The sequence below is a fragment of the Rosa chinensis genome, chromosome 5 (assembly GCF_002994745.2).
Source record: "Rosa chinensis cultivar Old Blush chromosome 5, RchiOBHm-V2, whole genome shotgun sequence".
NCBI classification, from domain to species: Eukaryota; Viridiplantae; Streptophyta; class Magnoliopsida; order Rosales; family Rosaceae; genus Rosa; species Rosa chinensis.
Window position 1 is genome coordinate 5,802,516 of NC_037092.1, and position 282,893 is coordinate 6,085,408.

At 39.2% G+C, this 282,893-nt stretch overlaps 28 protein-coding genes, 4 long non-coding RNA genes, 1 other non-coding gene and 1 pseudogene across 52 annotated transcripts in view; 9 read left to right on the forward strand and 25 right to left on the reverse strand.

Annotated features, from left to right (window-relative positions):
* LOC112166466 (dof zinc finger protein DOF1.4) overlaps window positions 1-2,342 on the forward strand; it is a 2,366-nt gene extending 24 nt beyond the window's left edge. Inside the window, exon 1 of the mRNA XM_024303315.2 lies at window positions 1-2,342. This exon is cut by the window's left edge and continues 24 nt beyond it. Coding sequence (XP_024159083.1) covers window positions 1,085-1,972 — 888 coding nt within the window. The 5' untranslated portion in view covers window positions 1-1,084 and the 3' untranslated portion in view covers window positions 1,973-2,342.
* Window positions 2,343-13,124: 10,782 nt separating this feature from the next.
* Window positions 13,125-15,423, reverse strand: LOC112165842 (dof zinc finger protein DOF1.4). The gene is made up of 2 exons (XM_024302525.2): window positions 14,970-15,423; window positions 13,125-14,759 (listed from the first exon to the last, which is right to left on the reverse strand). Exons 1-2 carry the CDS (start codon window positions 15,027-15,029, stop codon window positions 13,776-13,778), a joined length of 1,044 nt encoding a protein of 347 aa, XP_024158293.1. The 5' UTR covers window positions 15,030-15,423; the 3' UTR covers window positions 13,125-13,775.
* A 12,255-nt stretch (window positions 15,424-27,678) lies between these two features.
* Window positions 27,679-29,437, forward strand: LOC112202394 (squamosa promoter-binding-like protein 3). Its single transcript, XM_024343393.2, has 2 exons — window positions 27,679-28,111; window positions 29,067-29,437. The coding sequence occupies exons 1-2, from the start codon at window positions 27,747-27,749 to the stop codon at window positions 29,170-29,172; spliced, it is 471 nt and encodes a 156-aa protein (XP_024199161.1). The 5' UTR covers window positions 27,679-27,746; the 3' UTR covers window positions 29,173-29,437.
* Window positions 29,438-29,840: 403 nt separating this feature from the next.
* Window positions 29,841-32,411, reverse strand: LOC112166251 (mitochondrial arginine transporter BAC1). The gene is made up of 8 exons (XM_024303046.2): window positions 32,182-32,411; window positions 31,734-31,823; window positions 31,471-31,572; window positions 31,164-31,268; window positions 30,990-31,088; window positions 30,727-30,915; window positions 30,525-30,623; window positions 29,841-30,400 (listed from the first exon to the last, which is right to left on the reverse strand). The coding sequence occupies exons 1-8, from the start codon at window positions 32,272-32,274 to the stop codon at window positions 30,266-30,268; spliced, it is 912 nt and encodes a 303-aa protein (XP_024158814.1). The 5' UTR covers window positions 32,275-32,411; the 3' UTR covers window positions 29,841-30,265.
* Window positions 32,412-32,979: 568 nt separating this feature from the next.
* On the reverse strand, window positions 32,980-37,810 carry LOC112166891 (glyoxysomal processing protease, glyoxysomal). Of its 2 annotated transcripts, XM_024303819.2 has the most exons (14): window positions 37,659-37,810; window positions 37,527-37,573; window positions 37,253-37,430; window positions 37,110-37,157; window positions 36,909-36,980; window positions 36,293-36,433; window positions 35,931-36,023; window positions 35,689-35,792; window positions 35,465-35,550; window positions 35,289-35,383; window positions 34,491-35,199; window positions 34,009-34,207; window positions 33,570-33,661; window positions 32,980-33,431 (listed from the first exon to the last, which is right to left on the reverse strand). In XM_024303819.2, exons 1-14 carry the CDS (start codon window positions 37,722-37,724, stop codon window positions 33,169-33,171), a joined length of 2,193 nt encoding a protein of 730 aa, XP_024159587.1. In that variant the 5' UTR covers window positions 37,725-37,810; the 3' UTR covers window positions 32,980-33,168. The 2 variants fall into 2 exon arrangements, with proteins under 2 accessions (XP_024159587.1, XP_024159588.1); XM_024303820.2 differs by lacking the exons at window positions 37,527-37,573; window positions 37,659-37,810 and having other exon boundaries at window positions 37,110-37,152; window positions 37,253-37,350.
* Window positions 37,811-39,335: 1,525 nt separating this feature from the next.
* On the forward strand, window positions 39,336-45,190 carry LOC112164756 (putative E3 ubiquitin-protein ligase RING1a). The gene is made up of 11 exons (XM_024301049.2): window positions 39,336-39,636; window positions 39,796-39,856; window positions 40,993-41,051; window positions 42,463-42,544; window positions 42,703-42,823; window positions 42,916-42,957; window positions 43,297-43,818; window positions 44,118-44,225; window positions 44,327-44,536; window positions 44,796-44,883; window positions 44,940-45,190. The coding sequence occupies exons 1-10, from the start codon at window positions 39,540-39,542 to the stop codon at window positions 44,835-44,837; spliced, it is 1,344 nt and encodes a 447-aa protein (XP_024156817.1). The 5' UTR covers window positions 39,336-39,539; the 3' UTR covers window positions 44,838-44,883; window positions 44,940-45,190.
* A 2,078-nt stretch (window positions 45,191-47,268) lies between these two features.
* On the reverse strand, window positions 47,269-48,543 carry LOC112164757 (auxin-repressed 12.5 kDa protein). The gene is made up of 3 exons (XM_024301050.2): window positions 48,376-48,543; window positions 48,091-48,283; window positions 47,269-47,666 (listed from the first exon to the last, which is right to left on the reverse strand). Exons 1-3 carry the CDS (start codon window positions 48,479-48,481, stop codon window positions 47,627-47,629), a joined length of 339 nt encoding a protein of 112 aa, XP_024156818.1. The 5' UTR covers window positions 48,482-48,543; the 3' UTR covers window positions 47,269-47,626.
* Window positions 48,544-59,594: 11,051 nt separating this feature from the next.
* LOC121049132 (secreted RxLR effector protein 161-like) lies at window positions 59,595-60,296 on the reverse strand. Its single transcript, XM_040505690.1, has one exon. The coding sequence runs from the start codon at window positions 60,294-60,296 to the stop codon at window positions 59,595-59,597; it is 702 nt and encodes a 233-aa protein (XP_040361624.1).
* Window positions 60,297-63,202: 2,906 nt separating this feature from the next.
* On the reverse strand, window positions 63,203-63,835 carry LOC112202987. The gene has a single exon (XM_024344020.1). The coding sequence runs from the start codon at window positions 63,833-63,835 to the stop codon at window positions 63,203-63,205; it is 633 nt and encodes a 210-aa protein (XP_024199788.1).
* Window positions 63,836-77,269: 13,434 nt separating this feature from the next.
* LOC121049538 lies at window positions 77,270-78,151 on the reverse strand. The gene is made up of 2 exons (XR_005800669.1): window positions 77,864-78,151; window positions 77,270-77,741 (listed from the first exon to the last, which is right to left on the reverse strand). It is a non-coding gene; the product is annotated as an uncharacterized LOC121049538 (long non-coding RNA).
* A 2,626-nt stretch (window positions 78,152-80,777) lies between these two features.
* Window positions 80,778-82,686, reverse strand: LOC112202988 (annotated as a pseudogene).
* Window positions 82,687-95,320: 12,634 nt separating this feature from the next.
* On the reverse strand, window positions 95,321-99,153 carry LOC112166267 (protein FRIGIDA-ESSENTIAL 1). Of its 3 annotated transcripts, none has more exons than XM_024303063.2 (6): window positions 98,845-99,153; window positions 97,982-98,348; window positions 97,560-97,786; window positions 97,220-97,480; window positions 95,957-97,134; window positions 95,321-95,854 (listed from the first exon to the last, which is right to left on the reverse strand). In XM_024303063.2, exons 1-6 carry the CDS (start codon window positions 99,011-99,013, stop codon window positions 95,825-95,827), a joined length of 2,232 nt encoding a protein of 743 aa, XP_024158831.1. In that variant the 5' UTR covers window positions 99,014-99,153; the 3' UTR covers window positions 95,321-95,824. The 3 variants fall into 3 exon arrangements, with proteins under 3 accessions (XP_024158831.1, XP_024158830.1, XP_024158832.1); XM_024303062.2 differs by having other exon boundaries at window positions 97,560-97,795; XM_024303064.2 differs by having other exon boundaries at window positions 97,560-97,795; window positions 97,982-98,381; window positions 98,845-98,980.
* Window positions 99,154-116,028: 16,875 nt separating this feature from the next.
* Window positions 116,029-121,931, forward strand: LOC112166372 (receptor-like protein 4). The gene is made up of 9 exons (XM_024303213.2): window positions 116,029-116,317; window positions 116,973-118,028; window positions 118,495-118,642; window positions 120,208-120,279; window positions 120,421-120,492; window positions 120,596-120,667; window positions 120,760-120,837; window positions 120,958-121,139; window positions 121,306-121,931. The coding sequence occupies exons 1-9, from the start codon at window positions 116,224-116,226 to the stop codon at window positions 121,428-121,430; spliced, it is 1,899 nt and encodes a 632-aa protein (XP_024158981.1). The 5' UTR covers window positions 116,029-116,223; the 3' UTR covers window positions 121,431-121,931.
* A 1,476-nt stretch (window positions 121,932-123,407) lies between these two features.
* Window positions 123,408-124,284, forward strand: LOC112201927 (ethylene-responsive transcription factor 12). The gene has a single exon (XM_024342846.2). It carries the CDS (start codon window positions 123,533-123,535, stop codon window positions 124,019-124,021), a length of 489 nt encoding a protein of 162 aa, XP_024198614.1. The 5' UTR covers window positions 123,408-123,532; the 3' UTR covers window positions 124,022-124,284.
* Window positions 124,285-132,707: 8,423 nt separating this feature from the next.
* LOC112167357 (protein yippee-like At5g53940) lies at window positions 132,708-136,055 on the reverse strand. Of its 2 annotated transcripts, XM_024304369.2 has the most exons (5): window positions 135,776-136,050; window positions 134,703-134,746; window positions 134,087-134,195; window positions 133,286-133,341; window positions 132,835-133,197 (listed from the first exon to the last, which is right to left on the reverse strand). In XM_024304369.2, exons 1-5 carry the CDS (start codon window positions 135,869-135,871, stop codon window positions 133,122-133,124), a joined length of 381 nt encoding a protein of 126 aa, XP_024160137.1. In that variant the 5' UTR covers window positions 135,872-136,050; the 3' UTR covers window positions 132,835-133,121. The 2 variants fall into 2 exon arrangements, with proteins under 2 accessions (XP_024160138.1, XP_024160137.1); XM_024304370.2 differs by lacking the exon at window positions 133,286-133,341 and having other exon boundaries at window positions 132,708-133,197; window positions 135,776-136,055.
* A 3,605-nt stretch (window positions 136,056-139,660) lies between these two features.
* On the reverse strand, window positions 139,661-140,844 carry LOC112165756 (ethylene-responsive transcription factor 4). Its single transcript, XM_024302392.2, has one exon. The coding sequence runs from the start codon at window positions 140,732-140,734 to the stop codon at window positions 139,940-139,942; it is 795 nt and encodes a 264-aa protein (XP_024158160.1). The 5' UTR covers window positions 140,735-140,844; the 3' UTR covers window positions 139,661-139,939.
* Window positions 140,845-151,571: 10,727 nt separating this feature from the next.
* Window positions 151,572-155,693, forward strand: LOC112201394 (MACPF domain-containing protein NSL1). Its single transcript, XM_024342272.2, has 7 exons — window positions 151,572-152,032; window positions 152,429-152,667; window positions 153,386-153,590; window positions 153,914-153,997; window positions 154,088-154,271; window positions 154,383-154,549; window positions 154,805-155,693. Exons 1-7 carry the CDS (start codon window positions 151,778-151,780, stop codon window positions 155,492-155,494), a joined length of 1,824 nt encoding a protein of 607 aa, XP_024198040.1. The 5' UTR covers window positions 151,572-151,777; the 3' UTR covers window positions 155,495-155,693.
* A 797-nt stretch (window positions 155,694-156,490) lies between these two features.
* On the reverse strand, window positions 156,491-163,636 carry LOC112201393 (pentatricopeptide repeat-containing protein At5g04780, mitochondrial). Of its 3 annotated transcripts, none has more exons than XM_024342271.2 (4): window positions 160,651-163,636; window positions 159,773-160,076; window positions 157,261-159,037; window positions 156,491-157,175 (listed from the first exon to the last, which is right to left on the reverse strand). In XM_024342271.2, exon 1 carries the CDS (start codon window positions 163,500-163,502, stop codon window positions 160,668-160,670), a length of 2,835 nt encoding a protein of 944 aa, XP_024198039.1. In that variant the 5' UTR covers window positions 163,503-163,636; the 3' UTR covers window positions 156,491-157,175; window positions 157,261-159,037; window positions 159,773-160,076; window positions 160,651-160,667. The 3 variants fall into 3 exon arrangements, with proteins under 3 accessions (XP_024198039.1, XP_040362404.1, XP_024198038.1); XM_040506470.1 differs by having other exon boundaries at window positions 157,261-159,675; XM_024342270.2 differs by having other exon boundaries at window positions 157,261-160,076.
* LOC112202989 (disease resistance protein RGA2) lies at window positions 157,481-159,907 on the reverse strand. Its single transcript, XM_024344021.2, has 4 exons — window positions 159,773-159,907; window positions 159,362-159,703; window positions 158,899-159,221; window positions 157,481-158,756 (listed from the first exon to the last, which is right to left on the reverse strand). Exons 1-4 carry the CDS (start codon window positions 159,905-159,907, stop codon window positions 157,481-157,483), a joined length of 2,076 nt encoding a protein of 691 aa, XP_024199789.2.
* A 1,020-nt stretch (window positions 163,637-164,656) lies between the features above and the next one.
* Window positions 164,657-165,597, reverse strand: LOC112201395. The gene is made up of 2 exons (XR_002936738.2): window positions 165,254-165,597; window positions 164,657-164,943 (listed from the first exon to the last, which is right to left on the reverse strand). It is a non-coding gene; the product is annotated as an uncharacterized LOC112201395 (long non-coding RNA).
* A 12,593-nt stretch (window positions 165,598-178,190) lies between these two features.
* Window positions 178,191-181,674, reverse strand: LOC112166226 (protein DEHYDRATION-INDUCED 19). Of its 3 annotated transcripts, none has more exons than XM_024303012.2 (5): window positions 181,114-181,668; window positions 180,888-181,027; window positions 179,632-179,709; window positions 179,228-179,511; window positions 178,191-178,535 (listed from the first exon to the last, which is right to left on the reverse strand). In XM_024303012.2, exons 1-5 carry the CDS (start codon window positions 181,196-181,198, stop codon window positions 178,427-178,429), a joined length of 696 nt encoding a protein of 231 aa, XP_024158780.1. In that variant the 5' UTR covers window positions 181,199-181,668; the 3' UTR covers window positions 178,191-178,426. The 3 variants fall into 3 exon arrangements, with proteins under 3 accessions (XP_024158780.1, XP_024158781.1, XP_024158782.1); XM_024303013.2 differs by lacking the exon at window positions 178,191-178,535 and adding an exon at window positions 178,555-178,987 and having other exon boundaries at window positions 181,114-181,674; XM_024303014.2 differs by lacking the exon at window positions 178,191-178,535 and adding an exon at window positions 178,557-178,923 and having other exon boundaries at window positions 181,114-181,672.
* An 11-nt stretch (window positions 181,675-181,685) lies between these two features.
* LOC121049625 lies at window positions 181,686-184,502 on the forward strand. The gene is made up of 2 exons (XM_040507453.1): window positions 181,686-181,909; window positions 182,943-184,502. The coding sequence occupies exon 2, from the start codon at window positions 183,747-183,749 to the stop codon at window positions 184,419-184,421; it is 675 nt and encodes a 224-aa protein (XP_040363387.1). The 5' UTR covers window positions 181,686-181,909; window positions 182,943-183,746; the 3' UTR covers window positions 184,422-184,502.
* Window positions 184,503-185,125: 623 nt separating this feature from the next.
* Window positions 185,126-190,902, reverse strand: LOC112202095 (protein NUCLEAR FUSION DEFECTIVE 6, mitochondrial). Of its 9 annotated transcripts, none has more exons than XR_002937120.2 (4): window positions 190,681-190,902; window positions 190,449-190,570; window positions 188,789-188,860; window positions 187,833-188,065 (listed from the first exon to the last, which is right to left on the reverse strand). XR_002937120.2 is itself a non-coding variant. In XM_024343004.2 (4 exons), the coding sequence occupies exons 1-3, from the start codon at window positions 190,833-190,835 to the stop codon at window positions 189,631-189,633; spliced, it is 285 nt and encodes a 94-aa protein (XP_024198772.1). In that variant the 5' UTR covers window positions 190,836-190,901; the 3' UTR covers window positions 189,215-189,464; window positions 189,587-189,630. The 9 variants fall into 9 exon arrangements, 7 of the variants coding, with proteins under 7 accessions (XP_040375314.1, XP_040375313.1, XP_024198773.1 ...); XR_002937119.2 differs by lacking the exon at window positions 187,833-188,065 and adding an exon at window positions 188,082-188,307; XM_024343004.2 differs by lacking the exons at window positions 187,833-188,065; window positions 188,789-188,860 and adding exons at window positions 189,215-189,464; window positions 189,587-189,638 and having other exon boundaries at window positions 190,681-190,901.
* A 547-nt stretch (window positions 190,903-191,449) lies between these two features.
* LOC112166796 lies at window positions 191,450-193,522 on the reverse strand. Of its 2 annotated transcripts, none has more exons than XM_024303703.2 (3): window positions 193,388-193,522; window positions 192,100-192,249; window positions 191,450-191,981 (listed from the first exon to the last, which is right to left on the reverse strand). In XM_024303703.2, the coding sequence occupies exons 1-3, from the start codon at window positions 193,397-193,399 to the stop codon at window positions 191,703-191,705; spliced, it is 441 nt and encodes a 146-aa protein (XP_024159471.1). In that variant the 5' UTR covers window positions 193,400-193,522; the 3' UTR covers window positions 191,450-191,702. The 2 variants fall into 2 exon arrangements, with proteins under 2 accessions (XP_024159471.1, XP_040362812.1); XM_040506878.1 differs by having other exon boundaries at window positions 191,450-191,984.
* A 6,613-nt stretch (window positions 193,523-200,135) lies between these two features.
* LOC121053145 lies at window positions 200,136-201,618 on the forward strand. Its single transcript, XR_005810895.1, has 2 exons — window positions 200,136-200,371; window positions 201,118-201,618. It is a non-coding gene; the product is annotated as an uncharacterized LOC121053145 (long non-coding RNA).
* Window positions 201,619-217,066: 15,448 nt separating this feature from the next.
* LOC112166740 (protein E6) lies at window positions 217,067-218,303 on the reverse strand. The gene has a single exon (XM_024303633.2). The coding sequence runs from the start codon at window positions 218,227-218,229 to the stop codon at window positions 217,327-217,329; it is 903 nt and encodes a 300-aa protein (XP_024159401.1). The 5' UTR covers window positions 218,230-218,303; the 3' UTR covers window positions 217,067-217,326.
* A 2,436-nt stretch (window positions 218,304-220,739) lies between these two features.
* LOC112167570 lies at window positions 220,740-221,339 on the reverse strand. The gene has a single exon (XM_024304608.2). The coding sequence runs from the start codon at window positions 221,282-221,284 to the stop codon at window positions 220,829-220,831; it is 456 nt and encodes a 151-aa protein (XP_024160376.1). The 5' UTR covers window positions 221,285-221,339; the 3' UTR covers window positions 220,740-220,828.
* Window positions 221,340-221,847: 508 nt separating this feature from the next.
* Window positions 221,848-224,937, reverse strand: LOC112166394. The gene is made up of 9 exons (XM_024303236.2): window positions 224,613-224,937; window positions 224,404-224,531; window positions 224,266-224,313; window positions 224,066-224,179; window positions 223,914-223,982; window positions 223,770-223,826; window positions 223,483-223,608; window positions 222,448-222,528; window positions 221,848-222,205 (listed from the first exon to the last, which is right to left on the reverse strand). Exons 1-9 carry the CDS (start codon window positions 224,755-224,757, stop codon window positions 222,077-222,079), a joined length of 897 nt encoding a protein of 298 aa, XP_024159004.1. The 5' UTR covers window positions 224,758-224,937; the 3' UTR covers window positions 221,848-222,076.
* Window positions 222,293-222,364, forward strand: TRNAD-GUC. The gene has a single exon. It is a non-coding gene; the product is annotated as a tRNA-Asp (tRNA).
* Window positions 224,938-225,449: 512 nt separating the features above from the next.
* Window positions 225,450-233,391, reverse strand: LOC112202190 (glycogen phosphorylase 1). Of its 2 annotated transcripts, XM_024343121.2 has the most exons (22): window positions 232,549-233,391; window positions 232,291-232,405; window positions 232,007-232,107; window positions 231,484-231,575; window positions 230,947-231,082; window positions 230,746-230,814; window positions 230,488-230,589; window positions 230,192-230,290; window positions 229,967-230,077; window positions 229,560-229,766; window positions 229,152-229,259; window positions 228,780-228,875; window positions 228,597-228,653; window positions 228,179-228,325; window positions 228,024-228,083; window positions 227,805-227,909; window positions 227,329-227,490; window positions 227,101-227,174; window positions 226,552-226,675; window positions 226,267-226,358; window positions 225,989-226,106; window positions 225,450-225,912 (listed from the first exon to the last, which is right to left on the reverse strand). In XM_024343121.2, exons 1-22 carry the CDS (start codon window positions 233,260-233,262, stop codon window positions 225,748-225,750), a joined length of 3,054 nt encoding a protein of 1,017 aa, XP_024198889.1. In that variant the 5' UTR covers window positions 233,263-233,391; the 3' UTR covers window positions 225,450-225,747. The 2 variants fall into 2 exon arrangements, with proteins under 2 accessions (XP_024198889.1, XP_024198890.1); XM_024343122.2 differs by lacking the exons at window positions 225,450-225,912; window positions 225,989-226,106; window positions 226,267-226,358 and having other exon boundaries at window positions 226,552-226,667.
* A 24,622-nt stretch (window positions 233,392-258,013) lies between these two features.
* Window positions 258,014-258,494, reverse strand: LOC112202991. The gene is made up of 2 exons (XM_024344022.1): window positions 258,475-258,494; window positions 258,014-258,332 (listed from the first exon to the last, which is right to left on the reverse strand). The coding sequence occupies exons 1-2, from the start codon at window positions 258,492-258,494 to the stop codon at window positions 258,014-258,016; spliced, it is 339 nt and encodes a 112-aa protein (XP_024199790.1).
* A 5,932-nt stretch (window positions 258,495-264,426) lies between these two features.
* Window positions 264,427-265,893, reverse strand: LOC112202992. Its single transcript, XM_024344024.1, has one exon. It carries the CDS (start codon window positions 265,891-265,893, stop codon window positions 264,427-264,429), a length of 1,467 nt encoding a protein of 488 aa, XP_024199792.1.
* A 1,531-nt stretch (window positions 265,894-267,424) lies between these two features.
* LOC112202993 (disease resistance protein SUMM2-like) lies at window positions 267,425-268,162 on the reverse strand. The gene is made up of 2 exons (XM_024344025.1): window positions 268,018-268,162; window positions 267,425-267,900 (listed from the first exon to the last, which is right to left on the reverse strand). Exons 1-2 carry the CDS (start codon window positions 268,160-268,162, stop codon window positions 267,425-267,427), a joined length of 621 nt encoding a protein of 206 aa, XP_024199793.1.
* A 4,224-nt stretch (window positions 268,163-272,386) lies between these two features.
* LOC112201353 lies at window positions 272,387-275,698 on the reverse strand. 2 transcript variants are annotated; one of them, XR_002936724.2, is made up of 3 exons: window positions 275,589-275,603; window positions 273,342-273,746; window positions 272,387-272,703 (listed from the first exon to the last, which is right to left on the reverse strand). It is a non-coding gene; the product is annotated as an uncharacterized LOC112201353 (long non-coding RNA). The 2 variants fall into 2 exon arrangements; XR_002936723.2 differs by having other exon boundaries at window positions 273,342-275,698.
* Between the last annotated feature and the right edge of the window lie 7,195 nt (window positions 275,699-282,893).

Genomic DNA, 282,893 nt, shown 5'->3' on the forward strand with positions numbered 1-282,893 from the left:
GAAAAAAAAAGAAAAAAAAGGACGGTGAGAAGAAGACTCAGGAATATGAAGTTCTGAACATTGTAGAGAAAGAGCTAGGCATAGCGTTGAGGTCTGACACGGACAAAATCCCAGAGACGACGACCGACATAGCCATGCCTGCTCAGCTCTGACTCGCCGCCTCTCCTCTCTTATTCATCGTGGTCCACCCTCTGAATCCAATAGCTAAGCTATCTCTTCCCCTCTATCTCTCTCTCATTTCCCATGTGTTGATATTTGCTCTGAATCAAAAGCACGGCCAAGTCCTCGACTACTGTTTGGTCTATCTGGTGAAGTCTGAATTATGAAATGGACTGGGAGGTTTTTCATGAGCTGGGTTTTGACAGATGGGAATGACCCTTATTAAACACAGCCATATCCGAACGCCATAATTATTAACCTCGCTATAATTATCCCTGGTTTTGTTAAATTCTCTCCCACAGATAAACAGAGACCGGCCTTTTTATCTCTCTGCTTCCTGGGTTCCATGCACAGCTCGATCAATTCCTTCTGTCAAAAAGTAAGGTCAATCGGATTCTGATCTCTTACTCTCTTGACACCTTATTGTTGACCGGGATAGACTGCAAAGTATCTCCAATTGGATTTTGCTTAATCTCTGAGGGAGATATTATACCCTTACTGATCCTTTTCTGGTTTCTATTTGGTTATTAATGCTGGCTTAATGAGTACTGGATCGTACGGCCCCTCGGTTTTCTTGTGGTGGTGTGGGGTAGGTGGAAGGAAAAGAGAAGAGCCTTCATATAAAGAGAAGAGTGGTCATATATGAACAAGATTAGAGTCTTGAACTCTTGAAATAAGATCATATCATCGTAATCGCCCTTGGTTTTGCAATACTGGGTTTGGTTGTCTTTGTAGTACAGATTCTCAAGGGCCAGTGATAGACACGTTGAGCCTGTTGAGTAGAGCGTAAGCTAGAAACGCTCCCGTTCCCTCATCCTTATAACCTCCTGCATGCTAAGGCATCCAACCCACCATCATCACATCTTCAATTCGGTCTCTTGTTCTGTAGTCAAATTTTAGATAAGAGCTTGAGGATTAAGCAAATATGCAGGGAGAGCGAGACCAGCAGCAGCAGAACAACCAAGAACGGAAGGTGAACCAGCAGCAGCAACAGGGACAACAGCAACCGCAGCAGCAGCAGCACCATGAGCCTCAGAAGTGTCCAAGGTGCGAGTCCCTCAACACCAAGTTCTGCTACTACAACAACTACAGCCTGTCCCAGCCCCGCTACTTCTGCAAGGCGTGCAGGAGGTACTGGACACAGGGTGGGACCCTCCGGAACGTCCCCGTCGGTGGGGGTTGCCGGAAAGGCAAGCGTGCCAAGACCATGTCCTCATCATCATCAGCCACCTCCTCTCGCTCGGTGCTTCAGCCGCAGCCGCAGCCACAAGACCACCACCAGTTGCAGCAGAGGCCATTGATGATGTCAACAGGGCCAGCTGCCCTGAACTCTCTGGCTGGCTCCCAGTACTATCCTGGTGGTACTGGGTATTTGACATCTATGCCCTTTGCTCAAAGCCTCAACCATCTTGGGGGTTCTGGTCAATTGGGATCAGGTGGTGGTGCTTCAAATTTGGGACTGCTTCATGGCTTCAATGCCATCTCTTCCTATGGCCAGCGTCAGATGCAAAGCCAGCTTTTTAAGGGCAACATGGAGCCTCCACCTCCGTACCCATCTGAGGATCATCGAGGCCTGTTGCTTCAACCAGCCAGGCCAAGTGGTTCTATGACTGATTGGCCTGAGAGCTTCATCAACAAATCTCATGCTTCTGTTTCTGCTTCTGCGGCTGCAGCCTCAGCTGGTCAAAGCGCTCTGTGGACCACCACCATGGGGCACAACACCAGCACCACCAGCGGTGCAGGCCCTTCTCTGAACTCAGCTCAGTGGCCTGATGATATTGCCGGATCTTTTGCCGCCGGCCCTCCTCAGTGAAACTTTCCGGCATGCAATGGCTCCCTCAGAACTCCAGAGAGTACCGCAAATCAACTAGTCGTCTGTTTTTTTGTTCACTTTAATTAGTATACAAGAGATGAAACTCTGTTCAGTTTCATCGGGTTTATGTACTAAATTGGTTTTACTAGGTGGTTATAATTAAGTAAAAGTAAGGGTCTTGTTTTCTTCATGAAGCATAGAGTCATTTTTTTTTGTCAAATAAGCATAGAGTCATAGACTATACAGAAGTTGGTCATGTGGGTATAGTGATGATTGTAACCGAAAACAGATTATAGCGGTCATAATTATCACATATGTTGTAAGCGAAAAACAAAGTATCAGATATGTTATTAGCCTTTTGTTTTATATATGATCAAAAGTTGATGAGCTAATTAATCTGTATTATTTGAATAACTCAAAGTGAATTGCTTGGGGTTAATTACTTAATTAGCTAGGGGTTTATGATGAGCCATTGTACTTAAAAGTAGATCAAGAACTGTATGCATGCAGAATTTTTTTTTTTTTTTTTTTTTTTTTTGAATTGACTGAAATGACTCCCAAACTTGAATTATTAGAGACAATCATGCGATAAGAGGACATTCAAAAAATCTTAATTATTAGACAGGATACAATAATCTTTAGAATTTAAGAGCAAGCCAATTAGCTCATTCCTCTAACCACATAAATAAACTCTATTTTTCACAAATAGTAAAGCGCGCAGTGGTACTAACTAGCTCCGTTGTTAGCTTCTCTTTCAGTAATGCCACAATCACACAGGCCTATTAGATGAAGCTTAACTGTATAGAACATACAGTAGATGAAGCCAATGGGTTAGGTAATTTTTGTGCATGTGGTGTGTGACTGGGTTTCAAATGCTTTTAATGGATTATCACTTGAAACTTACAGTTCCAGATTTGCTTTATCAGTGATTGGCTTTTACTATTTTTATTACCAGTATGGCTGCAAAAGCAGCGTAGCTGCTGGGGTAGTCTCTTGTAGACACAGACATTTAGATAATGGAAGGTAGAAGAAGAGAAAAGCCTGCATGCCTGTAAGTACTGAACCCATTTGAAACAACGTTTACAGGGGGAATTAGCTCAGCAAGATCTGCTACTTATGAATTAATATTAATTAGCAGTTAATTATATCTAATAGTGGATATAGATTGTGGTTTGCGAGTAAAGCTAAGCAAATCTTTGGTCTGCCATAGAGAGATCTCTGTCGCAAACAAGAAGCCTAAAAAAAAACAAGGATGAACAATATTTTATCTCGGATTTCTTTCAATTTCTAATTAAAACCATTTTGTTCTTGTTTAATAAGCTGTTGATTAACAAAATTTGTGGACTAACATTTTAATAGGTCAATGTCATGTTGTTCCTCTTTAAGAAAAGTAAGGCGGGGAAATGTGGAATGAATACGTACTTTATGAACTGAAGATTTAATTGGTTAATTTCAACCACTAAGATCCTAGGTGCGTGCATTATTATGATTGTAATTGCCACCTCTTCTTACTGTAAGATATAGGTTATAGTGGTGCCAGATAATTATGAATAATAGCGTGGTACCAGTTGTTATAATTAATGAAATTGTTTAATGGTTTTTATTTTGTCCATTTCTTATATAAAACATGGAATATCGACTAGAGATAGCTAGTGTTTGGATTTGCAACAAATTATGTCTATTAACTAAAACACAATAGGCTATTAATCCAATAGGTACGTAGTTTTTCTCTCCAAAATGTTTCATTTGTTGTCGTTGTTATACAAATTGAAATTACACAATAACTAAATAGTGGGTCGAGTTTATAACCTCATACTTACAAATGAGAAAATCATACCATTAGATTAAGGGAAAAACTCACAAACAGTACCTGAACTACGGGCCACTAATAATTTCTGTACCCAAGTTTTCAAAACTATCACAATGGTACCCAGATTATCTAACACGACCTAACATTCATACATGCCGTCCACTTCGCCGTTAACGGTGTTAACTTTGCAAGGGTAAATCTGTCCTTCCACTTGCAGGAGGAGGAAAAAAAAAAAGGATGAACAGTACCCCCATGGTGTGAAGGAGAAGAGAGATGAACAGTGGAATGACAGATTTACCTTTGCAAAGTTAACACCGTTAACGGCGAAGTGGACGGCATGTATGAATGTTTGGTTGTGTTAGATAATCTGGGTACCATTGTGATAGTTTTGAAAACTTGGGTACAGAAATTCGAAGTCGGCCATAGGTTAGGTACTGTTTGTATTTTTTTCCCTTAGATTAAACCATCATGAACTTAAATAAAACTCTAAATTAATTTTTTTTGAACCTTATGAAGATATCAAATTATTATTTACATAAAATTATAAAAAAAATAAATAATTAACTATATTTTCTTATCATAACGTGGTAAAGAGAGTACGATATATTGGTGTACGTATATGAAAAACATGTAAAGATATTTCAATTAAATCAAATCTGGATTCAGAATTTTTTTTTCTATAAAGGCAAGATCGAGACTAAATGTGTATTCTTTTATTATTATTACACATGCCTATTCTTTGATAGTCACATATCTGTGTGCATCGTGCTTACGATCCATTGGTGTATATAAAAAAATTATGTAAAGATATTCCATTAAAACGAAATCTGTATCAAGAATTTCTTTGCTATAAAGACGAGATTGAGGCTAAATGCATATCTTTTTATTATTATTACACTGCAAATGCGTATTCTTGGATAATCACATATTTGTGTGCGCCGCGGTTTATTCTTTCTTTTTTTTGCTAGTATTTTTAGGCATTTTGACCGTATCAAGAAAGTACGATACATTGATGTGTATAAAAAAAATGCAAATATATTTCATTAAAATCAAATCTAGATGTAGAATACTTTTCTATAAAGATACGATTGAGACTAAATGCGTATTCTTGAATAGTCACATAATCGTGTGCGCCTCGCATTATTCTTGTTATTTTTTGGTTGTATTTTTAGGCATTTAAAAAAATTAATTTTTATAAGCTTGCACAACATATACTTAATAAAAGTTCGTTAAAAAACAATTACCTATGTTATACCCTCAATACATAAGACTTGGCCTGCCCCGAATGCACACACTAGAAAATTGGTTCAAAAATCCAAGTCCCCACTGCTTATATATATAGACACACACACACATACAGCGCCATACTACATTACTACCATATCTGAGGTCTACATTTCTGGTTGCTTGAGTCCCAAGAGATCCGATTCAGTTCGATCTTTTACTTCTTTAGGTATTTATCGATTCAGGCTCAAGTTGGAGGCTTGGAGCTTGCCCCAAAAGTGGCTGGAGGCAGATTCAGGTCTGAGGACAAACTATAATGAGTCATTGTGTCGTCGCACGTTTGTGGGAAACCTTCCCCCATTCTTTTGCAAATTCTCCCAAGGCTCAAAGCTCAAAGCTTTTGGTGACAATAACAGATGCATGAGGGAACAATCCAGTGTCTAGCTTTAGTAGCACATCTACATTTACACGATTTTGATGGGTGAAGCCGGTTGTTTCTTCTATATCGATCATTTCTATAATTGATGTCGAAGCATGCAGAAGCGGTAGACCCACATCGTCAAAAAAAAAAAAAAAAAAAAAGACACAGACACAGACACAGACGAAGTGGACTTCCCCATCAATTTAACATCCAATCGATGTGGGTCTCAGGGCACCATCATTTGGTCAGCTTGCATGTTCCAGAGTTTTGTGGACTTGCCCACTTAGCCTTTAACAATCATTTATCATTACATTATGTCATAACTCTAATAACGTATTTAAATTGATAAAGTAATTTAAATTTAACATCTAAGATGAATTAGTAATTAATAAAATTAACCTAAATTCTTATAAATTTATAGACAAATTTTTCATTTTTTTCATGTGGGATTATATCTCAACCGGATGAAGATTTGAACCAGTTCCCACTTCCTTTGATAAAAATAATAAGAGTAATTTTGGTATGAAAATTGATTCTATGGCAATATTCTCCATATTAATCCCAAAGTTTATTGACTTGGGAAATGATAATGAGAATTTGGCGGATTATTATCACAACATGAAATAAATCTCCAGCGGGGTTCACCCAAGGTGGAAATGACTCTTATTTCTTTCATTATCTTTTTAGGTTAAAAGAATAACATTGTTATTTACTCGTACAGTAAAACTTGAAAAATACTATGGTTGTTGTTCACTGTGAAGGGGACCAAATGTGAGATGGAGTTGACTCGCAAGAAAGAAAGGAAAACAGGGTTTGCTTTGGAGGGAAGGTTTGACGCCATAATCAAAGGGAAAGACCTATTTCTGAAGATTGCGTGGTGTAGGGGGTGTGGTAGCTTGTGTGAGGGAACTGTGTGAGTCATGGGATAGAGTCATCACCATTGTAATTATTAATTGATAGCTCTCACGAGTCACAACTGCTCATGTCCAATTATGTCCGGACCTATTTTGCTATTATGCTATAGTATTGGTCTACTCGTTATGTTCTAGTTGGCTTATTCATGTAGCTGTCGTAAGGCTCCTAACTGAATGTTTACAAATTCATAATGTATTTGGTAGAGAATTAAGAACATTAACCAATCTGGATATTAATTTCTAAAAATTACTTGAAGAAGCTTCTATGTTTCTTTCATAGTTCATATATATGTTGGTTTGAACTTCATATATCCTTTTATAATTTAATTTCACAAAATAGTTCGCTTATTTAAATGAACTGCAATCCCATTTTTATGTCTATTTCAATAAAGTGGAAATAGTATTTCATCTGCAATGATCTTGTGTTATTATAATGTTTGACCACAAGGCTGAAAAAAAACAATGGTGGTGAAGTTGGTTGAAGTTGGAACTATTCAGAGGTCAAAATGAAAGAGCCAGCTCTGTGATGAAAAAAAATTAAACAAAACAAAAATGAAGAATGGGCATACTTTCAAGTTTGGACTAAAATTAACACTGCGCTTTTTTTGTTTGGCAATACAACAAAGTTATTATATATTAGACATTTTCCCCCTAGGTTTGACATATTACTGACATTTGCCCCCATAGGAAGCATACTTGAAATTCCTTTCATTTATGGCTGACAAAAGTTTTATCTTTTTTTTTTTTTAATAGGGTTGATTTTATTAATAATCAATCCATGATAGACAGCTTTTATCTTCTATTCTTTTAACCAAAATAATTTTAGTGCTCCAAGTATATTTATATATCAAATTATTTATATACAGGCGGGTTTTGAAGCGGACGTCCACACTTCGCTATAGTGCTGACGTCGACCCTTCTGCGGTGCCTCGGGGCTTGCCGAACGGAGGCCGGAGGCATCTCAGGCCATTCTGGGCAGCGATCGAGGTTGCAGGTTCTGGGCAGCGACCTGACCTGTAACTGCAAGGTTCTGGGCAGCGCTGCAACCTCGTCGCAGGCGACTCCACCCGACTGCAGACTGGTCCGTCTGACCCCTGGCCTCCGTCCAGCAAGCGGTGCTGCTCCGTCGTGGCCTGAGCAAAGCTGCAGCATCGACGTTCGCACTTTAGCGAAAGTGCGGACGTCCTCTTTGAAACGCATCCGTATTTATATATCCAAATTTGAGTGTATCGTGTATATATAATTTACATAAAATAATAATAGATAAACATGTAAATATGAAGTTAATGATTATTCAACTATATAGAGATGTATAACAAGTATGGTTCTCACATATGTGGCATATTTGTCAAATTCTTACGTAGCAGAGGAAACATTTAACATATATTGTTCAACTAAAAAAAAACTAGAAATATAAATAACGAGTACGGTTCCTACATTTGTTGCATATATTTCAATTTGTTACTTGACATGGGAAACATCAACATATATGAGCAGAGGCGGAGCCAGAATTTAAAGTTAATTGGGGCACAAATATAAAATATCAAAATATGAAAAATCTCTATTTAAAATTCTATCTATTAAAATGATGATTGTTCTCAACGAGATTTCATATTTTAAAATCGTTTCTAAACATTTTCCTTATTTATACTACTAAAATGTCTTTCTCAATAAATGAAATCAAACGATCAAGTATCAAATTGGAACAAGATTTGATTTTTCTTGTGTATTAAATAAAGAATTTTTCTGTATAATTAATTAATCCATAGACCAACTAAGTTACTTAAATAATTAAAACAAAAATGCTGAAGTTAAGGAGAATCGAACCCTGAAAGTGTTTCAAGGCAAAAAGCAATATTACCGCTGCGCCATGATGGCTACTTGGTATATATATTAACTTAATTTAATTTATATGTAAAACAATTAGTGGGTCCCGTGACCCACTGTGCCCCTATGTGGCTCCGCCACTGTATATGAGGAATCATAATGGAATATAAAATAAGGGTGAGGCTATTGCCACCCTATAATTTTCTTTGTTCACCCTACTTGTTCATTACACCCTACATTTTAATTTCAATTATTAGATTTACTTATCCAACCCATTTCTCTTTCCAGGAATATCCTCCATCATATGACATATCAAATTAAAAAAGAATTTTTTTTTAACGAAAATTTCTCATTTAATTTATATCAATTAAAAAAAAGTCCTAAAATATATTAAAGTTTCCTAATAAAATCATAATTTGATTTACTTCCATTTTTTTATTTTTTCCATTCAGTTTCAATGTTCATTTATTCCAATCCATATTAAAAAATTAGTACGTGCTCCTATGAGCAATGAAAAAAAGATTGATTTTTTTTTTAGTGTTTTAAATTTTTTACTTTCGGTATTTATAAAGGTATTATAAATATTTTGATGAAGTTAACACTAATGGTTTTGTGAATTGAATAAGGAATTAACGATGAGGACGCAACAAAAAGATAAAAAAGAAAATTGTAATAAATTGAAAATTGGATGTAGAAGATGAAGATTAATATTATCAGAAGAGAAATTAAGTAGTTTTGTATTTAATTAGTTATGTATTTAGTTTTCCTTAAAGATTTAAATTTTAGAAAATTAGTATACTTATTAGTCATTTTGCATTTGGGTAATATAGTCTTTCAATAATTCAAATATTTGTAGGGTGAACAAAGAAAATTGTAGGGTGGCAATAGCTGTGCCCTAAAATAATCATTACTTGATTAAATATGAGAATCTGCTAATTGTTTCAGCATAGAAACCTAATTTATCATGAAAAAAAACTCTATAACTTTTTTTATAATACTTTTTCTTGAAATTCACATGTATCAATAAAATTATCATTTGTAGAGCATGATTTTAACATGTGTTCCAATTGACGGTATATCAAAACATCTAACAAATTATTTTTTATAAACTTTACTGATTTCTGACTTTGAATAATCATAAAAATAATTTGCGTTGTGATTTTTGAGTTTTGTCAGTTCAAAAAGTGTTTAAAAACTAGGGATAATGACCATTTACACAATTTTAGGATAAAAATTGTTCACTTACTCCACTAAGAGTTTTTTACTCCCATTTACCGAATCTAACATCCATTGACAGTATTACCCTCATTTTAATTAATAAATTACATTCATCTCTCTCTCTCTCTCTCTCTCTCTCTCTCTCTCTCTCTCTCTCTCTCTCTCTCTCTCTCTCTCTCTCTCTCTCTCTCTCTCTCTCTCTCTCTCTCTCCCCCAACTCGTTCACCACGGCGAACGACTTCCGGACCGACTGACCGGGACGATCTCGCCGGCCCTCCCTCCTCGATCTCTCTCTCTCTCTCTCACCACCGACTCCGCCTCCTCGTCTCCGGCTCCGCAGACAAACCTGATCGTACCGATCCTTCGTTTTCTTCTCCCACCGCCGATCAGGTCCTCGCAGTCTTCTTCTTCTTCTGCACCTGCCACCGCAATGTTGGCCAAGCCCTCTACCTCCTCGACCTCCTCCGCCTCTGTGGCTACCACACCGACCCGCTCAACCTCAGCCGCGTCATCCACGCTCTCTGCGACTCCAACTGTCTCGAAGAAGCCCACCACCGCTTTGCCCACTCCATTGACTCAGATTGCATCCCTAACCAGCGCACCTGCAACGTCATCATCGCTAGGCTACTCGATTCCCAATCCCCACACAGCACGTTGGGTGTTCTTCGCGTTTTGAGTGCACTGAAGCCTGATTTTGTTGCCTCTTTGGTTAATTACAACCGTTTGATGGATCAGCTCTGCTAGCTCTGCGGCCCAATGAGGCTGATAGAGTGTTGTTTGATGAATGGTTATTGCGAAATTGGCGAGTTGGGTAATGCACAGAAAGTGTTTGATTAAATGTGTGGAAATGGTTATTGGAAGATAATAATGAGATTATTGGGGGGCGGTAAAAAGATTATTGAGGGGCAATAAAATATTTATTGGGCAGTAATAAGATTATTATGGAGCAATAATAAGATTATTGGGAGACAGTAATAAGATTATTTATTTGGATAAACCTACTAAAACTTTCAAAATTAAAAACATCTTCATTTTTTACTAATTATTGATCCCTAATAAACTTGTTATTGGGGGGTAATAATATATTTATTGGATGGTAGTAATATGTTTATTGGGGAGCAATAATATGATTATTAAATATTACTAAGAGGCAATATAATCAGACGCCGGAATCCAGTCACCGATCGCAGGATTCCGGTAGCCGGAGTCCCGTCACCAGAGTCCAGTAAGGTGTCCGATGACTTCTCTCTCTACGTGACAAATAAGGAGAAGACAAAAATATCCCAAAAATAAATAAAAAGGAATAAAAAATAATTAATTGGGTATTAGGAAAATGATTTCTTAGAGTGTTTGAGTAAGTGGGCAATCTCTTAGAGTGTTTGAGTAAGTGAGGTTAATTAATCCCAAAATTGTGTAAATGGTCATTATCCCTAAAAACTATCATTCAAGAGTCATATCATGAAACATAACATAGGATATCAATACATTAAATACAGTATAATTTTTATTCTTATTACTCCGTGAAAGAGAATAATGTATAATTGAAATACGGAAAGAACAGTGGACATTAAGTGAGAGTTAAAATAAACAGCAGCCCACTGCAGCCCACTGGATTAGTTTTGCAGAAGAGCCCCTCCGCTATATTTAAAAAGGGGCCTGTCTAGAACTACTAGTAGTGTCAATAATTTCTTGTACGTAGAGGTAGACCATATATTCACTCATTCTGGGAATTAGCTTTCTAGCTACTAGCACAGCTGCTAGCTTAATTAGAAACCTAAGCCCTTTTCCCGACACCAATTATAGTCACAGCTCGGCTTCATGCAGAACTAGACCTCCACATATATATATATATATATATATATATATATATATATCTGTTCAGGTTCAGATTGCAGCAAATAAGTCAGTAATGAAGCCACTGATGATCTCCACCATTATTGTTCCTGAGGTGCTTAGGCCTCCTCCTTGGATCCTTTCTTGTATGGATGCTATTCGGAAAAGGATATACATCTTCCGAATCAAACTGTGTATACTTTTCATATCTGGAATGTAGTCTTTATGTGATGATTTATCTACATGCATGCATGAACAAGAACCCTAGCGGCTAGCTACACACTCCTTATTTCTTTTTTCTTTTGGCAAATAAAGAGTATGTTTTCTAAAAGTATATTTTTTCTTTGGATGGTTTAGGCTCGTTCTTTGGAAGATCACTTAAGGCTCCGTTGATCTTTTTCCGACATTCATTAATTTATGTCCTCTTTAGTGTCATAGTGCATATTCACTAGCTAATCCTACTTGCATATTTTTGCTTACTTTTTCGCTATGTAACCCGTGATTTGTAGATTTTGATTCGCTCCGCATGGTCGTCAAATTCAAAATTCACCCACCATAAATAGCAAAGATGGCTGCAGAAGAACCTAAACAGGCTGTGCTGGAAATTGTGTGGTCGGAAAATGAAAATGATTTGGGGCTAGATTTTTTTTTTTGGACGTGAGATTTGGGGCTAGATGGACGTGATAAATCAAATTAAGAGATAATTGTTTCTTATCAAATACCTAACTAGTCTTATACGTACTTGTCACGAACCTCTCAATCGCAACTATATAAATCTGGTGAAATCAATTGCATGAGTACTTTTCATCAACCACATTACTTAAAGCGGCCTGAATGGGGTAGTAATTAGTAAACTAGTAATACTATTATACTAGGCTTAATTGGCTAGAGCTAAAAAGGGTAAACGGCCCTCATAATATTCCTCGCCCAAAGAAAGGCTCGTAAGAATTAAAGTTCCCGACTTGTCAATTCTGAAGAGTGAAGAGACGCATACATAACTTCGTCACAAGTTGAAGTGTATATGAAGGTGATTAAGGCAAATTTCTAACATCGATTTAATTCTCTAAAAGTACTTATGTTTGCAGAAAGGAGATAACACAAGGCTAGACCATATCAGCCAAAAACCCTAGCTAGGCAATTCACAGCCACAGTTTAAAGTTTACTCGAGCTGCATGACCCTCCATCTTAATCTTGTTCTCATCAGTCTTTTGAAATCATATTTACATTCAGAAGGGTATATCAACTAATGACACCTCGAGCTAGACGAACTATATATATCATATATGTATATACCATACATGAAGGAAAAGCGGAGTGACCAAGTGTAATTTCCCGAAATGAATATTAACTTAATAAAGACATGCATGAAGTCTAAGAGAATCTCTCTTATCTCAGTCTCCTCCTTTTCTCTCTCCCTCTCACAAAAATACAGAGATATGCTAGATGAGTAGATGCACAGAAATTTCTAGCTAGCAAATACTATTATCCAAGAATCTCCACTCACATTGTCTAGAGAATATATAAACAGTTACTATAATCCAAGCACAAACTAACGTACGTACCTTCAAATCCATAGGTTGATATGTATATATAGTTGTCTGGGGAAAATGAAAACTATGGTTTTTTTCGATTGGAATGAAAACTATGGTTGCGACTACTCAAACAAAGTAGAATATATATGTCTCACTTTTCTTGAGGTTCACATTACTTTCGCCACAATCTCAATGGTATATATATGTCAGCATTCCTCTAGACGTAGACACATGTTTAGTTTTCAACTTTCAATGTGAATGGTTAGAAAAGTTTAGCATTCTTCTATATATCCCAAATCCAAACCACCGCTCCTTAATTATCAATAATATCAAAACTATAGATCATTAAGTAGAAAGTTAAACAACATGAATATAGATGAACAAAAGCAACACACATATATTAACCACATTGCAAGAACAAAGTCTCCTTCTCTTCTATACCATTGTATCCAATTAACCCCCATTTTCCTCACTAAACCATCTCCCCAAGAAGAAAAAAACAAATAAAAAAATTATTAGTTTCTTCAAGCCACAACTAGTAAACCCACCACCAAGTCTATACCACCCCCCAACCTAATCACAAATACATGAGAAGGAAACAATGTCATGCATATATATACACCTTGACCTTAAATAAACACCAACTTACTCGAGTAGTATTGCATGAAGACGATGCTGATGATAGTTTGATAGTACTTGATCTTGAGGCAAATGAGAGAGAAACGAAGAAGATCCGAGGTTCCTCTCAGCGCAATTTCGGTGTTTCGATCTGATCAACCTTCATTACTAAAATAAGAGGCTGATGATCCATTCTTCAATTGCTGCTGACATGATCACTCCGATCCACCCACCCTTGATTTCCTTTGTTCTTTTTTTTTTTCTTTTTCTGTTTTTTTTCTTTTTTCTTTTTTTTGAGCTTTGAATTGAAACCCACACCGACTAAGAAAACCTAAAATCCTAAGAGAACCAAAATGACTTCAACCAAAGAAGGGAAACTAATTCAAACTGGCAAAAAAAAAAAAAATTAGATCAGAGAAGAGACCGACGACCCAAGATTCGCCGGATCATGCCAATTATTAGCTCCGAGATTCGACGAGCTCCAGTAAAGAGTAGGATCCGATGAGAGTCCCATTTGCTCTGTATTAGCCTGGTGATTAGTACTCCACCCCATCCTGCTTTGTCCACCATCTTCTACTTTCACTTCCTTCACCGCCTGGCCGCCGCCGTTGCCAGCTGCTGCTATCTGAAGATCCTCAAACGGCAGCAAGTTCTGGAAATACTGATTATTATTCCCTCTGACATCCTTAAACCCACCGTTGATGAACTTGGAAGCGAGAACAGAGGCCATAGTTGGAGCTGTGCTATAAGATGTGGAATTAAAAATGGAATGATCGGAAGAATGAAGCGAATTCGCGGCCACAAGATCTTGGATTTGCTTGCTGGTTGCCGCCGGATTAAACCTTTGATCACCAAACCCTAACCCGAGAGCACTGAACTGATCAAACCCGGATGTAGTAAACGGATTAATCCCCATGTGATCAGGTTGGTTACTACCTAACCCGTAAAACAGCTGATTCATATGATGATTCGAGTTCGAGGCCAAGTCGATCTGAGGATGGTTTTGTTGTGCGTTGGGATTCGAGTTTGAGTTACCACTGTTCGGAGCCGAAGAAGCGGAAGAAGAAGCTCCATTATCCACGGCTGAGCTCGAGCTAGGTCTTTTCACGCGCTTGTTCTTTCTACACCCACCGCCGACCGGAACATTTCTAAGCGTGCCGCCTCTGGTCCAGTAGCGCTTGCAGGCCTTGCAGAAGTGTCTGGGCTGAGACAAGCTGTAATTGTTGTAGTAACAGAACTTGGTGTTGGAAGAATCACATCGAGGACATTTAAGGGCTTGTTGCTGCTGTTGAAGTTGCTCTTGGCCCGGTTTTTCCATCAATCTAGAAGCTCCTACCGCCGTTGTAGAACCCATCACGCCCTTGTGGTTCTGATCATCATCGTCGTCGATCTAATTGGAATCGAAGAAGGAATGCAAAAGAAAGAAAGGAAAAAGAGAGTTAAGGCGGTGTGCTAGGGTAAAAATAACAACACAGAATAAATATTCTCGTCCAAAAGCTAAGCAACAAAGAAATGTCTGATATATGTTTTGTCAAATAATTTGAGAGAGAAACAGAGAGAGAGAGAGAGAGAGAGAGAGAGAGAGAGAAGGGTAGTGAACCTGTGGCCAATCGTTAGTAGTTGAAGAGATGAGTACCATCTTCTGTTGATCCATTAACATTTTCTCCAAAGGGAATATCGTTTGAAACAAACAGATAGAGGACAAAGAGCAGGTGGCGACGTGAGTCTTTGTTTGCTTGACTATAAGAGAATTCTGAACTGAGTGAATGTAGGTGGGGGTGTGATTATATGAGATGGTTGGATTAATAATAATAAGTTAGTGATTAGCTTAATTATAGCTTTGAATCCAAATTCACGTGATGGGTTCTGGACCGAATTGGATTTAAAATTGTGGGAAAGAATATATTGGCGACATTCGAAATCCAAGAGCGGACAGGGAGGTAATGTGGGCAATAGAGATGAATCTTTGGGAGGTTCGAGAAAGAAAAAGAATTAAACAAGCAAATTTAGCATTTACAATATTCGAGACTAGGAGATTAGATTAGACAACACAGTGTTCTACGTATAAAACATTCCTTCGCAATTTGCATAGAGGTAGAGAATGAATAGATAAGTGAAGGGAATCCCTAGAGGGAGAGTCCCAATAATCGATGCAGTCTAAGCTTAATAGCAAATCCCACTTCCTCTTTTTGGTCAATAAACAACAATGTTGTGTGGCTGTGCCACCAAAATTAAATTATTATTACGTTACCTATGGAGGCATATATGTGGTCCTCGGCCTCACATATATCATGTCATATATCCAAATTCTGCATTTGTTATGAATGTCTGATTATAATCCAACATTAATCACACATGTAATTATTTGATATGTGTGAAGAATGATCAATAATCTTGTCAAGAAGAGAAACATAGAGGAATATGTATACATGTATGTGTATATGTAAAAGCCATATTTAAGAGTGAAACCTAAAATTTGTCAATAATGTTCTCTTGAAATCTATCCATTATGTATATATATTGATTGGTCTACTTCTACAAGTTGTGAAAATAGTTTGTTAACATATTAAGTTATTTGACTAATGATATTAGTGAATTATTTTTTGTGACGGCAGATATGTGAGAGCGGTTCAAGTTGCAAGTTATAAGTTTAAAGCCAATATAAATATAAACATGCATAATTTATTAGTTACTTATTTATGGATGAGGACTTTAGGCTTTAGGTTAGATGTATGTAATTAATTGTTGAATAATACATCATAAAGTCGTAATAAGATGACTTGTGGAGACAGCTAATTAATAGTAGGGATTACTGAAGACATAGCAGATTAGAGAGGTTGTACAAGGTACAACATATATCGGAGGGAACTATTCATTTTGAAATGGGAGAAAGGGAATGGTTAAAATTATAAGAGAAAAAGACAAGAGGGACGCGGGGCAACAACAACATGTGGCGGTCAACATCTCAGACTGAAAATACAAAGAAGCATGCAGCAAAGCAAAGACTAAACCACCACGCTTTATTCTCGAGGGCTATTCTCTTGCAGAAAGCCAGAAATTGCAGAGAACCAGTAATACCTGTTTAAGACTTCGAAAAACAAAAAACCGTTATGTTAATCAGTTACACAGTCTTAGAGAGAGAGAGAGAGAGAGAGAGACTGTAGAAGTGGAACAGAAGCATGTGGTGGGCAGCTCATCGATGAGGTCCTTAAAGAGAAAAAGCTAGAGGTTTGAAAATTTAAAGCAAGTAGTAGTAAAGCAAGCATGGTTGGGGGAACAAATGGATTTTGTAGTCTCCCAAGGGATCTTCACCTCCTTCCCTACAACCCATCATTATTCCTCAGCTTACACCTTCGTATACTTTGGTAAAAATTAAAATATTACTTCTCATGTTGCTCATTCATCTTTGCCAGATTGAGAGAAATATTCTCACACAGATGCTCAGGTGCATAAAGTTATCGATCTGGGAAAATAGCAGAATATATAGTGATTTCAATTGCATGTTACAAGGTTGGGGTAGATCTAGAACTATATATGTAAGCAACTTGCTAAGTTTTTTAATAACAAACCCTAAAGCCTGATTAGGGAGGGAATGATGTGCGACTAATTTGCCAAATTTGAACCTAACCCGACATTATATATGTTTATCCAGAACAAGGCATTATCTTATGAATCTCCTATCTTGGTGTTTGTTAAATTTTGTACAAGGGTTTGAATTATGATGGTGTTAGCTGTACATGATGGACTTGGAGAGCCAAATTAGTGGTGGTGGGCACTGCGCAGTCGGCACCCAAATATGTAGGTCAATTGTAGATCATGCACCTACTCCTATACTGCAAGTCTGCAACGCAACAAAATATGGTCTTAACTCGTACAGGTTAAACATAAATTGTGTATGGTGGTGGATGACAAAGAGTTCTATATAGAAGCAAAATGTATAAGCATTCATCCTCTAACTTAGCAAACAAGTGAGACTACTGATGCTCATGTTCATGTACGTAAGTGAAACTAAGCCTGCAGAAAGATGTGGAGTGATTTTCCAACCCCATAACCTATCCCATATCTTTTCCCTATCTTCGAATCTTTCAACTAAAAAAGAAAAATAAAAAAAAAAGAGAACTGTCTAAAATAATAATTTTCACCTAAAATTATATCATATTATTTTTGGGGCAAAATCTCATGTTTTTTTTAGGACTAAATTCAATTTAGTCCCTTGAACTTTAGGGCTAAAATTACTTTGGTCCCTAACTTTTTTTTTAATCACCATGGTCCCTGCACTTCCAAATTACATCAACCTAGTCCAAAATTTGACTTTGACTCGAAAGATGACGCCATGTGCTGAGTTGGAGCCGACATAGAGGCCCACTTTTCTGATTTAAACACCCAAAGAAGGGCAAAATAGTAATTTCTAATTTAATCTTTTTTTTTTCTCTTCATTTTCTCTCTTTTCTTTTCTCTCTCTCTTGCGCTCTCTCTCACTCTCCCGATTGGCATAACCAAAAACTCGATCTGAGCCGTGATCTCTGCCCTCCTCCTCCTCCTCCTTTCCTCTACACCCCCGCCTCTCCCACTCCCATTCCCACCACTTCAACTATCGCCACCAAACCCCCATCTCCCAAAACGACGACGTTTCCCTCTCCAACCCCCTCATCTCCGAGGTAATCACCGCCGCCATCACCACCATCCCCACCGACGACATACCGATGGCCACAGCTTCCTCTCAACACTGCTGTCATCCCACTTTGGTTTTCACAGAAGAGCTTCAGTGAAAGAGAATCGAAGCCCGAAAGCTTCTAAGGTTCGCCCTGCAAATTTTCCGATTCAGGCCAATTCGTGAAGTCTCACAGATGGCCGAAGCTTCCTCTCAATATCGTGGACGTCCCTATGGTGTCAGATTGTCCCAAAAACGAAGCATGAGTGAGAATCGAAGGAGATGGTGTACGGGTTTCACGGTGGGTTTTCTTCCTTTTCCGGCTACCTTTGGTTTCAACTCAGGTATGAAAGTTGGTCAATTCTTCGAGCTTTACCTCTCTGTATACTTGAATTTGAGTTTGGATGGGATTTGAAGAAAGATAGGTTTTGAGCAGTGGCTGACCACCGTGTAGTTACTGTGCATAGCGGTGATGGTGGTTGTCGGAGTTGATTTATGGCCTTAGTTACTGGCTTCGTCCCCAACCTGCTCAAGGACCTCCTAGGTGGAAATTTAATTGATCAGACCTGGGTCACTTGGTGTTCTTTGTGTCTGGAGGAGCAGCAGTAGAAGCAAAATGCATCTCCACCGCAGTCCAAGCAAGACATTTTCTTCTCAAAATGCCTTAGTTACTGGCTTCGTCCCCAACCTGCTCAAGGACCTCCTAGGTGGAAATTTAATTGATCAGACCTGGGTCACTTGGTGTTCTTTGTGTCTGGAGGAGCAGCAGTAGAAGCAAAATGCATCTCCACCGCAGTCCAAGCAAGACATTTTCTTCTCAAAGCTCAAAATGCTGCAGAAGTGGGTTATCTGGAGAAATGTGATAGTGATAATGTTGGTGTACAGCTATTGTTGGCACCTAATGGGAGTTCAAAATTCACAGAAGGGAGTTATTTTTGTTTCAGATGAAATTGCAGAGAGGAAGAGAGAGTCTGAGAGAGAGAGAGAGAGAGAGAAGACAAGAGAGAAAAAATTGGAAATTAGATTAAATTGGAAATGAGCATTTTGCCCTTCTTTGGGTGTTTAAAATCAGAACAGTGGGCCCCTATGTCGGCTCCAACTAAGCACATGACGTCATCTTTCGAGTTAAAGTCAAATTTTGGACTAGGTTGATGTAATTTGAAAGTGCAGGGACCATCGTAGTTAAAAAAAAAGTCAGGGACCAAAGTGATTTTAGCCCTAAAGTTAGGGACTAAACTGAATTTAGTCTTTTTTTTTTGTGTTCTCTCCAAAATCTTCCTATTAGTGAAGCATGATGTTGAAGCAATTCTGCAATTGATGAAACTCAAAAATCTTGACTCACATTTTTTTTTAATGTTTTCTTAAGTCGGGAAATCGAAAAATTATAAAATAATAATCAAGTCAAAACTTTTGAGGTCTATCACCTATAAAAGCTCTTAAAAATTAAGTTTTACAAATACTAAGATTATGGCACAAGAGATTTCAATAAAAATGGTGTTTCGGCATAACACGAGCTCCTGCAACACCTCAAATGTGTCAAAGTATGTCAAGGTCCTTATTTCTCTAAGGGAAAAAAAAAAAACATTAATGTTCTCCTTAAATTGTGTATTTGATATCTATCATCAAGCCTCTTCCTTTAGAGCATTTCCACCGATTTGTCTTTGATCGGCCTCCACATAGATTTGCTGAGGTGGTGACTGGTGCACACCAAAATCTCTAGCTCTTCCACCAGGCCAAGCTTGACCGGTCAAAAGTTGGATTTTCTTGACCCAGTCGAAGGAGGCTGCCAGCTCGGCCCAAGAAGTAACGTAGCTGACGTTAGCGGAAGCAAGGAGAGGGAGACGCGATGAAGACGCGCGTGAAGGCCACAATCTTGTCGCGTAGCGCCGATAATTGCAGATCACGTGCGGAAGACGCGATTTTGTCTCGTAGCGTTAGTGGAGAAATAGATGTTGGTGACGTGGCATCTAGCTGTTGGTCTGTTTTGATTTTTGAAACCAACGGTCAATTAATCTTGACCGTTGGTTGCAATTGATATGTGCAGATCAGACGGTATATAATTAATATACCTGATAATATAGCTAACGGTAAGAAAAAAATTGTAAAAAATTCTAAATATTTCTCTATAAATACCTACCATTTTTTTACAACATCTCACACCAAAAAAATTATACTTCATAGTTACACCTTCCTCCTTTTCATATAGCTCTCATCTTCCAAAAGCTATAGCAATCACAATTCTGACATTAGTTATCCATAAATCTCCATTATTACCATCTATTTACATCAAATCTATTTCAAATTTTCAATTATAAAAAAATAAAAATTAAAAAAAATTTAAAAAATGAACAGTAACTCTGACTGGTTAAGAAATAGAACGGGTGGAAACCCATGTCCAGTGACATGAACAGTTTGTTGACTGGTCGACCCCTTGACTTTTAGATCTTGACATTTCTTAACTATGGGTGGACTTGCTCTTAGGGAAGGGGTTTTGAAACTGTACGTAGTCGAGGAAGGGTTAAACTGTTAAAGGGAGAAGATCGAGTCCTACTAGAAGAGAGTGGTTTGATCAATTATTCAAAATCAATACGTCAGGGAGTCTGGCCAAGGAGAAAAGAGTAGGGATTAGTCGACGTGGAGGTGGCTAAGTGGGTCATACTGGTCACCCCCAGACCCTAGTGAGTGACCATACCAATATCGTTGATGAGTTCTGACTGATCATGAAGAAGGCACGATCAGTGACCACCACCACCTCCATGGATCGGACAAGGAGAGATTCCATTTTGGCAAAACATGAAAGAAACCCAACGCGCGCATTAAAGCTACCCCAAAGGAAATTGGAAAGCAAAGGCGCCAAACTCTGTAAGTAATACCAGTCATGAATCATGAAAAAGAAAGGCATTCTGGATTACATGCATATATAAAACGGGGACCATAAGAGCACCAAATCGATCCAGGCCAACTCATATGCCCATCACAGCCTGCCTTGCCTCACCATTACCATATATTGCTAGCTCATGAAATTGCACCCCATACATGCATACAATGTGCAGACAAAGATCTCCCACCCACTTCAAACCAATTGGATTTTATCTCTATTTGACATTGCCCTAACCTTGATCATTTTCATTTAGCTAAGCCACTACTATAGTGATGGAGGACCTAATATTTAGTTAATTAAACCTTCCGAAAAAGAAAAAAAAACACGCATATATATTTGGTATTTACCCTACATGCATGGGTAGCTGAATACACTTTCCAATTATAGTTTGTGATCGATGCTCATACTAAGCTAAAAGAGTAAATCAGATTGTCATCGTCTTAACTGATCCGCTTGCTCTGAAATGACCTCCCAAACTTTTAACAAGAAAACTAGGTTTTCATGGTCGATAATATAGTCTCAAAATACATTTTATGAAATAGAGTTTGGAAACAAGAATAAACAACTAGGTCAACATCTGTTTTATATAAACTCCAAACTTTTTTTTATCGAGATCACACAATATCCTCAAATGCTTTTTAAGCATATACACTAATTCGTGCTGGAAAATCTTGTCAGAATGCTTCATCTCCTTGGCCGGCCACCAAGATTAAGATTTAACCTCAATTAGCGTCGGCGGGATTCAAACTCGGGTATAGGGGGACCACACTTAGAGACTCTTACAAACTCGATCACCTATGTGGTGGTTTATGGACTTCATACCTTATTTCTACTTAAACAAGAAAAGAGAAATCTCAATTAAACAAGAATAAATAGGTTGGGTCTCTCTTATATAAATATAGATTAACTCAAATCTAGTGATCCAACAAAAACACTAAATATGAAGAAGTATATAGATGAATGCTATAGTGAGTAATCTTTATCCCGTTGAATGGACGTATCACAAAATGCAAAAGTTACCAAGTTTGGATATTATTCTTTTGATTAGTTTTGCCCCGATCTGCCTCATTTTCAAAACTAAAAAATAAATATGATCTGGCTAACCTTCTTCGGGATATGTTTTTGTTTCTTGAACTGTATCATTCATAGAGATCATAGATAACGATGCGGCAGGAAGCTTGCAAATGGAGTCTATAGGAATGCACATTCCATATGGTGACCTAGCTCGACTTACCCATCATAGCAGGACTAGTAGTAGTACCTGCAGCTGTACTCATAATAATGTCAAAAATGGTGTAATGTAATAGAAAATGTGATATATCGATGACTTCTTTACGTGCTCGATCAACTCAAAAATATCAGAAAGCTAGCTTGATTGGGTCATCTGGAACAAGCAAACCACATTAACAAACAAGAACACAAATATGACCTATGGTTCATGTGGGGTAGGCAAAGTTTACATGCATGATTATAACATAAACATTGTGGGATTATAATATATTCTGAATATGACCTAATCACCTAGTCACGTACAATTCCATTCCACTTAATCGATTGGTTCCCAATTGCCAAATTAATAAGTTGTACTCATGGAACATGTGATCTGTATGACCGTATATAGTGTAATGCCACAAAGGTCCAGTCAATCTACTCACCCCTTAGAAAAGTAGGTGATTATGGGATCTAATTATTCGGATTAAGACGTTGATTTTCAAATTTACCCATCAATTAACCAGTCGCTTTTATACATGCAATGCATGCGTATCTCATTCAGCTTGATTTTTACCCCTCGCGTTGTTGAGTGCCTACTTGATTTGACAAAACAATTTTACTCGCATTTTATTTTTGCTTCAGTTGTTGTCACATATATCAAAAGTGGAATTCAACGTGGGAAATAGAGTAGCATGGAAAATCTATATGTATGGTCTTTAATTAGTTTTTAAGTAGAGATTAGAGAATCCAATACCTCATTTTTAATTAAGGTCAGGACTCGGGAGGACTATTGCTCATGGAAGTTTCCGGTGTCGCCGGTCCTGTGGGGGCTTGAGAATATATGTTTGGGATTTTTGTTTTGGCCACTGAGAATGTTTAGGACTAATAAGAGACAATATACTATCTAATTGGGTGTGCCGTAGCTAATTAAACACATTTATTTATATATACTAGTTTATTTGGGAAAGAATTAGAGACAGACAACAAATCACATGTTGGTCGACTCAAAACCGTGTATATATATAATTATAATAGACATGGATTAGGGGAGCGATGTTGATCGCGGTTTTCTTCCACATTGTAAAAATATAAAATTAGTTTTTTTTTTTTGGTACAAAAAATATAAAATTAGTTGATGATTATGCTTTGTGGTTTAAGAGCATAATGGTGGGTATTCACTCATTTTAGGCTTTTAGCTATTACAAAGCTGTCAACAGGTCATACTTGCCCATATTATTCTAATTTATACAATTGAGCATGCATATAAATGATCATCAAAGGGACGAAGTGGTGTTAGCTCAGTAGTTGGAGCACCCACTACCTAAGTCATGGGTTCGAGTCACAATGGGGACATGAGTGAAACCATTTGATCCTCTTTATATTTTTTTTAAAAAAAAAATAAGAGAAAATATTTCAAACAGTACTCGAACTAAGGCCGACTCCTAACTTCAGTATCCGACTATGCAAAACTGTCACTTTGGTACCCTAAGTTTGAAGCTCGACCCAAGAATGGTACACGCCGTCTATCACAGCGTTAAGTCTTTGCTACGTGGTAAACAATGAGGGCCCTCAAAATATGCCATGTGGTTAGCTAGTTAACGCCGTGATGGACGGCATATACCATTTTTGGGTTGGACTTCAAACTTGGGGTACTAAAGTGATAGTTTTGCATAGTCGGGTACTGAAGTTAAAAATGAGCCTTAGTTCGGGTACTGTTTGAAACATTTTCTCAAAAAATAATCATCAAGGGATTTGCAAATCATAAACTAATGTAGATATGAGTGGACAATCTAATTATGTTGTAACTTCAACATTTTGGGCATTTGATCCAACCACTTCTCTAAAGATCCGATGTACAAATTCTCTGAATCTCTGGGCCAAAATGTTTTTCAATTTTCGGTAGAGGAACTTGAATCAAAACATTATTTTGAGTCAGACCCCCCATCTGATGATGGATAAGTGGTCCGGAGTCTAACCGCCAATACTCAAGACATAAGTTGGCGGGTGATTAGAAACGGACATGGCGTTTGGGCAATTGGCCTATACCTAAATTTCAGAATATCCATTGGGACTGCGAACACAGTTCTTTTTCATGGCTATATCCTATCTATCTCCACAAGTAGTATATTGGGAAGTGGCTTGACTTTGTTTGTTCCAAATGGAAAATGGACAAAAAATTTAGTGACATTTGATTAAGATAGTAAGGGTGGTGCTATTCCACTTGAAGCTGTCATAGTCTCAAGTCTCAACCCCCGGTCTTTTACTCAATTGATGGGTATCTATGATACTTGATTAATACGTTGTTAAAGTAAGTGGCTGTGTGTGTGTGTATAATATATTGCATGGTTGTGACTTATGAGAAGTAATTATGATCAAGCTTAAGTGCCAAAACTAAGGCATTAGGTGTGATTGATCTATTGATTAACCTTCTTTTCATCGAACACGAGTCATGACATGCTAGGTTATGTAATGGTCAAACAACATTATCTTTACTCAACTCCAATCAATCTAAGGAAAAGCCATTAATCAAGCCTTGTAATTAGTTGCAAATCTACTAGACTAGCCCATGTTGCGGTCCCAAAAATACCCAATTAGGTACAATAATTGTTTGTGAAAAAGAAAAAAATCATGATATTGTTTTGTTAAGAAGAAGCAAGTAGGAAGTTATCATCATATCACACTCCATGGCCACAAGACAAAATCTCTTTGAACTAGAGCAAAGTCATTTTATCTGATTCGCTCACCAGAACAGAAGCGAAACCCTAGCTTGGCGGTGAAGAGGACATATATAGCATCCATGACTGTTCCAGCCAGCCAACCATCAAGCCCAACAAAATCTATAGGATTGAGGAAAGCCACAGCTTCCATTTCTGACTACAACTTGCTACATGCCCATGATTCTTCCTCAGGTCTAAGGTTGTTTCCCATACTACGGGGAAAGGGCTCAAATACTCAACAGGCCGGGACGAGTTCTTTGTTTCTTCCTCTTCCAAAACATATAATATAAGGCAATGTTAGAAAACCAAATCGTCAGGGTAACTAGCAAAGTATTCAGACACTAATACACTATATACACACAGATTCTAGAGGGTTTTAATGCACAGGATAAGCAATTTCTGTTGGTTTCACTCATTATAAACAGTGTGCTAGCTGGGCCGAATCAGAGCCTGATATTTTTATAGATAAATTGGGCCTGTAAGCATGTCTCTGGAAAAGCTGTTGTCTGTTGAATCAAGAGTTCTTTCAGATTAGTATGTCATACCTCGACATCCAGCTTCGTTCTGAGATCGCATGCGAGATTACAAGAATCTCAATATATTTGAGATATCGAAGAGAGGCCAACTAAAGGATGGATTTTGCCACCGCAAATTCTCCCTTGTCGATTCTTGATATTTTCTTGGCACCTCCAAGTCTCCCGGTTTATCAATTTTATTAATGAATAACGTCAAATTTTAGGCAATTTGCTCAAAAAATGCCGTCTTTTGCGATAAACTAAACCCAAATTTTAGCTTTAGCTACCTCAAAGATGATCACCCAAAAACAATAAAGGCTTGATGCACTAGTTCGAATAGTAATACTGATCCTTAAGGTCTGCCTTGTCAAGATTACAGCATAAGAGAATTCCCATCTAACTTTCTTTAGTTTAAGGAACATGGTACTAATGATTACATGCCTGTTTCAAAGTATCACTAAAATGATGAACTACGTACAATTTCATATCAATGTAAAACTAATTTCCCAATTGAATCTTCAGCTGAAACCCACCCCAGTTCATGCTAGCTATATCATCATTCGTACAAGTTGGGACCAATGTTTGTAAATGATAATGTGTGTGAATGTGGTCCAAGCTATAGCTATAGTTGGTCACTCCAATTTTTTGTTGCAAATGCAAACCAGTTGGCTAACACCCATATAAATGATATAATCCTAGCGTGTAGCAACGTGAAAACAAAGTAGGGAAGGGGGCCAAATTAAAGCTTATATATATGAGATCGAATCAAAAGGACATTACAAGAAATTAGTACAAGTGTGTCACAACATGATAGGGCATGCCCTCTCTAGCTTGTTACATCAGTACTACTACTATTACTTCAGCATGGACCATATAGCTATAGGTTACAACCTTTCACTCTCCAATAATACATTTGAAAGAAAAATGAATTATCGCGGTTGACTCTTTTAAGATCGATCAAAAGCCTCCCTTAAACTAACTTCATCCTTGATCCTTGCTAGCTTGGGAGTTGGTAACGTACTTATTTATAGTTAAAGACTTAACCCTAACCCTAAAGATCCTTCCGGCCACCTGGTCGATCACCTCTTTTCTTAAAGACTATGTTGCTTTATTCTCAATTTTTTGCTTTAGATCCAAAGGTTTTCTAGGTGACCAAGTGAATGGTGCCCAACATACAAGCGTGTCAATATGCCGATGTGGGAAGGCGTAATTTTTGACATTCTCTTTTTTGGGTCACTGTAGAATATAGTTCAATAATCACAATGGTTCATTGTTATATTCTTATGCAAACAAATCAAGTTTAGTAAAAAATTATATGGTCATTTAAACAGTGAAGACAAACATCAATTATTTTACATAGGTTGATATATATGTAAAATATATGGTTATGATCGAATGGTTAACGAATTTTGATTTGACTAATTTTTATAAATAAAAAATTAAAAAAAAAGTGAAACAATAAATGATTTGAATCATTGAATTACATGTCAATACCGCAAAAATCTCTTTTCCAGACAAACTCTACAATTCAAGCAAAGTGATAGATAAGTCAAATCTTGTAGAACGTACAATGTGGTCGTTAATCCATCATATTAATTTGCCTGGCTGCATGATTTAATTTGCCATGTTGCATGATTAGATTAGACAGAAACCCACTCTAAGACTATTAGATAAAAGACATATGGTGCAATAGTATACCATGCATGTATTGATGGACATGGGTTATGTCTATGTTAAAAGTCATTGTTAATTATAGAGTAAATATCAGAGTACTATATATACAAGACTGCTAAGTTTGAACCCTTGATACCTAATTGCCTAATTCTAGCTCACTCAATTATCTACCATCGCTCACCACTTGAACTAACTTTAAGCGTTTAATTGTCTATTTTTATTTACTACTAATAGAAGATGATATAATCAAGCCATGTTTTTTGAGAAATATATAGAAGAAATCACTAGCGACCGCATGCATGAGTCACTCAAGAAAGAGGTTGCTCACGAACGATAAACCGAGTAACACCATGTGCAACAACACTCTATTCTTTAGGTTAGTAAACATCTGCAGAAACATATTGGGTTATAGACTTATAGTTGACAGGTAATTTTTAAGGTGTACTAGTCGTCATTTTTGTAATTGTGTTGTAGCAGGGGACGCATCATACACATGACGTGGTTGGAGCAAATACTCTTGGGTTCTGGCTAGGCTAAGCTTGTAGCTACCATTCACTACTAACCTAATGAAGACAAGGGAACATATGGAACTTGTGGTCCTCACCCATAATTCTCCTTCTTTTTCACCTTGTTGTATCTCAAGGTTCTTCTTTAAGTCTTCTTCTTCTTTGACTTGTACTGCATCTCTCTCATATCTATTGCTCCTCCTCCTCTCTTTCACTGAAAAATGGAACCAAACAAAGCTCAAGGAAAGAGGAGCTTGAACTTCAAGACTGAGGAGGAGGAAGAGGAAGAGGAAGAGGATGAGGACGAAGAGCATGCGAGTACGGTACTACTGCATGGAGAAGATGACAGGAGAAAAAGAGTGATGGTGATGAATAGTACTACTAGCTCTGCTAGTCCAAGCAAGAAAGGATCCGGTGCAGGGGGGTCTACGACGACAAGGCCGTCTTGCCAAGCGCAGAGTTGCAATGCAGACCTGAGTGATGCAAAGCAATACTACCGCCGCCACAAGGTCTGCGATTTTCATTCCAAGGCTCCGGCGGTGATCGTCGGTGGTCTCCAACAGCGGTTTTGCCAGCAATGTAGCAGGTGTAATTTGCAAACCCTAATCTCACAACTCTAAGTTTCTACATGTCTGTTTCCAGTTCTATCATGGTTTGTGGATTTAACTATTCTCTATTCATGTCCTAGATCTAGCTATCAGATGGTTTCCCTTGTTAAAGAGTTTATGTCAAATTAATGCTTGATTGAAATCTGTATTTTAAGTATATTTTAGCCAGAAAAACCATTTATTTTTCTTTGTCAATCATCATCCTTAAGTTCTCATGTGATTCATGCATGTCTAATCGAATTTTGTATATACCCTTTAATCAAAACTCTATTTGATCGAAAAATTAATGCATGTTAATTGAGTTTTTCCCTCTCTTGAAAACTCTTAGTTCGGAAATACACTTTAACGTTTTATTTGCTAGTTAATTCCAGTCGTTAGAGCACCCACTATCTATGTACGAAGTCATGGGTTCGAGTCACCATGGGGGCAGGAGTGAAACCCTTTGATCCTCTTTATTAGGAATTTTTTTTAAAAAAAAAAAAAAAAAAAAAAATTCCAGTCGAAAGCTCATATACACTGAAAACACTAGCAATAATAAAATTTCTACTATAAATCCAACCCCTAAATTAAAGTCTTTTCACAACTAAAGGTGTGCACGAGCAATGCCTGATCGATCGAGTACTAGCTAATTAATAACATACGGTTGCCAAAAGATAGAGTTGATGATGTGGGCTAAAGGTAGTATGAAAACTTTCTCAATGGCGTTGAGGATGGGACACACTAAGAAACCCATTTTCATGATAATCTATACTTCCATGATTACGCCAAAGTTAGGTTCATAATCATAGATAAGCACGCAGCCAGTGAGCCAGTATATGATTAATTGATAGCTAAAGAGAAAAAGTTGCAAGATGAAGATAGAAGTTGTTTACCATATTTTTTGATGTCTTCATGATTGGCTTTGAAATGGTGCATTCATATGTTTGCATGCAGGTTTCATAACCTGTCAGAGTTCGATGAAAACAAAAGGAGTTGTCGCAGACGTTTAGCTGGGCACAACGAACGGCGCCGGAAAAGCTCCGCCGATTATTCCAACTGAATAACACAGACAAGAAGAATAGAATTGAATTATTGCAGGCATAATAATTCTTGAAGAGGAAGAATTTATATACAAAGCTGTTTTAGCATCATGCCCAGTTGCTCTCTCTCTTCTGTCAGCCCTAGATCTCGATTATTGTAGATCTCGATTATTGTATGTACTGGAAATTTGCATCTGCAATGTAATCAAACAATCATGCAATAGCCAATCCAACTTGCTTTCGTTGGTAGCTGTCACTGAAATTAATGACTTGACTATTTCGTTCCCTTTCACTTCACTGCTAGTTTTCATAAAATCATCATCTGTCACTTCTCATAATAAATTGTGATCGAAGTTGTTTTTTGTCCAACTACGTAGTACGTCATCGAAGTTCAGCATGAATGCGTCAATGAATATCAAGTACCTGGCATGGGAAAAGCGTGTATTCCGAGGTAAAGGGGGACATTTTCACCTAATTAACGAGTGGATTCACCATGTAGGTGACATGACTGGTTAAACTGTTGTGGATCACCAAGTATCAGAACTGTTTAAACTGTTTGCCTGGATGAAGTTGACCATGGAATAAGCTAGGCTCCTTGGAGCCTCTTTCATTTTTTCTTTTTACGGTTTTAGTTCGTACCAAAAAGGGAAAACAGAGAAGGCATAGTTTGTAATGGATCCAAGGGAGTCAGAGGAACAGCAGTATTAGAAAATGGATTCATAGCCCTCAGCGGCAATCACTTGCCTACTTTGTTATAAAAACTTCTACTACAATGATGGTAAAGGGATAGAAATTACAGAAATAATGTCTGAACCAACTGGTACAGAATCTTGCACCATCAATTATGTCACAAACAAGGAGCAGATCCAATCTCAGACTCTTGGAATGGGGTTCATAACAAAGCACAATTAAACTGAACATTAGGCAAACTCACAATCACTGCTATTCTCCAGAGGTTGCTTGTAGAATAATGCTGGATCACTCATTAAAGAAAACAAGGTAATACTCCTTGCGTTGGCCAAGTGAAGAATTTTCTCTGGATCATGTCTGTATGCCGAACCTTGAATTGAAAAATAGGTTAGAAGCTTGTGGTAATTGCAGAGAACAGTATCTTTATTCACGTTGGATGCCTAATAGTTTTATGGCAATTTCCCAGCTGACAATTGCCGCCGCATTAGCAGGAAAGGCCCTAACTATTGTAGGACCCAGACCTGTATAGCATCCTTTCAATCCAGCCATTTTGTATATCTGCAGAGCAAAAAAAATAAAAATAAAGGTACATCGAGTCTCTCTCGAGTATTGGAAGGGGAGGGGGAGAGCCAATCTCCCCAAAGAGGGAAAAGAGGAAAAAAAAAAAAAAAAGTGTTCTTACTGAGCTTAAGATTTGAAATGGATTTCTCGTAGAGTTCTTATCTGCAGATGTCTGAATTATAGTCTTCGCAACATCCAAGGGCAACACAGCAGACCAAAACTGGAAAAAGGGTACCAAAAGAATCACAAATTGAAAGTACTACTGAAATAAGAATGTGAAACATGTGTATTATACAAGATTGCCAAATTGTGAAGATGCATACAGCTATACCACCAAGGCCACCACTAACAATCCCAACTCCCACGTCAATCAAGTTCTTGTGGTCCGATGAAGCAGATTTCAGTTGTAAATGCATATGATAGCGAACATACTCATAAACGGTGAAAAAGACTGCATTTCCAGTAGCTTCTCTTAAAAATGTTGTAAAACCTCCGCGAAAAATTCCTCTAACCTGAAAAGGACTTACATCAGCTAAAAGCATCACCACAAATTATGTTTGTAAAACAAGGTGCAGTGTTTTCTTACCCCATCCTCTTTTACAGTTTTAAGGGCGCAATCAAGAGGGCCAGCATATCTACTTGATATCGGTACCAAAGAGTCTGTGCCTTGAACTTGCATCCTACACTGGAAAAGGTCGGTGTAATAAGCATACAGGGAGAAACAACTTTTCCAATCTAGAAACCATCCAATTCCTTTTACCTTCACCAGCTCTGAGGGGCATAGTATAAAACTGATCATTGCTCCACCAAAAGCTGCAGATGGAATTATGATTTGTGGTTGTGGCACAGCACTTTGCACATTTCCCTGCAAGTATCATTAAGAGTTAGAAGAAGAGTAAGAAGACTGTTGCATTATAACCATATAACAAATAATATATATTTATACAAACATTGGGGATAATCACTAAAGTAAATGCATCCCAAACATGTGTCTAAATGAAGCCATTACAGAGATCATTGCCAAACAAAAACCAAAAAAGCTTTGTGCACTTCATTTTCACTTGTACCTGCAGCGACTGTTTCATCTGGGAATACATGCCAAAAAGAAGCGAACTCTCAAAAGCTACCCCCATAAAAGATGAAGTTGCCCCTCTGTAAAGTCCTTTAATCTGTCAAGAACTCAATTCTAGTCAGCTCTCCTGAAAAAGATGTATGTGATTTTCAAATTCTCCAACAATTGGCACCCTTTCGAAAACCAAAAAAGGGGCTACATTGTCATGTTAGAGATATAAAGCTGTGATTCCTACAGAAAGTTCAGGACCATACATACCCCTTCAGTCCTTAGTATCCTTACAGTACAATGCAAACCGTTCCGGTATGTAATCCCATGTTCTACAGTGTTGTGCATTTGCATCTTCACCTAATTAAGCAAGCATTACATGAAAACACAATGTTACACACAGTACAAGTTCTTCAAGTTTCAACGATTCTCAGTTCACAAAGCAATCTAATCAGCCTTTATATCATCAATCAAAACGTGACAATGACAAAAAGATGCTCACTTTAGGCAAATTAAGCTCACTTTTTACTACAATCATGCTGATATAAACCAACCCAGCACTTCTTACATCAAAATTACGACTACCCAGATTCGAAAGAACTAAACTTCATCAATTACACATCAGAAAATGAGATTAAGAACCAAACCCATGAAAGCAAACTTCACCATCTTTCAAAACTCACTGAAAGCTCAATAAATTGAAGAGTAAAGTTGTTACCTTGACGGTGTCGAAGGGATGGCCGGTGCCAACAGTGGCAACGCCGGCGAGCAAGCCGGCCACGTATTCCTTGTAGCCGGAGCTATCCCTCATCTTTGTTTGAGTAGTATTCTGTTATTAATGGGCAAGTTTCATGGTGGTCTCTGAAGTCTTGTGGTGAAATTGCAAAGACCCACAGATCAAACTTCGAACCCAAAGGTGCCCTTGTAAAGTAAAGTTGAGTTCTGTTACCATTTTTTTTTAAAAAATTATTCTATTGTCAACTATGTTATTGGCATATACTGACTTTCCCATCATGTGTTCAATCACTTCAATGTCATATGTTATTTTGGCATAGCTTGACCTCATTTGGCTGCTACTTTGGGTTTTCGTAGTGTTCCGGATTGTCACAAGGATGCACAACACAGTGCCGATCCTCATGACTCATAGAGTCATAGGTCTAGTGCGGGAATTTGATTGAGGCCTTGCTCAATGTCGTATTATTTTGGCATAGCTTTACCTCATTCGGCTGCGTCTTTGAGTTTTGGTAGTGTGCTACATTGTTACAAGACAGGAGCTGGTGTTTACACTTCACAGGTTGTGAAACAGTGTTTATTGGAAGAAAAGAAAGAGTTGAAGGCCTGTGGATTTTCACGTCAAGCTAATCGAAGAGCGCACTTCTACACAGAGAACACACTTGTTTCGTAATTTTGATTCGTTGGTTGAGAATGAGAGTCTTAGCTATCTCATGTTTACTTGTTCTTGGCTATCCATGTTCAAGGGTTTAAAAAAAAAGAAGAGAAAAAAGAACAAGAATAATAAAATAAAAAAAACATATATAGTTATTTCACCTATACACAATGCTTTTGTATAAAGTTACAGAACTCAATCTGAAGAGCAAATTCTACTGCTAACTATGGATTTCTCACCCAATTTCTGAAGTCATTGAAGCAGAGCTATGAAACCTATAATCTCGGTATTTCTAGGAAATTGCAGTGGGCTCGTTAGTCATAACTTGCTAGGAACAATGTCGTTCAATAGTCTTCCAGCCCTGTTAAGCTGTGTTGGCTTTGAAAACACATCTCGTCTTTCAGCTAAAAATTTTGCAAAGCGAGAACCTTTCTCTTCTTTGTTGTGATCATTTGGTAATGACTGTTGCATATGAGGCAAAGGAGGGGGCTTTGGAGACAGATGCGGCATCAACGCCCACACAGAAGAAAGATGTTTGTTTGGTTGGTCGAGAACCTGAAGATGTGAAAGATCTTGCATGTCTGTTGGAGAAAAAACCAAAGTTGTCAGATCGGACTAATACAATGGGAAAGTGGATGTCTGTTTGTATGACTTCACAAAAAAAAATCAGTCAGATAAAAAACTAACTGAAGCTAACCAAACTCGGATAGATAAATAACCTTTTGAGAACTTGAAAATTGGCAGGAGAGCCGCACATGGAATGCTGAAGTTCAGATGTGGTATAACTGTTCCTCCACCATGTCTAGCGTTGCTGCAACAAGAACATGCCTCATTAAATAAGGAACTTCTATCTGTAACGAGTGAGCAATATAAATTTAATGAAGAAACTATAGATCTGATTTGATGATAAAATGATGCAAAATAAGCAGTTTTATCAACAATATCATTAGACAGTACAACATGATTTCACCAAACATTAGCAGAATCACACCAAACATGGGGCTAGGACAAACTTTAGACTACAGCAACGACAAACTTATATCAGTTCTAGTGTGAAATCAAATATTGAATGGCAGCTTTTCTTGTTATAACTTCTTTAATACATGGACACCGTTCACCATCATAAAGAGGCTTCACAAACTTAGATATTTGGCATACCTTGTAACAAGCCCAATCATATGACCATCTGAATTTACAACAGCACCACCACTACCACCTGGATGGACAGCTGCAGTTGTTTCAAGCATCACAGGAGAGTGCCCTCGAGTATTTCCTGGTTGACTGGGTTGATGTGATAGTTGAAACTTTGCTTTGACAACTTTTGCCACCACACCAGAACAAATTGATGGGGAAAAGCCTGATGGTATAGAGCCCAAACAGAGTATGAAACATGAGGAATTTACCAAAAAAAACAGATAATACAATGCATCTTCTAGAAATAAATTGCATCTTTAGTAGTGCTAATGCAGCAGTGTCAGAAAAATAGCTTAAGGGCATCAAATCTATTCAAAGATTTAACTGGCCAATGCATCTGACATCATAATATCCTTTTTCTGTTTCAATAATGTAATGCTATTTACACTTGTATCACTCAATTTTCTGCAGTAACATTTATGTAAGGTCGTAGGAGCGAGGCTTACCACATCTGGGTCCAAACAGTCCATGTCCAATAACATATGCCTTTGATCCTAAAGATGGCGATGAAAAGTCCATGACAACTGGGGAAAGCTGATCTGGGATGTACTGGAGCTGTAACAAGGCAACATCTAAAGGTCCTTTACAAACATAGACTACTTTGGCGTCACACCAAATCCAAGGGTCCATATGATCCAGGCGGACACGTATATTTCTATGGCCTTTGTAAGATGAGTTCAATGCTCCATGTTCATTCCCAACTGAGGGATCTCCATGCTTGTGAAGCCCAGGCAGAAAGCCTTGAATCTTTTGCTCTGGAGATAGAGATCCATCAGATAGGAGGGGAGAAGCCTCAGAAATGGATCCGTCACTTGCAGTCCTTTTACCAAATCTCCATGGTTCTAAGAGGTGAGCATTTGTCAGTATCAGGCCTTGCTTGTTGAGGAAAACACCAGATGCCCATACTCCATCATCTATGGTTATAAGACAAACAGAAGCTATTGCCTTCTCAACAGCTGATGGGGAGCAACTAGTAGAAAGATGCTCCTGAATATGCATTATGGGTCCATTTGAGCCGTTGGTGTTTGCTAAAAATGCTTTCCCTACAGCATTTAAGTTTCCTTTGTCATAATAAATCCCTTTTTCTGCATAATGGGGCTCCTTCTGCAGCAAGTCACTGCAAGCAGTTGCAATGGCTTCCCACGAAATTACCAGCTGTTACCCAAGACTAAAGTTTTGGATGACAAGTTAACTGGAAAAAATTAAGAGGATACCATGTCAAATAGGAAATGTTCTCAAGTTACCTGAACTTCAGCACCGCTAGTCTTCTGCCTCAATGGTCTAATCAACATACCAATAAGTTGTGCATTCTCGCTCAAAACTGGACCACCTTCCGCTCCTGATAGGATTAGAATTGATAGGAATCAGAGACCAATGGCATGAAAAGAACAATGGAAACTCTTAGAAGTAATGCTCGCACCAGGAAGACACCGTATGTCTGCCATCAGCAATGGACTATAAGATGAATTAGGAGGATAGCAGTTGGCAATGGACCCCACTGATATGCTGAAATAGGAAGCCAGTATTAGCTGGAGGATCAATAGGTTTTTATAGTTATACTTCAGGCATAATCAAAAAGAAAGCATGGATAATATCAACCAAACAGGTAGCCATAATATGCACTTAGACAGGAAGATAAGTTACCTGTTAAAGAAGTGCACAGGTGACAGGATACCAAAAGGAGAACCCACTGCTACAAGAAAGTGTCCCCTTTTATTGGAGGGTGATATAGTTATATTTGGCACATCCTGAAAAGAAATTATCAATCAGTCTCAGATATATTATTAAGAGAACAATTGATACTCAAGATTCACAATTCAATACCTTTGAGTTCTGAATTATCACAAGATTGTATGCTAAAACAAAGGGTGAGAACATAAATTTACCTTAGAAAGCAAGGATACTCCAAGAATTGCGATTCTTGTAGTTGACTTTCCTGTAAGACTTGCGTTCCTCAATTCTCTAACTGCCAAATTTACCTAGTCATGCACGACAAACGATTATTTTCACAATCCAAAGATCAACAATTATGTCCTTTAAATAACAAGAAAATATTGAAAGGATCTAGTTATCATGTTAACTTTCATAATTTCCTCAAACCAACTACAAAAAATAAGAGCTGCTCCATTAGTGACCTTGTTTTATAGCCTTTTTAATTGCTTGCTTTCCAGTCATAGGTCATCTCTAAAATATACATGCACACGATGTGAACTTTTAAGTGAATTTACAAAAAAGAAACATCTAGTACCTGCGTCTGAATAACATCCATAACTGGCTGAGGATTATAATGTGATGCTAAAGACCAACCAACCTCCCATCCATGCTCTGGAGAGCTTATAGAAGCATCAATAAGAGATTGGAGTGCAATAGCAGATGCAGGAACGTCAATCTGTACGATGCACTAGTTTGATCAACATTGGAAACCATATGTAATGTACCAAAGAACTGTATTCTACTATCAGGTAATGATGAGAGACATATATCAATAATGCTATTCATATTATCAATGACCAACTATTGGGATTGGCAGCGAGACTGCAGTATCATCTCATATCAGTCACAAAGTTGTGGTTGTGAATTGAAGAACATAATTATGACAAGTTCTACTTTTCCATTATAAAGTAATCGTTTAATTGACCCTCAATAGGCGACCACTAACGGTTATGGATATGCACAAAACATACAAAACAAAAGGCAAATGGACTAATAAGTGCTGATAGACACATGAATTATAGTCAAGTAGGCACAAGTACAATTAGTTAGAGTTGCTAATGATAGAAGCTTTTTCTCTATATACTCTACACTCAAATGGTTTCTAATGTTCAGTAATAGCCAACCCAACAATTGCGTAACAAATTCCCTACCAGGGTCAAAAGCTGCGCTGCAAACCAGCATGGAGGTCCTTTCTCCGAGCCTTTCTCCAACGACATGTCATCCTGTCAATCAAACCACCTCATATAATCAAACGCTAACATCCAACGCGAGACACTAACCTCACTAAAACTCTTCATTTCAAAGCTCAAACAAATTCAACAACGCAGGGGTATTGTACTATACAGCTATACCTCTGCCATAACATCAATCTCAACCCCAGGAATCAACTCAGGCCTGCCCTGCAAGTTACCAATCAAGCATAACCAACCTCATTAAAACCAACCCCATTCCATAATCAAACAACTAATCAAAACTACATCACATCAATTTCAACCTGGGCGAGGCTCTCTCTGTGTTGCAAAGACAGAAACGGCTCAACAACTGAAGCAACAGTCACAACCAGAGCCGGTGACCGGTCACTTCCGCCGCCGCATAGCTGGTTCGCGACCTCACCGTCGTAAAGAGTTTCCGGCAATAACATTCCGGAAGCTGATATAGTCGTCGTCCCAGAGCTACACAAGCCCAAAACACAAATGGACATCGAAAGCATGGGTCAATACAAAATTAGGGTTAGGTTAGCTAATTGGTGACAGAGAATTAGGGCTTACTTGTACTGGTGGAAAGCATGGTTTCGCATTTTGAGGCCTTTGGGGTCCTAATTGAAAAGGGTTTACGTGATCAGTAAGCAGCTGAGGTCTGAAGATTGAGACTTTCAGAGAAGGGTAAAGACTACTACTTACAGGGCCTTTGACTCTGACCATGACGGCGAAATTCCGAGCAAAACCGACGATTTCCGGTAAGCCCATGACGACGGTGTGCTTGTTCTGAGGGTGCGATTCCCAAGAACCTCAGGGTTTGATTTACAGTCTCAGAGGTATATATAGGTTTGAGGGAGATGAGAAAAAACAAAGAAGATGATTCTATTTTACCACTCTGGAAAGTGAAAAAGTTACTTTACTCATTGGTTAAAAAAGTAGTACTTTTTTGGATTTATAGTTTAATTTTCTTATCTAATTGGGATTAGTTTAGCTTAATTTAATTTAAGTGGGGGGTTACCAGAATTGTTCTTTTCTTGGAAGCCCATGCAAGCCTTACCATATTTCACTATTTGACGAATTAACCCTTGATGCTCATAAACCTTTGCTAAATACATTGGTAAACCCAAATGAAATGAACATCCATCATTTGTAACATGTATTTTATATTAGAGGAATTGCGTTTTATGATATGCATGCATGAAACGTTTAATTTTACATACTTAACTTCTTCTCAACCAAAAAAAAATTTACATACTTAACTTGACATGTTTAATTGATATGTTAAAATTTCAAAAAATAATATTTACAGATATAAAATTTATAGAAATATAAACAAAATTGACACGAATGCATATATAAACGTCATGTATTACATCATTGGCCAATTATTTATTCATATTTTTTTATGGTTTACACCAAACCATTAGCGGAAAACTTTGTATTGGCCTTGTTTTATAGAAAGTTATTTGGCGAATCCATCGTCCTTAATTTTAGACACTTTTGGTGCATGCTTGACACATTGCATTGTTTGCGGTTGTATGCAATAGGTTTCTAGATTTTCTTCTATATTTTGATTAAGGTAGACACAATACGAAAGGGTAATGAGATATTTTTTAAAGGATTTGAATTCGGGATGTTGTCTGCTTAGTGAAAAGTTTAAAGGTTATAAACCTAATGGGCGGTACTCTTTCTTTTGCCTGAATCTCTTCCAACAGGAATGGTTTTAACGAAGCTGTAAAATGCTCTCTTTTCATTTCTATCATCTGATTCGATTTTATGAATGAAATCTCATCTAAAATAAAAAGTTAAACTACGCATCATAAATTGAATTCAAATTTTCAAAAAGCGAATCAAATACACGAACTAACTCTATTCTTCTCATTTTCACATCGTCAACATCGTTTTATGCATTTAACATTTACACTAAAAACTATTGACCCGCAATAACTTCCAACGAGTAATCAACTTTCCTTTCTAACATACCTAAATATTAATCCATTCAAAAATACTAAACATTCGAATGATTATCAACTCACAGTAAATTCTCACGCGTCGATAACTCTTCACATAGTTTAAAAAAAAAAAAAAACAAAGCACGATAAGTGCAACATGGTCAATGAGATATTATTTCAAGAAATGAGCAAGTAGACTCACGTAAATTATCCAGGGTTGGTTTAACTCCCTTAATCTTTCTAATTAACGTGAAGCCCTCTCACTAAACAAACAAAAAATCCTAAACACTCATAAAAAGCGAATTCCAAAAACCACAAAGCAAAGCATATTTATTAGGTGAATTTACCAAAATGACCCCACAGTGTGAATTGTCTCCCCTATATATAAAGAAAAATATTACCCAGTCTAATATTTATTTTCCTCCTTTTTAAAAAAAAAAAATTCCATTCAGAAATAGAGAGAGTCTCTCTTCCTCTCTCTACCCATCCGCCTCTTCTCTCAGACCACCACCACCACCACCGCAACCGCAACCACCGCCACCTCACTCTCACTCTCCTCTCTCTTTCTCTCTCCTTAGCTCTCGTGTACACGCGGCGGGCGGCGCTCATTCGCGGCAGAATTTCGAGAGCAATGCCGGCACAGAAGCGTGGCTTCGAGGCCGCGGAGGACGGTGATCCTGTGGAGAACCACCGCGAGAACGGCCTTGAGGAGCCGCAGGACGGAGAAGGTACGTGCTATTTTACTATAATACCCCCCTCTCCGAACCAAATTTCCCTCAACCACCGCCGCGCGCGCGCACACACACACGCACGCTCTCTTCGTTTTCTCTCGTTTTCTTCACTCTCTGATTCTTTCTCACTGCGACGTCGTTTTGTTTTTCCTACAGAGTCCGATCGGAGCCGGAGCCCCGAGCCGAGTGAGGACGAGAAGGACGACCAGAAACCCGAGTAAGCTTCATATTTCTTTTGCTGCTTTCTGTTTTGGCTTTCGTTTTTTTTTTTTTTGGTTCGTTCGTCGTTGCGCATCAAGTGTTTGATGCTTGAAACGCTGCGTTTTGATTTCGCGATCTGCGTGGTTGGCTTGGCTGTGTGAGCCAGTGGCTCACCGGAGCTTGACGTGTAAGTGAAGCAGTGGACTGGGATTGTCGCGTTAGGAAGAGGAAGAAGAAGAGTAGTGGTGTAGTCGGGTTTTGGGCTTTGCGAGCTGGGATTGTTGCTCCGGCCACTGGATTCGGGGCTCAATTTCGCCATGCGTGCATGGTTGGTTCGAGGTTCGAAGCATGTTGCCTTCTCTGGCTGGTTATTCAGCAACGCGTCCCCATTTTCGCAGTTTCGGAAAACTTAGCAGGCCAGAAATTGATAGGAGTTTGCGTTTGTTGCTGAAGCAAAGTGGTGGTTTACAGCGAAAATTGTCACCTGCTTCGTTGTCATGGAATGTGGGACGAAGTGTTGCTCTTAGCTCGAGAATTGATTCTGGTGACGATTTGAGGAATGACGGTGGTCAGGTGAAAAGGGCCAGTCATCGGGGACAAAGATGGAATTTACAATTTGGTTCTACTTAGCTTGTTAGCTTTGTAGCTGTTCTGGGTTACCATTATAGTACTACACGTTTTGCACGATATATTTCTGCTGGTTTACTCGTTTTCGTATAATTTGCGAGATTAATGTAACCAAAGCAGCATGCGTTGTTATAGTCCTTTCTGGATATGCACGCTTGCAAAATGCAACAGCTTATGGTTTGGGTGGTATGGATGTACAGTATGGTACAATGATGTGAAAAGTTCCATGGAAGTAGGCTTGAGAATGAAATCAATGTTATGAACTGGATATTAATTGTTTCCTTTTTCTGATCTTGAGGTCGGGTAGATTCTATTTAAAAGAGGTTCTTATGGATCCTCTTTGTGCAGAAAATGTGAACATCAAATCTATTTCATTTTTTTAATTTATCAGTATTTTAAAAATTTGTTAAGCATGCAAAAAAAAAAAAAAAAAAAAAATGGAGAGAAGTTGCACATAGATCAACCTATCAAACATTGAATCTTTTGTATGCTAAATTTTTTTTTTTCCTTGATCTTTATACACAGATACGTTGCAGTAAGACTGTCAGAGATTCGGAAAGAAGTGCAATGCCCTATCTGTCTAGGTATGCTTCCAAAGATATTGGTTAAATATTTGAACTGTTTTGGATGCTAAATCAAGCTCGCAAGTATTCTGATCTATTATGTTTCAGTTTATTTTTTTTCTTCTTAAAAAAAAAAAGAAAAAGAAAAAGAAATTGATATCCTGCCATTGGGTACCAGCATAAAAGTAAAACTCATTGATATAAGAAGGTTGATATATTTCATTCTAGAGCATCATGAGCTCTTGCATGCTTCTGTGGTTAGCTGTATTGTATCATTGAGAGTATATCTTGAAATGCCATTATTTAAATCTTTGCTGCATAAAAGTCAGATTTAATATCCTGAACTTATATGTACTACACTTCTGTGTAAAATCCCATTTCTGCTATCAATCTGTCTTGCTGGCCTGATTGCTGCATATGCTTTAACTGGACATATTATTTCTTCCAGCAAGAAGATGAAATGGTTGATTGAGACATGCATGAAATAATTTTATTTTGAGTATGAAATTCGTATTCAAAAGCCTTTTGTTTTAGTTCAACATTCCAAAACTTTTATTTGTGATTATAGAATAATATATATCCAGAAAACCAACTGTAAGATACATTTGGAAATTTGATGCAAACCATGGACTTGTAATTATATTTTGTTTTCAAGTTGCTGTACTCTTGACTGAATTACTCTGTTAAATGCAGAGTCAACTTTTCATTATGAATGATCATAACTTGCTATATTCACCTCAATATAAAGTCAGCTGAGCTGCAAAAACAATTGATTCAGTAGATATTGATAATACGTGTAAATTCATTAAAAGAAAAGGACTTTATATTTAGAGGTCACGTCAATTTATATGAAGCCTTATAACTTTTATATCCTTTCTTTTTGATAGCTGCTTCCGGTATTAGCAGCCTTATTGATGGGTTAATTCACTGATTCTCTCGTTTCTGTGACTGTTGGGTGTTTGCACATGTTATCACATTTGTTTGTTCGGTATACATTTATTACCTAAACCATGCGTAGCTTCAATTCAGACCCATGCTGAGGTGGTCTAAATCTATATTTCACATCCATGTAGATTACTGTCAAAAGAATCAGAGATACAGAGCTTCGGCGTCCAAAAATGCTTGACGTTAGAATTTTAATACTAAAGTTTGCTAAATGAATGAGATAATGAATATGATATTATGTAAACTCATCTGTCCCTTTTACACATGTTACGGTAATGGCCCTCCCATATAGTATAGTTGATGGTGAATTGTGGGTGCAGGCTCAACTTTTTAAGTGTTTAGCTCGTTTCTAGTAGCCATGTCCACATAGTTTTCTTATTGTTTGCTGCAATAAGTATTGGCTTTTGTACCCCACCTTCCCCCTACCTCCTCTCCTAAAATTATTATTATTAAAAAAGAAAAATCATTTACCCTTTTGTATGTGTAGGGATCATTAGGAAAACAAGAACAGTGATGGAATGCCTGCACCGCTTCTGTAGGGAATGCATTGACAAGTCCATGCGGCTTGGGTATGTTAAAAACTGCAGACTATTACCTTTACTTTTTGTTTAGAAGGAAGAGTATTTTAAATCTCCTTATATACAGATTTTGTTTAAAGAATATTCCAGAAAGTTTGAGCTGTCAATATCTCGTTCCCATATTCCGACTGTACTCTCTCTTTCTGCAGGAACAATGAATGCCCTGCATGCCGTACACATTGTGCTAGTCGTCGCTCTTTGAGAGATGATCCGAAGTACGATGCCTTAATTGCAGCTATTTATCCGGATATTGACAAGTATGAGGAAGAGGTACTATGATGCTGGTACTACATTTTGGCTGTACACTTTATTTCTAAATTGCATTTAAAATGGTAGCACTTACTGTTTAATATCTCCTGTAGGAATTAGCTTTTCATGAAGAAGAGAAGGCTCGCAATAAGCAGGTGAAAGATTTAAAGTGTCTGTTATGCTTGCAATTATTTTGTGATTCTTACTGGCAATAAAGCTTAAATAAACCTTTAAAATAAATATATAAATAAATAAACGGTTCTAGTTTTTCTTGTGAAACTGATGGCACTCTCTAACTTTTGTAAATCCCTGGAACAGAGTTCAATGACTTTTGTTGAAATTCATTATGTTTTTGTTTGTTGCCTTTTAAAAGATATTCTAGTGTTATACCTCTTCCTCATTCAGGTATTAGGCGTCATTAAATCTGCATATACAGTTCTTTCTGTTTCCATTTTGTTGCTTTAGGGTGTTGATCAATAAATTTATTTGAACAGATCCAAGCTTCCATTGCCCAGACATTTCGACGACAATCCGAAGCACTTGGTAGGAAGCGAACAACAGCAAAGGCCACTGCAGCTGCATTTATGAGATCACAGGGTAACTATAAAAATTTGAGGAGGAGAAGGAATCATAAAAATACTGTTGAAATTCAAGGATCCGATGACAATGAGGAGGCAAATGGTAATGATGGAGGAAAAGATTCGTCTTCTGGTGATGAGCGCAAAGAACCAAGACCAAAAAGACCCAAAAGATGGGCAGGAGCTCGATATTATCAGCCTTCATCAGCAACTGCGAATGCAGATGGTGATGATGAAAATGATTATGAGGTGAACAGAGAAGTTATGGGTGCATCTGTGGGGTTTGTTCGCAGTCCAGAAAGGCTTGCATGGGGTAAAGGTGGCATGCGGAGTCATACACGATATGGCAGTTCTAGTGGTGCGAATGGTAAGAATGCCAGGAACCGCCTTTCTAAGTTGGTGGATTATCTCCGGAACTCGGAAGCTAATGATAAAGGGGTAAGTTTTTGAGTTTAGGCTGCAATAGTGTACTATGAATTTCCTTTTGAAATTTTAAAATGGCAGACAGAATTGACCGTTGGAAATCCCATATTCTATATTACCACAAACTAATTTTATTTTTTAAAAGATATTAATACAAACTGCAGAGGGTCATGACGCCATTCTTTTATACAGCCAAACTATATATATGGGTGTGTTTTTCAAAAATATGTGGCGTTCTGCATCGTAATTGAGAGAGTGGATCAATGATTTCACATAGTTTGGTTTTTTTTCTTTCTCTGTCTTCAAAATATCAGCTGGATATCCACCTCCTACTTGTTTCTTTTGATGAACAAAGAATACCCAGTCTGCAGAGGCCTTATCTTTGCTGCAGTCCCACCCTGTCAGTTGGACAACTATGTCAGGTAAAACCACAAATCTTTTACCAACTGCGTTTTTCAATTGATAGCTTTTCTTTTTCTGCTAAGCCTCTAACACCATACTAAATTTGGTTTTATGTATACAGTATGTTGCTGCACAAACTGCACTGCAACCTGATGAAGTGCAAATATACTTTTTAAAAGAACTACAAGCCAAAGTTAACCCATCAGACCCTACAAATGCTTCAGTTTCAACATCTGGTGTTTTAGATTCAAGCAAGGATACACTGCTTCTGTTAAGAGACGATGAATTATTGGGAGAAGTCCAAGTACGCCATCTCATTCGTGGCCATCTGGTGAGCCCCTTTATCTAGAGTACACTTGTAGGAGGTTTGGACTTCAGGTTTTCATAAAACTTCCAGATCTGATACTTTTCCTTCACAATCATGTTCATAAAACCTCCCTCTTTCCAATTCATTGGTAACATACACACACAGAAACAGTGTTTGGCGCACGTGCACGCGTGCGCGCGCGCGCACACACACACACACATATATATATAAACAACTATATGCGACCTACGTTGATGACCCCTTAATGTGTGTCATTCTGCAGCTTTTGGCGTATCAGAAGAAGTGGAACTTAAACCGTGGCTGAAGATAAGTTTCTGGTAGCAAACCTAGCATATTTTAGTTTTGACTAGATATATATATATATATATATATATATATATATATATATATATATATATATATATATATATATATATAGTGAGCACTAGGCATGGAGAGCATCAGGTCAGTTAGGTCTCATATTTAGAGCTTCTCCATCATGTGTTGTTGGTTAGAGCAGATGCCTGTCTTTGGAGCTCGCCAAGTACTCGCAGAACGAGCAATTTAGAAGCAGACGTCTTCGAAGCTCATTACAACTGTTAATTGTATTACAGGTTATAAGTACCGGGTCAGTTGTGAAAGTAATCTATTTAATCTTATGGCTGCCATGTTTGACTATCCCTGGTTTGCACCCAAGGCTTTACAAAATCTCCCAAGTAATTATGTGTTTATTTCTCTCATCTCACATTAATAACATTAGCCACATAGGATATGTCAAAACAAAACGTATCAACTACGAATACTAAAAAAAAAATCATCTTATCTCAAACCAATATGATGTGTCGCATCATCAATAAGACTTTGGATCTTCATTTCAAGTATTCAGCTATAATTGCAGGATCCAGATTCTCTCGGCTCACCCTTATTTATATTTGTTTCTCGTAGACTTTTTGTGCTAGCTGTTGATTTGATATCCGAAGGTGACGTCATTTTAATCAATGAGAGTGAGGCAGCGAACCAAGGATAGTATCCGTAATTGCACTACATTATATGCTACAAAATTCTTTCATTGATGGTGCAGGCGAATTAATAGACCTAGCAGATCTCAGCTATTAATATTTATAGATATGAAAATTCTTCTATGTATTGACAGTATAAATAAACCAACAAATCTGAACTATTAATATTTATAAACAATTATTATTATTAAAAAAATATATAATCATACGACCTCACTCGGTCAAGCATAAAGGATACAAACACCCCTCATATTACAATGCATGCTCTCAAAGAGTACTAAATCCGAAGAAATCCAAAAAAAATTAAAGACCAAACTGACTGCACAAGCAGTTAGACTAAAACCCAAAGAGAATGCAAAACTAAAAACCGAAAGAAACTAACAACTAAATTTATTCTGACATAACCCTAAATCTCTGCATCTGCCTTGATTAGCTTGAGGCCTAAGACCATCTTAGAGTACCCCTCCACCAGTCAAAACAGTGAAATAGCCTGGATCTAGGATCATGTTGAGTCCAGCCCACAGCAAGCTTACCAAAAGGCTTGGCCCAACTTCAGCCCAAAACAGAAAAAGGAGGGAAAGTGGGCTTAAGCCCAAACACCGAGCCCAACTCCCACTGCCTCACTCTGAGATTGGACCAAAGAGCACTGGAAACTTAGAAGGCTCGTCGAAGTCGTTGCTACCCCTACACAACCGGCCTCTGCCCTTCCAACATCTCTGGCGATCGGCCTCTCCTTTCAGCCATTGGAAGAATTCAACGGAGCCTGGTGTGGGTGCTTACCAAACCTCGTCGGCAATCAAGTCTGCCTCCCAACCTCGACCCGACTTCACTCCCAAATCCGCTGCACAGATCCGATCACCACCACTAGTCGACTTTTGTTGCAACTGCACGCGCACCAATCCAAAACCCGACGTCAATACCAATCCGACCTCCATGCGACAAAGCTCTACCTCTGAGCCGTGAGCTTGGCCTCTCCACCGCAAATCGACGGGAGAACTCTTCCCCGCCTGCTCTACCGAACCGAGAAGGCGACGCCGAGTGTCAAAAGCAAGTGGATGAAGCCGCCGCCCTGCTTCACTAAACTAGGGTTTCGGAATGCAGTTCTGCGAAAAGTGGAGCGCTAACCATCTATACCTGTTGATGCTTTTTCTTGTAGATAATTATTTTTTATGTAAAAAATATATTTAATGTTATCAAACTATTCATTGCTTCATTGCTGTTAGTACGAGTGTACACTAAACGCTCTCATGCTACGGTCCTTCAAGATCATAGATCATACATTCATCATTCATCTGAAAATTATTCTATGCACCGACGGTGTAAATGATCCAACACTTATAAGATGATCTCAACTCTTAATATTTATAATTAATATTTTTATTAATAACTTAAAAATATATTTAATATAATCTAACCATTCATTTATGTCGATACAACGAGCGAATAAAAGGGAGAATTCAGTGCACCGATTGTTAAACATTATGACCAATGGCTGAAGGGCGCTGAAGGGCGAGGCCGATTATGACCAACCATACTTGATTATGACCAATTGTTAAACATTATGATCAGGATAACGTGGTTGTCTCTTTCACAGTGTGGTCCCACTCACCAACTGCCACGTGGTATTTGAATCGGCCCTTATCCATTCAAATGCGGGTCCTATAATGGATCAACTAGTTTGTCTTAAAGTGATAATAATTGCATTAGATAAGGTTAACTTAAACACTAATCGGATCGTTGATAAACTAATCAAATGAATACAAAAAGCCGTTTATTTATTTAATAAACGATATTACTAAAGCAGCTCATCACCACCAACCACGGTAACTCTGGCTTTTGCAAAAGACCAATTACCCGTGGCAGCGTAAAAGTAGCGGAGTAGTTCAGCTACAACAGCTACATAATCTTAATTAGACAGTGATCTTAACACAAAGCCAAAGCCTATTTGGGTACCTTGGTAATTAAAAACGACGAACCCTAATCACAAAATTCCATCGAAACCAACACAACGAGAAGGCACGTGGCAAACACTGAAAGGAAAACGACACTATTTACATTCAACCCCAGGTAGCCTTATCAGTTTTCACTTGTCACCTTAACGATGATGCTTGCTCCTCGTCTCCCCACTGTACATCCTGTTATGATCACATAAAAATTTCAATTAGTCAAATACATCATTTTACTCAAATATTAATTTTTTAGTCTCTTTTTTGAGTCGAGATGGAGGATCTATATATATGACATCTAAATAAAATGATAAAATACGGATCTCCATAGTACAATATTTTTCTTCTCAAATATTGTTATGTGTACGGACATAAGAACAAAATTCTAGAGTTTAGAGTTTTTGTTTTAGATTTAGTGTTTATTTTCCGACATATCTGAATGGAATGATACATCAAGTCAACCATTTCTCCATGTGTTAGCTGGTACACATCTGAATCCAACGGCTAGATTCAAAGGCGTTGAGTCCTCCAGATCAAGATCGATCTTCAACCACTAACTAATATATAGATTTACATGTTGATCTGCATGGATCGAAGTGACTGTGATACGTACCAGTCATAGACAGTGGGAGAGTTTGGCTGTGGGCTATCAAACACCTGGTTTCCCATCGTTTTGGTCGCAAGGTTGCTACCTGGGTGGAACACACTCCTCCAAATGTTGTCCTTGCGCGCCGAAACCGGCGTTGTTGGGGTCACCGGCGTTGTCGGCGTCGTCGGCATCGTGATCTTGCTCGACTCTCCCTCATCTACACCACCACGTACCATAAATAACAATCAAAACCCAGACAGCAAATTAATGATCTATTATATGAATACGAAGCGTACGACACGCACGAACCTTTGATGTTCAAGGGCTTAGGGGTGACCTTTCTGAGCTTGCCGAGACCTCGTTCAGGCTGAGGTCCAGCTACTACATCATCCCAAAGCTTCTCTAGCAGAACCATCTTTGCTCTCAACTTTCTTTATATTGTGCTCCTTTCTTTCTGGTAGGTTCTGGGTCTTGGCTAGATGGTTGTATGTATATATAATAGAGCTTGGTAGCTGAAAATATCTTTGGGTACTATTAGAAGTTTACTGATTTGATAATGGGTTTTTTGCCTTTTTGCTCCTTCCAAGTGTTACTGGTTTTACCCTCAGGATGATAATTCCTAATTCTGCGATTGCTTGTAGGAAAATGGAGAGTGGAAAAAGCATGAAAAGACGGATAAGGATGAAGACTTGGTAAAATCGATGAGAGTGGATCGAGGCTTGGCTCACAAGCGTAACATTATATATGAAATACTTGTCGTATTCCTCAGAGCAAGGAGGGCCCCACAGTGATGGTAGACATGTGCTTTGAGAGTGACACGTTGGCCCCCTGGTTTGGTAAATGGATATTCATGATGATGATTTTGGGTTTTGAGTGATGTTTTATTTTTGTTGTGTTTACTTGCTAAGAATCGGAAAAAATGGTGGAAGCGGAGTTGAAATCGGACATTCTCACTAAAAGGTTTTGCATGATATATATTGGTTCATGAGGATATAACCGAGGGAGCTAAAATGAGATTGCAACTCATGTTCATTTTTAGCACCACTTTCCTGGTTGTATATTAGCATGATGAAGATGATGCTATTAAATCATGATAAGACCATGTTCTCTATGATAATTGTTCATTTGGTTTATACAGTTTATCACGGACATAATTGTTCTCAACATATGTTCTTTACACAGTACATAAGTGATTGCATTCACATCAATGCCACATTTTATAGTTTAATATAGAAAATTTGGTTTCGTGCAGGGGTGGATCCAGGATTGAAACTTTGGACGGGCTGGGATTTCTTCAACAAAAAAAAATAAAAAATAACCAAGCATTCAAACCCACTTAATCAATTAACCAAGCATTCAAACCCACTTACCCACATCACATTTAACCCACTGTCCACAGCAATTAAACAATAAAATGATAAATTGCAGATTTGCAAGATAAGGAGAAGAAGATAACGCTCAACAGTCAACATTGCATACCAGATTTTCAGAATTCCAGACGATGAGACGAAGAGAATTTGACCGCAAGTCCCGAAGTCCGCAACCTTCATTCTTCAATGAGTTCAATCCATGAAATCTTCACCTGAATACAACCTACGAACATGAATTTCACATCAATCCTTAAACCATATAAATTGCCCCAAATTGGATTGATTCAATTAATTAAACAAAATCTTACATTGAATCATTGCCCCAAATTGATGTTGATGTCTTGGAGAAGCCGAGAATGCTAGAGCCCAGAGGCCAGAGCTGCAGATTTGCAGAAGTTGAGAAGAGGAGGAGGACTGGGGGAGTCGACAGCCAAGGCCCGAGGGTCGGATTAGACGAAGTGACGAACTGGGGTTGGAGCGTGCGTAGTCGAAGAATCGAACTCCCAGAGGCCAGAGCTGCAAATTTGCAGAAGTTTAGAGGAGGAGGAGGACTGGAGGAGTGAGGAGTCGACAGCCAAGGGTCGGACTAGATTAGACGAAGTGACGAACTGTCGAACTGGGGTCGGAGGCTCAGAGCGTAGTCGAAGTCTCAAAGAATTGAAGTCGAGTTAGTCGACTAGTAGAGTGAACAAGAAAAAAAAAATTGGACGGATTTGGGCTGGAGTTATAAAAAATACCCAACTAAAAAAAATGTATACATCTAATTTTTTTTTTTGCCCAAAATTTTCGGACGGGCTTGAGCCCGCCCCACTTATATACTGGATCCGCCCCTGGTTTCGTTTCAATTCACCTTAATGCATTCCTTGCACCCTTTTGAATTTCTTGTCCAACATTTGGTTTTTTTATTCTCAAGCTAAATTTAGATAGTTTGCCATTGTTCCACTGTGATTAACAGACTAACAGTCGGAGCAAAGGAAAAAGATCATGTCAATTGATTCTTTGCTCTTTGATCTATGTTGAAAGTACTTTCTTTACTTTTAGTTTGTGGATGAGTATTTCTGCCATATTCAATTCGGCTAACCTCATTTAGCTTTTGAGGGATCCTCGTAAAATGAATTACCAGAAGTAGTATGATGAGCTTAGTTAATAAATTACCAGTAGTAGTGGGCAATGAATCGGATACTAAATTCTCTCTCAAGTACAATCTAGTTAGTTGTTAGGATTTTTTTTTTTCCAGACTGTTTTTTGTTCTAGAAATGTTGCAAGTGGGTCAATTCGCACAAGGAATCCTGTTGTGTGTATGGACGTACTCCCCAGGTAAATTGGATGACGGAGAACCACAGTTAATCGATGATCTCTTTGATTTTCGGAACAGAGAAAATGTGCATATGATGACCTGCCATGAATTCCGGTGTAGGAAATTAGGTGAATCAGACCACACAAGAAGAAGAGTCACCCCTAGCTCCAGCTGTTGTCGGCATAAACCACATAAAGGACACCTTCCATAATATAGGATAGTCATTAAATCAGATCTTCATTTACTTCTCTTGATAACTACAACTTGCAGAAATCTAATACCCTAAGAGCAAGTTCACCCGTTGGGTCACCAGGTCACGGTCACCAGGGCAGGAAACTATTCACTGCCACTGGATCTTTGCTTCCACCCATTGGGTCAGGGTCACCAGTCAGTTACTGTTCATCGAATATTTTATAAATTTTTTTTTGGAAAATGAGAAATGTATGATGTAAATAAATAGTATTGATAAACAATTTGAAAATGCAACCAAAGAAAATTTTATTGGTAGACAAATTATATGTCCACCGACACTTTTTTTTTTTTTTTTTTACTCCACCGACAGTTTTATCATATATACACTACCGACAAAGTTTTTGAAAAGTGTGAAAATATTTAAAACTCCACTACCGACAAGTTCACCGTATTCCCTCGTACACTCATATTCGAAAAAAAAAATTGTAGAGTATGAAAGCTATGAGGAGAAGGAGCAAAAAAATTTGAGGAAGTAAGATAGATGATTTTTTTGGTGTGAGAGGTAAATTAGGAGGTGAGGTATTTATAGGAAATTTTGGTTATTTTTATTTTGTTACCGTTGTAATCTAACGGTATTGTTTTTTTTTTTTTTAACCTCTGCAATCTCCAGCCGTCAGATCCATTTCATAATCATAAGCAACGGTCCAGATCTGTGGACCGTTGCATTCAAATCTGCAGCTGCTCACCAACGGCTACATGCCACGTCGCTGCACATATTCACAAAACAACAAAAAAACGAAAGCTACGCGCCTGCCTTAATTGTCGCCGCTAGAAGACAAGAAACTGACTTCCACTCCCCCCCAAGGCGCGTCTCCCCGAGCTGCTTTGTTTTGGGCCAGGCTGGCATCCTGGGTCACCCCCTCAGTCAACCTCCTACCCGAGTTCATGACCTGGGCCTCCCACTGTGGTTTTTCCCTCTTTCCGGTGGAATCATGAACAGGATGATTCTGGGGCAGCAGCTGCTGCTTTTGACGTGGTGCCCGGGCAATAGGATGCCCGGTGAACTTGCTCTAAAGAGTGTTTTTCTCTTTGAACATCAAGTTGAAAAGCTCATGAACATGTTGAAAATACTTGGATGAAATGTTTTTCTGGGTTTCTGGGATTGCAGTGCACAGATCAATCCTTACTGGGTAGCAGAAACTAAAATAACACACAGAACACCAGATTTTGGTTACGCAATGAAAACCTCAAATATGAGATTAGAAACATTGCGGGGCTCTAAATCTTGAGAACCCAATATAAGAATCATCTTATTCAAAATGATACGTTCTTTTACAAACTTGAATAGCACTAGCTCGGCTACAATGTTTAGACAAAAGTTAACACAAAGTTTGTCTATTTTCTTGAACTCCTTCACTTGAACGATCACAAAACCTTGCTCTTCTTTCTTCACAATCTCTCTACTGATCTCAAGAGAGTTTTTATGTATATGAAAGCATGATCAATAACACTTATACATAGACCAAGTGTATTGACACTTTGTGAAGACTCAAACTCAAGCAAACATGCAAGACTATCAATATTCTTGTCTCTCTCAATACCCACCATTCTGCCGTGTATATTTCTCAAATATATTCAGTACCAACGGCAAAAACCTCTGACCTAAATATTCTAACCTAATTCTCATTTAATTATGAAAGAAACTTTCCATATAAGAAATTCAACAAATCTTAAGGAAAATCAATTAGGAATAGACAAGTCCTAAAAACCCTAAGGCATCAACACCAGATTTTAACACTCAGAAAAATCTTCTAAAGACATAAATACATAAAACCTAAAACCTACTTTCCAAAATCGGACTCCACATGAAACTGACTACTGACTCGGAGATTACAACACACGTTGCAATCCCATGCATATGCAGATGCATTTACCTGTGATTCTCCAAGATCAGTAAATAGATTTTGTCATAGCTTTGTAAGGGAATGCCAACACGACATGTACAAGAATTGTACCTACACATGTTGATGCTCCCTCCTCAGAGACTCAGAGTGCTGAAGATAAGCATGCATTATGCTACCTTTACCAGGAATATTTTGATTTCGGAAATGAATGGATATATTACACCCTTGTACACCTTAGCCAGAGGACTGTGAAGAGATGAGAATCGAATAATGGAATTGGGAGATTGAGGCATAGAAATTTGGTGGGATTGAGAGGCTGGTGTTAGAGAGAGAATAAGGGGAATTTCATATTGGTTTTAGATTATATGGAAAATGAGAGTTTGGATATATATGTTGGTGTTTGATTGTGACGAGAGTAGGATGTTGGGTTTTGAAGACAGGCCGGATTAGAGTTTTGAGAGATATGGCTTCTGGGTTTTTGTACTTACATGAAGGATGGGAATCAAAAGTGTTGCATTCAGGCAAGCAATTTTTTTTTAAAAAAAATTATTATTTGTTATAAATATTATATAAATGTGGTTGTCCATTGTAAATACTCATTAGTTATGTCTTTATGATGTAAACAATACTCCTATATAAAGGGGTCTAATGAGAATGAAATACATACTTCTACCTCCTCCATATTCTGTTTCTCTCTTCTATCTCTATATTTTTTCTCTAGTTTTATATCAGCACGAATTTGCTCTTATTTTTCTTCTTCTTCTTCTTTGAACTCCATGATGATCCGCAAGCCTTATGGTGCAACATAGTTGCTTATGACCAAGGCTAATGATCTATGAGTTTTTCTTCTTTCTCTCCTAGATGAATATCAATTTTCTTTATGCGATCATTTACATATATTTGTATGTATCTTTTATATGATATAATTGTTGAACATTTATATTTCATATGCGACAATGATAACTACATGTTCCATTGCTCAAGACTCGAGTCCTCTGACCGAGTAGTCTTAGAACCTATGGTTCTATAGACATCACACGAATGTTTTTCTCGTGTGTTCCCTATGGGATCCATTGTTCATATTTATGAACTCTTCGAAACCTTTGTTTCGTATATGAATTTTTCATAGAACATACTGTTCTAATAATTATGGATCCTAATATATCTCATCTTTTCTCTTTGTAGAAAGATGACGCATCTAACAAAATTGGACTTTGATCCTCTTAAAATTTATGGCAAGAACTATTTGATGCTGAAATTCACCTTGTGGCTAAAAACCTTGGAAATGCCATCAAAAGTTGACAATAAGTCATATATGCAAGATCCGCCAAGCCTATGATTTTCTTGCGTTATCATCTTGATAAGATCATAAAAGATGATTAGCTTACAGTGAATGATCCACTTGGGATTTGGCAAGCATTGGCTGATCGATTTGCTCACTAGAAAATCATTGTTCTATCTAGAGCACGATATGAATGGACGCATTTTGTGCCTTCAGAACTTTAAATCTGTCACTGATTTTCAATTCCGCTAAACATATGATTACCTCCCAACTAAAATTATGTGGAGAATCTGTCAGTGAAGATAATAAGCTTAAAGTCTCTGATTTTTTTGTGGACAATGGAAAACATATTGATTACATGATCAGCGGCGGTTTTTCTTGACACTGATAAATTTTAAGCCTATGTTTAGGCCTTTTTTTTGTCTCTGTTTAATTTGTTTAGTCATTTTAAGCCTATGTTTTGGCATCGATTAAACGTAATTATGTTTCATTATCTTTATCTGTTTAATCACATTTATTACATTTAAATTAACTTTATTACAATGATTTCATAACTGAATTTGTCATGAGTATTTGTTGCAAGATTTATTTTAATGTCTTATGATTATTTTTGTCATATCTACCTCATATGATTATGTCGTTTGTGAAAAAATAACAATATTATTTTGCATCGCTGGGACTTGAACTCATGTCTTTTTGGATGCGATCCAAATATCCTAACCAATTAGACTACAACAGTTTTATTGATTATTTTGTTATAATGTTATATTAATGCATGTTTCAATTATTGACTCTAAATGAATCTATCTCTATTTTGGAATATTCTGTTACTCACCAATTGATATCAACAATTTTAATTATATTTTCAACAAAATTGAGGTATGTATTTTCATGAGTTTGACAACTTCAATTTAATTTCCTCTTATTAACTTATCTGATAATTTAATATAAAATTGTCACTTTATAATGAGATCAAAACTACATGTTTCTTGATCCAATTACATGTGGACTTAAAATTCCTCCACTGATTGTTATACAATCAAATAGATCGAAACATCTTGTTTCTTGATCTCCAATTATGTCAGGACCTTTGTCCCTTCTCTTTATGAGTACATGTGAACCTCTGTTCACTTCACTTTTAGAACATGCTTCTAATTGTGAAGACTCAAATAAAATATTTTGAGTATGAGGGCTATGGTCCCTAAATCTATTATTATTGGAGTATATGCTTATACCCATATGGACTACTGTCCTAGACTCAAATTGAGTATATAATTTTGACATTTGTTTTCAGTGTCAAACAATAAATGAACCACGTGTTCATTAATAAATTCAATTTGAACCATGAATGTTCATGATAAATATAATGACAAACATAGTTGTCTTGCATGCATATAATGCAACTATGGACATGATCCATTGCAATTGTTGATAGTTTTTCACAATTGATGCTTAAAAAAGCTAAGGTAACAATCATCTCAAGAGCTGCAGATCTTGATTGATGGCCGGCTCCAACTGAGCTCGTATTATGTTACCTATGTGGAATATCATTGCATATATTTGGTGATAAAATTTTCACCTAAATTAAGTTGTATTAATCAACTATAAGTATACTACTGTATACTGTATCATGAACTAAAATTTCATTGAGCCAAATAAAAATTATTTTGGCGTGACCAATGTGTCTTTATTTTATCTACTATGTCATGTAGACTCATCTACATACATACTTTACATTGTTGTATAATACAACAACAGTTGCGTACCTTCCTAATAAGGGCATTATAATTTATCGCATAGTTGCGAGTTGTCACTATAATGAGACAATCCTCCCGCCATTAGGGGGAGAAATATCGTTCATAAAAAATGTGAATTGGTGTGAGATTTTATCTACCATATCTCATTTTAATTTTGAGAAAAAATCTTAATTCATTATCTTCTTGACCTAAAAATTGGTTTGGGCTCGCCACCCACCAATGGATTTCCAATCCAAATTTTTTGCACGCATATTTTGCGAATGGTCAAACTAGATGGTCTTCCTGCCGTTAGGAGGAAGAAACACTATTGTAACGGCGTGCATTATGTGAAATATAGCCACCAAGTCCAATGTTTCAAGCTCCCTATAAGGGAAGATTATACAAACCCTATAACACTCGTTATGAGGTTATACAAAGATCCACACTCTTTAATTAATTTGTCCTTGAGAGACAACAAATGCCCTAAAAGAGGCATAGGTACCGGATATGAATTAGCTTATTATAGCTAATGCATGCATATATTTTGAATGTGTGATAGATCTCTAATTGATGATCATTGATGATATCTCATCTGTAGTTGCAACTAAATATCATCAAGGGTTGCATACTACCACGTTTCATTGTGTCGACAAATTATACTATTGGCCAAACTGGAAAGAGGCAATTCCAATGAATTTAAATATTGTAAACGTGATGATATACTTAGACTTTATCTACCCTAAAAAATTACAAAGGGCGTACTAAAGTGAATTGAAATCACTATGACACAATTCTCTTTATAGAGACATGGGCTTATCATTCTTCTCCAAGCGACAACTTTTCTATAAGTACAGTGTTATATTGATGAGAGACTTATGGCATGTTGTCTTGGCTAATATGAAGATCTTAAAGGAAAATTGCTAAAAGCAAATTCCCAAATCCTATGTGTCATTATAAGCATATTACTTAATCAAATCCTTGACCGATTCATATTGCCAAAGGCAAGTCCATTAATGAATGAGCTTAAAGCTCACTCATGGAATCAAAAGTCTAAAGCTCATACATACTCATTCAATTATGGTCAAAGTGACTTATTGCCTCAATGAATACTATGACAAGACTAAGAAAATCGAATTCGAATCATACTCATAATGTTGCAACATATTCTAACTTTCGCGAAGTTATGAATTTATCTAGAGCTCATATTGAGCCTATATGAAATTATCAATTACACAAATTGATATTTATAGCTAAGTATGTCATACTTAAATTTCAATGCTCGGATAAAGGTAAATGTGTCAGTTGTTGTTCCTTTATATTGTTATTCTTTAACTAATATCTTTATCTATATTTTGAGCATATGAAATTGGTTCTACTCAGGTAAGATTCATTAAGAATATCATAGTTTTATTGGTAATGCCCTAACTTTTGCAGGAATTGCAATTCATGATGAGTCCCCTTTATGCAAAGCACACATGGTCTAACCTATGTGATCGACACATCATATCCAATATACATGGTGCATGTATTTTATTGCATACATGATTGAAGCTTGCAAAAATCAGGGGGAGATTCTCATCAGGGGGATCATTCAAAATTATGCTACCTAGGACATATGCGCGTTGCACTCTTTTTCTCCTTCGACCAGGGTTGTTTTTGTCCCACTGGGTTTTTGTTACCTGGCAAGGTTTTTGATGAGACAACATTAAGCGCGTCCAACACATTTAGTGGTGGACATCAAAGGGGGAGTGTTATAAATATTATATAAATGTGGTTGTCCACTGTAAATACTCATTAGTTATGTCTTTATGATGTAAACAATACTCCTATATAAAGGGGTCTAATGAGAATGAAATACACACTTCTACCTCCTCCATACTCTATTTCTCTCTTCTATCTCTATATTTTTCCTCTAGTTTATAACATTATTATTATTATATTATTATTATTATTACAATGAATGACTTTATTAATCTTAGAAAAGATTACAGTATTCTAGAGATAATTAACTCCCACTATAGGGAACCTCCACTAATACCTTGGATTTACATTCATAAGGTCGGAAAGTCAAGGAGGCCCAACCTCTTTGCAGAAAAATCCTTGTACTAAGCTCAACGCACGCCTTACTAGTCCATGTGCTAACTAATTACCTCTTTTCCAAACATGCTTCCAGGTAACCACTTCAAACTCCTACGTCAACTTCCTGAATCCTGACACCATCTAGTACACTACCAATATCACTCAAATCCATCACCTTCAAAGATAAGGCATTTATTATCTTGAGGGCATCCCCAACTATTTCTACTCGCTGCACCCCAAGTTGCTTACTATAGAGCAAGCCATGCCACAGAGCAAGAGCCTCTGTTGCTAGAGGAGTTAAGGGAGCAATCCACGGAATCGCAGTAGCCCCTATTAAATTCCCGCTGGCACATTGGATTGCCACTCCAAAACCCTCTTTACCATTGGTCTGATCACAAGCCCCATCAAATGCTATCCTGCTCAAACCATCCATTCTACTATTTTCTACCTGAACCTCATCCTCCAAATTCCTGGCCCCCAAATTCACTTGACCTTCTTGCTTAGACACCTTAACCTTCTCAAACTCCATCTGCCATTCCACACATCTTATTTGTTAGACTGAATGAGCAAAACCAAAACCATGATCAATTCACAGTAGCATAAACACACTGAATATTAATCAAGACCACATGAACCAAAATACAAGTTAATATACTAACCTTCTTCAGTATTAGGTGCCATTGCAGTAGCACTAATGAACTTGACAACGAACGCGGATTGATCTTCTCCTCAGCTCTGGATTTAAGCTCCTTTTTATGGGGCAGGACTTAATGCTTTGTAACAGAGAGAGCAGGGACCAACACTCCTATATATATTGGCTATGTTCCTAAGAATCCTCCCATAAAGATGTTTCTTAGAAACCAAGTCACCAACAATTAGAAAACCTAATGCAACACTAAATCGGATTACTATGTAAACCAACTAATGGATTCCTAACCAATGAGTTGATATAATTATCTCAATAGGTTTCTAGGTATTGTACTTAGCTTACAACTCCTATTAATGAATCAAGTTATAATCCAATTTGCATTCTGCATAATAGATGATGATAGGTCCATTTAGTTCTAACATGCTCCCACTTGGACCATCACTGTCTATTCACAAACTGAATTAAAACAATTTCCAGAAATAGTTGAAGTGTGCACTGAGATGTAAGTGTACTTTAAATCCATTCAACTCTGTCAAAATGCAGAACCATTGCAGAATTAAGAAATAGATATGTTCAAATGAGCATACTCGTTCCAGACCACAAAACAACAATTTTTGTACTTCACATGAGTTCAAACTTAATGTGATGCAATCAAATAACATCATATATCAAACTGCAGTTGTTATTTGATAACAGTCCGACCTAAGTATTTTGAATATCAAAATCACAACGCAAACACAGTTTCTATACACACAGTGGATCAATGTTTGCTTCTAACTGAATATATGCATATATTACAATCCACCTGATGAACTGATAAGATAAAATTACAACAGCCATAAATTTATCAAAATGAATAAAGCTGTCAAAACATAAGCCAAAAATACCCCATTCCATTAAATCAAAACATGAAGCACAAAGTTTCTGTTACATAACTCAAAACAGAAAATCAAGAACTAAACCAAAACAAAACTAAACTGAAGAAACAATTTTCTCAAAACATTTTGCTCCCACTGAACTTAAGCATCTTCAAAACTCGACAGAATTCCCATGTTCCTGGAATGCTCCTTAAAGGCTGCTACTGACAATGCTTTAGTAAATGGATCTGCCAGTTGATCACTTGTCTTGACTCCAGAAATCTCAACTTCACCATCTTTAACTCTCTTTCTGATACTATAGAATTTTAAATCTATGTGCTTAGAGTTATTTGATCTCTTACTATTCTTACTGAAGAACACTGCAGCCTCATTATCACAAAACACCTTCAAACTTCCAGTAACAAGATCACACAACACTTTAGTCTCCAAAATAAAATTTCTGATCCATAACCCCTCACACACTCCTTCATATATAGCTATCAACTCTGCCTGCATGGTGGAAGTAGCTATTAATGACTGCTTCATTGTTTTCCAAGCTACTGCACCACCTGTTAGCATATAAACATAACCACAGGTCGACTTCATAGATGCAGGATAGTTTCCAGCAAAGTCAGAATCAGTAAAGCCAACTAATTCAAGCTTTTTCACACGTTTATACACAAGCATATGGTCTTTGGTCCTTTGCAGGTACCTTAGAACCTTCTTACCAGCTGTCCAATGCTCATGTCCAGGATTTGACTGAAATCTGGATAGCATACCTACTGCAAAAGACAAGTCTGGTCTTGTGCAGACTTGTGCATATATTAAACTCCCTACTAGCCTAGCATATGGTATCGACTCCATCTCAGTTTTCTAATTTTCAGTTTTAGGACACTGATTTTTAGTTAGTTTATCTCCCTTAGACATTGGAACTTCACCATTAGCACAGGTTTCCATTCCAAATCTTTTCAGAATTTTTGAAATATAATTTTGTTGAGACAATCCCAACAGTCCCTGCTTCCTGTCTCTCTTAATCTCAATTCCTAGCACATATAATGCTTCTCCCAGGTCCTTCATGTCAAAATTGCTTGACAAGAAGGCTTTAGTATCTTTAAGCAATTTTACATTACTGCTAGCAAGGAGAATGTCATCTACATACAGGATAAGAAAGATAAAATTGTTTCCAACAACTTTAAGATAAACACACTCATCGACAAGATTTTCAGAAAATCCAAAAGATGAAACCACTGAGTCAAATTTCTTATACCACTGCCTACTAGCTTGTTTGAGTCCATAAATGGATTTCTTAAGCCTACAGACCATATCCTCTTTCCCTGCCTCAATAAAACCTTCAGGTTGTACCATGAAGATTTCTTCCTCCAGCTCCCCATTCAAGAAGGCTGTTTTTACATCCATTTGATGTAATTCCATGTCATAATGAGCTACTAGAGCCATTATGATTCTAAATGAATCTTTAGTTGAAACAGGTGAGAAGGTTTCTGTAAAATCTATTCCTTCCTTCTGTGTGAAACCTTTAGCAACTAGTCTAGCTTTATATCTCTCTATGTTTCCACTGACATCTCTCTTGGTTTTAAAAACCCACTTGCAGCCAATAGGCTTGTGATTTTCTTTTGGCTTCACAAGCTCCCATACTCCATTTTTATACATTGAATCAAGCTCTGCAATCATATCTTGAGTCTAAGCATCAGAATCATTACTTCCAGTTGCTTGTTTAAAACTAGTGGGATCATTGTCATCAGATAATGCAGATTCTACTTCACTTAAATAAACTTCATAAATATCATCCTCCCCACCAAACGTTGGTTTCCTTACTCTCTGTGACCTTCTTGGTACCAAAACTTGGTTTTGCTGTGGCTCAGTTTGAGGTTGAGGTTCAGGTTGTGGTTCAGGTTCAGGTTCAGGTTGTGGTTCATTTTGAGGTTCAGTTTGAGTCACTTGCTCTTGCTCCTGTCCTAAGTCAAACTCAGCCATTTTAGAATTAAGATCATTGGCCTCTAAATTTTCATCTACAGCATTTTGACCTTCGACTAGATTTTGACTTTGAGCCAATCCTGAGTTAAACAAATTATTTTGAATGCTTGGCATTACTGCTATATTATCCACATTTTCTACAATTTCTTCAAAATCTGAGGACAAGTCTTCAAAGTTTGTATTGCAGACACTTTCACCTAAAAATTTAACTTGATGAGTTTCAAAAACTCTGGGTGAATGATGAGGCGAATAAAGCTTATAGCCTTTAGACTTTTCACAGTAACCAATAAAATGACAAGTTACAGACTTTGGATCAAGCTTTCCTAAATTTGGATTATAAATCCTTGCTTCAGCTTTACATCCCCAGACATGACAATGGTGTAAACTTGGTTGCCTACCACACCATAATTCAAATGGTGTTTTATCTACAGCTTTGCTTGGGGATATGTTGCAAAGGTAATTTGCAGTTCTTAAGGCTTCTCCCCAAAACATCTTTGGCAATCCTGAAGTACACATCATACTTCTTACCATGTTTAATAGAGTTCTATTTTTCCTCTCAGCTACCCCATTTTGTTGGGGATTATATGGTGTTGTATACTGAGCCTTTATGCCTACACTTTGCAGATATAATGCAAAAGGACCCTTTTGTTGTCCTTGCTCAGTATATTTACCATAAAACTCTCCCCCCCCCTATCAGACCTCACAACCTTAATTTTCAAATCCAGTTGATGTTCAACCTCAGTTTTGAAAATTTTAAAAGCCTCAACTGATTGTGATTTTTCTGACAGTAAGTAAATGTAGCTATACCTGGAAAAATCGTCTATAAAAGTAATAAAATAGATATTTCCACATATTGTCTTATGTCTAAATGGTCCACATATATCTGTATGGATTAATTCCAATAGTTTCTTACTTCTGTTGGCATTTTTCTTTCTTAAGTTTGTCATTTTTCCTTTATAGCATTCAATACAATTTTCAAGATCATCAAAGTTTAATTCTGGAAGTGTTTTATTTTTCACGAGTACTTTCAATCTATCTTTGGATATGTGGCCAAGTCTCCTGTGCCACAAGTATGCAGATTTCTCATTATGCATAATTCTTTTTGCACCAATAATGGTATTTATACTTGATGTGTTATTGTTATTTTCAACAAGTAAAGTTTCTTGTTGACCTAATGAACAATTCAATCTTAAATAATCATTCACAATATCACCATAACCAAAAATAGAATAATCTTTAGGCAAGAAATCAAGAGAATCCTTGAAAATTTTTATTCCATTAGAACCAATGTAAAAATTACATCCACTTTTAACCAAAAGACTTACTGAAAGCAAATTCCTCTTAATTGAGGGAATGTAATAAACACTATCTAAAACCAGAAAATTTCCTAATCCCAAATCTAGTCTTAAAGATCCTACTGCCTTGACTGCAACCCTCATTCCATTTCCAACGCAGATGTTAGCTTCACCACTTCTTGGCTTCCTCATCCCTATGAATCCCTGCAAAGAGTTCGTAATGTGTAAGGGACTGCCACTATCTAACCAATAAGAATGAGGTTCTATGTTAACAAAATTAACTTCTAATGAAAAAGTTTCTAAATGATCAAATAAATCAATCTTACCCTTTTTCACAAGCCATGCCTTAAATCCTGTACAGTCCTTCTTCATGTGTCCTACTTTCTTACAAAAATAGCACTTGAACTTAAATGGCTTGTTGACTTTAGCTGCTGCAGTATTTCCTGATGGCTTGGCTATAGTTTTCTTAGGCTTGAATTTGTTCTATTTCTTTGGCTTTTCAACTAAATTGACAGAGGTAGAGGGCTGCTTCTCTTTCTTCATTCTACTCTCCTCATCCACGCAAATAGCTATCAGCTCATTCAAGGTCCAGCTCTCCTTCTGTGCATTGTTGCTAGTTCTTAAGGTATTGAAGCTAGGTGGTAGAGAATCTAAGGCATTGTGGACAAGTTGGTCATCCTTGACTCCCAGATCTAAATCCCTGAGCCTAGTGTTTAGCTCAGTGAGCTTCAAGATATGCTGCCTAACACCCCCACTACCAGTATACTTCAACTCATTCATCTCCTTGGAAAGTCTAGCTGCCTCAGCCTTATTGCTTTCCTTGAATTTTTCAGCTATTGCTTCCATATAGTCAACTGCCAAAACAGGCTCTTCAATACTACCCCTCACAGTATCAGACATGGTAGTTCTCATTACATTCTTAGCCCTATAATTGGATCTATGCCAGTCTCGATAATATTTCTTGTCATCGGATGAGCTAGTTGCATCTACTCCATAAGGCTCTATATCAGTAAAACACAAATCCATGTTGTCATGCATCATTAGGTAGAACTCTACACCACTCTTCCAGGCCTTAAAGTTTGATCCAGTAAGCATCTGGATATTGTTCAAATTCATGTAGGTGATTCCTAGAGAGCAAAACAAAGAAAAGTGTAAGTTTTTAGTTTTATCAGTTCTCAAAACAAGTTTTGTCAAAAAAGGTTCTGCATTCATGTGTTGATTCTAAAGCAGTTCAAGCAAACACACAAGCAGAAAACAAAACATTTAATAAAACAAAACAATACCAAAAGCAAATAATGCAATTATTAGCCCCAATTCTGCAGTCAATATCAAGCATCACTTTTATAGCAGAAAACATGATATTCTGGAGGTTCCTCAATCATTATGCCACAAGCAGTGAATTCATATTATTCTAAAGACAATCAACATCTTTATGACAGAAGAAAAGTCCCTAGAATCCAAAATTGAACTCAAAATTATGCATAATGTTGTTCCACTTTTAAATCATATAGCTCAAACTTCTTTGGAAGACAATATACGTACATAGTTTAAAAGTAAAACACAAGTTTCTGATCTTTTCTTCATCTTAATGAATTTTTGAATAACAAGCAGATAATCACTTTGTGCAACATATCCACTTAACCATTTAAATTCGCAGACCATGAAAAATTTCCTTTCAATCTGCAACTTTTAGCATAACAAGCATGTACAGGGAGATCGACTTAATAACACGTCACATTATACCATTGCAGATCATCAATTATAGAAATTTCACAACATATAAACAATCACATCACAAACATCAGGATATTCAATTTCATGCTCATCCTAGAAACCATCACATCACAAAAACAAATTCTGAAAATTAAGTTTCATCCGATCACCATCTACTCTAGCCTAGGTGCACGCCGGGAATGCCTCTATTGTTCTTGCACATTACGATGATCAAAATATTCTAATTTAAAAAACCCAAAATTTCCAGAAAACTCTAACCTTGTTCTTCTTAATTTGCTGCAAAACTTTATCGCGGAAGCATGAATTTTAACCCAAAAACAGCAGTCGATCAGTTCGGCCCCTTAATCCGCAGTGATTGGAGTCTTGAATTCCATAGAGGATATAAACATCCTCTGCGCTTTCAATCCCAGACGAAGAACCCTAATCCCCAAACGTATATGACCGTTAGAGTATAACGGTCATCTGTAGCAGGGTTTTAAATGGGATTGAGTCCAGGTCAGCGCCTGCGGGTTTTGGGCTGAAAAGATTTTTCTAAAAACTGGCCCACTCGTGGCCCTTTTCTTTAGCAAGGTTTAGAACAATTTTTCTATAAATTTTTGCTGAAAATAAAATTTTGGTTCTTCCAAAAATTGATTTATGTTTGTGAAAACCTGAGGCTCTGATACCATTTGTTAGACTGAATGAGCAAAACCAAAACCATGATCAATTCACAGTAGCATAAACACACTGAATATTAATCAAGACCACATGAACCAAAATACAAGTTAATATACTAACCTTCTTCAGTATTGGGAGCCATTGCAGTAGCACTAATGAACTTGACAACGAACGCGGATTGATCTTCTCCTCAGCTCTGGATTTAAGCTCCTTTCTATGGGGCAGGACTTAATGCTTTTTAACAGAGAGAGCAGGGACCAACACTCCTATATATATTGGCTATGTTCCTAAGAATCCTCCCATAAAGATGTTTCTTAGAAACCAAGTCACCAACAATTAGAAAACCTAATGCAACACTAAATCGGATTACTATGTAAACCAACTAATGGATTCCTAACCAATGAGTTGATATAATTATCTCAATAGGTTTCTAGGTATTGTACTTAGCTTACAACTCCTATTAATGAATCAAGTTATAATCCAATTTGCATTCTGCATAATAGATGATGATAGGTCTATTTAGTTCTAACATTATAAATATGCCTAATGGATCAGTAGCTTTCTTCCCATGCAAGACATTATTCCTATCCTTCCAAATCCACCATGCCAACAACCCAAACAACTCAACCTCCCTGTTTTGACTTTCAGCAGCGACATGCAGCAATAAATCGACGAAACTAGGCTCCCTCCATTTCTTAACCACCGGCCATAACCAAGTACACTTCCAGAGACTATGCATAACAGTTTCCTCTGAGTATCCACATCTCCCACACCCCGGATGAGCACCAATCCTGCGTTTAAACAAACGCTCAGAACATGGTAGAAATGTGTGGCAAGCCCTCCAAAGGAAGATCTTGACTTTGTTAGGAACTCGAAGATTCCAAAGAATACTCCAAATGTTGGTGGAGTTTGATTCACCATTCCTACCTCTACTGCTTGCACTCATCTCCATCTGCTTTCTTTCCATTCCCAACCATTACCCAGATTTAACGGAATAATAACCATCCTCACTAAAATGCCATACCACCACATCATCACTACCATTTTCGGAGATGGGAATAGACAAAATTTTCTCAGCATCCACCTCTAAAAAAGAAGTGTTCCACATACCAGGGTCTGCTCATAACTTGATTGATCGTTGTGTTGGCATCCATAAAACGAGGGGAAACCACTTTAAAAGTCCATGGAGAAGGAATCCATCTATCCTCCCATATACGAATCGAGCTACCTGTGCCCACCCTCCATCGCGTACCCTCACAAAGCAATTCTTTACCCCAACATAGACTCCTCCATATAAAAGATGGTTAAGGCAAGCAATTTGTTACTTGTTAATGAATACAAAAGGACATTTATTAAATGAAATTACTAAAGCAGCTCATCACCACCAACCCCGGTAACTCTGAAATGAAAACGACGTACACTATTTACATTCAGCCCCAGGTAGTTCCTTATCACTTGTCACATTAATGTTGATGCTTAATTGCTCCTCGTCTCCCCACTGTACATCCTGTTATGACTTATGATCACATAAAACATTCAGTAAGTCATGATCTGATGCATTGTTCTACTTGAATATCGATTTTTTGAGTTTGTTTCTAAGTCGAGATGGAGGATTTATATAACAAAGGGAAAATCGTCCGTACAGTACCTGACCTTTCCCAATTCTAAACTTCAGTACCTTACGTTCAGAAAATATCAGAATGGTACCTGATGTTTCAACCCCGATCGAAAATCGGTACCTAGTGCCGTTACCTCCGTTATAAAAATTGACAGCTAAAGGATATTTTCGTCTTTTCATATTTTAATCTATTATTTTTTTATCTAATTCATTTTTTTTTTCTATTTTCTTTTTCTCTCTCGGCCCCATTCAAACCCAGAACCCTTCCCTACAATCTACATCATGTCTCCTCTTCTTCCTCCCTAAATCTCTCATTGATGAGAGCCCTCTCCAGCTGCTCCACCCTCTGCGACAATGATCCCAGCAGCCGAGTTTGCCGGTGAACCAGCTCCGTCACCAGACCCACCATCTTCTCTAGTAGCTCCTCTTTTTTCTTGCTCTGCATTGAATTAGAGTTGAAACCAACTTTAAACCCGGCCAAGGAGTAAACCCAATGACTTGCTCAAGGACTTGGCTTTGTCTGGGCTTCGGGAAATCGAAGTGATCGACATGGAAATCTTCTCAGGTTGTTTTCCTTTAACCACTTTGGTGGTGTTATGTGTTGAAATTACGGGTGTTGTTTGAATCACAAAGTTTGGGGATGGGGTCGTGTGGTTGTGGTGGTGGTGATGGTGGCTGATGAATGATGGCTTTCCAATTCCTCCGCCGCCTCCTATCGAAGCCAGCCACTCCCACCTCTCGAGCAACTCTGCTGGAGTGTTGTTGCTATGATGGTGATGGTGGCTCACCGACTCTGCTGGAGTGCTGTTGTGCCACCTTGAAATTATTGGTGCCCAACCACCACTTGAACTTTCCCGCCGCCGCCGCTTGAGCCCTTCCCACCTACGACCCTCCTGATCCTTTCACTTGGCATTCATGTATAAAAAATAAAAATTTATTATATGAGAAGAAAAAAAAAGGTTATAAAAAAAAATGGTAAATTGGTCATTTAATGATCAAAATATGCCAGCTGTCAGTTTTTGTAACGGAGGTTACGGCACCAGGTACCGATCTTCGGTCGGGATCAGAATCTCAGGTACCGTTCTGATATTTTTTGAACGTGAGGTACTGAAGTTTAGAATGGAGAAAATGTCAGGTACTGTACGGACGATCTTCCCTATAACAAACATGATAAATACATATCTCAATAGTATTATATTATTCTTCTTCTCAAATATCGTTATGTGTACTTGACAATACGGACATAACAATAAAATTCTAGAGTTTAGAGTTCTTGATTTAAGTTAAAAGTTTATTTTCCGACATATCTGAATGGAATGATCGATACATCAAGTCAACCATTTCTCTCTGTGTTAGCTGGTACACATCTGAATCCAACGGCTAGATTCAAAGGCGTTGAATCCTCCACATGTTAATTAATCTGCATGGATCGAAGTGACTGTGGTACGTACCAGTCATAGACAGTGGGAGAGTTTGGCTGCGGGCTGTCAAACAATCGAAACACAAACACCAATTAGATTCGAACATTCAATTCCCAACCAAACCCCCAAGTCTCCACAAGCACCGGCGATACCCTAATTAGCTTCACATTGCAAGCTTTCTAATCAAATCCTCAGTTTTAACTAGCAGCACCAAGAGCGTAATTAACAGTAGATTGAATATGTTCATTGTTCCTTTCATAAATATTTTTTTTTGGGCAGCAATGTGACCCATAAATATGAAACATATTTTTTTTACATCGGGCTAGCGTCCGCCCAAACGGACGTTTTTTGGGGTTCGGGATCTTGATTTTGGAAGTGATGTGCGGGAGGAGGCCTATAGAGGAAGGGAAGCCAGCCTTGGTGGAATGGGTGTGGCAACTCATGGTGAAAGGGCAATCGCTAAATGCATTTTATGAGAGGCGGAGGGGCAGAGGTTTAGGATTTAGTGAAGAGGAGGTGGAGAGGGTTTTGCATTTGGGTTTTGTTTGTGTGCTTACCCTGACCATCAATGAAGCAAGTGGTGAAAGTTTTGGAGGGGTAGATTGATCAGTGATGAGTCTGAAACAGAGGAGATGGATGCTTATTTGCTTCAGAAATGGCATGCGCAATTTAAGGAAATGTGGTCCGAGTTTTCACACGATTTGGGTATGGATTATCTTCACACCCAACTTTTAAAGATATCAAGCAGCAAGAAGTCTATATCCACCTCAATGGGTCTCTCTAGGTTCAGTACTAGTACAGTGGAGGGTAGATGATACCAAATGCGGTCATTTTCTTTTTGCCTCGATATATTATTGACCGGGTGAGTGAGTTTTATGCTTGCAGTTAGGGCTGGGCACGGGCCGGGTCCAACAATAATTTCACTGGGCCCGGGACCGGCCCGTTTTTCATTGGACCCGGACCCGGCCCGCTTTGACACAAACAGGGACCGGCCCGGGCCCGGCCCGTTTCATTTCGGGCCGGGCTTGCGGGCTTTCGGGCCCAAAAACCTGTATTTTACCATTTCTATATCTACTTTGCTATATATCATTCAGATCAACCTGGTGAAAATTTGAATTAAAACACTATCAAAATCCAAAGTTCAAGCTGCAAATTCTAAGATCCAGAATACATAATATCCAAATTCAAGTACTCTTCAAGAACAATTAAAGCTACAATTGAAATACAAAGTGTCCAAATTTAAATATGAAGTCCAAATTCAAGTACAAATATGCAATGAAATAGAAATTAGAAAGTCCTAATTCAAATACAGCAACTTAGTAGCCATTCTTCCAGTCTTCAATCCAGCAGTTCACCAACAATGTAGCCATCCATTAATTGGCTTCCACACTTGTCCCTACAACAAGCATCATAAATCGATTTAGATAACAAACCATTCAAGCTGCAACTTGGGGTCAACTAGCACTACACATAGCAAGGCAAATGCATCAAGCAAGCAAAGCAGCAACCAAAACAGAACCTATGATTAAATCATACACAGAATCTACAACCAAAACAGGGAGAAGAATTAGATTAACCTATGATTAAATCATACACAGAATCTATGATTAACCTATGAAATCAAATAATTACGTAGGGTGTACCACAATAAACAGAAACTCTTTCCTCAAATCAAACGAGATACTAGACAAAGTGACAAACGGAAACATCAATGACAATTTGCATAGTTCAATCACAATCACAATCACAATCACAATCACAATCTCAATCTCAATCACATGATGAATATGAAATAAAGCAAAGCAGCAGCAGAACTCTTTGAATCCCAGAAAATACCGAAACTAACAATTAAACTCTCATCTCATATGAATCCGTATCCACAACCCCAATCCTTGCCCTTTTTTTTTCCCTGCAAATCCCATATCCCATCTATATCCTTTTCATTCTCAACTGGAACGATCTCTCCATATCAGCCATTTTTAACACTCCGAGAATTGTCGGATTGGTACAGAGGTGTTGATCTTCATCCATTGGATCTTTACAGCAAAAGGACATGAGATACGGACTTCCAGATCAACCAAATAACAAATTAAGGCAACACTGAAGGATTGTTAACTGATCCTTCTTCAAACTAGAAATAGAGAAAAAGAGCTTTAAAGTTCAATTATCCATAACTGTAGATTATGGTTCTTTGATTGTTGATTATGAATGAGACAGAGACAAGGGGAGAGTTACATGGATCATAGATTCATGGATGCTTTTGCTGGAGAATGAGTTTTTATTTTTTATTTTCGCGGAAGAAGCGAGGTTGCTGATCGAAGAAAGAAGAAGGAGAAAGGGAACAGCTCGAGGAGTACCTAAATCGCAGACTACAGCAGCAGGAGGATGCTAGACTGGAGAGCACTCTGTGCTTAATCCAAGTGTACTGCAGTTTTGGAAATTCAAAAATCGCATTTAGTAATGAAGAGGAAATCAAATCACATATGGTGAGAGAGAGAGAGAGAGAGAGAAACCTTGATAACCTGAGAAATCGCAGCTGCTAACCAGGCTACAAGACCGGAACAATCGCATGATTCTCATATGTCGCTGGTTTCTCCGATCGGTTTGTTCGTGCAGGTGAAGTGAAGAGAGAGAGAGAGAGGAACAGAGCTGGGCTAGACGGTCCTGGGTTCCGATCGTGGAATCGGTCTACGAAGGAGAAAGATGGAGGCGTCGGTGTCGATCCTGGGTTCCGATCGTGGAATCGGTCTCGATCCCGGCCTAAGGGGAATCAGTCTCGATCCTGGGAGATCGTGGAATCGTGGGATCGTGGGCTCCGATCGAGACAAAGGGGAATCGGTCTCGATCCTGGGCGGCTCGGCCTCACAGCTAGGGCGGAGGAGAGAGCTCAGTTTGTGTTTAGGACTTTAGGTTTAGGTTTTGCCGTTTTGGACTCAATGGAGGATTGGAGGCTGAAGTCTGAAGATTAGGTTTAGGTTTTGGAGAAGAATCTTGTGTGTTCAATTCTATGATAAGGATTTTACTCTCTATATTAGGACCAATAATACATGGCCATCTGTCTTTTGATGTCTAATACGGGCCTGACGGGCTTTTTCTGTTTTCAAACACAGGGCCCGGCCCGAACCGTTTAGGTGAAAGTCAAGGCCCGGCCCGGCCCGTTTCGATGAAAAAAATAATTGGGCCCGGCCCGTACGGGTCGGGCTTTGACAGGCCGGTTCGGGTTTGCGGGTTTTCGGGTTTAAATGCCCAGCCCTAAAATTAGGTTCCCATATCATTTTTTCCCTCTTTTTTAATGAAATTTTGCATCATCGTGTTTGAAATTTTAATAAATTGAGTTTTTGAGTTATATGAGTTATTTTTGTAGGGAGTGTGTTAATAGAAGAGGTGAAATTATTGTTTAATCTATTAACTTAAGTTATTTGTACTTGTTTCATCTATTAGCTTTTGGACCTAACAGACGGCCAGAGAAGAGACGGTTGGTTGGGTCTAATTTCAAGTGCTCAAAATACTTTCTACTTTGACTCTTCCTTTTACCTTTTTCTTTCACCATCGGAAAAAAACTTTGGGCTTGGGTTGAGTTTCAAATGCTCAAAATACTTTCTACCATTTTGACTCTTCTTTTAACTTCTTCTTTCACCATCGGAAAAAAGACTGGGGTTGAGAAACTAACTAGTTGGGTTGAGAGAAATGATGAGTCGCCCATAGAGAGATAATGTCCTCCTTCTCTCTAAAACTCCAACATCCACCAGAATCTTTTCAGGCTTTTACGACCAAGCTTACACTGGTACTTTCTCTCTCTGGTACTTTGAAAGTAGGGGTCTTTCAAAAGGGTTTGGCCCTTCTTGTCTTCCAAGAAGGGAGCTTTCTGTCTCTGTGCTTTGGATCTTCTCCTTTTTGGAGTTAAGCTCCTACAAAAGGGATAGAATCTGAGCCCTGTGTATTGTCTCACCTATTCTCAACACTCCAGAGTTATGGCTGAAAATTACTTCTGCTTGTCGTATACTTACTAGCACATTTATTGTGATCCTTTTCACCTACTCTAGCTGAGTTAGGGCTTTATTCCCACTCTGTGGAATTTTTTAGGAGCTTGTCTCTATAGCCTATCAAAAATATGGCTTCCTCCTCCTCACCTTTGATGAGATTCCCTTCGATGATGATGGGATTATCGAAGTTATGTCACTTAACTTTGAACAAAGTGTGGATTTCCTTGATTTAGAGTATGGAATCAATCTGTGTGGAGTACTAATAGCTGATGAAGAACCAGGACAAGGTGGGGTTAAGGCCACACTGTTGGGAATCTGGAAAACCCTCGGTCAGATTCGGATTATCTGGGTAAAAAAGAACACATACTGCCTCACTGTTGGGTCAAATAAGCTTGCTCGAAAACTGATTGAGGACAGTCTTTGGAACATCAAGGGTTATTGTTTCACAGTCCAACATTGGCCTCACTATCATTCAATTGATGATATTGAGGTCAATAGAGAAGTATACTGGATTCAGGCACATGGTGTGCCCCTGGTCCAGATCTCCGTCAATAATGGCAGTAAATTGGGAAATTTGCTGGGCTCCGTCATTGAAATTGAAGATCCCCTGGTTGTTGGTAATAAAGGCTTCTTGAGAGTGAGAGTCGATTTCGACGCCAGGAAGCCTTTGGCAACCTTTGTGCAGCTACCAAAACCTGATTCTTCTGTCACAAAGGTGAGATTACAGTATGAGAACTTGAAAAACTTCTGTTATAATTGTAGTCATCTTGGACACATGATTTCTGCTTGTAGGCACAGAAAACATCCACTTCTGGTCAAATTGGGAGTGATTTACGATCAATCTTTAGTAGCTGTTCCTCCTAAGAAACCTATCTTCACACAAACCACCTTTCCTTTGGAGTATCCCTATGCTACAGTGACTGGAATCTTTCGCCGGAGTAACAAACCTGATAATTTGAATGGATGCTCCAAGTCAAAGGAGAAGATATCTTCTGAGGCCGATGGTTCATACTAGGCACACTGCCAAATTCATGATTGTGACCACACTGCCAAGCTTGCACCTTCTAGTAGGGAGAAGTCGTTATCTACAATAGTGATACAGAAACCAAAGCTAAATTTGAATGGACCCAACATGTGGGATCCAGATGCACATGGGGTTTTCTATAGGAATGGGAGTATAACACGTGCTCTGAGTGGCATAAGTATACAGGCTGGAAACTGGGCTGACCCAGAAGTTATCCCTCCCTGGGCCTTTAAAAATAAGGAGGATTACCTATCAGCCAACCCTTGGTTTCCTACTTCATTGGACTCTCTTGTTGAAACTCAAAGCAATATAGAGAATCCCAGCTCAGTTAAACTGATAGAAATACAACCACCCTTGGAGGAAAAGATGGAGCCACCTCAGATTACCCCTTATAAGAGGAAGAGACAATCAAAAGCAAAGTTGGAAGACTCAGTTAAAAAATGCTCCTCAAAGAAGGTCAGAGTAGGTCACAGCTCTAGCCTTCAGCTTTCTACAAACAGGGGCAGAGGTAGAGGCAGAGGAAAGGGGAGAGGTAGCAGAGGTAAAGACTGCTCCTTACTGGAAGAGACTCCATCTGATCAGGAAGTCAAATTTTTTAAGGTGGATGATCCTAATCCTCATGATCCTTATTTCAAGGGTGCACAAGGTTTGAATGGTGCTATGGGAAAATCTACTAAAGTTGTAGGTATGGAGTTTGACCCACCTCTAGGGTTGTGGCGGCTGGCTGAAAGCAGCCGCAAGGACTCAATGAAGTGCCTATCTTGGAACTGTCAGGGTTTGGGGCAGTCCCTGATAGTCCAAACTTTGAGGAAGATAACTCTCTCACATAGTCCAAACTTGGTTTTTATTTCAAACACTCATCAGAAAAGTTCTTTTGTTGATAATGTCCGTAGGCAGCTGGGTTTCTTTTCAGGTTTCAATGTTGACCCTGTTAATTTGATAGGGGGTTTAAGCCTATGGTGGAGTCCAGATTTTAAAGTAGAAGTAGTTGATTTTTCAACTTTTTTCATTGACACATTTATCACTATACCTGGCTCAGTTTCTAAAGTCAGAATTTCTTGGTTTTATGGCCCCCCTTACAGGAGCAATAAGGCTTATTTTTGGGATTTCTGGAACAGGCAAAACAGTGATGTTCTTTTGCCTTGGCTTGTAATTGGTGATATGAATGAATTACTCTACCATTTCGAAAGGGAATGAGGTACACAATGGGGTCAGAACAGTAGACAGTTCCTAAGAACTTTCATGAACATGAATCTTCTCCTTGATATTGGCTACAAAGGTCAGCGCTTTACTTGGGCTCGAAAGGAGGGAGAAACAATTGTTCTCCAAGAACGTCTTGACCGCAGTTTGGTTAATGAAGATTGGCTTCTCTGATGGCCAGAAACCTGTCTAACGCATCTTGCCAGGATTGGCTCTGACCATAATCTTATTCTGTTAGATTGTAACCCCTCCTTAGTAAAGCGTAAAGCTACTTTCAAGTTTGAAGCTTTTTGGGGCGATGATGCGGAAACAACTCCCTTGGTTGAGGAGTGTTGGAGAGCAGCGACTGGGCTGTCCAATGCCACAAAATGGATTGTGAACCTTAATTCCTGCAGAAATTGCCTCAAGAAGTGGAGCAGAGAAAAATTCCCCAAGAGTAACAAAGAGGAAATCAGAAAGACTTTGATTGAATTAGATGAACTTCAGACTATTCAGCCCTTCACAAGCCTGGAACAACAGCTGGACATCACATCCGAACTTGGTACCTTATGGATTAGAGAGGAAAAGTATTGGCATCAGTGGTCAAGGGTTACTTGGTTGCGGACTGGTGATTCTAATTCCAGGTTTTTTCATCTCTCCACTTTGTATCAGAGACAAAAAAATCGCATCCTGAAAATTCAAAATGAAAATAACATCTGGGTGGTGGGGGAGAACCACATCAGACATGAATTTGATACTCAATTCAGAAGGATTTTCACCAGTTCTGGACCGAGGCACCTGGGAAATTCTTTTTTAGGAGTTTCCCCCATGATTACAGATAAGATGAATTATGATCTGCTAGCCCCTTTCTCATTGGATGAAGTTAGAGTAGCTGCCTTTCAATTAGGAGCCTTAAAAGCCCCGGGGCCCGACGGATTCCCAAGTCTTTTTTACCTCAAATATTGGAGGATTGTTAATGATGTGGTATGGGCTACAGTTAAAGACTTCTCTGCTGGTAGAGTAAGATTGTAGAGGTTGAATCAGACACATATTGTCCTCATTCCGAAAATTCCTAACCCGGAAAGGACTACTCACTTTAGGTCCATCAGCGTTTGCAACAATTCTTACAAAATTTTGGCTAAGTTGCTAGCAAATCATTTAAAGCTGCTGCTCCCTCATCTTATTTCTACTAATCAGAATGCTTTTGTTCAGGACAGACAAATTCAGGACAACATCCTTCTTGCCCATGAGACCTATCACTATTTGAAGATGAAGAGAGAGGGTGGTAATAATGAACTTGGGCTCAAGTTGGACATGAGCAAAGCTTATGATCGAGTCGAATAGGATTTTCTGGAAGAAGCACTGCTAAGATTTGGCTTTGCAAGGGATTGGGTCAACCTGATAATGGCTTGTGTCTCAACTGTCTCATTCTCTATAGTTCTTAATGGTAACGCAACAGAGGCTTACGGCAGGGTGATCCCCTCTCTCCGTATATTTTCCTTATAGTTAGTGAAGTACTATCTCTCTCTGTTTGACTAGAGCTGTGACTAAAGGAGCCTTGTTCGTGGTCAAACTCAGCAAGTGCTGTCCCATTCTCTCTTATTTATTTTTCACGGATGACGCTCTTTTCTTCATGAAGGCTACTCTACAAAACTATAAACATCTAATTGGCCTTCTTAATGAGTATTGTAGTGCTTCGGGACAAATGATCAACAATGAAAAATCCAGTGTTTACTTTACTCCCAACACTCCTTCTCAAATGTCTAGGTTAATGTGTGAACTTCTGGACATTGTTGCTGTGGATAATCCGGGAAAGTATTTGGGCCTTCCTACGGTTTGGGGAAGATAAAAAAAGGAGGCTTTAGTCTACATAAAGGAGAGAGTTAACCAGAAAATAGATGGCTGGAAGCAAAGTGCTCTCTCAATGGCTGGTAGGGAGGTCTTAATTAAATCGGTGGCTATGGCTATTCAGGCATATCCTATGACCTGTTTTAAGTTCCCTAAAGAAATTTGTGAGGACATCAATTCGGCTTTGGGGAATTTTTGGTGGGGCTCAAGCAAAACAGGTCTCAATATCCATTGGAAAAACTGGGAGTATCTTGGTCTGCCCAAATCAGTAGGAGGGATGGGTTTTCATGACCTCCAACATTTCAATTTAGCTCTTCTTGCTAAACAATGTTGGCGCCTTAGTATTGAACCTAATTCTCTTTGGGAAAAGGTGTTAAAGGCAAGATATTTTCCAAATTGTTCTTTTGTTGAAGCGATTAAGGGCCATCATGCTTCTTGGAATTGGTCAAGCCTCCTAGAAGCTAGAGATGTTGTCCTAAATGGTTCAAGCTGGCAAGTCATCAATGGCTCTAAAATTGATATTTGGGTTGATAAGTGGCTCCCTCCCCCCCTAGATAGGCCCCATCAAGACTATCACTAGCTTGCAGATGGCGGCCCCGACTAAGGTGAGCTCCCTAATTGACTGGGACACCCATTCCTGGGTACTTGATAGTATTCTGCAGCATGTTCACCCTAGTGAAGTGCAAAGGATCCCTTCTATTCCTATTGGTGATGGAGAAGGTGAAGAACGCCTAATTTGGCCATGGAGCAAGCATGGCCAATACACAGAAAAACTTGTTACAATTGGGTTCACTCTCAGTCTCCTCATGTTATCTATCTTTCTGGGGGCTCTTCTCATAGGGTGGACCCTATCACTTGGAAGCTTCTTTGGAAAATAAACACTTTACCAAAGATCAAGAATTTTCTGTGGAGAGTTGTGAATGGGGCAACACTCCATGTTTGCCCTCTTTCGAAGGAAACTAACCCGGCCCCCTCCCCAATATGCCCCATCTGTGGTACTTATGAAGAGACTTTTGAACATATCCTACTTCTCTACCCATTGGTAGAATTAGTTTGGTTTGGCTCTCCCTTTGGGCTCAGAATAAATAGGCAACAAATCACAACCTTTGATCAATGGCTACATGCTATTTCTACCTCACAGTTCAATGCGCTAGAAAAGAAGAGAGCACTAACTTTGATCAGTTGTCTGTGCTGGACTATCTAGAAGACTAGATGCGACTTTGTTTACAATCACAGATTGCCTTCTCCACATTTCACCATATCTTCCGGTATGTGATTAGCTTTTGATTTTTTTGGAAGCAAATGCCCTGTCTCTGCCTCCCAGATCCATCATCTCTTCTAGGCAAGCAAGATGGTCCCCTCCTTCTCCTCCTCTGTTTGTGAAAGTTAATAGCGATGCAGCATGGTCCCCTCCTTCTTCAGCTGGACTCTGGATCATTATTCGAAATCACATGGGCGATTTTATTTGTGGATCTGCTTCCAAGGCAGTTTGCGGTTTTGCTCCGATCGCAAAGGCTGAGGTGATCCTTGCCGGAGTTAATCTTGCTATCAGCCATAACTTGAAGAATGTCAAGTTCGAATCAGATGCAAAAGAGATTATATATGAGATTAAAAGCTCGCACTGTAAGAACTGGAAATCATTTCCCATTATCAATCTGATAAGAAAAAGAAGCTCCTTACTTGACGATGTTAGTTGGGATTGGATTCCTAGAGAAGTGAATCAAGCGGCTCACACTGCCGCTTCGCTTGCTAGTAGGACGGTGGATCCTCAGCGATGGGCCAACCAGCCACCACCGACCTTGACTCTTGTTCTGAGAAATGATGGCTTGCCTTGCCCTCAGCCTTCGAAGTCTGCCCTTTGATTACTGGATTTTGTCTGGTCTTTTTGGGGTTATAGTTTCCTTTCCCTATTTCTGCTGCAGATTTAGTTGGAATGTAACCTCTCTTGTTTCGTTTATATCTGGGCTCCAGCTTTTGCTGGGCACCTTTTCTTTCTGGGCTGCTGCCCTTAATGAAGTACTTTCCCAAAAAAAAAAAAAAAAAAAAACTAGTTGGGTTGAGAGAGAAAGACTAAATACTTCAGTCAAAAGACATCACTCCCACTTGTGTAACTCATCATATCAAGGACATCAACCCCTTCCTTTCGTTAGATGTACCATCGCTCCCTTCCTTTCCTCATCTGATTCTATGGAGATGTCGAAGGTCTCCGAAGACAGACTACTATTCTACACGAAGGAACAGACCGTGTACACGCGGCTGCTGCGCCAAATCACCAGGGCTCCAACAAATCTGTTGAAGTCCTGGATGAATATTTCCTGGCGAGGATCTCCGATGCCGTTATCATCGTAAGAGATGGAACCAGCTGAATTTTTAACTAGGTTCCTCCTCCTCCGGTGGCCAAAGGCCCCGACAGCTAGCTAAGCTCTCGGCTTCTGGGCTTGGGTGGAGCAGATGCATCCCATTGTCGATCAGCTCATGGCTTTGAATCCGGCCGAGCTCCGAGAGCTTAGCCAGCTGTAAGGGCCTCTGGCCATAAGATGAGGAGGATCCTCGTTAAAAATCTGGGAAAAATTTGGCTGGTTCCCTCTCTTCGATGATGACGGCATCGGAGACCCTCGCCGGGAAATATTCATCCAGGACTTCAGCAGATTCGTTGGAGCCCTGGTGATCTGGGGCGGGGGAGTCAACACAAGATCAAAGTTTGCTCTTACCGCATGGAAGGGAAAAGATAAGAAGGAGGGGGGAAGGTCCAGTGATCCCTTTGAGGAATCTCATGCCAGATGATCAGTTTCTGCTGACTTTCGATGTTAAGGGACTGCAGGAGCACCGACTCTATCTTCGTATTCCAGATCCAGCGGTTCAATTAGCTGTGCGGACGACTAATTTTCTTTTCCTGGAGACTCTGAGGCAGCCTCTAGTGAATGAAGGGCTTGCTATCATCATGAAAGACCTTTTCCAACAATCCAAATTCGGAGTGCGGGTGGTCAAATTAGGGCAGTTTTATCACAGCACCATAGACATTCTTGAGCCGTCGGTCATCTCAGTGCTAGTAACTGCAGGTTACGGCTTTAGGTCCCTGCAGGTGATCCCTGCTGCCCTTGATCCCAAGGAGATCTATGGCCAATTGCAAGTGGAGGTGTTCAAGGTAACTTCCTCTCTCTCACTCGAAGAGCACCCCAATATGTATTAAGCTAAGACATCTGGGGAGGCGGCGTCAACAGCAGCTCAAGGTTTGACCTCTCACCAACGGCTGACGGATGGTCTCCGTGTTTCCAAAATTGAATGCTCCACAGCTTCTTGAACCACGTGATTCTCGATATCAAAATAGGAAAAGATAAAATCGAGAGAAATTTTTAAAAATGACCAAGTTTGGGTCTTTAAGTTGGTTTTTATCCTTGCTTTTCAAAATCATTAAAAAATAACCATATTATGAGTGAAAATGTCTTAATTATCTTATAATGAATTCATAATCACTCTTTCTTTAACATCTTTTTTTTTTCCTTTCGGCTAATCTTTCTATTTCTGTTGTTATTTTTCATTTACTCCTTTTACAATACGGATAAAATCATCCTTCTTAGCTTCCCCACCCTCATCATCCAAGCAAATGAATTTTCGAGCGAATATGAAGGAAAAATAAATTTAAAAGTGAATGAAATTATTTTTATTTGAACGAGTGAATGAATGGACAAAAAATTTGCAATTGAATGATTTAAAAAAATTATCGACCGGATGAATAAAAAAAATGTTGGGTAATTTTATCACTCGCAAGTAAGAATTCTAGCTGGAAGAAGTGTCGTGGATGAGTCATGATCATTTTTACATACACATAATATTAGAGTATTAGAAATTCCTTCGTATCTTCTTTCTACAACTTTATTGTGAATCATGATTTTGGTTGGTGGTATGCTCATCTGTTGCTAACGATTTTGTGCACGCAACTAGTCAACAACAATGATAGTTGGCTTATTCCAATTCTTAGCAACTAAGTATGGACCCCGAGCAGATATGTGTTTTACGCGGAAATAGAATTCCTATGATCACAGTCTGAGGCAAAAAATCTGCAAGGATTAATGTACCTCATCCATGCTCAATAGCTTGACTTCTTCTGTTGGTAGATGTTGATGCATTCTTTTTACTTATAAGTCAATCTTTACTTGCAATGAGAATATCAGTAGTTCTATTCTTCCGTTACAACACCATCTTTTGTAATATGTAAAATGATAAACATTTTCAAAAAATATTTCTTAGCTTACGATTGTGACTCTATTATGAACTAATATGATAAAAGAAAAAAACAAACCCGCAGCATTGTGTCATTTCATAGGCACACTTCTTAAAACACATTATTGATATAATTGTCTGTACAATCTCAATTGGAATAACTCAATAACAATATCTCTTCAAGTTTTTCACTTGCTTTTTTATAACTCTTTGATTTATAATGTCAATCTAATAATTAAAGATTTCACATTTGACACAAAATAAAAAGAAAATTAAGAAAGCCAAACATGAACTAGACCAAAAATTTTCAAAATTAACTTACATAGGAAACAAGTCCTACCCCTCTAAAAACAAAAAACAAAAAGACAAAAAAAAAAAAAAATCTTACTGAAACCAGCTTGGGACTTGCAATATCTAAGCTAATTTTGGAGAACAAATTATTCAAATGATAAAATATGTTTGACCAAGCCATCCAAGCATTGGTATGAAGATCCACCTGGTTTGAAGGAAACATTTGCCTTCTCCATTAGCTTCAAACTTCTGTCTCTGATGTCTTCTCCTTCTTTCTCCTCCATTAGTTTTCTAATTGTTTCTTCAATTTCACCTCTCTCAGTTCCATTCTCAAACTGCAACCCAATTTTCCAAACCTTACTTACATACCTTGCAAGCACCAGTTGATCACTGAAACAAGGCATACAAATCATAGGGACACCTTCAGACACACTCTCCAATGTAGAATTCCAACCATTGTGAGTCCAAAAAGCTCTAACTGATGGATGTGCCAACACTTCTTTTTGGGGTGCCCGTTTCACAATGTGACCCCTCTCATTCAAATTCTCAAGAAATCCAGTAGGCAATGATTCAAGCCAGTCTGACCCATGGACTAAGCCAGGTCAAACCACCCACAAGAAAGGTTGGTGGCTGTTGGCTAATCCCCAAGCTATCTCCAAAAACTGCATCTTGGATATTGCTGCAATGGTCCCAAAGCTAACATAAATAACAGAGTTTGGTGCTTGAGTGTTTAGCCAAGAAATGCAACTTTGGTCACTAGTTGAAGAAGAGGCTTCCTCAGGGACGCACTTGTGGAATGGGCCTATTGGGAAAACTGGAAGATTAGGGAATTGTTTGTGCAATGTTGCCAGTCCTTGTTCTTCAAGATCTCTAAAAGTGTTAAAAATGACTCCATCAGAGGCTGTAACTTTGGTCACAATAACTACACATAGTTCAAAATGTTTCTCCGGGTCGCCCTTTGGGAACACCGGAAGGTCTTTGATTCTGAGAGGTGGAAGCTCCGTCACCACCTTTTCTAGTTGAGAATCTAACGTCAACAATCAAACTACTGCGTGTTAGGGTTCTCAAATTTGAGTATTTAGGCAGAGTATAGGACTTAAATTAACAAGCAGATGAAAGTTCTCAAAACTGTATTTGAGGTCCTTGTGGATTTAGAAACATGTTCACTAAATCTGGGCATGAATTTTGCTTCTAATAATAACATATTGGCATTCCCAATAATGTCACAACTTAATCATCAATTGTTGTTTGATTGATTTTTCTTCACAAAATAATTAATCATTGGAATTTTGAACATGAATGATGGCAGGAATTTAACCTGATAGTCCTCACAAAAGGTTGTGGTGAAGGAAATGCAAATGAGAGTAGAGAGATGCTGAACCTTCTTCGTTATTTACTTAAATCTATCATTATGAGTACAACTCATAATGCAACATATTCACATGCATTTTCTATTCCAAAAGAACAGCACTAATAGATTTGGCTATTTATTTCATCAGTTTCTTTCAAAGGATACACATTTTGTATTCAAATCAGCGTCTTAGCTAGGGTCAAAATTTAATGATTTCTAACATGTAAGCAACACAAGAAACCGTGATATTATTTGGTAAACAAATTTGATACATAAAAGTGGCAAAACTGAAATCCTTAGCCGAAAAAATTGAGGAAGAAAACTCACCTTGCGTGACCGGAATGTAGCCTTTTTCTTTTAGTAGTGGAAATTGAGTAAAAATAGCATAGGAAGTCATGCCCCCGGTCTCAAAGACAATCCTTGGGACTTTGGGAGCTTAAAGCTCTCAGCAACAGAATGAGTGAAATGGAATATAGAGTCAGAGATCAAACAAGCAACAGGCTCCTCTGATAACAAGCTACACAAGCAATCCTTGAAGGGTTCAACACATTTAGTATTGAAAAGAGAGGAGATGGATGATATCTTCGGGGGAAGCCTCAGTTTCAGACAACCCATCTGGGATTAAGCAAAACGTGAAGTGTGGATCGAGTGAAAGGTGAGTGAAAGGTTAAGCTGGCTGAGAAAGAAAGATATGCCTTGGAGGAGAAAGAAAGAGATGCCTTGGAGGTATGTATGTGCAGCATTGATAGCCTAGCTTTTAATATGTTTCATTCAATTTTTGGTTGAGTTTACTGGTGGGGTGAAATCACTACTCCTTGGTTCAGTCTGATTTCGAAAGTACTGCCCTTTAGATTTCTAGTATTCTAATGTGTGCTGTTTCTGATTCTAAGGGCCCGTTCGGTAGAGAAAATAAGAGTCATTTTTCAATTTTAAAAACAAAAACAACAAGAAATTGTGTTCGGTAGAATATTTTTGAAAACACTAAAAATGAAAATTGAAAATATTTTCTGACTTTACTCTAACAATCTGAAAACGTTAAATTAATGTTTTCAATATTTTTTCACACTTTGTTTTCATCTCACAAACCTCCAACCCCTAAACTTCATCTGAATCACCAATAGTCCGAAACTCAAGGATATGATACTACCTAAACTCTTTTATACTCACCGGGTTCCAGATTCCGACAAACTCACCATCGTCAGACTTGTGCCCTTATCGGATTCCAGCCAGACCAATAAAGCACAAATCAAACCAGTCAATTTTGACATCAATCATTGATCAGATGCATACTAATTTCTTTGAAAGCATTTAAATCTTTGCTTCTGTCTTTCCAGTATTGATCTTAATTAAGCTCTCTCAGGTTGTAAGTGGATCTTACGTTCTTGGATTTGAACTCATAGTAACTAGGAAGAAGAAGAAAGACAGAATGCACTTGTATAAGTAATAGCGGATGAGAATTGAGTTAATTGAATGAGAATTGAGTTATTTTGAGATTGATTCTGGTCTCAGATTAGCAATTGAAACTGTTGGATCAACATCAAAAAAAGGAAAAGAAAAAAAAAATTGAAACTGTTGGATGACTACTGGTGCTCTTGGTATAAAAGTATCTTTGAAGTCTGCGTTAGAAACTTGAAAGAATAGTACACATGTCTTCTTTGTTTGTGAAGATGGGTTTTGATGTTATGAAAAAAAAAAAAGGTTTTTAAAGATTTGATTACCAAACACATTTTCCATTTGGAAAATGCATTCTCTATTTCTCTATTTCTCTTTTTCATTTTCAAAAAACAATTCTGAAAATATGTTTTTGAAAACATTACTGAACGGGCACTAATATTTTTTTTTATCATTTCTTTGAAACAAAAAAGTGAATCCAGTTTAGAGTTGGGCTTAATTTGGCTGGTTTGGATGCACAACATTTAACAATCTTTGCACTGATTTGATTGATTTGTCATTTTCTGTTCAAAAATTTTTTTTAAGTTAGAAATCCTCAATTTTAACGGTTTCTAACGGTATAATTTAACGACAGTGAGTTAAGTGAACGACAGATGTAAAAGTGAGTGAGTCAAGTGATATTGTTAAAAATACGATCAGTTAAATGTTGAATGTGTATAATTCAGTGACCATTTGTGATATTTTCCCTACTTTGATTGCAAAGCATGTACATTTTTTGTCCCCTTTTCAAAAACAAAACAAAAAATGTACATGCTTTGCAATTAAAGTAGGAAAAACGAAAAGCTGGATCTTTCCATCAACAAAGAGAAATGCAAAACGGAGGTCCATGCCGCGTGGCAGGAGGAGCAGCGGAGGGAAGCCGTTCGCCTGCTCAGGAAGGAGGAATTGGCCAAGAAGACAGAGGTGCTTCAGCCAATGCCCAAGCCATGGCGGCTCACTCTCTGGTTGTGCAGCAGGCTATGGTGGCATATATAGGCCTTCTCTCGATATCCGACAAATAGGTATGTGTTAAGGAAAAACGGAGGTCCATGCCGCGTGGCAGGAGGAGCAGCGGAGGGAAGCCGTTCGCCTGCTCAGGAAGGAGGAATTGGCCAAGAAGACAGATGTGCTTCAGCCAATGCCCAAGCCATGGCGGCTCACTCTCTGGTTGTGTAGCAGGCTATGGTGGCATATATAGGCCTTCTCTCGATATCCGACAAATAGGTATGTGTTAAGGACTGAAGGATGAGGACTTTTGATAGCTGCTGGAGGATGTGGGTTATTAGGCATGCCAGTTTGTTATAGCCCATTTGATATCTTCCTATCTGAGAATCAACAAATTCAACTTCACATTGTTCACAAAATCTCAGATTTTTTTTTCCATCTTCGATAAGCTATTCTTTCTTTTCCATCACATGTATAAAAAAATATTGTGACATTTCAGTTCTTACAGCATTTTCAAATCGATTGTTTTTCATATACCGTAAGGGACGATTCTATCGTCTAGAGTCGAAAATAATAGTTACAACCTATTTTTTAAATCGGAAGAGATCTTTTTTTTTTCTTTAAATATTTGTAACTTCGAATTTTCTTGTTCTTGATTCCCATCTAGATAATAAGTTTTATGAACGGGTCTATTTTTATAGCGTATCTCTTTAAAGAGTCGAATCATGTTCAAATTTTTAATTTTTTTTATTTATTCCTATCAAAAATAAACATAGTAAAAGGGCGTTTGTTTTTATAATGAATCCGTTTTTACGTTATTTCGTACTATACAATTCCTTTGTTTGTAAGATCATTTTCTCACAAAAGGAAATTAAAAAAAATTATAGAATGGATCAATACAGCTATGTCTAGATTTGCGATAAATTCACGTCAGGTTTATAGAGAAATTAAACAATAGATTGTTGTGTATAACTATTGATTTACCATACACTATAGCTAATGAGGAGTTGGTGAATCTGATCGTAGATGAATTGTTGCCTACTGATGACGAACATTTCCTACTTAGAGGAAAATTGGTTGTTAGACTTATAGAATTTGCTGATGAGAGGGCAGCAAACATATCTTTTCAAAGCACTTGTGATTATGCTTTCAGGCTGCGAGCTGGCACCCTGAACATGGTGTTATGCCCGCAAAACTGTTTGTAAATAAATTTTTGCCCTTTCCAAACTCACTGGAAGTGTCAATCCTAACAGTAACCTTCTCTAACACTTTACCATTCAGTAAAAAATATTTTATCCCAAATATCTCATCACATAACCTTGCATATACATCATCATAAGACAATATTATACTTGTTCAAAAAGAATTGTTGACTCCCTTCATGAGTATGGTCTTCAAGCACAAAGAAACAGACACAGGCACATATGTTGGGGCATGCCATCTCTCATCAATTCACTTTTTAGATAGAGGGAGCTTGTCTTCATATGGATGACCCCACTCCAATGCAAGGCATTCCACCTCATGTGTCTCAAGGATTTTTTATTAGTGTACTCCAATCATTTGAGTATTCATAAACAAAAAGTATTAACTTGCGCAAGTCCTTGAAAGTAGCAAAATGACAAGCCTAAATGAAAAATAGGCATTAATAATCCATGCATAGATTAAAAATAAGTACTCAAATTTGCAACATCTTGTTGATCAGCTATATATAAAGTGTTGCTTCCAAAGAACATGAAAATAAGTTGCTAGTAACAAAAAGGGATGTAAGAGAAAGATTAAAAGCATTGCAATGGCTTGCTCACGAATTTGCAGAAGTTCGAGATGATATACTTTAAGATGGTTGCGATGGCTTTCAATGACGTTTGGCTTTTAACATCCCAATTGCGTTGACTCCTAAATCCTTATTAGTTGTTATTTCCTTTTGTCATTAGGAGCAATGACAAAGAGAAAACCATTAGGATCAATGAGAAAGAGAAAACTTTCTGAGCTTGTTTAACTAGCCCTTTCGACTGTTACTAGCTAGCTAGAGAGACTGAGAGAGTTGTTTAACTCTCTGAGCTTGTTTAGCTAGCCCCTTCACCGTAAAGTTTTAACTGATGAAGCTCTTCAGCTTCACGGGGGTGCACCTTTGCTCTAAATGTAGCCTGTGTGGTGCGGGAGGAGAGTCTTGGGTTCACCTCTTCTGGGAGTGTAGAGTCATCTCGGAACTTTGGCAGTGGTTATTTCAAATGTTCAAGTTGGCTCCCCTCCAGCAAGCTTCTCTACCTGACCTTGTCTCCAATGCTTTTCTTTCAAGATTTGTTAAATCACCGAGGCTTCTTTGGTGCATTGCTTTCTGCAATCTGCTTTGGTGTGTTTGGTCTGAACGGAATACAAGGCGGCATGGGACAGGTTCCTTTTCTTTGGCTAACCTCAAGCATTTTTTTTATTTTATCACTAAAGGAGTCTGCGGGGCTAGTGTTTGCCTCCTCTAATTCCTCTTCCTCTATGCCCATTTTTGAGTTGTTGAGAATTTCGCAACTTAGACCAACAACCCCTCGGTTTATTGCTGTGTGCTGGTCGCCTCCACCGCCTCCTTGGTTAAAAATCAACACTGATGGTTCATTTCGTGGACCGGAGCTTGCGGGTTTTGGGGGGATTGTTTCGAGGCTATGACGGTGGTTTCATTTTTGCTTTCGTATTTAAAGTGAGAGTTTCTAGTGCCTTAGATGCTGAAGTGCTTGCATTCCTTGAGGCTATTCAAGTTGCCAAGCTAAGAGCAACTCCAACAGCTTCCCTATATCTTAATTTTTCTCCATTTTAGGGAAAAATTTGGTTGTTTTGCTCCAACAGATTCTCTATAATTATCCCTAAAATAGAGATAGTGATGAGAGAGAAAACAAAATTCCCTATATTTACAGCAATCTGTAAAATTTTAGGGAATAATTATGGAATCTCTAAAATAGAGAATCTGTTGGAGTTAAAGCAGAAATCTTTTTGGAGCTTTTAATTTTTGCTTCCCTATAATAGAGAAATTATAGGGAAGCTGTTGGAGATGCTCTAAGGGAGTGGCAACACCTTTGGATAGAGTCAGATTTTTTGGCGGTGGTAAGGTATTTTGCTACTCCTGATCTAGTTCCCTGGAGGCTACGTATCAAGTGGTTGAATGGCATGGCAACTGTGCGTCATTTGAGCATAAAGGTTACACATATCTTTCGTGGAGGAAACGTTCCGGCAGATGTGTTGGCAAACTTCGGCGCCGCACATGAGGGGAGTCATGGTTGGCATTCTCTCCCCTAGTTCTTGTCCCTTCTTTTGGACGAGACTTCACCTCTCAAGGGGATTATAGATTCAGATGATTATTATGCTTGGGCTTTGCTTGGGTGTGTCTGCATGGGAAGGGGTTGGTTCTTTTGTAGTGAAATTTTCTGGAATGTTCTATTTGTTTAGGGCTCTTGTTCATTTTTGGGTACAGCTTTGGCTTGGTCCTCTGTCCCATATGTACTTTTCTATTATTTTCAATAATATCTTGGGGAAGGATGAGGAGTTAGTCCTCTCGCCGCTTCATTAAAAAAAAAAAAAAAAAAACAGTGTTTTTTTTTTTTTTCCTCCGGACTCTTTGTTCATATTCTTTTGTTCGTTTCTTTGAATCGCCATAACTTTCCTAATATAATTTGATATTAGGTTTTCTAATTCTAACTCATATGATCGTTTCTAGTCCTTTAATTTGTTGATGAAAGATGAATGTTAGCCAAATAGTCACCCTCAAGTATAAGGGGTACAAGTAATAGTATAGGGATTTAAGAAAAGTTGTCGAACCCACAAGGATTGGATTCCTTTCACTAGCTAGGGTGTGAACCTAAGGAGAGCTAGAATATGCAAATGTACAATCACAAACCTAAATTCATAAGGATATCTAGGCTCATGGTGAGTATGTGCAAGATGGAGTAGTGATTTGATTTTGGTTTTTGAAGATAGTTTTGAATTGAAAACAACTAGATGCTCAAATGTAAACTAAATTACTATAAACTAAACTAGTAATGAAATGGATGAAAGTTAGGATTTAGATTGTCTACCACTAACCTCCCTTGCAAGTATTAATGCATTTCAATATGAATTATGCTAAATTAATTAACTAATTTCTCTCCTTGCATCCTTCTCAGGTATGACAAGGGACATGCTCCTTTTGAGATATCAAGCAACCCCTCTCAGGTGTAGTACTTAACTACTTAAGTCATGCATTTCAATCCGGTTAGGTATCTAGTGCATTACCCTAAGTGCATAAAGTTTGGGCATGAAAAAATCATGCAAACCAACCAAGCTTATCTCTAAGTGATTGTAATTCACAACCCCTACATGCACACCTAGTGTGCTTTCATGCTTTAACATTCAAAGGTTACCAATATCTAAACATTATATCATGACATAGCAAACACACATACTCAAAGTGGTAAAGTCTAAGCATATGCATTCAACTCTTGAACTAGCATGTAGGCATGTTAAAGAAAATTGCATAACATCGTATTATAGCATCAATCCATACAAGATTGGCTAGGGCTTTCAACCCTAGCCCCAACAAAGTAACTACTCACTCATATTCATACAAATTAACACCAAATCTAAAATACATCAAGTAAAATTAAGGAGTTTAAGGAAAGATGGAACTAGTTGAAGCTTGACAAATTGATGACTAGCTCCTCCATGGTTTTCCTCCTTCAATGCCCTTAGATCCTCCTTGATAGTGGAATGAATGAATTATGAACTTGTTGATGTTGATGATGAATGGAATGGTGATGAAGATATGATGCTTCTTTGGCTAATTTTGAGTGGTAGTAATGGAGTTTATGGTGGTGGTGATGGATTTTTTGGTGGTGGAAGATGGTAGTTGTGGTGGTGGTGATGGAGGAGATGGAGTAGTAAGGGGAGTATGAATATTATGGGTTTGGATTTTGGGAGGTGGATATGGAGGTTTTATGAAGGAGATGAAGAGAGAAATAAGATGTAATGGGGTGGAATGGGTGATACCTTAAGAGTGTGATGAAGAGATGCTTATATAGAGAAGAGAGAGTGGAATAAAATGATGAATGGAAGTAAAAGAAGCAGCTCAAGCATAATAAGAAGTGTAAAGGTGGAGTAGTGGTAATAGATCCTAAAAACATGGGGAAAAGGTATGGAAGTGATGGAGTAAAAAAGAGTGAAGTAATGATGAGCTATTAGAGTGTAGAATAGAAAAAGATGACTTAGGAGAAGAGAGGAGCAGCTTGCTCTCTTTATTATGCATGGTAATTGTTTGGCTCCAAAACCAGTTGGCGTGCAAACTGTCTCTTTTGAGCGTGTGCGCAGGCGTGCCAGCACCGTGGGGTGCAGTCGTCGGGGGAGTCCTTTGACCTGACTTCTTCTTCAAGCGTTGTGGACGAAGAAAGCACCAACCTCGCCACAAGGTTCTTCTCTAGCCTTCCGAGAAAGGACTTCTTGCATTACGGATAAGGACTTTGGATGTGATCTCTTCGCCTCACCGAATCGATACTCAACGTTGTAGGCTGAGCAGAGCAATCACTGGGAAGTTTGAAGAAAGCACGGGTTTTGCTAAAGCGTGACTTTAGCTTCGCTGAGTTGCGAGGGCGTTACCCTTGCTTCGCTGGTTGAGAGAGTCTCGGTGGCAGTGGTACTGGAAGTCGGCTCTTAGAGAGACTAGGACTGGAAGTACGGTCGCCGGGTTGATCTAGTGATGCTGACAGTCGGCTCTTGGAGAGACTAGGACTGGCACGCGGTCACCGAGTTTCAACGAGGTTGAAGGTTTGCTCCGGGGAGGCTTTGTAATCGCTGGGATTGATTGATTTGAGAGAGAGATCTTTTGCTTATCGTCTTTAGATTCTATATATAGGCTGCTTGTAGATTCTCTTTCCTAATAGGAATGAAATACTATATTTTAGGCCACAGTTATTGGCCTTAAATCAAATCAAAACTCTTAATAGTTTTGATAACTATCGTAGGCAATAATAGATTGACTCTGTCGTAGCAATCTTTTAGGCAAAGTTAATTACCTTTTAGAGTCCTGAACATAATCTTCCTCTTAAGCGAACTGTAGGATATGCACACACACACACACACACACACACACACACACACACATATATATATATATATATTCATATATCTTCGCGAGCACTTCTATATATCTCCACAGAATTTAAGGATGATAGTTTCCTTAGTTGCCCCATTTTCCATGCATGTATATATATGTGTGTGTGAATATGTTAGCCACGTATTGGCCTTTTTCATGCAACAAAGGAGATTCACCTTCCTTAATTGTTCAACCTCTACCATAATATCTTGCTTGCAATATATATGGGAAACCTTAATTCCTTGCATGGCTGGGCCACGTAACCTATTCCATACATGTAGCTGCCATCTTCCTTCTTGCACAATACTTGGTAATCAAACAAATAGACCACCATTAATTATCAAATATTTGATAATCAAGGAATCACGATTCGCTCCGAGATTGTTTGGTCTCCAAGTAGGCTTTATTTAGCCTCTAGATAATATATTTCGGACTTGTCGAAAATAAATAGGTTGGGCCACGGATATTGGCCCTGTTTTCTTCGAGTCCCCCTTGTCGATAAAAAATGTTAATTTTAGGTTCAAACAGTAATCATGAAATTGAAGAGTGTCGGGGTGGTTTTGGGTCACCAAAGTCAATGACAAAGATGGAAAAAACCCTATGAACCATGCTTACTATCCAAATGATAATATGATGGATTAATCTTGTCATAATTTTATAGGATTCTTCTAAAACTCGCCTTAAGAATTGCAGCAACATAATCCTTCCAAAAATGCACAACAAATCCGTCCAAAATGGATTTTCGGCCAAGTTACCCTTGTTCGATCAACTAGAATTCATTTTCTACTTCCGAAGCTTCATTCAATTGAATCTTCATCGAGACTTCGGAATTGGCCTTTGACTTCTTCATTCCAAATGTTCATCAATAAGTGTAGATCATGGTGGTAAAATTTTGAGCTTAATTCACCATATTTTGGCCGGAAATGCTGCCGGAATCCTTACAGGTCCGGTTTTGCTGTTTTATTCTCTTAGTCAGAAACTTGGACCAATCGTTTGAAGGCCTTCCTCTCCGAACTAACTCTTGAACTCTTCATAAGAAATGATCCTTAGGATGTCTAGAATTGATCTGAAAAGTTTCAACTCATTTGGAGTTCGTTTGGTTAGGCTGCCGATCCTCATTCCTTGTCTAACTCGCTTTCTTCTAGCCGGAATAAGAAAATGTGCTAAGGTTGACTTTTTAGTTCATTTCCATGACTTTTCGAGAGGAGACAGAGATCCGAATACTTCATGCAATCAGCTCAACTCTAAGATCACAAGAGGAAAATTGAAGGAGACGAAAACTTCATCCAATGATCTTTTGTTCTAGGATACCACGTTAGACTATCATAACTGAGGAATTAGAGGATACGAAGTCTTCATCCAACAAGATACTATGTTATTCAATTATTATGTTTCACGCTGAATGAACTAAGATGAGCATAGTGAAATTAACAAGCTCCTCTCAGATGTGAAACCTAACTAAGAAAGCTTTTAAGCTAGTCCGTATCTTTGGACAAGGACTGAGCAATCTTATCATTACCTATATCCACATTAGGATGCAGTCTCATCCATTCCCCACATTAATTCATTATGCAAGTAATGGGGTAAATGGACTATGCAAGCTATCTGTCTCGTTGACCCAATACTTGATTAGGATGAAACTTTTTCCTTTCGGCCATAATACAGCTCTCTCTCTTTTCTTATATACCCCTCACTTCATTCGCTAAGGTCCACTAATCATCATCACTTTCAACAAAAGCCCTTCATAATTTGTGTGGGAGTACTACCTAGTCATTGATCAAGAACACAAATTCATAAAATTTCGGCTAGCAATAATTTGTTAACTCAAACGTACTAGGTTTGGATTTTTCCGGGTGCAAAACACCAATCTTAAGACACCATACATGATGGAAGGAACGAACCACAACGGTTTTTGTCGTTGCCCAAACTCAAATAAAAAATTGGGAGGAATTTCTACTCTATTGTAGTGTATAAAAAGCTTACCTTTGGAAAATCCACCTTCACTCACGCATAAGCATCAGTAACATTTTACACAAGATCAATATGACAGTGACAATGCTTAAGTACACAACCGAAGAAAACAAGCTCGTCCACAGGGACAGGGAGTTTGCTTTGCATGTGTAGTGCTTGAGCACAACTCAATCACGAAAGTCAATTCCATTAGCTCTCAACTAGTTTGATTTAACAGATCAGCCTCGTTAGGATCAGCTACCAAAAGCAAAGTTTTGTGACCAAGCATTAGACTACATAATGAGCTCAAAAGCATCAGACAAATTTTCCATTGAATCTGGAATCCATTTCAGATGTAGGCGGCAACTTTCGGCAACACCAGAGCCATAAGGTACACTACTCCCCCAACAATCCATCCAATTCAACCCTAATTTTTTTACAATTTAACGGCAGGCAAATCTTTGATATCATCCCCAACAATACAAAAATCATATAGAAAATGACTTGCCTGCTATGACCAAGACATGGCTGTTTATATTCTACCTCAGAATCTATATTTAAATTTCTAAGCTAGGTATCATAGTACTATTATATCTCAAGACATTGAATAACATCTGATTATCTGTAATATTCTCCATTATCTGACTGATTTCGTTATTCCCAAACTGCCTATACCATCCAAAGCAATCAGAGCAGTAATCATAAGACTAATACACGGCAAACAAAGAAATGTGAAAGCAGACAAACAAGCAAAGACAAAACAAATAGCTGTATCCATATTTACCTGCAGACCAGAGCTGTGTATATATAGACCCTGGAAGCTTGGAACCAGAGTGCACCCAAGAAAACAATGGCATCCCGTCTGCAAAACAAGATTTCTGTAGATGTTGCAGCTGATAAGAGTTCAAGCGATTCCTTTTCGTTTGCTGGTCTCCTGTGTGTTCAGGACCAGCAAGCGAAGTCACTTCAATGTAACAGAGCCAATCAAATTCACAAACAAGGCACAGAGTTTGAGTTTAGCACTATAGAAGAGTCCTTTGTGTGTGATCCAATCAAGCATTGCCCAGCTGATCTGTTAATCTCAAACGGTCAGATTGTACCACAACCAATCAAATTTCAACCAACAGAGCATACTGTGACAAAGCAGCAACACAAGAAAGCTTCAGTACGAGCAACCACTACAAGTAGCAAGAGATCAACTCAAAATACCAGTGGCACCCAAGCTTCTGCAAAACCATATCCAGAGCATAATGACCAAGACAAGAAGGAGCATGCTGTGCCAAGCTCATGGTTTGGCCGGAAAATATTCAAGTCATTTTTCTTCCCTTGCAAGGAAACCAAAGCTGTTAAGCCAACCCTGAGAGCAAATGGGAAGCTACATTGACATGAGGATTTTTTTTCCTTTTCAATTCTTTATATTTTGGCTAAATCGAAAGTCTATTTCTATATGTTGAGATGAATAAGTTACATTTTGGAACTGAGGCTTCAATACACTTAAGGCACTTCAATTACCAACAATAAATGATATTTCAGACATGGATTTCTTTTCTTTTCACAAGTTGTCACACAACTGCTTCATGGTCCTAAACAAGTTTCAGGTCTCTCAAGTCGCTAACATAAATCCATGTGCAGTCATTGCCACGTACTTATATAAACCAACCCCAACCATTTTCTATTATCTCATGAACACTCCCATCATCTGAACTAAAACTCAAAAGTAAAATTAAGCACGCACAGAATCAGTTGAAATTGATGGCAGATCTCCTATAATAATCTGATATCTTAGAGGATGGTGGCTTCTCTATGTTGACCTCTAATGTCCTGAAGCTGAGCAGTTCCTTTACCCTTTTTTCAGTTGATATCTTGAATCATGCGAATAAACTATTTGATGGGACTCTTTTTATAGAGACATGAAGATAAAAAAAAAAAGCTGTTATTAATTTTATACTTCTCTCACATTGGCCAGAATTTAGTAGCAACTATTATACCTCAACAACGATTCCATGAGTAGTCACAGAACTCAGGATAAAACTTCGGTCACCAAAAGGACCAAGAAAATGTAGACGAAAATTGCTAAAAACAGTAGTGCAAGGAACCTAAGAAGTAAAAGCAAGTCAATACGATGTTAGCTCTCCAATATTTTTAGCTACAGCCCAAAATAAATAGAAATATGTTGTACATTATTTGAAAAGGAGTAATTAAAAATAGTACATAGATCAAGCCAACCTAAACTGAAAAGTTGTGCACAATTAGAGCACGGAGGAGTCGTTGATCTACACAACACAAAGTATTCCTAGAGAAAGAAGAAATGAGGCTCGTGAAAGTAGTTCTTTACAACATAGCTATTTCAGTTTCTATTTACATCACTGAAAACCGTTAAATTGTAAGCTCCATACCTGTAATACCAATCATCTTGCAACCCAAAGTGTTGTAAGCAAACAATAAACTTCCAAAAACCTTTTAAATCATGTTTGAGTAAAATTAACAGGAACATGAACTAGCAGCATGTCTTAGAAAAATGAGAATCTAACTCAATCCACAACTATATTCACATGATGAATGATGAATCTTATTATTGAACAAAGAATCTGAAAACCCCCAATTATAGATCGTATGACCAGAAAAAAAACAATAAGGGAAGTAAACTTGAAAAATACCCTACCAGCAATTTCAGTCAACATCAGAACCAGTTTTTTTTTTTTTTTGGTTACTATTCTTTTTGTTTCTTATTATAATAAAAGAATTCCAGACTCAGCCAATTCTTAGTCGGTAAAACAGTAAATGCAAATTATATCCTAAATGCCAACAAACTGATCAGTCACATCTGTGTTATCCCAAGGAAGGCTGAAGTGGAAACCGTCATTTATACTGCAATGATCTCAAAATAAAATAGCAGAAGCCCCATAGCAGTATATCAATTTCACCCACACCAAAACATTTCTTTAACATTGTCACCCCACAGCCGCAAAGAATTGAAGCAATGAAATAACTTAAGACTAGTCTCGATAAACTAAAACACAGCACTCGAGCATTTCACTAAATTTTATTAGACCAAATTTCAATTCCTAAGGGTATCTTCCTTGCATAAAAAGGAAATAATAAATAACTGTTTACACCACACAACTACTTAGGACTACATCTTACCACAGGATAGATGAAATGAAAAGTAACAGAACTAATCTATTAGCAATACATCTTCTAAGAAAACTAACAACTTTTCCACAGTAACTCAGTTCTACTTATATTCCAGAGAGAAAAAAAAAAAGGATCTCCAACAAACTGTCCATGATCTCCAGTTAGTAAAATGAGTATGAAACTGTGCAAAAGAAAACGCACTTGGCCTAACATCTCAAGACTTGCCATATCTCTCAATATATCCCTGCAAATGAAAGAAGTAATTGTCAGATTCCAGAAAAGGATTACATCAAGAACATGAGATCTGCATCCTTACATTCTCGCGCAGATAAAAAAAATTGCTAACCTCAACAAGCTTTGAGATTTTTGGACGGCAAGCAGACAGATATTGCGTAACTGCTTCTATGGTAGGTGGGATTTGTTGGGGCTGAAAAGCACTGAGAATCTTGTCTACTGCTTTCTTAACTATCTTGTTGTGTGCATCCTTGCTGAGACTACCTTCACGCCATTTTGGTTTTAACAACTCTTTCACTAATTCTATAAGAGCAGCCCGGAATTGCCTCATTTCTTTTGACTCTTGTTGTACATCCCCATCTGTTAAATGTTCAACTTCCGCTTCATTGTTTTCTCTAAATCTATCTACTTTTATATCCCTTTGTTGACTAGAACCATCACTTTTTTGTCTAGAATCACCATAGATACTGATTTTGTTTGGATTTGTACTACCTTTGACTTGAGAGTGGCCCAGGGGATTCTCGTCCTTAGTCAAGGTTCCATTTTGGTAGACAACAGAAGTCCCCACTGTCTCTGCTTCAGTTACAGGTGAATTAGGGTCACGTGTATAGCAGCTGTTATCTAATACCTTCTCATTATATGTATTATGAGAAGACATAGAGTTTGTATCAGCATCGCAAGCTGGGGGAAGAGTCCCACTGACAGTTTCAGGAAGTACTTTCTGATGCAGTCTATTCCCAACAGTTGCCCCTTCAGAGTAGAAAGCTTCAAAGGAGTTGTTAGCTAACTTGGGTAACTCAATGCTACCGCGAAGAGGGTCATACTGCTTTGCTGAAAATGATAGAAAATCAGAAGGAAGAATAAAAGATGGCCGGAAGGGTACCGATGGCTCCCAATTGTTTGAAGAAATTTTTGTTTTAAGTTCAGCAGAGTGCTGTGAAATGCTGATTGGGGGAAAGTTGTTCAGTTCAGAACTAGTGAAGGGAGAAGAGCTTTTCAGAAAGGCAGATGATCTAGTATAAGCATGATAATCCCTATTGCTGTCTAAGAGCTTTTTAGAACCCAGAGGATTTGCATCTAAACTGGAATAACTTGCGGGCAATGAAAATCCATTCCAAGTTGAAATACGGCTACTTGGGAACAAGCCAGTAGCTATAAGAGTATTTGAGCTATTCAAGGAATGGCTCACAAGTGGTGAAGTATGATCACTGTGCACACGTTGTCTCCAAACTCCAGCCAAATCCTCCATACTGCTTGAATGAGAAGAGGTATTTCCTATAGAGTACCTGCCTGATGATGCAATAGATCCATTTAAAAAGGGAAAGAAATAGAAAATACATGCTCAGAACAAAACAGTCTGTAAACAAAAAATTACCTTTTTTATTAGGTGAATTGTTAAAACCATCCTTTCCTACATCCTTATAGGAGGTAGGAAATGCTAGATCATCTTTGGGTAAATGCAATTTCTGGACATCAGCGGAATCACCCACATTTGATTCCTCACGTTGAACTGATTGAAACTGATGGTGTCTTGGGATTCCTAGATGTGAGGAAAATGGAAAACCATTTCCACTAGAAGAAGCCAGTGGGTCATGAAAACCAGGCAATCTTGATCTCTCATGAATGCCTCTTGGACCTGTTAGAGAATAAAGTTTTCAATAGGAAAATGATGGTAGCGTACTTATTTGAAATCATCCCAAGAAAAAACATTATACCTTCATCAACCTTGACTTCTCTACTGCAACTTGCAGCAGCAACATCTCCCTCAGGTTGTGGATGACTATTCTTTGGACTATCTTTTGTATGGATAAACCTACATGAAGTACCTCTAATGCACCAACCTTTTGCGTAAAAGTCGCAGACAATTGCTGGGCGTTTGTTTGGATCATTAGTCTCAGCAAGAGGAGATGTTATATGTGTCCCTATCTCAGAAGCAGCTGATCTGGAGAACCTAACAGTTAGTAGGATTTGGCATAAATTCTGATGAGAAGAGTAAACATCTAACTGACCAAAAAAAAAAAACCTATGGATGTTATGCCAGCAATTTTACCTATATGATAAGTAAATGTAAAGGTACTGTCCCTGGATCTACGATAAGAAAAAATTCAAAGCGTATTTGGCCAGGATATAATCTCACCTTGATTCCATTTTCTTTCTATCATTCGTAGACTGTACCACTTGTTTCATCTCATCCTCTGAATTGATAACATTCTTGACATTAGCATGTGATTCAGTATGGTGTGTAGAGGTTTTCTTTCCAGAAAGAATCCTAGCATCATTTTCAGCAAATTCTTGGCTTCTACATTCTCCAGCACCAGCAAAAGTTTTCTGGGACTTCAAGCGTAATGGCTCATTTGAAGTACCAGAAAAATTGGAATTACTCGTACTTTCTTCCATATCAATTGTGTTAGACGGTGGCCTTGCTTCAGATTTCCCCCAAGTAGAAGAGCCTGGTCCCGAGTGCCCGCTAATACCCTCAAACTTAATATCTTCTCGTCTATCATCTAGACAGAAGAAAAACTTTAATCAAGGAATGCCTGGAAAAAAGCAGTCATCTTTAACAGAAATAGGTTGATGACAGAGTTAGTAGACTCATATTTATTGATAAACAATATGTTAACCATAAGCTCAATTTTGAAATAACCACCTGTATCATCCTGGCAGAGATATCAAGTAGAACACTCTACAAATAGCAAAATGGAAACGATCAAACTGAAAATTCAAAACTCGAAAACCGACATTTCCTAGTCTCATGTAAATATTGATTCATCATCTGAAACTCATCCAAGTACATAATACACACTACACAGGTACTTCAATTTCCAATTGCACTAAACCCTATCTACCTACCTCACCTAAACAATTTCCAATTCACCTAAACCACAAACTCCTATGGTAAAATCAACACCAGAAATCCGAATCAAAAACAGTACAGAAATTCTCACAACTTCAAAATTGAATTTCAATTCATCAATTGTAGATTAAGAACAAAGCAACAACCTCTATGATGAGCTTGAATTGGTGAATTTGAGATATCCATGTCAACTTCATCCCTCTCTTCTTCCAGTTCTTGGTCTACTTGTTCGAGTTCTTCGGGGTCTTCGTCGTCGTCGTCGTCGTCGGAGAGCTGCGCGAGCGCCGGAAATTGGGCGTCGTCGGAGGCAGACATTATTGTAGCGGCGGCGAACGGCTGGCTAGGATTGAGAAGACGACGAGTCGTTGAGAAGTGAGGTGTGGTTTTTCAGTGATCTCCGTTGGGGCACTCCACATACGGGCAACCGCGATATGTCTTCTCCGTTGGCCACTTTTTTACAAATATAGAGTCGTACGTAAATACTTTAATACTTAATAATATTTACTTGGATTTTTATAACAGATATAATTCTTTTTCTTCTTTTTCCTTTTTTCTTTTTTTGTGACAATATGAATTATGAATCTCTTTCTTACAATGATCTCGTAATTTGTTTTTTTTTTTTTCATTTCCTCATTCGGACAGTCTGAATTAAATACTGATTTTAGTTGTATAAGATTGTTGAGTGGATAATGAGTAAAAAAATTGGATAGTACCTGGTGTTTGTAAATGCAATCTAACTTCAATGAAAGCTTTCCTTCTTGGAGAAAGAAAAATTGACAATCAAATGCTATATTTGATAGGAAGAAAAGATTTTACCTATGTAATCTTAAAATTATTAAAATTTAAATTCTATTTTGGAGAAGAAAAAAGATTCAAGGTTTTGTATTCAACTTTTTTGTTAGAGAAGAATTAAAATAGGGTGTTCTTTTGGTTGAACTTTCTTTGACCAATTTTTTAAAAGTTTGTAAGTATATTTTTTTGGTTACAAATTTGCGAGTATATTTGAAGCTCGAATACTTCATATTCTTGATTTAATTTTTTTTTTTTCAAAAGTATGAATACCAATAATTGGACTTTGAAATGTAGCTGGCTTCAAGTTGTGATTCTCTTCCATCTATTTAAAAAGACTTGGTTATCGTTTTCATTGACTTTGTTTTTTATTTGGACATTGACTTGGAGTCATTCAAGTTGTATAACCAAGACCAAAACCTTAGGGCATGTCCACAGGTTCCTCCTTAACCGGGCTTCATATAGATTTGGTGAGGTGGTGACTTTCAAACACAAAAATCAAGCTTCCACTGGTTTTTCCTTGACCAGCCAAAACATAGATTTTCTTGACCCAGTCCAAGAAATAGGGCAAGGGCTTGACAGAATGCTTGACCCAATCGAAGAAGCTACCAGCTCGGCCCAAGAAGGAACGTGGGTGACGTAAGCCAAATGGGTGCAGAGGCTGAATGGTGCAGAAGCGCGTGAAGGGCCTTTTTTTGTCGCATAGTGATGAGATTGCAGAACGCATGTGGGAGACACAGTTTTGTCGCGTAGCGCCAATGGGAGGGACAGACGCAGGGACGTGGCAGTTAGCTGTTGGGCGGTTTGGAATTTTGAAACCAACGGTCAATTAATCTTGGCCATTGGTTACAATTGATTGTGAAGATCTGATGGTATATAATTAATATGTATGATTATATAGGTAACGGTAACAAAACGGTAAGAAAAAAAATTGTAAAAAAATTCTAAAGTTTCTCTGTAAATACCTACCATCTTTTTTAGGGGCAGGCAGAAATAGAACCGGACATCAAAAACTGGCCGAACCGGCCAGAAAAACCGGCTCGGGGACTGAATTGGATGAAACAAGACTGCAAAAAAAAAAAAAAAAAAACCAGACCAGACTTGAATTTAACAGTTCGGGACCGGGTTTAGCTTCAAAACCGACCGGAAATAACCGAACCGGTCCGCATATTTAATATTTATTTAAATTATTATTATTATAATTAATTTAGTATTATTTATATATTTTTAAATGGGTGTCGAATTTTAATAGGTGGAAATCAGGTCACACTACTCCCTGGCTAGTCCTTGCTGCACTGGATTACTCTCAATGAGAGAAAACCCAGCTGACTTAGTCAGCCTCTCATTTCGACAACTTCATCTCTCCCAAACCCTCATCTCTCTCGACTCACACACACAGCTAACCACATATGCAGAAATCAAAAGCCGACTGTTCAATCCGCACCCACCCCGTCCCAACCTGAATCCCAACTCGAAGCAAGTGAATCCCAGCGATCGACAAAATCAAAAGCCAGTGGCCTCTCAATCTTGACAAACCCCAACACTTTGGTGTTGAAATCAATCGATTCAAAGCCATCAGAGGAAGTTGGTGCTCTTCCTTTTGATATTTTCTTTCATGATCTTTTTCTTTGTGTTGGTCTTCCTTTTTATCTCTTCTTCTCTTGCCCATTACAGTACGTCTTCTTCCTTCGTCTGCTGCGTTTTCTCAGCTGATCGACAACGCCAAGCCTCTTCTCAGCTCTTATCTCATCTGTAGATGGAATCGGTATGGAAAGCATCAGCTCTCATCTCATCTCATCACTTTTGGAGTTCGATTTTGAATTGATTTTGAGTTTGATTTTGGGTCCGATTTTGGGTTCAGCTTGTTTGGGAGCATCAGTTTCGGATTGATATGCGTTTGGGTTCGATTTTGGGTTTAACTTGTTTCGATTTGATCTTAAGTTTCTTGCTTGCTTCTTTAGTTCGATTTTGGGTTCAGCACTTCAGCTTGTTTCGAAGTGATCTTTCCTTTGTTACTTGATTGCTTCTTCAGTTCTTCTAATGAGTATGAGAGCATCAATTTGATTTTGAAATGAGCATGATCAGTTTGGTTTTGTTATTAGTGCTACTGATTGTTTGAGAATTGTGGTTTGATTACTTTTGTTTCGATTTACTAGTCTGAAAGAATTTTTGAGCTGCTCTGTTGTTTCCATTTGTATCATATTCTTTACTGATTTTATTTTTTCTTACTTTCTTATCAGGGAAGTAGAGCATCGCAAACTCCCAATGCGACACCAACTGGGTCAAGCACCGGAACAACACAAACTGCTACAAGTGAAGCTGCTGCACCGCTTATGCTTCCTCCCCCACCACCTTCTGCAGCTGCTGCTCCAATTAGTAAAGCTGAGTATGTGAAGAGGAAGAACCAGTCTGCAGCATGGGACCATTTTGAGAAGATGAAGAATCCGGATGGTACTCCGTTGGCGAAAGCAAGTGCTAAGTACAAGTACTGTCCCACCACGTATGCTTGCGACTCAAGATCAAATGGGATGACATCCATGAGGACTCATATGCTTTACCAATGCAAGAAGTGTCCGGCATACCAACCGGCTAAGAAGCAAAAGTTTCTTTCTTTTGATTCTGCTGATAGTGGTGGTAAGTTAGTTGCTAGGGGTTGGGACCCAGATGAATGTAGAAGAGCTTGTGCTAAAATGATTGTGAGGGATGAGCTGCCATTTAGTCATGTAGAGGGGCAAGGTTTTATTGATTTTATGAAAATTGCATCACCAAGGTTTGATCCTCCCTCTCGGAGGACAATTGGTAGAGAGATTAGGGATATCTACCAATTTGAGAAGGAAAAGATTCGAGACTTTTTAGCTAGGAATAATCTGAGGGTTTCTCTTACCATCGATACCTGGACCTCAGTCCAGAATATCAATTACCTTGTCTTGACAGCTCATTTCATAGATGAGACTTGGGCACTACACAAGAGAATAATAAACTTCACTGTTATTCCGAATCACAAGGGTAAGACAATAGGGAAATTGGTGGAGTCATGCTTGATTAATTGGGGTATTGAGAGAGTTTTCAGCATTGTAATTGACAATGCATCGAGTAATCAGGTTGCAATAGAGTATATGAAGGAGAAGATTGAGAATTGGAAGCAGTTAGTGTTAGGTGGGTGTTTTCTGCATGTTAGGTTTTGCTGCCATGTTTTGAATCTTATTGTGAGGGATGGGATGGAGGAGCTTGATTCCTCCATCGATGCAATTAGGAACGCTGTTAAGTTTATTAGGAGTTCACCTGCAAGACTCGAGAAATTTAGGAAGTGTGCATCTAGAGAGAAGGTTGAACACAAGGGGGATATTGTGCCTTTAGATGTGTGCACAAGGTGGAACTCCACCTATTTCATGTTAGACATAGCTGTGAAGTATAGGCAGGCCTTTGTGAGGTTGGAAGATAAGGACCAGTAGTACAAAAACTACTTTCAGGAAAGGGTTAGGGGAGGAAAAAGGGTCGGGCCGCCTAGAAATGAGGATTGGAAGAAGGCTGCTAGGTTGGTGAAATTTCTTAGGATTTTTTATGATGCAACTTTGGCATTTAGCGGCACTAAAGTGGTAACTGTAAACCAGCCTGTTGTGTGGATGTGTACCATCATTGAAGAATTGGAAAAATGCAGCCACAGTGTCGATCCTTTGATGGTTAACATCGGGGCATCAATGAAGAAAAAATTCAACAAATATTGGTTGAAGTTGGAGGACTTGAACCCGATTTTGCTGCTTGCTGTGGTATTAGATCCAAGATACAAGATATTGTATCTTGAGTTCTTTTTTCCTTTGCTGTAGCAAGACATGGGCTTGGTCTCGAAGATGATAGATGATGTTAAGGGTCAATTGATGCGGCTTTATCATGAGTATGCTAATTCTGATCCTGTGGCCGCACAAACATCATTTGAAGCTACACAGCCACCTAATCAATCAATTTCTAATGCCGGAGAGGAGGATAGTCATGCTACATCAATGAACAAGTTCTTGAGGCTTAAAAAGCAAAAAGATGTGGTTGAGATAAGGAATGAAGTCGACAAGTACTTGCTTGAAGCTGCTGAAGACCCTGCCAATACAAAATTTCAAGTTTTAGATTGGTGGAAAGAGAATTCTCATAGGTTTCCAGTTTTGTCTAAAATTGCAAAAGATGTCTTTGCTGTTCCAGCTTCAACGGTGGCTTCGGAGGCTGCTTTTAGCCTAGGAAAAAGGGTTGTTGACCCATTTAGAGCTTCATTGACTCATACAATGGTTGAAGGGCTGGTTTGTCTCAATGATTGGTTAAGAGGTGGTGCTTTTAATGAGTATAAAGAGTCGACGAAGACTGAGTTGGAGCTTTATGGTGAGCTCGAGAAGCTTGAGTCAGGCAGAGGCAGCCCTTGGGGTGTGCATGTGGTGCAGGTGCACAAGGCCTCCGATTTTTGAAGGCCTCCGAATTGCGTAATGCCTTTATGTACATATATAAAAATTGAAAGTGTGAAAGTATATGATGAACCGTTGTACTTATTTGATTTGATCTGATATGTCTTGGGTTTGAGTCCCTTGGGCCTTTCTATTTTTATGTTTTTTCTTTGATCTTCTTCTCTGTTCTTTTGTTTTGTCTTTATTCGTTTCATGTTTCTTCTAGTAAGGCCTCTCTATTTTTATTTATTTTCCTTTTCTGTTATCTGCATCTCGTTCTTTTATTTGTTTTCCTTTTTTCATTTTCCTTCTTTGTTTTGTTATGTTTTTATCCCTCCACTCTATTCTTGTTTTATTTATACTAAATATTCCTTTTAGTTCTTCAACTGAGATCATAATTAATAAGGCTTCACTTATATTTTCGCACTAGGCCTCTTAATTTTCAGGACCGGCCCTGGAGTCAGGTATTTTTTGACTTTACAGTAATTGTTAATTTGAATAGATTTATTTGTGTTAGTTTGTGATTGTTGTTTTTGGTTTTTATTAGACTATGTTGTGACTCAAGTGTCTGACTCTGAGGGATGAAGTAGGTTGCAGCTGCTGGAAATCAGACTAATGGAACAAGCTTTTGAAATAAATTGTTGTGCTGCTGGAGCAAGTGCTCCATGACCCAACTTTCTGTTTTTTGGTTTTCCCTTTCGGTTTCATTCAAGTATGAACTGTTTTAACTTTGGTTTGTAATAACTAATAACTTTAACTTTTGTTTGGTACTTGGAACTTGATGTTACAGCCTTTAAGTTCTTTAACTATGGTTTGTAATAACTTTAAATTTAATGTTTCGTACTTTGAAGTTTGAACTAACTGTTTGTGCTGCTGGAACTTTATGTGCTGCTGCTGGAACATTATAAACTTTATGTGTCGCTGCTTTAAATTTAATGCTGCTGGAACTAACTGTTTGTTCTTTAACTGCATAATTTATGTTTGTGCTGGAATTTTGATTTACTGCTACTGGAACTTTGATTTACTGCTTGAACTTGGAAGTTGGAACTTTGATTTATGTTTGTGCTGCATGTTAGCTATTTGGTTTGGAAACAGATTGTTAGAATGTTGGAACTTTGATTTAGTTTTGGAAATTGCTTTTTGGTTTTAAATGTTGAACTGATGGAGCAGATTGTTGATATTTGATAGTTGATCTGCAGGTTTGAGTGTTTAACAGGTTGTTAATGTTATTTGTGTAGTTGAGAACTTGAGATGTTGATGTCATGAACAGGTTACTTGTAATGTTCATTACTTGATTTAGTGAACAAATTATGAGTGGTTTATACTTTATTTTGTTGATATTTTGATAGTAATGGTTACTCATTTTAGGACAGCTAAATTTGTTGACTTTGGTCGAAAATATGCGAAAAAGAAAAGAAAGTAGAACACAACCGAAACCAATCCGCACAGCACTGCAAAACGGTGTAACCGAAGTAAGCGGTGTAGGTTTTTAAAATGTGGTTGCAGTTTTAAATATAGCACTACCGAATGATGCGGTTCGGTTGCGGTTTTGGCCTAACACTGAACCGCCCTGAACCGCACCCACCCCTAATTATTTTTACATCTCACACTCAAAAATTGATTAGAAAAATAGTAAATTACAGTTTTAAGGCCTAAAACGATCCCGAAAGCCCGAAAAACCCCACACATCGTAGCAAAGCTACGAGTTCTCTTCCTAGCGTCGTTCCCTTTCCGAAAAGCTATAACAATCACAATTATGACATTAATTATCCATAAATCTCCTTATTACCATATATTTACATCAAATATATTACAATTTTACAAATTATTTTTTTAAAAAAAATCAATGAACAATAACCAATGACTAAAATATCGAGTTTCGAGGAAATATCGATGGTCCCGAAAATGGAAATTTCGACTGAAATATCGAGGATATATCGATTTTAAAAAAATCAAGAAAAATAATGGAAATTTGAAGAAAAATATGGAAATTTTAAGCGAAACTTTTGGATATGTTTGTTTTATCAGTTGTCTACTATATATGAAAGAAAACCTTGAATAAACATTGTTATATAGTAATTTTTAATAATTTAAGATGAAACGATAAATGCTGAATCGCCGACAACTTTGAAATTTTTAGAAATAAACGTCTAATTTTTTTTTATGGCTGGAAACCCAATGGGAGGCTAGGCCATCACGCCTTATATAAATTCTTTGTACATATCATACATTACACCTTGAATTACATGAGTAACTTAGAACCACGTAGAAGACCTATGAGGTACAAAATCTTCACTATCTTCATCATCTCTATATGTAGAGTCTTGAGTGTATTGTAAAGAATAGTCATTAAATGATACCTCCCCTCTGTAGTTTTGCATGTATTGACTTACATGCCAACCATATGGGTCCAGGGGGATTGGCGGCGGGTTTTGGTGCTGGTAGTTATGGTAGAGATCATGCATTGCTCGGTGCAAGGAATGAGTGGAACCCTAAACCCTATTTATAGAAGTTCAAAATTGAAATGTTGTTGTAAATTTTTTGAACATTTGGTAAATAAAATTCAAAATGTAATAGATTGTTCTATGTTAGTTATTGATTGGACATGTGCCTAAGTTTTCAGATTCGTAGGCTAAATGAATATATATTATAATGTTGCAAAAATAACGCAAGTGTACTGCAGCAGAGTTGGCTAAGGCTCTCAAAGATCAATAGAGTGACCAAGGTTTGAAACTTGGTGACCTTGTTGATTTTTTTATTTGAATTTTAGGCTAACTATATGTTGGCCACGGCCCACGTGATAGTGATGTACTGATGTTGATGTTGCATGTGCTGATCACATGTGAGAAAGGGTGGTGTTGACTTTGCATGTGGAGAAAGGGTGGTAGAGTGGGAAGATCTGGAAAGTTTGGGGAAAAACCCAAAATTATCTTGATATTTTCTGAAGTTTCGGGAAATTTTCAAAATATCCATCGAAATCTACACAAAGGGTCAAGGAAATTTCAACCGATCTAAAAAACCAAAATTTCGGCGGAATATCGCCGAAAATTTCAATTTTTTAGTCCTTGACAATAATTGATTGGTCAAGAAACAGAACAGGTGGAAACCCATGTCCAGAAGCAGTGAACAGTTTCTTGACTGGTCGATCCCTTGACTTTTCGACCTTGACATTTACCCCCAATGGGTTGACTTGCTCAATTTGTAATCCAAACAACTCCCATATAAAGAAATGCATTCTGCTTTCTAATCCAAACTCTTTCCATGTTGTACCACTTGCTCTTCTGGTTTCTCTTTCGAGCCTAGAAGTTTGTAGAAACATTTAGGTGCAACGATTGGGCTGTTAGGATCAGAATAAAAATTGTCATAATGAATTTATTTGGAACTTTGCAAGTAAAATAACAAGATAATACAGAACAGCAGTGAACTTGACGCGAACCCAACATAACTAGTGTGGTAAGATTTAATTAGGCTATTACTTTTCTTTTGAGTAGTAATTAGGCTCTTGGGCCTTGTTTAGTTTGCTGAATTGAAATATCGATAAAGAAAAACTTAATATTTTTCTATGTTTGATTTCCTTATTTTCCATTCATACATGTGGTTAGGAAAAGTAATTTTTGGATATATATTGAAGTTGAGAATTTAAAAAAGGTAAAAGGTTTCGATTCCCTACTCTTCGGCTTGAACTTATAAGTGAACTTTAGAAACCAAAATTTGTGTTGAAATAGAGTTCTTGCAACTTGCAAATTTACTTTGGAAGTATGCAAAGCTGAAGAAAATTACTTACTATAGCACATCATAACTTTTGTGAAATGGTGTTTGTAAAAATTTTAGGAAAATTATAGCAGAAGTCTCGAAAACTAATGTCATGTCGCATGTGAACCAGACGTATTTTCTCTAAAAATCTTGTTCATCATTAAATGAATAAATATGCTTATAATTAGAGGAGAGTTTCTATTGGGACCTCCAAATCTGCTCACTTGACCTCACTCTATTTTGAATTATTAAATGACATATATAACCTACTATAAAATGACTATTAAGGACAATAATTATACCAAAAAAATTGTTATATTTATTTTCTCTAGACTTTCCAATTCAATAATATTATATTGCATTCTTTATTATTTTCCCTATCTATTTTCATTTTCCAATTTCACTACATACTCATTAAAGCATTCATATATATTTAATAAGAAATAAAACTATGATTAAGATAAAAATGTATGATATGCATATTGAACGCATATTGGTCAGGGAGAACAAAATAAATTGTATTATGACCTAAATCTAAATCTATCCATTATATTTGCAAAAAGAAGAAAAAAAATAGAGCTAGCAAATAAAAAATAAATAAATAAATATTTAAATAATTAATCATGCGGTACAGAAAATAGAGAAACATTAAGTAAAAATGATTAATCTGTTTTTTTTTTTTGCACAGCTAAAAAAGAAAAAGTAAATAAAAAAATCACATAATAGTTCATGTTATTTTATTTTTATTAATTTTTAAAACTCAATACCTTGTGTTTGATTTTTTTTTATTGGATAAGAGATTTATGTTGTCTGATTAAGGAATGGAGATGTAATTAAGATTTATAGAGTAATTAAATCATTGAAATGACTAAGTTTTTTATTATAATGTTTTAGGAAATCAGAAATTGAGAGATAATCGCTGTGTATATTCATTGATAATAGTGGCCTCTTTATATAGAGGATTACAATGCATAGAATCTCAATCATACAAGGAAAGTAATTCTACATTGATTAGGATTCTAGATCCTTCTAATTAAATCCTATTACCACTAGGTCAAGTAACCTAGAGTTTGGGCTAAACACAAATTAGGTTTTCCTTAAACACTCCCCCTTGTGTTGCCCAAACGCGGTGCTTCTCTCGTTGCCTCGTTAAAAACCTTGCCGAGTAACAAAAACCCAGTGGGACAAAAATAACCTCAGTCGAAGGGGAAAAAGAGCACAACACACCCTCACGTTTTGAGGTGAACATGTAGACATCTCCCCCTGATGTCTGCGTCTCCCCCTAATGACTACGATTATGGGAGTTCAGATAATTTCCGCAAGCCAATTCTTGCCACATGTTTCTCGAACGTGGATTTGGGCAATGACTTAGTAAACAAGTCTGCCTCACTATCCTCAGATTGAATCTAGTTCACTTTGATCTCGAGGAGAGTCTGTTGTTGCTGATTGTGCTTGGTGTTATCGCTTTTGATGTAGCCTTGCCTCATTTGTTCAAAACAAGCAGTATTATCCTAAATGCTCGTAGGCTCATCTGTGGTAGACTTCAAACCACAATTGTTCGAACATGCGTAATTATGAATCCAATCCATATTCATTCACGAACCACTTCATGAAGAGCAATGATCTCTGCATTATTCGAAGATATAGCGACTAGGGTCTATTCTGTAGACCTCCAAGATGTCACTATCTTTTCCCATGGTGAACACTTAACCGGATTAAGAATGACGTTTGTGTGGGTCAGAGAGATACCCAACATCAGCAAAACCTTCCAAAACACATGTCGTTTTGGGATGGGGATAGTGGACGCAAGCCAGGGTTGGCGGCGTACCTGGTGTGTGATGGGTCCGAATCCATCATCTCTTCGTAGGGATAGAGCAAGCCCATATCACTCATACATCTCAAGTATCGAAAGATATCTTTTACACCAATCCAATGGCGTCACATTGGCGCAGAGCTATATCTAGCTAACAAGTTCACAACATATGAGATGTCCGGTCTTGTGCATTGGGATAAGTACAATAATGCGCCTATTGTACTAAGTAAGGCACTTCTGCCTCTAGCACATCTTCGTCATCATCCTTTCGACGAAGAGGATCCTTTTCAAGATCAAGACTACGGACGATCATGGGGGTGCTTGAAGGCTTGACCTTGTCAAAATGCCTAAGCATCTATCGACACGATGCTCAAGTTCCAAATCGAGACATAATCGTGTTTTCCCAAAATCCTTCATCTCGAACTCGGATTTCAAGTGTTCAGCGGTTTCCCTTAACTCTTTAAGGGCTTCTAATGAAGATCATGTCCAACATGAACCGCGATAGAATCCGAAACTTGTCACAGAAACGCGTAGGCATATCCCTTCCCAATTAAGTAGTCACTTTAGTGAGCGTTTCAACCTTATTGTAAACGCGCTCCATGGTCTAGAGCCACTTGACTTGGGTAAATGAAGTTCGCCATGAACCTTCATGTATATTCCGTATCTAGATCCCTATAGAGATACGTAATGACCATATTTGTAAGCTGCATGTTCAGTTATTTGGAAACTACCAAACTGACAGGGTAGTGGAGTGCAATGACATCCATTACGAGAGAATATGTCTCATCGTAGTCGATTCCAGGGCATTTTGTGAGAAGCCTTGCACCATAAGGCGAGATTTCCATCTCTTTTTCTCATCACGCTTTCTAACGAAGACCCATTAGTCAACAGGTTTTATGTTAGGAGGTGTTGGCATCTCTAGCTCGAAAACCTTCCTCTTCGTTAGAGAATCCATCTTAACCTGGATCGCATCTTTCCATTTAGGCCAAAAACTCTCTACGTTGGTATTCATTCATCAATGGAGCGTAGTTCGATATCATCTGACTCAACAAACTCATGCGCAATGAAATGCGCAACTACATCATCAATTATGATGGAGTTTTTATCCCACATCTCACGTACACTAGTGTAAGTTTCATAGAGCTCTATATTCTCAGGAACAGGTTCTGATGTTGAGGCGTCCCCCAACGGTAACCATAACCCGGAAGATACTCATGAGACGGATTTTGAGTCTTGATGATCAAAGGATTGGAATGTGCCAAAGTATCCTTCGAACCCACGGGCCTCCCACGCATCCCAGCTGGGGCCATGGTCTGTAACGCCATAGTGCCACTCTCTTTGGCATTGGCGCCATGTCTACCTCCGTGTAGGGTGGCGCTACGTCCTCTCGTAGGGACGTCCTTCCTTGCAGGAATGTTTGCAGCATATTTGTGTGATCTCGTCACTTTAATAGGGATCAAGATGAGACATAGTGGGGATAGACCACGACAAATCTTGTCGTTCCTGTTGAACATCTGTGTTCTTATCTCCCCCTAACGACGGGAAGACTGTCTCATCAAAGCTAGCGGTAATGAGATCGCCTTGCAAGGGCATTAAGTGGCGGACGATTGTTGGAGTCTCAAATCCAACGTAGTTGCCTATTCGTCTGTAAAGACCCATCATAGAGCGCTGTGGCGGTGCAATTGGCACATAAATGGCTCACTCAAATGTGCGTAAGTACAAAAGACGTGTACCCAGTCACTAGCTGTAACGCATAGGTACATTGAGTGGCGGTAGGTCGTAGACGAATTAGCATAGCTGCATGCGATATTGCATCACCCCAAGCAGATGTAAGAAGATTGGTGCGCATTACCAATATTCGGACTACCATCGTAGTCGTTTCCGCGAGACCAATTGGGTGTGTACATGGAAATGTGATGTCCAACATCAAGCCTATTGCAATATCCATCGAAAGTCTTTCGATGTAAACTCTCTAGCATAGTCAAATCCAATTGACTGAATAGGATGATCTGGGGAGTGAGCCCGTTGTCATATGATATGTGCTAGGAGTGTAGCATAAGCAGCATTTATAGGTGGACAATGGCACAACACGTGACCGGCGTGTTTGCGTGTCAACCAACATCATAAAATATTTAAGCGTCCGCAAGTTGGTTGAATTAATCCACAAAATCCCTACGGATTCTTTGTAAGAAAAGAATGAGTATTGTCATATCCTTTGCATAGGACGGTCTCAGTCCTAGTTTCCCTAAAGAACAGGCTTTGTAAAACGAGCGAGAGGCCTTAGAAGCAACCATTAAGTATTTTGGTTAGGCCTGAGCGTTCGAAACGCTATGCGAAGTAAGTTGGTGATTGCAACATCACCTGAGTCGCCATCACCATGATGGACGCTATCCATGGCGTGATGGATATGGACTACGCCAGCCCTAGGCTGATGGTGGACGGAGGCGGTGCCCTAGGCAACAGCGTCGGTCACACTTAGTCTAGGAATCAACTTTTGATTCATGCTTCATTTCGCTCGAAAGAAATGATGTCCATGTGAAGTCTTTTGTAGACGGATCATCATATCATGACTAGGATGATCTATCATGTCGTGACAAAGCCAATATGTGTCTAAATCCAAGAGATCTTCTCTCATAACTTTATTGGATTAATAGCTCGAATAGTGACATAGAATCCACTAGAGAGACACATAAACTTCTCTAAGATGCGTCTGTGTTCGTAATCATTAGAGGTAATGCAAAGGAACTCATTTCCGTTCTCTACATGCATGTTCGCATGGAATTCGTTGGCTATTCATAGGGTACGATTTACCCTAAGAGCGTAGAGAGTTTCTGTGACAGTAGTAATCAAGGTGCCATTTGGCAAGTGGAACTTGGGCTATTCCATGTCCTTGAATTAATATTGATGGCCCAGCCATCGTAGTCACAAAGTAATATGCTCAGAATCAAAATTGAGTCATAATGAAAAGAACTCGAAATTTTATTCATAAGCCAACGTAGTACGTCATTGTTTCTTTGATCAAAGAAAATCTAATCCAATAAAAAGTAATATGGCAATCGCCTACATCTCTTGGAAAATAAAGACTTAAACAGAATTGGCGATCTATTGATCCCAGCCAGATTTGTAGTCTTCAACCCTTCACTCTAGATCATCTTCTTGATCTTCTTATTCCACATAGTGAGCTTCTCTTGCTTCACAATATGCTTTGTAGGCGGTGACAAGTTCTTCACGAGCTCTACAAATGTGTGACCAATGATCAGACACTCCACATCGAGAATATACATCTCTTTGCTCGAACTCCATTGATTGAGGCACTTTGAAAGCGTCATTTAGATGGCTCTTAATGTTGGTGGCGCCACCAACATGGCCAGAGGCGTTGCCTCCCTCTCTCTTTCCACGTTTACTTCTTCGGTTCCGTGTTTGCCTATTTTGGCGGTTACCTTCCCAAGTAGAGCTATTATATGGATCAGAATGTCCAGAAGTATACCTAAGATTAGGGTTTCGCTCTTGGCGCCCTCTCTTAGAGGTGCGACTATAATTGGATTCCGGAATATGTTCTGTTTCCACGGATCTCGAATTATAGTTCTTCACAAGGATATTATCATGCTTTTCAGCGACATTCATAGCTCCAATGAGCTCATGAAACCTTGTGATCCGTCTTGCATTTACATCGATTCGATAGTTCTTAGCAACCATCAATGCAGAGACGGGGAAGGTAGAGAAAGTCTTCTCAATCAACATCGCATCTGTGATCTTTTTACCACAGAATTCCATTAAGGATTTAATGCGAAGTGCTTCCGAGTTATAGTCAAGAACTGTCTTGAAATCACAGAAGCGGAGACTATGCCATCTCACTTCTAGGTCAAGAAGCAAGGAGTCACGGACGTTGCCAAATCTTTCTTCGAGTGAGACCCACAGCCTTCTGGGGTCTTCTTCATTCATATACTTGTACTTGAGCGAATCATCCATATGACGAGTCATTAGGATGATGGCTTTCGCCTTATTTGCCTCTAAGGCTGCTCTATTTGCTTCCAAAGCTTGAGCTTGCTCAAAAGTTATCACGTCCTGGTTAGACTCGAGAATCATATCCAAGATTCCATCGGCCTTGAGATGCTGGCGGATATCACGAACCCACCTGTGATATTCAGAGCCAGTTGTTCCCAATGGAGCAAAATCCAATTTGTTCAGGCTACTCATCCTGAAAGAGAACAAGAAATTAGGGTTAGTTTCGGAGCGAAGTAGGCTACCACGAAAACATATGAAATTTCTAAGCGTAATCGCTTCCAAGAAATTAGGAATTTCTGAGCGTAGTCGCTTCCAAGAAATTCGATTCCAAGAGATATTGGATTAGATCGAAACAATGATGTAAGTGAGCGATCATAAATTCTCTACAAACTCTAAGTTTGGAGATCTCAACAAGCTCTAAGCTTGGAGTGAGCACGAACCCCCACAGTTCGGCTTAATTTGGTCTCCCCTATAATGAAGAAAAGGGGGTAGAAGAAGGGAGGTTGTAAGTCCCCGAGAAAAAGAAGAGAAATTGAAATAAAAACTCAAAAACGGGAACTTTTAATAAACCATACCTCTTAGGATTGCGGATCGCATTCGATCCTCATTGTAGGATTGCAAACAAGCTTCAGTTCTAGGCGAATCAAACTTGTTGAAATTCGGAGCAGATTCGCTTCTAAACAGCTCCCACTCCGATTGGTGTACAGGTCACAAAATGTCTCCAATAGGGCTGAAATTTGGAAGTCAGAAAGAAGAGACCAAGGCGAACAACTTTGATGAAGGAAGAATTTTGATCTGAAAATCCGAAATAGAAGTTTCGGGGCTTGCAAGCTGACTAATATGCACAGGAACGAGCATGCTGAACAGCTCCCACCTTGAATACTGTAAAGGTCTCAAAACGTCTCCAATAGGGCTGAAATTTTGAGGTCAGATAGAGGAGATAGAGATGAACAACTTTGATGAAGAAAGTATTTCGATCAAAGGTCCCGAACAAGACATTTCGGGGCGTGCAAGCAGGCTGATCTGCACAAGAACGAGCGAGCTGCTATGCTGCAGGGGCAGCAGGAGTGCCGCAATGCTGCATGGGCAGTAGGTGGCACATGGGTGCGCAAGGGCTGCAGGGGCAGCTTACGGCATGGCTAGCAAGGGCTAGGAGCTTGCGGCTGTTTTGGTGAGAAGTGTTTTGGTTTTTAGGGTTAGGGTTAGGGCTCGTGCTGATAACGTGTTTTAGGGAATCAGAAATTGAGAGATAATCGCTGTGTATATTCATTGATAATAGTGGCCTCTTTATATAGAGGATTACAATGCATAGAATCTCAATCATACAAGGAAAATAATTCTACATTGATTAGGATTTTAGATCCTTCTAATTAAATCCTATTACCACTAGGTCAAGTAACCTAGAGTTTGGCCTAAACACAAATTAGGTTTTTCTTGAACAGTTCTTAGTTTGTTTGTAAATTATATGTGTGAGGTTATTTGAGGAACTTTAGTGAAGTTTAATGAGTAAATTTAGTATTTAAAAATTTGATAGGAGGTGTAAAAAGCATAGAGGTCAAGTGAGTAAATTTGGAGGTTCCAATAGAAAAACTCTAATTAGAGACAAGTCACTCAAGCAATGTCGTACGATAATAATTAACATCTTCAAGCTAGATATAAGTGAAAATGATAAAATAAAGTGAAATAAACTCAATTAGAATTACCTAAAACAACATCTAAAATGATGTACAAATTGATACTTTTCTAATAACGTTTCGTAACATGTATCCGCTATTTAAATTGCACCGAATCCTAATTCTTAACATTTCGAACCATGTGACACTCTTATATGAGTCATGTATGTCATGAAACTATTTCATTTCGTAGAAGTACAAAATGTCATCAAACTCAAACTAAAAGGACTCAATTTAAGGACCTCCACGTTCACATCATTATAAGGTTTCCCTTTAAACTGGTCCATGCAATTTAGAAAAGGAGACGTCCTTATCCCATTAGTGATTTACCTATCAAACCGCTCCCCATAAATTCATTTTTTATGATCCATAACTTGTTAGCTGGGTCGGATCGGGTCTTTCATTGCTCTTTACGTCGCTTATTATTCACAAAAGCCACCTCCGATGATCGCGCACCGATCCACGCCAAAAGGATTGTCAACGTTCAATAAAGTCAACATTTCCATAAGTCTTCACAGAAACTGATGACCAACCTCATCCGTCAGATCAAACCGACCCCACACCAGTCCAAATCACCTCTCAATTAACATTAAAAACGACGATAAATCACTGATTAATGCACTAATTGAAGCATATTTAAATATTCCGTCGACTCCACACCACACCACGTTACTGTGCTTAAATATTCCGTCGACTCCACACCACACCACGTTACTGTGCTCTGTACATGACGACGCCGTTTCACCTCTCAAATGGGGCCCCACACAACCATCGCACCGTTTAAGAATGCTAAAAGGCCCATCGTGGCGGTGAACCTTCATGAAGCTCCATACTAATTCGCCACACAATAACATCACCCATCGTCACGAGTCAACAACGCCAAGAAAATATGACTCTCACTGCAATTAGCGTCTAGTGGCATACACGTCCAATCTCTCTCTCTCTCTCTCAAAAGCAAAGCAAAAAGCTGAGAGTGCAGAACGAGAATGGGATATAGTATAGTGGAGAAAGAAGAAAAGCCAAGGCCGCGTGAGTAGTAGTACTACCCTGTGTTGCACTACAGCTTAAGCAATGGTGAGGTCGATTCTTCTTCATCATCTTCTTCTTCTTCTTCAATGGCTTCTCGTGTTCTGCTCCGTTTTCTCTCCGGCTTCGGCGAAGCGCGGTGAGTGCTTTTAACACCTTTCCGGTTCTTTAATTTCTTCGTTTTCTGTTTCTCAGTTCATTGCTCTTAATTTTGGATTCGGAGTTGGCATTGCGATGAATTTAGGTGGATAATTGAGTTTTTCAGTGTGAGTTTTAGTGTGTTAAGGCGGAGATCTTGCGGTGAATTTGGTGGTGATATTGTGTAGAAATGGAAATGGAAATGGATTGTGGAATGAATGGAAACGAGTTGCTCTTGTTTTGGTAAAGGAAGATTTGTTTGTTTTAGTTTATAGGAAAGTCAATTGGTTTTGTATTCCTTTAGGAAAAGGAAACGAATCTGCATTTTCAGTCTTCCAAATTCGGAACACAGAAGAGCATAAATCAAGGCTTTAAAGTCGTTTATTGGATAATTAACTCGGAAAATATGTAAAATTAATAGCTGATTCTGTGCCTGGAAGTGAGAATTTTACCAAGTTAGGGTGATCATACTGAGATTTAAGACTAGGTTGGGTCTTTGCTACATGTTCTCTAGTAAATTTGGGATTCAGTTATCATCATGCATATGGCAAATGTGTATAGGATTAATGAATGTTACTTGATTGTTTACTTTATCTTGCTGTTCTTATTTGGTTCGTGTTTTGGTTCTAACTCTTCTGATGCTGTATCGAGTACAGCGCCTTATGCGATGCGCATAAACTGTGGGGCTCGTCATGATGTTCATACAGAGCCAACCAATACACTCTGGTATAGAGATTTTGGATATACAGGGGGAATTCCTAGTAATGCTTCTCTCCCGGGTTATGTCAGTCCTCACCTTGATACGCTGAGATATTTTCCGCTGTCTGAAGGTCCTGAAAATTGTTACCATATCAATAGAGTTCCTCAAGGACACTACTCAGTGAGGATTTTCTTTGGATCGGTTAAATCAAAAAGCGATGACCTTGAGCCTTTGTTTGATATTTCTGTTGAGGGTACTCTGATTACTTCTTTAAAATCTGGTTGGAGCAACCAGGATGATCAAGTTTTTGCCGAAGCACAAGTGTTTCTTACTGATGCCACTGTTTCTATCTGCTTTCATAGCACTGGTCATGGTGATCCAGCAATCCTCGCCCTGGAAATTCTTCAAATTGATGATCAAGCGTACCATTTCAACCAACAATCTGGTCAAGGAATAATTCTTAGAACAGTGTCGAGATTGAGTTGTGGTGATGGAAAGCCAAAGTTTGGTGCTGACTACGGTGGGGATCCGTGGGGCGGTGATAGGTTTTGGAGACCTACTAAAACCTTTGGTCAGAGTGGTACTATGGCAATATCCACTGAAACCAGCATTAAGCAGGTTTCAAAACCACCAAACTTTTATCCAGCAGGGCTTTATAAGAAAGCAATTGTGAGTTCCGACAGTCAGCCCGATTTAGAATATACCATGGACGTTGATCCTAATAGAAACTACTCGATCTGGTTACACTTTGCTGAGATAGATTCAGCGATCACTGGTGTAGGTCAGAGAGTATTTGACGTTATTATAAATGGTGAAATTGCATTTCCAGAGGTGGATATTGTCAAACTGAGTGGGGACCGTTATTCTGCTCTTGTACTTAACACAACTGTTGCTGTTAATGGGAGGAGTTTGACAATAACCTTGCAACCTACAAAAGGTGATCATGCCATAATCTGTGCAATTGAGATATTTGAAATTATATTCGCCGAGTCGAAAACTTTACCAGATGAAGGTATATATTACCCCCTCATTGTTTTTGTCTGTTTAAGTTTGTTTCAACCCTCACCTAGAATCTTGCAAGAATAATTTACTTCCGCTCATTTAGTTTACTTGCATATGTTTCATGTATGTGATTTATTTCTTGTATATACTATGTTCTGAATTTATTATTGTATCAAGTCTTATCAACAAAAATTTAGTATTATACTAAGACAAACTGGTAGGCATGCACTCTTTGATCTTGTCTATTACAATCCTCTTTTTTCACTATTCTATTGTTTTCCGGAGCATCTTTCTGCATACCTATTAGAAAATACAGAAGGCATATATTCTGTTAAAGACATCGTTCACATATTGCTTTTGTCTTTTTCTGTTATTAATATATATATATATATATATATATATATATATATATAATGCACGTATCTGTACAGAACTTGCTTGAAGTTAATTGTTTCTTATTGCGATTAAAAATGCAGTAAAGGCTTTACAAACATTGAAGACTACATTAGGGCTTCCTGTTCGGTTGGGGTGGAATGGTGATCCGTGTGTTCCCCAGCAACACCCATGGAGTGGAGCAGATTGCCAATTGGATAGAAATAGCAACAAATGGGTTATTGACGGACTGTATGTTCTTGATCTTGTATCCCACGTTTTTGTATCTATCTTATTTGATCTTACCTCTCGTTCTATCTTTCTGAATTTTTTTTTTTGCAAGTTGTTTCAAAATTGCTTAGGTGCTTCAATTACTACTCTCTTTATTTTCTCAGTCAAAGAAATTACATTGTTAAATTAGTACCAATTTTGTTCTCTGATTCTTCTATTTTTTTCGTTCTGGGATGGTGGGGACCCATATTGACTACCATGAGGTCTTTTCTTGGAGCTGGTATATTCATAGGTTTTTCCTTAATTCATTCTTTCATGAATTGTTGAAAACGAAAAAAAGTTCATTCAAATTCAAGATTTCAAGAAACTCTTTCATGAAGGCATTAGTTGTAAACATCAAGTTAACTGACTGAACATCAAGTTTAACCCAGGAATTTAAACATATAGAATAATTTTTGTTTTGTTACTACTTTTGCTCCTATTTGGTTATTTAGTAGGAATAAACAGAGGCATTCCTTGCAATCTTATGTTCACATCAGTCTCGTATTTGCCAACTTACCACCTATTTGTGTTGTTGCTAAAAGAATTCACTGCCACATGCGAAGAACATCTAACATCTTGCATCAGAGTCCCAACTTTTCCACTGTGTACTGACATCCTCTGGCCTCTTCACATTAATTTTTGACCCTCACCTCAAGTCCTGTAGTAGCTCTAGGTAATTGAGATCAAATCTTTCTTGCAGGGTCCTGGTCTAATATTAATCTGTTATATTTGCGTCCCTTTGTAATTGTGTTAGCCTAAATGGAGGCATTCCGTGCCACTCTTATTTTCTCAACCTTTTGGTTTACTTTCTACAATTCTTAGCTTAAGTGAAGTAAACTAGCTGATAATCTCAATTCACTTCAAATATTTATCCAGTTTATAATTTCACAGGGCTTGCATAACTTGTGCCACTTAAAAGTAATATTACCTGTCCATAGAGAGTTTGATATTTTCGCTTCTTTCTTGTTTCAACTTTACTTGTCCATCATGTTTGATCTTTATCATTCTGAATGTGCCTGTTGCAGTTGTTGAATTTGTCCCACTTTGAATTTTCTTAGTTTGCCTCTTCTTTGAAGGCATTTGTGAGTCTCTACATGTAACTTAACTCTAAATGTGCTAACTCTAAAGGCTTACCACCTTGTAGAGCTCTCTGTTTAATTTTATCAGATTAGTTATTGCGCTAGATTTAGTTTGAGAGAACTAGCAATTGTTACCTTGGTGTGGGTGAAGATCTTCTAGTCTGGGTACCTGAATGTAGTCTTAATGTATGTGATTAATTGAATTGCTACTGTTTTCGTGTACGCTTTGGTCTTGTTTGTTTTCCTAGATAGTTTATGTGCTTCACTGAATCAGGGTTGTAGCACTTATCTTGCAGCTTAATTTGTTGTTACTTGTAAAGTCCAACTTTTTTTTTATTAATACATGCATGCATGAGTGAGTGAATGGAATGGAAATGCATTTCCACTGTGATGGATAATTATCTTTGCATAAAGAAAGCTCCAAGACATTTGTGAACATTCATGGTAACTGTTGTGATTGTTCAGGGGTCTCGACAACCAAGGTTTAAAGGGATTTTTGCGGGATGACATTTCAAAATTGCGTCATCTACAGAGCTTGTGAGTTTCTCTTTCAAGACTTGGTTTTGAATCATATGAACTCATGAATGAGCTCATTGCATACTTGCATGAAATAACAGTGTGTACGTTGGTACAATACCATGATTTATTATTGCATTCTCACTATTTTATGCACTACAGAAATCTTAGTGGAAATAATATACATGGAGCCATTCCAACCTCGCTTGGAGCAATACCAAGTTTGGAAGTTTTGTAAGTACTATATATTAATATCTTTTCATACAGAGTTGAGTGTTCTATTTGCTTACTCTTTATGTATCCCTGTAATTATTGAAATCACATACTTGTTTGGCAGGGACCTCTCATACAATTCCTTCAATGGATCAATCCCTGAAACACTCGGACAGTTGACCTCGTTAAAAAGACTGTGGGATATTTTGTCATGCTTCTTTTTAAACCTAAGAAGTTAAATGTAAATGTATAGTATGAAGACACTAACTTCTAATTGTCATGGTGCAGATATCTTAATAGCAACTCTTTGTCCGGAAGGGTTCCAGCTGCTCTGGGAGGAAGGCTTTTGCACAGAGCTAGCTTCAAGTATGGAATCAGTATTAATTAATCTAAAATTATAGGCTTTTGCATGCTTGAACATAACTACATATTTATATATGAGAAACTAAATCTGAGCTTGATACTTGTCTTGGGGTTTGCTTCCAGCTTCACTGACAACCATGGCCTCTGTGGTATGCCTGGATTGCGTACATGTGGGCCACACCTCACCGTCGGTGCAAAAATTGGACTTGCATTTGGTGTCTTGGGGTTTTTCCTTCTTATCGTTACATGTTCAGTATGCTGTTGGAAAAGGAGGCAGAATATACTGCGAATACAGCAAATGGCCGGTAAGCATATTTATATTGGTTGATCAAGGAATATGTAACTGCCGAAGATAGTGCTAATAAGAACTGAAAAGTGAACTTTATTCAATACCTTACAATACAGAAAACTGTTGGTTAGCATTATTATACATTATACCTTGCAAATTATGATTTACACTGTTGTTTGCAGCAAGAGAAGCTCCATATGCAAAGAAAAGGACCAATTTATCCCAGAACATCCAGCTGTCCAGACACCATAATCATCATGGCCAATCGCGGACAGCAGCTGAGAATGGACCTATCTTGCTTTCATGATCCGAGAAACCTTCACCTCACCCTATGCCTAATCTGGTCGAATTCTGCTATTGCTTGGGTGCCCGGACTGAGTTTGATCCACGACATGAATCCCCGACCATTCGATATGTGGACTTGCATGCTTACATCAGTACAGTTTCTCGCGACCCTGATATTTAAGTAAAGCTTAGAGGATCCAGTAGAAACACTTACAGAAGATCAGATCCCTCATTGGGTGCCATATGTTGTACATTGCTCCAATTCTTTCTCCTTTTCAGTTTTGGTAAAGTTTGTTACACTCTTATACGTGGAGGAAGTGATGCATATAGAGTAGAGATCAAAATGTTACTTCCTCCCAATATTTCCATATGGAATTCCGGACTGTTAATTCTTAGTCTACTTTATTGTGGCTCTGTTAGGTCAACGAAAGGGTTTGTTTCAAAGGGCCCCGTTTCACTTTGTAACATCATTGGGTTTGCAGGGAAAATGTCGCACATACCTCGAGTTTGAGGATTTTCTTCACGGCCGAAATAACCAGGTCGCAATCCGAGACCAGACTAATATAGACAAAACCATTTATTTGAGATATGGTACATGTTGCCCATTTGTTCCAAGGCGCTTAGGGGAAAATGGAAATGAAATTTACAGTGCTAGTGGTAAAATACTTACTTACAGTGCTAGTGGTAAAATACTCCAGTACTTAAATTAGTAGCCAATTTGATCAAAAAATGTAGAACGTTAACCGCAGACTTGGCAAGACATGAAATTCAGAGACCAAAAAGAGATGGCCTTCACGTGAACTAGTGTCTGTAGTATCTGCAGCTTGCAGAGAGCTTATGGAGGCTAGCTCAAAGACTGCAACTACTCTCTGCTTATATTCAACCACCCCTATATCTCTGCAACTCCTCCTCCATAGTCCATTGTCCATTCACCCCCAAAATGAGTACCACCATTGACTTGATCCTTTTTAGGGTTTTGGCCGGATCTAATCTCCTACTCTGAAGAAATCCGGTTCTTCACAGCAGGACTACTAGTACATTGTTAACTTACCTATAAGGCTATAATATCTAGTGGCTAAATAAATTCCTGCAATTTATTTTTTGCGAAAATTTTTCTATTCATCTCCGGGGTAAGTAACCCAACATCTAAGTGCAATCTCAGTTCTTGACATTTGTGATCAAATTTTCATCAGAATAACCAAAAAAATAAACTTAATTTTATCGAGTCGTCCATTCACGTCGGTACAAAGTACAGATCGTTACTTTGAATCAATTCCAGTATACACTCCATAGCTCTAATTGCCTTCAAATATTAGAATAGGTGATGTATTGGGTTTTTACAAAGCTTGTAAAAACAAATTTACCAAAAACATAAGTTTAAAAATAATTATGATAATGAAAGTAAATTTTTTTTGTTTTGGGGCAGTAAATAAAATCTCTGTCAGGTACCCGTGATCTTGCTTACGCAAGGATGAGCATCCTTACCCTTCTAGTCCGCTTCCCCACGACCACGACCACCCACCCTCAGTACGATTTGATCTCCATGATCAGAAACCGAGAGCCCCCCTTTAACCTATTACCTCTCTCTCTCTCTCTCTCTGTGGGTGTAATTATTACCTGTGGTCACACTCACCCCAACCGAGTCAAACACGCCATTGATTTATTTGACCCCAAAGCCCACCAAAAACCCAGCTCCCTCGCTCTTGTCTCCTCCTCCTATGACACCACCTCTCTACCCTCCACGTGTCCCCACTTAAATTAAATTGGCAGGCGCCGCTGAGCCGTACAAAGCTCTATAGGGCTTACGTCACCTCCCCCCTCTGACTAGTCACATTAAAAACCCACACGTCTAACTCAGACGGCGGCTCTTTTCGTTTTCCCTCCCCCCAACCCGTAGGCCCCCACCTCTCCCACACCATCCTCACGTGCGCAACCGCCACCGTCCGCTCGCACCTGGGCAGATCCAACGGTGAACCGCGGGCTCCTCTATATATAAGTAACTGCCCAGCCGACGATTACGGGTGTCTGGAGTGAGCTCTAGTGGGACCCTTTCATCTCTCTCACACACATTTTGTGACCCTCTCTCTCTCTCTGAAACTACCGAGTCTTTTTGGTTTGGTTTCCATGGCTGGCTCCGGTTCCGGCCAGCCTCACTACAGAGGCGTGAGGAAGAGGCCGTGGGGTCGCTACGCCGCCGAGATCAGAGACCCGTGGAAGAAGACTAGAGTCTGGCTCGGCACATTCGACACGCCGGAGGAGGCAGCTCTCGCCTATGACGGCGCCGCCAGGTCCCTCCGCGGAAACAAGGCCAAGACCAACTTCCCGGCGCCGCTGACCAGAGGAGATCTCTCCCTCGACCTCAACGTCTCCTCCGCCCAGTGGGCCTCCCACTCCGGCCGTCTCGTCGAGTTCCTCCACACCGGCGTCTTGAACGACGTCGTGAAGAGCGAGGAGGCGGCGGGGTCGACGTCGTTTGTGGTGTCCAGAGGCCCCCGGCCTCCGGTTGTGGGGAGTAGCTTGGTCCAGGAAGGGTCCAGCACGGCGTCGTATCTCGGGTTCGTCCGACGTGGCTTGCCCATTGATCTCAACGAGCCTCCTCCGTTGTGGCTGTAAATGACCAAACTACTTTGCCGGTGTTATTTAGTCTGTTAGTCATCCATGGCGTCGTTCCCTTTTTTTTTTTTTTTTTTTCCGAGTTTTATCTGTTTCTTCATCTTCGCTGTGTTTGAAGATCGAGAAGTTGAGAGAGAGGTAGTGTAATGTAATCACCACTGTAATGTAATGTAACAACGATGGACCCAGTTTAGCTAGCTTAGCTTTCTGTATATGTGAATTTCCAGTTTTATGAAACAATCTAAGTTTATATTTTCCAAGAAGCTAGCTCTTTATCTGTTTGAGCAGCTAGCCCATAGTTTTTCCAGGCGAACGCTGAGAATTCGAGAGACCCACTCTCAGGTTGAAGCGCGTGTGATTGCGGCAAATTCAAAAGTGTCCATGTCTGTCCCGACATAACATGGCTGTGGAGTCGTGTCCTTAATTCAGTGACTACCGTTTTTGACTAATCCACTCACTTTTTGGGGTCTGGGTGGACCGGAGTCACCGGCCGGTTTGGTACGGGTCGGACCGGACGGAAAATATGTATGAACGCGTGCTTAATGTGGGCTGCCGGCCGGCTTTTGATGGGGTGTCACTGTCTCTTGGCTCTCTTGGCTCTTTACCATGAACCTGTAGGAATCTGCTTGACCCTTTCGCACCCAGCTATTTCATAGTTGATGAGCAATCCATTTCAAGGTGGTTTTACCTATTGAGGAGTGTGAGTGAGGAAGTGACATATTTGTAGTTTTGTTCTTTGGTTTATGATGTGTGGGGTGAATCTTCATCTTCTTCATGTCAATGATATCAAACCAAGGAGATTGAGCCAAAGTTTAAACATGGCCACCCCTAGTGATTTTGATGGTTACCTAAGGATGGTTAGGGTTGGGGTTGGTGAGACATTAGGGTTAAAAACACATGGTATAATATAATTTAATTTTTTATCCATTACGTCTTAAGTTGCAAACCTTGTTACAATCAACTACTAATAGTCGTTGTCTGAATCGTCGTGTTAAAACATGTCCGAAACTAGTGATTTAGGTGGTTTACGGAAGGAGGTTTAGGGTTGGTGAGACATTAGGGTCGAAAAACTGTAACTATGATTTGATTATGATCTCTTATGTTGTTATGGTACGTTTCATTCAACAACTCACAATTATTTATGTAAATTATTGTAATTGTTATAATTTGCTGTAGTTATTATTTTTCTTTATGATTATCTATCTCTGTTTTAAATTTAATACAAAATGCAACAAAAATTACTTCTACAACATTTTCACTTTACAATAAAGAACAAACACTTCTAGAACTTGTGTTGGATTATTGGACCCAAAATTATAAATCTATAAAACGACGGTGGAGGAGTCCTTGTGTAATCTCATCGTTCAAAGTAATGCTCTTTTGTGCAGCTTGTGTGATACAGCCAAAAATATATGCATCAATGAAATGGGTGTAGGTGTCTATATCTGAGGCAGTAGTAGCAGCTGGCTTGTTTATAAAATCAAACATGAGATTTGCAATCTGATTACAAAAATCTAATCTGCATTAGAATAATAATGCTGGGAATTTTTATATTCATTCAAAAAGGGAGAAGAAAGTGGATGAGATAGAGACGGAGGTGGTATAAAAATGGAGGTATCTCGTTTAAGTGGTCAATGTTTTTCTTTTGCCAGTAGGCTTTTGGGGCCTTTTAGGGCGGCGGTTTTGGACGCAGAAAACATATCATATCATATCATATCATATCATAATAGGCTCTCCTATTTTTCTCCAATGGTACCCACCAACCACAATGTCCCATTTTACATGATGTGTCTTTTTCATGTATACACACCTTTATCTTTACTTGCTCATCACATCATTTGAAGAAGAAAAGAAGTACCATGCATGAAATTACAATGAGATTGCAAGTAGAATCAAATTCTAATGTGAACATTTTGATATCCTCCTGCAAAAAGAGAAAAATAAAAAATAGTGCTGTTTTTGTCACCTTAAAAATTAAATTAAATCAAATATTTCAATACTAACCCCAAAATTAAATTTTTTTTGAGAAAAGATAAAATAAAATTAAGATCTATGCAACCACAACTGCATAAATACTCTGTATCACTCAAATTAAATTTAAATTTCTTTCCACCAGATACTGAGAGAGCCTTGACTTAGTCTCTTGTTCATCTCAATTAAGTGTCCAACCAGTGCGTACAAGAAATAGAGAAAGAAATGGACTAAGATAGTTGAGAATTACTTCTATCTTCATTGGAGTGGTCGTACAGTACAGTGGGATTGTTTTGCATATTTTTGTTTTGTTTTATTTTATTATTATTATTTTTTTTTTTGTCTTTAGGATCTATGGCTTCTAACGTATAGTTTTTCATGTATATATATAAGAAATAAAGAAGGAAGAGATCGAGGAAAGCATATGATCAGTTGAGAAGGATGGAGGTCTACGTACAATATATCAATGATGGCTTGTTTTTATTTATTTTTAAATTTATCTCTTTAGTTGTTCTTCTTTTTATATTTTTAGGTTAAAAGAAAAGAAAAAAAATCAGTTTTTCTAACTTTTAAGGTCAGAATTGAAATTTTAAGGATCAAAAGTAAAACGTATGGTGAACTAAGCATTTAGTAGGGTGGCAATAGCTGTACCCAATAAAAAATTATATGAAAACAGCAATATGCCCTAAACTTGATGCTAGTTTAATTTGTAAGTTAAATCTTAACCTGAAATGATCCAAGTTTCTTCTTTGAATGACTACCAAATATTTGCAACTTGTTTTCAATTTTTGAGAGTTACAAGTTTTTCTACTTGTCAGAATACATGCTTATCAGGAATATGATTTCGATATATTATTACATCAACAGTGATCAACAACTAAGAATTATAACTAGTCTTGTATGAGATTGAGAATAGGGAGTAAGGGGGACCTTCGCTTCCTTATAAATTTGATCTCATGCGGAGCTTTGAGAAAATAATCGGCGTCAGGTTCTCAAACTTACGACTATTAACAACTAAGAATTACCACAAATTTCATTTGAAAATCGAACTCACGACCGCAAAATAAAACTTATGTCGTACACCAAATAATATTACATGATACAATTTATTTGCGAATGAATCAGTCAATGATTTTCTTTTGATGGATACATTACGGTAATTATTTCGTACTTAGACCAAAAAAAAAAAAAAACCATAGACTACTACTGTTTCTCTGTATAAGGGCAGTGAATAGATAAGAGAGAAAGGAGACTAATACACGCTATGTCAGTGTCAGCCTCAGACTCAGACTCAGACTCACTCACCAAACTCCGTCGCCATCATCGTCAGCACCACTGCTCTCTCTGCCACCGCAGCTCGGCCGTCAATTCAAACCACCCCTCTCTCCTCCGGGCCCCGCCCCTCTCCTTTTCCGTGCCCAAACCCCCACCACTCCCTTTAATATTTCCCATATTATATTCATATCCGATGATCTGGCCCCACCCGCCTCCGTCAACGTGTCAGCAGCGTGCAGGCTGGCCTCCGCTGGAAACCGGCGGGTCCCGGGCCCGAGCAAATCTGTCGGCAGTCGGAACCCACAAGAAACGTCGTCACCGCCGTCGCTCTCCCGCCAGGGTCACGTAGTAAATAATATTTAGTAACTGGTAATTAAATTATTAGTTGATCTAGAAATCTTAAACTAAAAATGTTTGTTCTTTAATATGAACAGATGCTTTTGTTTTTTACCATAACTCCGTTTGGTGACGGCGCCGGCGGTCCTCTATTTTGTCCGCGACGCCGTTTTGCTCGGGGCTAGCTCCCGCCCTTTTTCGATCTTCATTATCTTTTGTGTACTCTTTACAGTCTTACGTACTCTATCTCTCTCTCTTTCGTGGAGAGTCTTTGCTATTATTCAATCTCAGTTCCACTCTGTGACTCATGCATGCAATTAATATTGTCATGAAAATAGTTGATAACAACGTATTCGCAGATAATTTTTGAATGCTACTTTAGAAATGATAATAACGGAGCAGCAGGTTCCTTTCTTAGAAATCAGCAAGGTATTCTTTTTTTTTTTTTTTTTTTTTTTTTTTAAGGAGGTAAATTGGCTTCTTCAAAATTTATAGATATTACTATTATTTAATGATGGAGTTAAGATTTTAGAATGAAGTAGATTAAAAAAATATTTTAATAATAAGCATTAATGCTTGTACTTTTTTTTTTAAGTTTTACAAGTTACATGTTTTAAACCGCATCATATACTAAATATATATCAAATAATCAAATAACTAACTGATTAAAAAAATATATATATTATAACGTTTGATAGAAATTCAATAACAAAAGTCTAAGATAAAATACATATATATACTCAAAATGTACCCTACGCTCTTGAATAGAAATGAAAATCTTTAATTATTAATTGAATCTGTATCATATTTCTCGGCCATTTGACCTAATTTACCAAGAAAGCAAGTTCTTTATGTGACTATGCCTCTTAAAGCATTATAGAAAAATAAATGAAATATTTCAAGCAAAGAAATAATATATATATATATGACCAAAAAAAAAATAATAATAACATATGAGCTAAGTTTAGAAATTTGAGGTGAGCTATTTTTTAATATTTAATTTTTTAAACTAAAAATGAATATTTTATCAAAATTTGAGATAGGCTGTAGTACATTGTGGGTTTTTTAAACTATATCATTACTGGGGTGAAATTTAAAGGACATTAGCATAAGATAATTATCTTGAAGCTTCATGTTATGGAGGTAGTACATTGTGGATCGTTCATAGGAGGTCAAGATGAGCAAATGACATGATAGCATGGATAGCATCATGACGATAGTGACTGGGACTCATCATCATGCATGGAGAAGAAGAAAGAAGAAAGAAGAATTGAAGCAAAAATATAAAGAATTCGTGCAATAGTGAATTAAATTTTGTCCGAATAAAACAAAAAATAGCAATGGGAAAATTGCGGGGACGATAAAAAAAAATAGAAAATAGAGGGGGGTTTGGTATCGTGTGCATCACGTGGAGCGGAGCAGGACGCTGCACAGAGGCCCCGCATGGCCGTGTGCTTATTTGACTCTCTTTTTGTGCAGCGTGTTGGGCTCCACAACCTTCTTAGTCAACACTCTTAAACCCCAAGACCAAAAGAAAGAGCAAAAGCAAATTGCGGTTGTGGATCACACTTTTGGAATTCACTTTTACAAATTAGATATCATTCTGTCTATCTCTATCGGGCTGTTTTACCGTGTTCTAGAGTGTTGATATGTCGGAAACGTGATTCGTCAGATTAGTTCAATAATTATGATGTAAAATGAGCAACTATTAATATAATGATTTTAGTCCCTGAAATTTTAATATTTCAAAATATAATAGAATTTGTTAATTTGATTATAGAAAAGACAATATTTTGTTGGCCTACTCGTTCATCTCTAATTTTAGAGCGGAAACAAGTTATATAGAAGAAAATAATTAAATTGATCATGAACTTGTAAAATGAGTTTCTCTTTTAACGTAAATATAAATATAATATAATTGTAAAAAAATCTTGTATACACTGGTAGTGTAAGTGAATTAGATCTCAACCGTTGATATTATATGTTTGATATTATCCAACGGTTCATTTTTGTTAGTACAAGTGTATGTTAGTGCATTAATAAATACTCTTTCACAGTAAAAAAATTTATAAATTAAAAAAAAAATATATATATATATATATATATATATGTATGTAAACATGAAATACAAAGTGCAAAATTGTAATCAGAGCAAATGCAAGGACTGAAAATAAACCCCCCTTCAGATAAACAATCTTAAAAGTTAGCCACGGACTAGATTCTAGACAAAAGTTGAGCATTGTGACAATTAATTATATTAACACACCTATTACGTCTCCCTAGTATGAGTAGTATCTAATTAATTAGTTTGGACGGCAGAACACCAAAATAGTACAATATATTAGTAATTGTCTCGTTAAGCTTGCATTATCTTTGCAAACATCCAATCAGGTATGAGGAGAGTTTTTTAGCATAAAGATTCAGACACTAGTGTTTCAGGTAGAGTCTATAATTAATTATCACCTTCCCTCCCTCTTGCAGCCCTCGGCAGACCTAGAAAAAACCCCTAATATCAATTCCAAGGACAACCTTACTTGAATATGTTCCGACTGCAACTAATAATATGCCCTACAGGAAGAAAAGAAAAAAGGCTATAGTTCATATAGATGGCTACAAAAGAAGAAACAAAAATAGGCCCCAATATAGTCTATATAGATGATAGCTTTCGGGGGTCACGTAGGTTAGCTTTTTTCAAATTGTCCAAAATAATTATTGTGTGATTTGAGACTTTACGTGTTTGTTGTGCCGACTATTACGACATGCAAACATGTATATGTAGGAGGGCGGCGAAAGAAAAGAAGAGAAAGATAGACAAATTACTAATAAAGAGATCCAATAAACAAGTCATGTTGTCTCAAATTAAAGACACGTGATAATCCAAATTACTGAATAAATTTTTGGCTAAAATAAATTATTTTGGTGAAATTGTGACCGAGTAAAATTGCTGCTCCAATAAATGGAATATAAATTTCCGATTGAGAGATTAGTTCAAGTGTTCAACATACATATATACACATGCACACCCTGTCCACTCACGTCTGGTGGATTGGAAATATGCAAATCTTCTTTTACGGTTTTAACACCCATGAAAATTGCGTACACGATACTTAACCAGACAAACATTGTCACTTTTATTAACTTTATGGATGCAGTAACTTACTTAAAGATCTGCATCACTTGGAGCAAATTCACCCGTAGTCAAGAAAAGGCAAAGTCGAGAAGTCAAGAATTCGACCAGTCAAGTTACTATTCACTGCCATTAGACATGGGTTTCCACCGGTTTTTTTCTTGGCCGATCAAAACTGTTCATCGATTTTAACTGTTCATACAGCTTAAAGGACCGTTGGAATCAAATTTCTCCTCATACAACCGCTGCTGGACACGTGGCGTAGTACCATTCGTCCATGTCTGGCACTACAGGACAAAATCATGACCCCCACGCCGAAAGGTGGCTCCTGCTTCTTCCGTGCAGTCCACTCTCTTCTCCAGCACGTCTGGTAAGATGGAGTCAGTGGCTGACGTCAGCCACGTGGGGGGCAGGCCGAGCTGGAGCGTTTGCTTGACTGGTCAGGAGTTTAGTCAGGGCCTTGCACTTTTGTTTCGCCTTGGTCATGCAAAGCCAAGTTTTGGCTGGTGAAGAATCCATCGGTGGAAGATGAAAATTCCTTCAGCTGGGCAACACATCATCAATTCTGAGCTAGTGCCCGGTCAAGTAGAGACCGGTGGACTTGCTCTTAGCCGGGGTGAGCGTCGAGATTGAATTCCTCCTCTATCTTCCCTCTGTACGTTTGAGACATGGAGGCCACTTTAGGTCAATCTGAAACAGTAAGTGGGTATACAAAAGCAAAAGTTCTAACTGAGTGCGAGTGAGAGTACCCCTCCAGCACAAACTTTCCTTCCTTGTACTTCTGGAATTCGTCGTGAGCAATTACCTAATACAATTCAACATCATTTTAACTTACTGCTTTGTATTGTTATATCCTTGTTTCTATTTGACTCCAAAAAAAACATAACTGGCTCAAAGGTTGCAGCAAAAACAAAATAAAAGTAACCATGCATCCAAGTTGATTACATTCATCCAAGGATCATTGACCTCAGAAAAGATATGAAATAAAGGAAGTTTATATTTGTTTGATTATCTCCTTCCAGCCCACATTTTCTGGTTGCAAATTCTCCTACCCATTTTTACGACTAAACGCAGAAAACACCAAGGCAGAGAGATGAAGAAACATACATATTTATAACCTAAATTCTGTCCACAATACATACTGGTCATCGTTAGCAACTCTTCCTCAGGACCAAGCGTTACATTCCACCCTGGGTTACATTTTCGAAGGTCACTTTTGAGAATAAGCATTCGCAACCACTGTATTGCCAACTAGAAAGTGACATTATCCAATACTAGCAAAGAACTTGCACATTGCTAAAAAAATATGCCTTCCCTTGACGGTACAAGAAATCCCAAACAAATTGTAACAGAACAGGGTCAAATTATTGAACACTCAGGTGTTTTAGATATGCTCTCTATATGTGTGAATGAAATAGCAACTAGCAACTAGCAAGGGGATGAAAGAGTGAAAAATAAAGTGCATAAACATAACTTCCAAGTCAAATACATATTGAGAATCAGCAACATGATATGTAATCAAACTGAAAGGAATCCAAGATGATCTGCAAACTTGGAACTATTGAACACGTTACTTGAGAAGAAGATTAGTTTTTTCTCTATCCAAAATTCCCACAAATACCTATGCGTGTAACTGTGATCATGCTCATATTATTCAAGCTTTCATTAGCAAAACGAGTAGAGATTGAAACTGTATAAAGAAAGAGAGTACCCGATCGATGACATCGTCGGCAAGGGCAAGAGTGGTATCACAGCCTATGCATCTATAAGTTATGCCTTATATTTCTCACCCAAAAAAACCAAAAAAAAGGTTCTGCCTGGGGAATCCGCAGTCTCTTTCCCGCCCAGCTATTTCATAGTTTGATAATCCAAGACTAAAAACTGAGTAGCGAGTGACACCTTTGTTTTTTGGTTCTTTGTTCTATGATATGCAAGTGATTCTTTTTCGGTCTCACTTCTCATTATGCCAAAGGAAACTGAGACAGAATTTTTTTTATCTTTTACCACAAACCGAAACTTACGTTAATAGAAGGAGAATTTACAATATACACAATACAAGCCTAAAGCCACACTAGACCAAACAACCACGCCCTCTAGCATGGAATTGACCAATAGAAGCCTATGCATTAAGGCCCCTGCATTGTATATTATAAAACATTTTGGTGAATCTGCGACCGAGCAAACACATGGCAGCTCCACGTAACTAGATAATATAAAGTTATAAACTTCCGATAGACAGATTGGTCCAACATATATATATATATATACACTGCAGAAATTTTTATATAGATTGGACATGCGCAATCTTCTTTTACTACTCATGAAATTGCATACATGATATTTACAACAGATAAGCTCTGTTGCTTTTATTAATTTTATGAATGCAGTTGCTCAAGGAATTTCATCACTTGAACCTGGGCGAGTATCCAGATTGAATTCCTCCGCTACATCCTCCTCTATCCTCCATCTGTTTGACAAACAGAACACATTTCAGTTCGATCTGAAACTGTAGATAGATACAATAGTAAAAGCTCTAACGGAGTGCGAGTGTGTACCTCTCTAGCACAAACTTTCCTTCCTTGTACTTTTGGTTTTTGTCATGTGCAATTACCTAATACAATTCAACAACCTTAGAAGTTCTAGGTCATAACTCATTGTGTTGTGTTTAAGGTAGCCTTGAGTGTAGTCTTTTATTTAGCAATCAAGAATAAACAAACTTTTCTGCCAGCAATAATTTCTCTACTTCAGAGCAAAGTGGCTGAGATCTAATATTATAGACAGTGGGTAAATGGTCATGCATTTGGAGTTGATTGAGACAAATATTCCTTTTAAACACTAACATGTTGTAATCATTATCTTGTTCAACTGGTAGGATCCTTTAAGAAATAACTCCTTTATAGTAGTTTATAAAAGACACCTTTTTTCTTTGGGACAATTGTAGAAAACAGTGCTTTGAAGCTCTGCCATAAAAAACTGAGAAAAATTCTATAGGACCGCATATGATAATTGGTCTTTTATTTAACTACGTGATTGTTACATCTTCCTTTGTTCTGTTTGACTCAACGGAAGATGGCTATCCCTAAAGGTTGCTAGTAAAATTATAGAATAACAAAATTAATGGCGGTATTCATTACATTCCTCAATGGATCATGTGACCTCACAAAAAATATGATATAAAGGCATTGTTAAACTTATCTCCTTCTGTCCATATTATTATTGTAAATAATGAAAACATGTCCATTTCTGTATGTCGGCCTGTGTGTTTTTGTTTACTAGGAATAATCTCTATCCTGCTGTAACCATCTTCACAACAACTAAAGCAGGAAAAATGAGGCAGAGAGATGAAGAAAGCATACATATTTCCAGCCAAGAATCTGTCCGCAGCAGACACAAAAAATATCTTCTACAGTATGCAAACCAGAAAGCATTAGCCTCTCTTCCTCAGGACCAAGCGTTATATTCACCCTGGATTAAATTTTGTATAGGTCAGTAATGAGAAGAATAAGCCAACCAGGAAAGTATAAAAACAATTCAGCCTATGGTCCATGGAATATACTTTAAGACTATAAGATCCTTGAGTTCTAGACATGAAGAACAACTGCAATTGCCTTAAATTTCCATACTATTGAGATCAACAGGACTAAGACATAATTACAATACAGGTTACACCTAAATGCAAAACAGAAATCCATTTCGAAAGAGAGAGTGGCAGATGATCATTTTTGAGAATTAAGTATTTTTACGGTTAGACAAGGAACTAGCAATACTCTTTTCACTACATTGACTATCAAATATGGCTATTTAAGAGTTGTTTTACTGTGTGTACTGATCCTATGAAACAAGCAAAGACAGAACTTAATAAGTCTGGAAACGGAGCGTTTATGGCCAAAAAACAAAAAACCAAATATTAACAACTGCCATATGTAAGCCAGAAAATGGCATTAGAAGATATATTAATAGCAAAGAACTTACACATTGCTGAACAGATATGCCCTCCCTCGACGGCAGTTGAAAGACTAAACACATTGCAACCATTTAAAGTCAAATCACTGAACACTAGAGTGTTTTAGACATACTCTCTGGATGCGTAAATGAAGTAACAAAGATGAAAGGGTAAAAAATATGAGAGTGCATATAGACGTCACTTCCAAGTCAAAATATTCAAAGTTAGCAGCATGATAGAGGGTTACACTAAACTAAAGCTAAGATGATTTGCAAACTTTAAACATTTGAGTGACAAAGTTCAGAAGATTCATTTACTGCTTAATGGACACAAATTCAACAACATAAGTACTCTTTACATCGACAAAATTTCCCTCTGAACTCATCAGGGGGAAATGGCATCATATACTATTGTCAAATCTATGTATGGGCAGCTTTTAAGATTGAGCATTGTATATCTATGCAATAGTAGAGTTAGGTTTCCCCGTAATAGTCCAATTGTATCCATGACATTAAGTTGTTTTGTCCTCCCAATAGACCAACCAACCTATTCCCAAGCCTTATTTATTCTTGGTTGCTGCCATGCATGTTATACAAGAGCCATTCGATTTGTCCTATACTTGCACATCCAATGTAGTCCCTCTACTTGTATCTAGTTTCCATAGCCTACCACCGTCTTCCGCAAGAGATACCCCTATTCTCTAATATGAACAATGCTATCAACCCAATAAAGCCTCAATCCAAATCCCCAACTCAGGACAACAATGCCCTATAAAACATATCCATCCATAAACCCAAAAACCCTCCACACTATCCCCCACCATAACAACAAGCAAAGCAAAAAAAGGGTTTCACCCTAAATTGCTTCACTTATGCTCAATTTTTTCATTCAATACCAAACATCCAATTTCTCAAAAACCATTTCTGAACCAAATCCACAATTCCCACACAAAAAAAAAAAAAAAAAAAAAGGGAACCAAAGTTTCAATCTTTCCTTCATATAATCGAACAACCATGCATGTATTTCCAATCAAACTTATACAATTCAAGCTTCTGTAAGCAAAAACCAATAAAGATTGAAACTTTATAAAGAAAGAGAGTACCCGAGAGAGGACATCGTCGGCCAGAGCAAGAGGGCTGTCACAGTATTGGCATCTGTAAGTTCTGCCTTCCAATTCAACCAGGAAAATCCTCCCCATTTTAATTAACCCAACAACACACTGCTCTTCTCCCCCACAAAAATCACTGTCATCCCCAATTGCGAACTCTCTCTCTCTCTCTCTCTCTCTCTCTCTCTGTTTTGCTCTTGCAGCAATCCCAGACTGCGATACTAGACCATTTCAGCTTCAACGCCCACCGGCAAATCCCGGTTTCTGAACACACGTGGGGGTGTGATCGTTAGTCGTTATGCTCTTACATTACTCCTGCAGTTATGCGACGTGTCGTTTGTGATTTTAGTCGCAATTTTTTTATATAGAGCTGCAACAATCTATCATATGACATAATCGAAAAACGAACGATAACACTTGAAAACTTCGAAAGCAATGCAACGACAACCCGAGCTTGGTTACTGAGTGGGAGAATACTGTTGTCTACAAATGGTGGTGTGTTACTCAGCATTTTGAAAATCTCTTTAAGCGACCGCCTAAGCGCTAGAAAGTGGTCAGCCGCCTTAACTAGTCTAGCCGTCTATATTTTCAATCAATTATTGATAACTAAATTTTTTGTTTAATTAGACGCTTTTTTATATGTTATATAATAATTAAAATTCCTCCTAAGCACCTCCTTAAGCAATTAGACGCTAGATCTCTCCTCACCACTCACCTAATGCTTAACGACTTTTAGAACATTGATGTTACTACAAATGTTCTTCGCTTTCTTGCATCGATGTGCCGATACTTTTATCTCCTATACCTTTTCTATCCCATTTTTGGTTACTTGGGATTCAAATACCACTAGATATGGATGACCTAAGTACTCCTTTATGTAGTGGATTGTGGACGAACAAGTTTCATGGGTATCTTTCTTCGCAGTAGTAGTCATTTCTTTTACCGTTTTACATATGAAGCTGATTAATCAACAAAGTTCGATCAAGTTGGTGATAAACCTAAATGGTGGAGGCTAGCTAGCCAGTATTATATGTTGCTCATTAGCAACAACACATATACACACAGTGACACAGTCGCCCCAATGCGCTGACTTCACCATTGCTGATCGTGTTTGATGCTTTCTAACGCACCAACCTAACACTATTGGCCAAGTAGTGATTGTATCTATTAGTTCAGGTCAAATCATGTCTCCTCCACCTGAGGTGATATCATTTTTGATCACAGGATCGAATTGGCCGTATGATCTAGCAGATCTCATCATCAAAGGATAATGCTCATCTTTTAGTGTTATCCGGAATGAGATAAAGCAATTTGGATGCTGCAAAGTGCAAAGAATATAAGGATTTGATTCTATATACTAATCTAATGAAACGTTGAAAAATATACGAAACTAATGTTTGTCATAATTTGCTATTAGCGAAAATTTTAAAAATCGAGGCAAAACTATAGATATAAAGCCTCTTATATTCTTCTCATGCCAATTTTATTTATGATTTATACACAATTAAATATGTAAAGTGAAATATTTTTCATTTCTAAATTTACAATATACAAAAATTAAAGAAATATATTATTTTTAACAATTTATTTATATCATTTGCTCTTTTATTTTTAAGTAAATCAATATTCTACGTAAGTTTCCAACATACGAAATCAATCAACATTCTAGGTAAGTTTCTAACATACGAAACCATAAAATTTGCAAGATGTAACAATTCAAGCACTTGAGATGGGTCCTCATTTCACTCTCGTAAGAAGCATAATTAGCAAGCAAAGTTCATGATCCATCTCCGTAGTTGGAGCACTATTTCTCTATGGAAGAGTAGGGAATGTGTATGATAAAAGTAGTGAACCCGAAAGCTCAAAGGCCTAAAAGCAAAATTGGAAAGGACAATGACTTCATGTCACAGGGCTTGACAATAGAAGAAGGCACGAGGCCTACTACATTTTCCTTCTTTTGGGAAAAGGGGTAACCCCCCAAATTTAGTGTCCCAATTCCCAAAAGGACACGTAACACCACCGTGGGGTACTACGTGTCGTGTTGATTCTATCTCGTGCGCACCAAGACAACTCGCATGTGCAGCAAGTAGTCACCTCCCTTCTCACGTGTGACGCCAACCTTTCCACCGTCACCGTCTGCTTTAACAAACCCCAAACGACGTCGTGCCCTCCCTATCCTAAAAAAAACCATCTAGAAAATCCGCGGCTGCTAAATTACGCCGAAATGAGAGAGAGAGAGAGAGAGATAGAGGGAGGTGTCACCTCAGGAGGCACCAAAGTCCACTATACACAAAAGAAGACAGCAGCCGCCCACACCCCTTTTTATTTATTTATTATTATTTAAATACAATATGACGGTTTAGCTTTTTTATTTTTTATTTATCCTCTCTCCGATCATTTTTTTTTTTTTTTTTAGTATTGTTTTGTCTACACGAAACGTGGCGCTATCAGACACACACCGGAGATGGGTCCCACGTACCAACAGCCAAATTAACAAGAAACATAGCCGACCAGCCGGCGTAACTGTCTGTCTCTTCCCGACACGTCACCCTTTCTTACGGCTTCACTGCGCCGATATTATTTTCCGTTACTATTAAAGAAATAATAATTGTTGTGCAAATCTTGTTCCTTATTCCACCGGAAGTAAATAAGTAATAATTACGAAGTTTGAATTCACGCGAATTACAATATCATTGGCATGCATGCACCTTACTAATATTTAATAGTATAATTCATTTGAGTTGAACTGTTGAACACGCTTGAAGAAAAAGCTCTGCACATTCCTCTAAGTCCATGCATGCCATGCCACACCCCTATCCTACTCTACTCCCCCACCTAAACTTGCTTTACTCCATTATATATATATTTCGTCATTATTATTATAATCACATACCCATCAACATAAATATATAAAAAAAAGTTTCATTTCTGATTTAAAAATAAATCACACCTATAAGATAAACAGCATATAAAAATAATTATTTAGAATCATTCGTTATGATAAGATCGGTCAAGCAATCAATCGAGTATCTAGCGCTTGAGTCGTAACTCTCATTATTTTATGACCAGCATGTTTAAGAAGAATTCAAATTTATGCCGTTGTGACAAAGAAAAAGTTTGGTTTTTACTGGAATATACGAGTGTAGCGCGATCCAAATACTGTGTGAATTATATATCTCACCTCAATCAAAAAAATAATAATTATTTGGTAATTTTATAGAATCGGAAAGACAACAAAAAATATTCTTGTAGCAGTGGGCCAACCAAAAGCGGCAGCCGCGCTTCACCTAGCGCCCGCCTCCAACGTGGGTCCCGCCACTGTCTGGTTCCCACCTTTTTCGCGTTGCTAAGCAAAGAGACGGGTTTTTCTATTTTCTTTTTAATTACAAAGAAGAAAATAAGTAAATATCGGACGGCCGTATATCACGTGCAAATCCCAGCTCGAATCTCGAGGAGCTACCCAGTCAACAAGGAATTAAAACACTTTCGGTCTTAAACCTACAAAACCGCTCTTTCTCCGCCTACGCGCCCTATGTGTCCCCACACCCCGCTACGCGCCTAATTATTTGGCCCAATGCTTTCGCTTACTTTTTCTAACCAATAAAACAACATACAAAATTACAAACTCGGGACTCGTTTTTGACTCGCCGCCGACGAGTTTGGTCACTGTCCGTACGTACATAAAAATCCACGTATGGGCGGTGTGATTTGTGACCATATTCTCCACTGGAATTTAATTTTCCGATTCCGACTAAGATTTGCCGAGATTGCAAGACATGGGTAAGAGCTTCAAGATAAAAATAAAAGTGAACGCTTGAGAGATTTAGATTATCAGTCTACTTCCGTGAACGTAAAAAATTATTTCCGAGATGAGAGAGATTACAACTGAAACGAGAAAACTCGATAACGAAAAAAGAGGTCTTTAAATTTAGAACAGCAAACATTAAATCTGCTGCAAAAAAAAAAAGGTTCAGAACTTCAGGCTACGTATTCACATGGGAGCCTTTGTTTCTTTTAGTTAGGGCAGGCTCACAACGTATTTTTGTTTTTCTATTTTCGGAATTGGAAAATAAAAAACAGGAAAGCAAAAAAAAAAAAAAAAGTTCCTAATATTATCTTCCTCAGGCAACCGCCGCTGCTTTTATCCTAAAACCAAAATCAGGCGAGTTCCGCCGGAGGCGGCAGGTTGAGGTCGAGGTCGAATCCTCCTCCGCGAGGCTGATGATCGTGGTGGTTCAGATCAACGACGGTGGACGAATCCGAGTCACTCTGCGATCCGCTGGTGAAGCCACCGCCGGAGAGAAAATCACGGTGGATGAGATTCCGGTCGAACCTCAGCTGTTGCTGGTACTGCTGGTGATTCTTCACCATCCCGGCCCGGAACACCGAGTCGAAGTAGAGCACGTGATTCGCGGCCGAAGTCGGAACGCCGATGACGGCTCCGATCGCCGGAATCTGGTGATGCTGGAAGGGAAACCTCATCGGAGCTCCGAATCCGGCGTGGCCGCTACTGACGCCGTGAGCGAGGTTCAGATCCAACGGCGAGGAGGACTCAACCATCATAGCCGGCTCCCGGCTGGACGACTCCACCGTGCTGCTCTGGCTCGGGCTGTGGCTGTTGCTATTTCCGCCGCCGTTGTTGTTGTTATTGTTATTTATATTATTACTCCCAACATTTTTCTTGAAGAGACTGAGATTCACATTCTCCGACGGCAGCGGGAAGTTTGTCTTGGCCTTGGCGCCACGGAACTCCCGCGCCGCGGTGTCGTATGCTTTGGCCGCCTCCTCCGCCGTGTCGAAGGTCCCGAGCCAGACCCGGCTCTTCTTCCCCGGGTCCCGAATCTCCGCCGCGTACCTCCCCCACGGCCTCTTCCTCACTCCCCTAAAATGCACCTCCTTCACGTTGCCGTTAGGTTTAGCCGTGGTGGCGGTTTTCTCGGTTCTCGGTGCCATGAAACGGCTGCGTTTTGATGCGGTTTTGAGAGAAAAGGAAAGAGAAGACTCTGTTTGTGTTGTTCAGATATAATGAGAAAGGTGTGATGGTTTGAGCGCAATGGAGGACTGGGGGGGGAGGGGGCGTGGTTATATAGAACAAAATGAGGGGAGGAGAGAGAAAATTAAAAAAAAAATTAGAGGAATTAGGGGAGGGCACAGTCAACGAGGAAATTGACTCTGAGAGAGAGAGAGAGGTTAGGGGCGGCTAAGTGAGTGGGGCAATTTAGTAATGTTAGTTCCCGAATTACGTGGCATGTGGGTTGTCTGTCTCTCACCTCCATCATTACCACATCTAACGGCTGCAAAACGCCCTCTCTTGATTGCGTGCGGTGCTCTTTTGCCGCCTCCCCACGCTACCTCCCTCGCGCGTGGTGTCCACTCTCCATTTTTGGTTCGTCTACTATCTCGCCGCGTGACTTGGTTTTTTTTTTTTTTATTGCCCACGTTTTTTTTAACCCCCCCATTGAACCGCTCGCTTTGGACAAAACGGGAATTTCGTTATTCCCCCCAAGCACCAATGGATCAGCGACACGTGTGGTTCTTACGCGGTTAAATGGTTTACGTGGGTGGAGTTTCTGACTGCAGTATGGTTAATCTCCGACAGGTCCCATGTACGGCGGCCGTTTTAACGTTTCGTGATTTGCACGCGCTGTGACACTGCTGTTAATATTTTTACAGTTTAATCCGGAAAAAAAGACACGGCCTTCCTGATTTACTGTTTTTTAACCCACCAGTTCGGCACTGGTCATAGATAATTTTAGCAAACCCGTAATGGCGTTTTTACTCTTTTTTTCGGTTTTTATTTTCTTATATACATGGAAAGCAAGTAAAGGTTTCTTCAATATCATTATTCGCTTTTATTTTTACATTTACTCGTTTTATTATAAAAAATTATGCGTCAGTCTGACACTTCAAGTCAAATATGACACAATACGTTAAACACTTGAAATAATAGTTTTAGTCTAAAAAACATCTCGAGTAAAGCAGTCAAACAAATGAATCAGTTCAATTGATTAATAACCATAATGTATAACCGATCTACCGAGTGCCGCATGAATAATATTATCGACTACCAAGCTTCTAGCAAAGGGTGGGGTTGGGGTTAGTTGTGGTATTTCAAATGTACAACATGAGAAATTTGTAGTATCTAATTTTATTACCCTGCTTACATGTGACATCTCATCATTAGCCGACTCAACCAATTACGTTATTTTTTCTTATTAAGTAATTATATCTTACGTTACTCTTTCTTTTTAAATGATCATATCAATTTAGTGGACCGACCACCTAAATCTCTTAATTTTATTTTTATGTGCTTATTTATTGTATTTATCTTATAAAATGAATTAATTGTTGTATCACGTTATAGAATGTAAGAGAAGACTATTGGATGAATAATATGCGGCCTTTAATAGGTCAATCAGAATGTGATACAAGTAACGCATCAAACAGCTCTCCATCAAAAAGTTATTTGGTGCATGTAGACCCCGATATTATACAAGGTACGTGACATGTACCAATCATAAACACCATATGCAACTGTATCAGATTATTACTCCTTTTAAATTGTAGTCATGCATTAGTTTGAGCCTTTGAGGTAACCATGCATACAGCTACTTGTCAGATTTAGTTGCTTTCTGACCAAGTATAAGCTAACATTTATCACGTAGATTTTGTTTAGATTGCACATTTATTGGGAAATCTAACTTTACATGTAGGAGGACGAGTGGCAATAGTAGTTATATGTAGACTTTCCATAAATAACAGACATGATAGCTTGACGTTATAATATTTAAATTTTGTGTTTCGGAAGTTTTCATTCATACTATTCGATAAGGTATTATGTTAAAATTCTTTAAATAGAAATTATTCTATGCACCATCGGTGTAAAGAACCCGATATTTATAAGATGATTTTAACTCTTGATATTTATAATTAATATTTTTATTAATAACGTAAGAGTGTATTTAATATAATCTAACTATCCATTTATGTCGGTGCAAGTACACGTCGGTGCACTGAATCCTCCCCCTTCTTTAAAAACAAAATAAGAAATCCTATTCTTTTAATGACTTTATCACCTCTAACAATGATAGTCATTTTCAAGTAAATATTGAACTATAAGTGTGAAATTTGGCTAAGGAATTAATAATTTTATTTTCTAGCAACGTATTGATGAAATAAATTGGCACATTAACAAAGAGAGAACGAGTAGAGATTAATTTTGGCCAGCGAGGCATTGGCTATAGCCGAATACCAATATACACTCACTGCAAAGTGAAATTTTATTTTATTTTAGTTAATCGGTTAGAGTTGAATTTCTCTTTATAGCTAGCTGTTGATAATTCTTAAAAATAAAATTGATAACGGCCTGTGTTGGGGTTGCTCAATACCAAAATTACAGGTGTCATTGTTGGACCAGTAATTTGTCATTTCTTTTGGAAGTGCATTACAACAATGTTTTATCTTCAAACATCAACGATGGTGAAGATATTGTCGGCTCTATGAGCTAAGATTAAGCCACAGTTTTTTCTGTGGACCTAAAAAGCAACTGCATTAATTTTTAAACCAATTTGGATAACTAATGTAACCTAAAAATGGATAGAAATTAAAACAAAACAACAAATGTTGCCCGGTATTATTTAATTTAATGACATTTTTTTATTTGTAAATGTGAGGTCGTAAATTTAACTCACAAGATATTAATTTTTTATTATAAGTTGTTCATCTAATAAAAATAATTAAAAGAAAAAAAAAGTTAGTAAGATTTGCATCACATGTGGAACATGTTCAATTATCATTAAACTAGAATTTTCAGTTGTGAATTCTAACTAGAATGACCAACTACAAATAATTAGGACATGGTGTCCAGTTGTTTGGCAACCCAAATATTCAATGTTGGAGTTAATAATTGTATGATTATCACTAGTGCTGTGCTTTGCTTTTATCATATGATTTAGAACGATATTGGTTCATATAGTACGTAGCCTAGTTTGAAAAATTATTGTTTAGGGGAGAATGAGATGCGGCCACCTTATCGTCCATATCTAGAAAAAACACAATCACATAAGGACATAAATTATTTGCTTTTTATGTTTTCTAGAACAACAACCAGAACTGCACCAACCACTACTGAATTATGAACAAGCATAATTTGTACAGCTGCTCATTGCCGCCAAATAAATCATAGATCTTCGGCCAAAGAAATACAATCCACCAAATCAGCGAAATTAAGAGCGTATTTTGTTATTTGTATGTGCATTCTTAAAGTAACGTCAGATTAATTCTTTAAAATGATTGTCGGTTCATTCTTTTTATAAAAAGACAAGATTCTCTTTTAATAATTATTTTCGATTATTGAATTTATAAGTGGGTGTTATCTTTATTTTACTTAAAAGTTAAAATAACACGCTGTGAAACTCTAATCTCAAATTATATGTTTGATACAGTAACTAAGTATTCATAATATTGATCACATCAAATATCAACTTCAAGATTTGATTACGTAATACTCCCAAACATCATTCAAAAAGCCAACACAAGAGCTGAACTTTAAACCCTAACCGATCCATATTAGACTACAACGTGAAGCCAAACCCTAACCCTAATCAATGGCTTTTGCATTATTAATATATGACAGAAACAAATAAACCCTACATGTTTTAATTAAGCGCGTATTAGTGGATACTTTTATTCATGCGAAGCAGCGCTATCAGAAACAAGATACGATCTCCCATATATCTCCTGACACGTCCCATGAGAGGGAGAGACTAAATTAAGAATAAAACCCAGCAGGGTTGTTACGCGCCACCTGCCAAGAGCCAAGGTACGGTGGTTAATTTCCAGAAGATGAGATAAGCTTGTAATGTTGCGTAGACGATTATGCGAATCTAATCTGCGATGGATTTATATGCATGTATCATGCAACACATGGTTTAATACGTGTCTCCTCTAATTGGCTGACAGCAATACCTAGTTTGATTGCTACTGATACTACTACTCGTGATGACAAGTCAGTGTGTAGCCACCATAGCAGCACAGCCACTGGTAATTATTAAGCGCGTTAATGATTTCGGTGGCTGAGATCGATCGGAGTAAGGGCAAAGAAGCAGTCAAAGTCAAGCGCCATCGGCATCAATCTATTAACTTCTTTTGTTCAGTGCATTATGACATGTGGTGCTTCCTAGAGCGAGGGTTAGGGCTACTATTTGGTTTTTGTTTTTGGGGGCAATATAGATGTGATAGATACTAATATACTGCCCACATTAATACGTATGTTGTATACTGATTTAACTCGAATTACGGTGTTGATCGAAGTCGTACGACACGTACGCCGGTTTAATCATTTTTGGCTGCGAGAGAATTTGAATGTTTAGCGAGAATGAGTAGTGAAGGTGAAAAATTAATGGAAGAGTTTCATACAGCATAAATTTATGATGATTAAGTCTAATCTTATTGAAAGGAAGAAAAAGACCCTAAAGAAGAAGAAATCTTTCCCTTCACGTATTTAGTAAGTGCTTGATCAAAAAGAATATACTTTTTGGGTGTAATTGAGACCCGACCTTCATCTCCCTCTAAATTCTATAATTTTTTTCGTCTCAAACAACATTACTTATACCAATCACCAATCTTTTCTTTTACGCTTACATTATTATAAATCACAAACAATAATGTTATCTTAAATTTTTCAATTACTTTTATAGAGATGTCAAACATTACGTTTAAAATTCTCCATCCCTAAATATTGACAAATTAAGGAGTATGATTTATTTCTTGATTATTCACTTTGCACACTGAACGATATGCCTACTATAAGTGCAACATCTAGGTAAAAAATCACAGTAAAAGTCGGGTCAAAATAATTTTCTGATCCGGCGAATTATAAGGGCTAAACCCTAGCCATGCAGGCAAATAATCGAGGGTGTGAAGTGTGAAGTGTGAACTGTGACCATAGACTACGGAGTATGAAAGCGAGGGAGTAGTGTTTGGTGGAGCAGTCAAGTCTTGAGCATCAATTTCATGCACATAATATGTTGGTGGCTACTTAAATGCCGTATTATTGCGTGTTGACTGTATTCCATCAATTTCTTCAATGTGTAAATTATGCTTTGGACTCCTTCTCGATCTTGGTCAAAATTATATCTAGGGTTTTCATTGGTATTATCCAAAATCGTCAAGAACTTTTTTACCAAGAAAATTAATTAATGGTACGAATAGCAGTTTTAAATCATTGATGGACTTGCATAGAGACAAATGAGTGCTGCTGCCTTTAGTGAATTTTTCTTTCTTTCTTTTCTCCAGTAAAGCATGTTGAATATAATAGAACGAGTTCTCTTTAGAATCTAATGTCTGCGCTCCTATTTTCAGTCTTTATTTGAATTTTAGAGACAAAATTCTGAGTTCTCTGTGGTTTTAATCATCATGAATGAGAGAGGTTGTTGGGGGAGAGTTGAGTTGGGAAAAGAAAAATAACTAAACTGAAAATGAGAGGTTTGGTATGAATTGCTCGACAAACGAGAGCAAAAGTATTGACTTTACCGATTCTTGCCTACCATACAAGTATATTTTTGTCATTAACGTGAGCTGCACTGTGAGTCAACACTATGCAGGAAAGAATGAAAAACGAAAAGCACGACTGAGGATGACATGTCGACTTGGATTTGAGCATGGAGGCTCGAGATAGATATATGGAGTGTTGCCTTTTCCAGTTGGTTAATTACTCGCACCTGGATCTTCAGATCTACGTTTATACTTGTTAGAAATTTCATAATTGATTATTAAATATTAAATGTTATTTGAATGGAAATTATAAAAAGATACATTTCCTGCAACTGTCATTAGGGAGTTACATGTAAGATATCTGTTGAAGGAGTCCTACCGAACTAAGACAATGTTCTATTATGAAACAATGCGTTTGTTGCTTCAAATCAACATATACTTTCATTCATGAAGAGTTGTCTCACTCTTATAAAACAAGCATCAATTCCATCTATCTGTAATCATTGATTCATTTTGGAATTCCTTTCCATCAAAAGTTTATTCTGAAATCATTCTAGCATACAAGAGAGTATCACACAATTTGTGTTCCTCCGTTTTCTAGATTGCTATACTTCTTCTAGAAAAAGTTTGATCGTTGAATTATTGGTTGACGTTTGCCAATTCCAATTACCCTTCAAGAAATAACTAAGTTCTAGCCTCGATTATTATCAAAAAAGGTTGTCTTAACTTTCTATTTGCTCTTCTACGTGATTTGATAAATATAATTACAACAATATTTCTTTTTAATTTTTTCAACAATATTTAACTCTTCGAAGCATTTCATTGCTTATCATGCGCTTTCTGGGTGTGGAGAATGTATTTGCATTTGACGGAGGGCATGGGGTACCAGTAAAAGAAGGTAACCCAAAATTTGATTCGCCTGTGGCTGCCATTTTCATTCATTAATTATGAATGTATCAAATCAGGATGTGATTTGCTTGACTAGATCTGAAGTTATCTATTTGTTTTTGCAAGTGATCGATTAATTAGAAATACAACCAAGGTTCCAATGTCGTAGTCTGTGAGATGATTGAACGATAAGGCGTTGGTGACTTGGGCCGACATATTTTCCATAGCGGGCAACCATCTAATCGACAGTTAAGTTTTGGGTTCAGTACTAACAAAAGTTGGAGGAATAATCTTGGGGAAAAAGTTAAAGAACTGGTGTATACCTATGAACTTAGGGGAATAAGCAAAAATCAATATATACAAAATGATATTGAGTTGCTCAATCCAAATTAGGGTTGTGTAAAATTCGGTCCCAACCAATTAACCAACAATAGTACCCTAAATCAGCCAAATTTTTTGAGTTGGTTCAACTTGTTGGATTAGTTGATTTATTATTATAGCCTTCACATATTATAGTCCTTCGAATAGTATATAACAAAATAAAAGAACCAAAGCTATATGCTAGAAACATAGCTTCACTATCTCTTTCTTTTCTACATTTCGTTTTCACATCCATCGTTAGAACTAGGGGCGGATCCAGAAATGAAAACCTAGTGGGGCTAGAACTTCTTAACCAAAAAAATAATAATAATAAAATAAAATATCGGCGATAGAAATTGATTAATTGATTAACACCATGCCTACAATTCTGTCGAAACAGACCACAGACTTCATGTATAAGAGCCCAATAAGAGAAAAATCCAAACAAAAGCATGAGTTAGAAGGAAAACACGCCCTTTGTTGATTATCATATAAACAAAAAGACTCAATTTTGTTCTTTTGATGTAAAGCTACTACAAAAGATTCAGCCTTTATTAATCACTATACCAAAAAAAAAAAAAACACACACATTTATAATCAAACACAAGATGTGGAAGCAAAGCTGCTATGTGTCTCCATTGGCGCTACAAAACGCATATCCTTACTAGCACTTTAATTGATAAACTTGTTAATTAAAACTAGTTCTATAACATCACTTGACAAGTTGCTAATTGGGAAAATGATCATTTACCCAATTTTGAGGTTAATTAACCCCACTTATCCAAACACTCCAAGAAATTATTTCCCTATTACCCAATTAAGTTTTTTTTATTCATTTTTATTTATTTTTGGGACAATTTTGCCTTCTTATTCTTTGTCACTTAGAGAAAGAAGTCATTGGAGAGATCTTGCTTGACTCCGGTGACAAGTGGCCAGCCGCGGACTCCGGTGGCGGACTCCGGCAACCGGTGACTGGTGATTGGAATCCGGCAACCGATGACAGGAATCCAGAATCCGGCTACCGGATTGGTGACCGGATTCCCACGTCTGAATTTATTGCCCCCTAATGATACCCAGTAACCATATTATTGCCTCCCAATAACAAGTTCATTGAGGATCAATAATTAGTGAAAAATGAAGATGTTTTTAATTTTGAATGTTTTAGTAGGTTTATCCAAATAAATAATCTTATTATTGCCCCCCAGTAATATTATTATTGCCTCCCAATAATTTTATTATTACCAACCAAATTATAATAAAAAAAAGGGAAAATGTCATTTTTCTCAGTGAGTGACAAATCTGGCTCTCTCACTTTCATATTAAAAATGTTATAAGTGCATGATAAAGTTACTTGTTTTAATAATTAGCGACAAGTCTCACTCTCTGGCTCTTTTGCTGGAGATTGTTGCGATATCGGGAGAGTTGCAATACGCCAACACCGAGAGCTAGTGCCTGTCGCTGTCACTACCGGGAGATGGGAATGGGTGCCTAGATCAATCTTGTTGTGGGCTCTTCAAATGAGAGAGAGAGAGAGAGAGAGAGAGAGAGAGAGAGAGAGAGAGAGAGAGAGAGAGAGAGAGAGAGAGAGCTGCTGGGATGCAGCTGCCAGAGATGATGAGGTTAATGGTGCGAAGTTGCCGAGAGGAAGAATGATGCCAAGATGCAAAATGGTTGTCGGGGGAGTGAGGAATGGGTATCAAGGGAGGACTCGGGTGCCCAAATTAATGGTGAGTGTTTGTCTCAAATTATCAAATCGAAGGGATGGTACTGGTGATCGTCACTGGAACTAATCAAATGGCACCAGCGATGGCGCGTTGGCGAGTGATTTTATTTTTGGCCATTGCCGGACGATCTGGAGAATGAGTTTTGCTTGTTTGAGGAGTGTGAGCACTATTAAGGCAGTGGTGAGTCGTAAAAAGTTATCGAAGTCTCTAAACCAAGGAGAGAGAAAAACTGAGATCTTGTTTCTCTCTCTTCAAACATGAACCCATAACGTCAAGCTTGTCGGTGCGTGAATCTACTTCCGGGGAGTCGCCGCACGTGATAAAGGCCGGTTTTGAGTCGCTAGAGATTGGTGGATGCCGTGGTGGTGGAGGTGAGGCGCGGTGATGACCGAAAGTTGGTGGTGGAGGTGAGGGGCGGTGATGACATGAAGTTGGTGTTGGAAGAGAGAGAGAGAGAGAGAGAGAGAGAGAGAGAGAGAGAGAGAGAGAGAGAGAGAGAGAGAGAGAGAGAGAGAGAGAGAGAGAGAGAGAGAGAGAGAGAGAGAGAGAGAGAGAGAGAGAGAGTAGTTTGTTAATTAAAATGAGGGCAAAACTGTCATTGATGTTTAAATTGGGTGAATGTGAGTAAAAACTCTTAGTGGAAGTAAGCAATTTTTAGGCTTAAATTGGGTAAGTGGTCACGACCCCGTTGCTAATTCCATCCAACTCCATTCTCAGTTCGGAATTGGGCTTGTGTCTTTTTCTTTGCTCCATATCAATCATTTTCCTTTATTCAAAAATAGGATGATATATAGTATTAAGCAAGGGCCGCTACAAAAGCATCAAAATATAAATTTTATGCCAGAGTTGAAATTATAATTGACTGGTGTTATACTTTTAACAAAGCCTCCTTTGTCAAGGAAAAAAAAAACTTTTAACAAAGCTTCAAGCTTGGTTTTGATATCAGCAGAAATTGAAGAAATACAGAAAAACAAAACTGGGTCATAAACATGAATGCCAACAACCCAGAGGTTTAATTAAGAATTAAATCAAAACTTGAGCCAAATAGGGAAGAAAAAACTTTAAAGACCAATCGGAGGAGAGTGGGTTCTTGGACAGTATGACAAAGAGTTGGAGAAAAGTGAAGTCGTGGAGAGACCGAATCTGCTGCATTCCTGCACCCACTAATAGACAATGAGAATGGAGTTGTGGATAGTATGGCGGAGTACGTAGCTGAAGGGAGTAAAGACCGATCTCCAATTCTGGGTGGGGCTTCAACAACGAAACAAAGTAATTTCGTATATAGTATATGTAGGTAAAATTTTTTTCCCAAAATTCTGAGCCCTACCCATCCTTGCCTGGATCCGCCCCTGGTTAGAATTCATCACACCATGTGGCCTCTATGTAATATTTCTTTTATGAGTGAAAGTTATTGTTTGAAAAAAAAACCTCATAACACCATTTCCGTATTTGTTTCACTTGCAAATATATCTCCCTCAATTGGTTGTATCTACAACTCAATTACTATTTTTGTCTCACTAGAATTTTTCAGTGTGGTTCTATAGATCCAAATAAGGGCCAACGGAGCACAACACTAATTTTCAATTTTTATATATTCCATGGGCACAAAAATGTCCAATAACCAAAAACCCAAAACTTAAATAATAACTTCTCCTCCAAACTTGGATGTTTGGGTATTCTGGAATCACCGTCGGAGCCTCCCAGTTCTTGTTGGTTATTGCGGCTTGGTGCATCTTCCTCTGCGGTGGTGCAGGCGACGCTGCTGCGTCTTCATCCTCACTGTTTCCCTGTTTGGGCTCGCCTAGTTTGGGTCTTTGGAGTCTGTTTTAGTTCTTTCAGTTTGCAATATATGACCCTTTGTTTGGGTCTAGTGTTGTATTAAGTTTGTTCTTTAACTTCTTTTAATGAAACTTTGTTTCCTGCCAAAAAAAAAAAAACTTGGAGCAACCGGCGGCGTTATTGGTAGCAAATTTCATCACAAGGAGACAATAAAAGTAAAGAAATTTTGGCCCAAAACGTCGACGGCAAACCTACGCCTTAAAACGACGTAAATCAACATAATCTGATTAGACCATTTCCCAACCCCCTAAACATGGCACCGCTAAAAGGGTAAAACCGGCAAAACAACCAAAAAAGCAAAACAACTAAAAAGAACGCGGTGCCACGTGGCGCAACGAGGACGAAAGCCGTCAGCCGCCGCCAAAAAGGTCCATATGTTCCCACTACGTCCTGGTTTGAACTTTCCGGCCCTCCAAAACCAAAAACACAGGTCACTTTCCCAGCGAATACAATAATAAACCTAAAAATTCAAACTTTTTTTTTCCCCTGCCCAAAAAAAAAAAAAAAAAAAAAAAATGAGAAAAGACTACAGCAACTTTGTTTCAGTCCAAGCTCAAATCGTTGAAACCCAAATGGGTCTTCGTTCCCTTCTTCTTCTTAATCCCTCAATAATTTCGCACACCCTTCTTCACTCTCGACCTCTCCGACCCGCAACTTGGTCCGATTAACCGGATCCGAAACCCGATACACCATGGCCCTCAGCGTGTACCAGCGCGACCCGCAGTGGGCGGCCAAGAAGGCCGTCGCGGCAATCGGGTCGGGTTACGATTTCTGCAACGATCTCCGGTTCACTTCGTGCAAGTCCGTACTGATCGAGTTGGATCCGACCCGGACCCGGGACCTCGTCATCCCCGGCGGCCCCGTCGTGCCTGACGTGTCCACCTCCATCAAGTGCGATAAGGGCGAGCGCGCCAAGTTCCGCTCCGACGTCGTTTCGTTCAATCAGGTATCTTTTTTTTTTTTTTGGCGGGAAGTGGTTTCTGGGTTTTGTTAAATGAATTGAAGAATTGGGAATTGAAATTAGTCATATTTGGTGAGGTGGGCTTTGTTTGTTTTTACTATTTCTGGGTTTTTTTTTTCCTTCTCATGTGATTTTGCATGAAATTGTGCTCGAGGTAGTGGCATTCTTGTGATTTTGGTAGAAATTGAGCCCTTTTGATGATGGAATAGTTCAAGCTTGAATAATTTTACAAGGAAATAGAAATTTGAATTCTTTGCCTTTAGGACTATTTGATTGATCAGAAGTGTTTAACGTAATTGGAATGCTGGTTTTGAATGATGGGGTTAATAGTGGTTATGAGGAGGCTTTATATTTAAGTTTTTCTGTTTTGTTGCATTGCAGATGTCAGAGCAGTACAATAAGGAACTTTCTTTATCGGGGAAAATCCCGTCCGGCTTGTTTAATGCCATGTTTAACTACACCAGCTGCTGGCAGAAGGATGCAGCGCCCACGAAATGTCTTGCCTTTGACGGTTGGTTGATAACTCTGTATAACATTGAGTTAGCGAGATCCCAATTGACCCTATCGGAGCAAGTGAAACAAGACGTGCCTTCTGTTTGGGACCCTGCTGGCCTTGCGGCGTAAGTTTTCTTTAGTGGAAAGCTTGAGTTTTTGTCATTGTTGGCATGCCGGTCGAATGTAGGAGCTGGTGGACTTTGAATGTAGAGCAAAGCCATTAGGGTCTTCGATGCAATTTTGTTCTATGTTTTCCGTTGTCGGATGCACACCAAAGTTTTGCAGAGTTTGACAGTTGAAGTAGAACCAAATCTCACAAACAAGTATAAATACCTTATATAAATTGAAAGAAACTTGTCTAATGTGATTAAGACTTTATTGAAATAAGCACTCCAGGCACATGTATAGCTTCACATATATATGAGACATTAAAGTATAGGAGTAAATTCAGAATATATATAAAACCCTTGCTGAAGAGTTAATTTCGCTAGAATTTTCATATCTACGATATATATTTTGTGTCTATCTGCACAGATTAAAGAGTGGAAAATTGTCAAGTACTAGCAAAATGTATAACAGTTGAGGAATGTTCATCTGGTAGGAGTTGTGACCAGTGTACTTCATGATCTGATTTTTATGCTAATATATAACTGCTGTGTATGACAATGTAGTGAAGAGTGAGGTGAAAAATCATACTTAAATTGTCTCTATGCTTTCCCTTGTTCTCTAGTAATTTGTCAAAACTCTTTGTTGGTGATGATAACCTGCGATTGAATTCAAGTCTTTATGACCAGTTGCTGGATTTATGTATTTTTAATCATTCCCATTGTTCAATTTTTCCAGGTTCATTGAAAAGTATGGTACTCACATTGTTGTTGGGGTGAAGATGGGTGGAAAGGATATAGTTCACGTAAAGCAGTTACAAAACTCAAAACTTGAGCCCGCTGAACTGCAGAAATTGTTAAAGCAATTAGCTGAAGAGAGATTTTCTGATAATGCAAATGAATCTTCTATATCAAATACTGCTGATCTATTAGGAAAAATGAGGGTAAGCAGTATTTTAAGATTGCAACGTCAATTTTACTGTTGAGATTTCTATAATTGTTAAGCACATGGATCGTAAGATTCATGACTTGAGAATGAAGGTAGAGATCACTACTAAATGACAGGAGGTTTTCTGATTAAGAAAAGTCTCTTTTGCATACATGTGTTTGTAAAATATTCACAGTTGGTCTATACCCTTAAAACTAGTTCTGGGTATAGCAGTTAAATAAATTTGGAATTTCTATTACCCTGCCTGATCCCTTTTAGTTTTTATACATTGATGAGTTAACATATTTTTTACTTTAATATCTATGTCCATTGTTTCAGGATGACCATCCTGTTCACTGGGATATTCAGAGAACATTAGCATCCTCAGTAAGGCAACCCATCATCACTCACTCAAGGAATGATGTAAGCGGCCTTTTGGTTTCCCATATAACCCTTGTTACACACCAATTTGTATGGTCTGAAGTTTATCCTATATTTTCTCATGTAATGCAGGATATTGTTACCATTAGTGTTCGAAGGGGAGGTGTTGATGTTGGTCAAAGTCATAACCAATGGCTTTCGACTATATCACAGGCGCCTGATGTCATATCAATGTCCTTTGTGCCCATAACATCACTTTTGGGTGGTGTTCAAGGCAATGGATTTCTTAGCCATGCAGTAAATCTGTACCTTAGATGTGAGTTTTCTTACTCTAAGCTTGCTGTCCTTGTGGCTGAATGTCCAAGTCATCTGCATTATTTATCTGTATAAAGTCAATAATATTTTATCTCGATGGTAAACCTTCCAGACAAACCACCAATAGAGGAGCTTCAACAATTCTTAGAATTTCAATTACCACGGCAATGGGCTCCAGTATATGCTGATCTGCCTCTTGGTCTAAGGCGGAGAAGACATGCATCCCCATCACTTCAGTTCAGTTTTATGGGCCCCAAGCTATACGTTAACACTATGAAGGTAACATCTTTGCTGTAACATAATGGCATGCTAATTTCCGATCACCTTTTGGAGGTCCCTTGTCTTGGAAGACTTTCATTGTTTATATTAAGTGAAGAAGTGGTGTGATTGTGTGAATAAGTTGATGGATGCAGTTATTACTTACCATTTCTCTGTAGTTCATTGTAATAATTTTCGTTGATCTGTATGCACCAGCATATTGCTGCATGTACTAGTTTCTCATTACATTGTGGTTTCTAATTTCATAATTTTCAGGTTGATTCCGTAAATCGACCGGTTACAGGAATCCGTTTGTACCTTGAAGGTAAAAAAGGTGACCATATGGCAATCCATCTTCAGCATCTTACGAGTCTTCCCAGTTCCTTCCAAGTCTCAACTGATCACAATTATGAGCCCATTGACGAGCCAGAGGAACGTGGCTATTTTGAACCTGTCAAGTGGAGCATATTTTCACATGTATGCACTGCCCCAGTACAGTATAATGGTGCCTGCATCAATGACTCTGCTTCTATTGTGACAAAGGCCTGGTTTGAAGTCAAGGCTATTGGAATGAGGAAAGTTTTGTTCCTGAGGCTTGGATTTTCTACTGTGGCATCTGCAAGGATCCGAAGATCAGAATGGGAAGGCTCAAGCTCATCACGTAAGTCAGGATTCATCTCAACCTTGATCAGCACAAGGCTTAGTGCTGCGCTCAATCCACCTGTGGCAGCACCACCAAAAGTGGATTTGAATTCAGCAGTGTATCCTGGTGGCCCACCTTTACCTTCCAAGGCACCAAAAATGGCGACGTTTGTAGATACCAAGGAAATGTTGAGAGGTCCTGAGGACACCCCAGGATATTGGATGGTTACCGGAGCCAAGCTTTGTGTAGAGGGTGGTCGAATCTCAGTCAAAGTGAAGTATTCATTGCTGACAATTATGTCAGAAGACTCGATGATGTTTTAGTATAAGAAATCCAATGAACAAACACTTATTTTTTGCTGTAAATGTTATATGTACATTATCCATTCTTCAATAGGTTTAAACAGATTGATCAAGGCTTTCGCCATCTTGATTTGGCGATGTTGATTATTCTGGGAATTATACGAAGTCATGGTTATGTCCACAATTGGATAGCCTGAAGGCATTGAATACTTTTGGATCAGTGAAGCTTGTTTAGTCTTTATTTCTATAGATGTTAGGAACTTGGGAAACAAATACCTGTTTCTTTTCCAGAAGAAAAAACAACTGCATACATTAAAAGTTAACAGTTATACGGTACATCAAATGGGATACAAAATTTTGGTTTGGGATAACAGGGAAAATGATAGATACCTCTTCTCCGGTACAAATTACCAGTAATCCCCACAAGCGCATGAGCCATTTTTGAAATGATGAATCTATTGATGTCCCTCGCGATTATCTCCCGCGAGACAATTTTACAGATGAACTTGAATACGGTATGACAATCTACACACGCTTAAATTCTTCTTCACACTAATGGGAGATCCTGGCGGAGTAACAATCAATGCAAAAGCCACTGCAAGCTTCTCACATGTGGTATCGCCAAAGTCACTCGTTCTTGCTTTGTTCCACATCATGGAGGCCAATCTCCACCATTGGAACATAGCCGGGTTTATGCATACGGTCAAGCAGCTCATCAAGTTCCATATCTCTCTACTTCTTGAATGACTTCTATCTCCTAAGTGTGTACCTTGTCTTGGACCTCAATCCAACTCATCCCACGTTCCTTCTTTACCTGGTTATCTTTCATAAGTCTTCTCATTTTCGCTACCTTTGTCCTAAATGCCAGCTGCTGTGTAAATCAGTAAACGTTTGCAAGAAGTATATGGGTATAGAATTAGGAGAACTTCTAGAGTCCATCAAGAAAAAAACTTAGCAAGTCAATATAAAGGTAGACTAGTTCGATATAGAGTAGATTAATCCCATAGTTTATCATAAATGGAGCTAATCTATCTCTCAAATCATTGCTGTTTCTTGAATTTATTAATAATCAAATATGGAATACAGTATTACAGATGATAGGGAGAACTAGGTCAGTACCTTGATAAAGAAAAGATACATATATAACCTAGGACATGCCAATGGAAATACAAAAAACTAGACAATACAACTCAAATGGTTTGAAGTATAGGATCTTCCAATACAATCAAAATGAAATACCATAAGAAAAACCAAATAAAACACTAAAAAAATCTGTATAGAGTGATAGAATATAAGTCACGTCCATAGAGACCCACAAGAAAATTAAGCAAAGAAAGCCACCATGTAGAACCTTCATTTGTAGCAACATAGTTAGCAAGCTTGTCCACCAAGGAATCTCCTTCCTTGCATATATGAGAGACACGAAAATGGATTTGAAAGAACATAGTGGAAACAGTTAAACCAAGCCGCCATCAACCTCCAAGGAATTAAATGAGGTGACTTGGATGTAACACAAGTACGAAATCAGTTCCAAGCCAAATGTAAGCCCTACCAATAACGGCTAAAATGTCAGCATGTATGGCAGGGACTATTACATTGTGTGCAAAAGCTCCTCTGAACAAGCCTTCTGAATCCCTGAATATACCTCCAAAGCCCTCGTACCTGTATCGCTGAAAGAGCTGGCCATCTGTATTTACCATCCCTAATCCATAAACCATATAAGAAATTTAAGTGAAGAGATCAATTTAAGACGAGGAACAAAAGATGAATAAGTAGTAGATTGTTACCTAACCATCAGCAGATGTTGTAGATGAATGAGTAGTGTTATCTTCGTGATGGGAAGCATCGACCGAAAAGGAACGGGGGACCGAAAAGAAGTAGTCCCAAGCGGAAGATCTAGAGGAAAGGGAAGGGGAGGGGACATAAGTAGTCCCAAGCGGAAGGAGAAGGGGGAGGGGAAGGGGAGGGGGAGGGGGAAGGGGAAGGGGAATGGGAGGGGAACTTGAGCTACAATCCACCGAAGGTGTTGTTGTTGACACCTCCAATCATTATCTTTGTGACATGAGCAATTTTGAACCAATCTATACCTCCGTGCCTGTTGCATCTTTCCATCAATCGAGGACACCCACTGATCTTCAATTCTCTCAATGTTGTGAGGCAATGCATCCCCTCTGGCAAAGCTGGCACTTGGGGGCAGTTTTCAATCACTAGCTTTTCAAGCAACTTGAAGCTTTGCAGCCACTCCGGAAGTGCAATGAGATTCTGACAGTTTGCAATACATATGTTTTGTAGAGTACTTGCACACTCTTTAAGCCAAAGGGGAAAGTTCTTCAACTTTGATTTCAAGATCCAGAATGATCTTAGACCTCGAACGCATTCTTCAAGACTCAACAGATCAAGTTTCTCACAGTCAGAGATGATTAAAGTCTCTAATGCAGTTGAATATTTCATGTTATGCGGCAAAGACCTCAGAACTGGACATTCCTCAATAATGAACATTTTGAGGTGAGTGAGGCGGGGCAACCCTTCCAAAGAAAGAAGGTTTCGGCATGCAACAACATGTAAAATGCGAAGAGAAGTGAGACGATCGATTCCTGTTGGCAAACAAGTTTTCTTTGTAGTTAGTGCCAAGTACCTGAGGCTAATCAGGTTCCCTATGTCCTTGGGAAACTTCTCAAGCTCCTCACAATGTGAAAGCAATAAGGTTTGTAGATGCTGCAGCTTGCAAATGCAATCAGGAACCCTTTTTATGTGGCAATTGTATGATAGGTCCACATATCTCAAGTGACTCAAGTTACCAATGGAACTTGGCAACTCGTCGAAAGTTGAGCTACGCAGATTTAGCAACCGCAAATATTTGAATCTGGAAATGCATTTTTTTATGAAAGATCGACCAGTGATGCCAACCTTCTCTTCTGGGATGAGAATGGTTCTCACCTTGCCTAACTGGAGTATGAAATCAGGGACTTCCTCATTGTCAGACAAGTCCTTTGTATATATTGACAGGTGCCGGACCCTATCAAAAGAACCAGATTGATGAAAATTGACAGATAAGTACTCTACCTGTGCCACCAAGATGGCTAAATCATGAATTAAATCATGCATCTTAAACCTCATACAAAAGAAATCATCTTCTTCAATGTGAAAGAAAGATCTAGAACATAGCTGCCTCATGTAATCTAGGCCAATCTCTTCAAAATCTTGTTCATTTCTGGTAGAGGAGTGAAGGAAGCCTTGTGCCATCCACATTGTGATGATCTCGACGCTGTCAAATTCATAATCCCTAGGGAAAAGTGAGCAAAAGGCAAAACAAGGTTTTAAGTAGAGTGGTAGTGCATCATAGCTTAGTTTCAATGCAGGTAGAATACCGTCTTCTCTTTGCTCTAAGTTCCATATATCATTATCTCTTACATGGAACCAGTCACGTAGTTCCCTTTTTCAAATAGAGCATGCCCCCTAGAATGGTCACAGCCAGAGGAACCCCTCCACACTTCTTCACAATATTGTTTGCAACTTCCATCAAGTGAGGAAAGTTTTTTTCTTCTTCTTTCCTAAATGCCCTTTCTACAAACAAAGACATACAATCCTCGTGAGAAAGACCTTCTAAAGGGTGCTGGTAATCCACGGATCCCAAAAGCGAAACAACGGACATATTGCGTGTTGTTACAATGATTTTACTACCCCGAGCACCAATATTTAGTAAAGCTTTCAATTCAATCCACTTCGTAATTGATATCCCCATCGGCTCCTTATCCCAAACATCATCTAACAGACTAACACTAACAAAAATTTTGTGTCTTTCAGTTCATTTTGCAACTTAATAGCCAGATTTTCAAAACTATCCTCTTCACATTTTTGGTTAGTTGCAGAACCAATAATTTTACGCACCAATGACTTATTATCAAAATCATAAGAAACACACACCCACATCCTCAAGTCAAAGTTTCTCACCACCGCGGAATCATTATACACCAATTTAGCGAGTGTAGTCTTTCCCAGACCTCCTAATCCAGCAATAGAAATAACAGAAACATTTTGATCTGCATGGTCAGTGTCCTTCAAGAGATGAATGATAATATGTTCTTTATCATTATCTCTCCCAATAACATCCGACAATTGCACAAAAGAATAGGTCTCCCTGTTCATGTGCAGACCATGCCACTCTCCGGCTCTTTCTTTAAGATGAAACTGATCTTTGGCAGCTGCAATTTCATTCAATCTTGCTCTAATCTGTTTGATTTTATGACCAGTATAGATTGGAAACACGAGTGAATTCCAACGTGAAAAAAGATGGCATACCTTTCCGGCCACGCTTCCACGGATAAGCACTTGCATCCGCAACTGTTTGAATGCAAAGTCATCGAGCTCATCATCAATATCGTAGCAAACATCTTTGAGCTTTCCCAACCACTCAGTGAGTACGCGGTTGTTCATCTGCTTTTCCTCCGCATCCAGGAGCAGTAAAGTGATGCTTGATAAAGTCTCCTCAAGCTTGTTCAGCTCAACTTTGACACTCAATGCGATGTGAATTTCTTCGTAAGCACGGGAAGCTAGCTTTTCGAAGACTATCTGTGCTATGTTTGAGGCAAAAGACTCCATTGTTCTGGAGGAAGAAAGGAAGTTCTATTATGTATGGTAATTCCTTTATATTATCAGCAAATGAAAAGAAAAATTAAAGCATTATCTTTTTGTTTTTCTTTCTTTTCTAGCAATAAATAAGTCACTAAAGCATTATCTTTTCTTTCTTCTTTTAGAAAATAAGTGAGGCATTATCAAACACGAAGGATTTACTGCCAATAATTATGCATGGTTGTTTGATTCCAGAGAGGCTGTGGCCCTATAAGAGTAGTCGACAGCTGTGGCCTTACAAAAGAAATGATAATTTTTATTCATACTGTGTCGAGGAGAATTCCACCGTGTAAAATGGAGCGTCAAAGAAGCCTCCTATGTGTACTTTACACTTGTATAGGCCTACCACGTTAGAATCACAATCAAACATAAATAATGCATTGAATACTTTTGGACCAGTGAAGCTTGTTTAGTCTTTATTTTTGGAGATGTTAGGAAACAAATTCATTTTTCTTTTCCAGAAGAAAAAACACTCTTCATTTATAAGTCAACAGTTCTATAGTAATGGGATACAGAATTTTGGTTTAGGATAATAGGGAAAATAATACCTCTTCTCCAGTATAAATCACCAGTAATCCCCACAAGAGCATGAGCCATCTTTGAAATGATGGAATCTATTGATGTCCCTCACGATTATCTCCCTCGAGACAATTTTACAGATGAACTTGAATGCAGTATGGCAATCTACACATACTCTTAAATTCTTCTTCACTCTAATGGGAGCTCCAGGCGGAGTGACAATCAATGCGAAAGCCACTGCAAGCTTCTCACTGTGGTATCGCAGAAGTCGCTCCTTCTCGCTTGGTTCCACATCATGGAGGTCAATCTCCACCATTGGAACATAGCCAGCTTTATGCACAAGGTCAAGCAGCTCATCAAGTTTTGCATATATCTCCGTGCTTCTTGAATGACTTCTATCTCCTACAATAAAGGTGTGTACCTTGTCTTGGACCTCAATCCAACTCATGCCAGGTTCCTTCTTTACCTGGTTATTTTTCATAAGTCTTCTCATTTTTGCTACCTTGTCCCACATGCCAGCTGCTGCATAAATGTTTGCAAGAAGTACATGGGTACCGGATTTCTCAGGCTCCAGAACTAAGAGCATATCAGCAGCACGTTCACCAAGCTCAACATTTTTATGGATTCTTGCAGCACCAAGAAGGGACCCCCAAACTGAAGCGTTTGCTTGAAATGGCATTGTGTTGACAAGCTCCATTGCCTCGCTTATCTTTCCTGCTCTGCCAAGAAGATCAATCATGCAGGCAAAATGCTCCTCCCTTGGCACAACTCCAAACAACTCTTTCATTGACTCAAAATATTTTCTGGCTTCAGTTACCAAACCTGCATGATTGCATGCACAGAGGACACTCACTAAAGTAATATGATTGGGGCAAATACCATCTCTGAGCATTTGATTGAACATATTGAGGGCCTCTTTTCCATGTCCGTGTTGAGCAAGTCCACCAATCATTGCAGACCATGAAACTATTCCTCTCTCAGGTACCTCAGAGAAAGCACGACCTGCATCATCTATGCCTCCACATTTTGCATACATATTAACAAGGGAATTTCCGGCAAAAGCATCAGACAAAAATCCAAACTTCAGAATATGAACATGAATCTGCTTCCCTTGCTCATATGCCGACAAATTTGCACAAGCATTCAGAAGAGAACTGCATACAAATGAATCAGGCTTGTTCCCCTTCATTAGCATTTGCACATAGAGTTTAAGAGCTTCTTCGCCTTGTTCATATTGAGCATAGGCAGTGATCATTGATGTGAAAGCCACCAAATCTTCAGTTTTGCATTCTTCAAAAATTCTTACTGCATTTTCTACTTGGCTACATTTTCCATATGTATCAAGAAGGCTATTTATAACATACATGTCAGACTGAAAACCTATTTTGATTGAAAGAGCGTGAACTTGTTCACAAACTTTTACTGCCTGCAAGCTCGCGGTGGATTTGAGGACTGTAGACAAAGTAGTCTCATTGAATCCTATTCCTTCCCTATGCATTTCAGGAAAGAGGGTTACAGCTTCTCTGTCTTCAGCCATCTGTGAATGACCAGAGATAACAGCGTTCCATGCAATCATGTCTTTCTTTGGCATCATATTAAAAAGCACCCTTGCATCAGTCATCATCTCACACTTGCAATACATATCTATCAGTCCAACTTTGACATATGAATCTGATTCTGTATCCATCCTTATCAAGAAAGAGTGCAACTGCCTACCCAATTTCTCGAAACCCATCCCAGCACAAGCTTTAAGCGCACTTGATAATGTAAACATATTAGGACGGATTCCTGACCCTCTCAGTTGCCTGAACAATTTGAGCGCCCGACCATGGCAGTTGTGAAGAACACAACCAGCAATAACAGCATTCCAGGATACAATATCTGGTTGTGCAATTTTATCAAAAACTGAAATTGCATCTTCAAGACCTTTGGCTTTTGCATACATGTGAACAAGCGCATTGGCTGAGAAAGAATCAGAATCATACCCAAGCTTAACTATATATCCATGAATTTTCCTTCCTCTTCTACCATCCCCCAACCCAGTACAAGCATTTATTATACTAGACAGACTATACTCATTAGGCCTTATTCCACTCACAACCATCTCCTCAAACAAATCCATTGCCTCCCCAAAGAAATCACTCTGCACATAACACGAAAACAACGCATTCCACGAAACAACATTCCTCTCCGGAATTGCATCAAACAGCCTCCTGGAATCCCCAAACTCCCCACATTTCGAATACATAACAACCAAAGTATTCGCAACAAACTCATCGGACTCAAACCCGGTAACCAACACCACCCCATGAACCTGCTTTCCCAGCCGCAAATCTTTAGAACTAGAGCAAGCCTTGAGCACACTAGGAAATGTAAACTCATTACACTTAACCCCCAATCCATGCATCTCATGAAAAGATGAAATGGCTTCTATACCAAGCCCATTCTGGGCATACCCAGAAATCAAAGCAGACCAAGCAACCAAATCTGGTTCAGGACTTTCGTCGATCAGCTTCCGGGCATGCCCAAAAAACCTGCTTTTTGCGTAGAAATTGATCAAATGGTTCCGAAAGCTCGAGTCTTGGGACAACCCGAATCTGATTAAGTGGGCATGGACTTCCATGCCCACACGCACAGATTTGGAAGCAGCGCATTGCGACAATAGCTTAGAGAAGGAGATAGAATTGTGGGTTTCGAGTGAGCTTTGGATAGGGGTGGTTTGTGGGTGTATGGAGAATTGAGCTAAAGTTTGGATGTGTTTGGCAGAGTTTAGAAATTGGGTTGGGAGGGTTTTAGGTTTAAGGGGCAGGTAAAGTCGTTGGGGAAGACAAGGGTTTTGGAGGGAATGGAATAAGCTTAGCTTCATGGTCCATTTGAACATTGACTAAACCTCCATGGTTTTAACACCTATACAGGTAGAGAATTGCCATAACCGTCAAAGTATAGGTTACAAAGTACTTTTGTATTCAACAGTGCTTACTTTTGTATACCATGGTTTGGATGAAAGATTAGCAGGATCATCAATGGGCCAATGTAGGGAATTTAACTCGGAAGTTTCGTGAAAGAAATTTTTAATTCATTGAGTGTATTTATTTAAAATTAAATTCATGATCTATTTTTATTTTAATTATTTTCTGTCTGATAGTCTCGGAGTTTTAATTTTATTAAGTTATCTCGTATACTCTCTTTTAAATTCCCATTATGTAAATCTATAATGAGTTTTGCAGTTGTCATTCCAAAAACCTTTCATTCATCCGGTCTCTCATATGGAAATTATGCTTGCACAATTTGCAAAGCATTTGGGATCTGCGCTTCAATCAAGGCCGGCCCTGAGGGTTGCCTAATGAGGCAGCTGTCTCAGGCCACCGGTCGGAGGCCTCCTGTTGATATAATTGTCTCAGTTATTAGTATATATACAATTTATTAGCAAATCTTATACACATGTACCAGAGTGGCAGAGCGGAAAAGCCTTGACATATAAAAGACCAAAGCCTTCACGGGTTCAAATCCCTGGGCTGTTTAGTTTTCTTTATTTTATCTTTTTACTTCTTCTATTCTTTTTATAAAAAAATCCCTCTCCTCTCTTCTACTTTCTTTAATTCCTTTTTTTCTAGATACCACGTCTTACACATTGAGACCTAAAAAAAATTGTTTGATTGCTAAAATGTGAAACTCAAGTGAGGCCACAATTTTTTTTTTTTGGTCTCAGGCCTCTACAATCTCAGGACCGGCCCTGGCTTCAATTCACAATATTATGTTACAGTGTCACATCTTGAAAGTCTACCAAACACAAGTTTCTTAATTCGGGATGTTGGAGAGAATGACCCGCCATCCTCGATCTACCAAACCGTTTTAGCTTGAGAAAGTTTGTTGAGTGCTTAATTAAGCCAAATAGTGGGGCAACTTCCCTAGAGAATACTCAGAATAGCCATCGTAGCATTATTCTAGCCAAACATGCTAAACTTCGAAGTTGCAATATGATCGCACTAAACAAATATTGGGCAATCTATGCAAAGTAGAACAGTTTGACAAACATATTCCAAAATGTGAAGCAACATGCATTATTATTGCGTTGCAGAAACAAAATTCACATTATTGGTTTAGCTAGATCAATGAAAACTCCATTTTTTTGGAGCTTTTTCTTATTTGGCCCTTACTCTTTTAGGCTCTATTTTTTGGGAGCTTACCAGATGGTTGAGCTAACATAGTACAATATAACTTCGTTAAGCTACCTAATTTCTAGAGCACTCGATCTATGATCGTTTCTTCTTAGCTTTGCCTTTCCTTTCTGGTCCATCTACCACCCAACGAATCCCAGAAAGCTGAAACCAAAGACAACAACACATCCAGAAGTCAAAATATAAACAATCTCGAAAATATGGCATTCCACTACACATGCTAAACCATATGAACGCATCAAAAAAACAATTACTGCATGGACAAAAAAAAACAGCACAATCAAAATGACCCTAAGGAGGGTTATGCACCAGCCTTAGAATCTCAGATAATACATACGGCGCACTGAACAAAAGACTCACTCCCAAAATTGAAAATTTCCAATTCAGATACATGACAAAGGTTCAAAGCAGTAGTACTGAAGATCCGATCTAACTAAAAGATGAGATTGATCACCTGATAGATCGAAATACAAAGTGTTGGGAAATAAGGTGGAAGACGAAGTTGGCTCCGTGAAGAAACATGACAATTCCTGTGCACCCCAACACAAATAACTCCACCATCATCGATCTCGATCACGAATATCTTCAGAGATTGTTCAAAGGCAAGCGGTGTATGAAGGCTAGGGTTCTGAACAGCTAATTCAGAAGGCAAAAAGGGTAACAAAAGGAAGATATATATGAAGGGTTTTCAGAAGACTGGTGGATATAAACATTCCACCAGCAGGTAGCAAGGTTCTTGTTGGACCTTATTCTATACAGATCGCATTTTATTTAATGGTTCTATCCCATAAGTTAGGCTACTGGCTTGTTTTCGAGTATGTGTCTTCTTCTACTTTGCGGTAGACAATGATAGGACGAGAGTTGGTGGGCGGTGAATGGGTAGTAGACTACTAGTTAGTTGGACTACAACTAGAGTCACTGATTAATGTGTTTTCTGAATACCATATATACTTTTTTGGTATAATTTCTTTCCATTTGTTCTATGCTTTTGGATGGAAATTGTAGACAATGGATAGGTCTTATTTGTCGGTGAATTGACTAACAAGAAGAGTTAATTAGAGTTACAAGTTTTTTCACCTGTGGACTGCAAACGATTCCCATTAATGAGAGCAAACCCATAAACAACAGTGTAGTCTTAAAAAAAACTTTTGAACCTAGGGTTTTGCCGCCTTTGGTTTAGGGTTTTTGCATCGCCGTCACTAGGCTGCAGGAGGAGGACGTTTCCGGCGTCTTTTTTGGAGATGAATATCCTGATTTGGAATTGTCAGGGGATTGTGAATCGTAAGACTAGACATGCACTTAAGCTTCTCATCCAAAAACATCAGGTTCACGATGTCTTTTTGAGCGAAACCCATTGCACCAAAGAACAGCACAAATCTTTGCCTCGTTCTGTGGGCCTTCAAAACATCATCCACTTTGATCGAGTCGATCGGGCGGGCGGCCTGGCTTTTCTATATGATGATTCGATCTCTGTGAATGTGAGAGATGTTAACTACTTCTATATAGATGTGGATGTGAAGGACTCGTCGGAGGTGCAGTGGCGCTTCACTGGTTTTTATGGACATCCGGAGACAGGACAAAGACATATTTCCTGGGATTTGCTGTGCTCTTTGGCTGGTAATGCATCAGTCAAATGGGTTGTAGCCGGGGATTTCAATGAGATCCTCGACCTGGGGGAGAAATCTGGGGGGAGGCTACGGAGTCTGAATCAAATGAATGCCTTTCGTCAAGCTTTACTGGATTGTAATATGGAGGATATGGGTGCAGCTGGAGGGAGTTTTACTTGGAGTGATTCCAACACCAAGGAGAGATTGGATCGGGGTGTGTGCTCCCCGGGTTGGTGGGCGGAGTTCGGTTTCTCGAGGATCTTCAATCTTCCCCCTAGTAGATCGGATCATGTTCCTTTGTTACTGGAGGTGCGCAAGGAACATGTTGTGAACTATCGGGGGCGTCGCCGTTTTAGGTTTGAAGAGATGTGGTGCTCCCATGAATCTTTTTCTCAGGTTGTGGATGCAGCGTGGGCAGGCCAACAAGTTGGTAGCCCCATGGTGCAGTTGTGCAGGAAAATAAAAGATACAGGTGGTCATCTCCTGGCCTGGGATCGTGGTACGTCAGAGGTCGAAGAGAGGAACTCGAATCCGTTCGTTTGCAGCTGGATGTCTTGTTACAGAAGCCTTTTGACCCGGCGGACCAACCTACGAAAACCCAACTTTCCCAGAGGCTGAATGAATTACTGTCTGCTGATGAGACATACTGGCACCAACGGTCGAGGGCTCTATGGCTTAAGGAGGGTGACCGAAACTCCAAGTTCTTCCATCGACGTGCCTCTAACCGAAAAAAAGAAGAATAAGATCAAAGGGTTGACAGATAGTAACGGTGTATGGCAGGATTCCCCAAAGGGTATCAAGGATGTAGTTGTTAACTATTTTCAGCAGATTTTGCAAGCCAAGAGTCCAATCTCGAGGCTTAGGAGGTTGTTTTGCAGTCCATTGATGTTAGGGTTACGACGGAGATGAATGACTCACTTTTGGCTCCCTACACTGTCGAGGAGATCAAGGAGGCCTTATTCCAAATGCACCTGTCCAAAGCTCCTGGACCGGATGGAATGTCACCTTTCTTCTTTCAAAAATATTGGGACTTAGTGGGCTCTAAGGTTTGTCATGCTGTGATTTCTTTGCTAACTACTAAAGACATGCCGCAGGGTTTAAATTTCACCCATGTGGTCTTAATCCCAAAAGTAAAGGAGGTTCAGACTATGTCGCAGTTGAGACCCATTGCCTTGTGCAATGTTGTTTACAAGATCGCTTCAAAAGTTTTGGCTAATAGGCTCAAAGCTTTCTTGCCGAGGATTATATCACAACAGCAGAGTGCCTTCGTCCCTGACCGGTTAATCTCTGACAATACTCTTGTAGCCTCCTAACTTGCACATTACATGCATCATCTATGTCGGGGTCAAGAAGGTTTCCTTGCACTCAAGTTGGACATAAGCAAAGCATATGACAGGTTGGAATGGAGTTTTATGCAGAAGATTATGTTGAAGATGGGGTTTGCTCCTCAATGGGTCGATCTAATTATGTTCTGTCTATCTACTGTCCGGTATTCTTTCCTCATCAATGGGATTCCGAAAGGTTTTGTTACCCCTCATAGAGGATTATGTCAAGGTGATCCAATCAGTCCTTATTTATTTTTGTTATGTGCTGAAGGGCTATCTGCCCTTATTTCCCAATCTGTGGCTTCTGGACAGTGGCAAGGTTTACGTATCTGTGATGGTGCCCCAGTTATTAGTCACTTACTTTTCGCTGATGATAGCATGCTTTATTCTTATGCCTCTCCTCAAGATTGTTCTCGTATCTGGGAAATTTTGAACGTGTATGAGCGTGCCTCAGGACAGCAGATTAATCTGCAAAAGAGTAATGTTGTCTTTAGTGGTAGTGTTCCTCCTCATATGAGACAACAATTGGCTTCACTGTTGGGTATTCAAGAAGTAGACAAGCATGAGAAGTACTTGGGTATTCCTACTCTTGTGGGTCAATCAAAATCTGCAACTTTTGCTTATCTTAAAGATAATTTGTCTAAAAAGCTTACAGGGTGGAGATCAAAATTGCTCAATATTGCAGGGAGAGAACTTCTCATCCAAGTGGTGGCACAGGCTATGCCACTCTACACCATGAATTGCTATCTTCTTCCACAGAATTTGGTACAAGAGCTTCACCAACTTTGTGCTCAGTTTTGGTGGGGAAGCACGGAGGAAAAGCAAGGGATGCATTGGCGTGCATGGGATGATCTTTGTAAACGTAAGAACTTGGGTGGAATGGGATTCCGACATCTGTTCGCGTTCAACCTAGCAATGTTAGCTAAACAAGGTTGGCGTTTGATATAGCAACCAGACTCCTTGATTTGTCGGCTTTTGAAGGCAATATACTTTCCTCGCTCTAGCTTTTGGGATGCGGAGATTGGTTCATCTCCTTCTTATGCTTGGAGAAGTATTATACATGGGAGGGATGTGCTTAGGGTAGGCACAAGTCGTCATATTGGCAATGGGTTTTCCACCAATATCTGGACTGATCCTTGGTTGTTAGGCGAGGAGCTACAACAATTTCAGTCTCCTCGTGCACAATGGGTTTTGGACCTCATCTCCTCCCCAGGTACATGGAATTATGCCTTGTTAACTGAGTTATTTCCTATACCCATTGTGCGGAAAATTTTAGCACTGCCACTTAGTGTTAGACCTCATGAAGATCGATGGATTTGGAGTGGGGATAAGAAAGGAAGGTTCACGGTCAAATCGACCTATCATACTGCTAGGTGTAGAATTTTGGGGGAATCTACTCCTGCCTCAAATCCTAGTTCTGACCTTTGGACTCAACTCTAGAAAGCTCCTATACAGGGGAAGGTCAAAGTATGTGTGTGGAAGGCTGCTTCAAATATCCTTCCTACTCGGAGTAGGCTGAGTGAACGTGGTATTGATATTGATACCCAATGCCCATTCTGTGAGGAGGAAATTGAATCTCCCCTTCATGCACTACGTGATTGCATCCATGCCAAGTCTTTCTTGCAGTTGGCTAATCTCCCTAGCTCCGACTCTACTACAAGTGTTGCTAATTGGTTACAGACTTTCTATTCTCAGTCTCCTACTACCTTTGCTTGCTTGTTGATGGTGATTTGGGCTACGTGGAGAAACCGGAATGATAAAGTATGGAGTGATAGTCCCAAACCGGCGTCAGAAGTTGTCCCCTTGACTTTTGGATGGTGGGAAGAATATAAAGCTGCACACTCATCCATTAGTGCTCCCGTGCAGGCACAGAATGTACATTGGGCAAAACCTCCGGTGGGGATGGTGAAGTTAAATGTGGATGCTGCTTTTTGCAATGTGAATGGGAATGCAGGGCTTGGGGGTATCTACAGAGATCATGAAGGTACTTGCCTCGGTGGGTTTCGACACTCAGTTACGGTCACAAGTTCAGCTAGGCACGCTGAACTCTTAGCTTTGATCCTGGGGTTACAGTTGGCTATTTCTCATGGCTTTGTTCCCTTAGTTGTGGAGTCAGATTGCCAAGTCTTGGTGCAAGCGGTGCTTAACCAGACTCTTGACTACTCTGATCTGGGTTTCTTACTTTATGATCTTCGGGAGCTCTTGCAGTTTGCATCCTCTGCTCAGCTCAACTTTGTAAGGCGCCAGACCAACTCAGTGGCACATAAGCTGGCTCAAGAGGCCAAGTTGGCCCTGTTTTCATCAGATTTTTTTTCTTGTACCTCCTCCAAGTGTGATGGAGAACATAAATCGTGATTGTAATGGCCATTAAGTCAATGAAATTCATTTCATTCCCCTCAAAAAAAAAAAAAAAAAAAAAAGAGTTAATTAGAGTTAAGTTTCACTTATGCAATTCATTTCCATCCCTACTCCACCATGTTCGTGGTGGCCAACACCATCTTGATTTTGCATCCGACCTCCACCTCGTCCATGGTGACAGCCATCACTGGGATGATGGACCACTTTCTTGTGAACATTCCACAACATGGCATTGTCACATGTTAAACTTCAAAATTATTTTTAATTGAATTTCTCCTATATTTGTATCTCACCATTAATAAAGAATTATTTTTAAGAGTTTCTCCAAATGAAGAGTCGCAAAAATCTCGATTCTATTTTAGGGAATCAGAAACTGAGAGAAATTTGCTGTGTATTCTAATTGATAATAGAGGCTTCTTTATATAGAGGATTATAATGCATAGAGTTAGAATTATACAAGAAAAGAGAATCTCTAGATTATTCTAATTGAACCCTATTACCACTAGGTCAAGTAACCTAGAGTTTGGATTAAACACAAATAGAGATATCCTTAAACACTCCCCCTTGTATTGTCCAAACGCGGTGCTTCTCTCGTTGCCTCGTTAAAAACCTTGCCGAGTAACAAAAATCCAGTGGGACAAAAATAACCTTGGTCGAAGGGGAAAAAGAGCACAACAAACCTTTCACGTTTCGAGGTGAACATGTAGACATCTCCCCCTGATGTCTGCGCCTCCCCCTGATGACTACGATCATGGGAGTTCAGATAATTTCCGTAAGCCAATTCTTGCCACATGTTTCTCGATCATGGATTTGGGCAATGACTTAGTAAACAAGTCTGCCTCACTATCCTCAGATTGAATCTAGTTCACTTTGATCTCGAGGAGAGTCTATTGTTACTGGTTATGCTTGGTGTTATCGCTTTTGATGTAGCCTTGCCTCATTTGTTCGAAACAAGCAGCATTATCCTAAATGCTCGTAGGCTCATCTGTGGTAGACTTCAAACCACAATTGTTTGAACATGAGTAATTATGGATCCAATCCATATACATTCACGAACCACTTCGTGAAGAGCAATGATCTCTGCATTGTTGGAAGATATAGCAACTAGGGTCTATTCTGTAGACCTCCAAGATGTCACGGTCTTTTCCCATGGTGAACACTTGACAGGATTGGGAATGACCTTTGTGTGGGTCAGAGAGATACCTTACATCAGCAAAACCTTCCAAAATACATGTCGTTTTGGGATGGGGATAGTGGACGCAAGCCAGTGTTGGCAGCGTACCTGGTGTGTGATGGGTCCGAATCCATCATCTCTTTGTAGGGATAGAACAAGCCCATATCAATCATACATCTCAAATATCGAAAGATATCTTTTACACCAATCCAATGGTATCGCGTTGGCGCAAAGCTATATCTAGCTAACAAGTTCACAACATATGAGATGTCCGGTCTTGTGCATTAGGATAAGTACAATAATGCGCCTATTGTACTAAGTAAAGCACTTCTGCCTCTAGCACATCTTCGTCATCATCCTTTCGACAAAGAGGATCCTTTTCAGGATCAAGACTATGGACGATCATGGGGGTGCTTGAAGGCTTGACCTTGTCAAAATGCTTAAGCATCTATCGACACGATGCTCAAGTTCTAAACCGAGACATAATCGTGTTTTCCCAAAATCCTTCATCTCAAACTCGGATTTCAAGTGTTCAGCGGTTTCCCTTATCTCTTTAAGGGCTTCTAATGATGATCATGTCCAACATGAACCACGATAGAATCCGAAACTTGTTATAGAAATGCGTGGGCTTTATAGAAACGCGTGGGCATATCCCTTCCCAATCAAGTAGTCACTTTAGTGAGCTTTTCAATCTTATTGTAAACGCGCTCCGTGGTCTAGAGTCTCTTGACTTGGGTAAATGAAGTTCACCATGAACCTTCATGTATATTTCGTATCTAGATCCCCATAGAGATACGTAGTGACCACATTTTTAAACTGCATGTTCAGTTATTCGGAAACTATCGAACTGACAAGGTAGTGGAGTGCAATGACATCCATTACAAGAGAATATGTCTCATCGTAGTCGATTCCAGGGCGTTTTGTGAGAAGCCTTGCGCCATAAGGTGAGATTGCCATCTCTTTTTCTCATCACTCTTTTTAACGAAGACCCATTAGTCAATAGGTTTTATGTCAGGAGGTGTTGGCATTACTGGCTCAGAAAACCTTCCTATTCGTTAGAGAATCCATCTTAACCTGGATCGCATCTTTCCATTTAGGCTAAATCTCTCTACGTTGGCATTCATTCATCAACGGAGCGTGGTTCGATGTCATCAGACTCAACAAACTCATGCGCAATAAAATGCACAACTACATCATCAATCATGATGGAGTTTCTATCCAACGTCTCATGTACACTAGTGTAAGTTTCATAGAGCTCTATATTCTTAGGAATAGGTTCTGTCGTTGAGGTATCCCCCAACGATAACCATAACCCGGAAGATACTCATGAGATGGATTTTGAGTGTTGATGATCAAAGCATTGGAATGTGCCAAAGTATCCTTCGAACTCACGGGCCTCCCACGCATCCTAGCTGGGGCCATGGCCTATAACGCCAGAGTGCCACTCTCTTTGGCATTGGTGCCATGCCTAACTCCGTGTAGGGTGGCGCTACGTCCTCTCGTAGGGACGTCCTTCCTTGCAGGCATGTTTGCAACATATTTGTGTGATCTCGTCACTTTAATAGGGATCAAGATGAGACATAGTGGGGACAGACCACGACCATTCCTGTCGTTCCTGTTGAACATCTGTGTTCTTATCTCCCCCGAACGACGGGAAGACTGTTTCATCAAAGTGACATCCGCAAATCTAACGGTAAGGAGATCGTCTTGCAAGGGCATTAAGTGGCGGACGATTGTTGGAGTCTCAAATCCAACTGAGTTGCCCATTCGTCTATAAGGACCTATCATAGTGCGTTGTGGCCGCGCAATGGGCACATAAATGGCTCACTCAAATGTGCGTAAGTACAAAATACTTGTACCCAGTCACTAGCTGTAACGCAGGGGTACAGTGAGTGGCGGTAGGTCGTAGACGAATTAGCATAGCTGCATGTGATATTGCATCACCTCAAGCGGATATAAGGAGAGTGGTGCGCATTACCAATGTCTAGACTATCATCGTGGTCATTTCCGCAAGACCAATTGGGTGTGTACATGGGAATATGATGTCCAACATCAGTCCCAATGCAATAACCATCGAAAGTCTTTGATGTAAACTCTCCAGCATAGTCAAATCCAATTGACTAAATATGATGATTTGGGGAGTGAGCCCGTTGTCATATGATATGTGCTAGGAGTGTAGCATAAGCAGCATTACAGGTGGACAATGGCACGACACGTGACCAGCGTGTTTGCGTGTCAACCAACATCATGAGATATTTAAACGTCCACAAGTTGGTTGAATCAGTCCATAGAATCCCCATGGATTTGATGTAAGAACAGAATGAGTATTTTCATATCCTTTGCGTAGGACGGTCTCAGTCCTAATTTTCCAAAGGAACTGGCTTTGCAAAATGAGCGAGAGGCCTTAGAAGCGACCAATGAGGATTTTGGTTGGGCCTGAGCGTCTGTAGCGCTATTAGAAGCAAAATGTGTGACTACATCTCCCATCATGGAGTTGGAGTCATGGAAATTAGCATGTATGGCGTCATGGCCACAAGGAGGAACAACCATGGCGTTATGCTTATGGTTGGCGCCTTTTATGGCGTCATCAGATTCTTGCTTCGTTTTGCTCAAAAGGATGGATGTCCGAGTGAAGTGTTTAGTAGACGGATCATCATATCATGACCAGGATGACCTATCCTGTCGTGACAAAGCCAATATGTGTCTAAATACAAGAGATATTCTCTCATAACTTTGTTGGATTTAATAGCTCGAATAGTGACATAGAGTCCACTAGAGAGACACATAAACTTGTATAAGATGCGCCTTTGTTCGCAATCGTTAGAGGTATTTGCAAAGGAACTCATCTCCGTTCTCTACATGCGTTTTCGCATGGAATCCATTGGCTATTCATAGGGCAATTTTCCCTAAGAGCGTAGAGAGTTTCTGTGACAGTAATTAAGGTGCCATTTGGCAAGTGGAACTGGGGCTATTCCATGTACTTGAATTAATATTGATGGCCCATCCATCGTAGTCACAAAGTAATATGCTCAGAATCAAAATTGATTCATAATGAAAAGAACTCGAAATTTTATTCATAAGCCAACGGAGTACATCATTGTTTCTTTGATCAAAGAAAATCTAATCCAATAAACTAGTTTATGCAAAACAATGGTAGTCGTCTAACTCCTTTCGGTATTTCCAATGTAAATGTGACCAGGTGAGTAGAGAGATGTTGGTGGAGCAAAGCTCGCTTAAGTACCACTTATCTCAAAACCTTCCTAAACATCACACTTACATTGAGTACGCCTACTTTGAAGAAAGACTAATATCATTGGCATCTACTACAAAAGTAATATGGCAATCACCTACATCTCTTGAAAAATAAAAAAAACTTAATCAAAATCGCCAGTTTCTGGGTCTTGATCCTTATAGTCTTCCACCCTTAGATCGAGATCGCCATCTTGATCTTCTTGTTCCATGTAGAGGTCAACGTGTGAAGAGAGAGAGAGGAGAATCCTCTGACCATGGTGGTAACGCCACCAAGAGCATTAGTCGAGATCGCCATCTTGATCCTTACAGTCTTCCACCCTCTGACCATATGTTCGCCCTGAAAAACAACACAAGATTAGGGTTAGTTTCGGAGCGAAAAAGGCTACCACGAAAAACTATTAAATTTCTGAGCGTAGTTGCTTCCAAGAAATTAGGAATTTTCTGAGCGCAGTCGCTTCCAAGAAAATCCGATTCCAAGAGGGGTTTTGGATTAGATCGAAACAACGATGTATGTAGTCGATCGTTTTCTTCTAAACAAACTCTAAGTTTGGAGGACTCTACAAGCTCCAAGCTCCAAACTTGGAGTGAGCACGAACCCCCACAATTCGGCTATTGGTCTCCCCTATGAAGAAGAAAGGGGGGTAGGAGCAAGGACTGAAAAATCGAAAAAATCGGCGAAATTTCGCTGAAAATTTCGTTTTTTTGGAGGCCCGATATATCCATAGCATACCATGACAATTTCGATCGAAATTTTCGATATTTCCCCATACATTCCATCTCCACCAACAATTCTCACATGCAAAGTCAATCTCCGTGGGCCCAACACGTGTGGTGGATGAGTAGTTGGCATAAAATTCAATCCAAAAAACCAACAACAACACCAAGGATCGAACCTTGGTCATCCCACTACCCTTTGAGAGGGTTTGCTAACTCTGTTGCACAAACCTTTATGTATTAATCACAACATTCTAATATATATTCATTTGCCTACGAATCTGAAAACTTAGATACACGTCTAATCAATAACTAACTTGAAACACTTAATTACTATATTGAATTTTTTTTTTTACTAAATGTTCAAATATTTTACAACAACATTTCAAATTATAACTTCTATAAATAGTTTAAAATAATCTTCATACCTTGCACCAAATAATCTTCATACCTTGTACCTCATAGGTCTTCTACGTGGTTCTAAGTTACTCATGTAATTCAAGGTGGTATGATATGTACAAAAAATGTATATAAGGCGTGATGGTTTAGCCTCCCATTGGGTTTCCAACCATAAAAAAAAAAATTAGATGTTTATTTAAAAAAATTTCAGAGTTATCAGCGATTCAGCATTTACCGTTTCATCTTAAATTATTACAAATTACTATATAACAAGGTTTATTCAAGGTTTTCTTTCTATATAAAATAAACATATCTAAAAGTTTCACTTAAAATTTCCATGTTTTTCTTCAAATTTCCATTATTTTTCTTGATTATTTACCGAAATCGATATATCCTCGATATTTCCGTCGAAATTTCCATTTTTGGGACCATCGATATTTCCTCGAAACTCGATATTTTGGTCCTTGGGTAGGAGAAGGGATGATGGAAGTCCCCGAGAAAAGAAGAAGAAATTGAAAAACTTCAAAAACGGGAACTTTTAGAAAAGTTTACCTTGAAAAATTGCCGGAAATCTTGACCGGAAAAATGTCGTTGAAAAGTGTTGACCGGCGTTGACTGGCCGTTGACCGGTGTTGACTGACCGTTGACCTGGGGTGCTGACGTGGCAGACCGGTTGCTGACGCAGCAGGGCTGACTGGATGCCTAAGTGAACGTTGACGTGGCAGGGAACTTGGTGGCTTGGCTGCTTGGCTGGTGCGCGTGGGCTCGATTGTGGTTCTCCCTTTTTTTTTTTTTTTTTTTTTTTTTTTTTTTTTCCTGACGGTTCAGGTTAGGCGGACGCCGGTGGCCGGTTCGGTTGAATTTAGGCAGGTTCCGGTGGAGATTTTTCAGGTTCCGGATTCTGGGGACGAGGTGCAGCTACTGACAAAGGGTGGCAGTGAAGGGTGGACGGGAAGATGGCGAACCACACAAGAGATCTTCGGATTCTTATTGGGAGGCCGGTTTGAACACTTTCGGTGGCCGGTTCAGGTTGATTCCTGTCGGTTTTGGGAGTGGTGCCGCCGGTTCTGGGCTTCTGGGATTGAGAGCTTCAAGGTAGGTGGCAGTGGTTTCTGAGATTTGAAGGTTACGAATTTAGGGTTTCAGGGTTAGAGCTCGTGCTGATAACGTGTTTTAGGGAATCAGAAACTGAGAGAAATTTGCTGTGTATTCTCATTGATAATAGGGGCCTCTTTATATAGAGGATTACAATGCATAGAGTTAGAATCATACAAGGAAAGAGAATCTCTAGATTCTTCTAATTGAACCCTATTACCACTAGATCAAGTAACCTAGAGTTTGGATTAAACACAAATAGAGCTTAAACAGATTCAATTTTTTTTATATGAATTTTTTTGTTTTCCAACCTTGAAAAATCATTAAAAAAAAGTTCGAGTCAAGATTTTGAGTTACGTTAATTCTAGAATTGTTTAAAAATTATAATTTAAGAGTTAAAAATTTTTGGTGAGGAAATTATAACGTGCAATTTTGACTTAAAAACCGTGTATAGTCCATTGTTTTGGGTGAAAATTATGGTTTTGAACAAAAAAGGGAAAAAAATTTGAGTTGATTCCAACGGAGTTGGAAATGCATATAGCGCATTTTGGTGTGCTTTTTTATCCTCACTTACATGAGGATAGGGAAAGGTAATCGTTTGCCTCTCATTAGCCATGGACATTGTTAACACCACTTGTCACGGACATCGTTAGCCTAGTGTTCCTGTTAGGTGACCCTTAGCTACCTTCGCGTGAACATTTGTGACAGAAATTATTAACTAAATCAAAGTAAAACATTTTGAACACTGTTTTTAGAGAAATTTTCAAAAAGTAACGTTGCCCAGTTATCGAGCTGGGTCCAAAAGTCGAGTAGCAGGAATGAACCCAAAGAGTTGGCTCAGAAGGCTACAAGTTATATTCGTCGTTGATGCCCTTGTCGGCAATCCTTTACTCCGACAACATCAAGCATTTCTTGGCCATTGCAGAGGGAGACCTTGGTAATAAGAATCACCCCCATTCCTCTTCATCTCCACTCCATTCCCTCTTCTTGTTATGACATGCAGTTTCTGAAAAACAGACCCAAACTATCTATTTCTCCATCCGTCAGTGTCTTTGTTTTACCGTGTTAAAAGTAGTCCGCAAGCTGAAATGATATGATCGCAGGCTTCTTTCAAGATACAACCTAACTTTCCTCTTTCGGTGAATAATAAGATACCACCTACCATCAATTCTTAACAATAATAATTGCAGTGTTTTTCATCTTTCAAGATCAGTTTAGAAAGCAAGTCAACAACAGAAACGGAAAACGTTCGGAAGGCAGAACAGACAGTAAACAACAGCAAGAAATGATGATTCTTTTTACTCTTTCAAAAGGATCAGTAGATGCAACTTTACATTCAGTTCTCAGGTTGAAAATTTTCCTTCACCATCACAGTGGAGCATTTGCTCTTTTCCATTCATTTGCTTCATTGTGAACCATTTAAGGCTTTTTGCTACAGTAAATATATCACATTCACCAGTTTAAATGTACATGGCAACTTAAACTATCATAAGTTAAATTATTGTTTTCCATCAACTAAAGAATATATATGTTTCTTTGAAGGAAAGGAGCTAATAAAGACATGTTATTTCAACCAAGCACTCACAGGAGGCATATATTGGGTTGTTTTAGAAGGTAAAACCATTAGAATCCCACCCAACAAAGTAACCCTTAACATGCTCTTGAGCAACTCAATTTTATTAAGAAAAAACTTACTGTCTCCATTAGTCACTTAACATTGTAGAGAGAAACAGATCTTGCACAAAACCAGCTCTCCCCGTAGCTTGTTGTATCCTTTTCTCCCGCTCTTCATGACTCAAGGAAGGATCAAAACTGCAAGAGACATAGACAGGGAGAGAGAGAGAGAGAAAGAGACAAAAAACAGAGAAAGAGCTAACGATTTAGTCCAAAGAACAGCTTAATAGGCGCTTGAGCATACATTAAGCCTGGAAGAGGGGCAAAAGCCTCTCCACCATCAAGTCTTGAGACAAAACTAATTACTGAGCTATTACTCATATTGCATCTTGATGTGTATACACAATTTATGGATCCTTTACAAGCTAGGCATGTGAAGAAATGTAGGAAAAAACTCAGACAAGATTATTTGTTTTTGGCATTTAAAGGAGAATTCCTTATTTTACACAAAATCTCAGTTCAAGCATTGACTAGGCACCACCTTGGGGATTAGCACTTGTACCTTGAAGATGTTTGAACTCCTCACCTACAAAAGTTTGGCAGTGTCTACTCCAGTCTATAGAGCCAAGGTCGATATGCTGTCTACCATACTTTTCATGCATTAAGAATTCAGAAACATGCAGAACAAGTTTTCGAAAGAATGGAGAGAACCATGTAAGTGAACTAATTAGTTGGCACAATATGTTGGAATGAGGAAACTAGGTAATAAATCAATATTCAGATTGTGTGAGGTTGATATACAACGCATCACTTTCTAACATTTAAATAGTTATTGGGAGGGCTTTAGAAGTCAATGACAAGCACAGTTTCTGATGAACACGAAACAATACCTTGATTTCCAAATATGTGATGGCGCCACCTTCTTTGCAGGAGTGTCCTCAGCAGTTGTTACCACAGATTTTGAAATTTCATCTGCTCCTGATGCAGGGAAATTCAAAATAAGTGATGACAGGAATGGATCAGTAGCTGCATTAGTGACATTAGCATTCTCTGATCGATATCCCCCACTCCCTAAAAGCACCTGGAGATGAGCCTCACGAAGATCCCGGCCAAGGAGAGACAGTGCCTGACTATTAGGAACAGCAACCCTACGTAACCTGCGACGTCTCTGCAAGTGATCTTATGTTAAGGGAAACTAAATGTATGAATCAAACTCAGTACATGGTTATATATTATCAGGCATTTAATAATGAGTGAGATCTCAACATTATTAAACTTCAGGTTTAAAGGATATCTTGAACAAGTGCCCATGTTGCAGTGTAATATGACTTAACATGTCCCGTGTAACTTTAATTGAGCAAATCGGACAAACCTGCAAAGAAGGGAAGTAAATACAGCTTCAGTCTTTTTTGCATCAAATATCAATAAAATTTAGAATTAAATTTTTGACAACTAGCCTTCATCTAATTCAGAAATAGGCAAACATGGGTGCAAACTACAAAGTAACTAAAGGAAATTAAGCAGACTAGTACTATGTTACAACAAAGTTTCATCATTGCAAGTTCAGGAGTGGAAGTACAGCAGATAATTAACACTCACCTACCATTTCATTACTTAAGAACTCAAAAAGAAGTTTAATGTGACTGTAAGTCTTAAAGTTAATCCTTATAGTTAAAAAGTTCTCCATTATTGTTCCAACTTCTAACTTCCAACCATGGTGAGGCATCAAGTGATAGAATATCTAATTCATCCGACCTTCATATATTCAGTGCAGGCGGATATAACTCATGTGTGGAGAATTTCATAACGATAAAACCAATCAAATGAACCAACATAAACTATTAACATTTCTGCTTAAAATTAAAACACAATTGAACTTTTTTTTCTTGCCAAAACAATTTGAGTTGCTTGATGATAGATAATAGTTCGGGCAGACCTCATATAAAGGACAAGGGGTGAGAGCTGGAGGCATTCAATAACAAACAGAAGAGATACCATGATGGAGAGTCATATTCAACCATCATATAAATGACAAATCAAATGATTCAACCATTCTGTAATTTCAAATAGGCATTCCCCAGTTTAAGGTTTGTGCACATCTCATACTAAATGACCAAACTGAATAAAAGCATCCAAAGCCGACTACTTTAACCCTGTTTTACAAAACAATCTCATCATGAAACGGAGTCCATGGAAATGGAGCATTAACCATCTAATCTATTCTCAGCTCAAACATGCACCATATGCATAGAAGGCAAACCCCTTGTGCAAATAACCAAACTCAAAAATCATTTGAATCAAAAATTTCGTATATAAGGAAAAAGTTATAATCTTTTGCACAATTTCAATACCCAAAAAACAAAGACACAATAAACCAAAGGTAACTTCCTCATATGCATGTGATTGTGATAAATGAAAAAAGGTCAAACATTAATTTCCTAATTAGGCAAAACAATTGAACCTGCCGAAACCAAAGATGCTGCCTTTTTCTTCATTTAGAACCAAATCAAGAAACTTCATGCAAACAAAAGGAAAGAGAAGGCCACGTACGGTGACTCTAGATTCGCACGGGTGCTCATCCTCCAGGTGCGAACACAACGACGCGATGTCGAAGTCCTCGTAGCAATACGGACACGGGAATTCCGGTCGGACCTCGTCTTCCACCTCGAAATCATCCATGCTCAGCCGATCTACACAAAACAAGAATAATCCGATTCAATATATATATCTCTGAGTTATCGAAATGAACGAACGTAACAGAAACCACAACACAGACCCAAGTGGGAGCTCTGGTGATGGTGCTGCAGCGTGTACTGACGTTTCGCGGCGGCGAGGCGGGAGGTCCAGAACTCGGAATCCATCTTGAACGATTTGTAGACCGATTCAATCAAATTTGAAATCCAAACCAAGCTAGAAGATTTAGTATAAAGGAAAGAAAGAAGAAAAATATGGGAAAGGTTTTTTTTTTTGAGCTTCTCTGAGATTATTCCAGGTTGGTCTCAGGGAGCTACAGGAACAGAAAGAGAGACGAAGAGATATTTGAGGAGGAATATATAAAAATAAGAATGGGATAAATTTGACTTTTTCTTAAAAATAAGGAGGAAGCATCAGAAATAACGAAGAAGAAGAAGATTTTGTTGTGAGTGAATGACTATGTTTAGAGTTTATAATACGGTGGCCTCTTTTGGGTTTCAGGTCTTAAATTATTGGAAAAGGGGAGGTGGTATGTGTGGTGGTGACTAACTGTCGGAAGTCGACGACGAAATGTCCGGTAAGTCTTTCTGGTCATCGTCCTAGCTTATCCCCATCGCTATCTCTACATCTCCCTGTTATTTTCTTTTGCTTTTTTACCATTTCGGGTCTCTGATACCATTTATTTTCTGATGTTGGATACAGCGAACGTGCCAATGAATTTCCCGTTGATAAGATTTTGGCCGGTAGGAAACCAAATAAAAGAAGGATTTGCATCATTGCATGCAAAGAGTAGACTTGAGTCTGGGCCAGCTGGGGACTTCAAGCCCAGCCCATAATGAAAGTTGGGCCTGTGGAGGGTTTTGTCATGCATGCGTTAGGTAAACCTTCTTTTTTCTCAAGTCAGTATTGGAATATTGAAAATATGCATACCATGTCACGATCAAACTGGCATCAATTTATCTTTCATTCTCATCTCAAAATCCATGCATGTTTTATTGAAGAGTCTACCATCGCATCCTCTGATTCCGCCCACGTATAGTGGAATAAGATCAAGTATTTACTCACTCTTGACGTCTCTACTCCCTTATCTAAGATATATACACTCTCTTGACGAAGTGGTGTTAGCTCAGTGGTTAGAGCATCCACTACCTAAGATCCAGGTTATGAGTTCGAGTCAGCATGAAAGTATGAGTGAAATCATTTGATCCTCTTTAAAAGAAGAAAACAATAATATATACGCTCTCTTGTCATTGATCTATAAATCGTACATTGATTTACTACCGCTGTCCTCTATATATATCACCCCAATTATAATCTAATTGGTCATAGAAAAACTAAACCTTCTCAAAAAGGAGAAAAGATCATATTCCTAAATGGAATAATTAAGCTTCGACATAAACCATATCCAATTAGAAAGTTTATTTTTTTTTTATCTATGTTACAAGAGAGGATCAATTAGAAAGTTGAACCTTAAGAAAATATTCTCATCAAATTCCAACACTAAATGCCTCGTGTTTCCTTTTGACATTAATTAGGGTTTTCTCAGTTGATACACACTTTTTTTTTTGTTCTAGCTATTGCCGGCTCAATCCCCTTTTCATGCCCTAAGTTTCTGCTCTTCTTCTCTTCCATAAAGTTAAATTCCATCTGAAGACCAACTAGCCGGACCTGACATGAGACTCGTGAATCGGCCGTCTCAGATCCAATGTCTCGTTGGGACTAATTTTTTTTCTAGGGATATTTCAAAAAATTATTAAGTAAAAATACATTTTATCCTAAACAATAAGATTGGTTTAGTTGGCGAGTTGCATTCATGGTTTGAATCTCCTTTCAATTGTGTATTTATTTTTCTTTTCAGTTTTTTTTTTTTGATAATTTTTTCTTTTCTTTTCTTTTATATAAAAAATGTAGGCCCATTTTTATTTTTTGCCTCGAGCCTCAAAATATCAAGTCCGGACCTTGTAATACAAAGACGTAATTAATCTCAACAATTAAGCAATGGGTGTATCTGGTGAGCAAGAAAGAAATAGAAGATGTGGAATTACCGAGTTGCCGAATTGCATTATGAAATCCACAGTCTCATTGCTACCTCTAAAAGACGCAGTGAATACAATCCTGGCTTCCCCTCCTCAGTGGAAGCACCTTTCTCATCCAATACTAACCAGGCGCAATCTAGAGTTGAACTATCTAAACTTTTACGGGAGTAAATACCCGGCGTATGAGGAGAAACATGACTTTGCAAGACGTGTGAGTAAATATTTGCAGCAATATCAAGGTAACAAGGTCGACTCTTTGAAATTGCAATGCCATCTTGCTGCAGAATCTTGTGTCAGCCTTGATGAATGGATTCGTTGGGCAATAACAAAAGGAGTTGAAAAGCTTCATCTGCGACTTGGTACAAATAATTATTATGTTTTCCCTCACCGTTTACTTGTTGGCCCAACTTTAAATCTAAAACATTTGTCATTGGAGAGATGTTTTCTAGGACCTCCTACTACTGATTTTGAAGGATTCAATCCGCTAACTACTCTTCATCCACACCAAGTTTTTGTCGATCCATATCTGATGGCAAATCTCTTCTCTGTTTGTTTGGTACTAGGAAGCTTGACCTTATATTAGTGCTGCTGCACCAACAACGGTAGTTCACACCTAAATATTGTTGCTGGTGATCGTCTAACTGATCTCAAAGTGTTACACTGTGATGAGGGAACCAAAATGGAGATTTCGGCACTAAATCTTGCCTCCTTGGTATACATTAATCTACATTACAACTGCCACAACTGTACGTTTTTTCCCCTACAAACTCCAAGGTTATCCAGAATTTTTTTCTCACGCCCGATGGGAAGTGGAATATTATTACCTCAAGCACTAATCCAATTTTCATTGTGTCCCCGGCTTGAGACTCTTCATCTGCGGATGCCAGCGAAACTACCCCGAATTAGCAGCACAGCAACTTATGGAAATCTCAAGCAACTCAACTTGGATATTATTCTATTCCGAATCCTTGTGCAAGAGGAGGACGATGTTGATGTTAATTGCGTGCTGGATCTTCTCAAGGCTGCACCCCTTTTGGAAGAGCTTATAATACTGGTAGTTGGAGGACATTTGTCTGAGACTAATCCACAAGAGATGAGGAATCATTCTGGATTCACAAATGATCATTTGAAAATGGTTAAGATGAAGGGATTTTTAGGTCACTGGTACGAGACACAGCTGGCCATTGGTATCCTAGAGAATGCACCAAAGCTCAAGGTGCTAGTAATTGATCCATTTGAAAAACACTATTCGGATGATGGAAAGTACCCCGAGAATTATTCAGAACAACATATGGCAGTTGTTGAAGAAAAACTCAAGGGAGTAAAGACCGATGCTCAAATCCTATTTCTATAATTTGCCTGGTTCAAGAATGCCAATATCTCATGTATATGCGTGTTTCATGTAGACTTGGTTTGATAATTCCATTGTTGGAAAATGCTCTGAAGGTTGGAAGATGGTTTTGATAATGTTTTGCGTTAATGCTACAATTATTATTTTACTTCTTCTTTCAGCTTCTGATTATAGTTTGCCTAGTGATGATCTTGTGTGTTGTGTCAAGTTATAGAGATTCTTAGAACCTAGTTTCGATATATACCACCCCTGTCACGGTTATTCTTGCATCACTTTATCTTTCATTCTCAAACTGCATGCATGTTTTCTTAGAGTCTGACATCCTTGCCATCATAGCTATACCCATTAGCAACCAATCAGTATGGACTGGGAATATTTATCAGAGAGTTCTGGACTTCGGGTGCTTTTATATAGCAGGAGCTAGTAGTACTGCGTGTTCTAATTCAGCAGTAGAAGCAGAGGCCTTGGCTATTGCCTATTGATGAAGGATTGAAGGTGGCTTCGAGACTGAACTTGCACAAATTGAAAGTGACTGCAAGGAAATCATTGACTCTCTTTCCTGCAACAGGGACCGTGGCAAATACCAAAGCCTTGAGACAAGTTTCCAAACAAGGAAATTTAAATCCCATTGCATGTGTTAATTCTATTTCTCTAATCCCATAAGTTAAAACTGTTGCAATATAGTTTAACTTTTACTAAGGGAAACATATCAAGATCACTTCCTCAATGATTAATATTGTATAACAAAATAGTTTTACAAGTGAAAAATCCCTAAAGAAAGTCTTGCAAAATTCTTTGAAATTGACGAAAAGTACGACAATGCCGCGCATCTCAACGGGTAACAATCATTCACCTACAATAAAAGAACAAAAGGTAAATTGTGATGGTACTTTGCAGTTGAGGCAAGAATATAAGTCGATCAATAGTAAAATGGTCCACAACTGTAACGAAATAATTAAGCAAGGTAAAACATAAAGGCAACAAGACAAGTCTCCCAAAATCTCGAGTCTGCTGAGGAATCATCAGTCATAAACAAAGGGATTTCAAAGAACCAATGTCAATAAAAGAAGAAGAAGCTTACGAATGATTTGGAAGAAGCACGAAGCATAATCTCGTGCACTTGTCATAGGGTGCATAAAAGTTAAAATATACTAGAAAGTATGTACCACTTTGTGTTATTAATTACATTATAAGATGTTGTTAAAGCAATAAATGGAACAAGATTAGAATCAGTAACTGTGACACGAAGTAAATAATGGGAATCAGCGATCTAGAAACAAATTTTACTTGTTAACAATCAGAGAGAGTTCTTTGATCCTGTCAAATTCCCACACTAATTTTAGATTGATGCTCTTCTATCTACTAGAGAATAATTCCAATGCCAATAAGCACATTTCAAAAGTTGACAACAAATAGCACATCCAAGTCATGTGGTTTGATGCTTGACCCTCATTTAGTTAGCCACTTAAAGAATTTCGATAGCAAACTAGGAAAAAAGATTGTTCTCACTGATTAAATGCCATGGCCGCACTTCCATCCATCCATCATCATCATCTAACTTCAGCCCCCTTCTCAAAAAAAGAGAAAGAAAGTGAAGAATTTGAATGTTTAAAAAGTTGTGACTTTCTGATGCACCTAATTCAAACAATACAAATAAAGCGTTGTCTTTTGCAATTCATAGCTTTGCTTAACACAAATTGGCTTCCCTACCGGCCCGTGAAATTGAACATAACCGCAACTAAAATGAACCGCTTCCGATTCCAATTCCAATGCCAGAAACAACAAATTTCAACAGATACAATCACAAATTATGAATCGAAAAGTGAAAAGAAAATTGGCAATCTATACCTTCAGGGATCAAAACATAGAAGCGTTGCGAGACTTCTAGCTTCGAAGTGAGCAATGCAGAGGCTGTGGCTGTATGGTAGGGAAGCAACGTCTCCACGCAGCAGCTCAACTCCGCAGGCGACCTTCCATATATAAGCTCCAAAACGATGTAGTAAATCAAAAACGACAATGAACAAGTTTAACAATTAACTAGGGTTTAGGGTTGTGTGTGTAATTGGTTTACCTGAAGATGCGATGAGACAGTAGGTTTTGGTTTTGTTTGGGGATGCTAAAGGGTGAGGCGACAGCTGGTTTGGTTTTGGCTGCGAAAGCGAGCCTCGAACGCAGCTGGGTGGTCCGAGACGCGGTGGAGCGGAGCACTGACCTAGCGGCCAAGGAGGACATGGCGTTATGGGTTTTAGGATTGGCGAGGCCTTGAAGAGGTTTTGAGATGTGAGCAGTCTTCTACGTTCCTATGCATGAGCTCCTAGTGGCTAGGAATAATCCAAGTGGCATCATACTATTTTTTTTTCACCTTAAATTTTTTTTGCTTGAAGAAAAAGTCTTACATACGGCTGCCATGCAACGTGTGACCGATAGAGATACATAATCAAACTCAGAAAATTTTGAATAAACTCCCAAATTACCTCTATTTAAATACCCAAAACACATTCTACATATGCACTGATTGGTCAGCTGTACTACACGCATGGTACGGCTTACGTACGCAAGTTCTTCTCTAAAAGATGTGTTGCTGTGATCTTGTGTAAGGTGTCTCCATGCAAGTCTCGCTTGACACATCAAAAGATGTAGTATGTTTTTCCGACTTTGAAAGAGTCGACCTTGTTACCTTTATGGGTCGCAAATATGCACACACACTTTAGTGATTTTACAAAGTCCTGGTCCATCTTGTCCATGTCGAACCCAATTTCATGGTTGCTTCCGAAAACGTTTAGATTGTTGAATTCTAGATTGTGCCTTGTTAGAAGATGCAATCCGCGCCTCCACTGAGGGAAAACCAGGCTAGTTTTGACTAGAGGTAGCAATGAAACTATGGACTCCAGAATGCAATCCGGCAACTGAGCTATTTTTCTTTCTTGCCGACCAGATTGAGCCATAGCATAGCTTAGATTTTTAGTTTGATCTTGACTGATTGTGAAGGAAGTTTCTTTGATCTTAATTAAGAGGAATCTAAGAACCTTTATACAGTCATAAGATTTGGACCTAACCAATTTTATTAGTATAAAGGTTATTCCTTAATAGAGGTGTAAATACTCTAATCTAAAATTTTCTTAAGAAATTTTGATTAGGGATATTATTAGATATTTAATTAAACCTATGGTTATTAAGAATTACATATCCTAGTTTATCTAACTTGAAATCAGATCTTTCACTTCGTCTAAATGAATAGAAGGCTCTATTGTCTTGATCTAGCAATGAATCTTCACTCCCTTGGACACTGGAAAAACTGTCAGTGGTTACCACCATCAGGATCATGCTTTAGGCTCTAGCTGTTTAACTATTAACAGACTTGTGATCCAGCCAATTTACACCATTTCTAACATCAGAAAGCAATGTACAATTTGCTTATTATGATCTACACAGAAATAGATCAGGAAGAGACGGGAATTGTTTGAAAAATTATAAGTCAATACAAGATCCAACTGACACCTATTCCTCATTCCTCAAATGATTAATGTCTTCCAATTTCAAAGTAAAAAAAATATATAAAAATGCCTCAAGAAAGTCTTACAATCTCCATTGAAATTGAAGAAAACTACGACCAATGCACCGCATCCCAACAGATAACAATCATCCATCTACAACACAAGAACAGAAGATACTTTTATGGACTTCAAATTTGCAACCGTTTTGACCATAAATTGCAGTTTAGATACAAACAAACAAAGTGTAATGAGATAAAAAGTTTGATTTTATTATTTGCTACCAAGTCAAAAGTAAAATTTCACAACTGAAACTTCATAAGCAAGATAAAACATAAGTGCAACATTAAGTCTCCAAGCCAAACTCTGAAGTCTGCTAATAAGGAATCATCACAGCCCTAAACAAAGAAAAAGTGAAAGTCAAAAGGAGCTTAGGAAGGATTTAGAAGGAGAAGGTGCCAGCACCCAGAATACGATTAACTCATAACAGTCAAAAATAATTTTTCCGCTCAGCCACTCATTCTTTCAACATTCTCATCTTGAATAATAATTATTGGCATGTCCCAAAATTATTCTATAACCATAAAGTACAATTACTCAACTGCCATGTGAAGTAATTAAAGCAAATCCAAGATATAAGGACAAATCTTTGCTGTGGATGCAACCCATTAAACATGAGTGCAGAAAATGTTTCATCAGAGAATGCAATGAAGAAGCCATTGGTTAACCTGAACCCAAATTGTACATATGTGCAATCCTTGAAGTTATTTGTCATCATCATCATCATACTACAGACACATTATCTTTTCCACCTTGTCCAGCTATAGAAACACACAAGAATCATCTACAAAACCCTAGTAAAAAGCTGTATTTTACCACCTTGTCTTAGGGCGCAATTACATAAAACTTTGCTCGAACCCTCTGATATTCATCATACATCATCATTGCAAGCTGAGTGAATACAACAAATTAGTATTGTTATTGTTATTGTTATTATTATTATTATTATTACTATCCTTATATGATTATACTGACACGAATAACAAAGACAAAGAAAGAGTTTGTTCAGCTAGGATTTTCACATTGGACTACACTTCTGCATTTCCATTCAAAGTTTCATTCTTTGTATTAGCAGAAAATAGCACAAATCATATTAATGAAAGGAATACAACTGCCATAGAAACACAAAACTGAAATATACTTTTACACATAAACTCAAAACTCTGCTAGACACTGTCTACTATTTGAATTATAGATAAAAGTTAAAACAATAAATATAATAAGAGTGGAATGTAAACATAACTATGTCCAACCAAACAAAAGACATAAAATAAACAATTGTTATAGGGGATACAGAAAACAAATTCTTAAAATTTTATTGTTATCAAACATAGAGAGTGCATCCTCTCAAATTTCCACGTAATTTTAAATTGAGGGTGTTCTCATCTAGTCTACTGGAGAACAGTTACAATTAACACTCTCAAAAGTTGACAACAAAAACATATCCAAATCACTTCATATTTGATGCTTGATCCTCATCTAGTCTTGTCTTGCCCTACAAAAGACAAAGCACATGCATTCTTTCATTGTGCAAGACAGTAGAAATAGAGAGAAAGATGGGATCACCGAATGAAAAGAAGGAATTTTGGAAGAAAATAGGCAAAAAGATGGTCTCACAAATTTAATGTCTTGGCCACACTTCCAGCCATCATCATCTAACATCACCCCCCTTCTCAGAAAAAGAACAAAAGAAAAAGAATTTAAAGGAAAAACAATTAGGCCACCTAGATTGTAGGGAAACATTATAATTCTGTGCACATAAAGTTGCCCATTTCTAGTGAACCTATGCAAAACTCGACGCCACTGAAATGTAGACCTAAGTAATGCTAAAAGGTGCATTCTTGATATTCTAATTCAGGGAGGTATTTTGATCTTTTATAGAGGCCCAGCCAGCTAGCTGGCAAAAGCCCAAAATGCATGAAGATGTCATCAGAGGCTAAACAAAGAAAAGCACTTTATTTATTCTCTACCAATTCTAATCTCCTTTACTATTCTCTTCCCGGCATAATCTCTATATTTCACTTCTAAATATCACTAGGCTTCAGACAAAAAGAAATATATAAAACATAAAAAGCCTAGATAACTAGTATGGAATTACTAAAGGAAAACCCCATTTCAGTTTGGAGCACAAAGGTAAATATCCTCTGCAACTAAAAACAACTCAAGATTCAGACCATGAATCCAATCATTAACTAAATAATTCTTCTGTCTATATTACTAGTCTTTCTACTCTGATTGTCAATTACAATTCACAACCTTGATTATGACCTCATTGACTCCAACTTCCAAGATCGGCATAACTTGTAATGTACACAAAACGAAACGAGATTGAGCACGCCGCAAGTAAATGAAACTCACTACACAACATACACTAACTCAGCATTTTCCAATTCCAATGCCACAAACAACACATTTCAGCAAAAACCAACCACAATTTACGAATCCAACAAAATCAGTTCGAATGCAAAAGAGGGAATACCTTCAGGGGTCCAACCGTAGGAGCGCTGCGAGACGGAGAGCATCGAGGTCAGCAATGCAGAGGCTGTGGCTGTGTGGTAGGGAAGCAACGTCTCCACGCAGCAGCTCAACTCCACAGGCGACCTTCACAAAGCTCAAACAAACAAGATATTCAAAAATGTTAAACCGAAACTGAAAATAAACAAATATAACAAATTTAGGGTTTAGGGTTTGGTGGGTAAAATTGGGTTTACCTGAAAATGGCGTGAGAGATGGGGTTTTTGTTTTGTTTGGGGATGGTGAATGGTGCGGCGGCGGGTTTGGGTCGGGCTGCGGAGGCGACCCGAGAACCCAGAGTGGTTCTGGCCGCGGCGGAGCGGATCATGGACCTAGCGGCGAAGGAGGCCATGGCTTTTGGGGTTTTAGGATCGGCGACTGTGAGCACTTGAGAAGTGGAGAAGAGGCTTTTGGGGTTTTGGGATGTTGGAGTAGGTATCGGGTGTGTCTGTGTGTATATTTGCTACTATGTGTGTGCCACATGGCACATGATCACGGGCACGATATTCAATTGTGATTACGGATTTCTTTTTACACTGCATTCCGTAACAATTTTTTTTGTTTTTTTGGTGAACCTCAACTGAGTTAAAAGAAGTAAATTACATAGAAGGGGAATTATATCAAACCTCTCGACAACATCAACAAAAACGGAAATTATGATTCAGTTTCAATTACAGAAACTATGAATCCACGGAACTAGTTCCAAAATCTGCTTATATATCTACGGCTTTATTTCTTTCACGAAATATAGCATCCTATAACAATTTAATTGTTCACTTTGTTACATGCCTAAGACTCTAAGAGACTAGACTCGGCATGGATTTCCTTTTCATTTATAATCATACATTTTTTTTGTGCGATTGCGATGATGTTTTAATGGCTACAAATTCATAGAATTAGACTCAACATGAATTTTTTTTCTGAATATAATCATCATTTGCTTTGCACGAATTTTGACATTTCCTCTTTCATTTGGGTAACTAGGAGAGAGATCATAAGTATAGCTAATTTTATTGGCAGTACAAAAGCACCTGATATGACAATTAGCATCTCAAACTCTCTCATCATTTAGAAGAGCCAAACAAACTCAGCAAGGCATATGGTATATATGGCAAATTGGGAAGAAATCAAGTACAACAATGCTCTCGATTATCAACATGTCAACTGTGAACTTCGCAGGAGTTACGATGAGCAACTCATTTTTCTACAGAAATTGGTATTAGTGTTTGCCTTCAAACTTTGGCTTCTTAGACTTGTTCTTACTCCTGCTCATCTTTACAAGAGCACCAAGCAGCAGCGGTAAGCAAATCCGTCTAGACATGTCTACTTGATGTCTTCTGGAGACATCAGAATTTCGTGAACTAGCTCTTAAAGAAACCCAGTCATGTTCTTCGAATCTAGTTGGATTCGGGTAGTACAAGCGCCCTCTATCGTTGGTTCGAATGCCAATCAGCCGGCCTAGTGACATGCTGTGGTCTTGGAAAAAGGATGCTGTAGACTGCTAATTGGTTTTACAATAACAGCAGCACCGACACATCAGAATAGTATCCAAAATATGCAAGCATAAAAGATTTAGAGTGAAAAATGTGAATGCTATAGTTAAGAATTATAATTACCTCAGTGTCGAGGTTTGAAGAAGAAAATGAGGTGAAACTAGTAGAAGGTACATGGTGTCTTATAACAGCAGCTGGTAAGCTCTCCCCCAGTCTAAGCCTTAAACTCATAATCTCGAGCCCTAGAGGCCATCCATGATGCATTTCATGATCCTACAAAAATACCAATTCGACAATAAATAGTTTGTTTAGTAATTCGGGCTAGTACGTAATGAGAAAGAATAACCGGCTCTGAAAACCATATAGAAGCCTAGGCAGAACTTGAATTTCTAGTTTCTACATAAATCAGAACTTTAGACTCAGAAGAAGATACCTTGGTTTCTAATGGCAGGGAGAGTATAAGTTTCTTAGCTTCATGGTGGTGATTATTTAATGATCATATTAGGTGATCATTGGGGTTGACCTTAAACTAATGACATTGTTTAGGTCTACCTGCTCAGTTAGTCAACAGCTCCACTAAATTTCTAATGAAATATTTACCATCAATCAGAATAGGTATCTTGGGAAAAACAATACTGTGCTAATAATTAAACAAAAATAACACTCTAAGATTTGGCATGGACTGCCTACTTGGACAAAAGTAAAGTTGAGAGAAACCACATGGTTAGACAAATTTATGATCATGATATTACATCAACACAAAACACTTTCTTGTTGAAGTTCTAATGCTAAAAGCTCTGTTTTCTGGGATTAATTTTCAATTCCATATTTTGCAGATTCCAACTAGGTGAAAATCTGAACCTCAGCATAAGATCTCTAATCTCTAATATGTTTCACACAGAACATTTAAAGCATGAGGGCATTGATTTATGGAAGATTAAAGCCTTGAAACCATGATCTAAGATTTTCTAACACTATTCTTATTCTTACTGATATTCTAACCCACCCACATCAGAACAGAGTTTGCTGATGCAAAAGGTGATATGCTTTGCAAACCCAGAACACTGAAAACATCCATGTTCTTCAAAACACATCAAAAAATCCCATCCCCCCCCCCCCCCCCCCCCCCCCCCCCCCCCCAAACAACCAAACAGAGGCGGTGAAACTAGACAAAGCCTCTCAGAACACCAAGAACCCAATTCAACAGCAATAACTATAATGAGTCTGTCACCTAGACTTGAACCAGAGGCAAACAAAGGTTCAGTTCTCATACTGAAAATTAACCATACATATACATTTGAAGACAGAAGATAGAATTAAGAAACAGAGATGAAACTTGAAATGAAAGTTTATAGAAATCATTCTAGAACTAGTAACATGTAAAACTTGCAGAGTTAAGGTTCAAAGTTACCTCTGCGACCATGGCTTGAAGAACCTGAGAAGAAGAAGATTATCAGAGGAAATCTCACGCACACTAAGAAATAGTTTATGGAGATAATAAACTACAACCCCGTTATGTATTCTTTCTTAAAAAAAAAGACTACATCAGCAGATTAATGAGCTCGGGTCCTACCTCGATGTACACTCAAGCCTTTAATTTAGCTGCAAATTCACACCACCTCTTGTTTCTTAATTTTAGATAGTTACCACTATTGGAACATAAATCAACAGTTTAACTACCAATTAATTAAGTTCACCAACTCTGTAATTTAATGATTTTGTTACAAGAATTTATAATCACCATGGTTTCATCTTTTTCGTGTTTTCTTTTCGTGCAAGAACATGAAGTTGAGTATTCTGAATTAGCATGTGGAAACATCTAATTAATGGGTTTGGTTAGGTGGGATCATTTAGACATGGGAAGCGATATATATTTATTAGGAGACACAAGAGGGGTTGAAGCTGTTGAGCAATCTCTTCTACCCTTTTCATTTTCTCAAAAGCTTAGCTCACACTTGGAACTTTGCTACTTGATCGTTTGATGATCATGACATGTTAACCTTAATTTGTAATTGCAGTGAAATAATGGCAACGGTAATGGGATAACTAATCGTGATCAATGTAGAAGATTGAGTGCTATCTACGAACAAACAAAATCATTGAAAAACAGAATTGCAGTATTGAATTAACTGGGATTTGAGACTAAGTTTGTTTTTTCATTCTCATTGTATTTACATTTTAGGCTAATTACACTTTCCATTCTCAAAAATAGTGTTATGTACCTATGACTCCATTATGCAAACATTCCAATTTCATCTTTCATCTTCAAAGTAATGAATAAAGCAACATTTTACACCAAATTTGAAGGATGTAACAAAATTCACTCAAATATAATGTCTTGTTTGTACAAATTTTAAGTAACGCTCACTCGTAAAAATAAAAAATAAAGTCTAAAGATCACATATCAAATGTGGACGTTGGATTAGAATGTTACTTTTAGTCACTTTGAAAATGAAAAGAGAACTTCAAGTGTTAATGAACCTTACATTATTTGTTTTCAAGTACGTCGACATTTCCAAGAAATTTCAAAGTGGTTGCAGCACTTGGCCTTGTCAGTCCTATCATTCATGGTAATATGGGACCAAGCTCGAACAAAAATGGAGGACGTGGGGTTAATATATCAGGCTGTGAAGAGCCTGCAATATCAGGTACCCATATATATTGCCTATTTTAAGAGCAATTAAGTTTAGTTCGGTTCTCGTCCAAATCTGGTTCACCATTGATTTCATGTACAATGTACTCACAAATTGCAGCTTCAAAGTCTCTGAAAATGAAAATGATAGCAGGTGAAACATGCAAACAAAATTGAAGAGGCATGAGCTGTAATCGTACAAGCTCTGCGTGCGGTGATGATGACTGCAATTTTAACTGCAAGAGTATTATAACAATCAACAACGGAGTTTGGGTTGCTAAACCTATTATTTCATATTATTTTTGCTCAAGAATACATAATTTTTTTTTTTTTAGGGAGACAAATAAATTCATACCTAACTTGTTTTACTTGTCTAGTTGTTTTTGTTTTTGTTTTTTTTGAGACAATTCATTGAACATCTTGTCTTCATTTTTTGCATTCTTTTAAATAGCTATATATTTTCTCTACATGCAAGTATTTCTAGATAAGTGCCTACATTCTTAAAGAAAACAAAACACGACAACACGTAGAATTATTCAATACTTAAATAAATGTGAGGGAGGAGGTACCTACCACATTGAGTCCACCCTTGCCCTTTTGCTGATCGATTTCATGTCCTCGAACTTCTTGGACATGCACGCATTGTTGTAAGCTGAAGTCATACTACTCAGATGGATCCATAATTTGATAAAACTCTTGAATAATGATCCATTTGTTACTAGAGAAACCAGTGAATTAATGCATACGAGAGCAAGCGATACAATCGCTTCATGTCCTCAAGCAACCTATTGTAAAGTTTCATGTTATATTTGATCGGAGGACAAGTTGCTCGATAAAATACTTCAAAGAAGAATTCAGCAGGTTCTAACATAAACTGATAAACTCGTGTCCTCATTGAACCCTAGTGGCATACTCACCAACAACCGCGCGACGGCAGAGAAACTGGAAAGAGAATTGAAGGGTGGGGTTTAGATCACCAAACTGTAACACTGTGAAGATAAGGCTGAGATCGAAATGCATGAAAGTGAAGGTGACAATGAGCAGTCACAACTCACAAGGAAAGGAATGATTGGTCGAGTAGGTCAGGTTTGGGGACCCAAAATACAAACAAGCTAGCAGCAGGTCAGAAATTAAGTTTCACCAGACGTGGCCAACACAGTTGCACAGCTTCTAAAAAGTATTGTTTTGGTCGTGGTCGATGGCAAAGCCAAAGCAGCCGACACTCCCCATTTCCTAATTCCTATATGATATGATATGATATCCCAACCCACACGGCACACTGCATTGTTACTAATTTTCTTTTTCTTGTATTACACAAGGACTCTCAATTGTAGAAGTTCATGTTAGATCCCTAAAAATTCATTTGATGTAGTACAAGTTATTTATTAAAAGTTGGACCTCTTGAATTCATCGAGACTTTAAACATCGAAAAATTAGTTGTGCATTGATTCTTTTGATTCGGATGTGCACAATTTTGTTCATTTTCTCAAGTGAAAAAAGAAATTAATTAAAATTGGGGGATGACTTTAGCTGACTATAGACCATTCTACTCGTTACACGACCCTTTTTTTCATGGAAAATGATTTGTGGCCTCAATGAGGCCTAAGATTTGTAGCCTCAATCTTAGGTGTCATGTCATGTCATCTACATGCATCACTTATTTGTCAAATCATGTTATGTAACTATTAAGAAAAAGACAATTTTATCATTCTAAAATCTAATTATTCTAAATTATTTTGGCTTTCTTCTAAAAAAAAAAAATTTGGCTTTCTTACATTTTTTTTTCATTACACTCATGCTTAGATTTAAACAACAATTTTTTTTTTCTTCAATCAAGAGTAGAAAAAATTTCATGTAATTCAGTCAATAGATTTGCACGTACATTCGATTAATAGATTTGTATAACACATGTATATGAATTCAACCTTTGTTGGGTTCTTGCAAATTTTGAAAATATGATGTGAAAAATACATATTCCTATGATTGTATATAAAGTTTTTCTATTAGAACCTCCAAATTTACTCACTTGACCTCCTTACTTTTTACACCTCCTATCAAATTTTCAAATACTAAATTTACTCACTAAACCTCACTCATATAATTTGCAAACAAACTATTAATTACATATTCATTCCTTAACCAGATTACATAAATCTCTTATCTAATAAAAAAGAAACTCAAACACAAGGTATTGGGCTTTAAAAATTAATTTCTAATAAAAAAGAGGGGTTCTTGACCAATAGCACCAAAATAAGCAAAAATTATCCTACTTACCCCAGCAACTTATTTTTGTTCCCATTAACCCAATTTAAAAGCAAATGACAAATGTACCCTTAGCCTAATTAAACAACTACATCAATGCCACTCAATTCCCTCTGTCCAGCACGATGCACTCCCCCCCCTCCCTTCACTTCAGCATGATTCCGGCAGACCCAGGCCATCTCCCTTTCTCCTCTGGCTCCGGCGATAGACCCATGCCGTCTCCCTTTCTCTTCCCGAATCTAACGATCGACCAAGGCCGTCTTTCTCTCTCCTCCGGCTCCGATGATCGACCCAAGCCCTCTCTCTCTCCCTCCCCCGGCTCCGATGATGGACCCAAGCCCCCTCCGGCCGTCTTTCTGAAATGAGAGAGCTGCGAAAGATGAAGCTTCTCGAATCTCTTCTTCTTCTTCTGGTTCCGCTTCTATGCCTCCACTTCCGTCTCGCCGTCTCCGAAATCTTCTTCGAAGAGCGATTTGAAGGTAAGCGAGTTTCGCAAGTCAAAATAGTGAACGCCTTTCTCCGTCTACAATCTTGTGCCATTTCAGATCGCTCTTGATAGTTATTGATTGCTTAGATTTGGTTCTTTCTTTGCTTAATTTAGCTGCTGAAGTAGTGATTCAGAGTCTATGATTGTTCTTTAACTGTGTTGCTTCGTGTGGTCGTTCGGATTTAACTAGCTCTGTGATACACCTTCGTTTGTTTTCTGGAAAATGGAATGTTAGTAAACATCATATATTGTATGCATGGATGAACCTACAATATGCGCTTGTATAGTAAGAAATTGTTAACTTTGAGTAGGTAACTAAGTTAAGCGGGAAACTTAATTTTATGTGTGTAACTATGGATTTTCATTTGATTTGATTTGATTTATTTTTTTCGAGTTTGTGTGATGAGTTGTAATTGGTAATTGTTTGTTGTGGAAAAAGAAATGTTTTATCATCTCGTAATAGACGTTTATTGGGGGCCGATAGACGGCTATTGGGGGGCAATAGACGTTTTGAATTGGTGTAATCTTCTTATTTTTTTCCTGTAATCAAAGTTTTATTTGTCTAAATTTATGGAGATTAGTTCCTATTTTGACGACTGAAAGTCCTATTGGGGGGAAATAGACGTCTATTGGGGGGCAATATATGTTTTGAGTTGATGTAATTACCTCATTTTTTTCTTTAATCAAAGTTTTATTTGTCTAATCTTAGAAAAATTAGTTTTCATTCCTGCTATCGAAAGTTCTATTAGGGGGCAATAGACGTCTATTGGGGGGCAATACATGGTTGATAGACGTCTATTGCCACTCTATTGGGGGGCAATAGAGGTCTATTGCCCCTCTATTGGAGGGCAATAGAGGTTTTCAGAAAAATCCGGTGGGCGGCGGCCGGTGAACGGAATCCGGCCAAAGTTGACCAGAATCCGGCTACCGGTGACCGGATTCCGGCGGCCGGTGACGGGCTCCGGCGAAGTCTCCTATGGTTTCTATCTCTTTCTCTAATTAAGTAACAAATGGGTGAGGGGTAAAATGATATTAAAAAAAAATAAAAAAAAAAAAAAAAAATCTTAATGGGGTATTAGGGAAGACTCCCTTAGAGTGCATTGGGTAAAAGGGAATTAAAAAAACTTAATGGGGTTAGTGAGAAAAAAATCCCTAAAAATGGGGTAAATAGACAAAATCCCAAAAAAGAATTGTTTTTTTTTTACTTTTTTTTTTCTCTTGTAGATGTGCACAAAAAAATGAAGAGTAACTTTTCTTAATGTTTAATTATTTTCTCTATTTTCTGTACCTTATGATTAATTATTTAATAGTTTTTTTAGATTTTTTTTACTAGTAGCTCTTTTTTTTTGTAAATATAATGAATAGACTGGGATTTAGGTCATAAAATGATTTCTTTTGTTATCCTTCACCAATATGCATTCAACATATATGATGATAGGAATTTTTATGTCACATGATCTTGATTATAGTTTTAATTCTTATTAAATATATATAATAGAAAATTACACACAAGTGTCATTTTGGAACTTTAATTAGCCATAAATATCTTGTACACATAAGGCCACTTGCATCTTCAAATTATCTCTTTTCTGACGATTTTACCCTTCCACCTAAACTAACCGCTCGACCTCTCTCTCTCTCTCTCTCTCTCTCTCTCTCTCTCTCTCTCTCTCGCGAAATCATCTTTCTCCGTCAGACCCGTCTTCTTTGCTCGTTCTAAATTTCTAGGGTTTTCTTCAATTTGAGTCATTTGGTGAGGGATCTGAGAGTAGCTTCGAATGGCGTCGAAGCGTCGGAAAATCAAACAACGGAGCACTGAAGTCCGATTGCGGAGTCGGAGCAGGTGCAGCTCTCCGAGTCGAAGTAGGCAGGAGTCGGAGCTGATTTCGGATTGCCGCAACAACAATTGAATTCGACAGCTCACGGAGGTCTGATTGGTAAGGTCGGGGAAGCAGGTCCAGTTGTTAGAGTCGAAGCAGGTCGAAGCCGAAGCTGAGTTCCGATTGATATGAGCATTTTAATGCGATGTTTTAATAGTTATTTCCTCATATTTTACTTAGTTATTTCCTTAAATAAATCATTTTTAATTTAGTTTCTATTTTTTAGGTCTCATGGAGAAAATGGAGCAGAAATGAGCTGAAATGAAGAAATTGAGCTTTCCTGGTCCAACGTGGAATCCTAGTCGACGTAGGAATCCTGATGAGGCTAGGAAACCTGAAGGCATTAGGAGACCACATGGCTTGAAGATGACGTTGGAGATATTTTGGGAAAATAAATCTTTAATTGCAGTGAATTATCAAGAGAAGATTATGGAGACAACGTGAAAATCAAGGGAGAGTCATAAGAAGATTACGTTGGAGATATTATTGGGGAATTAAATCTGATTTTGCCATGGGAAATTATGGAGTTAATTTCAAAAATCAAGAGAGGATCAAGGATAATGATGCCATGGAGAGATTTAAGGGAGAAAAGGTCCAAAAACAAGTCCAGATTCATTCCTATTTTCACTCAAGATTATTTTGGCCAAAATTAAGAGAAAAATCAGATAAAATCTTGGGAAAATCAGCAATAATATATTTGGAAAGATTATGGGATTGATTTTGGAGCTTTTTGATTGGTTAGATGACACAACAGAGCTGACATGGCGCTACGTGATTGGTCGAAACTGTGTGGTGCAACTAGAAAATACTTTGGAAATTAAATTCATGAAGCCTTGCCTTCCCCTATATAGTCTCCTCTCTAACCATCACCACACCACACCATCACATCATACAACCAACACCACCATAACACCACCACAACACACACCTCTCTCCATTAGAAAATAAACATTAGAAAAATTCTCTCCATTCTCGAGTCTTCAGAAGCTCTGCGTCTCAACCAAGAAGGAGGAGAAGTCATGCAGTACATCAAGATCCTATCCGCCATCCACCCTTGTGTCGTCCCTAGAAGATTGCTTACTTTCAAGGATCTTCAAGTTCTTCGTCTCAAGGCCTTGTCATCCATCTTTCACGGTGTATTTCATACTTTCTTTTGTTTTCCTTTGTTTGATTCGTAGAGTTATGAATTCTAGTTAACATGACGTTAAGGGCAAAGTTTAAAGCCCATTTATATATTTTGAAATAAAGTTGTGATTTTTATACGTTGATTTATATGTTGCTTATTTAAGATTGCTTGATTGATTTTGGATTACAGAAGACTTTTATATGTATGTGTTCTTTGGTGGCCAACTTAGGATATATGCATGTAATTGGAGCTAATTTAAGTAGTGAAGGCTTTGGACAAAAGTCGAAATTAATTAAGGAGGATTGCAAATAGGTGAACTTATTCATAACTAGGTTGTGCACTTTGGTTGATATCCTTTCTTTGTTCTTAATGCGTTGAATGTGTTCTTAATTAGCTAGCTTTCTAGACTATGATTGCATGTTCAATATGATTGATTTAGGTGCTTTCACTTAGATTAATTATTCAAAGAAAATAAAAAATGGGAAATCGTTTGCTTTCTAATGTTTCACATGGTCAACTTCTTTCTCATGACATAGAAGATCAACTATAGGAATTGTGATTGGATTTCATTCATATGATTGTGGATTTGATCTTTATTCCTTGTGTTCCACCCGTGTATATATGTTTTTACATTTTCTTTATTTTATTTATTTAATTTTTGATTTAATAATCCTAAAACCCCCTTTTGTTTGTTTTATTTTTGTAAATAGTACTTTATATTTATTTTAATTCTTTATTTGTTTTACAATGACAGGTGTACCCTCAATCCCCGGTTAGAACGATCCCTATTTACCATATACTAACGATGACATCTTATAGGGTTAAATTATATGCTTGCTTTTAGGCGTATCACCGATTGCCGTCGAAGCATGCCGGAGCCGGAGCTTTTCTTCTTTAACTGCTTCGCAGATCCGGTTAAAATTTGGAATTCTAGTGGTCAAAGCTGCTGAGCGCTAGAGGCCTCGACCTCTCCTATTATCCTTCAGTGGCGGCGGCGGCGACAACATGAACAATTTCTTGACCTTATGGCAGATCCGAGCCTCCTTGCTCTTCTCAGGCGAGAAACTTGCCAGATGATCTTTTTTTTTTTTTGGGAATAATTGGGACTAACAGGTCATTGATTTGATTTGATTGGGAATAATTGACAACACGAACATGTCCTTGATTCTTTTATTTTTGTTTAAGATTTGTTTTGTTTTGTATGAGGATTGGTGATCTCTTCTTCTTTGGTTGATGATGAATGTTCTTCCTGGTACGAATTCATTTATTTTGTGGTGATTGAGTTTCTTATTTTATGTGTTCATTTGGTTTATGGTGGATTCAGATTCATTTGGATGTTCATATGTTTGTGTAGATTTAGATTCATTTGGATATTCATTTGAATGTTTTTCCTCGTATGAGTTTGAGTGATCTTAAAGAAGAAACGAAAATTTTCTTTTCCTAATGGACTAGTTGTTCTTGACTTCTTTGTTTCGGACGATTTGGCTGAATTTGTGCCTAATTGCAATTGTGCTTGGGTGAAATTGGAACGTTTTGATTCAAGCATTTAACATTGTAAATATATATACTTATTTTGATGTTTTAGAGTAGCTTTAGTATCAGTTAGTAATAGCTATCTCAGACGTTGGGAGTAGCTTTGATAGCTGGGAATAACTCTCTTAGTCTATGTAAATAACTTTCGCTTAGTTCTGTGAGTAACTTTTATTATACTTGGTAGTAGTTTTTGGTGTTTGTGAGAGTAGCTTTGAAGGTTGGTGTAGCTTTTAGTGTTGGTGTGAGTAACTTTAGTTGATGTTGACAGTAGCTTTGTGGTGTCGGTGACAATAGCTTTTGATGCTGGTGGGAGTAGCTTTTGATGCTGGTAGGAGTAGCTTTTGGTGGTGGCAATAACTTTTGTTGCTAGTGAGAGTAGCTTTTAATGGTGACAGTAGCTTTTGTTGCTAGTGAGAATAACTTTTAATGGTGACAGTAGTTTTTGTTGATAGTGAGAGTAGTTTTTGTTACTGGTGAGAGTACCTTTTAGTGGTGACAATAGCTTTTGTCACCTCACAGAAAACCTTGCCAGAAATTTTGCCGGAGACCTCACCCGAGTCAGTAACTTTTGTTGCTAGTGGAAATAGTTTTTAGTGCTCGTGACAGTAGCTTTTGTAACCTCGTTGGAGGTCGCCGAAAATTTTACCATAGTAGCTTTTGTTGCTAGTGACAGTAGCTTTTGTGGGTTAAAGTAGCTTTAGTTGCTGATGACAGTAGCTTTTGTGACCTCGCCGAGGTTGTCGGAAATCTCACCACAGTAACTTTTGTTGTTAGTCACAGTAGCTTTTGTTGCTGGTGACAGTAGCTTTTGTTGCTGGTGACAGTAGCTTTTGTGACCTCGCCGGAGGTTGTCGGAAATCTCACCATAGTAGTTTTTGGTGTTAGTAACAGTAGCTTTTATGGTCGCCGGAAGTTGGTCAGAGTTCGCAGGAGTTGACTGGAGACCTCGCCGGAGAGGAGAGAGAGAATGATTGTTGATTTTGTACTCTAGTGGCATTTATATAAATATGTTGATTTTTAATATTTTTAATCTAGTGGCCTTATGAGGAAAAAAAAAATAGTTTGTGGCCTTATGACTAAAAAAAACATTGAAATATGCACTTATATGTAATTAACTCTATATATAAATGCTTTAATGAGTATGTAGTGAAATTGAAAAATGAAAATAGATAAGGAAAATAATAAAGAATGCAATATAATATTATTGAATTGGAAAGTCTAAAGAAATTAAATATAATATTTTTCGGGGTATAATTATTGTCTTTAATAGTCATTTTATAAGAGATTATATATGTCATTTAATAATTCATAATAGAGTGAGGTCAACTGAGCAGATTTGGAGGTCTCAATAGAAACTCTCTAGTACTCTTGTATATATTCTTTTGTTCATTTTTTGATTTGTCAATCACACGGTGTCTTCAAAGGCTTCCTAGGCCCAAAGACTAATCTGTGCTCGAGGGATCTTGTTAGAACGCTTCCTCCCCTGACCACCAAGAATATATTGGGATTTAACTCTAATATTTTTTTGTTCATTGTTTTCTCTTTATGAGTTTAAACGTTAGATATGAATTTATTATTTTTTTGTTTGTCTTTCCCCTTATATTTAGATTGCAGATGTTAATTAATGGCTGCTAACATGTAATTTTTTCTTACCTCTTAATTTAGACATAAGTATTTCCCAAATTCAATTTACTATGCTATATTTTTTTGGATGAAATTAATCAATATTTGAAAAGAAAAGTTAACGTCTATTTCTTGACACGTAATTCAATATATTAATATCATTTGGGAAGAAAAATTAAAGGAAAGAATTTAATTAAATGAAGAAAAATATTGATCAAAGAATCTGTAGACATATTTCTTAAATTAATATATAATTAATAGCTGATATTTTTTTTTTGTCACCTAATTAAATTCATTAATGTAATTGATTCACCCCCTAACATCTAAAAGGAAATGTAAATGTAACGCCCCAAACCGCACCTCACCAGCTTGGACACGTCACAGTGCCGCGGGGCTCTAAAACATAAACCGAAAGCTCGATTCACATTCTAGAGGACCGCTAGGCATTTTGTTAGAAAACTTTTTTTTTTTGCAAAACACAACGGAAGCTACCAATATTTTCGAGGTGAAAACTTGAATTGCTAACATCTATTCATTTATCCAGAACTTGGGTAAAGGCTCACACGAGGTACGGATTTCAATGAGAGAATTCAACTGAATTTAACACAAGGCTAGACAACAATAAGCTCCGAAATACGAAGTTCGAGAAAGAGAATTTAAAATAAATTCAAACGATGATTTACCGAGCTTTCGCACACCCAGCTCCGCCCGCTACTGTCCCATCACCAGTGCACAGTACCTGCATCCATACTGTTGTAGGGGTGAGCTTTCGTCCTCGCTGCTCAATAGGAACTCTACCTCAACTAGACTTAAAACCAATAAACAAATATTTGGGCTGCCCAGTATGAAAACATATTTAAACCACGTATTTAAAGGAACGACAACCTTTAATGTTTTTCAACTTGAAAACCGATGCATGATGCTTAAATAACTACGGCGCCAAAACCAAATATTACCTGATGGCCGGTCCCATAGACCCACTACACGACCTTACCTCAAATTAATATATCACCAGGTAAGCGTAGCGAGAGCGTCCACTACCTAGCTACACACACGTACCAGGCCCGTCATTACGCTCGGAATACCCGGACGACCGGCGTAACTAACCCTCCGGAGGTTTTGGGGATCGAACCCAAGGAAGTCAGAGCCACCCATCGCTCTCAAGCCATCACACATTTTCTCACGGATTGGTTAGTATGCATTGCATTTTAACATAACCAACCCATACCACTTATCATGCATCACATTAATAAAATATAAAAGAAAATAACCAACTGAGGAGAGTCCTGAATCCCTACCTGGATTCCGATGCTTCCTCTCACATACTCCGAGAGTCGCGAACCTTCTATTCCTCGGGTAACTGGAGTCCTAGATTCCGACAATTCAACCGTTAGTAACCCATTGAACAATTTTATGAGATCTCGACGAATAATAAATCGTCCAAACTAACTTTTCCTGGTTTGACCAGAATTGACCAACTTTGACCATTGTTTGACCAATCGAGGCTGGTTCGATAATTAACTCAAATTACCGAACAATTACTTGAAATTACGATATCGACCAATTACGACTATGTCGAAGTAAATCAAGCAACGACTTAATTTCAAACATATTAGGTGTACCCGTAATTTACTAAGGCCACCCAATATGTTATTTTTCTTTCTTTACTAGTTACCATTTCACACAAGGTGTGCCCAAATTACTAAGGGCACCCAACATAATTCCAATTCTCTAACTAATTTCCACAAGGCGAAACCAAACCTTTAACTATAATTTAGTTTCTGCCAAACTCACCCGAATCTGCAACTTAACCCCAGAATAGGACAATTATACATATACCAACATGCAGCTAAATGAAATCTCAAAACCATACAAAGCCTTCAACATTCAATTAAGGTATCAACAATACTTTACTTCTACCATTATCCAAGTAAGGTCTAGCACACCTGGATATCCAAGTAAGGTCTAGCTCACCAGGATATCCAAGTAAGGTCTAGCTCACCAGGATATCCAAGTAACTTCTGGGAAGCAAGTCCCCCTCTAACTACACTATTCCCGTTCAAGTCTGCCTTGATACCAGACCCTACCTTAGTTTCAAGTAAACCCAACTAAAAAATTAATCCAAACCAAGAATGCTTCTTACCTCAATTTGGTCAGTTGCCGTCAACAACCTTCACCCAAAACCCTTCTTCTTCAATTTATGTATTGCACAATCCCACCTTTCAACTGGCAAAGGCTTTCGATCAACCTCCATCTCCAGTTCTCTCCTCTTCCTCAATTTCAAACCTTAGTTTAAGAAGAACTTTATATAAATTTCCCAGCCTTATAATCAAACCGAATTTACCAAGTGAACACCAGGGATGAGTTGAGATTACCTTAAGAGTGAACTGATCTCAATCCAAATTATGAAGCCCAAGCTTCTACACTAGCAACAGAAGAAGACGGGGACATCAGTGGCTTCTAACCCGTTGCCATGGTTGGTTTCTCCACTCTTGGCAAGGTTGGGTACGGAAGGTGATTTGAGTTTTGGGTGGATGCAGATGAGATTAGTTGTTGCAACTGGTGGTGTCTGAGAGTTGAAGGAGTATAGTTTGCATGCAAGTGATAGAAGAATCGAGAGTTATAGGTGGTGGATGATATCAGTGAGGTGCAGTTGTATGCAAGAGCTGTAGCCGCGTGTACCTTTCCAATACTAACGTGTTTCATTCTTAGATACCCACCTCAACTATCTCATGCACTCTAAATTGACTATTCTTCTAATTAAACTCCCTCAATAGGTTTAATGGTGTGGGCTGACCTATCTCTTCTACAGGCCCATCTTGTACTAGGTTACTAAAGCCCAACGAGAACCAATAATTCCGAACTTAACTGAAAAGTTCCTACTTAATCGGAACTAGCTCATTCTCCAACTCTAGGAGATAAAACTTGAAACCAAACTCTACAAAAAAAATCCGAAATAAATAAATAGAATTACAGGGGTTCACAGTTCCACCCCCCTAAAAAAAAAATTTCGTCCTCGAAATTTCATGATTTGTCAAACTGTCAATAATACTTTACTTTTCATGTCGGACTCCAGTACCCATAACATTTCTAGTTTCTAATTTCTTGTGGTACAACTTGACTATTTCTAGTCACACATATCAACACTGGAGCTAATATTTCTCTTTACCAAGTGTTCCTCATTTATCACCAACAGGATACACTTTGCTCCGCTAGTTTTCACTTTTCTGTAACCACAAGACTTTTGTTAGAACAACTGGACTAAGTGATTAACAATCTCATTACTCTCCTCATAACAATACCATACTTGTCATTTTCATTGACCCTTTGTGTCTAAACCAAATAAGACTGGGTAACTACTAACCTGGTTACCCCAACACAATACTGCCACAGCCGGCATCTAGTCGATGATTCACATCTTCATGTAATTCCCGCTTATTACAAGCACACAATTATCCGGGAATTTGGACTGAACAAGAGACATACGCAACCACCTGTAGGTGAAATCACGACTATCCATGGGTAAAATTATATATGTTCCCATTGCGGAACTTATGCCAACTATGAGAGCGAGTCGACGTTGTCGCCGCGACTCGTAGCTTCCTGCGACCATTAACGTCCAATGGAAAACACTCTTTGTTAACAGTTCATTGGTCGTCACTAACATGGAATTCACGATTCATCGTGGAAGACATATCTATCCTTAAAAGGATAACCACACGCGAAGCTGGCTGAGTATCCGTCTTTTCTAGTCAAGCTATAAAAGAAAAGCAGGACGGAACCTAACAGCTGATTTCCAAAAGTTTTTCCACGAATTTCCACGTGACGACACTTGACGAATTTTCTCGTAGTGCACCCGAGTTCGTTACGTATTCGTTTATGACCGCCATCTCGGCTAACGCATCCATTCCACGAACTCAAAAGCGAAGCACTCCTTCCAACCACGTGGACGATATGCGTCGTGTTACCAACATCGAATCATGTTGCCCTACCTGCAACAGCCACGTGCCAACAGATCTTTGGACACTAGTTCGATGAACTGATGATCAGTATTGAAAATGAGATACAACAAGTGCTTCCGTTACTATCTAATGAAATTCGAGGATCACCCTTAAAAGTTTACCTCTTGAAGACTGAAGGCCCACACGCTTCCACACATAGCACAGCATTGATCTCGAAAGCATCGCCAAAATTAGAGGAGCTGATGGTTAAACAACCATGAACAACACTGATAACGTACTTGACGTCAAAACACTTTTCCAGATCACCCGTCGTTCAGACCATGTCAAGCTATGTCGCTGAAGTCGCAAGTTGCGTTCCCGATGATGGTAATGTAAGCTTTCCGCTTTTCGTTCTTTGCACGTCTCTTTCTTGCCTTTCGGTTGCCAATCGTCTAGTAGTGTAGAGAATATCCTCCCTTACTACAGTTTACGTTAAACTTGACTTATATGGATAAGCAACCAAAAACAAGGCTCAAAACTTCATTTTGCAAATTCCTAAGAAAAGGAATTTGAGCTCTAGGAAATTCCAAATGATTTCCAACTACAACCAGAACTTTAATGATGTCAGAGAATTGAGAGACAAAATCAACCAAAGGAAGAAAATAAAAGTCAACATAACTATCAACAAGGAAGAAATACTCGCAGTCCTTCTAGGATCCTTACAGGTAATACGTGTTATTGTAAATGGCCAGAATCCTAGAGAGTCGCCTGCCCTTCCTTGAAATACGTTTGACTTGATGACCTTTGACCTAGAGTCAAGCCGTTTGGTCCACGGAACAAAGTAGGCTTATTTTCTCGTACGTACTCGAATCTCGATGTCCACAAACTCGAGTCAACTATAGTTATAATTAACACGGAGTTTCTGCCGCACATACGAGTGAGTCAAAGAAACAAAATTCTAGAATTCACCATAGAAGTCGCTTAGTGGACACACACCTCTTTTCCTTCTTCCCTGATGATACGCTTCTGGCCCATGCTGAATACGCATTAACTTGCTAAAGCATTCCCGAAGAGGTCTACACACTATATAGGGTGACCTTAGTCAAACCTAAAAATCTTCTAATCGCGTAGCTTCCCAGGCTACCCCAAAGCAACGCCTTATATGGTACCACTCGCCGAAACCATGTTTTCAGATTTTACAATCCTAAAATTTTACAAGCAACGTCGATTGGCGAGCACTGAAGCACAGTAAACTCTTCTAACTTCATGTTGAAGTCAACACGACCAAGCAAGGAATTTCATTCCGTTATTCTGTGTGGATTAAATAGCTGAAGATCCACTTCTCCGCGACTCATACCCAAGGCATGAGTACTGTTAACAAGTTGTGCTCGACAAGATCTTCCCGGAATAACAATTCGAACTATCCGAGATTTCTTTGTTAAGCGACACGTCAAGTTTAACACGAAAGCAACAATCAACTGCGTACTAATCGGTACGACAACTGGACCTACACAAGGTTCCACACTATAACGATTTCATTTCCAAAAGAAACATCACCACTTTTACAAGTTCCCACATTAATCACATTTACATAAATCCAAGTTTGTCGTTCACATACCTTGCTCCTTTTATTTTTACCTCATACTGGTCCCATATCTTTGTCGCGGTCTGTGCACTGTGGGGGAGCTTTGGGTGGCTATACTTGTTCAAATTCAAAGAATAAATAAAAGGATGAACAGTAACTGGACTTGATAAAGATTACAAGACAGATGCAACATCGAGTCCTACCAACAATATTTCAATAAACAGGATTCACGTGATTATGCAAAATTTGGAAGTGAATCCATAAACCAATTCAACATAATATATGTTTACAACAGTTGAACTCGAAAAGATGATGAGACAAATCACAACAATCGAGTCTGTGGAAGCAATCAAGTAAACCAGACTTGACAGGATATCCAAGGAAGAATCAATTAGCAAGTCCAACTTCAATAGACCGGATTCACTGAACAAAGCAATGGCAAGCACAAGTTCAATTACAAAGACAAGTCGGAACATAAGTCAACCTTTCGAAGAAGGGATAACGATTTTCAGATTAAGGAATCCAAAAGGAAAAACAAACATTAGTTTCGACTAACAACAAGTCAAAGTTTCAGAGAATAACTCTAGGGTCATTTGGTTGTCGCAAGTTGTATTCAGTAATTAACAACTTTCAACCTCGGTATACATTAGGGGGATCCGGTGGCCAGTCGGGCCCTAAACCGAGTGAAGAGTTGTAATTATATGAACACACACTAGCAACAACCCTTACAGGTAAACTTTCTTTTCACCCTCTCACAACCAAGGAGTGAACCGAAATTTCATAGTAAAGAAATTCCTAAAATCTCCCACGTAACCGGAAATCAAGACTCTAGACGAACTTCGAAAAACTGTTTAAATTAGTATCAGGTTTTGTTCAAAAACCTCAAATGTAAAAACCCACGTTGAAGTTAAACAACGATTTCCACTAAAACTTGCCTTTTTCGGCACAAACCATGTTTCCTACAAAACACACTTCAAAGTTGGTACGGGTTTAAGCACGTAAATAGTAAACACCGAAATCCAACATTTTTGAACAGTAACAGGAAGTCAAACCTGTTCAAACATTAGGTAGAAATTCTAACAACTTTTTAAGTCAAAGGTTCCAACTTCCGAAACACGTTCTTGAACAACCATTTCCCAACTCAACTTTTTACCAGGACTTGGAAATTTTCACAAGCCGACATAAACTTTTTCAAGTATCAGAGGTTTTTAAATCGTTGAGATCGAAGACACGGGAGCATTGCTCTGATACCACTTTCTGTAACGCCCCAAACCGCACCTCACCAGCTTGGACACGTCACAGTGCCGCGGGGCTCTAAAACATAAACCGAAAGCTCGATTCACATTCTAGAGGACCGCTAGGCATTTTGTTAGAAAACTTTTTTTTTTTTGCAAAACACAACGGAAGCTACCAATATTTTCGAGGTGAAAACTTGAATTGCTAACATCTATTCATTTATCCAGAACTTGGGTAAAGGCTCACACGAGGTACGGATTTCAATGAGAGAATTCAACTGAATTTAACACAAGGCTAGACAACAATAAGCTCCGAAATACGAAGTTCGAGAAAGAGAATTTAAAATAAATTCAAACGATGATTTACCGAGCTTTCGCACACCCAGCTCCGCCCGCTACTGTCCCATCACCAGTGCACAGTACCTGCATCCATACTGTTGTAGGGGTGAGCTTTCGTCCTCGCTGCTCAATAGGAACTCTACCTCAACTAGACTTAAAACCAATAAACAAATATTTGGGCTGCCCAGTATGAAAACATATTTAAACCACGTATTTAAAGGAACGACAACCTTTAATGTTTTTCAACTTGAAAACCGATGCATGATGCTTAAATAACTACGGCGCCAAAACCAAATATTACCTGATGGCCGGTCCCATAGACCCACTACACGACCTTACCTCAAATTAATATATCACCAGGTAAGCGTAGCGAGAGCGTCCACTACCTAGCTACACACACGTACCAGGCCCGTCATTACGCTCGGAATACCCGGACGACCGGCGTAACTAACCCTCCGGAGGTTTTGGGGATCGAACCCAAGGAAGTCAGAGCCACCCATCGCTCTCAAGCCATCACACATTTTCTCACGGATTGGTTAGTATGCATTGCATTTTAACATAACCAACCCATACCACTTATCATGCATCACATTAATAAAATATAAAAGAAAATAACCAACTGAGGAGAGTCCTGAATCCCTACCTGGATTCCGATGCTTCCTCTCACATACTCCGAGAGTCGCGAACCTTCTATTCCTCGGGTAACTGGAGTCCTAGATTCCGACAATTCAACCGTTAGTAACCCATTGAACAATTTTATGAGATCTCGACGAATAATAAATCGTCCAAACTAACTTTTCCTGGTTTGACCAGAATTGACCAACTTTGACCATTGTTTGACCAATCGAGGCTGGTTCGATAATTAACTCAAATTACCGAACAATTACTTGAAATTACGATATCGACCAATTACGACTATGTCGAAGTAAATCAAGCAACGACTTAATTTCAAACATATTAGGTGTACCCGTAATTTACTAAGGCCACCCAATATGTTATTTTTCTTTCTTTACTAGTTACCATTTCACACAAGGTGTGCCCAAATTACTAAGGGCACCCAACATAATTCCAATTCTCTAACTAATTTCCACAAGGCGAAACCAAACCTTTAACTATAATTTAGTTTCTGCCAAACTCACCCGAATCTGCAACTTAACCCCAGAATAGGACAATTATACATATACCAACATGCAGCTAAATGAAATCTCAAAACCATACAAAGCCTTCAACATTCAATTAAGGTATCAACAATACTTTACTTCTACCATTATCCAAGTAAGGTCTAGCACACCTGGATATCCAAGTAAGGTCTAGCTCACCAGGATATCCAAGTAAGGTCTAGCTCACCAGGATATCCAAGTAACTTCTGGGAAGCAAGTCCCCCCTCTAACTACACTATTCCCGTTCAAGTCTGCCTTGATACCAGACCCTACCTTAGTTTCAAGTAAACCCAACTAAAAAATTAATCCAAACCAAGAATGCTTCTTACCTCAATTTGGTCAGTTGCCGTCAACAACCTTCACCCAAAACCCTTCTTCTTCAATTTATGTATTGCACAATCCCACCTTTCAACTGGCAAAGGCTTTCGATCAACCTCCATCTCCAGTTCTCTCCTCTTCCTCAATTTCAAACCTTAGTTTAAGAAGAACTTTATATAAATTTCCCAGCCTTATAATCAAACCGAATTTACCAAGTGAACACCAGGGATGAGTTGAGATTACCTTAAGAGTGAACTGATCTCAATCCAAATTATGAAGCCCAAGCTTCTACACTAGCAACAGAAGAAGACGGGGACATCAGTGGCTTCTAACCCGTTGCCATGGTTGGTTTCTCCACTCTTGGCAAGGTTGGGTACGGAAGGTGATTTGAGTTTTGGGTGGATGCAGATGAGATTAGTTGTTGCAACTGGTGGTGTCTGAGAGTTGAAGGAGTATAGTTTGCATGCAAGTGATAGAAGAATCGAGAGTTATAGGTGGTGGATGATATCAGTGAGGTGCAGTTGTATGCAAGAGCTGTAGCCGTGTGTACCTTTCCAATACTAACGTGTTTCATTCTTAGATACCCACCTCAACTATCTCATGCACTCTAAATTGACTATTCTTCTAATTAAACTCCCTCAATAGGTTTAATGGTGTGGGCTGACCTATCTCTTCTACAGGCCCATCTTGTACTAGGTTACTAAAGCCCAACGAGAACCAATAATTCCGAACTTAACTGAAAAGTTCCTACTTAATCGGAACTAGCTCATTCTCCAACTCTAGGAGATAAAACTTGAAACCAAACTCTACAAAAAAAATCCGAAATAAATAAATAGAATTACAGGGGTTCACAGTAAAAGGGTAAAGTTGGTGTTGAAGTAGTATGATGTGGCAAGATATATTATATAAAATTGAAAATAAATTTTTATTTACTTACATGGCATGACACCTAGGATTTGAGGCCACAAATATTAGGCCTTATTGAGGCCCCATATCATTGCCCTTTTTTCATAATCTTCTAGGAATTAATGTCGTTAGTCATAGTTTTTCACTTAATAAGAAATGAAGCATAATTTTTACTGACAAACAAATAGTTAGCAAAAGGTGTTCAATAAATAAATAATTGCGGACGAAAGTTGGTCAGAAGAAGGTGTTCAATAGATAAAAAAATTAAGAGCATTGCTTTTGCCCACAAATAAATCATCTGTAAAAGGTGCTCCATGTAACTTTATCAACTTACAATTTGCTGGCAAATATGGAAAGCGAGAAATAACACAATCTTCAGAAATATCCATGTAAACCCACGATCTGTGGTGGCGGCTTCCGCTGCTATTCTTCATAGAGTTTCCAATCCTAACGGGTGTGCTGGAAGGGATTTAACTCAAACTCAACCAACCACTATTAAGTGGACTCTTCCGCCTGCCCAATGTGTTAAGTTAAACTTTGATGGATCTGTGACTAGAACTTCTACAGCGGGTGGTTTCGTAATCCGAGACAACCACGGCAACCCCCTGATTGCAGCTACTAAAAATGGTGGTTCCACTACTGTACGGGTAATGGAGGCCATTGCTCTGAGAGATGGACTACTTTGTGCTCGAGACCAAGGGTACACAACAATTGAAGTTGAAGGAGACTCTAAGTTAGTCATTGACGCAGTCAACAAACGCATTCAACCCCCCTAGAGGCTGCTGAAAATTCTTAATGATATTCACACTTTAACTACTTGCTTTAGATCAGTGAGCTTCAAACACATTTATAGGGAAGCAAATTTTGTAGCAGATGCTATAGAAAATTTGGGGCATCGTGATTTAATGACTTCTACCTGGACCAATAGGGTTCCTCCGGAGGCCTCAAGAGCCTTATTGTTTGACATTGTAAATTGTGGATGCCCTAGAGGCTTCCAAATTTAATTATAGTCCTTTAGTATAAAAAAAAAAAAGAACTTTATCAACTTATTCTTAATTTCATTAAACTAATGGGAAAAACTTACAAACAGTACCTGAATTACGGGCCACTAATAACTTTCGTACCTCAACTTCAAAAACTATCACAATGTTACCCAGATTATCTAACACGACCTAACATTCATACATGCCGTTCACTTTGCCGTTAACGTGTTAAATTTACAAGGGTAAATCTGTCATTTCACTGTTCATCTCTCTTACCATGGTACTGCTCATTTTAAAAAAATTTCCTCTCCTCAGGAAGAAGGAAAAAAAAAAGAAAAAAGAAAAAAGAAAAAAGAAAAAAGAAAAAAAAAAAAAAAAAAAAAAACAGTACCATGGTAAGATAGATGAACAGTGAAATGATAGATTTACCCTTGTAAATTTAACACCGTTAACGGCAAAGTGGACGGCATGTATGAATCTTGGGTCGGGGTGAAAAGTCCAGGTACCAAAATGATAGTTTTTGAAGTTGAGGTACGAAAGTTATTAGTGGCCCATAATTTGGGTAATGTTTGTATTTTTTTCCCTAAACTAATTCAATTTTCTAGTGTTTGGTCTACTCTCGTAGGATCCTAAAATGGAGGAAGGTCGAAAATCAATTGGTAGCCATGACATAGCTCACAGCCTCACATGGTCTAATAAAAAGTTCATTAAAAAAAAAGTTGGGCTTCTAAATGAACCGTAGGAACCAAAATGGACGGCAGGCAAGTCCATTTTTTTACACTGTCAAAGTCTTGTGCCTTCGTTCCCATGACCCATTAACAAACTATGGGCTGCTTTCTCTTTGTTCTATATTTCACCTGGATGACCTCTGAAGTAGTTGGACTCCAATTTGAATCACATCCCACGACCCAAAGTATAGACTTATAATGCTGACATGGTTCATACTTTTTTTTTTCTTTTTTGGGTGAAAATAACACGTTTCATACTTGATGAAGTATGTGGGCTTTCAGTGTGTGCTTCATGCTCATATCCCCGTGGCGGTGCAGGTCTTCGCGGCGATGTTGTTCTTCGCGAAGGTGTTGATTTCGATCTTCTACCGGTTCCCGAGTTGTAGACTTGTAGCTCGTTTGTTGGGCTCTGTTTCTGTTTTTTCTTAGTTGGCCCAGTTTGGATGGTTTCTGTTTAATATAAGGTTCTCTTTTCTGCCAAAAAAAACTTGATGAAGTTTATTGCGAATAACTCTAAACCCAAGTCCTAACTTAACCGGCCATTTATTAGAGATGTCATATATAATGAGACACTATGATGAACCTGAAATTTTGGGTGGGCATGATTATTAGTACTCCTTACATGCTTCTCACACCATCATCATGAGTCCCACTACAATTATATACGATAACTTGGATGGTACAGAAGTACCTTTTGGTGAAATGGGACTCCACATTCATAAAAGCCTAGCATCAAAAATTGCAGTAAACCTTCTTCTACTGATCAACTTGTTACACATTTCTGGTCCCAATTAAATGGGGTAGTTTAAAATATAAATGTCACATGCATATGCTTGGATGGATAGAAACCCAATTGATGATGACCTAAAATGAAGAAATGAACAGAAACAAAAAATTGGTGTGGTTTTAAAGGGTCTTGATTTTTCTAGCTAGCCTTGATTGAAAACATTCACCAGAATTTTGCAGTTTATTGGCAAATTGACATATAGCTTTTGCTATATATTAGGTGACCTGCTACCCTATATATGGTCCCAAATTAATTAAGTGGGTAAGTGTATATTGACGTATTGTAAATGCTCATGGATATACCTGCATTTGTTGAAGTGGATGAATGTGGAAGATAGTTGGATATAACTGACCTACCAAATTTTGATTGTTGACCTGTGTTCTTTTTACAGACTCACCGTGGAATGTGATTATTGAGAGACCACAAAACCATACCATTCTGCTTTTCACAAAACGAGATGCGTATTATGACTAATGATTGGTGTAATTTACTGTGCTGATAATTTTCCAAAGGATGGTACGTTAATCTAGCAAACCTTTGACTCTACCTTGTTTTTAACTACTTACCATAAGAGAATCGATCCTCAGGCAACTATAAACATTGTATATACTTACTTGACATATTCAATAGCTGTCTGTTAAGAAGGCTGAGAGTATCTCCAAATGGATATGCCATAGTCATATGTCATGTAAGTCTAAAGGTATGTTAAGAAGTGATACACTGTCATTTCGACAGATGCCTTCGTCCATGTGAGATGCGAATTGCATCATGTATTCTTTTGTAGCCTTGAACTAGTCAATAAAGAAAGGCTATAACAATAGTTATGCGGGTCTCAATTTCTTAGAAACACACAACAAGATTTGGTATATCAAATACACGTAAGAATTGGCTATTTGATTAAAGATGCAGACTAATGACTTTTGAGTGTATGTAGGTGATGACCTAGTTCTGGCTTCGTGAAGCTTTGTCCTACACAAACTGTGGTGCATTTCATTTGTCTTTTCCAGATTTGATTCTTGTTGCTCAACTCAGATTTACCCACTTGATGTTGAGCTACAATAGAATAAATAGTCATGCATGTACCTCCAACTAAAAAAAAAGAAAAAGTTTAGCGTAATCAATTAGAAAAAGGGTAAAAACTAAAAAGGACTAGCATAGAGTAATCAGTACAGATGTGGTTTTTTGGTAAGCTTTGCATTCTCAGTAGCTGCAGTACTGTTGAAGTCATACTCAATGACTATCAATTAAGCAGTTAGGTGGGTGTCTGGTACATTCTATCCTTCCTTCTTCATGCTTGAATTATCTGTAGGCACACCAATGCTGATCTTTTTGTACAGATCATCTCATATCATTTTCCAGCGAGATGACTAAAATGAAAGAAAATATCGACATATTTGGATATGCATGTGTGTATATGAAAACTGATCGATATACAAACGAAACGCAAAGAACAGGGCACAAATTTAATGCACACAAACCACTTCCACCCTTCTCCATAAATTGGTGGATTTTTGTTTGTATGCAGTTATAAGACAAAGACTTTAGCAAATGAAAGAGCTCAAATAGGATATAAGATTACAACTAAACAAGAAGAACAATCATAATATACACTTTATTGACTATTTTATAGTCCACAAACTTCAGCTTTTGCAAAAGCATGAACAATTTATATTTATGCAAACCCAGACAAAACATACTTAAATAAGCATCAAATAAAATAAAGCCTCCATAAAATGATAGCCTATGTTTAATTATGTTTTTTTTTTCCAACTTAATATCATGATAAATATATCAAAAGAAGCAAAAGCCGCACAGGTAGAGCTCATCATGGCACGAACTGGTCATCTTCGTTCTCTTGGAACTCCTCGTTCTGGTACACGTCGCTGGACTCAAAGGTGTTCCGGTTCCCATTGTTGCTGCCATAGTAACCCCGGTTGTTGTTATTGTTGTTGTTGTACCAGTTTCTTGAATCGACCACCTGGGAATTCTTGTACTGGTTCTGATTGTAGTTGTTCTCGCTGTTAATGTCGTAGTGGTACTTACCATTCTCCAAGAACCTTGTGTCGCTCATGCCTTGCCTCTCAACGTTGTAGTAGTTGTTGCTGTTTTGGGTGGTTGGGGTGGTGGTGGTGGGAGTGGTGTAGCCTCTCTGCTGCGTAAACCTTGTGTCGCTCATGCCTTGCCTCTCAACATTGTAGTAGTTGTTGCTGTTGCTGTTTTGGGTGGTTGGGGTGGTGTAGCCTTTCTGCTGCGTCAACCTTGTGTCACTCATCCCGTTTTGGTTGGTCTCGTAGTTGTTGTTGTAGTAGTTGCTGTTCTTGTTGGGATTGTAGTGTGTGTATGGAATGTTGTTGTTGTCGTCGTTGGAGGTAGTTCTTGTGGTGGTGGTGTATGGTTCACCGTTGGTGGCGGTGGTGGTGTAATGTTCACTGTTTGTAGGGGTGGTGGAGTATGGTACAGCGTTGGTTGTGGCTGTGGTCTTGGTAGAGGGAGGCAGCTCGGTGGACTCGTGGCCGTAGAGACCATAGCCGTTTTGGGTTTGCGGGATGAAGTTTGGCTGTTGCTCTTGCTTGGTCACAACAGTGCTCTCCTTGTTGGGGAGCTCTTCAGTGTTGTGGTTGTCCACATTGGTTACTTTGCTGAAGAAGACACTTCGAGCTTGAACCTGTTGAGAGAAGAGGAGAGATAGCACGAAGAAGAAAGAGAGCAATTTCGCATTAGAAGCCATAGAGATGATGGCAACTGAAGAAAGCGGATGCTCTTGCTTTGGACTCTGGAGTAGTGTATAATAAGTGTGGAGAGGGTTAGTGGTGAACATCTTTATATAGGGAGGACATTTTCTTTGTCCACCAATTTTTTCCACTCATTAGGTGGAAATGGGCTGTGAGGAGGTTGATGATTGTGGTCCCCAAGGGATAAGCACTTCAAGAATTAGCACTTTGTTTTGTTTTTGTTGTTAAGCAACCATTGTGCTCTTATGTAGATGGAGAGCATACAAACGCGTATAAAGATAATTAGAGGACGGGATATCGTGAACATAGCTCGACAATTAATTATGTTTCAAAACTTTGGGTTATAACGTAATGAACCAACCATATAAAACAATACATACGTGATAATCGTCAAATTTTTTAGTATTTCAAAGCTAGCTGAAGTTACTTAGTACATGCTTTATATAGCGTAATAAGCATTTATGTAGCTTAATCATCATATCCCTTGATTATTCTTTTGATCTAAGCAAAACCCAAAACTGACAAGAAGATAAATTAGAATAGGACTAGAACCCAGCTAGCATTTAATGAGGATTGTGAACCGGGTGTTCATGATGTTCCCTAAAGCTGAGGGAAAAAGAAAGGCCCTGTAATCAATCACAAGGATAATTTGGAAATTACAGAAGAGTGGGATATAGGCAGCTGGAGGAGATAGAGGAAGAGGACCATGACCTTGGCATGATTGAAATGGCCGTGTAATTATGCGTGGATTGTGGAAGGTGAGTGTGGGACACTAAGCAATATCATATAGGGCAGGCATGTGCTTCACTTTGCTTGGTCGAATCTGAGAAACTTCTAAGCCTTGCTTCAAAAGGAGAATGAAGACTTGAAGAGTGTGATTGATCTGTCTATGTCCATATGATCATTACTGTTCCCTGCGATTTAACTATGAACTAGTTAGTAGCTTCTTCTAGTGTTAGTTGGGAACATTTAGGTCGCATAACTGAGAATTGAAGTGGTAATAATATTGGCAAGTAGATTGTGGAGTACTAGTGATAGATACTTCACAACAATCTCTTATCTTAGTTATAACTAGACCAAGACCAATTCAATACCCATTAATGATGCGTATATGCAACGAATGTAATTGGAACCGATGAAAGTTGATGTAATTTAAGCAAGGAAAAGAAAACGTTAATTACGTCCGTATCTTGTTACAATTAGGTATAAATTTTTGTAATGTATTCATTTTTTATTTGATTATATTCATACGATTATGTGATGAAAATAATTATATTTAATAAAGAATTAATAAAAAAATCACTTAGATACTAAACTAATAATAATAGTACTAAGTTACCATTTCAGACATGTTATGCAGTTTATTTTGATTTGTAGAATATGTATTTATAAATCATTCATTTTATTCAGCAGAACGTGTTTTTTTAAGTTCGTTCGTACTGTTCATAATTGTTTATTTCACTTTTAAATAATTCAATCCAGTATTTCATTATCCCACTCAAAGAACAGAGGATACTCGACTTAATTTCCTGGCCAAAAAAGAGGGCTGGGAGGTAGTGGGTACTAATAAGCTCTGTGAAAGTTAAAAGGAAGAAGCTTCGACGCCCATGCATGTGATGTGCCACCAGCTCCTGTCCCCCCACCGAAACCGAAAGACCTAGTTCTAGTTTCATCATAAAAAGCCAAAAGAAGAAAGAACACGTAAAAACAGGTACACACATACATCCATATTATCACTGAACTTATTTTAGCAAAAGCAAAAGGCTGTTACCTTCCAAGCAAAAGAGAGATACAAAAACTAAAGGGTTACTAGTCTTAAAGCAGTAAAAACCCTTTGGAAAAAGCAGTCTGGGCGGTGAAAACTCTTCCACAGTGGAAAATCTATCATTAATCTACTCGGAACCTCATCCACCATTACGGAGAGAAATACCAAAAGACTAACGAGATCTCGCCGATTAACTTACACGTCAAGCTTTTTATCGGAAAAAAGAAAAAAAAAGAAAAAAAAGAGAGCCTTAGTATACAGTCCTACAATGGCAAATTGGTATTGAAGTTGATGTGCATATGGCCAAGTGCGGTGTCGTCTGATGTGGGATGTGTCATGTGCGGGAAGTCTTCCTTATTTGGTTATAGCAGTTCAGAATTAAAGCGATTGATTGATAGCAATTGTGGGTCTTCTTCTTCCCTAATAGAAAATGCTTTTTGTCAACGTTTGGGTCTGCAAAAGCACCTAAAACCTTTACTGCTTTTTCTTTATATTCTCCTCTTTTCCTTGAATGTGGTGAAATTTGCTGCGTGATTAGCGCCATGGATTGTTAATAGTCTCTCAGCCTTTTCAAAGTGCCCTTGGTGATCAGCTCCTACCTTCTTTGTTTTTCTCACTCTCTTTTTCCCTTTTGACCTCTGCCTTTGTGTTTCTTGCAGATTTGAGTTTTAAAATAACAAGGTGGGAAGCTTGTGGCTTAATTGATAAAATACAAAGTCAGAAAAAGAATAAGAACAGTAATTTCAGCTGAAAGATTCATTCTTTAATATAATAAATCAAGCATTAATAAAACACAGATTTCCCGTAAACCCAGATAAGATTAACAGGAATCAATTTTCGGGATATGGGTTCCAGAGAAGAAGAGATAACAACAACATATTGGGAATTAGAAAAGGAATCCAAGGATTAACATCAGGCGCAAAGCGTTTTCTTCTCAGCCTCTTCCTAAAGTACAGTCTCTTCTGCTCTGGATCCCACTGAGCTTCCTCTACTCCTTTAGCAAGAATCAATGGTGGAGGGATCTGATATGGGCACTTGGACCTCCAGGAAGTCTCAGGGGGCCCAAGTTTGAAGACCCTTTTGAGGAAGATAGAGATGCCCCATTTGAGATGAGTATAAGAAGGGGATTTGGTACAGAGGACTGGTGGGTAGTCCCAGTTTAGGTAGCATGGAATTTGGGTGGAGATGAAGAACTGGGCATGGAGAGGTGGTGTGGTTGTTGGGTTGATGAGGATGTGAGTTAAGGCATTGAGCCTTTGCTCCCATGTTGTGTCTTCGTCTCCCATTCCTTTGTGTGCTTATCTCTCAACATGAGGTTGAGGGTGCTCACATTTTCATTCATAAGTTGGTAATTTTAATTCAATTTCACTGTATATCTAAGTTAACATACAGTATCATAATTTTTTATTTTTACCGCCAAAAAATAGAGAGGAAGGAAAATGGAGCTCGGGTACAGCTTCCTTCTCTTGAAAATGGTGAGTGGTTAGGACAGAGGGTCCATTTCATAACAGATTATAATTGAATCTAAAGCAGGGGAAAGTTCTAAGGCCATCGAGCTCAATTTTCCTTCTCATGAAAATGGTGAGTGGTTAGGACTGAGGGTCCGTTTCATAACAGATTATAATTGAATCTAAAGGAGGGGAAAGTTCTAATGCCATCGAGCTTCATTTTCCTTCTCATGAAAATGGTGAGTGGTTAGGACACAGGGTCCATTTCATAAAAGATTATAATTGAATCAAAAACAGGGGAAAGTTTTAAGGCCATTACAGAGGACTAAAGCAGCAACCGACAATTCAAAAGCTTACGCAGCACAGATGGATGCCCAGTATATTAACCTGACACCTTTTTCTTGTAAATGTCTCACTGATTGAGCACACTAATGTATCAATCTGGATTTCAGAAGTATAACAAGATATGCATAAGGTATGTTTTGAAACATACAACGAGAATCTGACATATAATCATAATTGTAAAGCTAAGGTCACTGATCTCATAACATTTTTTTTTTCCGAGAAAATTGATCTCATAACTTGAACCAAGATATCTGTTAGCAATTATCAAGTGTGGAGAATTCGTGTTCATTCACCCTCAGGACTTGTATAGGTCTGCGAGTGCATATAGGTCACGTCAATAGAGCAACTAGCTTGGAATTTTGAGGAGAGAAACATCCAGGCCATCATTATTGGCAAGATGATGAGGGCAGTAGCCTGAAAATTAGCGACTTTGATTAATGCCATGTAATATAAAGCTAAACAAGCTATATATAAGGCAATTTCTCTCTACTTTAACAACCAGTCGTTGTAGTATAGTGGTAAGTATTCCCGCCTGTCACGCGGGTGACCCGGGTTCGATCCCCGGCAACGGCGACAATTTTTTTAATTTTCTTTTTTTTTGGGACAATTCATGCAGTTTTAGATGGAAAAAAAAAATGTTAAACTTGACTACATACCACATAGAAAACCAATTCCTCATTAGCAAGAGCTGCAGTAAATTCATTCTTCTCCAATGCCTCTTTGATGGAATGCTGCAACTGCATGAAGAAAAGGTTTTCAGGAATTCATTAGCAGACAACAGAGGTGTCTAGTTGATGACAACCTGAAACAATGGATGGGCAGATGAAGCAAACATGATGTTTCGACTTTATACAACATAATCTAAATGTACAGACAACTGGAATAGTACGATCGAGACCCAGTCAATAAGGTTCCTTAAGCTGCATGAAATAGGGAGGGATCAAACGATGCAGTGGTTTTTCTTAAAGAGACATTAACTTTCTTACTAGGAAGTATGATAGTACAACTGCCGGATTGCAAAAGAGACACAAAGACAAACCAACAGATGATAATACACTCCAAAGATTGAATTGAAATAGTAAGACACCAGTTTTCTCTTGTCTTGCCTTCTTTTATCAGTAATTCCATCTTACCACATACTTAACAACAATTATTTGCAAGAGCAATAGACAAGTAGTAAAAAAAATATGGTAGCAGAAGGAAACTAATTTACAGTAATGGAGCCAAAAAAGTAGCTGTTGCAATTGTAGAAACTGGAGCAATCCGTGACAATCAATTTCTCAACGTTTTCCATATATGTTTCTTGAGGTAGTTAGAAACCATCTGACTGATCAAAAACCACTATATAGCATGCTCTCTTTTCAAGATCCTCAAGTAACTGATTGATTCAACTTTCTGCTTAGTGAGTTTCCTAATAAAAAGCCAACACCCTAGTGTACCGCAAACTTCCACAAACATTTATGGCATCTTCAAGGTCTCAAGTTAAATAATTAAAAGCTAGTCCCTTGAGGATTCTTGGTATGTAGAAACACAACAATGAAAGTAGGCAATTTCTAGAAAACCTACAACTATACTAGACATCAGAGATAATGGGAGGTTATAAAGCTCTATCACAGGAATGTCATCAGGGTCATGCTAAAAAGTAAGAACTCTGAAGAAATACTAATTAAGACAACAATTTTGGCACTAACCTTATGGTGAGACCTCTTAAATGCTATAAAGACTCTTTCCAATTGATGCAGAGTTCGTGAGAAAAAGGATCTCACGTTAGACCCAAGCAGCTTCAGCAAATGGTCATCAAGAAGGTTGTTGAAGAACTGCAAGACACCAGATTTAATGGGCTAGTGTTAGATTATAGATAGAAAAATAATGTATCAGTTGTTGACAACACTTTATGCTGTCATTTTTGAAAGAAGTTAAAGTTCAATCCAGTAAAATTTCATTCAAAATTCCGGACATTCATATAGACCAACTTTACCTTCAAGAATGTGCATCTTGTATAACTTACTTGCCTTTGAACCCTCAAAGTCCTCGACTATTTCAAAAAGCAACTAACAACTATCAGTGAAGTAGCAGAATGCATCAAATAAGGAATGTCAAGCCAGTTTGAAGGAGGAAATACTTGTTGAATATGAAGAGCCTGCTGCAGTCTCTGAAGTTGAATCCATTGCTCGGTAACCATGTCATTCATCTGCAAGCAACAAGAATCAAATCATCAGCAAACTCAACACTCAATGAAAACATCACACTCATAAGACCACAGACAAATTGCACCTTCTTAGCCTTAGAGGTAACCATTTCAAGCCTCTCCTCAGCATCTTGTGCTTTGGACTCCAAAACATGAATATCGAAATTGTTCTTCCTTGAAGCGGCCCAGAGACGCCGTACCTATCAATTCAAAATCCTAATTCTCAAACCAGTAATCCAATTCTTCAACTAATTACTGACTGAAAATTGCAAAAAAAAAAAAGAACCTCTTCTTCTAGAGCATTAAGTCTTTGATCACCATGCAATGAGTGTTCCTGTGATAATACAAATGAAATTGCACCTACATCATTTTCATTGTTCATATGAGCTGAATCGAACCAGGTCGAAAGAAATGAAAACAAAACCTTGAGAGTGGATAACAGAGATTGCAAATGGTGGATCTTCTGCGACATGTAGTCAATCCGCTTCTCGCGCTGTTCGATTTGATCGATTCTCTCATTCAGATTCCGAACGCTTTCCGCAAGAACCGATTCTGCAGAAACGACATCAATAGCAAACGCTATATAGCCTACGAACTCGAAAAAAGAAACGAAGAGTGGAAGTGTGAAATTACCTAAATGAGCGATTTTGAGCTTGAATTGGTGGAGTTGGGATACGACGGAGGAGGAGGAATCATCGGTGGTGGTTTCGGAGAGGGATGGAAAAAAGGCGGGAAAGAGGAAGAGGATTGGGATTAGATGACTTGCTGCTACTCTCATTCTGTCCTTGCAGGAATTGACTGTGACTGAAGCGCTTCGTGTTTTTTTGCGCCGATTCAGAAAATTTGCAGGGAAAATTTTCAATTTCCGGTTTCAGTGAAATGAATCAGTTAGTAGTTACAGCGCCGGTCAAGTCAACAAGAGGAAGAAGGAAAGTGGAGGACGACGACGTTTTAAAAAATGCAAAAGAGTGGCAATCACTTTGTCGACGACAGTTCGCCGATAGTATTCAGAACTCAGAAATGTCAATTAAGCAACGATTTTTCATTGGCATTTCGCAATGATTGAGCATTATTTTTACTGACAAATAGCAAATTTGTTGTGCTCATAAGATATGTTGACTTATGATATGAGAATGAGATATTCTTATTTAGGACAAAGAGTGGTGGTTAAATAAATCAGTTGATTGCTTGGTAAACTAATTTCTAAAAGAAGTGGTCGTTAAGTAAATAAGTACCGAACATGTCAGCATTGCTTTTACTAACAAAATTCTCATCGCATCAATCTAACCGAAGAACTAGATTATTAGAATTCATGAGCATGAACTGCAAATAATCAAGTATAATGAGGTAAAGAAATGGTGGATCCGTAGATACAGTAGAGTAGCATGTTTTTTGTCTCATTTTTTGTGCTTGTATAGCCTTGCATATATTCCAGTGCATGATAAATCCTCTAAACTCTGGATTGTTATTAAACAAAACTATTAATTAGCCCTTTACAAACTTACATTATTTTGTTTAGGCTATAGGCTCTATAGCCCATAGTTATTACATAGAGTTGCAAAAGAACTATATATACAGGAGTAGTAGCTATCTCTATACTGTGAAACAATTAAGGAGAAGGAAAACCCTCTGTACCCTCTTCACTGCCCCAACCGGTTAGATAAGTGGAACAGATATGGCATGAGAAAGCTTTACTTATTCATCATTATTGATTGCAATCTGAAATAACTGAATAGTTACTTCTAGTACTACTTTGGGTGAGCTTGAGCTAGCCGTCGAACTCGGAAGGGAATCGGCACGGTTCAATTCCCCAACTCTTCTCAGCATAGTCGCGGATTGTTCTGTCACTGCTAAATCTGCCAGAACCGGCTGTGCTAAGGATGCTCATTTTAGTCCACTTCTTTGGATCCGCAAATGCTTTATCAGCAGCAGCCTATTTTACATGTAGATATAGAGTTATAGAACAAGAGGAAGTATACTTTGGCACTCCCATGAAAAGTAATGATTACCTGTGCCTCTAAATAGCTCCCAAAGTCAGAGCTGAGCAGATAGAAGTCCTCACCCTCCACACTATCACATAGAGATTGGAAATAGTCTTGAAAGCCAAAATGACCATCTCGGATCAGCCTACACATTATTATAAATATCACAACAAACTTAGAATCTGATAAGATAACAGCTTGCTCAGAAAAGTTACATCCGAGTCATGGCATCCAACACAGGTCACACAAATATCACTAACTGGCTAATTTTAAGTGTGCTTCCTATGGTGATTGTAGTTGCATACCTTAAAACACGTGCACATTGCAGTGGCACGTCATGAGCAGGTCCTTTCTCACGCAATTCAGGAACTTCATGAATCTTTGCACCAAACAAAAACTGCAGAAAGCAAATCTCCAATCAGTTAAAGCTTCCAGCTGTATTACGTTGCCTAGAAAAATCTCGCTTGGGGCCATTCTGTTCTTAGTTCTTACAAAATCTCAATGTATTCAACCACACATCATCTGATCTTTGAGGAAAAACCAATGCATACATAGTTGCACCCTTGAGTATAACCTTAGACAACACTTACCAAGTTCTCTGCCCCTATTTCTTCAACAATTTCAACTGTAGACCCATCTTCTGTAGCCAAGAGTAAACATCCGTTCATGAGAAATTTCATGCTGCCAGTTCCAGAAGCCTCATGTCCTGCGGTGCTGCACAGGAATCATCAGATGGTATGCAGCAAATACACATACTAAATATATTTCTCTAAATAAAGAAGTTCGAAACTTTAGTTGAATCATTGCAAGCCTCATATGCACCCATCTTAACAATAACACCGCTGATATTGGGGGATTTTAGTAAACTACTTGCGCCAAAACATAAATGAAAAGCTTGATGAGATAACCGGTATTCTAAAAACCAACTAGTCATTGGTCTATAGTTTCATACATCACAGTATTCTAATTTGAAGTTTTACTACAAAAATAGCACTTGTCTACAAACAGTAATGTTAACATCTCAAATCTGAAAAGTGCAGTAAAACTTAAGTTGGAACAAAATTCAAGAAACTCAAAGTAGTTTTTTAAAGCAATTGTCTTTCCATGGGTTCAACCATAGTCCTTCAATGTTTACAAACCTTAAGTGCTGGGAAAGGTCAGCCCCTGGTATTACCACTTCAGCAAGCGATACATTATAATCAGGAATAAAAACCTGAAACAGAGAATTTGCATCAAATCGCAGATGACTGATACCATGTTGACATGGCAAGACCAGAAACTTCATTCCCTATGCTAGTGCCTCACAGTAGCTGTGCAAAAACAGAAGATAGGAAGAATGCATTCCGAGACATAATTCTATCCCTTACCAGCTTTAGAAGATCCCCAACGTCGCTATCATTATTTATCTTTTCTGCTACAGCATGACAAAGTTTGATAATCTTCTTTGCAACTTCATAACCAGGAGCAGCTTTTCCTCCAATAATGCAGACACGGGGTACAACCTTGCTCTGTTGACTCTTATCCATGTTCTGCAGCAAAGTAAAAAGACAACTTATTGATTAAAATTCATAAATGGTAAGCATATAATGGTACACAATTGAATGAGATCAAACAAGGTTCCAACTATGTCAATTCTCATTCCACAATTAACAAATTACTTCCCACCAACATTCAAGCCAAAAGATGATAATTACTGTGACCAAGTATAAAATACTGATGCACAAATGCTGGAGGGTGGTAAGGTAGCTCCATTTAGAATAACAAAAAAGAAAAAATCCAAGGCTTCTTTGTTAATGAGTTCTATTAGCGTGGAATACAAAGTTCTTCTGAAAAAAAGCTTAACCTTGATACAGTCATATCGATGAATGATGCCAAGTATATTGAGCAATTGTCTTTTGTACTCGTGTATTCTCTTTGTCTGCACATCAAACATTGCATCTAAACTAACCTGCAGTTAGAAGTGATACATTGCAATGTTAGATCATAAAGAAGCTTCTATAAGACCTGACTACTAGACAAACGAAAGAACCAAATATACATTCCAAGAAATTGCGGTCCCAACCTTCACACCACTCATTGCTTCAATGTACTCAGCAAGCCTCATCTTGTTAACCTTCTTAACCTACGCCATGAAAATATTTGCAATAAACAAAGAGCAGCAACATAATACAATCTCGGTTTCTAAGGAAATGCACAAGTATGAAGCCTATAGTGTACCATCATCCATTCTTGTTGAAGATCAGCATCATCTGCATATTCTCTCAAGCCAGTCAGAAGGTCAACATTACGAATCCAGGCTTCTGTTCCAAGCCATTTTGAGAGAAGAGCACACAGGCTAGGATTACTCACCACAATCCAGCGGCGCTGAAAATTCAAATGTCAGTACATTATCACATTCACATATACTTGAATATAAACTGTATGCTACTAGTGGATATCGAATTATCGGTCCCTGATACACCACTGCATCATAAGAACCTTTGTAAATATGTTATGAGCCATACGCAATATTTGTCAAAATAATAATTAATAATTTATTTACTAGTGTGCGTATGCTTGTATGTATGTATAAACAGAATCAAAAGTCTAATGAAACTTGTAAAGTACTTGATAGACGACATTCTGAATGTTATACCTGGGTGACGCCATTTGTCATGCATTGAAATTTCTCAGGCCACAGTTCATAGAAGTCCTGTTAAAGAAAAGAGGTGTCAGTCTGTCGACTAACCTAATAGAAGGTACTTAAGCAGTTTGGATTATCTTGTAACTTAGTTATAAGCCAAGAAAAAATGACAATGATGCAAGGAAAACACAGTACCTTGAATAATTTTGTTTTTAATAGTTCTGAATGTACTGTGGAAACACCATTCACAGTATGAGCACACACAACCGACAGGTTTGCCATTCGGATAGTCTGACAACTCCAATGGTAGTCAACGATCAATTTACAAAGTATTTCATATCAAACCAAAGAATTCTTACAGAGATGGGTAAGAAGAAGTACCAAAAATTCATATGCTAATATAAGGTTCTTATGAGAGGATTATGCATAATATCACACAAAGGGTTGATATAATTGACAGAATAAGCAGTGGTCCAATACCAAGACTATAGAGTATACAAAGACTACCAGGAGAAACACAGACTCATATATACCATGAAGTATGAATTATAATGCTTCTAGAGGTACCTTTACAGCAGCTTCCTCAACAATAGACATCCGAGAGAGACGATCATAATCTAAACCAATCCTCTTCTTCAACTCTTCGACAAAATTGAAGTTAATGTCATATATAATCTGGAACAACAAATTAGTGATAAAGATTATTAAGTGACAAATAAATCATTTTATACTGGTTATTACCACAATATATATGTATGGAAATTATCAATCGTCTATATGGTTGGTTGCATGACAATCTGATGGAAAGAAATGAACCCTTGCATGAATTGATTAAACATCTCAAGGCCTAGCATACCACTTATACACACACACACACACCCTTATTGTATTGGAGAAGGAGGTCGAAAACGTCTTCAGAAACACATTTTACAAATAAAAAGCAAAGCATGCATAAAATAGTCATTAGGAACGCACTTGTAAATGGCGTGGGAGAAGACTACCCAGTAAATCAACAGGGATTTTCTCCAACCCTTCAGCAATTACTGCGTGTATTGTGAAAGAAAAGAGTTTGCAAACAATATCCCAAGCTTTATGCCAATCCAAATGCTCTTCGTCGACAAGCACTCTCATGACCTCGACTATCGCAAGAGATGGGTGAGTATCATTGAGCTGCAGAGCAACCTAATTAAGACAAAGAAAGGTGAGCCAACAAAAGAAGGGGAACCAGAAAAGCAAACCTGAATGACTGTATTAGAAGAACTCTAATGCACCAATAGAAAAAGGAAATGATCCCTTAATTCACAATACTAAGTCATAAAGCATTCTTTTTCCCTACAATTCAATATACATGATAATATAACATATATTAGTGAGATTCAAACCTTATCAGGAAATTCATCAAAATTACTGTGAGCATCTTTGAACCTCCGTATTATGTCTTGTATGGATGCTGAGACAAAGAAGTATTGTTGTTTTAACCGCAGTTCCTTCCCCTGTAAACCAGGGGGAAAAAAAAAACTCAAAATTCAAAACGGTAATACGCAATGTTATAAGCAACAATAAAGTTTCAAAATGTAAATAACCAAATTAACAAAAAGGAATTAAACCTGATAAGAACGATCATCAGGGTACAAAACACTACTTATATTTTCTGCTTTCTGTCTAGAAACAAGAGCATTGATGTAATCTCCAGTATTAAAAGCTTCCTGCATATGAGAAGTTTTGCATAGGAAAATTAGCCACCTCTAAAAGTTCTAGGAGGCAAGAGATGAATGCTATAATTTTTTTTTTTTTTAATGGAGAATACTGTATCCACTTTTTCATTTAGCATTCTCATGGGATACTGTCTATCAAAAAATAAAACTACCAAATGCATGATAATAAAGATTAGTAGAAAAATTACCATATCACGTTGATCACTTGGTTTTCCAGCCCATAAGCGGAGAGTAATGGTGTTTCTGGTTCCGTAACCAGGTATAGGATTATCATACGCCACAGCTTCTACCTAGCAGTGTGTAGACAAACCACTAAGCTGATGAAATAATCAATAATATCCATAATGTTCACAACATGTAATCCATATAGCAAATATAAAAACATTATCAAAAGATTTCCTCAAGGATTGAACCGTCAGATGATGGAATAGAGTTCATTGCCTTACCAATTCTCCAGGGTTCCAAACATTACATTTTTCTCCGTTCAAGATTTCCTCTTCAACAGTCCCATAGAACTTATCCATGTAGAAAAACAATACGCAAAGTTACCAAAACTTTTGTAAGCTAGTAGAAGAAATAATGAATATCAAAACAAAATGGAATGAGAAATAAACACTTAAATTAAAAAAGAGGATATGCTTGCAAACCTTCACTGGATATGTTACATGAACCCGCTCTGTCTCCCAGGGATTCCCAAAGTTCAACCAGAAGTCAGGCTGTTCATGCTGAATGCCATCCAGTATAACCTGGCGGAATAGTCCATATTGGTAGCGTAGTCCATAACTGCAAGTTGGAAATTGCAACATTACTAAATAACCTCCCATTACGATAATACAGGGGGTAAAAAATAAAATAAAACACAGATTATTTTCATATAGATTAATATATTCAGATCTCAAAGCCATCGAGCATGCAAAATATGACGATAATAGGTGAGGCACATAAACCTATTATGGGATCATACTCTTCAAGGATTTCCCATAGTCTTTCTATTTCTAAGGATAGTGGCTTCCATATTTCTTTATATACAATAGAGTTCCCTTCCTTTCCCTAGACTTCCCTGTCTTAAAGGAAAGACACCATAGAGCTAGAAGGGCTGTTCATCGATCCTAGTATTAGAGACAAAACTTAGATTGGGGTATTATGAATTTAATTAAAATATGCTAATTATAGAGTTAACATACCCCCATGCAGGATAATCCAAAGTTGCCATAGAATCCATTTGGCAAGCTGAAAGACGGGCTAGGCCACCATTACCAAGGGCAGCATCTCCTTCCTTGAAACATCACGAAATTAACTTATCCATGGGACAATAAATTGCCATCTGTAGTATATACTAAAGTACATGCTATTGATACATAAATGATAATAGTCTTATATCTTTCCAAATGAAGTTAGATTAATAGTGGTATATTCACATAAATATAGTTGGTGTAAATACATTCTACCTCTAATAAATATATGATGTTCATGCAGCATATATACATGATGTACTGATGCCAATACCACATTTAATACGGTAAAAGATTGATATAAGATTCAATGTTTCCTGAGAGAGCAAAATGGGGGAATAATATCAATGACAGTGTCTCAGTTCCGGCTACTTTTTTATGTTGCTCTAGAAACTCCCATCACTAGAATTACTTCATCATATTTTCCAACTAACAAAAGAACTTTGAAAGCACACGAAAAGGTATCCTTGCTAACCTGCTCGGCCAGAACTTCAAACTCAAAGCCAAGCTGACTTAAAGCCTCTGCGTATTGGTCTCGGATACCAAGGTTGATGACACTATTCGACAATGAACGACCTGACAGTTCAATAACAAATAGCGTTTAGCAGCAAGTCGGCAACTACATCAAAGAAACAGTTACTCCAGATGAAGTGAGCAACAGTTACTAGTGATCAACTTAATGGCTATTAAATCATAACGAAAACCAATCTATAAGCATAACCAAAATGCATAAAATGGACATGGGAAGTGCATCAATACCCATAAGAAACTCAAGCGAGAGGAAGTACACGCGCTTCGGATCTTTCCTCTTGAAGAAAAGCTGAGTATCATGCGAACGCTCAATCAAGCGATCTCTTACACTGTGCGCTAAAGCCTACAAATTCGAATCAAAAGCAACTTCAACACGAAGAACATTTCCCGCCAAAAATTAAAAACGCTCAAATTTACAGCTGTATCCAAACTAGCTAAAAACACAATCCAGATGATCAACATGAAGAAGAGAAATTTAGATTTTACCTGATAAGCTTCAAAATCATCAAAGCTAAACCTCGACCTGGCCACGGTGTACTCAACGTGGTAGAGAATATCCTTCTGAAGACTAATCGGGTCGTTTTTCAAGAACCCGTCCATCAACCCGAACATCCTCTCCGCCTTAGCGCCGCGCTCGCCGGAGCCCAGGCCCAAACCCGGCCTGCGGACCACGACGCCTCTCGTGGTGGTGGTAGGCCCCGCGGTGATGGACCCGCCGCAGTCGTCGATGGCGTCCAGTAACGCCTTCTGGATCCGGTCCAGGCTCTCCAGGTCCTCGATCCTCGCGCCTCGGGAATCGGTGACGAAGAACCGCTTCACGAAGTAGTCGCCTTCGAATTCCACGGTGGCCCTGTCGACGCGGAGGCCGAGGACGTCGAACACGCGCGTGATGATCCCAAGGAGGCCGATGCGGTTGCGGGCGCGGATCACGAACTGCGTGGTGGCGGACGCGGCGGCTCCGTCGGATTCGGAGTAGTATTCCTCGGAGTTTTCCACCGTGACCGAGGAGGAGGAGGAGGATGACGCGGCGGAGAGCGGTTGGAGACATTGTTCGGCGCGTAGAGGTCTGGAGACATTGTTCGTCGGCGCGTAGAAGATGGACGACGGCGACGGCGACGGCGGTGATGATGGCGGGAAGGGTGAGAATGCGAGGGTTGGTCGGTGGTGGAAGGTGAGGAAGCGCGAGGGTAGAATCAACATTGCGGAATGTGAGGTTAGAGAGAAATCAAGAGGTTCACATTGGCGTTAGGGAAGAGAGAGAGAGAGAGAGAGAGGTAGAGAGGAGGAGGAGGTTTGAGTGCAACTGTCTCTGTATATGTGACTCTGAGTGAGAGAGCGTGGGAGTAGGAAAAAGAGCACGTTCTTTTTTCTTTTCTTTTTTCACGGATTTCAAGTGAGCGGTGGCGTGTGGGCGACCTCAGTGGGATACGGTGAGGTTTAGTTTTATTGCTAACATTTGGAGGGAAGCGTAACGTGTAATCGGCTCGATACAGTTTTGAGTGTGGCCCATTTTTGACTCGTTCGAGTTTAATTAGTTCGTAGAACTAGAAGATATTGATTAGGATTGAAGTTAACACTTAACATTGAAAGTTTGTAAGAATACATAAGATCTTCTATGTATTGAATGCGATTTCAGCCCTGGGAGATGATTCAGAGCACCGACGTGCACTTGCACCCACATAAATAGATGGTTAGATTGCATTAAATAAACTTTTTGTTTTTAAAAAATAAGGTTGATATGTTTAAGGATATCTCTATTTGTGTTTAATCCAAATTCTAGGTTGCTTGACCTAGTGGTAATCGGGTTCAATTAGAAGAATCTAGAGATTAGCTTTCCTTGTATGATTCTAACTCTATGCATTGTAATCCTCTATATAAAGAGACCCCTATTATCAATGAAAGGACACAGCGAATTTCTCTCAATTTCTGATTCTCTAAAACACGTTATCAGCACGAAGCACTAACCCTGAAACCTAATATTCGTAGCCTTCAAACCCTAGAAACCTCCGCCTCCTGCCTTGAAGCTCTCACCTCCAGGAGCCCAGAACAGACGGCGCTGTCCCCAGAACCTGCTAGAAAATACCCGAACCGGCCCCCGGAAATACCGATATCCTCCCTGCCCGGTTCGAAGCTTTCCTCCCTGCCTACTGCTACCAAACTTCACTAGCAGCTGCAGCCGGACCCCAGATCACCGGAGCGGAAAAATCACCACCGGAACCGGCCTAGAAACACGTGAACCGGCCGCCTGAACCACCGAACCGCCGCCTGAACCTGTGCTTCAGTCAACGTCAACCTCTGGTCAGCCCTAGGCCCAGATCTCAGCCCAAGGCCCAGAAGCAGAAGTCCAAGGCCCAGAAGCCCTGCAGCCCGAAGCCCAGCAACGCAGCCCACTAACGTCAGCTGCCACGTCAGCGTCCACGTAGGCACACAGTCAGCACACGTCAGCATCCAGTCAGCCCTGCCACTTTAGCGCCGCATTGCCACGTCAGCTCCGATCTGCCACGTCAGCACCCCGGTCAACGCCGGTCAACACTTTTCCGGCGACTTTTTTCCTGCCAACTTTTTGGTTAAGTTTTCCGGCCACTTTTAAGGTAATTTTTCCTAAAAGTTCCCCTTTTTGAAGTTTTTTTTTTTAATTTCTTCTTCTTTTCTCGGGGACTTCCAACATCTCTTCTTCTACCCCCCTTTCTTCTTCATAGGGGAGACCAAAAGCCGAACTGTGGGGGTTCGTGCTCACTTCAAGCTTGGAGCTTGTAGAGTCCTCCAAACTTAGAGTTTGTTGAGAACAAAACGATCGACCACATACATCGTTGTTTCGATCTAATCCAAAACCCCTCTTGGAATCGGATTTTCTTGGAAGCGACTACGCTCAGAAAATCCCTAATTTCTTGGAAGCGACTACGCTTGGAAATTTAATAGTTTTTTGTGGTAGCCTTTTTCGCTCCGAAACTAACCCTAATCTTGTGTTGTTTTTCAGGATGAGTTACCTGAACAAGTTGAACTTTGTTCCACTAGAGACAACTGGCACAGGATACCACAGATGGGTCCGAGATGTGCGTCAACATCTTAAGGCTAATGGACTTCTGGAAGTCATCCAAGAGCCTAGTCAGAACGTGCTCTCCATTGAGCAAGTTACTACTTTTGAAGCAAAACAAGCTAAAGCCATAATTCTCATGACAAGGCACATGAATGACGCGCTCCAAAATGAATACCTCAATGAGGAAGACCCAAGAAGGCTATGGGTAGAACTTGAGCAACGATTTGGCAACGTTCGTGACTCCCTGCTTCCTGATTTAGAAATGCGATGGCATAGCCTCCGCTTTTGTGATTTCAAGTCTGTGCTTGATTATAACTCGGAAGCTCTTCGTATCAAGTCTCTAATGGAGTTTTGTGGTCAAGCCATAACTGATACGATGTTGATCGAGAAGACTCTCTCTACCTTCCCTGTCTCTGCACTGATGATTTCAAAGAATTATCGGATTGATGTAAATGCAGCACGTATCACAAGGTTTCATGAGCTCATTGGCGCCATGAACGTAGCTGAAAAGCACGACAATATTCTTGTGAAGAACTATAATGCTAGACCCGTGGGAGCTAAGCCTATTCCGGAGTCTAACTATAGTCGCGCCCCCAATGGAGGATGCAAGGAGCGAAGCCCTAAGAGTAAGGACAATTCTGGACATTCTAGTTCATATGTTCGCAATAAAGAGGAAGGAAATCGCCAAGAGAGGCGTGCACTGAACCGTTGAGGTCAACGTGTGAAGAGAGAGAGAGAGGCGGAGCCTCCGACCATGGTGGTAACGCCACCAAGAGGATAGGTCATCCAAATCGCACCCCAATGGTGCCTTGATCAAGGGAGCCTGACCATAATGATGTTTGTTTTCGATGTGGATCAACTGAACATTGGGCCAAAGCATGTACAACACCCCAGAATGTTGCAAACGCATACAAGACGTATCGTGAAGCAAGGGAAGCAAATTACATGGAACAAGAAGATCAAGATGGTGATCTAGATCTAAGGGTGGAAGACTACAAGGATCAAGACCCAGAAACTGGCAATTTTGATTAAGTCTTTTTATTTTCCAAGAGATGTAGGCGATTGCCATATTACTTTTTATTGGATTAGATTTTCTTTGATCAAAGAAACAATGATGTACTCTGTTGGCTTATGAATAAAATTTCGAGTTCTTTTCATTATGACTCAATTTTGATTCTGAGCATATTACTTTGTGACTACGATGGCTGGGCCATCAATATTAATTAAAGGACATGGAATAGCCCAAGTTCCACTTGTCAAATGGCACCTTGATTACAGCTGTCACAGAAACTCTCTACGCTCTTAGGGCAAATCGTACCTATGAATAGCCAATGAATTCCATGCGAAAATGCATGTAGAGAACGGAAATGAGTTCATTTGCAATACCTTTAATGATTGCGAACAAAGACGCATCTTAGAAAAGTTTATGTGTCTCTCTAGTGGACTCTATGTCACTATTCGAGCTATTAATCCAATAAAATTATGAGAGAAAATCTCTTGGATTCAGACACATATTGGCTTTGTCACGACAGGATAGATCATCCTAGTCATGATATGATGATCCGTCTACAAAGACTTCACACGGACATCTTTTCTCGAGCGAAATGCAGCATGAATCAAAAGTGACGCCCAGGTGATGCTGCAATCACCAACTTGCTTCAAATAGCGTTCTAGACACTCAGGCCTAACCAAAATACTCAATGGTTGCTTCTAAGGCCTCTCGCTAGTTTTACAAAGCCCGTTCCTTAGGGAAATTAGGACTGAGACCGTACTATGCAAAGGATATGATAATACTCATTCTGTTCTTACAAAGAATCCATAGGGATTTTGTGGATTGATTCAACCAACTTGCGGACGCTTAAATATTTCATGATATTGGTTGACACGCAAACACGCTGGTCACGTGTTGTGCCATCGTCCACCTATAAATGCTGCTTATGCTACACTCCTAGCACATATCATATGACAACGGGCTCACTCCCCAGATTATCTTATTCAGTCAATTGGATTTGACTATGCTAGAGAGTTTACATCGAAAGACTTTCGATGGATATTGCAATGGGCTTGATGTTGGACATCACATTCCCATGTACACACCCAAATGGTCTTGCGGAAACAACTATGATGATAGTCCGAACATTGGTAATGCGCACCAATCTCCTTATATCTGCTTGGGGTAATGCAATATCTCATATAGCTATGCTAATTTGTCTACGACCCACCGTCACTCAATGTACCTCTACGTTACAGCTAGTGATTGGGTACAAATATCGTACATACGCATATTTGAGTGAGCCATTTATGTGCCAATTGCGCTGCCACAACGCTCTTTGATGGGTCCTTACAGACGAATGGGCAACTTGGTTGGATTTGAGACTCCTACAATCGTCCGCCACTTAATGTCCTTGCAAGGCGATCTCCTTACCGCTAGATTTGTGGGTTGTCACTTTGATGAGAAAGTCTTCTCGTCGTTAGGGGGAGATAAGAACACGAATGTTCAGCAGGAACGACAAGAATTGTCGTAGCCTGTCCCCACTATGTCTCATCTCGATCCCTGTTAAAGTGACGAGATCACACAAATATGGTGCAAACAAACCTGCAAGGAAGGACGTCCCTACGAGAGGACGTAGCGCCACCCTACAAGGAGGTAGGCATGGCGCCAATGCCAAAGAGAGTGGCATTCTGGCGTTATAGGTCATGGCCCCAGCTAGGATGCGTGGGAAGCCCGTGGGTTCGAAGGATACTTTGGCACATTCCAATCCTTTCATCATCAAGACTCAAAATCCGTCTCATGAGTATCTTCCTGGTTATGGTTATCATTGGGGGACGCCTCAACGTCAAAACCTATTCCTGAGAATATAGAGCTCTATGAAACTTACAGTAGTGTACATGAGACGTGGGATAGAAACTCCATCATAATTGATGATGTAGTTGCGCATGAGTTTGTTGAGTCTAGTGATATCGAACCATTCTCCGTTGATTAATGAATGCCAACGTAGAGAAATTTGGCCTAAATGGAAATATGCGATCCAGGTTAAGATGGATTCTCTAACGAAGAGGAAGGTTTTCGAGCTAGAGATGCCAACACCTCCTAACATAAAACCTATTGACTAATGGGTCTTCGTTAGAAAGCGTGATGAGAAAAAGAGATGGTAATCTCGCCTTATGGTGCAAGGCTTCTCATAAAACGCCTTGAAATTGACTTCGATGAGACAGATTCTCTCGTATTGGATGTCATTGTACTCCACTAACTTATCAGTTTGGTAGTTTCTGAATAACTGAACATGCAGCTTACAAATATGGTCACTACGTATCTCTATAGGGATCTAGATACGGAATATACATGAAGGTTCATGGTGAACTTTATTTACCCAAGTCAAGTGGCTCTAGACCATGAGCGCGTTTACAAAGAGGTTGAAACGCTCACTAAAATGACTACTTGATTAGGAAGGGATATGCCCACGCGTTTCTATAACAAGTTTCGGATTCTATCGCGGTTCATGTTGGACATGATCTTCATTAGAAGCCCTTAAAGAGTTAAGGGAAACCGCTGAACACTTGAAATCCGAGTTTGAGATGAAGGATTTTGGGAGAACACGATTATGTCTCAGTTTGGAACTTGAGCATCATGTCGATAGATGCTTAGGCATTTTGACAAGGTCAAGCCTTCAAGCACCCCCATGATCGTCCATAGTCTTGATCCTGAAAATGATCATCTTCATCGAAAGGATGATCGTCGAAAGGATGATGACGAAGATGTGCTAGAGGCAGAAATGTTTTACTTAGTACAATAGGCACATTATTGTACTTATCCCAATGCACAAGACCGGACATCTCATATGTTGTGAACTTGTTAGCTAGATATAACTCTGCGCCAACGCGACGCCATTGGATTGGTGTAAAAGATATCTTTCGATACTTGAGATGTATGAGTGATATGGGCTTGTTCTATCCTTACAAAGAGATGATGGATTTGGACCCATCACACACCAGGAATGCCGCCAACACTGGCCTGCGTCCATTATCCCCATCCCAAAACGACATGTGTTTTGGAAGGTTTTGCTGATGTTGGGTATCTCTCTGACCCACACAAAGGTCATTCCCAATCCGGTTAAGTGTTCACCATGGGAAAAGACCGTGACATCTTGGAGGTATATAGAATAGACCCTAGTCGCTATATCTTCAAACAATGCAGAGATCATTGCTCTTCACGAAGTGGTTCGTGAATGTATATGGATTGGATCCATAATTACGCATGTTCGAACAATTGTGGTTTGAAGTCTACCACAGATGAGCCTACGAGGCAAGGCTACATCAAAAGCGACAACACCAAGCATAATCAGCAACAACAAACTCTCCTCGAGATCAAACTGAATTAGGTTCGATCTGAGGACAGTGTGGTGGACTTGCTCACTAAGTCATTACCTAAATTCCACTTTCGAGAAACATGTTGATAGCATTGTTTGCAGAAGTTATCCGAACAACCATGACCGGGGGATGGAGGCGGGGGTGAGTCATTACCTTGGAGAGGAGGGGAGTAAATAGAGGGGGATGACGAGTCATTAAGGGCTTGCTGGATTCTTTGGAGCTGCCTATAGTAGCTGTTAATGTCTAAAAGTCTAGCGGTAGCTGGACTTTAGTTAACGCTGATCCGGCGGGCGGATCGATACTTCTGTTGTTAGTGGTTCCCGTTACCTGTCAAGTAAAATACAATGGGCGTCAGAGGGAGACCGCGCTGGGCGGTCTTCAACTCTCCGATGCCTAAGTTAGTCAATGTATTTATGTTGACAAAGTAACAGTAGGTAAGTATTGAATGCGTCATAAATGAGGAGAGAGGAGAGGACCTTTTATAGGTGAGGAAGAGGATGATCTTCTCCTTGTTTTCGATGTGCGACTGATGTGCTTCAGTTCCCAGTTTCCGTAGCTTCTGATGCTAACTTGACGCGTGGCGGCGCGTCGGCGGTGTTTTGGGGTTGATCCGGGGCTCAGGCGGTAACCCGGCTAGCTGTCTTTACGCCAGTCACTAATATGGTGGGCGTTGGTACCCCTGGCGGTACAATGAGCGTGGCTCATTATAGCTAATTATGCTTGCAAATGCACATGTATGTACAGTAGCTGAGAGAGAGAGAGAGAGAGGAGTGGAGGATCAGAGGAATAAGAAAGGAGGGTTCAGATAAAGGCTTTTAGAGGAGAGAGAGGAAATGACAGTTTTATCCCTTAAAATGGTCCCACTATCAGAGTTGACGTCCAATTTAGACAAATCACAGTGAAATTGGAGACGGCTGACTAAAATTGAAAAACTCAGGAGTGTTACTGATTAAATTGAGACCATAGGGACTAACATAAAGTTATCCTCAAACCTCAAGAAAGGGTAAACTGAATTTAATCCTTCAAATAATGTTAACGTACCAGCTTTAGATAGTGTATGAGATTCCCATCCTGCAAGTTTATTCAGTACCTTAACAATAAGATCATTAAAGTTAAGAGGATCTTTTCAGCAAACAATATCTTAAACTCCTAAATATCTACCAATAGAAGAATTATGCTGAATTCAAAGACAATATCTCTTAACAAAAGCAGAAATATTATTGGAGAAGTAAATAGTGGATTTATGATAATTTATCTGCTGACCTAAAGCTTCTGAAAAAAGCTTTATGGTTTGCAATATATTCTTTGTTGCAGCCTACAGAATGAGAAGTTTTTACAAATATAAGACAATCTTCAGCAAACATAAGATTGGATATCTTAAAATCATGGGTAGAAGTTAAAATGCCACCATTTGACTTAGATTTAGTAGTAAGATAATTAGTTTTTTTTATTTTTTTTAATAGAGATTGATTTCAATCAAGCCATAAAAGAAGGCAAGATTTTAACAAAATTTACATAAGAAAATCCGCAAAAACCAGATAACTAAACTAAACTCATTAAAGTCTATAAGACGCTTGCATGAGTCAAGTCTAACTAAGCAAGAATAACCTCGCTTCCTAAGGAAAAATCATTCATCTAGCCTAAGCTGTCAGCACGTAATTGTGGTACAACCAGAACTAGAAACATCTTTAAAAAGCTTATAGAAATTACTCCTACCTAAATAGGCTTGCATCTAAATGTCTAATAGCATAAATTTAAATTAGGGCCAACTACTTCCCCTTAAGGGTTGGTGGTAGCTCCATCTTCTGCAGCTAACAACCTCGGCAATAGGTAGGTCTTTTTGTTTTTTTTTTTTTCCAACAATATTCTTCCCAGATTTAGTGTCAGTCTTAGCATTCTTCCCTTTTCCCGCCGTACTATACGACAAATTATTCAGGCTTCCCACAAGGCGGCCTCTCTTCCTCTTTGATGGTTCACTGGTACACGGTGGCTCTAGGAAACTCATAGTCACTACATCCAAGTTTTTCTTTCCAATTGCTAGACTTAAACGTAATTTCTTAGGGGAAACAATTACCTCATCTTCTGCCTTAAGGCGGCGTTGCCCCGTGATTGGTGCACTATCCTGGCGTGCTGCATCTATCTCTCTAATCTGCACCTGTCATCTGGAACGACGTGTTACTGCCACTGACTAAGGGAGGGATGCTTCCGGAATGGTTCATGGGATTTGTGCCTTGAAGAACTAAGGTTTGGCCAGTTGCCAAACCCCTAGCTGCATTGGAGCTTGTACTCTAGCCTTCACATACTACTGCCAAAGTAGAGGGTTGCGCCTCCGTGCCTACCACCTCATCATCATCTTCTTGCAGTTCCAGGTCGGAGCATGGTAACCCAACGTGGGTGACAAAGCCGCAGTGCCCACATCGCCCAAACACCTTATCATATTTGAATTTCACCAAGAAAATAGACATTGTCCTCCACCCAAAACCTTTGCTTGAAGTACAGGGGTTAGCATAGTCGATTTTCATCCGTATAGGTAAAAACCTAGTTCTAAACGCTGTCTTGTCGAAATCCTGAAACTCGCCCAGCGTACTCCCAATAAGCCTCACAATCCTCTTAGATCACAAGGCTGGTGATACTCCAAACAACGTGATCCAGTAGGAGGAGGTCTTCAAGGCACCTCTGCAACTTGACTCACTCTGTCATACTCCGCTAACACAATCAGAGCCCTACTAAAACCCTATGGTCCTCCCTCCCAAATTTTGCTCTGATCGAGTGGATCAGAGAAAGAGAACATAATCCTGTCATCTTCCTCGGTGTCTTCAACCCTAAGGGTTCCATTAATCCTCCATGCAGATCGAAACATATCAAGGAAAGGTCTGCAATTGTACTCCCTATCAGTGAGGAGTTTCTTGTTCATGAATGTTAATGTCTAAAGTTCAGCGGTAGCTGCATATTGATTAATGCTAATCCGATGGGTGGACCGCTACTTGTGATGTGGTTGAGACTCCTGCTACCTGTCAAGTAAAATACAAAGAGGCGTCAAAGGGAGACCACGTTGGGCGGTCGTCTCTTCTTGGATGCCTAAGTTAGTCAATGTATTTATGTTGACAAAGTAACAGTAGGTAAGTAGTAAATGTGTAATTAATGAGGAGAGAGGAGAGAACCTTTTATAGGTTGGGAAGAGGCTGACCTCTTCCTTGTTTTCGATATGGGACTGATATGCTTCAGTTCCCAGCTTCTGGAGCTTCTGATGCTATCTTAGTGCAGAGCATGGCGGCGCATCAGCGGTGATCTGGGAGTAAGTCGCGGCTCAGGCGGTAGCCTGCTTGGCTGTGTTTCCGTAGGTCACACAGTTGGTGGTAGTTGGTACCGCTGGCGGTAGCATGAGCGTGGCTCATTCTAGCTAATTATACTTGGCAAATGCTCATGTAAGTACAAGTCCCCAGTCAAGGAGGGCAATCTTGGTTGGGGAGTTGCCTAACGGTTTGAAGCGTTACTTCTGTTAGAATTGTAAGAGCATAATTAGCGTCAGTGCGTTGTTAACCATGGTCTTACTGAGCTAACGCTTTATACCCTTTTGGGTGGGCCCCTGCTAGGCCCCCAGGGAGTCCCCCACTCCCCGGCTAAGATAGACCTCCGTTTGGTATGTATATTGTTTGTTGAGGGGAGCTGCGCGGAGCAGAGGGTGTTGGGTAGCGAGCCCAATCTTTGATACTCGAGTGCCAGGGGTCAACATGCCTAATCAGGGCCGTCGTAAACTGTTGACAAGTCCCCCTGTCCCGTAAGGACGTAGCTTTTACGACATCTCGTGGCTTTCGTCGCAGGTTTGACTGTAACGCGGAGTGGCGGTCGTCGTCAGAGTGGGGCGTCACCTCGGGAATCGCCGTTGGCGGAAGTCCCTCCGCTGATAGTAGTAAGAGGCAAGGATTGTCGCAGGGACCTGGCTGGTTGCCGTTCAGCGGACTGTCTTGCTTGAAAGACGAAAGGGAGAAATTCAACTAGTGGTATTGCGCTTAGCGGAGACTCACTTACAAGCAGACAGGGAGAAGTTCCACTAGCGGTGTTGGGCTTAGCGGAGACTCTCGCTTGAGAGAAGAAAGGGGGAAGTTCCACTAGCGGTGTTGCGCTTAGTGGAGACTCACTTGCAAGAAGAAAGGGAGAAGTTCCGCTAGCGGTGTTGCGCTTAACGGAGACTCTCGCTTGCCATAAGAAAGGGGGAAGTTCCGCTAGCGGTGTTGCGCTTAGCGGAGCTTCGCTTTCAAGAAGAAAGGGAGAAGTTCCGCTAGCGGTGTTGTGCTTAGTGGAGACTCTCGCTTGCAAGAAGAAAGGGGGAAGTTCCACTAGTGGTGTTGCGCTTAGCGGAGACTCGCGCTTTTGACGGTTTGCATGCTTGCTTTGTGGATAGTTACTTCGTATAGACGCTTCGTCTGAGGGCACCTGACACGTGGCTGACATGTATTGGGTTAGCGTGTAGAACAACGTCCCCGCGGCACGCCCGTCTCCTCGCCATTAATGCGAGTAATTATTGATTTTGTAACCGAGGCGACGCCTCGGTTAATCCGGGGAGTAAGTGTGTTCGTGGAAAAAATTGATACTCCCAAAATAGCCGCTCAACTTAACCCTGCAAAATGTAGTTGTTAGTATAGAATAAGTAGGGATCGTTCAAGTCGGGGATTGAAGGTAACTGTATAATTCACACAAAAGAAAACAAAACTAAACTAACTAGTACACAAAACAAACAAACAAAATATGAAACTAAACAAAACAAAAACGTCAAACACTAGAAAAGAGCTAGAGAAAAATATGGCAGGACAAGATGGGGATAGAAAGGTGTGTTGCAATCCTAAGTTGAAACAGATTTTAGGGCTTTTGGTTTTTAACGAAAATAAAAGAGAACACAAGAGTAAAACGAATTTGAGTTTTGATTTTGAGAAAATAAGATGGAGAACATGTTAGAGACTCGGAAATCCACCGCCAATTACTTTCAAACAATGTTAAGTTAACCTAGTTTCAATTACTAAGGTGTGAACAGAAACCAACCAAGAAATAAGTCGGAGCAGATCATGTCCCTTATTAATGTTTCCCTAATTACTTAGTCTACGTGAACGCACAATAGCTAAGCCTATCAAACATGCAATCAAGGTATAGAACGCTATCCTATCAACAACACATATAGTGTTAACACATTTGAAGCATTAAGATCTCATGGAAACGATTGGTTATAGAGTAGCAGTCTAGTGTGGAACGCCTACCTAGCACGCTCTTCTAATTGTTTAAAACATCAGCTTTTGTCCAAAGCCTTGCATACTTGTGGATTAGAAAACAAGATGATTAGGTGAATTATTTTCTAAACCTAGCTCTAATTACATGCATAAATCCTATGTTCGCGACCATAAAACATACACATACAAAAGTTTTCAATCAATCAGAATTAAACAACCAATTCACACCAAAGATCAAGAAACTAGATTTAAACAAACATATGTTCTACATAATTGGGGCTTCAAACCTTGCCCCTAACAAAAAGAATGTTAGTTACACATTGTTTTGAAAACCAAAATAAAACAAATAGAGAAAAAGATGATGGCGGATGAATAAGAAAGAGAGATAGAAGAAAAGGTGAAAAGCGTGGTACTTTTCAACCTTTGTAGAAGCTTTATATTTATGAGGAGCACAGCCCAAGTTTCCTTCTCCAACTCTGCTTTGAAAGCCTCCCCTAGTTGCTTGAGGATTCCTTTAATTGGTGCACAATTAAATGATTTTCATGCCTTAGTAATCTTCCCAAAATCTTGAGGAATCATTCTAGGACTCTCCTTGATATTTGTAGCATCAATAACCTTCCAAAAATGCCCAAGAAATCCGTCCGAAGAAGAGTCTCGGCCAAAATGCCCTGTTTTGACTAGGAATCAATTTCTGTCTCTGAAGCTTCCTTCTTGGACAAGGAACGCCTTTCTCTCGCCACTTTTCTGGATGGTTCTTGACTCCTACGTGTTCTATGACATCACATATTCTAGATTGATCAACAATCTTCTGGAAAAACTCCAAGTAAATCACTAGAAAATATCTCCCAAAAAGCTTCGTGAAAAGCTGACAGTTTATGCCTTATCGGGAAGCCCACTTTGACTTTGATTTCCTACTGCCTCATTGACGATTCTGACCAGTTCTTTGGCTCTTGTTGAATTACAACATCATGTCTTCAAGGATAGCTGGCCATTTCTGCAAATTTGAAGTTGGAAGAATACTAGAATTGCTCCTCAAAAACGTTCCCAGAAAGCTGATTCTGAAACTGCAGTTTTCTGCTTTGTAGCAATTGTTTTGCACAACTTTTCCCATGGACTTCCCTTGTAATTTCTGGCTAAACGGTTGATCAAACTTAGTCCTTTGTATGGCTGGGGTGCGATGTCATTTTTCAGCGGACGGCCTAGATTGGTTTGATGTTGACATAAAAGAGGGGGAAACTGAGAAGTTTGACACTTTGCATCTTGAACCAATGTCGTCATCTTCAAGCTTCGCCCTAAGATTTGAAAAGAAGATTCTGCGATTCCGTGAAGTTATCGATCTGTGGGGGACGAAAACCGCTTGAAGCAAAGACGAACATCCTCGAGCACACTAGAGTTTCCATCTCTGAGGTTGGTAGCCTGACCTTCGTCCCTATTTTACTGGATTTATTTTTTATTTCTGTCAGTTTTTGGTTTTGTGGTTTCGAAGTGGTTTATGCTGTTCTTTAGTGTACATAAGGGTCTAGAATTGTGTTTGGGGGTGTTTGACAGAGGGTTGGGGTTTCCTATCTCGCTAGATGGTCGAATATGGGTTTGAGTGTGGATGCGTTTTGTTCTTGTTTTGGCATTTTCTGGGTTTTCTGGGAATGGGTGTTCTTGATGTTCTTGGCTGCAAACTAACATAGGCACAGTTTAGATCGTTGTTGAACTGACTTACCTGGGTTTTAGGGTTTGTGATGGCTAGTGTCGTAGAGATCTCGAGCAATGAGGATTCCGGGTCTGACATGTCGCTCAGCGTGGCGGATAGGATATTTATTGACTCGTTGCGTCCGTCTGCCCATGTAGGAACCTCACTGTCCAAACCGCTAGATATCGAGCTGCTACAGACCATTCCTTGGGAGGTAGCAATGGGTCGTACTGGGCGTGCAGAGAGCTCTAAGGCAGGGGAGGAAGCTGCCGCTCGTAATAGACGTGAAGAGCGGTTAGCGAGCAATAGCGCCGCTAGCGGTTCCGCTGACGGGAGAGAGGATGGCGGTGGAGAGATAGAGTCTGCCTGGGTTCTAAGTGATGGTACCGCAGTTGATGAGGCGGGAGGGCCGATGACTGTGGCCGCCGTCAACTGTCTGAAGCCGGTGTTCCGGCTGCCTGGAGTGGTGAAGTTGTGCCCGCCAAACTCTGATGAGAAGGCTTCCATTCTGCCAGCGGGGCACGCTGTCGTGCACGAGGTGATCTTCCACCAGGGAGTGATGTTTCCCCTTCTGCCAAATCTGCAAATTTTGGTTTGTGAGTTTGGTATCGCTTTTGGGCAAGTATGCCCTAATATGTGGCGGTTGCTAATGGCGTTCAACTAGCTATGGTGCTTGTCTGGTTGCGAGGGTCAAACCGTGGCAGAGGTATTGCATTTCTACGAGTTGGTATATGTGAAGCGCCAAGACTGCAACGGGCAGGTGAATTTGAGCCGCCGCCAGGGGGGTCCCAAGCTAATCGAGAATTTGAAGGATTCCATGTCTCCTTGGCAGGGGACCTTCTGCGTTGCTACCGCTGGATGGGAATATCAAGTGGGGGAGAATGTTGGGGAGCCGACATTCAGGATTAAGTCGGAGTTCCAACCTATCTAAGGTTGTCGCTAGTCTCCGCTAGCCTGAGTTGCTAGCCTTGCTTGTATTAGATGCCACCGTACCTTGTTCTCACCCTTATTTCGTTGTTTTTTTTTTGTAGCTGGCCTGCGGTTCAGCTTGACGAGCGAGGAAGAATGCCGCGTGGCCAGGATTAGAGGCTGCTAGTAGAATCGCAACCTGCTAGACCTCCGCCTGCTGACTGAGTGGGAGCTGCTGGTCGACCAACATCTGACACGCGCCCTTGGTAACTAACTTCCGCTGATCTGTGCCCTAGCTTAGTTTGTATCAGGCTAACCTGTTGTCTCTGTATAGATCCTCCGCCGGGTAACAAAGCGAGTCCCGACGCCTTTGCTAAATCTATGGATCGCGCGGAGATGAATAACTTTTTGGAGGGTATGTACGCCACTGGGCTGGCCGCTAAGAAAATCGTCGTTGACCCGCAGTCGTTGGCGGTGAGCTAGTCCGAGACTCTTGTGGTGCTCCCGATGCCGCACCACACTCATCTCGGGGCCGATGGCTTGTCCGTGGTTCAGGCGGGAACTAGCGTCGACCGTGGGGCTGCCGGCGGGAGCAAGGTCCTTGTAGCGCCCGTGCAACCGAAAGAGAGAGTGCCCGCCAATCGGCGTGGGAACCAGAAGGAGAGGGTGGTGCCCTCCAAGGAACTAGTGACCATAGCGGGCTGGAACCGCAGATGAAATCGAGGCCTGTCGCCGCTGGTGCCACACGGGTGGTACTGCAAAGGAAACGGCGGCAGAACGACACTGATGAAGAGGACGATGCAGCCGATGCGGAGACCATTAGGGCCCGCCAACAAAAGAAGGCCAAGCAAGCCCTGCCGAAGGTGACTGTGGCCGTCGCGGGGGAGGTGCAGTAGGGCGGTCTGGACTTGTTTTCTGCTTATGCGGAGTTCCTGACTGATCCCGAGCCGGAGTTTCTGTTTCATCTCTACGAGAGACTCGGGTTTGGTGGGCTGGACTGGACCGTTCATTCGACGACCATCCAGCAATCACCATTCAGCTCGGCGTTTGGACATCTATCTGTCGGGTTGCACGAGTTGTTCCTCGCCACGTCAAACCAGCCTCGGGTTGAGCGGCAGCTGAAAGAGGAAATCAAAGGGCTCCAGGGGGAGCTGGGGGAGGCTAGAGACAAGCTGGTGGATGTTGAGCGACGCCTCACCAAGGCAAAGTGCGACACTGCGGATGCCCACGGCAAGCTGAATGTCGCCGTCGAAAGGGACCTCGAGCGGAACGACCATGTGTCCCGGCTGGAGCAAGATATGGCCCTGCTGCAGGATCAACTGGCGGTGAAGATTAAGAAGATTGAGATACTTCAGCGGGATTCTGCCGCCAAATCCGCGGAGTTGAAGAGATTGGAGGGCGGAAGTTGCCCGGCGTGAAGAGGAGAGAAGGCGCACTGAGGCCGCCGCCGTGGAGGTATTCAAGCAGTCTGCGGAGTATAAGCAGGCAATGACAGAAGTGGCGAAGGCTGGCGCCACCACTAACTTGGAACTACTGAACCAGAAGGGCGCCATTGACTAGGTGAAAGCTTCCCAATCCGCCGGGCCGTCGAGTCAGCGGGAACTTACGAGCGCTGCGGTTCCTTCTTCAGCTGAGGGTGTCCGCTCAAGTAGCGGAGAGAGTGATGAGCGTCCGGCTGACGATTCTCAGCGGACTCCACCTTCTACCCAATCAGAAGTTTCTCGTGCCGATTTCATGGCCGCCCATACCCGTGCGGATGGCACCATGGTGACTCCGAGCCCTATCGCTCATAGATCTGATCAGACGAGCCGTCTGGCTGGGCAACAACCACTGCCGGAAGGTGATAATGTCGTCGCTTCCCCAGAGAATTAATGAAGACTGGTCCATAGCTTTTGTAGTGTCGCTGAGGCTTTGCTGCGGCATTTTTTTTTTTTTAGTGCCCTGAGGCTTCTTGTACTTTTGACAATATTTTTGGGCAGGTAGTCCCGACCCTAGATAATGAAACGTAGTTACTCTGAGATTTTCAAAGTGTGGGTTTGTTTATAATGATTCCGTTGCATGCCTGTTGACATACCGCTAGAGTTTTGAGTTGGGGTTTTGTCAATCAATCGAAACATTAAAGGAATTAAAATTGTTCCAAGTGCAATTGTTCCTTGTCGAGGTTGATGCCCTCGCTCTTGGTGTCGGGGCAGTAGCCCTCGACCCTAGCTAAACATAGAGCAAAAATTTAGCTAAGTCAAAATGCTCTTAGGTAGCGGCATGACTATTTGTAATAATACCGAAGGTGTTCGGTATTCTAAGGGTGGGTCGTTGTGACGCCATCCTTGTCCATTAAGTAGAAGGTGCCGGGGCTAACGACTTCCACAATTTTGTATGGTCCTTCCTAAGTTGGGTGGAGTGCCGTTGGTGGTGGAATGACTTCCTTCATTACCCAGTCCCCCAGTTGGAGGTTCCGAGCTTTGACTCTGGCATTATAGAAACGTGATACCCGCTGCTTGTTTTGCAAGTTGTGCAAATGGGCCTTGTGTCGTTTCTCCTCGAGGAGGTCCTTGTCGAGGTTGATGCCCTCGCTGTTGGTGTCGGGGCAGTAGCCCTCGACCCTAGCAGTAGGCTGGGTGACCTCAATCGGTAGGACGGCCTCAGTACCGTACATCATACAGAATGGAGTTTCACCAGTGGCGGAAGTTGGGGTAGTCCTGATGGCCCACAAAACTTCCGGGAGTTTCTCCGCCCATAAACCCTTGGCGTCGTTGAGTTTCTTTTTCAGCAGCTTCTTGATTATCTTGTTTGCTGCTTTGACTTGGCCATTGACTTGGACGCATGGTGTCCCCTTGCAGCTATATCAGCTTTCTGGTGTATATTTAGATGGACTGTGCTGATCAGGTCCGGACCCCTCTATGCCCAGGATGTCGTCCCTGACGCGAACCATCATGAGGGAATGTGAACCCGGCCCGTGGTCTGGTACCTGGGTCTTCCTACTGGCCCCAGTTGGTTGGCAAACCTAGTGAACTACCTAGAAGTATGTACAAGTCCCCCAAGTTCCAGTTCAAGATGTTTCTTGGGTAGGGACTTGATATTTCTGGTCACAAGGTTTGGCACAGATATGCCTGTAGGGAGTCCCCCAAGTGCACATGCGAGTGGGTTACACTGCAGGTAGGTACTCTACAGTACTCCCAATTTAACCCTCTAGGGTTGGAGAAAACCTCCGGTACCGTTGGGGGCTTGAGCCTCTGGTACCCGATGGGGTTGAAGGAGGGCTTGAGCCTCTAGTACCCGATGGGGTTGAAGGAGGGCTTGAGCCTCTGGTACCCAATGGGGTTGAAGGAGCCTCTAGTACCTGATGGGATTGCAAATGCATGCAAGGCACGTGGCACGTGGGATCCGGAGGGGGTAATAAATGCCCGTCGCCTCGGGTTCTGGCGGTTAGCGTTCTGAATGAGTTAAAGAGTTAGTGGGACACGTGGCGTGATCTAGAGGTGGCAAACGGGCCGGCCCGGCCCGACCCGACCCATTTTAAGCGGGCCTAGTCGTGCTTCGTGCCGGGCTTGGGCCGGCCCATTTATTATCGTGCCGGGCTCGTGCCGGCCCATTTACTTAAACATTAAGCCCGGCCCGGCCCATGGCCTGAGCCCATATCTTAGCGGGCCGTGCTCGTGCCGGGTCAATAATGGGCCGTGCTCGTGCCTACCCACTATAAAGCACGATTTTAAAATCTTAATTTGAACAAATAAAAATTAATTTTATTTAACTATTTAGAAAATTAAAATAAATTAAGTTCTACAACATTTTCCTTAATCTTAGCTTTTTAAGATTAGATTTCTAATAATTTTTTATTATTCCACTATAAGAAAGAAAGAAAAAAAAAACTCAAAATATATTGTTTTTAGTATATTATTGTGAGATTAATCTTTATTAATATAATGAAGATTTAGTATCTATTATTATTTCATTCATTCTATAGTTGTATTATTATGAGATTAGTCTTTATTAATAAACATATATTTAATATTTAAAAAAAATACTTATGTCAAAACAAGGATATAATGTTTTGTTTCATTATTTTGACAATATAAAAGAAAGCATTGGTGGAATTGTCATGAGATTTTAAATAAAAATGTCCCATATTCAAATCTTATCATTGTAGTTTTTTAATTTTTTTTTTTAAATGAAATTTTGTGTTTGTAACTGGCCGGCCCACAATATGTCATGCTCGGGCCGTGCCGGGCCCATTACGGGCTCGTTATTTTAGGCCCAGCCCGACCCGTTATTCTAACGTGCTCGGGTCGTGCCGGGCCACTAACGGGCTTGGGCCGTGCCGGGCCGCTTTTAAGCGTGCTGTGCTCGTGCTTAGTGGCCCGTTTGCCACCTCTAGCGTGATCTGGCGGTTGGCGACGCTTCGTTATCAACGGTTGTGATTGCGAAGGAGTTGAATTTAAGAGGGAAAATCTCTTGCTTTCATTCTGCGAACACTGTGGAAAAGCTCTGCCCAAATTTTGCGCTGGTTTCTGATAACACTGTGGAGAAAAAGGACGAGCAAGTGATCTGATTTCGTGGAAGGCTAAACCGGACTAGCGACTGTGGTACTGTGAGGTAAGAAATCGTTTCTTGGCTTGTAGATAAATCTCGTTTTTTCTGTGTTTTTTTTTCTCTGGGTTTTTGGTTTGAAATTATCTGGCTTTCTGGGATTTTGCAATGTGCGAAGAATGTGGTTTTCGTTTGCCTTTGAACTGTCGCTTGTGGTACCAAATACGCTTATTAGTGACTAAATCTGTGTTTAGCAATGATAGATAGATGTAGGAATGTCTAGATTTTCTGGGTTTGATGAATATCTGGGTTTCTGGGTTTATGGTAGTGGGGAGTGATTCACACTACCATGGGGCCCTAAATCTGGATCTGGGCTGACTCTCCCTTTTTCTGATTCCAGGTAGACGTGAAGACTAGGGCACTCGTAGGTTAATAGGATGGAATCAGAAACAAGAGCCACACTCGGGGGAGAGTCGTCGCATCAAGCCTTGGAGAGGCAGGCAGAGCAGGCGATAGATGCCTATCTCGCAAGCAGCGGTACCCGCCGTGGGTACCTGGAGGAGGAGACAGCTTCTACAGCCGGGGTGGTATCCGTAAGTCCCAAGAGTGAGGGAATAAGTGGGAGCGAGGAGGGTCCGGGGTCCGAGGACAAGGTTACCATTGCAATTCCGGAAGGTGTGCCAGTACGTAGGTATACGCTGATGGATGGAACGAAGTGCGATGAGCCAGTAAGAAGCATGACGATGAAGGAGATTACTTCTGTAGGTTAAGGTGGGGAGTACCGGACCAAGTGGAGCTTAGGCCTCTGGGGCCGGACGAATTGGCATGTAATCCACCGACGGGATGGGTAGAGGTATATGAGAATCAGCTGCTGCATCCAGGGGCTATCGTTACCGTTGCCGAAGCCAGTTCAATATATATTAAGGATGTTGAATTTGTCACCGGGGCAATTGACCCCGAATGCATGGAGGCAACTTCTCAGCATGCTGGCGATGTGGGACCTATGCGAGCAGGGCTGGCCCACAATAAATGAGTTTCGAGTGGTGTACCGAGTGACTTACTAGAAAAAGTATGGAGGGACCGTGACCTTTAATGCACGGGACTATGAGCCGCTTGTTACCGATCTACCTACCTCACAAAGTAAGAAGTGGAAGAACAAAGTATTCCTCGCCAGGGGTAGGTGGCAGATCAAAAATAAGAAATGGCAGGTGCCTGGAACGTAACAAGCCATCAGGGACCAGTAGATGTGGAGAGGAAACGTATTATAAGGGTATATATCATATGACAGGACCCGCCCCCAGATTTCACCCTGAAATCCGAAGTGGCCCTGCGGGGTCCACCTTAGAATAAATTCTTCCAAAAATTTGGCAGAACTTCCCCTAAAATGGACTACCCAAAACCTGTAGAAAGGAAATTTACACTTCTAAATCACTCATCCTTATTCTCCTGGAGCCACCCTACTCCCCAAATCACAACATCGTCCAATTCACATAATACAAAACGCAACTTGAATAACATTAATCCCACAGGTAATCAGAGCAATTCTAATAGAAAGGTAAACAAGGAAAACCTAATTCAAAGGCAAACGTGGAAGTCATGCTGTTGACTATGCCTCAACTCCTTGTACGCCCGACCTCAACTAATTTCGCCTGCAAACTGGGCATTTGAAACTGAAGGGCCCAGGGGAAAGTAAATAAAAACGTTAGCGTGAGTGGACAAAATAAGTAATTAAGATGATCTAAAAGAAACAAACTTGAATACTTTCCCACTTATTTAAATTTATGAAACCTCGATGCATGCAACGTTTATAAAACGTATTTCTTTAAACTCAAAATCTCGTGAAAACATACCAGCCTCGCTGATTAAGAGAAATCGAACTAGCCCCGCTAGTCAAGTAATGATAGGATATGGGGAAGAAGGAATCACCATACGGGTAAAGGAGCCCTTAGGCTCTACCTACCCTCGACTACCACTCACACATAGATTGTGTGAGGAGGAGAACTAATAACCTCGACTACCACTCACGTGAGGAGGAGAATCCTCGACTGCCACTCACAAACACAAAGTAAGTGAGGAGGAGACACAATCCGAACAACCCGAGTATGGTGAGGAAAACAATCGAAAACCAGTAAATCCATAAAGCTTCCCCAACAACTCACGAGAAAAAATAAGTATATTTCAATGACGTGGCCCCGCACGCCAAAATATTCTCAAAATCATAACAAATAGGCGAGATCAATTTATAAATCGTAACTCATAAACAAAACCGAATCAAGAATCATCAATAAGGCATTCTCAATGCCAAAACCGAAAGTCGATAAATAAACAAGAAATATAATTCCATCGAAATCCCATTTCGAAAACTCTTTCAGAAATCTCAAATCGACGAATGAAAATAAATATGAAATTCCGGAAATCACCTCGGAAAAATAATTCGTCAAAAATCAACATAAATTATAAATTCGAATCCGACCATAACAAATTAATATCTGCAAGTCATAACCGAGATAAATCGTAATCAATCTATGAAAATCATTATTGAAAGCAAATCCACGAGATAAACCGAAATCAAATTCCAAAATCAATTCATATGCTCGAAAAGTGATATGTTAATTAAATAAAGCAGTAATTCAAGAAAATAAACGCATGCATCATTATTTAAAACAAAAGTCCACTCACAGTACTATTCCGACGATCACGTATACGAGTTCCTTCGTCGAGTAGTAGCTCGATACATCGCCCTGTACAATATTATAATTCGTGAAAAACGATTCGGCAATTAAATACAATTCTAATATCTTGTCCTCCTAAATCAAACTTCCAATTTCTTTTCCAATTTAACCAAAACTTCATCATTAACACCAATTCTTTAATTCAAAGTTTCTAGGGCAAAGTTGAGAGAAATCCAACGGTGGAATTCTCGAAAATCAATAACCAAACTATTGAACTTTGGAAAAATTCTGATCAATATCCAAACCTCCTCCAATTTCCCCCAAACTTCACATACAAGTTCCAAAACATTTATAGGATTTAATTGGGCTAAAACAGAAATTAAAAACCTACTTGACTCGCCTCCACGCGCCACCAACAGTGGCAGCGCGTGGGCCCCACGCGCCGGTGGCCACCACCTCCGATGGCCACCAAATTTTGGCAGCAGTACCTACTCAACAAACCCAACAACTTCCTCAACTGTGATAAAGTCAGAAAATGAGTAGAAATACCTCAACAATTAAGGAGAAGCATCATCTACGTCTCAAGGGAAGCATCATCTACGTCTTAAGTGAATAGTGACCCCAAACTTCAAACCGTCGATTCTTCCTCCACACTTCAAATCGCTACAAAATACTTGGGAAGCATCATCTACGTCTCAAGGCGCTTCTAAAGGACTAAAGTTTGTCGTATGTGGTGGCCGGAATAGGGAGAAACCGGCGTTGACCTCAATATACTACAGTGACCATCCTCTTCTTCTCGATGCTGCACCTTCCACAGTTCAAATTAAGCTACCAAACAATCCCAGAAATTAAGAGAAGGAAGAGAGCTTTCCAACGACACCTTATGCGTCAAAATCTGTTGCCGAATGGAGGAGTTACGGCCGGAAGAAGGTGTAGAGGTCGGAGAGGGAGGGGGAATCGGGGAGAGAGGAGAGAGAGCTCGGTAAGTTTCTGGAAAAATATGGAAACTTACCACAGTACTTTCTCTATATATAGAAAGTTACTATGAACAATAATTTTAGTATTTTGGCTATAACTTTTGCATACGAACTCCGATTTAAGCATACCACATATGCACACGCTTGGTTTAACGTCCTCTACAACTTTCATGAAGAACATTTTCTCAAATTTTGACCCAAACAAAAAGTCAACTTTTAGGGCCACTAAAAGTATCGAAACAAAGTAAAAAGTGAAAGTAATTGTCGTTTACCATCCAAGTGACTAGTAAACTGGTAAATTGAGATACGGGACGTAACACCATATGGGGTAACGCGGAAGGAAGGAGCTCTTACAGATTCATCCGGTACCCTATATTAGATCAGTTGGGCTTGGGAAGAGTACCCGGTGAGGAACGATGCCAGAGTACTTGTAGTATTAATACTAACTTAATTTTTATTTTGACTGACTCGTGTCCTTGTTTTGCAGTCAAAGTACCTAAGAGGAAACCAAGGAAAGGCAAGGAAGAAGACGAAATGGATGACCTGCACCTGATGGATAGGCTGATGAACCAGGGAAACAAGGCCCTACGGATCGACGTGGACCTGGAGGGTAAGAGGACCCAGACCTCCATTGAGGATATCCTGTTGGAGATACCGGATGAAGGGTATGGGGAACCGGACCACAATGCTCTAATTGTGAGGCAGGTGGCTTCTGGACTGGAAGCTGTGCTTACCATGGTGGGCCTGGAAAGGGGCAAGGGAAAAATAACCGGGTCTCAGGCTTCTCTCTCCAGCGGGTCTCTTGGTAGCGAGGGCGTGCTTTTGCCTGGGGAGAAGAGGAAAAGGGTTCATCGCCACCGTCACCGTAGTGGGGCGAATGTGGAGGTGAGGTATACTGGTCTGGAAGTAAAGGGGGACTCGAAGAAGTCCAAGAAGAGTCATCAGGCCCTTCTGGAGTCGACCAAATCACTGGGGCTGCTGTCTCCGGTGCTGCCTGTTGTCCTTAAGAAACCGATCAAGCAGCTGCTCTCCGAGTATGGTGTGGCAGATGAAAAATTTGTGAGGTCGATGCTTGGGGACCTCAAGGACATCGACCTGGACCGCATCCGGGCTAAGGATAACACTCCCCAAGAGAACAGGAGGCTGGCGAGGGTGTCGATGATGCGGGTACGTGGTTTATTGTCGTACAATGTTGTGTGTTCATACTTTTATGTTTTATTCCTTAGTGGCAATAATAGTACTGCTACCTTGTGCAGGCACTATACAATGTCTACGCCATCGATGCTAGTGAGGAAGATACTCACTTGAAAGAGGAAGTGAACAGCCTCTCCAGGCAAGTGAAGTATCTTCATGGGGAGAAGGCTAAGCTGGAGAAGGAACGGGACTCCCTGAAGAGGAAGGTAGAATCTTGCCTCCCAAGGTAACCGAGCTGGAAAAGGATCTCGGAGCTTGAGGGCGAACTCTCCGGGGCCAAGGATGAGATAGAAAGTGCCCGAGGCTCTCTGAAAGAAGCTGAAGACTCTGTCAAGTCATAGAAGGCGAAAGCAGAGCATCTGGAGGAGCGCCTTCCCACCGAAAGGGAAGAAGCCGTTGCCGGGTACAAGGGCTCCCAAGAGCTTAGTGACATGCTACTTGCTGTCCAGGACAAAGCCGTGATCGTAAAGTATAGAGAGTGGGCGGCAGCCGGGTACCTGGATGAAGGCAAATTCCGGCAGGGACTTCTTGAGAGGAAGAGGGAACAGGAGGCTGCTTCTAAGGGAGGTGCCTGTGGATCGCAGAGTGCCGCTCATGACCAGTAGGAGTTGTCCTGAACTTTGTGTTATTAATTTTTTTTTTTTTTAGTAGAGGATGTCGTTGTCTTGAACTATGGCTATAGAGCCGGTGCTTAATCCTTAATTCCTTTGCGAGGTAGTCCTGGCTTTTTGTGAATGGTGATTTTTTGAACTTGAATGGGAATTTAAAATGAATTAAAATTTCTAGGATTTTATGTCTCGTTTTAAGCGTTTGCTTGCATTACTTATTACCGGAATAGAGTAACTGCAATAGTTGTGTCCGGGAATGCTGATGTAGGTAAAAATGCTAGAAATGGTCTGAATAATTCATTTTTCCATTCAAGTACCACATGGTGGTTGATACAGAATGAGTACCCGTTGGGTAGCTTGCCATAGATGTATGGTCAAAAAGCAAAATCTAGGACAAGATGCTGCGGGAGCTACTTGTACTAGTACCAGAGGCGCTGCGTATTCCATGGGTGTCGGGAAATGACCATGTCCATGTCTCGGATGTAAAAGGTTGCGGGGCCTACCTCTTCGATGATCTCGTAAGGGCCTGTCCAGGATCAATCCAGCCCCCGGGGTTCTGGGTAAACCTGTTTCATGACCCAGTCCCCCGTTACAGTGTCTGGGATTTACCTTGGCATCGTAATAACGAGCTATCCTCCGCTTGTTTTCCAAGTTATGCATGTGTGCCACATCCCTTCGTTCCTCGAGCAAATCAACATCGAGCTGTAGGCCTTCCATGTTGGTACCCGCGCCGAAGTATTCGATTCTGGGACTCTGGATTTAAGTTTCAATGGGGAGGACCGCCTCAGACCCAAAAGCCATGCAGAAAGGGGTATCTCTGGTAGCGTCTGTCGTCGTTGTCCTGATAGCCCACAATACCTCCGGGAGTTTAGAGGCCCAAAGACCCTTGGCCTCATTGAGTTTCTTCTTCAATATTTTCTTGATTATCTTGTTGACAGCCTCAACCTGACCATTGGTCTGGGGGTGAGCCGGGGACGCATAGAGGATTCTAGTTCCCAAGTTCTCAATATAAGCCCTAAGCTCATCATTGTCAAACTGGGTGCCATTGTCTGTGACTATGGTGTCCGGGACTCCAAACCTGCAGTAAATGTTTTTCCACAAGAAGTTTTTCACTTTCTCCGTGGTTATAGAGACAAGAGGTTCTGCTTCTACCCACTTTGTTTGGTAGTCAACAGCTACAATGCCGTACTTGAATTGTCCCACTACTGTAGGAAGCTTACCGATCAGGTCCAGGCCTCATTGGCAGAATGGCCAAGGTGCAAAGAGGATGGAGAGTGCAATGGGCGGTGCCCTTGGGATGTTTGCATACATCTGGCACTTGTGGCAAGAACTAGATATTGTTTGAGCTAGGGCCGACATGGTTGGCCAGAAGTATCCTGCCCTCAGGGTCTTGTGTGCAAGAGACCGGGCCCCTGCGTGGTTACTGCATACACCAGCGTGTATGTCCTTCATTATTTTGTGGTCGTCCTCTGTTGTCACACACTTGAGGCTGGGGAAGCAATGACCTCTTCTGTACAATTTACCGTTCATGATCATGTATCGAGCTGACCTTAATTGGAGTCTCCTGGCCTCAACCTTATCGTCTAGGGCTAAATCGTCGACCATGTACTTTAAGATTGGATCCATCCAGGAGGCAGTGTGGTCCACCGTGAATATTTCTGACACCGTTTTAGAGGTGCTTGGCTTTTCTAGTATTTTGACCTTGGTAGCCCCGTAAGCTGGACTTAGAGAAGTAGCCGCAATCTTAGCAAGGGCATCTGCCTTGTCATTTTTTGCTCTGGGTATTTGAGTGATGACGTAGGAGGTAAATCTCTGAACCAGTGCCCTGGCTAGGGCCTGGTAGGACGACACGTGGGGCTCTTTTGCCTCGAAGTTACCATTGACCTGGTTCATAACCAACTGGGAATCGCTGGAGATATGAAGGTGCTAGACGCCTAGTTCCCGGGCGATCTGTAGACTTGCTATGAGTGCTTCATACTCTGCGGCATTGTTGGATGCCTTAAAGGCAAACTTGAGGGCGTACTCGAAGACTTGGTCCTCCGGGCTGATTAGCAAGATGCCGACGCCACTTGTCTTTTTGTTAGATGCGCCGTCAACGTACAATCGCCAAGCGCTTGATGGTTGTGGGTTCGGGGCCGGTGGTTTTGGTGTTCCCGTAGGTGGATCATGAGGGGGGATAAGCTCAGAAATAAAATCTGCTGCTGCCTGGCCCTTAATTGCTATTCGGGGCTGGTACTTGATATCGAACTCTCCCAATTCAATGGACCATTTAATTAATCTTCCCGATGTCTCTGGTTTCTGCAGAACTTGTCTTAATGGGTGATTAGTGAAAACGGTGATCGAGTGTGCCTGGAAATAGTGTCTGAGTTTCCGGGCTGACACTAGGAGGGCTAATGCTACTTTTTCAATGTCCGGGTACCTAGATTCCGCACTAATGTAACATTTTCCAGCGTAGTACACCGGGTACTCGTAATCAGAATCATTCTTAATCAGAGCGGAGCTCACGGCTGTAGAAGATGCCTCTAGATATATGTAAAGCATTTCTCCTGGAACAAGTTTGTAAAGTAAAGGTACCTCTGCCAAGTATGCTTTTAGGCCGAGAAAAGCAGCTTCGTGCTCAGCGGTCTAAGCTATTACCTCTACGTGCTGGGTTTTCAGCAGCTTGAAGAAAGGAGTACACTTGTCCGTTAGTTTGGAGATGAATCTTGATAGAGCGGCTACCTTACTTATAAGGGATTGGACCTCGTTCCTGTAGGTTGGGGATATCATGTCTAATATAGCCTGCACCTTCTTTGGGTTCGCCTCAATCCCCCTGTGGCTAATGATGTACCCTAGGAACTTCCCTACTTCGACCCCGAAAATGCATTTCTGCTGGTTAAGCCACATACCGTTGCGTAATATGATAGCGAAGACAATTGATAAGTTGGTTACGTGGTCCTCGAGGGTTAAGTTTTTTACCAGCATATGGTCCACGTATAACTCCATGATAATACCGATGACCTCTACAAACATGGAGTTGACAAGTCGTTGATAAGTGGCACCTGCATTCTTCAATCCGAAGGGCATGACCTGGTAGCAATAACAACATTTGTCTGTAGTGAAAGCAGTGTGCTCCTCGTCTGCAGGGTTCATTCGAATTTGGTTGTACCCACTGAACGCATCCATGAAACTGAGTAACCGGTACCCAGCGGTGGAGTCGATTAGTTGATCAATTCGTGGGAGCGGGAAGCTATCCTTAGGGCATGCTCGGTTGAGATTTGTATAGTCTGCACACATGGGCCATGATCCCGGAGATTTCTTTGGTACCATGACCACGTTGGCTAACCACCGGGGATACGTTACTTCCCTGACAAAGTTGATGGCCATCAATTTCTTTACTTCAGCCTGGATAGCCTGGTACTTATCATGTGTGAAGGCTATGCGCTTCTGTCTTACCGGTCCCGAGTAAGGAACAATGCTTAGGTTATGCATGGCTATGTCAGTTGGTATACCGGGCATGTCTTCGTATGACCAGGCAAAAGCAGATGCGTTAGAGCGGAGGAACGATATTAGGTCTTCCCTGATAGCCGGAGCCAACTTGGTACCTATCTTGACAATCATGTCCGGGAACTGCTCGGATAGTACGACCTCTTCGATGTCTTCTACGGCACCAGGCCATTCCTCGTCAGAGTCAGTATCATCTCTGGGGTCCTCGTACCTGTCTATGAGAGGGTCGGTGGCCACGGGCAACATTTCTGACTTTCCCTTGCCCTGAGATACCGTTAAAGAATAGCACTGCCTTGCTGTAGCCTAATCACCCCGTATGGTCGCTATTCCCACCAGGGTTTGCACCTTCATCATGAGCATGTGGCCTGCAATGAATGTCTTTAAACGCTAGAGTGTCGGCCGACCCAAGATAGCGTTATAGGATGAAGCATGGTCTACGACAATGAACTCTGTCTTAATGGTTGAACAATTTAGACTTTCTCCCATCGTGATCGATAAGTAATCTGATCCCAGGGGTTGGACTATATCTCCTGAAAATCTGATGAGGGGCTCATTATCCTGGGACAGCTTGGCCCTTCCCCTGTTCAAAGCTTTGTATGCATCACGAAATAATACGCTAACCGAGGCCAAGGTATCTACGAGTACCCTAGATATTATGTAGTGGTCCATTTGGAGCGTGATCAGGAAGGGATCATCATGGGGCATTTTTCAGATCAGCTTCTTCCTCCTGCAGGAATGTGACGGACTTCCACCCAGTGTCGCCGTCTTGTTACAGGGCCTTGTGGAAATTGAAAACTTCTTGGTGGCTGAAACTGGAATTTCGCTTCCTCCTCTGGGGTGGTAAATCCTTCGGGCCTCCACCATGGATCGTGAAGATCTAGCGGTATATGTTGATAGCTCCTATCTCTTTAGCGGGTAGATACCGCTAAAGCTTGTGTAACGCCCCAAACTGCACCTCACCAGCTTAAGCACGTCACAGTGCCGCGAATCTCTAAAACATAAACCGAACGCTCGATTTACATTCTAGAGACCGCTAGGCATTTTATTTGAAAAACTTTTTGTAGAAACACAGCGGAAGCTACAAATACTTTTGAGGTGAAAAACTTGAATTTGTTAAAACCTATCTCATCCGTCCAGAACTTGGATAAGAGCTAACATGAGGTACGAATCCCTATGAAAAGAATTCAACTCATTTTGACACGAGACTAGATTTCAACAAGTCCTGAACACGAAGATTTAGAAGTATAATTCAGGTTGGAAACCAAACAAAGATTTACCGAACTTGTTCCGCACACCCAGCTCCATCCGCTACTGTCCCGTCACCAGTGCACAGTACCTGCATCCATGCTGTGGTAGGGGTGAGCTTTCGTCCTCGCTGCTCAACAGGAACTCTAACTCGACTAGGTTTGAAAATCAATAAACCAGTATTGGGAGCGCTCCAGTATGAAACATACTTAAACCAAATATTTTAAAAGAACGACAAACTTTATAAGAATGCTTTTTAACTCGAAAATCGATGCATGATACAAAATTGAATACGCGCGCTGAATCTTACCAGATGGCCGGTCCCATAGACCCACTACACGACCTTACCTCAATTTACTTCATCACCAGGTAAGCGTAGCGAGAGCGTCCGCTACCTAGCTACGCACACGTACCGGGCCCGTTATTACTATCGGAATACCCGGACGACCGGCGTAACTAACCCTCCGGAGGTTTTGGGGATCGAACCCAAGGAAGTCAGAGCCACCCTTCGCTCTCAAGCCATCACACATTTTCTCACGGATTGGTTAGTATGCATTGCATTTGAACTTAACCAAATCGTACCACTTAACATGCATCGCTTAAATAACAATATATAAGAAAACAACTAACCGAGGAGAGTCCTGAATCCCTACCTGGATTCCGATGCTTTCTCTCACGTACTCCGAGAGTTGCGAACCTTCTGTTCCTCGGATAACTGGAGTCCTAGATTCCGACATTTTGATAGTTAATAACTTTTGAACAATTAAACGAAATCTCAACGATTAATATATCGTCCAAACCAACTTTTCATGGTTTGACCAGGAGTTGACCAAGGTTTGACCGACCTTTCCTGGTTTGACCAGGATTGACAAACTTTGACCATTGTTTGACCAATCGTTAATCGTTCGATAATTACCTAAATTATCGAACATTGACTTGAAGTTACGTTATCGACCAAACATATATTGAGTGCACCCGATTACTAAGGCCACCCAATATATATATACTTATATATTAATTTCTTTCACTTTCTATCCATTTAACATAAGTACAAGCATAGAACATATTTCCAATTTCATCAACATTTTATCTCAATCACGCTACACTTGGTCTTTTACTTCCATTTCGTATCTTGTCGCATAGTAATTACACGGAATTTACTATGGACACCCAATACTTTCCAATTTCCATATAAGGTGTACCCAAAACTACTATGGACACCCAATATGTTATTTTTCTTTCTTTACGCTACCATTTCACACAAGGTGTGCCCAAATTACTAAGGACACCCATACTCAGAGTTGACCATTTTCCTGATTCACAACAAAACTCAATCCACAATTATAATATCAATAGCATATTCAACAACATATTCAAACATAAACTCCAAACACCCAGAGATTAGAACCACCTGACAAAATCGACAACCAGAGGAACTCCAATTTCAACCGAGCTAAACCCAACTCACTTTAACCACTTCTAATCACCATTCCAAGACCAAAGCTTTCAAGGTTCGGATTATACCTTCAAGTTCCTCTGCTATCAACTCGGTTTCCCAAAACTCTCTGCCGAAACTAGATTGATGAAGAACTGATGATTCTCACGCCAACAGCTCAACCAGTTTCTTGATTGTTGGCCTATGAGTGCAGTTCAACAAGAAACAAAGCCCAGAAAGGCCGGAGAAGTCGCCGGCGTCGAAGAACACGGCGAAGCCGAAACTTAACCCAGAAATGAAAATCATCAGAACCCAATCCAAACTGAAACTAATTACACAGACTTAAAGATCATGACCAGGAGAAAAGGTTTTATACCACAGACGGCCCAGAAGGTGGCCGGAGGCGCCGGAAAATTCAGAAATCGCCGGTAAAGCTTCGAGCTTCTGAGCTTCGAATCTCTCTCCAGGGTCTGTGCATGGACGAACCAAGAGCACGAGGATGTAGACGACGAAGAGGTGAAGAAGATGGTGGTCGGCCGTCGTCGATCGGTGGCCGGACGAAGTAGCGCCGGTCGAGTCCTACTGTGGGTTTCTGGGTTTCGTCGGGTCAGAGAGAACTTTGGTTCTCTTCCTCTCTCTCGATCCTTCTGGATCTCCCAACAGAACACTAAGATATATAGACTGATCCCATTTAAGGATGGACGGCTAGGATCAAGCGGTGGAAGCGGTGGATGGTCTAGATCAAACCACCTAATTTCTATTTCTTTAAGCAATTTCCTTAATCCCAAAACTTCCAAAATACTTAAAAATTAGCTCGGGTATCCGGAAAATTCTCCGAAAATTTTCACGAACTCGTCGTGACGTGTACTTCATTATCCAACTTCTAAATTGAGGATTTCACTTCACGAAACTTTCTGAAAATATTCTCGCGTACTTTAACTTTTATCGAAACCGATAAGTAAATTATCGAACTATTGCACTTAAGCTCGATAAATTTTTCCGGGGCTCACAGCTTGCCCTTCTGAATTAGTGATTCGATCGTATTCTTTAAAGCCATGCAAAGGTTGGTATTGTGGTCGGCATCTTCATGGTATGTACAGAACCTTATGGTATCCTGCTGGGTAAGTTTACTCTTCGGGAACTTCCTCGATGGTGGTCCAAGTATCTCATCTTTGTTCTCGTTCCAAATAGTTTCATACGAAGCGTTGAGGATGGTAAATACCTCATACCGGGGTGGTGGTGGTGTTCGCAGGGCCTGCTGTGCCCTATCTTCGCGGTGAGATTGAGTGGTCACGTAACCGCTACACCTGGACGAGGACTCTTTGCTTCTCTTGCTCGAGTTGTGGGGTGATCGTCCTTGATCATGCGCCCACTCCCGCTTTCTTGGCTCCTCCCTGGCCACTGGAGCCGGGTTAGAGGTTCTCCGCTCTGGTCTGATGTTATCCCCGTATGTTTCGAATTCGGCCTGGGCATGTCTGATGGCCGTGGCCATCAGCTCGTCGTAGCTAGCTGGGGGATGATGATTGATCCCGTAGAGGAACTCCACGGCTCTTAAGCCCCTCCTGAAAGCCAGCTCAGCCAGTTCCTTGTTAAGGTCCCGACACTTAGTGGTAGCCGCTTGCCACCGATTGACGAAGGATTTCAATGTTTCATTCTCCCCTTGCTGAACCTTCAGTAGCCCCTTTGGGGTGTGTATCCCGTCGGTACGTAGGATGAACCGAGCTAAGAATTTGTCCGCGAGCTCCTTGAAATTCCCTACAGAACCGGCCGGCAGTTCGTAGAACCAACTCAAAGCTTCCCCTGATAATGTCTCCTGGAACATGTTACAACACACCTCATCCATGTATCCCTTGGCGCTTGTTTGTGAGCAGAAAGCCTGTAGGTGCTGGTACGGGTCCCCACTTCCCATATAGTCAATCTTCAGTGGCTTTGATATGTCTGATCGAATGATACCTCTAACCTGTTGGGTGAAAGGACCTGGACGGTCCTCGTAAGTGGTCAGGGGCCGCCAGGTGTCCCTATTCTCTGCTGCCTCTACTCTTGCATGAAGGGCATGCAAGGAGTTGCTCATTTGTAAGAGTAACGCCGTGTTTGGATCAGTTACCGGCGGGTCACTTTGAATAAGCTGGGGTAAAGGTGGTGGTGGCATATGCCTCAGGCTCTCCGGATACAGATCCACCGGTACCTGGATGACTCGGTTACCGCCTCCTGTGGACGGGGCTACCGCTATGCCGGTTACACCCGGGACGGGGGCAACATTTAACTCTGTCGTTACCTGAGATGCTCTAGCTAGGGCCTGGGTGAGTGCCTCATTATGCTGGTGCCTACGGTCCAGTGCCTGGGCAAGCGCAGTGTTTTCATCTTCCAGCTCCTGCAGCCTCTGTTGTGAAAGGAGGTTTGTCTCCCTATCGATTATTTGCTGTTCCCGATCGATCCTGGCTTGTTCTCGGAAGGCTATGATCTCTGCTCGCATGGACTCCAACTCTGAGACCGGGGCCACTTGGTCCTGGATGACCGGTGGGCTGTTTGCGCCCTATGGGTCCAAGAATCCGAGACCATGTGCCTCTCTTCCGATACTTGGAGTCCCTGCTGATGAAGCGCCCAGAGAGAATACCAGTGCCCGGGCAACACTTCTACCCTCACCTGCCGCTTCTTCCGGTTCGGTCATGATTCGGGACCCCTATCTGGCGCGCCAATGTTTCTGGTGGCTTTCTCCGGGTACCTCACTCAGAATGCTATACCACCTGGGGTACCGATCCAACTCTTCAATCCTGTACCAGAGACACAACGTTAGAGGGATAAACCGTACCGGACGGTTTATGCCCCTCCGATGCCTGAGTAAGATACTAATATACAGATGAATTATATAAATAGTAGATAAAGGAGTTATTACCCGTAAAAGGTGGTTGTGCTGATGCTTTAATACTCGAGCAAGGGAAAGGGGTTTCCCCTTTTCTTCGATGTGGGACGCATGTTGTCCCCTTGCAGCTATATCAACTTTCTGGTGTATATTTAGATGGATTGTGCTGATCAGGTCCGTACCCCTCTGTGCCCAGGGTGCCGTCCCTGACGCGAACCATCATGGTGGGATGTGAACCTGGCCCGTGGTCTGGTACCTGGGTCTTCCTACGGGCCCCAGTTGGCTGCCAAACCTAGTGAACTACCTAGAAGTATGTACAGTTATCCTTGACATTTCTTCCGGATGGACAAACAGGCACTAAATTAGCTTCAATATTTTCACTTTGGTCCAAGACAGGTTTAGCCGAAGAAGTTTGGTTAGTTTCTTCATCCCCTTCGGTAACTCTGCTATGTGAGTATCAGAAAGATCAAGAACAGTAGTTTCTTACACTTTTCTAGAGAAGGCAGGAATTTTAAGTTGCAACAATGATGCAAGAGAAGTGCACTGAGTTTTGTCAATCTAGAAAAAGATGACTGTGGAAGGGAAGTGATATCAGTATGAGAAAGGTCAAGAACTTGAAGGTTAGGCATACTACGAAAAAAATTCTCATGCAAGTTCAAACCTATGGGATTATGCTGCAGCAATAATGTGATTAGCTTGGCACTCTTTGGTTCTCCACTGAGGAATTTAAACTGATTCATCATCAATGAGGCTCTCTCCACATTGTGTATCCAATCCCCTAGGAATTTTTCTTTCTGCTGCCCAGCTTTGATGAAAAACTGAGGACTTGCTTTGGTAATCTGGTCTGCCATATGCTTAACCAATCTGCACATCTTTATGCATTCCTTTCCACCTTCTTGACTAACTCTTTCCAGAAGGTAAGCTCCTACGAGCTCATCTAGTATCTCTCTTGCTTGTACCATATTTTCTACCCGTCCATCTCTCTTGTTTCTATCCAATAAACCCTCCCAAAACCAGTACTCCACTAGCTCTTTTTTACCAATGTAATGACCACATGGGTATAACGCACAATACAGGAGACATTTTTGAGCATCTTTCTTCAACATATCATAGCTGTACTTCAGACGAGCAAATGCCTTTTCATTCATGCTTTAACCAAGTGAGAACTCTGTAACTTCAAAAGGGCTGCATTCCATGCAGCATCAACACTGTCAGCATCAATTTTTAATTCTTTCAAGGTCTGTGCCAGAAAGCCAATAGCCAAGGGCAAACCATCACACTCATCTACCATCTTCTCTGCCATAGTTCGAGTATCATCCCTCAGGTCTGAGAATCTAATGCCAGCTTCCCTCTCAAACAATTCTCGTGCCGCTGTATCTGAAAGAGGTTTGATCTCAAACTTCTTGTCAATTTTGATGTCATTGAACACTGGAAGTGATCTGGATACTATTATAACCTTGCAGCCATTTTCCCTTGTTGGCACTGGAATCCAAATTAGCTCAAGAGACAGCTTCTTCCACATATCATCCAAAATGATCAAAAATCTTAACTCCTTCCATGCACTTGCCAATGTGTCTGCTCTACTCCCAGTGGCTTTATTCAGATCAATTTGTAATTTCTCTGCCATTTTATTCTGCAAGTTGTGAATAGATTATTGACTTGATCCTCTATGCTCTACAGTAACCCAAATAACTTTGTCAAAATGGTCTTCAGATTATCTACTGCCGTTATTGGTACCTTCTGGACCACAACTTCTGTAGTCATTCAGTATGAGGTCATTAACTTCCGACACAACTGCTGTCTTGCCGAAACCAGCCATTTCATAAACATGTATAGTCCCGACCTCCTCTCCTGTTACATACTCCGTAATCTCTTTAACCATACTTCTTGCTGCCTCGCCTAGTAGTTTTGTGCCGCTGCCTATCAATTTCCAACAACTTTGGATTCTTCAACATTGATGAGCTTTGTGATTTCACTTTTCAGTACATTCACCTGTTTAATTCTTGCTGCAATATCTTTTCCTGCTTTATAATGTGACCTATAGTATGGTAGACCACAGCAATTCTTGCTTATTCTGACTGCTTCAAGCTCCGGATCAAAGCCATTGATAAATTCATCTGCTTTTTGCAACCAGTCACATTTTTCTTGAAGACTTTCTCACGACCTTCTCGGCTTCTCCTTAAACTGTCGTTCTACTTAACCCCTCAGTTGTTCCAGAGTGTTCACTTCAGTTTTCAATGTCTCAAGATGGTCTTTGCATTTCCTGAAAATTTTACATTGCCGGCCTGGAGAAGGGTTCACTTATACATGGTGATACCAGAGTTCCCCCTATGGTTACAAAACCAAAGATGCTGGGAACAACTGCAACAGTTTCTGCAGGGCCAAAATGTCAAGGTAAGGCGATATCGCATTAGAATCACAGTTACGACTGTTACTACAGTTGGTAATAACATTCATATCATACTGGTATGTACGTAATTTTCAAAAATACACCCTGTTTTCAAAATACTAGTCACTATGTAAGTAAAAGTATTGATACTTTCGTCAACAAGTGTTATACATGTATATTTCCACAATATACACATTACAAATATACAGTTTAACTTGGAAAATAACTATATAATGAAACAGAGATAAATTATACTATGGCCCAAACTTTTTAACTTGGTAAGTTACCTTACATGAAATTATTGTATAATACATGTTCCTATTCCTGTGGTATCATACACTGTTACAAACCATGATAATTACTGAATTGCATGCATAATGCCATAATGATTAAGCTCAAGGCATTTATCAGACTGAACTGACCTGATAACAACAACAGATTACATGACAATAAGAATGTGTTCTTCTTGTTGCAGTAAAAATGTGGGCATTAAAGATAATCAGTTCCTCCGGTTAATGTGGGCACTAAGATATGGTTTTACTTTTAAATGAAATTCGTTTGTTCTTTTTGTTGGGGAGGGTCAAAACTCATGATTTAGGTTGTTGCTGGAAACTCACCTCTTTGATAGCTTCCAACGAATTAAGCAGCATCCTTCTTCCCCATCCAAGGGTAGACCTCGTCAACGGGCCGGGCCGGGTCTTGCTATATTTTTAAATAATGGCGGGTCGGGGCGGGCCGAGTTTTATTGTAAATCAAATGATTCAAGCCCGTCCATATAATGCGGGCCTTGCGGGCTTTTTCGGGCCGGACCTTGCGGGCTTTATTTATAAATAAATATTTAAAGACACCAATATTTTTTATTTATTTTTTAATCAAGCTTTGAAAATTCATTGGATAATAATCAAATACAACCAAAGGGTGTCAATATTGTACCAAAAAAAATTCTATATTTATATATAGACACTAATTTTGGAATAAATAGACACTAATTTATTTATATATAAATTTTTAAAGACACTAATTTTTTATAAATCTATGTTTGTATATCACACTCCAAAGAGCAACCTCTAGAAATTTAAAGACAATAGGAAAACCGACCGGTGGATGTGATTATTACAATAAATTATGAGTGTGGTAAAAAATTTAGCCAATTTCACCATATTTTCGAACCCGATCGAATTGGTCAACCATTGTCACTTGCATATCTTCTTGGTTGACCGATGACATGACGACCGCGAAACGTGCTTATTTTTTCACATCACATATGTAAATATTTCATCGATAGATATGTGTGGACATAAGATAAAAAATTTCAATTTTAATTACAAACACGTTGGCCTTTACCAATTTGCTTCCTAGAGTTGTATGACTTATACATTGCATTTAAATTGTTGAGATCAATTCTAAAGCAACCATGAAGTGGAAGATGAATTTGGAAAAACCAACCGCTCGATGGAGAGATTGTAATGTTTTATGGTGGTTGTAAAAAATCCAACAAATTTATTTCTCATTTCGAATTCGATCAACTAGGTCAAACTTAGTTACTCTTATAAACCTATATTTATATATCATACACTCAAAGAACAACCTCTATAAATTCAAATAAAATGAAAAATCCGACCGGTGGATATGATTATTACAATAAATTATGAGTGTGGTAAAAAATTTAGCCAATTTCACCATATTTTCGAATCCGATCGGATTGATCAACCGTTGTCACTTGTATGTCTTCTTGGTTTGACCGATGACATGACGACCGCGAAACGTGCTTATTTTTTCACATCACGTATGTAAATATTCAATCAATGGATATGCGTGAACATAAGATAAAAATTTCAATTTTAATTACAAATACGTTGGTCTATACCAATTTACCTTCTAAAGTTGTATGACTTATACATTGCATTTAAATTGTTAAGGTCCATTCTAAAGCAACCATGAAGTGGAAGATGAATTTGAAGAAATCAACCGCTCGATGGAGAGATTGTAATATTTCATGGTGGTTGTAAAAAATCAAGCCAATTTAGTTCTCGTTTCGAATTCGATCAACTAGGTCAAACGTAGTTACTCTTATAAACCTATATTTATATATCACACACTCCAAAGAGCAACTTCTATAAATTCAAATAAAATGAAAAAACCGACTGTGGATGTGATTATTACAATAAATTATGAGTGTGGTAAAAAATTTGGCTAATTTCACCATATTTTCGAATCCGATCGAATTGGTCAACCGTTGTCACTTGTTTCTTTAAAATATATATGCACATATTCTATATAGAAGTATGAGAATTTCCACACACATATATATATATATAAAAACACACACACACACATATCTATATCTATATCTATATATATAAAAACACACCCACACACACACACACACACATATATAAACATGTATGTGTGTATAAACATACACAATACACACACACACATATCTAATTATATATATATATATATATATATATATAAACACACACACATATCTATTATATATATATATATATATATAAACATACACACACATTTATATCTACATATATATATGTATATAAACATACACAATAAACACACACACATATCTAATTATATATATATATATATAAACACACACACATATCTATTATATATATATATATATATAAACATACACACACATTTATATCTACATATTTATAAACACACACACACACACACACATATATATAAAATAGTTTACGGGCTTTTTGACGGGCCGGGCCAAAAGCCCTGCGGGCTGGCGGGGCTCCATCGGCCCACTTGGTCCGTGGGCTTTTTGATGAGACCTATCCAAGGGTATCTTTCCTTTTTCATCGGCCGTATTAAGGCACTTAAGACATGGTTTCCTTCTACTTAGGTTCGAACCCCGAAGCTGTCAAAGTAGTCAAGGCACTGTGCTGCAATGCACAGTTAGAGCATTTCACATGCGCCGAAGGGGGTTTATCTTAGGCTTAGGAAGCCTTTGAGTTCCCCTTGATAAAGTCAAAAAAAAAAAAACATGGTTTCCTTCCGGTCCAATTGGTGTTGCCACAGGAGAACAAAAAAGGCATTGAAATTCCTGTAACTGTTCCGATGCTGGAAAAAAAAGATGTACTCTCAAAAAGATGTACTCTCAAAATGCCGGGGGGGGGCCGAGAAGAATGAAGGAATATCCAACTGACTGACACTAAAATGGTTTGACCGTCCCATGTGTGTACCAGGTTTTACGAGTAAAGGTGATTTTCCCCTACGAGATAATGGGGTATTTAGAAATGATTTGGATTTTAATTTTGGAGGAAGATTCTTCGTTACAAATTATAACAGAGTGCAAGGTGACTCGTTGCCTCTGTGCTGTGTTATGAGATTGTTATATGAAAGATTTGTTTGGGGGAAAAACAGACAAACAAACAAAGAGGATGGGTTACCAACCGGCATAAAATCGTAATTCGAAAAGCAATCTTTACAAGCTATTATGTAAGCAACGTTGTGTGCTTCACGATTGAACTGAAAGAGAGCATAGCGCGCCTCAATCATAACCGACTATTGGTTCATTTCACCTGTCACTGAGTTGCAATAACTTGGACCTCATGAAAACATAAAAAAAGTGACTGCATGCAACCAACCATGTGTAAGTGCAAACGTGTTTATTATGAAGAGACCCCTCTATTGATTCAGTATTTCAGTAACAGACAGGTTTGCAACAACCATACATGGTTTACCTCGTACTCTTAATGAGAATTTTATTAAGCGAGATACAAACGTAGCCAAAGCCCTTGCAATGTCTTAAAACCTCTATCAAGAGATAGTCATCCTAAAAGGCAAGCATATCCATTACATAACATGCACAAAGAGTAGCAAACTAAATTAAATATAGATCAGGTCTTATGTTGCCTTTAGTCGAATGCAATAGGATGACTATCTCAAATATCCATTACATAACATGCACAAAGAGTAGTAAACCAAATTAAATATAGATCAGGTCTTATGTTGACTTTGGTCGGAATGCTTGACGCTTCTGTTCCTGAGTTAACCTGAAACAGTAGTAAGGGGAAGAGAGCAAGGTTGAGTTAACCTGAAACAGTAGTCAGGGGAAGAGAGCAAGAGTTAAACCAACAGAATTTATACAGTTTCTAAAGATAAAGGGGTCTCATTTATCATATGAAAATTATAGATATTTTGTACTGTTTCCAAAGGGATTGAGAGCAAGACTCTGCGATGCAAAAGGATTAGTTTTCAACATAGTAAATGGATTTCCAATGTCCCATATGAGCCTTAGCAACCTACTTTTTCTACTCAGGTTCTATAATTGTCCTTCCTTTAATCGTTCCTCGTTGTTTCCGACTGGTATCTTCTCTCAACTTTTTTGTACATCAGGGACCTCATCCCAAGAAAACAGTAGCACAAATTATATGTCACCAACACACACACATAATAACCCTTGTATTGTTGTTGATTACAAAAATAGATCAATTATCAGCAATAAGAATAAATGAAATTCAAATAAAACTGCAAATAATAAAAGGATGTCAAAAATTGCAGATAACAATTAAACTATCAGAACGGATCAGAAAAAAACAAAAAAGCGATGTTTTCAATCTTAAATTTCTAAAGGAAGGAGATGTAGATGTACAAGTAATTAGATGCAGGAAACCCACGAAGAAATTCTTACCTGTGGAGCTGAAATTTCAGTTTGAAGGCTTCATAATACAACGGGGCCGTGTTGTATGCGAAGTAGGCTAAAGATGCAAGCCATGCGGCCTCAACAACGGCATCCGCCTTTTCAGAAAAGGCCATGGGCACGCCCCTTGAGAGACCCAAAACCTCCTTTGAGAGAGCCAAAACCTTCGACAACCCCGACATTCTCTCTATTGCGAGATCGATCTCGATTGACTACTGAGACAGTTTATATACCTGCTCAGGTTACCGAATTTCTAGTTGGGCCTTTCGTTCAATTATTTCGACGAGCCCAACACTTTATCCCAATTCCAAGTGCGTCATGCAGTCCAAGGCCCCGTTTGAGTATGGTGATTTGGACTTGAGGGTTTTAATTTCGGAAGCCCAAATACAAAGTAGCCTATTTGACACATGTCTTTTTTTTATTAAGGATTTCGATTCAATGAATTTATCTATACTATTATTAACAGAAGGGGTTTCGTTAGTCAAAACTGAAAAATGGTACCAAAATAACCCTGAAATATTAATAAACTTTCATACTCATAAAATCTATATATCTATCTATCTATACTATTATTAAGAGAATAGGCTTTGTTAGTCAAAAATATATAGAGATAGTATAGTCAAACTACAAGAGAAACAAAAAAAAAAGAAAAAAAAAAGGAAAGATAAATAAATACGTGGGAGAACTACCAACCCCATAAATAATTATCTACTGAATCTATTTTCTCTGCACATAACTATCCACTATCTGCAGTTTTTTTTTTTTTTTACAACAAAAGTTTTTCTTATACATGCATAAAGTTTTTAACCAGCCTACCCTAGTTATTTAGAAATCTCATCCTCTCTCGTTAACTCAAGCTAGCTCGCTCTCTCTCTCCACTCTGCTTTAAGGTCTTTACATATACTTATTTGTGAATTTCTGATTCTTAACCCATGATACACACACATATTGCATTAACTATACATATGAATACAACAAATTAAAAACTATTCATCTATAAAAAGTCCAATTATATACATCCTACTACAATTATATACAATAACTGGACGGTACAGAGGTACCTTTTGGTGAAATGGGGCTCCATATTCATAAAAGCCTAGCATCAAAAATTGCATTTAACTTGTTCTTCTACTAAACAACTTGTTACACATTTCCCGTCCCAATTAAATGGGGTAGTTTAGAATATAAATGTCACATGCATGTACTTTGCTATTTTTTTTTTCCAGAAGATACATGTACTTTGCTTGAATGGATAGAAACCCAACTGATGATGACCTAAAATGAAGAAATGAACAGAAACCAAAAATTGGTGTGGTTTTAAAGGGTCTTGATTTTTCTAGCTAGCCTTGAAAACATTCAACAGAAATTTTCAGTTCATTGGCAAACTTGACATGTAGCTTTTGCTATTAGGTGACCTGCTCCCCTATATATGGTCCCAACTAAATTAAGGGGGTAAGTTTATATTGACATATTGTAAATGCTCATGGATATACATGCATTTGTTGAAGTGGATGAAAGTGGGAGAAGGTCAGATATAACTGACCTACTCAAATTTTGATTGTTAACTTGTGTTCTTTTTACGGACTCACTGTGGAATGTGATTATTGAGAGACCACAAAACCATACCATTCTTCTTTTCACAAAACGATATGCGTATTATAGCTATTGATTGGTGTAATTCCTTTGTGCTGATAATTTTCCAAAGGTGGTTAGTTTAGCTAACCTTTGACTCTAGCTGTCATGTTTTTAACGATTCACCATAAGAGAATCCCTAGGCAACTTTTGGATAAACCACTGAGGTTCAGTACTCAATAGTAATCGAGTAAAGCTATTGAGGGTTGGTAGTAATCGAGTACTAGCATCAAAAACACAAATTAAGAAAAGAAAAAAAATAACTCACACATAAATATCAAAAGAAAAATTTGAATCATAAAAAGAATTTCATTCTGAATTCGGCATGAATCCAGCAAATTCATTAGCAAACATATATATATATATATATATATATATTTGAGAAATTCAAGGTAAAGAAGTAAATACGGTTGAAGTTGCAAATCAAAGTTCAAATTTGAATGCTGGATAAAGGTCCCTCTGCCTTGAATCAAAGACACGATCTTGACCTCCTCTATCTCTCTCTCTCTCTCTCTCTAACTCAGTAAAGAGATGAAGATAATTGAAAAAATTTGAATCATGCAGAGAAACCCATTTTTAATTGAATGAGAAAATCGAAGTAGATACCTTTCATGGTTAAGGATCCATCTACCTTCAAGTTATAGATCTGCTCGTTCATGTTCTCTTTGACAAAAAAAAAAAAGTTATAGATCTCGTCTCTCATCTCTCTCTCTCTCTCTCTCTAACTCAGTAAAGAGATGAATACATAAGAAAAATGGGTCATCCTTATCTATTATACCCGGAGGGATATTCCTGTGATTTCATTCCGCACGCAAAAATTAGAAAAATAAAAAAATTCTCGCGCACGGACTTGAACTTTCCTCTTGGGAAACTTTTTTTGTCCGAGTTTTGCTATTGGAACCTCTAAATTTACTCACTTGACCTCCATACTTTTTACACATCTTATCAAGTTTCCAAATACTAAATTTACTCACTAAAGTTCCTCAAATAACCTCACTCATATAATTTGCAAACAAATTATTATCTTTAAAACAAAAAACTTTGTCATTTCAATGATTTAATTACTCTATAGATTTTAACTACATATACATTTTTTAATCAAACAACATGCATAAATCTCTTTTCCAATAAAAAATAAAATTCAAACACAAGGTATTGAGTTTCAAGAATTAATTTCTAATTCATAAGAAAATAACATGAACTATTCTGCGTTCTTTTTTATAATTTTTTTCTATTTTAGCTGTGCAAAAAAAATTTAAAGAAATCATTTTTTTAATGTTTATTTTTTTTTCTCTTTTTTTGTACCTCATGATTAATTATTTAAATAACTTTTATTTTTATTTTTAGTTGCTAGCTCTTTTTTTTTGTAGCAAATATAATGGATAAACTTTTTTTTTTTTTGAATCTAAAAAGGTCAGCCATTTATTGAATAAAGACACTTACAAATTACAAAACATCAGCTGCAATTGCAGCTTGTAAAAACACTGGAACCGAAAAAAAGAACTCAGCCTGCCTAAGAGAGCAAGCATGGGTAGCCAACAAATGGGCCACCGAGTTTCCTTGTCTACCCACATGACTCATATGAAGAACACCCTGAGCTGCTCCCATAGCCCTTACATCATCAAATAGTCGGCCAAGCAAGGATGTGTTGGTCGAAACCTCAGAGATGAGTTGTCGTTGGACATTCATAGCATCAGTTTCCAAGATTATAGGTCCAAAACCATGCGCCAGTGCAAACTCAAGTGAAGCTTTACACGCCAAAATCTCTACATGCTCCGGCGATATCAAACCAGTCAATGGACTAGCGCCACCGCCCACCATGATCCCCTGCTCATCCCTAATCACAAAACCCAGCCCACCCTTCCGAGTAGCATGATGAAAAGAACCATCAACGTTAATCTTTACCAGACCAAACGGTGGAGCTCGCCACACTGCCCTTTGGTGACTTCTAGGCCGAGAAGGCTGCAAATTGTGGAACCTAAATTCCTGCAGTCTAGACCCAATACCCACACTAACATCCCCGGCTGCCCTATGATTTTGATTCCATGTCCGATCGTTCCTCTCCTTCCATATTGTAATACCCCGAAAATTGGTAATTAATTCCTAAATGCTTCGGAAATTATTAAAGAGTTCGTTGATACAATTTCGTGGTTCGTAGATGGAGCGGTAGTATTTCGGACAATTATTTATTCGAAAAGTATGGTTTTAGGGGGGGTGTGAAAGTTGACTTTTTATACGTTAGGATTCCATAAAAACTTCCTTCACGAAAGTCATAGAGTGCGTTGATACGAGTTCGTGCATATGTGGAACGAGAAAATCGGAGTTCGTATGAAGAAGTTATGAAGGATTGAATATTTGAGAAATTTCTATAAATATGAGAAAAATCCGGATTTATTCATAAATCCCAAATTTTTCCTCTTTTTATATTTTCCTCCCCAAAACTCTCCGTTCTCTCTCCTCTCCCACGCGGCAGACCCGCTCGACCCGACCCGACACCAGCGGCGCTGTCATGCGTCCTACGACCACGACCCGGCCTTCCCCGAGCTTGCCTCAAGCCGTCTAGCCACTCCCTACCATCACCTTGCACCACCGCCGCACGCAGGGCTGGATCGAAGCCCTTCACCGAGCCCCAAACCTGACCCGGCTGGTTCTCCTCCACGCCGACGTTGCTCGGGCTGATCCTCCCCGGTTTTAGGTTGTTTTCCTCCTCCTGATCATCCCCATATAGGCCTTGCATCACGATTTGGGGTGTAGAGCGCTAGATCAAGGTTTGGCTTTTTCTATGGTCCTGATTCGATCTGGAATCTGATCAGATGCACGAGATTAATCCAACTTCCAAGCTTGATCTAGGACGATCTAGACCGAATCTCGCTTAGCTCCATGTATGAAATAATGAAAGTTGATCATCCCTTCATTTTGAACAAGTTTGTAGTTGACGACTTTTGCATCGGAGGTGGTTGACCTGGCGTTGACCGCCACCATTGACCACTCGCTGACCCGCCGCTTGTGGTGGCTCGTGGCAGCGCGTCTGGCCTTATTTTTGTGTTTTGTTTTCATATTATTCATCTACGCATCGATGTAGTCGTTTTGATATATTATAAGGTAATTTTGGTGATCACATGATTAAGTTGTGAATTTTAGCGTTTTAGGGTTTTCGGTTCGATTGTTTTTTGATCCGTGAGGATTCGGCCATCCTGTTGACTTGAAATTTTGATAGATTGATCGTATAAGTATTCCAGAGACCTCAAGTGGTCTCAGATGAAGTTTCACCTCAATCGGCATTACTTTCGGAATTTTAGGGCAAATGGGAGTTCGAAATATAATCGTTTTCGATTTGTGGACTAAGTTAGGATCGTATTATACTTAGGTGATTGACGGAGCGTATTTGAGTTCTTATCTGCGGTGAGAAGACGCAGCGGGATTTTGAGGTGAGTAAATCTCACGAGGTTCATTTACGAACCGAATTATTTAATTGTTGGAATTGTTGTGATAATTGTAAATCGTTTTCAAATTTAATGCTTTGTTTGAAATAATATGAACTCGATCGACTACGGTTCATAGGGCTACGGCTCCCAGGTGTAAAAATGAATTTAAGTATAAAATGAATTTCTTGGTTTTAAAATGTGTGAACTATAGTTGGTATTAGTGGTCATTCCTGCGTGAATGACTAGGTATATATATATATATATTTACGTGGAATATATATATGTTGATGGCATGACGTGGTGATATGCGTATGATTTGTGAATTATTTGGATTATTATTCTGAGCATTTACTCTTTTCGGAAATGCAATATATCATGTGATTGATTGATTAGTTGTGTTAAATAGTATCTTGGGTTGAGTGTAACATTTTGGGTCATGTGGACTTTTAAATGTTCTGTCTGAGGACCTTTAGTTACATTGGTGATCGAGGCACATATATTGTATACTTGAACCTCGGCCGAGGTGTCAGGTTACAATTCAGTTAGAGCTCTAGTCTGTCTGCTAAATGTACGGCTTAGGGGATAATTTCGCGTTATCGTGCTCTTGGGTACATTGTACTGCTTGAGGGATAACTTTGTGTTACCGTGCCCTTGAGTACACATTTTTAAAAGAGAGTTTCAAGTGGTTTCTTTCTTTTGTTGTCCAAGAGGGACTTGATTTTCATATTATGGGTGAGTTGAGATAATATGAATTATATTGTTTGATTCAATTGATTGGTTTGATTGTAATCTCTTGAACTAAAATTCGACGCAGGAATTACTATAATTTGAATTGGGTGACTTTGGTGATCTCCTGAACTAAACTTTCGATGCAGGGATTACTAATTGTTACCTAGTGTGATTATATGTTTGGTTGTGTTTGTGGAGTTAAATGTTGTTACTTTAGTTTATCTCACGAGTTGAGAAATTATAAGCATGAGTGACGTGAGTCATTTTAATTGAGTTTACTCATACCGGCTGAAAAAGCTTACCAGGTTTGTTTTGTTCATTCCTGGTGCACTATTCTATGATGTAGGGGTTATTGTGCAGGTTAGAATATCGATTAATCGTCATCAAAGCTGAGATGTACGTTCAGTAACGTGGACGTGGATGAGTACTCTTAGTTTTAAGTCTTCCGCTGTGTAATGAGTTGTGGTGGGTGTGTTTACTTATTGAATTGTCAAACAGTTTAATTTGTAAACCATCTGTAGTGTAATATGTGACTCTAAAGAACGAATCCGTATTGACATTGTGAGCTCAGTTTGTTAGTTGCTTAATTTATAACAAAAATTTTCTATTTTGTTTTTCTTGTGTTCGTTAAGTTTCGCGTTTTGGATTCGAATTTCTTTATTCGAAATTCGGGGTGTGACACAGATTCCCCATAATGAAAAGAGAAGTTCTCCCAACTAAGTTAACGACAATTGTTGTACACACTAAGCCAACCAAGTAAGAACATCGTCAGCCATATTACTAGGGTTATAGCAAAGCTGCTTTAGGAGAGCATTCTTGCGGAGCACAACTTGAGTAAAAACACAATCCCGACATAAATGAAGGGTAGTTTCGTGTTGAGTCTCACACAACACACACCTGTGCGAATCCAATACCACCCTCTTCGAAGCCAAGCTACCCAAAGACGGAAGAATATCCAAACACACGCGCCAGATATGTATTTTAGCTTTGTTTGGAATAACCACTTTCTAAATCTTCTTCCAAAAACCCATCCCAACTGGGAGCTGCAAAGGATTGTAACTAGAAGAGTTCAAAAAAGCCGACCGATATGTAGTCTTGAGTGAGAACCTCCCATTCCTGGAGAGTTTCCAACATAACCTGTCCGGCACATCTCGTCGACTCAATGGAATTGCAGCAATCACTTCTGCTTCCTCCACCCAAAAAAACTCATTTAACAGTGGATCATTCCAACTCCCAGTTTCGAGCATAAGCTCACTTACTTTTCTAACCTCCCCCGTCGCACCCAAATTGGTAGGTCTCCCCAAAGGCAACTCTACAACCCAATGATCCGAGAAGATGTCCAGTTTTCGACCATTACCCACCTGCCAGTAACAGCCTCCTTGAAGGAGCTCTTGAGTGGAGAAAATACTTCGCCACGAGTAAGACGGCGAATCATAGGTAAAGCCTCCCAAAAGGAATGATTCTGGAAGTATTTCGCGTTGTATATACAGGCAATAAGAGAAGTAGGATTCTGCAAGATTCTCCATGCTTGTTTTGCTAGCATGGCAGAATTAAAATTGGAGAGACTACGAAAACCCAAACCACCCACTTCCCTCGGATTACAAAGAGCATTCCAATTCTTCCAGTGGATCTTCCTCGTATCCAGCGTACTTCCCCACCAAAACCTGGCACACACTATTGTTCCAGGTCCTCACAGAAACTCTTGGTAAGTTGGAAGACACTCATAGCATAAGTGAGGAGAGCCTGAGCCACCACCCTGATCAAAATGTCTTTTCCTGCCCCACTCAACAATTTACCTTGCCAAGCCGAAAGTTTCTTAGACAACCTTTCCTTGATATACTGAAAGGTAGACGTTTTTTTTCCTCCCCACATAAGTGGGAAGGCCTAAATATTTGGCATGAGATTCCACAACCTCCACCCCCAATAATCCCGAAATATCATGTTGGAGATCAATATGCACATTTTTGCTAAATACCACTGAGCTCTTAGCAAAATTAACAACCTGTCCAGACGCTTTCCCATAAGTATCCAACACTTCCTGTATAACAGAACAAGATTCCACCGAAGCCTGTGCATATAACATACTATCGTCCGCAAACAGCAAATGGTTCACCAAAGGTGCATTAGAGCATACCTCAATACCCGGTAAGGAACCTGTGATCCTCCTCTGTTGAAGCAAGGCTGAAATACCCTCGGTTCCAAGAAGAAAAAGATAAGGTGACAGAGGGTCCCCTTGTCTCAACCCTTGGCTAGGAATGACATATCCCGTGGTCTACCCTGAACCAAAAAGGAATAACGGACTGTACGCACACATGATAGGAGCACAAAGTGTGACATTTTTAATATGTATTTTCCCTCATTTGGCTAAGTTATTCTCTTAAAATTAATAATTACAATAAAGTTTATGTTTTTAGTTACTTCAATGTTGGAAATGGTGAAAACAAGTGAAAAAGAGCAGAAATGAGCATAAATTAATGACAAGTCATTTTAGAAACTTTCCTCTTTCATTTTAGGAAATATTTCCTATTTTGTTTTAGGAAACTTTCTTCTTTTAAACTTTCTAATTTCTGATTTTCTTATTTTAAAAAGAGTTCATCCCATTAAGAACTCTTGAGTGATGTATTCAAGGAAAACTTAAAGGAAAAATCAGGAAGAATTCGAGGAGATAAAATGGATTGTTTTTAATCAATATTTATTCCTAATTATCTTATTTCTTATTGATTATAGACACCAATTAAAATCTGATTTTTCTTGATTGTAGGAGTTCATTATGTGCACAATTGGAAGAAGAAATCAGTGCAATTCAAAGGAGAGGAATAAGGGATGTATCTGGTCATTATTCAAGCAATATACAATGAGTCATTATGGGGAAAAGAGATCAGAAAAATCAAGACTTTGTCATGAGCAAATCAAGCAAATTTGGAGGAGAAATCACCTCAAGATGATTGGCCATGATTGCATCACAAGAGATGAGAATTCCACTATAAATAGCAGTCATTCTCTACTCCAAAAATCATCACTTCTTCATACAAAATTCAGTTGATTAGCTTAGCTCTCTTCTCTCCAAAACCCTCTCCAAATATTCAGAAAAAGCCTCTCGTCGTGAAGAGCTTTAGGACTTCTCCAAGGCTGTTTGTATTCTTGAAGGCCAAGCCTTGTGTTCTCTTGACGTTCTCCAAGCTTCCTTGAAGATCAAAAAGTGTAATTCATGGCCCTTATTTCTGTTTTCATACTCTTTAGTATTGAATTTCAGATTTCGTTTATGAGCTTTATTATTGGAATTGGATTTTTGTTGAGAATGAGTTTATGTTAGTAATTTTCAGATTTGTTTCTTTATGTTCTTGAGTTGTTTATGATATCTCTATAATCTGATTTTGTGCCATCCTTTATATCTTTAAGCATATGATTTTGGTTGAATAACTATGTTAATCTGCAGGTTAATAAAGCCAAATTTGTGTTCTGATTCACCTAATCGTTTTAGGGCATAAATTAAAGTGGTAAAGGCTATGTACAATGGTCGAAATTATATGCTACATGTTTGTGCGTTTGTAACTTCTTATGGATGCATACATGTTTGAATTCAGAATTCTAATTGCACTTAATGATTCATATTTAATGTTGACGGATGCTCTTCAGTATTAACGTGATGTTTTATATGAAATATTTTAAGTTATGGACTTTTCCTAACTTAGGAGATTAAAGAAGAATTAAAGTGGTACTCGATCTCTTCAGACTTGTACTTCGAATTCATTTTTGA

What these genes read in the sequence shown, in the direction of transcription:
- LOC112165842 (XM_024302525.2), bottom strand. Translation starts at nt 15,029, where the DNA reads ATGTTAATGGATCAACAGAAGATGGTACTCATCTCTTCAACTACTAAC. An exon ending in CTACTAACGATTGGCCACAG is followed by an intron (nt 14,760 to 14,969) that starts GTTCACTACCCT and finishes GATTCCAATTAG; the next exon opens with ATCGACGACGATGATGATCA.
- LOC112202394 (XM_024343393.2), top strand. Translation starts at nt 27,747, where the DNA reads ATGGAACCAAACAAAGCTCAAGGAAAGAGGAGCTTGAACTTCAAGACT. An exon ending in TTTTGCCAGCAATGTAGCAG is followed by an intron (nt 28,112 to 29,066) that starts GTGTAATTTGCA and finishes GTTTGCATGCAG; the next exon opens with GTTTCATAACCTGTCAGAGT.
- LOC112166251 (XM_024303046.2), bottom strand. Translation starts at nt 32,274, where the DNA reads ATGAGGGATAGCTCCGGCTACAAGGAATACGTGGCCGGCTTGCTCGCC. An exon ending in GCCCCTCAGAGCTGGTGAAG is followed by an intron (nt 31,089 to 31,163) that starts GTAAAAGGAATT and finishes GACCTTTTCCAG; the next exon opens with TGTAGGATGCAAGTTCAAGG. An exon ending in CATTTCAAATCTTAAGCTCA is followed by an intron (nt 30,401 to 30,524) that starts GTAAGAACACTT and finishes TTTGCTCTGCAG; the next exon opens with ATATACAAAATGGCTGGATT.
- LOC112166891 (XM_024303819.2), bottom strand. Translation starts at nt 37,724, where the DNA reads ATGGGCTTACCGGAAATCGTCGGTTTTGCTCGGAATTTCGCCGTCATG. An exon ending in ACAGAGAGAGCCTCGCCCAG is followed by an intron (nt 37,158 to 37,252) that starts GTTGAAATTGAT and finishes GGTAACTTGCAG; the next exon opens with GGCAGGCCTGAGTTGATTCC. An exon ending in CTAGCGGTGCTGAAGTTCAG is followed by an intron (nt 35,200 to 35,288) that starts GTAACTTGAGAA and finishes CTTGGGTAACAG; the next exon opens with CTGGTAATTTCGTGGGAAGC.
- LOC112164756 (XM_024301049.2), top strand. Translation starts at nt 39,540, where the DNA reads ATGCCGGCACAGAAGCGTGGCTTCGAGGCCGCGGAGGACGGTGATCCT. An exon ending in GCAATGCCCTATCTGTCTAG is followed by an intron (nt 41,052 to 42,462) that starts GTATGCTTCCAA and finishes TTGTATGTGTAG; the next exon opens with GGATCATTAGGAAAACAAGA. An exon ending in CGGAAGCTAATGATAAAGGG is followed by an intron (nt 43,819 to 44,117) that starts GTAAGTTTTTGA and finishes TCAAAATATCAG; the next exon opens with CTGGATATCCACCTCCTACT.
- LOC112164757 (XM_024301050.2), bottom strand. Translation starts at nt 48,481, where the DNA reads ATGGTTCTGCTAGAGAAGCTTTGGGATGATGTAGTAGCTGGACCTCAG. An exon ending in TAAGCCCTTGAACATCAAAG is followed by an intron (nt 48,284 to 48,375) that starts GTTCGTGCGTGT and finishes GTGGTGGTGTAG; the next exon opens with ATGAGGGAGAGTCGAGCAAG. An exon ending in TCTCCCACTGTCTATGACTG is followed by an intron (nt 47,667 to 48,090) that starts GTACGTATCACA and finishes TGATCATAACAG; the next exon opens with GATGTACAGTGGGGAGACGA.
- LOC121049132 (XM_040505690.1), bottom strand. Translation starts at nt 60,296, where the DNA reads ATGGAGTCGATACCATATGCTAGGCTAGTAGGGAGTTTAATATATGCA.
- LOC112202987 (XM_024344020.1), bottom strand. Translation starts at nt 63,835, where the DNA reads ATGAATTTGAACAATATCCAGATGCTTACTGGATCAAACTTTAAGGCC.
- LOC112166267 (XM_024303062.2), bottom strand. Translation starts at nt 99,013, where the DNA reads ATGTCTGCCTCCGACGACGCCCAATTTCCGGCGCTCGCGCAGCTCTCC. An exon ending in AATTCAAGCTCATCATAGAG is followed by an intron (nt 98,349 to 98,844) that starts GTTGTTGCTTTG and finishes TCTTCTGTCTAG; the next exon opens with ATGATAGACGAGAAGATATT. An exon ending in AGAAGTCAAGGTTGATGAAG is followed by an intron (nt 97,481 to 97,559) that starts GTATAATGTTTT and finishes ATTCTCTAACAG; the next exon opens with GTCCAAGAGGCATTCATGAG.
- LOC112166372 (XM_024303213.2), top strand. Translation starts at nt 116,224, where the DNA reads ATGGTGAGGTCGATTCTTCTTCATCATCTTCTTCTTCTTCTTCAATGG. An exon ending in TTGCACAGAGCTAGCTTCAA is followed by an intron (nt 120,838 to 120,957) that starts GTATGGAATCAG and finishes GTTTGCTTCCAG; the next exon opens with CTTCACTGACAACCATGGCC. An exon ending in GCGAATACAGCAAATGGCCG is followed by an intron (nt 121,140 to 121,305) that starts GTAAGCATATTT and finishes TGTTGTTTGCAG; the next exon opens with CAAGAGAAGCTCCATATGCA.
- LOC112201927 (XM_024342846.2), top strand. Translation starts at nt 123,533, where the DNA reads ATGGCTGGCTCCGGTTCCGGCCAGCCTCACTACAGAGGCGTGAGGAAG.
- LOC112167357 (XM_024304369.2), bottom strand. Translation starts at nt 135,871, where the DNA reads ATGGGGAGGATTTTCCTGGTTGAATTGGAAGGCAGAACTTACAGATGC. An exon ending in GCATATCTGTTCAGCAATGT is followed by an intron (nt 134,196 to 134,702) that starts GTAAGTTCTTTG and finishes AATTTAATCCAG; the next exon opens with GGTGAATATAACGCTTGGTC. An exon ending in AGATTCTTGGCTGGAAATAT is followed by an intron (nt 133,342 to 134,086) that starts GTATGCTTTCTT and finishes GAATTGTATTAG; the next exon opens with GTAATTGCACATGACAAAAA.
- LOC112165756 (XM_024302392.2), bottom strand. Translation starts at nt 140,734, where the DNA reads ATGGCACCGAGAACCGAGAAAACCGCCACCACGGCTAAACCTAACGGC.
- LOC112201394 (XM_024342272.2), top strand. Translation starts at nt 151,778, where the DNA reads ATGGCCCTCAGCGTGTACCAGCGCGACCCGCAGTGGGCGGCCAAGAAG. An exon ending in GACCCTGCTGGCCTTGCGGC is followed by an intron (nt 152,668 to 153,385) that starts GTAAGTTTTCTT and finishes CAATTTTTCCAG; the next exon opens with GTTCATTGAAAAGTATGGTA. An exon ending in TCACTCACTCAAGGAATGAT is followed by an intron (nt 153,998 to 154,087) that starts GTAAGCGGCCTT and finishes CATGTAATGCAG; the next exon opens with GATATTGTTACCATTAGTGT.
- LOC112202989 (XM_024344021.2), bottom strand. Translation starts at nt 159,907, where the DNA reads ATGAACAACCGCGTACTCACTGAGTGGTTGGGAAAGCTCAAAGATGTT. An exon ending in GTGGAAGCGTGGCCGGAAAG is followed by an intron (nt 159,704 to 159,772) that starts GTATGCCATCTT and finishes AAAATCAAACAG; the next exon opens with ATTAGAGCAAGATTGAATGA. An exon ending in TATTTGAAAAAGGGAACTAC is followed by an intron (nt 158,757 to 158,898) that starts GTGACTGGTTCC and finishes ACTTTTCCCTAG; the next exon opens with GGATTATGAATTTGACAGCG.
- LOC112201393 (XM_024342271.2), bottom strand. Translation starts at nt 163,502, where the DNA reads ATGTTCAAATGGACCATGAAGCTAAGCTTATTCCATTCCCTCCAAAAC.
- LOC112166226 (XM_024303012.2), bottom strand. Translation starts at nt 181,198, where the DNA reads ATGGATTCCGAGTTCTGGACCTCCCGCCTCGCCGCCGCGAAACGTCAG. An exon ending in TCACCAGAGCTCCCACTTGG is followed by an intron (nt 181,028 to 181,113) that starts GTCTGTGTTGTG and finishes TGTTTTGTGTAG; the next exon opens with ATCGGCTGAGCATGGATGAT. An exon ending in CGTGCGAATCTAGAGTCACC is followed by an intron (nt 179,710 to 180,887) that starts GTACGTGGCCTT and finishes CCTTCTTTGCAG; the next exon opens with GTTTGTCCGATTTGCTCAAT.
- LOC121049625 (XM_040507453.1), top strand. Translation starts at nt 183,747, where the DNA reads ATGGAGATTTCGGCACTAAATCTTGCCTCCTTGGTATACATTAATCTA.
- LOC112202095 (XM_024343002.2), bottom strand. Translation starts at nt 190,835, where the DNA reads ATGGCCTCCTTCGCCGCTAGGTCCATGATCCGCTCCGCCGCGGCCAGA. An exon ending in ATCTCTCACGCCATTTTCAG is followed by an intron (nt 190,571 to 190,680) that starts GTAAACCCAATT and finishes AGCTTTGTGAAG; the next exon opens with GTCGCCTGTGGAGTTGAGCT. An exon ending in CTACGGTTGGACCCCTGAAG is followed by an intron (nt 188,861 to 190,448) that starts GTATTCCCTCTT and finishes GTATTCACTCAG; the next exon opens with CTTGCAATGATGATGTATGA.
- LOC112166796 (XM_040506878.1), bottom strand. An exon ending in CTTCAAACCTCGACACTGAG is followed by an intron (nt 191,985 to 192,099) that starts GTAATTATAATT and finishes AAAACCAATTAG; the next exon opens with CAGTCTACAGCATCCTTTTT.
- LOC112166740 (XM_024303633.2), bottom strand. Translation starts at nt 218,229, where the DNA reads ATGGCTTCTAATGCGAAATTGCTCTCTTTCTTCTTCGTGCTATCTCTC.
- LOC112167570 (XM_024304608.2), bottom strand. Translation starts at nt 221,284, where the DNA reads ATGGGAGACGAAGACACAACATGGGAGCAAAGGCTCAATGCCTTAACT.
- LOC112166394 (XM_024303236.2), bottom strand. Translation starts at nt 224,757, where the DNA reads ATGAGAGTAGCAGCAAGTCATCTAATCCCAATCCTCTTCCTCTTTCCC. An exon ending in TTAATGCTCTAGAAGAAGAG is followed by an intron (nt 224,180 to 224,265) that starts GTTCTTTTTTTT and finishes TTGAATTGATAG; the next exon opens with GTACGGCGTCTCTGGGCCGC. An exon ending in TTAAGAGGTCTCACCATAAG is followed by an intron (nt 222,529 to 223,482) that starts GTTAGTGCCAAA and finishes TTCTTCATGCAG; the next exon opens with TTGCAGCATTCCATCAAAGA.
- LOC112202190 (XM_024343121.2), bottom strand. Translation starts at nt 233,262, where the DNA reads ATGTTGATTCTACCCTCGCGCTTCCTCACCTTCCACCACCGACCAACC. An exon ending in TTGAAGTTCTGGCCGAGCAG is followed by an intron (nt 231,576 to 232,006) that starts GTTAGCAAGGAT and finishes TGATGTTTCAAG; the next exon opens with GAAGGAGATGCTGCCCTTGG. An exon ending in TTCAACAAGAATGGATGATG is followed by an intron (nt 228,084 to 228,178) that starts GTACACTATAGG and finishes TTCATGGCGTAG; the next exon opens with GTTAAGAAGGTTAACAAGAT.
- LOC112202991 (XM_024344022.1), bottom strand. Translation starts at nt 258,494, where the DNA reads ATGAGGCCTGGACCTGATCG. An exon ending in ATGAGGCCTGGACCTGATCG is followed by an intron (nt 258,333 to 258,474) that starts GTAAGCTTCCTA and finishes CATTTACTGCAG; the next exon opens with GTTTGGAGTCCCGGACACCA.
- LOC112202992 (XM_024344024.1), bottom strand. Translation starts at nt 265,893, where the DNA reads ATGCGAGCAGAGATCATAGCCTTCCGAGAACAAGCCAGGATCGATCGG.
- LOC112202993 (XM_024344025.1), bottom strand. Translation starts at nt 268,162, where the DNA reads ATGGTTAAAGAGATTACGGAGTATGTAACAGGAGAGGAGGTCGGGACT. An exon ending in CAGAAGTTGTGGTCCAGAAG is followed by an intron (nt 267,901 to 268,017) that starts GTACCAATAACG and finishes ATAAAATGGCAG; the next exon opens with AGAAATTACAAATTGATCTG.